Source organism: Bacillus rossius, chromosome 3 (genome assembly GCF_032445375.1).
Source record: "Bacillus rossius redtenbacheri isolate Brsri chromosome 3, Brsri_v3, whole genome shotgun sequence".
Classification (NCBI taxonomy): domain Eukaryota; kingdom Metazoa; phylum Arthropoda; class Insecta; order Phasmatodea; family Bacillidae; genus Bacillus; species Bacillus rossius.
In genome coordinates this window covers 33,266,097-33,554,454 of record NC_086332.1, presented here as the reverse complement: position 1 = coordinate 33,554,454, position 288,358 = coordinate 33,266,097, and the positions used below count along the sequence as shown (strand labels likewise).

The following is a 288,358-nucleotide window of genomic DNA, read 5'->3' as shown; positions in this document are numbered from 1 at the left end:
GGCGCGAAAACTACGTGAGATCAGCGTCCAGGAATGTAGTTGAAAACCCAATTTCATGTATTTATCAATCTTGGCTTTATTTTAAATAACAATACGTTAAATTTGGTGTCCTAGTTTCGTATTATAAATGTAAGTATCTGCAACATTAGAACACATGCATTTGCTCGTTACCGAGGTTTGAAGTTACACACCTCCGGTGAGTACCGAAAGACTCGCTCAAATTTCTTTCTTTCAAATATTCTCTTCTCAAATTACCTACTTCCTCTGATTACATAATACATTTGGGAGCTTTTTTGCCATAGTTTTTATTTTTGATCATGGAATCCAAAGTTTTGTGTCGTTAGGTCTCACAATATATTGATGATTTTGTTTCATGAAGTTGTCAGAGTTGGTCTTTATTAATTTATTTTAATACGTAACTAAATAAAGGGAAGGATAATCGCAAGAACTGCAGTGAGTCGAGGCTTGCTATTACCCCATTAATGTATTTAAACTATTGAAATGAAGTCTTTAATCGCAGCATCTGAGCTGTCCGTATTGCGGACTAATGCTAACGATATAAAACGTAAATTTAAATAGTATACCAATTCTTCATTCGAGTGAGAACTACTAAAGAGGGACGTAATGGTCATATATGCACATGCAAATATCTGGCTTTTTTCTGTCACACATAAAGGATATGTTTTGTAAATAAAGAAAATAAGCGTAATTTTTTCTTTAAAAATTGTTGAGATAAATTTATTTAATTTTTTTTTTTACATTTTGTCTAGTCGGTAACTAGATAATTAGATATGGAGGAAGTTGTTATACATTTTATATTATTTAATTTATTGTGTATCTATTTTGAGAACAAAAAAAAATAAAAAAAAACCAGACATATTTCAAAAGTAACTACTCGTAGTGATACTTTTGTTGAAATAATTATCTATTTATTTTTATTATAAAAAAGTATCTTTCAAAATTTAAACAAGTGAAAAGCAAATTTACTGTCAAATACATAACTTGAAACTACAGGTTAATTATTAATCCACCTAACATTTTTTTTAGGCTTAGGAGAATCATATTTTAAGGTTTAACAAAACTAATTTATTTTTGCATAGCATGTAGTTAATATATAATTTCTGATTTGGGTTGTTTACACAACTTCAGTTATACATGCCAGGTATTTGGCATGCTGAGTTTACCAATCAGAATTATTGTGTGATAAATACTTAGTAAAAAAATGTTGAACAAAGAATTTTTAAAATCTGCATATCGGCTAACGTTACAAACGGTAAAATATTTCCCCGTGTCCGGTTGTCTCGATTATGTTGCCGCGGGACCACCTAAAGATAACCTGTTACCACAACTTTGAAAGTAATTGGATGAGGTTGGCAATAAATTTAATAATACCGCCAATTTAACATCAGCTCTGACGTCATTGTGGTATTTATGTGATTTGGCATGTTTATTCATTGGTTTATTAAAAATTGTCCAGGTCCGTAGGGTCTCTGCGTATGCGCGTTGGTACATAACTTACGTGAATGCTGCCAATGAACTTTTGCTAATCGCTCTCTGATCTCGATAAAAAGTAACTAGTCTCACGGTTTATCTTAATTTTTCTGTTGCAATAATTACACGTAACCGCTTACTTAACGATTTGAGCCCTATAATTTGAGTTTTATTATTCGTATCCTGCCATATTTTTAAACAATTTGAAACGATGTAAATCAATTCAAAATTTTGGCTTTTGCGTTTATTATTTCTTCCTTTCAAATATTATTCACTTGGGAAAAATTTATAGAGGCAAATTTTATCCACATTAGCTTCCGTATCAATTAATTATTATTTTTTGTTTTTTATTCGTGGAGAGTTTTTCCTCAGAGCTCTAAGAACTATCTGCGTGTATGTCGAAGTGATGAATCTAGAAGGGTAAAGAAAAATATAGGCCTACCTGGTCTCGGCCATATTAGTGAGGGTTTCCAAAATGGCAATCGGACATGACGTGTAAATCTTGGTATCGCCATGTGAGTTCTGCATTACGGTTTTATTTCTCTTAAGTATAATTAATATTTCCGCATGAAAATGAATTGTATTTTTTGAAAAATAAAGCATCAATATAATTTTTTCATGCAGTCAGTAAAGTTTTATAAACATTAAAACAATAATGCTCAACGAATAATAATTTAGACTTTAATTTGTTAGTTGGCACATTGTGTCGGCCTTATGGCATCGAGATTTCGCCTTTTGACACATCGTCCCCCAGACACTTGAGGCCCTCCCCGGAAAACTTGAAAAACTTACTCTTTCGAACAACTTATTAACCAAACCTGTAACTTAAATTTTGTCAATGATTTTGCTAATTGATTTTATAATTTTTGATATTCTTTTCTATAAATTATTCTCAGGTCAGTTTTACGATTAAATTTCCCGTAGAATCACGTCATACGTGGCAATAACATCTTTTAATTTTTTTTCTAATACGAAATCATGAATTGAAATATGTATTGACTTCACATTAAGTTACAAGATATAAATTTTTTTAATTTCCTTTTCCCATTAAGGTCCCTATTTTTAACAGAACACTAGATTAAAAAAAAGGCGCGTGTACTTATGTAGGATTGTAAGAAGTTATACTTCTTTTTGATTTAAGATACTGAACTATTTTGAGATTTACGGTAGCAAAAATTAATTAAATTCTCAGTATTCATTATTAAGATAAACATGTGTATAAAATAATATTATAGCAATACGATAACCAAATAAAAGGTATTAATTTATATTTGCTTGAAGCACAATTTGTATGATCCAGTAATTTGTAACTTAAAATAATTTAAAAAGAATATCCACTGCCGAGTTGTGAACAGCGATCCTTCAGCTTGTTAAACGCGAATTATAACTACTGCGCTACGAAGCCTGACAGAAGACTGTAAATATAATATCTATATCTATTTTAGCTGTTGTAATACCAGTATGCTTTCGTTTTTTAAATCTAGAAATTACTCTCTGCTATGATTATTTTAGCTTTCCATTTGTATTCCAGGGTAGGTTCACTATAATCAAGTTTCATTGGCAAGTTTCGTTTGGTATGTCCCCTATTTTCATGAAAGTGACTATATAAACGTGGATCCGCCATCTTCCTGTAAAATTTTCGTTGCTCGGTGTACACGCATCGTAAAAATCACTCATTTTTTATAACGCGCCTAAAGATGTATAACTTCAAAAAAATGGGGTGTGGCTGTGTCATGGACACGGTCGTGTGTTGTACGTGAATACGTGTACGTAACAGGTAATATTTTCTATACAAAATATAAAATATTTTATGTATGTTATAATAATGTTTGAACAATAAGAAGTCGCGTATAGGCTGACAATATTTTTGATATATTTTATTCTTATTTTAACATAATATATATTCACTGTAACTATCTTACACTAATGTTTTATATATTCAATCGATAGATTTTGATGAGAGCTGACGATTGGAACTCAAACGAACGTCGTAGCTTTTCCGAGTCAAAAGTTATACTAAATGGAAATCTCGAAACGCAGAAAAATGACCTCAAAATGGCGGCGCTTCCCCCCTCCATTGCGCGCGATGCGTCACAGTCCACACTTGGCGTAACTAATTCGTTGATCCTTTAGCTATCCAGTGGTGTAATTAAATTTTGGATAGAGATGATAGATTTGTAGCTGCAACACCAAACTGTATAACCCGATTTTGTTTATCATTCGTTTTTTGAATTGCCTCCCACTATTGAAGCAAATTTTAAAGACGTATTCACGTAAAAAATTGAAGTACCTGGGCGATTGCCGGCTTGCCCGACCCTCGACACGTTGAGTCAAAATCGACGCTCGCCCGGCGGAGGCTGGAGACGAGACGCATTGTGTTCCTCGCGGGCGACGGGGCTGCCCAGGTCGCCCCGCCGAGGTCGCCTGCTCGACCTGCAGCGGGAGACTTTGCAATGCAGATGTGCCGGGCCGCGCCGGCATCGGCCATCGGCTCCGCCGCGTGGCGGCGCCACCGTCGGGAGCGTCCTTCCTCCACCCGCGGTCGTCCGGGACCCCCGAGGGGACGAGACCAGCGCGCGTCTTCGATCGTCGGCGGTTAGTTTCCGGAGTAACAGCGCTCGTGCGAAGAGTTTTAAACGGCCATAGATTCGAAATACACGTTCCATAAAAAAATATGCGGGGAAACTTAGGTACTTACACTACTTACACAAATCCCGCTCAACATTATAGGCATATTTTTAGACTGCAAGGAGAGTTACGGAATGAAGAAGATGAAAATGTCATGGAAAGTAACTGAATCTCTCTTTGGGCTTACTGTGCTAGGTAGAGAAATAAGTTAAATACTGGTTCTGTAGCTCTTTAGTTTTTTTTTGTTCCAAAATTTATCTTATTGTGTTTTAAAATGTGTCTTTTAAGTAGGGTAACATATTAAGGTGGGTATCCATATGTTGCCCGTTATCCGTTGCGTGGGATCGTTACGTAAACCATGTGACACGACACGGTGCAACGATGTTGGGAATTTTCACCCGTTACAGCGTATCTGTATCACAAGCAAATGTTACGTCCCGTAGATACACCAGAAGGACAGTTTATCAATAGCCGTGAGCGCAGATTAATGTGCAGTGACCACCTTTATTTTTGTTTACCTCACACTTAAAAAGAAGAAAGAAGAGAAAGTCCCCTCATCGGTGGATGTCAAAAGTATTCACAAGTAGGGAGTACGGTGGTTCGTGTTTGTTGGCTAATTTCAAGTTTCAGGCAGTGAGTGGACTTTACAAGAACTTTACTAGAATGCATCCGACGGAAATCAATTTTGTCTGTGTTTGTTCAATTGTGCTGTAATGAAGAAGAATGACACACCAACCGCCCTCACTGGTTCTTTTGTCGAGCCGTAACTTCCTTTGATGTGACGGCGAATGACCGAAAAGTGACGGATCGAGCCGTTTGCGTATCTTCGTGTCAAGTTTTTGACATGCACGCGGCAACGAATCATTACACACATACACATTTTGTTACGCAACGGGGCTACGTTACGGTCGTTTGCAACATGTGGATACCCACCTTTATATTCCTAAGACGGACTATGTATCTTGTAATGTGAAATTATTGGTGCATTTTGAATAGTCGGTTAACATGTGACGTATTGCTCACAGGAAACCATTCTAGCTCTGAAATGATTAATAAACTCATGTTTTATTCTCGAAGTTGTAGTTGGAAAGTTAGAAAGTTGGCAACTGTTTCCACGCACAGCCGTAAATCAAAGGCAAAATATTTCACCTCCCCCGAGACAGAGATTTTCGCCTTTAAGACACTAAATAAATCTCATGTTTTCATTTACCACATCTGTGTAAAGTATTAATATATTGAAAATCATCCTGTGGTATAAAACATGTTCAGAAAATTATACAGAAGGGTTCTGAAAAGTCCTGAAATTTGTTCGCCAGGGATACCCTAATTTATCTCATTTATATCTGGTTTGACATGCCATTTTCCTTTTAAGTACCTAGCGATATTTTTCCAACAAATTTATAATCAAGCAAGTACGTTACATTAATTGCAAATTGATTGTACAGAGTACGGTCGAGTGTGCTTGATCAAAGCATCCTTACCCTAGAGGGGTCTTGTACCCACGACCCCAGAGTCTGAAGTTATCACATTGATCACTACACTATGGCTGGCCTCTGTATTGTGCTGAGGACTATGGAATGTGCTTAGGACTATGGATTGTATGGAGATTTTGGAGTGTGCTTAGGACTACAGAAAGTGCTGAGGACTATGGATTGTACGGAGGACAATGGAGTGTGCCGAGGACTATGGAATGTGGTGAGGACTATGGCATGTGGTGAGAACTATAGCATGTGATGAGGAATATGGCATGTTCTGAGGACTATGGCATGTTCTGAGGACTATGGCATGTTGTGAGGACTATGGCATGTTGTGAGGACTATGCCATATGCCGAGGACTATGCCATGTGCCGAGGACAATGGATTGTATGGAGGACCATGGCGTGTTCTGAGGTCTATGGATTCTACGGAGGACTGGGGTTCAGTACGATACCTGTAACTGTACGATCATCTGTGAGATCAAATGGCCACTGATTCTCAGAGAATGGAAAAGTTGTCCATTGTAATTTTTTGTCGTTACTAATCATGTACTGAAAAATATTAACCCTTATAATTGTATGGGAAATTTACCACGAATCCATGTTATCCCTCATAAATGTGTTGATGAAAAAGTTAAATTTATAGAAAATATACCATATTTGCAAGATACGTATGCCATACAATTGCGTATGAGGAGCTCCAGAACATTGTGTGTTGGTCAAACATTTTGCAGTTTTGAAATTTCCATACCAAGTAATAATTTGAACGTTACAGAGGTGAAATAAGTAACTAACCCTTAAAATGCAACATGTTTGTCTATACCACTATTTGCCGGATACCTTCATTTTTTAATTACGTCCATTACATATTTAGGAACATAATCAACTTTTTGTTTAATACATGCAATTCTTAGTAAGTTTTGCCGTGGGAAGGAGTTTGGTGAAGCCGCAATCGCTTGCCGTGAAAGCTGCACCTTCAATGCTAAACAAAATTTCCCCTTAAATTTGTGAAGAACACTGGTTACAAATTATCCACGGATGTTCGTAAATTCACGGATACTGAGTGTTATAGAAACCTTCGGAAACTTGTTACGTGTGTAGCAAAATTCCTGTCTACGTTGCTTGTGTACACTTTACGCAGCAGCACTGAACTCGTAAGTCTGATTACGATATGTTTTCTACGGAGTCAAGTTACTTGAACCAATTAATTTATTTGAGTTGCAGTGTTCGTGAAATGTCCGTAAATTTGCTGTGGTTTGCAATGCTTGCATAACAGGAACGCGACAGCGGCGACGCGTAGATTTCTAACCAATCACGTACGACACAACTATGACAATCAGCGCGACAAAAATTACGGAACGGGATAGACTTCTCGAAATTGAGATATTTTTTTTTAATTTCCATCGCGTCGCCGTCGTGGCGTTACAGAAATGAGTGTCATAATTTTTTTTTGTAAGATGGTTGAAACTGGTGAATTGGTAATTATATTATTATTCTTATATTTTTTAAGGTTTTGTGCACTAAATTCATCTATGACGTCCCTGGAATGTGGTTACGTTCGGTGATTTTTACTATTCGATCCTAATGTTGTATCTTAACAAATGTATATTTGGTGGGTATGTAACAGTAATAATTTTTTTTTGACGTGAAAACGTCTAATAAATCGATGAACGCCAGCTGCACGCACGGAAAAGTGTCCCGTTACGCACATTGTCCCGTTACGCTCATTGTACGCTTGCGCCACATCTATCTCTCTTCCACTCGATTGGAACAACCATCGATTTGACTTTTTCGAAGCACATTAAACTTGAAACACTCTCATTCGTTTCCTTCTTTTCCTATCATCGTCCTATCCTTAACAGAATAACACAGATTGGAAGAAGTTAAATAGCAAACATGTATAAAAGTTATAGTTAAAATAATCTCTTCGTTAAAGTAATAAACACACTTGAATTAATGAGTGCAAATAAAAGTAAATTTATCAATTAAATTGTAGATTTCATTTCACTCCTTCTTTGTATCCATACAAAATAGTGATAATTCAATAAAAATGATTCAATTTTATTCATAAAAGTATGTAATCATTTCATCAATGTTTTGTTATGACGTCACGTTAAACTATCGTCCGTAAACCGACTTTACAGACAACCAATTTTTTTTGTAGAATCGTTTATTTTGTTTGTCGGGTGGGTTATGACCTGTAGCATCGCCATGTTTGGCATGGCGCTGATCCCAGCACGACAGCGTGGCCTCGGCCGCGACCCACCTCCGAGCCGCGAGTGGACTAGCCCATGGACCAGCCCCTCGCCGCCGCGGGCTAGGAAATCGTGGCAGGGTTCAAGCACCTCCATTGTTGACCGGCGTCCTGGTCGGTGGGGTGTTGTTGGGGCGGAGGGGGGGGGGGGGAGAGTTTCGCCGAAAAATCGGTTAGCTGCATTCCTTCCAGCCGGCGTCACGTAGTACTTCCCCGCGCTCTCCCCCCCCCCCCCCCCCTCACTGTTCGACCCCTTCGCTACTCTCTTGGTTCGTAATCACATGGTATTATGCCGCGTTGCTGGCGCGCGAGTGGCCCCTGGCGCGCTTTCATCCGGATGTGCGCAGACGCGGCGCGCAGACCGCCTTCCCGACACCGCTGACCCCGCGGCCGGCCATTAGCCAGCCGGCCATCTCGCTCGTCAGCGGCTATCAGCAGCAGGAGTAATGGCGTCTGCTCTGGTCGACTTAATTTGTTTGTTAGGAGAGAGAGAGATACTAATTTTTTTAAATGATATAATAGTATAGTTATATTTTATTTTTTAACATAATTTTCATTAACATGGGTACCCACTTCATGCTTTTAGATTCATTCATTCAAGAGGTTAGGAGTTGAGTTACCTATTTCAGTTTTGCTATTAAAGATTGTTAGTTTAGCGTTTGCTCTACCGTAAAAGTAACAAAAAAAAGCCTATTAGTGTTTAATATAAAATTTAGCAATGATATTATTTAGTTTTTTTTTTTTAGAAAGAAGAACCCAATCTAGCTAGCATAATTCGTGAACAGTTTCTTAAACGCTACTCATCATACACCACTCAGAAGTCTGCTGTTATTATAAATGTAGATAAAACGTTTTCCTTTGAATCTCTGCATGCCGGTTGTCAATTCAGGTAGGCTTCAGTCTTGAAAGAAAAACATATTGTTATTATTCCTGTATTTTCGATGTATCATGGCTTTACCTATAAACAGCCAGCCAGGCAGCAATCCCTTTGTAAAGAGGGACCAGTGCGGATGAGAATGCAGGAACCTCTTTTACTCGACTTTAGCTTTAGCTTTAAACTGTAGCCATAGTTTAATTTATCTCGTTTATTATTTTGTTTGTTTTAAGACTGTCAGTGGGAGTGAGTTGCGTTCACAAAGTATTTGAGCTTATGCTGCCATTTCAGTTGCAGATAAGATTGACGTAACACTTGTGATAGCGCGAAACTCAGCGCGATTGTAAAAAAAAAACAACACCCTTCGCGATAACACTACGCGAATTGAAGAATTAAAAAAATAGATTATAAACCTCCAAATAATAACGTAATGAACAATAAGAATTGAAATATCTTTCAACAGAATATGTGCATAGGTTACAGAAGGCACAGATGGGGGTTATTTTTGTGATAAATTGAATACATCGATGATCGTTTTCATAATTATGTTTACTTTCTGATAACCTCTTCGGTTGAATGCCTTTTAATAACTATGATCTCATGTACTCGCGTGCTTTGCTACGGGGGTCTTCAGGTAGAACTCTCATTATACATTCCCCTTCTCCTGGGTACGCCACACCATTGCCCTCTCTCCTGGGTACGCCACACCATTGCCCTCTCTCCTGGGTACGCCACACCATTGCCCTCTCTCCTGGGTACGCCACTGTCACTGCCACGCCTTGAATGAAAAAAAAACTAAATTTTTTTTAAATAAACATATGAAACGAACAAAAAAAGTTAAAAAAAAAAACAAAGTTTATTTATACTAGTAATAAAACTTCGAGGTAAAAATTTGTAAAATTGATTAAATTATGAAAGAAAACAATTGGAAATTGCTATTTACTTTACTAAGAATTAAAAAGTATAGTTTATAAAATTTTTGTCAGTTTGTCTTTGTTTGTCCTAGTGTCATTCCAAAACTACTTGACCGATTTTGATGAATTTTTTTTATTAGAAAGGTCTCTGGCCAACTTGAAAACAAGGCTATACCTATATGATTACCGAATTCCACACCTAAGGAGGGTGAGAAATGGGTAAATATCGTTTTGAGATAGTTAATTTTACCTCTAAAACTAATCTAGCATCAGAAAATTAATTGAGTACAAATAATAAACATACTAATACTACCAACTAGTACTATTTTACGATTTTGCGAAATAAAACCCCCAAAGGTTGAAAAAGAGGTAAATTAGGTTTTAAAATAAATAATTATATCTCTGAATCTAGTGAAGCATAAGAAAAGATATTGGGCACCAATAATGGGCATACAAAAACTACCAACAACAATTTTACCACTTTGTGAAATTCAGATTCTAAGGGATAAAATGGGTGAATATGGTTTTAAGGCAAATAATCATATCTCCGAATCTAATAAAGAATAATAAAATATATTGGGTACCAATAATAAACATACGAAAACTACGTACCACAATTTTCCACTTTGCAAAATTTAAACCCTAAAGGGGGTAAAAGGGGTAGGTATATTTTTAAAACGTAAAATGAAGCCTTCCGAATCAATAAGTGGTAGAAGTAAGAAATTAAGAACAAATAACATGCATCTATAGTTACGTATTGCATATTTTTTTCATTTATTGAACTTCTTTCAAAGAGGTGATAAGGGGGTAAGATTTGATTTGTTTTAAAAAATCGTATCTGCAAAACTAATTAAGTAAAACGTAAATTTTGAAGGAAAAAACTACAAGTTATTATTTTACTAATTTGTAAAATTCCGCCCCTAAGTGGTGTAAGAGGTTAAGTTTGGTTTTGGAAATAACACACCTTAAATTGTCACAGGGGTTAAAATTAAAAAAAATTTAAAAAATTACGGAGTCCAATAAATCAGTATTGGCAAGATTAATTTAAATTCAATATAAATACAAGATTATTATAATTATTTTGGGGTTTACATCTATGGTAAAAAAAAGTATGGTTTTTATTTGGTCAACGGATTTTGTCACATTCACTCACTTGTTAATTTTTACATAAGCATCCATGTGGAAAAGAGAAAACTTTTTTTTTGGAATGCTAAGCATAACTAAGAAATAACTAATACGTTCGATAAGAAATTTTATCTCTGTACTCTAAATTTCAAATAAAGATGCAATTGTTTCAACTATCTTAAAATAATGGAGATATTTGTAATAAGGTGAACTTACTTAATTATTTCAAGCATAATAAATTAAAGTGTTTGTGTAAACACAATTGAAAAGAAATAGGTGCAGGTATACAATTTTTAAATTGTCTACCTCATGAAATGAAATGGAGGTAAGTTTGATTTCATTAAAGTAAAATATATCCTAGAACACACTATAGCAGAAGTTATAAAATCAGATACTTAATCTATACTAAAAATTAAAAAGGCTTACTCCCTAACCAATTAAAAAAGTATAACTCTTACAAACAGTTTTGTTATCAATTAAATCTGTTATGCACCTGGAAATTTATTGTGTATATTTCATAAGTAAAAATGTTTTGAATAAGTTACATACTTTTTTGTTTAAATAGAAAGATATCAGAAATACCCAGAAATTGCGTGAGTGATCCCGTGGGTTATTAACTAGTCGGGAATAAATATAAACCAAAGACGCTTTCTTTGATTCAAAATTTTTTAGGTTTTAAGAATATGTAGCTTTTATTACTTAAAAAGAATACCTTATTAATTATTATCTCGAAAATAGCACAGAATTAGAATTAAAAATCAATCTATTTTATTCCAAATTTGAATAGAAACTGCAATGTTATCGGAGACACACGAGCGCAGTAAAGTTAGGAATAAGAAGTAAAAGCAAAGTATTCTGGAAAATTAATTTCATAATTGTGACAAACATGGCGACATAACCCTGCATCGAGTTGAAAATGTGTGATTTATTATCTACCGTGTTATTCGCACCAGATAGTGAGAGGCAAGAATTAATAAAATATTTCCTTAAAAACAGAAATCGAATTTTGAAAAAAAGGTAAATATGTAGTTGGGTGGTATTTGTGGGGGAAAAAAAAAATCGTTTTCAGGTGCACACGGCCCCAACTGTAGGATTTGTGCACCGAATTACACTGGACTTCCCGTCTTTGCGCTACTTGAACAACAGACTGTCGAATTTTCTCTTTTATGAATAAGTATATATGTGTACAATGCTTTACGAACTAAATTAATGTAATGAACCGCAGGCTGGACTTAAATCAGCGACTTCACGTTTTTCGTTACGTCATTCGGGCCGGGCGTGTTGCTTATTCGCAGGTGCATTTCTCATGTTCTCGTGATCGGAACATTGAAACCGGTTCGGTGGCTATTAGCTCCGTGATTTGTAAGTGATGTTGTGTAACGTTATAATAATGTTTTATGATAGGACTGTGAGGAGTCTGGTAGTTCGTAATTGGTTACTGATCCTTCGCGCAATGTGATCCGGCACTGTGACAATACGCATTACGAAGTACGCGAAGGCGTCCGACAGTATCCTAATCAATACGCGTTAAAAAAAACCTTATAAAACGTATTAAGTTCACATTTGCTCATGAATATGACTAAGGGCATGCATATTTCGCGAAAAGATTCCGAGACTAGCTGAAAGTTAAAACACACGTAGCATCGTCTGTGTTTCGTGATTGGTTGAGTTTTTTTACAGGTAAATATCGTTTGTTCCAAAACCAATCGCAGCAATCCATTGTGAACGCAAACGTTTCCTGAGTGGCTTGGTCAAATTAGGCAACGACTTCTTTCGGAGACGGCCGTCAGTCACAAGGAAGAAACCTTTGGCGCGGATATCACTTGTTTTAGTCTAATAGGCGTTCAGATTTTTTTTTTTCGCGAAAAAATGCCTGCCCCTATCTACGACCGATCAAAAGTTTACTTTACAGAGTTGTTTGAATATTCCTTCGCGGCAGCAGTTTCAGAAAATGACACCAGGTCGTCTACTTTTACTCTTGTTTCCCAGTCAGGAGTACTTGTCGCTTCGGCAGATAAGTCAACAGCATTCCGGGTCCATGACTTCCTCGAGGGAAAATCACGTGAGATTGGCCAATCCAGATAGAATTTTGAAAGCGTTTGTCGTCTCAAGCACTTAAAAAAAAGCGTTTAAATATATTTGCCCGTATCGAAACTTAGAGTAAGAGTTTGCAAGCTAGAAACAAGAAAGTTTGTTTCATACGGTTTTTGCTTGATCAATCACGGATGCATGCGTTAGGTCCATGACGATATTTCAATATGGCGGCATGTATCTTCACTTTACTGCGCTGAAAAACCTAAACGACAGTATAAACATAGAAAAGTTAAGACGATCATTGTTTTATATTTGCTTTTTTCTTATCTTATCACTGCTGGGGAAGTGGTTTCGGCGAGCATGTGTTTTATATCGCTCATCGGCAATCGAAAGCTCGTAACGCTATTGCACAACTTTTATTACTGTACTGCAGATTATGAGCACCAAACAGTTCGCAATTTAAGCATCGAAACACATCCGAATATTACGGTGATTACTGAACTCCTACATTTAATGTACAAACGCAAAAAAACAAAAACAAAACAAGTTTTATTCAGCAATTTGTTAAAATAATACTTTTTTTTCAACCATTTTAGATTCTAAAAATTCTAAGACTATGTTTTTCTCTCACACTACATTTCGTTGTCCTGGAAGCCAGTCTGCATTGATCTTGTTTTAGTTGCATGAAATTAAAGGAATATTGCAAATTGAACTTAAAATCCCGGCATTGGCGAACAACACATCCTGTGTTCAACTTGCTGTTTGATATATGCGGGAATTTAATAGTCGTATGTGTTCATGTAGACAAGCTCTGACTTACGCAATTCATTCCCAAAGCCCCTTTCACAAAAAATTTACTAGCACAACATAATACTCATAGGTTGCATAGCTGCAATAATCGAAATTTTTGTATGCTTAGATAATGATACAACGTGTATTAAAAGCAGCAGTGCAGGAACTGTTTTATGACCCTCAAAGTACCAGAAGTATAATTTTTACTAATTATATAGGTTTGGAAATATTTTTCAGGTGCTCATAAAAGACAATTTAAAAGTCCATAAAAAAATTTAATATTAGCGTATACGTTAAGAAACACTTAACTCTTCATAAACTGTATTTATTTAATATCCTTTATATATACGCTATATATTTCGTACACTTATGTATAAATAATTTTGGAGCATTTCTGTAAAGGTCTATTTCTGATCATTCTATGATGTTAGTTCCTATCAAAGCAAGTACTTGATATAATTATAATTCATGAAGCAATACGTTATCCTTAGTTCCACGATTTGTGATGATGATACAGTTCCCATTACACCACCAGAACTCAAGTTATTTAAAAAAATTTCAAAATAAATCTATAACCAAGCATTAGTGAATGGTTTTAATAATTTTATTGATTGTTTTACTTTACAATCTGTCATCATTGGTAACCCTATCACTGCGTCAGTCTTTTCATAGAACGAAATAGAGCTTGGGCTGTTCTCATTATTGGCAATTTATTTGCCGACAATGCTAACAAAATCCTGCTACCAGCTCTACGCTGAAGACTTGCAAGTTTATATCTCTTCACTTAACACAAGTCCTAATGCATATTGTTCGTTGACCCGCTACAAATGTTTAGTAGACACTAGATTATGCTTCGCGTGGAATGACGAGCCCTTAGTCCGTCGAGTACCATTCGTCGAAGCTCGGTGCGGATTGCAACATAAGGTTTAGTGTTGAACCGCGCCCAGACGGCAGGACGAGATGTGGTCTGCGCAATACTTGGAGCACGACACGGGATGGTTGGTTGATGAATTGGCCAAACGGAAGCTTCACGAAGAGTGAACGTGCCGTCACACCCACATATGTTACAATTGGGACAACATGGGAAACTCGTAAGGAAAACGCGAGGCATGCGGTGCGCGGCGGTTCGGAGTGTACCTGCGTTTTCAAGTGCGTGATACTAGTTTACTGTAGTGGCATCGGGTGGCGTGGAGTGGAAAATAGCCGGAAAGCAATGCAGTTAACTGTCTCGCGCTTCGCCAATGCTAATTGGACAGATTTTACCATATTGTCCTATTACGATATTTAGTACCCAAGTTTGACGACGCCTGAAAATCCATCGGGGCCAAATCATAGTACGGCTCCTATCAAACTTTGTCAAGTGCTGACAGCGCTATCTGAGACGTGTACTAGATATCATGTTCTGAACGATGACCGTGCCTCACTTTGTTGGCCGTCTGACGCTCCGCATATATTCCTGATAACAATATCCTTTAAATCTGTGTGGTGAAATTTATTCACTTTTTTCGGCCGTCGTAGACATTGCAGATTATTGCAACTTAAATTATTTACACGTTACATCGATGGTACGCACATTTAAATTGTTACGTCAAATTGACTGTTTTATTCCCCTGGGTGCTTAAACTTTTTTTTCGTGTGAATGCATATCAGACTGTACGTCGTGGGCGATCAGACTCGTTTCCTCTTCCAGGTGCGCAGTGTGACGGGACTGTACAGCAACCCCGATCGAAGCGGGTCGCAGAAAACTCGTCCCACGACTTTTCCACCGCACCTCTTCAGTAACACGTTCGATTGCCCATGCGCAGCGAAGAGTAGATTGGACCTGACACGACAAACTATGGTCGATTGCGAAGGAGGCAAGTTTGTGCTCGTGTTCATGCTCGCCACCAGCAGTATTCGACTCATTTCACCCGAATGTATTCGCAGGCCGACTAGCAGATGAATACTGAGCGTGTTATGCAATAGCAAACCAGACTTAATTCGTGAGGTCTTGGATTACATCTCGGCGGACTGCACTGCGGGTTAAACTCACCCTTCGTGTTTTTATTTATTTATTTATTCACTCCTACAAGACGACCAGACCCACCCGTTGCTACACTCAAAATCAGGTTACATAAAGTATCTTCGACGACGATACTACACTTTAAGGTGGGTGCTCGATTGAAATAACATTAACAGTAGGTCGATGCGCACAAGATTCGACTGCCATGTTTTCGATCCTACTGATTCACAACACCGCATAGGACGGTCTTGTGCATGGGACATAGATCGTGCACATAGACGGGAGATTAATATATTTTATTTCTGTTACGAACGCATGGCGCATTAACCAATGAGAGTAGAGCAGGAAGCCATTTTGGCGGGACTAGAGAACGGTTTATTTTTATCAATCGTTTTGGGGCAGAAAATTATCGAGATATTACAATGCTCAGGTGTAATACCTGCTTTAATAATTAATTAATTAATGCTATTACTTATAAGTCACTAGCAAACATTGTAAATAAAAAAGTGTTGTGGTTAGAATGGTTAACAAAATTTTTTATATAACCATGTTAAAAAACTGTGCTCACAAATTGTTGGTCAGATGTCACGGGATAATCATTTGGTAGTTCATATAGTTACTTACTAACACTTTTAACATATATCCGATACACCGCGATATTTCATTGGCTGAAATTAAATAGTGAACCAACTTCGCACAGTCGTGCACATGACCTGCTGTGCGCTCACTTATGGTTTTTAATTGTGAAACCAGCTTTAAAAGCGGAAACACTATAACGCGTGATGGAGCAAGGTGGTCCAGTGGTAAGTCACCGAGCTCGCATTCCAGAGGATCGGTTCAAATCCCGATTCGGTCATCCTGACTTCGGTTTTTCCATTGTTTCCGAAGTCACTCCAGACAAATTCTGGGATGGCCTTTTCCTTCTCCAGCACCCCTCATCTAGTAATTGTGTTTTGTCGTCATTCATTACTTCGGTGTACAAAACAAAAAGAATCAAATGCCAAATAAATAAAAATTAATAAACAAGTAAAAGTTACACAAAGAATATGACCTATTGCTAAGTCTTTTAATCTATTCTGAAATTTATTTTTATGTCACCCAGCATGATATCTGGAAGTATGAATAATTTACTATACCAAACGTTAGTAGCGGTTCAGTGAATGCTATGCATAGATATTTATGTTGATTAAGTTAAGAGATGTAAATCTTGTAAGTCTTCATCGTAGAGAAGGTAGCAGGATTTCGTTAGCATTGTCGACAAATAATTTGTAAATAATGGTAACAGCCCAGGCCCGATCACGTTCTATGACAAGACTGGTACAATGATAGGCGTTAGACATGATGATAGGTTGTTAGGTAAAACAGTTAATACAAATATTAAAATCATTCACTATTACTTTGTTTTTATTCTTGGTTATAGCTGTTTTTTGAAACATTTGAAATTAGTGAGTTCTGGTAGTCTTGAGGTTATGCACAAGGCGTAAGACAATGGGGCATCCAAGATATTGGGCTATAATAGCTTCCATTAGAAAAATGTTCAGGGAAAATATCACGAAATTTATTTAAAAATTTATATATTTTTTCAATGCCAATATAGATTTACATAAGTTCATATACTAAGATTATAGTATTCTATGCTGTACACGTGTACAGTGTTTAGTATTTGTCCTCTGATACGAACTTTTATAACACTTGTAAAATTTTAAGTTATTATAATACACTACGGTTAAAAAAACAAACAATGAATTTAAAAATTAGGCACAGAACTGTGGAGTACGTTCGTTATTTATAGTACATTTGGTCTTTATTTACCACCTAAGGGGTCACTTTTGGTTATTTTTTTATGTATGTCTAAAACGGTTGATAAAATTTATTTGTGTTTTTCTGAGAAAATTTTCCTGTTGCAGAAAAATTTCCGGTAGATTAAAGTAAATTTTCCTAACAATACTTTTCCGAAAAAAGAACATCTCTAGTGGATTTGGAACCACCTGGTTACCGATTCTTTTCTCTAAATAGAGTTATTTTGGGGGTTGCTGTCGAACCCACCAATGAGCGTGACGTTTTGGTGGGTGGATGAGCGAACGAAAAACATTGTGGCCAATAGTGACAGTGAGGGGCGATTAGACGAGATCGAAGAGTTGGCAGAATTTTTTGAATACAGAATACCCTCGCTCACGGTAACGTCACGTTCCCTAATTGTGGTGACAAAGTAGGCCTTGACCACCTAATCAGAAATTGAATCCAGATTGGCGTGGTGGTATGCGAGTAAACACTCAGCTGTAAGAGAACTTTTAAGTTTAGAGGATTTATTTCGCATTTCGTCTGTGAAGGTGTCAGAGTGTAACTGTCAACTCAGCCCCTCCCTCCTTCTCCCGTCTTGGAGAACCCCCGCATTGCATTGAAACGTCTCGCGCCACGTTCGAGCGTCGCGCTGACAAGTAGTTTTGTGCATAAGAGTCCGGCAGACTACGAGCCACAGGTAGACATGCGCCGGGCGGCTCGTCCTAGGTTCGATTCTCTGCTAGAGTAGCAGCTTCCAGCGACCCGTACATGTACAGAGCAGAATAAAGAGGAATAGAATAAACGGCATAACTGAAATGTCAAGTGCGAGAATATTGAATTCTCAGTCCAATCCAATACCGAACCCCTCCCCTACCGAATCCCTACCGCTACCCTATTATTTCCCATCCAGTGAAAACACCGATGATGTCAGAACTTGAAATGAAGCCATTATAAATGATACCGTTAAAACTGACACTGTTACAGTTGGTGTCAGAAGTACGAGCCGTTACACAGCGATTAGTTTTTGAGGCAAACAGATATTCACTGCCAGATAAAATAATAAAAAAAATGCATTTGCGCAGGCGTTCCTTGCATTCAGGCGTTACCGTGAAGGAGTCGCAGACCTTCTTCTGATCTACCATGTTGAACTCACCCTCCTCGTGGAAGTAAAATTAATGGAGGGGCGGTTGGATACGTATCACAGATCTTGTGTGGTGGCTTATCTGACATCAGAGTGAATCATTAAGCTGTGTGATACACAGATGGCCTCAAAAATTCTCAGCGTCTCCAAGTGAAGACGAAAACCATTACTATGACCCGGAACTGCTCCACTGTACCTGTTCTGGGAGAAACACAAGACCTCCGTCACAATAATGAACGAGTCCAATACGTGTTACGTAATTTTGTAACAGTTTTCCTGTGTAACAATATGCCAGTTTATGTTAACAGCATTCTTGTAGTGAACATTACGTCGTACCAACCGTCAAACTTAGCGGGTGAATAAACATACACTGTTTGAGTTTAAAATATCTCTTTGGTGCCCACGATAGAAGGGTTATTTGGGGGAGGGGGAGAAAAAAAAGTAGGAAGGATATGGGACATCATCACATGAAATATTGCTTACTAGTTAATGTCGCTAGCTTCATTCCATCCGTAATGAGTTTGCCCTCGGGCAGAAACAGCTTGAAAGTTTTGATTGAAAATGTTAGCAAACATGTTGGCAGACATTTTGTAGAGGGTGGGCTGGGGAAGACGTCCGCGCTGCCCCATAATCCGTGATTGCGGATAGGCGGTTAGAGGGATAGGGGTGCGCCGACCTTGGAAATGCGACGGAGGGCAAGGGAAGAGCGTGAGACATCCGCGGCGGCGGCGCGGAGAGAGAAAAATGAGATACAGATGTGACGGAAAGGGAAAGTGAGATGCGTCCCCGGGCTGGAAGATCCATCTCCCGTGTCCCTCCCCCTGGGCCGCGGCGACGCGGGGGTGCGCCCCGGTAGTCGCGGGCGGGGGGCGGCGCGGGTCTGGCGTGTCTGGCGGGTCCTCACGGCGCGGTCCTCGGATCTCCACACGTGCGTGCGTTCGCTCGTTGAACACTTGTTGAAGCCTTCATCAAGGGCGTCCGCATTCTGGAGAGTCAGGGAGGTAGGAATTTTAATCCCGGAAAAGTCAAGGGAATTCCCTAGCGATAATAATTTGAGGGAAAAAAATTTCATGCTCCAGTCTGTTATCATCCAGACTGTAAGTTTTTTTTTTTCCACACGGTGTTTTAGTGCATACTCATACGCACTGTAATGTGGCGTATCCAGAGAGAGAACCGGGCCAGCTGTGGGGATGATGATGGAGACTGGATGTTCTCCATTTCTTCAAGAAAGTTGTAAAATAAAAAAAGGTAAATCATTTTAAATAATTATTTATTGGAAATATTATTAAGGGAAAGTCAGGAAAATTGTGTTACAGATTTGTGCGGTCACCCTGTTTGTTTAATTATTTTTTGCTAGAAGCAGAATTAGCAGGTTCGTTAAGCCAGTGGATCGCGACACGGATGCTTCTGCTATGACTCGATGGTGGTTGATGACATGAGAATGGATGCGTGGTGGAAACGAGAGCACCCCGAAAGAACCAACGTGCTCGCGGCGACGTCCTTCACGTCTCCTACGCGCGAAGAGTCAGGTGTGACCCCGCCGGGAATCGAATCCGGACCACCTTGGGGGGGGGGGGGGCGGAGGAGGCGAGTGATTTGATAGGCTGAAGGCCCCGCCTACTTGGGGAAACTTCCAGTGTGCGGTGTGCAAAGCTTCAGAAAAATAAACCACGCGATTAAAAAAAAAAACTTACAAAATATCCGAGAGAAGCCTGTTTGCGTAAAGCATTTAAGAATACGCTGAGGGTGGATGAGTAGTTCTGTTGTCATATTTCGTTTTTAAGCTACATGTTTAGAAGAGAGAAAAAATATTTAAAACGCATGTGTTCAATATATGCATATATAAATATTTTTGGACATGAAACATCTGGTATTTATGAAAGCACTCAAGGCATTTGCATCCTTCATCTTCATTTCTTCGTCATACGATGCTATGGTTACCGCTCAAATCTCGCAACTGGCCTACACACGACGAGAAGACTGCGCGCCAGTCCTCAGCCTTGCGCTTAGAGTTGACATCGCGCTAGAAGCACCAGCGAGCGTCTCTCTCTTCATCCCGCTTCATTAACACAGATACACCCCTGACTAGGCGCCCCCCCCCCCCCCCCAAAGGCTCGTTCACACGTCATGTTGGTTATTCCATGCTTACGACATTACTTCAGTTTAGGGGACATGTGTTAAACTTTATCTCAGCAGGACCTACACATTTCATGTTCCGTCACAATCTGTGTTATTTGATTTTTATCAAGTGGTGTCTGGTAACGGTAAAAAGGCAAATATAATGATACCTATGGGGAATTTTATAGCTTGCAAATAACACTTAGTGGAGTATGGTGATTCAGTGTGGAACGAAACACCAAGTGAAATAGCGGCACGGAAATAAATTAAAATGAATATCCCCCAAGTAAAACTTATAACTAGAAAATGAAATAGACAACTTTGTGATCGAGACCGAGCCTTATTCGAGTTTTGTTAATAAGTATTCCGGCTCTACCTCAAATTCAATTCTACCCGCACAGGCTCAAACATATGGAATTTTGTTTTAACTATATAACCCTATATCGGAACCCGAGGAATAAGGTTTTACTTGATACTTAAACTCACAGCTTCTGCAACATATGTTAATGCTTTGGAAACTAGGTGTTTTACTGAAGTGACTATTACTTTAACTTATACACAAAGAAGCACACTCAACATAATTCCACAGTCGATGTTGATTTTAAAAGAGGTTTTTGCCGTTTTCAAAAATACTATATATATATATTTTATCACTAAGCCAGTTCGAGCATCATTTATTTTCCATATGATTAGCAAAACGTTCCATGGACACATTCAGCGGTCTGCTAAACCTTACGTGGAACTTTCAGTGGCAGCGGCCGTGCAACCTTGCGTGGTATCTTTTGTTTAAAAAAAAAAAAAATTGCTTTGCGAATGACGGACCGTTGCAGCGACTGGGCACGAGGATAGCGACCGCACTTCACTTCGTAGCACGGCCGGGCTCAGGCCTGCCAATGTTCTCGCTCACTCTTTTTTATCTTCCCCGGCCTCGCTCTCTGCTTTCCGCGAGCGAGTTGAAGGACACGCCTGGCTCTGCCCATTGTAGTGCAGATTTTTGTTCGTCGTGGCAGAAGGTCGCGAGCCAGCCAGGCGGTATTACGAGATGAATGAGTCGGGTGGGCAGAGCGTCGTTGGCGGGTAGACGATGGGGGGAAATATACTTTTTTTTTTATATCATCGCTTTTAAAAACCACTGTCATTCGCGCAAGTGTCCTGCTTTTCATTTATACCAGTTATTGTGAAATACCTTTCGCTAAAGGTTTTTTTTTTTTTTTCGAAAAAAGACTACTGTTTTTTTTTTACATTCATTATGTTGGTATTTCGTTTATACACGGAATTTAATTTTCTCCTCCGTCCGTTTATAATATGATTGTTTTTTGATGAAAAAGTAGCTTAGATTTATGGACACGAATAATAGTGAAGTGATGCCTTATGTCACACAATACAGTTGACAGTAAAGTCTAACCAAACTATATAATAGTGTATTGACGGCACTTCTGAAGCAAACCTTTCAAAAGTTATTCTGTGGATAAGTGTCGTATTTGGTTGTTCCTTAGGAAGATTTTATACTTTTATACTTACACTATCAAAAGTATTTATTTTGGTCAAGATTACCTTTCACTTATAAAGTGCGTAACTTGTAATATTTTACAGTAAATACTATTCTAAAACTTTTTAAAACAGCAAGGACGTATTAGTTTCTAATAAATAGTTTGAAAATTATTGTTTAACTGAATTAATCACATTACAAGTAATGAAAATTTTAAATATCGAGTAAATATCGACATGTTTAAGGTTCAGGCATAAGGTTGAAAACAATGCTGTTGTTGTTGAAATGATATAATTTTCTATTTAGCATAATATTATGACGTGCCATTTTTGGTTAATTATTACAGTAGCTTAGCTACCAAAAATTTCTGTTTTTACTATTGCTGTAGGATTTTTTTTCTGGTTTAAGAATGTAGGTTTCAAGGTCAAGGTAGTTTAAGCGTAAAACGTACTAAGTAACGCCTCGGCTGGACGAAGTCTCGCGTGAAACTGAACTGAACAATTTTCAGTGCTGTAATAATACCCGGTTTTGACAGGATTTTGCTTAAAAAACTATAACTTGATATGCTTTGGTCTTATTTTAAAAGTTATTTTTCAGCTAACTGAAAATCACGCGCAAAGTATAATGTTTTCACCATTACTTGTGCAAAAAACATTCCTTAATCATATTTACAATAGAATTCAAGTGATTGTAGGACAAATACTGCAGTGTTAATCGATATGGGACTATATCACACTTAAAATATTCTCTAAGCGTTAAACAACGCAAGTGCCATAGAAAAAAAATTCCGTAGTAGACTTTAAAGGGAATTAATTGTGCTGTAGGTATATTTAAATTGGAATTTTAGTGCATCGTTGTTAAAGTGCTGTACACGCGTACAAAGTGTAGGACTGTTCAGGCATAAATGTATTTCTGCGGCTTCGGTTACGCTCTGACGAGATCCCATTCAGGAAAACTTTCTCCTCCACATCTCAGTTTTTATCTCAGTGGGCTCTACCTCGCGGAAGGTTAATTGGTTCCTACTGATGCGATCTGCTGTCCAATCTTCGCGTGGCTCGATAGTTTGGAAAATCGGTTCCAGCTACTTTGCTCTCTCTCCTCTCTCTCTCTCTCTCCTTCTCTCTCTCTCTCTCTTTCCCCCCAATCTCCTCTGCCCGTGCCCTCCCCCTTAGACCCCCTTCTTTCCCCGCGAATCGATTGCAGTTTCCGCAGAAATTGGCCACCCGCTGTCCCCCGGAAGCCGTCTTCTCCGCCGGACTTTTCCCGACTTCCGGCCGCGCGGAGGACGGGTCGTTGTAGACCCCAAAGCACCGCAGTGCCTTCATTGGATGACCGTTCAGCCGTCTCATGCCGTAAGCTAATCATGAGCGTAGACCGCGGGCGCTGGCTGTGGCCAACATTCAACAGCTATTTGCCGCTATAACTTTCAGACATAATCGTGTTCTATGTATCACTTCTTTTCTTGTTTGTTTTGGCCTTGGAGGTGCCCGTTTAGCCATAAAATGAGTAAAATTGGACTTTTAATAATTTCATATTATGTAAATATGTATACTTACCTTCATAACTAATAAAAACTTATATTCCTTATCATAAACTAGATTATATATATATATACATACATACATACAAAATTCTGTGCCGCACTTATAACACAAAAAAAAAAAGACAATCATACTCGATAGCGGCTGCAGTAAAACTATTTTCAAGCATCAACCAACCGAAACGTCTCCTCGTGTCATTACGTCCTCACCATAGATGGTAAAACCAACAGTTCCAGAAGCCCCGAGAACATTTGCCAAAATAAAGTGAAAATTTTCAAACTTACACTTAATTTACCGCTTGGAGATAATTTTTAAAAGCAACTGTAAAAACTTTACTTTCGTATTATATTAAGTATATAAACTCTAAAAAATTTTTTGTACTTTTACAAGGGAAATTCTTTGAAACCCTGTTGCCAAGGATATTTCTTGCAAAACTACAAGACACAGCCTTGCAAAATCGCACATGGTACAAAGCTCTGACTTGTAATTTTACAAGTAATATACTTGGCAACAGGGTTTCCAAGGATTTTTCTTGTAAAATATACAAAAATTTCTTTCAGTGTAATTTTACTTTTACATCATATATCTTAGATGATTTTGCGAAAAATATGAGGCCTTGCCAACCGGTCTAATGGCCAGTAGCACCATTAGAGTTCAGGCGTGACCTCGAGTCATTAGCTGGTTTGACCATCGTTCGACCACATTTTCTGTTGCACCGTTGAGTCGGGGGCACTGAGCTAAGATCATTGGGAACTTCGATATGAACGAGACTATCGGGTCGGTTCACAGCAATGATCTCGGATCGACACCGCGTGAGCGCACATGGCCGGTATTTTCATGGACTTTATTCAGGTTAGTTTAATCGGAAGTAAAAATCAGAGTATTATTTACTAAATTTCATATCATATATGATACAAGTATCAGATATTTTACTGATTATGTGTTACAACCTCTTCTGCCGCGAAATCCATTATTTAAATTATTTAAATGGTTTTTATATTAGTTTAATTTTTAATATTTTATCACGTCATGATTACTTTCCATATTTAATTTTTTTAGTCGAAACTTATTTATATTTTTGATTGCTCCATTTTGTATTAATTTTAAAATACCAGTATGTGTTGTCAGTCGTTATTAAAATTCAAAAGATGAGGCAGCGACTGTAAGTGCTGCCATATTGTAGCAATCGCATCAACCATTTGTTCGCCGTGCCACAGTCGATTGTAGCGGCTTCATATCGTTCCAACCCACCAACATAAATGCACCTAACATTTCTTCTACACTGCTGCGGCCTGTTGTCGCAGATTGGAAATGTATGAAGTTCAGTTCCCGGCGTACAAAGATCGTGTAGTCCCGGTATGTGTTGGTTCAACGTTTAGAGTGATGATGCTTGGCTCATTCTTGAGCTATGATCATTGGATCGCGTATCGAAGAGCAGAATGGTGCAACTGGCCGCAAGTGCGTGTTAGAGGCGAGTCAGCGATGGGAAGGACTGACTGTACGCCAGTTCATTCGCAGGCGCGCTGAGGCGACGAGATATTTCATGCGAGAAGTTGTCGCCCTGAACTTCGCATGCTTAATTCTGAAGCTTGTATGCTGTGTGTGGCTCTGCGAATAACTATTCCCTAAAACTTTACAATCCTATAGGTAAGTGTTAAAGAACAAATGCGAATTGACGAACGTGAAAAATAAGTTTTACTATCGTCACTTTTTAATGACGCAATTGAATTGGCAGCCAGGGATTTAGGGACGAGAGCCTTAGGTCACACCCCCTCCCCCCCGGAACCCAGGATAAAATTGCCTTTTCTGAAGGGGGATAAATAGTTTCAGAACCCGAGCTCCTACGTTCCTTCATGAGCGCATAGTGAACTATTTTGAGGCTCTCAAGACAATGCAAAGTGAACGAACACTCGTACTTAATATGAACCCTTTATCCCTGTATTTTGGTGTCTTACGTGCAATTAGATCTGGGGAAACTCTTACGTTGTTGGTTTGGGCGAGTTCTCAGAATAATAATACCATTCTTAGGCGTAGATCCGTTGGGCCAGAGGGGGGGGGGGGGGTATAAACCTTCTGCTCTTGCAAAAGCGTGACTGTGAAACAGGGTAGATAAACGTAAACTAAAAAAAAAAAAAAACTATGTTTTATGGAAAACACTCTGTACGTATCATAGTTTTCTGCCGGTTGAATGAATTTATGCCAGAACATAGGAAACATACAACATAACAAGCACCCTGTCCAAAGATGACTTGTGTCGGTTAAAACCCGCGCGCAGAACTCTCGGCCGCGGTTTCCCCGCTGCCAATCCTACAGATTTTGCGCCTCCGATACCAATAATAAACGATGGTTGTTACGTTTCAGAAGTTTATGAGCGATTGGGAAAAAAGGGGGGAGAGGTTGGAAAGGGAAGCCGGCTCGATACGGACCGTGTGTGTGAGTGTGTGCGCGCGATGTGCTGGGGGAAGGGGAGGGGAGAGGTGGGGCGAGGGTTTGCACGGGCCGCGAGCAGCTGTGCAAGGCACCGCGGCCTCGGCCGTGCCAGCCCCACGCGGCGCCCTCCCGCGGCGGCGGGCTGAACCGCAGCGACACACTCGAGGCCTTCTTGCAACAGCCCAGCTCTCGGTACACGGCAGTTGGCGGGAGTCGCACGGAACAGAGTAGCTGCCACGTGTGGCCGGATGACGCGAACCAAAGTTCACAAAGACTGTGACCGTGTATGGTCACGAGACGTTAATTTACGATCCTACACACAAACATTTAAGGACATGAAGAAGCTTACCTTTCATGTTGACGTGTAGGAATGAACTGACTTCTTGTGACGTCACGACTCATAGATAGGCTACGGCTGTGTGCGGCAGAAGACAGTGCACTTTCAAACAAAATACCATAGACAAAGGGAAACTTTATTGTATTAACTGTTTAGTGAGTTTTTAATAACATTCCGTGTCGAAAATCAGGTCCATAGCCGGGGTTTAGTATTTTTTTTAAATAGTCTTTTTCACATCGAAGCCATGCCGTTATATAGTTTAAAATTTCGTTCTTCTAATCAAATCATTCAACAGTCGACGTAGCTGCTCCGGCAACGTTATTCTAGCGACGGATGCGGAAACTGTGTGTGATTCGCGACAGGAAAAGTAATTGAGAATACAATTTGCGTATATATTTATTACGCTCAGCATATTTTCAAAGAGTTCTAGTTAAATTTCATGTCCGAATTTCGTATTATTAGTGTATTTGCAACGTGAGAACGCGTGAATTTGCTCGTTACCGAGGTTAGATGTTTGCACATCACTGGTGAGTACTGACAGACTCGCTCACATATGTTTTTCTTTACGTCTTGTAATTTTCAGGAAATCGAAAAAAATCCTTTTAAGCATTTTTGCTTAACGTAGATTGCAGGCTTTCGCGGCCATTGTCCAATCTGTTTTCGCTTTTTAGGTTGAGCCGCGTCGAAGTGGTAGATTGTACTGACGTTTCGATCTGAATTGCAGCAGACATCTTCAGGGTGGAAAAAAAACAGCTAACGAATTTGATTTTTCATCCTTAATGCCTAATGGTGGCTTTTGCAATGCATAATTAGTTCTCATCCTTGCATTATTAGCATTTTGGGGATTAATATACAAGGAGAACTAAACGGATCACATTTTTTTATAGTTTTGATTTTCAAGATTGCTGCTTAGTTATGATAAATATTTTAAAATAAGAAAATATAATCGTTTCCGAGGATTTGCACACATAAGTACATAAATACGTCTGAGATGAATTCTCACAGTATCAAGAATCGTACGCATGGATCAATCCTACTTTGTTTGTCGTAGTAGTCGTGTAGTATCGCAGCTGATGTACGCGGCGCGACAAAAAGATTATGCTGTAATTATTTGCTATGAGCTTCAGCATCCGTCAAATCGGGAGGGTTTATTGGCGTTCGTTCGGCGAGCTTGTTGTCACTATCTCGAGCGACTGAAACTCGTTTACTTGCTCACTAGAGGGTTGCTGGGTTCATGTTTGTTCTTCAGTCACGTTCCCGAATAGCTATTTCAGTATTGCACTTAATGAAATTATTCCCATTATTTCGTCTGCAACTACTCACCGAGCCTTCAACGACTTATGAAAACACTGCAATGACAAGCGAGTAGCGAGGAAAGTATACCAGTCTTGGGCCTCAGAGAGCGGCAAGTTAGCGAGTCAGTGTGGTAACACTGAGCGTGTTTGTTTGGCGACTGGATTAGTCGAAGAGCAGCTAGTAAACTCGGCGAGTGTAATCCGACGCTTTAGAGACGACGGGGCACTTGATACACTTGCTGACGTCATTCTTAACGCTCCCTTGCTCCAGAGCTTCAAATCTCCAAGTTGGTTGCGAATCGCGACATATAATACCATCTTTGGTTTTACGCTAGTGTACCAGAAGGCACTGCTGTCGCCACGCAATGATTTATTTGTTAGATGCGGTCTGTAAAGCCTTATTTACACGGATTAGCTTTGAGTGGACCACTTCGTGTCAATGCACACTTGCCAGACGTTCTTCTTCATGTTTTCATTTGTTTAATTTTATAATTTTTGGTTAGTGAAAATAATTGTCAATAAAAAAAATATTAATTCCTATTTAACTCTTTCCAAGAACACGCAGTACTTCGTTACTTCGAATTCGTTTCCAAGCATCATAAACTTGTTTCGATCTTTATAGTTTTGAATTAGTGGATTCCATATAGCAGGTTCCCCCTCGTACAAAGACAAAAAAATATTCCATAATCACTTCATAATGAACTACCTATATGAAACTGCGAAACTACTTGAACATTACTTGGAAAATTGCGAAGTGAAAATTGCGCAACTGCACTTAAGAGTCTCGCCACACAAACCACAACGGGCCATGAGGACGGGTACCGAGGCTCGTCAACCCTGGATACACAAACCTTTGACACCCGAGCAATCACTGACATTGCACGGTGAAGGTCCTGTCATGCCGAGTCATCTCGAGCGGTGACGAGTCGACATTCCCACGGCGCGAGGTGTGACGTGACTTACTTCGGACCAAGCTCGCCAAGTCAAGCAGGCTTTAACGTTCCCTATAGTTTTATTTGTACACATTAAATTGTTCAACTGTGTTCGTCTATTGCTACGATAACTTAAAATTAGAGATTCGCTTATTTTACAATATTTGTTTCAATGACCGCAAACGCCTGTCTGTACCTGTGCATAGCTTCAATTAAAAAAAAAAAAAAAAAACCACACCACTCGATTTAAAAACTCAATATATCCGAGTGGAGTGTGTTTACGTAAAGCATTAAAAAATATAATGAGAGCGGATGAGTAGATGTGTTTTGTATTTTGTTTTTTTAAACTGTATATATTTAGTAGAGCGAAAAATGGTTAAAACTCATGTTTTCAGTAGAATGTGTATATTCTTGAAAACACTCGAAGGCACTCGAAGGACTTGCATTACATATTTTTCCTTCATTATGGTTACCGCTCAGATCTCACGATGAAAAAGACCGCGCGCCAGTCCCACACACAGCCTTGCGCTTAAGAGGCGACGATACCTCGCTGGAAGCACCAGCGAGAGTCGCACTTACCGTCCCGCCTCACCGGGGCGGTTGGGTGCGCCTGGAGACACGCAACTCCCACGCGAGCGCCGGGGCATCCGATACAAGTACCTATTAAAACACCGGCATCACCCGGCCGCCCGAGCCCGCCTGACGTCAGTGTCCTTGACCGCGACCCCGAGCCCCGGTGGTCCCAAGGCCCGCGCCGCCCACGCCTGGCCGCGCACGTAGTCTGCGGGGTCCTCTGCGGCGAGGGGGGGGGGGGGGGCTGGATTATGATCGAAGCTTGAATTTAAACCTGCATTTGTACGTGTCCTGTACATCAGAAGCATATAAGTAAGAAATGACCGGATAAGAAAGCCTACGAACTAGATGTTGGTATCATCTATTAATTTTTAATCATACCTATTAATGTAAGAATAATTTGACATAAAGGTAGATTTAGCATGACGGGTAAGCAAATAATGCTACCGCTCACGGTTGCTTGTCTACGTCTGCGGGAGGTTAGTTGAGTATGAACTAGAACATCCGTCGGTGAAAACGGTCACTTCCATATAAAATTAAAAGTCTTTTAAAAGAGGATTACACAATGCAAACACTACACGCAATGTTTTTGGGCTTAAAAAAAAAAAAAAAAAAAAAAAAAAAAAAAACACGGCGTACACCATGAGCTGGGCAAAAAACAAACAACAAAAAAAAAAAACAACTTCACCCGGTTACCATGTAAACATGCAGACGTGGTCACTCCTTGCTTCCTTGCTTACACCCGCAACATCCCGGCATGTGTATCGAGGTGGTCCTCGGACTGTTCGGGCCGGCGTGCATGACGTGCGACGTGACGGCTTACCAAACAAACAAAAAATTGCAGAAAATTGGAGTATGTACTACTGGCTGTTGATTAAATTTAATCTATTTTAGGTTATTATTAAGTCTTTTGCAACAAAAATATTATTTTGACCTTAAATTACTATTGTAGAGGCTGACATTTATTTACAACAGTTTTAATTGCCTAATTATTAAACTTCAACGATTTGAATTTAAATTTAAATACATGTCAGCGTGGGCTAAGCCAGGAGATACCTACCTCGTATTATCTTTACAAGCAATATAACATCGGTACCTCAGACAAGTTGCATTGATTCTAATTGATTTTGGCCGTGTGAAATAATGATAACCGTATTTTGACTCATCATTGGCTTACGATTTGCTAATGGAAGTGTCAATAGCTGATGTATACAATTATATGTCTTTTTTTACGGTTTTAATTTTAAAAGACATACAATATATTTAAATTCAAGATGCAATTTTAATTTATTACCTACTATAAAGTGATATTCATGAATTACCATTCTGCTTAGAAACTTGGATACACACAGTGATATGGGGTTATTCGCCGAATACTTACGCTGTGGCGTGTTATTAAACATATTTTTTTTTTGACGTGACAACGTATAATAAATCGATGAACGCCGGCTGCACGCACGAAAAAGTGTCCCGTTACGCACATTGTTCCTTTACGCTGTGTCCCATTACGCTCATTGTTCCGTTACGTTGTGTCCCGTTACGCTCATTGTTCAGTTACGCTGTGTTCCGTTACGCTGTCGGCGAGTGCAGTAATAATAGGTTATGTTACAATTGACTAAAAAATTATGGTGATTCATATCATTGATGATAGATATTTGATTACAGTTTATTTATATGAAAACTTGTTCATAATCATATTTAAACCTTATAGTTAAACGCCAGTTTTTAAAATTAATTACAAGTCATCTACACGTGAACTGTTTCGTCGACTGTTTATAAAGTTAAGTGAAAAGTTAATGTAGTTTTCATTGCTTATTACAACAACAATTTCGGCAATAAAGGTTAATTATTCTTGCATTTAAAAAATATGATTACTAGTATAATTTCAAGTATTTATTCTTTTACTATTAAAATAAAAATGATTCAATTTTATTCATAAAAGTATGCAATCATTTCATCAATGTTTTGTTATGACGTTGTCACGTTAAAGTACCGTCCGTAAACCGACTTTACAGACAACCAATTTTTGGGCAAGTTTGCTCTGTTCCTCCCGTGCACTCACGCGGCAGTGAGGTGTGCGCAGCGCCGTGTCCTTGGCGCGGCACTTCCGCCAGCGGCGGCCTGCCGAGCCCCAGAGGCACGTCGACACCTCCTGCACGCAGGGAGGGGGGCGGCCTAGCGCCTAGTCTCACAGCCTCTCGTTTCCCGCGTTGCCTCGCTCTAGACCAGGGGCGCTGGCTTGTCGGGATTCAGCCGGAACCTAACTCGCGGCCCGTATTCCAGAACGTGTCCAAACCGAATCCTAGTAAGGAAGGAAGGCAACCGCTTATTTAAAAGGTGCCCTGCACTGGTTCCAACGCATTTTTAGCGAACGTTTGTCAATCATCGATACAAATGTTGGGCAAAAATCTAGCGATAACACCATTATTTTTAATAATATTGATTATAAATAATATAAAATCTGGCTGTATGGATCAGTTCCAGCAAGATCAATTGCTTTTTTTTATTTACTCACAACAAATGAGCTAGTTTCTGAGTGAGAGAACGAGAGAGTGAAAACATTCACATTGCTTTGTTCGCTCACGTTGGTTTCGTTCACTTATATAATTAGTTTCTTGTTTGGTTTAACGTAGTGAATTGTGAACTCCTCATTTCAACATTTTAAACAAACAATAATTTTTATTATTTATTGTGTAATGTGAAAAATCAATAACGCTTTTCGATCTATCTAAGGAAAATAATCGACACCTCAAGTTATCGATACTTTTATTTCTAGCATTTAAGGGGCCCGCCTAGTCAGGGGTGTATCTGTGTCAGTGAGACGGGATGATAAGTGCGACGCTCGCTAGTGCTTCTATCGTCGTGCATAGTATCACTATTAAATTTGAACGGTAACCATAACATTGTATGGCGGAGAAATTAAGAGAAAAGTGTATTGCAAGGCCCTTGAGTGCTTTCAAGAATCTTTATCGGGAGTTTAATGACTAAACTGAAAACACGCGTTTTAAACCTGCTCACTCTCCAAAAAATACTGTTTGAAAACGAAATACTGAAGTAGAATTACCCATTCACCGTCAGCGCATTTATAATGCTTTTCGTAAGCAGACATCACTCGTATTATCTTGAGCAGTTTTCAGATCGCGTAGTTTCTTTTATTCACTGTACGTGTGCCCGGGTAGTCTGGCCCCTTAATTTATTGTCAATTGCAGTTTTTTCTAGTGTTACTGGCCAAGCCAGCACTTTTTAAAGCCTTCTTTCATCCAGTTCATTCTTCCGCTGCTCGTCAAGATAAATGTGGTGGGCCTATTTAGTGAACCCCTGTGTCGATACTAAAAGGCCAAATACGTTAGTTTTACTCTTTTGTCTTCGTATGCACAATAGCCGTCCGTGTATTGTTGGCCATAACTTTTAATTCACTATCAGTAAGATGCCTAAATACCGAACCTACCAAAGTTACACATACCTACTATATTTTTCGGGCATGTCAAGCATAGCTAATAATAGGGATGTTTTAAAATCGTTATCTTAGAAATGAACTGTTGATATTGCAAACCCACCTGTACGTATAGAAACTTAAGTATTTTTAAATAAATCAAAATTAACCCTTCGTGCGAACAAAGTGTCAAGACTCATTCGCGTAAATTAACCTCAGACCTTAGGTTTACGTTACAAAGAACACTCAAAGTTTTCTTTAGTGTTTCGTGTTAAACTACTATAAATAACTTGTATATATGAGAAGTTTTATTCTCCTTTTATTTGTTTACGCTAGATCGAAACAGCATGCATTCCGATGGAAAGAGTTGAAGTAAATTTAAAATTATTTTTTACGTGCTAAAAATAGGTTTTGCAAAAATAAAATCGTTATCGTAATATGTAACGAACGGTGACTTCATACAGTGGGTTAGGGTATCCTAAGCAGGTAGGCCTTAAATTGACAAGTTCATGTGCAGCGAAGGATTAAAACTGAAGCGTAGTGAAATTACCACACTTCGGCGTCTAGTGCAGTGATGCCAGTACGGATGTTTTCCTCTGCATTCTTTACCCTCTCTTTCCACCCTTCCCTCGATTTTATAGATTTGTGTTCAGCAGACAGAATCCTTTAAAGTATTTTTTTCCCCTCTTGTTGTAGGATTGCGATGCTTAGCAATAAACGTGTGTAATCAGGTAGTAATGAGGATCGCTTTGCCTTGAGAGCACAGTTGTTATCTCAGCGATAAGATGTAGGATCAAGCTGTTGCCATGACATCACTACGATATAGTTTTATACGATATTGTTTTTGCCTTGGGAAGTACGGGCTTGTCAAGTCTTGGCGCCGCCTTGTATCCGTGTCACCGTCAACGCGCATTACGAAGCTGTGTGGCGGTTTGCAGCATCCATATCCTGCAGGCGTAGTCGCAGGGGCTAGGGCTACATCACAGCGGCAGTGAGCGTCTTAATTGAAATCTTATGTTGTGAACGTTTAAAAGTACGGCGTACAGAATATTTGAGGTGTACGTGCGCTACTTTAGCTACCACAGACCCTTGCTACATGCGATAAATTTTTGATTTATATATTCTGTAAACGTAATACTCCTCTGTGTAATCATTGTATTAAAGATATTGGTAATGAAATTGAATACTATTACGAAACACTTGTGATTTTATCCCGACGTTTTCACGAAATATCTACGGCGCAAACCCGAACTGCGCATTTCTCTGTTTTTGTTTGTTTGTCGAGAATTGGGGGAAAAAGAGAGGTAGAGTAGACCACTCACCTCTGGCCAAGGGTGATCCATGTCCACAATTTCTCTACCTGACTGGATCAAGGCCGGTTTTATTTGTGAGTGGTAAATATGGCGGACTTTGCCTTGAGCCGGTGAGTTAAGTTATTCCATATATGCTCCATCCTCATTTAATTTACCCCCTCTCACCTTCTCCGTCCTCACCAATGGCCTAAGTCATTATCATTTAAAATGGTCGGTGGAAAGAGTGAAAAACTGAAACATTTCGTTGGCTATCAGTTACGTTAAATCTAAATCGAGAACCAATTTTTCCTTGCGTGTTACTAGTCGAACTGTGTGTTCGCCAGACGATGAACACTTCCATCACCGAGCAACACTGCGCGTGTCAGAAGCCACCGGGAGGTGACGAGGGATCACTGCTGTGTGCGCGCGGCTACGAGCGTCCACGCGTCTCGCCGTCAGTCGCGCGTCATTACGCGCTGTGTCGCCCTCAGTCATTGGCCGGCGACCCAGCGTCCACGCCCACGAATGCGCAGTACCTACTCGTCAGTGGTGCCGGGTGGGGGAGGAATCTAGAATACCGCATTCGCGCTAATTTATACGTACATTTTATGTAGAGGGCGTGTTTTTTTTTTAACTTTGGCTCACTGACGATTTCTTTTCTATTTATTTATGATTGCCATTTCGTACAATCATTGTGTAAGTTACATGTACATTTTCGTACATTTCTGAAGCAAAGAACAAACCACAAGTAGAAACTGCATAGAAAATTAATTCTTAAAGAGTACTGTAAAATGAGTGAGAAGTTAATGAACAGACAAATACCTACATAAGAATTAAGTCTGGATATGAGAAACAAGTCGTTGACAATTAGGAAAATAATTCGCAAATAAATGAATTGATTGAAGCTAAAATAAGTTAATTGAATTTTCACTAACTTATTATGCAACTTTGGAAACAGTAGGTAGTCTTATTTGGTTAATCTCCAAACGTAATTTTTGATGAAGCCTTAAAGTAATGTAATATTTATGGACTTTATGAATAATTTCACTGTTGAGACGTAAATTAATTATTTCATTTTAATCTGCATAAAAGCGCTTCCTAGATAATCACAACGTGAAAATACAATTCGTCTTTGTTCTTGTTCGCCTTACTGGCGATAAAGTCGCGTTGTCTCTCACAGGCACTGCGGATAAGTTGAAAAAGCCATTTGAATACGAACACATTCAAAAATTTTCGGGCGTAGGTTATGTTAGCAATTGTGTCAAAAGATGATGTAGTTATTTCAAGGTGATATTTTCCCCCACACGCTTGAGCGTGAACCAGGAAAATCTCTCTTTTAATACCAGTTTATATATTGGGCGGCTGTTCATTTTTAAACAACACTATTTTAAAATATTTAATTCCTCAAAACAATTTATTAATACAGAGTTTTTAATAGTGATTCTGTAAGCCTGGCTTTTTTGAGAAGTTCTAAGTGCACTACTGCCTGCTAAACAATCAGGCAACCCGTGGCGCTTGGAAATAGATAAAAAAAGTGCTTTAATCTCGAGTGTTTTCTGTTGTGGAATGACTTGCTGTTTGAAGACATATCGATATCGATAACACTAGTTACCGTACTGACGTGGCAACCTATTTATCATGGTTTGATTTCCGAGAAGAACTTATAGTAGTAGGTAATGTAAATATTTAGGATTAGGTTGTTATAGTTAGTTAAGGTATTACAACTTTCAATCAAAATACAAACTAAACAAACATATTTTGTCACACACACTTTGGCACATTAGAATTGGTGTTAGGCCGGCTTTGATTTATTTAAATTTTACAACAGCTTACGCCGCTGAAAATGCGTGACGTTCGTGGCTGGAAGTTGGCATTGTGGTTTTACGGAAACACTATGTCACTGTTGATTATGAAACCATTGCTGAATTCAATGCTGCTACGCAACAATAGTTTTCGCGTGTCTACCTAGGCCTCCATCTGTCGTTGCGCGGGCGAGCCTGATTGCACTTTTGCCGTGCTGTCTTTGGACGTGTTGTGCTGGGATTCAGTAGTACAGGATGGGGCAAAAGTTGTTTATCCGTTTTGAAGGGCTGCAAAAAAAAGTAGCAACTTACAGAAATTAGGTTTATTTTATTTGAATTAGAAAACAGACCCATTTTTTCCTTCATGTTCTGAAGACCGCTGACCGGGTTTGGGCATTTGTGACTTCTTTCTGTGGGGTTACCGAAACGAAAAGCTTTTCAAACATCGTCATCACACCTTGGAAGAACTGAAAATGTGAATTCGGGAGGAATTCACCGCTACACCCCTCGGAATATGCCGGAAAAAGGTCGAAGAGTTCCGAAATCGCCTTCATCAATGCATTGCTCCTGATGGTCACCATATTTATGACGTGACCTTCAGATCATGATTAAAAGAATGGGGATGTATACTGATTCCATTAAAATAAACATCAACTAAGTAAGTTTCTCCGTTTTTTTAATAGCCCTTAAAAACCGATACCCACCTTTTGCCCCATTATGTGCATTCATTTTGCAACGGGCGGGCCCTGTATAGCAGAAGTTACTATTTCCTTCGGCGAGGGCCAACGGCCTGCGCTGATATCTCGGATGTCCCGTCGCCTTGCGGTATCGAGGTTCCGGGTGAGCTGTGCACGAAACTCGAGTGTGACACATAACGGCGTGCAGATCTTCAAAAGAACCCCCCTCGCGAGTTGAAAACTGCTCAAGATATCCGAGTGGCGTCTGTTTACGAAAAACCATTTAAGAATACGCCGAGGGCGGATCTGTTCCAGTATTTCGTTTTCCAACCGTATTTTTAGAAACGTGAAAATGGCATGAAACTCTTGCTACGTGTTCTTGAAAGCACCCAAGTGTTTTGCATTACACCTTCATCTTCATTTCTCCGCTGTATAATGTTATTGTTACCGCTCAGATGTCGTAGTCGTCGTATGCATGACGAGATGACTGCGTGCCTTGTGCTCAGAGCAAGGGCGTAGCCAGGGGGGGGGGGGGTTGGGTGTTCAAACCCCCCCTTAGCACCAAATCTTTAATTAATTTCTTATTCATCACTCAAAACAAATTTCATATTAAAATTAATAAAAATTTTACCATTACAATATTTAAATTTAAGTACCGAAAACTGCTAAAATAGCACTATTTTACACCTTAAAATCCAAATTTTCCCGGGGGAGGACCCCCCGACCCCCCCCCCCCCCCCCCCCGTTTTAATATGGAGGGGGCCATACTTCTTAACACCTCCCATACACAAATCCTGGCTACGCCACTGGCTCTGAGGCGATACGCCGGCGAGTGTCGCCGGACCAGGCGGGCCGACTCCGCGACCCGGGGCGCCAACGGGGACGCCCCGGCCTGTGTTCGTCGTCGGGCGCGATGTATAATGAATGGCTAGTGCGGGGGGAGCGCTGATTGACAAGTCGCGTCGCCGGGACCCCCTGCCTGTCCGTCCGTCCCCGACGGCGTGTCGACAGGCGGGGTGGGGGTGGTGGTGACGTCACCTGGATCGCACGAAGGCCCCGCCCTCATTACGCCTGTCCGGCGGCTCGACAGCCGTACAACCCCCGCTGTGCCTGCTCGATTATTTCGGCGGTCCGCTATTTGCGAACGCCGCGCGTCAGGAGACGGACTTGCCCCCCAACCCCCCCCCCCCTTTCTTCCCTCCGGCTTCTCCCACACTCTCCCTTCCTGTTCGTCCACGGTTAATGGCTCCGTGCCGCCGCCCCTAATTGGTTTTTCGTGTCCGCCCATTGAGGATTTCAGTCTTCATTAGCTGCATTGCTGAAACTTTGATGATGCCCGCGAAGAGTCAGTGGCGTCCGTAGACACCTCTGTTTCCCCCCCCCCCCCTCTACCCCCTAAACATTTTCTCTCCCCCCCACGGCACTGCCGACCCTCTGCTGGGACGCCCCCGTGTGTGTCAACACGTTCACCCGACCTGCATTCCAAATGTGCTCGTGGAACACTAAGGCCAGCGCAACAAACACGTATATGCCTTGGAAATACCGACGTGACGCATCAGATGAGCATTAAGAGCAATAATGCAGTTATTTCGGCGAGGAGTTAAAAATATTATGGAAATATTTACTGAAATAAAAGGTTTCACTATTCCGGTTTATTTCATGTCACGCTTTAAGGGCGACGTCAGCTCCGGTTCGAAGTGTCTGCTACCCCCGGGAGCCACACGCTTCGTTATTTTTACCTAATGTTTTCCTACCCTCCGTTACACTTGAATGAAGTTATGTAAGCGTAGGGTAGGGCGGGGCTAGTTGAGCACAGGGGCAAGTTGGGCAATCGAAATATCTCGAAAACTATTCACCGCACGCGAAGGCATCACATAGCGAAAAGAAGGGGTCGCGGGAGGGGAACTCATCACGAGACCGCCAGTGGCGACTAGTCGATCGAGTGAAGTACACGCGCGCATTGTTTATTTTGTAACGAAAAAGTAAAATAAATATATAGCGGAATATTTCGTCTGTAATAGTTAAATGTTATCCGATTTTCATCAGGTAAGTGTTAAGCTTCCATAAATTTATAGTACTTTTGATATGTATAAATATTTTGGGTATAATTCTAACAGGTTTTTCATAACCTCACTTTTGTTTTAAAATTTCGGATTGGGGTTAGTTGAGCTATAGTTGCTCAACCAACCCCACGACTTAGAACTAAAGTAATATATGTTTTTTTTTTTAGGGATGCGGACTTATAAAAGAAAGACTACGGGATGTTCTTACTCTACTCAAAACTTAAATGATGCTGCAAAGGCGTTCAACGATGAGGGAAAAAGCTTGAGTGCCACCGCAAAAGAATTCGGTATCAAACGGATGACTTTGACCAGATTTTTGAAGAAATTAAACGATGGTGGTGATTCATCCATGGGTTATGCAACACCGAGGCAAGTATTTTCTCCCACGCATGAAGACTCTTTAAAGAAATACTTGTTACAATTGCAACAGTGATAACGACGATTAAGTTTCCTATATCTCATTAATATTTTCTTTTATATATTAATATTTTCTTATTAAGATAAGCTTTATTGATAATTATATAAATATTCATGTCTGAATTTGATCAGAAAGACTGAAACTAATTCCAAAGTTAAGCTTAAGATACGTTGATGTTTTGTTAATTCTATTTTCAGTTTATTATTCAAAGAAAATTACTTTTAATTTAGTTGTTTTGTCACTAAAAGACTATAAATAAAAAGTTGATTATCAAACAGAAATTTTATTTCATGTCTAGTTAACATTCAACCCATCATTTGGCTAGACATTCTAAGTGCTCAATTTTCCCCATACCCTTGCTCAACTTACCTCACCTATGGGGTATGTTGAGCATACTTGACTTTATGCATTTAAACAGCTGTATCTCTTAAATTCGACTTGTAAGAAATAAATTACTATGGACACTTTTTCAAACGGATAAATTCGTAATCCTTCAGTATGCCTAACAAGCCATTAAATACTTATCGTTGAGGAGCTATAACCGCTCAAGTGAAAAATTGCTCAACTAGCCCCGCCTTACCCTATTCAAACTCATCGTTGTAGCCATGCGTCGTTGCTATAGATTACGGGTTGGTCGGAGGGGGTGTCATGGAGTGTTGTTGAAATCGCACGAAGTCTAAAATGTTAATGTTTAATGTGATTTGCCACGGGTATAAACTGCGAAATTGTTTGAAACTCAGATGTTGCATTTTGCCTAGTTTTAATTTCAAACAAAAAAATGTGTTTGATGATTAAAATGTTCAAGCTTTCTAACTGTACGTTAGTGCACTATACTTGTTTGTTGATGAAAATATGACTTTTAGTGGATAATCATATTTAAAGGAACACATTTCTTTCTCAGAGGTCGATTCAAGTTCTGTTAATCTGCCAGTCGTGCCGGGGGCTGGGCCTAGCTGTCGCGAAAGTACTGCACGGCACAGTACACGAGGGAAAGTGAAAATCGCGAAGGAATTGTGGCAGTGGTTGTAGCTCTCAAGATCTCTTCCTCCAGCAACTCAGACTATAGCAGTTTCCTCCCGCGGAGGCCACATTTAAAATTAAGTTATTCCGTGGGACAGCCAGGGTCACTTATCCGCCGTGTCTTTTATTCAGCCTCTGGAAATGTATAATTGAATACGTGCGTACGGGCTTTTGAATATTTCACTTCAATGTAAATCGATATCCAGCCTATCCACCGCTACATTTTTTAACACTCAGCAGATCATTTTTATATGTGTTTTATACAAATTAGTTTAGTATTAGTTTGAATTTTGACATACACGAACAACTAAATTTACTAGCTCAAACTGTTTTCGTATGTTAAATTGGGTTCGTTATAAACATTGCCATATTATTCGTCCTCTCGTTGTGAAGTACTGTATGTACTACGAATGCACTCATACATCAATGTATATGAACAGTTCTGTGGTGTTATGGAAGAGAGGGTTAAGTCAAAAAAAAAATTTTAAGAAAGAAGAATTTGTAAGAAAGTCTAATATTATTTTCACGATCAAATATTAGTCGTTATATTATTAATTATTGATATCTTATACAGACAACACAAAACGACAAACCATATAAAGTGTCAAAATGCATATCCTTTAAATCAGTGGCGAGCCATGAGGTTTACGTGAGGGGAAGCAACAACTCCGTTCACACCAAAACATGTTGGGGGGGGGGGGGGGGGGGGGTCCGGGGGCCCTCCCCCGGGAAAATATGGATTTCAAGGTAGAAAATGGTGCTATTTAAGTAGTTTTCTTAACTGGACATTGACTATTCCACAGGTAGAAAATTGACATTTTTTTTTAAAATAAATTTTTTTTGAAAAGTAATGTTTGACTTGCATTATTCTGATAGTAAAATACCTACTCTACATTACTTATATACTAAGTGGGAGTGAAGTATCATCGATATCTGGTACAAAAAATATATAAACAGACAACACATGGCAAAGTAAGTACTTAAAATAAAGAGAAGAACCACATAAAAATGTACTACAATAGTAAAAACTAAATCTTGGTATTTTTCGTACCAACACAAAAGAAACTATCTTCATACGTGATCAGAAACTCTGTTAACTGGTACGTGTACCAAGAAACTGGCACGTCACCTCGCCACCTGCCCTGCCGAACTGTAGCAGACATAGCCGAAGCAGTCGGCGGAAGAATTCCACCGTCTGCTTCGGCCATGTTCGCTTCAGTTCGGCAAGAAAGCGTTACCTTCGTAGCTTCTACCACGTATTTTTACAGCCAATCCCCTCCTCGCACCTTCGTACCATGCCACCCCCCTTCCGAAAGGAAACTACTGCGGCAGCCTTCCTGCTGAAAGCGGTCCTACCAGCGCTTCTAAACCTAGCAACGCTTCTAAAACAGCATGTTTAGTGTGTCAACGAGTTCTTTTCTTATAGCGCACAGCGCACAGTATTGGGTCCCAAGAAGATAGTGAAAAAAATACATACACCTAACCTGCATGAGCCAAAGTAAAATACTATTCTGAATAAAATATTTATTTAAAAAATACAATGTCTGGAAACTGCCTGGGCAAGCACTGCTTGCCTCGCTTGCCCTGACGAGACGCCACTGCTTCAAATAATCCTTGACTTTCTTTCACCTCTCTTAAAATTTGATGTTTTTGACTTAACCCTCTCTTCCATAACACCACAGAGTTGTGCTGTTCTTCTCGTATTCTTACTAATTTTCTTTTGCAAACGACTATTGAGTATTCATCATTTTTTTAATGCCATACTTCTTAGTGCTGCGTGTATGCGAGGCGGATCTACGTTCGTAAAATGAGTTTAAATCAGTTTGGCGCTCCACGGGCGCAAATCTGTAGGTCCGCAAAGGATAGCCCGGGGGGGGGGGGGGGGGGGAGGAGGCGCGCCTCTCGCGACCTGAGAGTTTTGCGCGTGAATTTTAACCGACACAAGTCATCTCTCGATAGGGTTCTGGTATGTTTATATTGCCCATATGTTGGTCTATATGCATACAATACAACGAAAATATACAGAAATGTTTCCATAAAACATAGTTTTGGCGTTTACATTTATCGACCACGTTTCACAGTCACGATTTTGCAAGCACAAGCAGGCCCCTTGGGGTGTCTTGATTCCAGGGGAGACCCTCCCCATGACCTCTCTCTTCTCACAAACTAACAGAGTTTCGATACTTTCGGTTAACATACTGTAATTCATCTCTGTTATATCATTTCAGCGCGAGAAATGTTGAAGTATTCTCTAATGTTTGAATTCCATTATATTGATTCACGCCTCTCCAAATATTGATTTGAAAACATATAAACATTTCACGTAGATCGTAATATAAGGGATCTCAGCTTTTTACCTATTTATTTCATAAGCGTTTCGAGATTTAGAGCTTTCAGTTCGACTGAGAGTTAAAAAGGTGTGTGTGTGTATATACATACACATACATACACACAAGATAATAATTGTGTTCTTAGAGACAACCACTGAGCATTCCGCAAAGCCCTGTAAGCAAACAGGAGCAGGATACAACATAACAATTATAGTTTTCTATGATAATCTGCTTTTATGGTTCAAAAATATACCGTATATGTATTATGTATTAAGGAACAAATGTAGGTAATGATATTTTGTTGCGTTATAGGATTTTCATAAATCAGATCCATGGCCCGCTGCGGTCCGCAGGAAGCCTGTTGCGGAAGCAGGGTGTGATTGATGCAGTCGGCCTGTGGAGGATCCTGGGGGCTGTGACGTCACCGCAGCCCCTCCAGCCCCTCCCGCCCGTGAGAAGCTCGCACGTGCCCGCGCGTCATCGACGCTGGGCTCGCGGCCAGCTGGCGCGCCGCTACCGAAAATAACGACGCACAAAGACGGCGATCGCCCCTGCGAGGCCTGCAACCCCGCCGAGCGCGGCTGGTGTGCGGGTTGCATCTGACCACTGCGGTTATCACAAGGGGCCGCCACAATACACGAACAACGGTGTTTGGCGCTGTCTCTTGAACAAACCCCAAAATGTCAAATACCTATTGTAAACGAAAGTTATCGGGGGAAAAAAAAATCCACGATTTTAAAATGGTGAACAATATCTCTCAAGGCGCATAGCTCATTCAACTAGCAAATAAGGGAACTGATGTGCTATTTTTAAGTAATCTCGCTGAACTGATGGCGCTCAGTCTGTGAGCACGGTGTCTCCGTTATAGTCGTATTGGGAAAACTGCGACGTAGGCCCTACCTTAAATTTTCTTGGCAAGTTTAAATGTGACAGTGGTTTACCACTCCTTTTCGTTGTATGTTTGTGAAGGTACAACACAGTGTCCAGTTCTAACATGAGGAGTCATGGTTGCACCCGTCCGGGACTTTAAACAACTTTTAACTCATAATGTCAAGGTACGGTTATTAACTTTTTCCAACAACTAATTTTACAATGCAATAATCAAACAATAGAAAAGTAAACACGAAAGAGTTTTCACTCGCGAAACTAACGAAGATCATGAAGAAATTGTCCTGACAAAAAGTTTGAACTAAAAATCTTTATACATGCGCTGAACTTTATTTGATTTGTACGAGTACATGTAAATAATTATTTCTCACAAAAAAATCACAGCGATAGTTGATACCTACATAAATATTTATTTTACGTAAACAGTTAAGTAATTATTTCACAGCAATAGTTGATAATAATTATTCCACACAAGAATGGTTTAAATAGTTACTTCACAGCAAAATTTGTTTTTGATCCAGGTTGGTCGTTTATGACCCACATTTGGAAGTGAAATAAATTGTACAATTAAAAGTAGGTCATGCAAACGGTTTGTTAAAAAAATGTTTGTATGGTGCCTTTTATGGTGTTTTTTTTTATATGTGATACCGTTTTGCAAAAAACACATTTTAAATTGTGCACTTACACTTTTTAATATTGTAGTATGAAGTTTTTGGTTGATTTAAATTGAAAATTGCTGGTATACATTATCCGATTGAGAAGTTATTAAGATCAACTACCCCTAGGTTTGTCACACTCGGACTTCGTCTCGATGATTTAGAAGTCCAGGAATTACGGTTGTAGGACTTTTTTTTCTCTCACCAAGCAACCAGAATGATGACAGTTGAGCTAGGTATATTTCTGGTGCTCTCTCCCAAAAAATAGACACACATGACAAAACCATGTCTGAAACTAATATGTTTCATGTTCTCATATTAGTAATTTTATATATCAGGGTGTACACGTTCTGGGAAGTCAGGAAAGTTAGGATTTATCAGGGAAAGTCAGAAAAAAGTCATGAAAATTCTCCAGTGAGTATTAAAGGGGAAAATTTCATGCTCCAGGAGACAATCACCCAGATTTAAAGCATTTTTTCCAGATGTGTTTTAGTGCAGTCATACACAGTGTTAAATGGCGCATGCAAGGTTCTGTTTGTTCTGTGGAGAAATTACTATGTCAGCAATGTGGAATGGTAGTGGCTGCATTCTCTCTTTTTTTTAAGAAACGCTACGGGTAATTAGGTAAAATATTTAAAAAATAATCAGGGAAATTTTGGAATCTAAGTCAGGAAAATTAAGTCAAAACATGCTTATTACAGTTATGTCTGCAAATTATGTATGTGTTCTTTTAACTTGTATTTAGAATGTGGTATACTACATATGAAACGAGTTTAGGGGCTTAAAAAAGCTTCTGATAATAGTAGTAGACAAATCTTTGCTATCGCATTAGCATTGAATATTGAGGGGGATTAGGCCTCGCCATTTAGCAATTTAAAATATTTTTAAACAGCTTCCAATACAGCTTTCATGTTTAAATAGAAGACTTGGGAGGTATGATTTATGCCTTGACTTGCGGGAAAAAAAAGGGATGAATAGTTTACAATACAAAATATGAAGTATATCAAAAATATGGGAAAAACCAAGATGGCAGGGCCTAATCCCCTTTAAGAACACGCTTTTAATAATAAATACATTATGACTGGTGTACATGCATTTTGTTCCTATCCTGACTTTGAAATTAATCGATCTTCAGCAATGGCAACATTGTAAAGCTATGCGGGCAATCCCCTACCCTACCTCCAAGTCACGAGGCAAGGATTCATAGCAGGAAAAATAACCATAAGACATTTCCCGTTAGTGTTTTGTTTAAAGATGAAAGGGACATTGTTGCGTGGGTTAAACTCAGATCTGGCACTTGTCTAGAAGCGTGGGGCAACTATAGCCTCTGACTTCAAAGTACTTCTTGGATATATTATTCGGTTTGAAGATTCACCCGTAGAAGGCCATGCAGCACGTATCGATGTAGAGGCGCTATAATAGACAGACAGTACGGCATTCCCTTTAACAGAGCGTGGTTTACTCGTGTTTGTGTCCGCAGTTGTAGTTGGATGGAACTGCGGATAGAAAAAAAAAGTGTGAACTATTTTACATGCAAATGAGAATAGTTTTTACTCCGGCAGTTGTTTTTCCTGGATTGATTTTATTGTCATACTTCAGGTGCAAGCTGTTGAAATATAATGTTTCTGTCGAGCGTTTTACGTATTGACTTCGATGTATTTAATCCAAGAACAATTTATAATGTATTATTTTTTGTCTAAGAAAGGGCAAGTATTTATTGTGGTATGTTGTTCAAAAAACTTTCGAATTATGGAAATTGTAGACTTTAAAGTTTCAGAATATTCTTTTATTGGGGTTTTCATAAAATAATAACAGTCTATGTATCTGTTTTTCTCTCTAAATAAAATACAAATATGAAACTAGAAAATATATAAAAAGTTCACGGACCTAGAAAATGTGTCAATGTTGTGAGACACCATTCAGATATCCTGAATAGTTTTATATAAAAAAACTAACTGAATTTAGTTTCTTTTTTTGACGTGACAACGTCTAATAAATCGATGAACGCCAGTTGCACGCACGAAAAAGTGTCCCTTTACGCTGTGTCCCGTTACGCTCATTGTACGCTTGCGCCGCATATCTCTTCCACTCGATTGGAACAACCATCGAATTGACTTTTTCGAGGCACATTAAACTTGAAACACTCCCATTCGTTTCCTTCTTTTCCTATCATCGTTCTATACTTAACAGAATAACACAGATTGGAAGAAGTTAAATAGTAAACATGTTTAAAAGTTATAGTTAAAATAATCTCTTCGTTAAAGTAACAAACATATTTGAATTAACGAATGCAAATAAAAGTAAATTTATAAATTAAATTGTAGATTTCATTTCACTCCTTCTTTGTATCCATACAAAATAGTGATAGTTCAATAAAAATGATTCAATTTTATTCATAAAAGTATGCAATCATTTCCTCAATGTTTTGTTATGACGTCACGTTAAATTATCGTCCGTAAACCGACTTTACAGACAACCAATTTTTTTTAAATTGATGTATGTGCCGTGCATAGCTTCAGTTGTTGAAAATGCAGATAGCGTACGATATTTTTGTAAAGTGAATATTTTGGGAGCATGGGCGCATGGGAAAATAATTAAAAAAACAACTAATATAAAAATCTACGTGTGAAGATGTTTTGAGACGTGTCAAAAAAAACCTATTATAAATATTGGGCATTAATCTGGTAATAAATTCTCTTTGTGGATAGGGGTTGTCCGTGGAGACTTCTTTTTGTCTGGGATTGAGAAAAACTAGACTGCTATCAAATTTTTTTTCCTACTAAGTAAGTGTTACGTAGAATGTGAAATTGAACGGGAAAGACCCGTCTTGGGCGGAACTCGGGTTGAAAAGAAGTTGTGTGTCGATGCGGGTGACACTAGCCCTTTTAACGGACACTCGCCAAGCCAGTGTCTGCACTCTCGCTCGCTGGCGAGTAGCTAGTAGCCTTGCCCCATACTCGAGACTCGCTGCTCCTAGGAAGGGAATGGAAGAAGGGGGAGGGGGGTGGAAGAGGTTGGGCGCGCACGCGACCGCCAGCCGCACACATCTATCACTATCACCGCGGGTTCCGCGCGTCCGCGCCGCCTTATCTCCGCACGCGCGCGTCCCCCGCTGCGTCGCTTATCTCCGCCCGACGCGCAATTCACCCTCCCCTCCCCTCCCCCCCCCTTCCCCACTCCTGCCCGACACCCGTAATCCAGGCGCGCGGTAGATTATCCCTCACCGCAGCAGGCACCGGGGGTTAATTGATCCGTGAGCCCCGGTTTCCCGCGGGAGTTCTCGCGAGAGGCGTTTCTGTCCCGGGTGTTTTTTCCCCGGACGGCGACTATCAGGCCTGCGAGGATTCTGTGCGCAGGGCGTATGAATCGGATCAAGTGGCACCCCAGTGATGGGAGAGACCACGCGCCTGACTCTAGGAGGAGAAAAAAAAAACATTGTGGCCCCATCATTGAGTGGCCAATAGAACTGTCAAAATCATACGTGTATATGCCATTGCGGACGTATTTGTCACGTTTTTGAAGTTATATAAAAACTCGCATACTTTATAGCCGCGAGTTATAACGCAATCTTGACTAGTACAGTAAAGAATGAGGGTTGATACCGTCGAAGGGGGGGGGGGGGTTTGCCTGCACTTGCAAAAGCGTGACTGTGAAACGGGTTTGATGTCAAAACTATGTCTTGTGGAAAACTCTCTGTATATTTTAAAGTTTTCTTCCAAAATACGTGCAGTATACAACATACGAGCACCGTATCCGGAGATGACGTGTCTGTTAACCCCACGTGCAAAACTCCAGGGCTCAACCCCCCCCCCCCCCTTAAATTTTTTCCGGGATTCTCTTGCAAATCATACAGATTTGCGCACCTGCACTAAAGTTTTTATTAAATCAAATTAAAACTATAGATTACAATTTTAACAAGTGGGTTTGTCTGGCGGTGTGAAATTGGTAAACAAATGCACGCAAAGATGATTTTTAGATTTTCTGTTGGCATATCGCCCGCCGGTATTGGCCTCATGCGTAGAATTTGCGTACATAGTTAGTGTTTGAGAACAAGTCGATGAATTAAGCTGGTAATAGCTGTTCCAGATGTTTGTTTCTCATTTTACCGAGACAACTGCTGCTGGCCACGCAGTTTCATCGACAAGAAACAAATCAGCTCTCAGTCACAGCGATTATGGGAGCCGTGATTTTCTCAGACTTGGGAAAACGTGTGTAATTTGCCGTTCGATACCTATCTGCGAGTTATATAGATGATGGTCCAACCACAAAATTCCGGTCCATGTTTAAATAAATTTTTATTTTTTTAGTTCGTGGAATTGAGCGTACAAACTTCCAGGTAAGCGGCAACCATTTATGAAATCAGCACTGTCTTTTGCAGTGATTTATTTTAAATTTATATGTTATATTATTTCGAGAACGTGATTAATATAACTATATATTTAATAGCGATAGACTTACCGCTTTAGCCAAGTCCGTCGAAGTGGCAAATTTTCGCCTATCGGGGTTGTCGAGAACGTGACTAATAGGCCTATAACTAGTATGTATTTAATCGTGATAGATTTTCTACCGGTTCAGCCAAGTCCGTCGAAGCGGCGAATTCTCGTCTTACAGGGTTGTAATTGTACTTGCGGATGTTCAGAATGTCCCATCCCCCTCTTTACTTCCTCCTCCCCCCTCAAAAATAATAGTCGACGGTCAGCGTGAATCGTGTCCATTTTTTTTGCTGTGACCGACCTTGTGTCTGGTCGCGTGTGTAAACCCCGTGACGACATAGGCGCACGACGACCTCGTCCCCTCGGCGCGGCTTGTAAGCTGGGGCATGTCTGGCTCGGAGTTTTAGTGTTGTAGTTACGTGGGATAAAAAGTGCGGAATGGAGGGGGGTAAGGGGGAAGGAGGTTTCTGCAGACCTTGCCCTGTTGCCAACAGCCGGAAGGCGCCCATTAATCTTCCTTATGCAAATATACGCGAACAGCGTCACGTGCGGCGCGCGACCCTAGCGCCGCTCTGCGGTCTTTCGTCGAAGCTAAGCGCCTTGAACTCGCCCTTGTTGCAGGTAGCGCAGCTGTGGTGCATTCGCGCTGATATTAGCTGCCAGTTAACTTGAACATAGCATCCTTTGAAAAAAAAAATGGTGGTGGAAATCGTAACATACATCTATGAAAAACACTAAACATGACATTTTTTTGTTCACTCAGATAGGACGAGAGGTAGTCCACCGACGTCACAGATTCACGTTATAGACGCATGTGTGAAAGTAGGCTCATAACATTTCTTTTTGCAGAAGTGTAGAAAAGCTCAACGGCTTTTAAAGTAAGGCTTTCGAAAGCGTTTTACTAAATGCGAACAATTACTAACCCAGTCTCAAACTTTTTACATATTTTGTCTGAACGAACAAAAATTTTCTGATTAATCAAATTAACAACCTTTCTACTGTAATTTGTTGAAATATTTACGTAAAATGATTTACAAATAATGTCTGCCACAGTAAGCACCAATAAAACCTCAATTATCTTAGCAGATGTTTGATGACAATCTAAAAAAGTAGTGAATTCGACCTGTAGTTGGCTAGATTTCTAGTAATCTAACTTTCTGCAATTGTGTCCATGTTCCGATCTGTCATCGTGGTTGATAACTCAGTGGTTCTAAACAGAGTTTAGTTTCGATTTTTTTTGTACGGGCTGATGGAATAATATGTTGTTATCATCATAAAGTCTTTTCATCAGTTTTAAAATCACTGTTACATAGGGAAGACACATAAAACTAAATTTTAAAACGATAAAGCATGGCGACATGGGCCACAATAGCGATATGAATAGGGAGTAGTCTACTATATACGTATCTTACCAATCTAAGTGTAATTTAGTATTTATTACAGCACAATTAACCTCTTAAATAAAAATAATAATGTAAATCTCAGTTTCATGTTATGAAAACCGAGGAATTACAGCGCTTGCTTGTTCATATCAAGCAATCTCTCATTATATTAGTATAGATGTGTGTCGCTCTTATAGTTTATTTTGTTATGATGCTGCTAAAGAAGAAGCCAGCCAGCCAGCTTGGCGCGCCACCTAACGGGATCCCTAGGGACCTCTTTCCCCTTTTCCAGGAGCGGGTGCAACACAGGTACAACGAACCTCCATTAGCGCGGCCGCTTTTTGATAACGATCCTCGCCCCCAATTCCCATCTTCCAGCTTCTTCCCACTATTGAGTCTGGGAGCTTCTCGGTCTCTCTCGAGCGTTCTGCAGGCTCCCAGAGCCCCGTCGCGTGAAGTGGCGTAACTAGGACACCATTGTTCTCGCAGCTTCGAGTTTAAAGCCAGGACTCTGATGACGCGACACTTCAGAGGGCTACGAGACATATCCAGGGCGTAACTGGCGGATATATAAGGCAACGCTGATCTGCGGCGGTGCTGGTGAGCGGAGGAGGCTGGTAGTGTCACCGGCTATAGAGCATCCCACTCTTAGATTGCAGTATGGAAGTAAATGGGCGCATTCTCTCTCTCTCTAACACACGCCGATTGCCGTTAGCACTGTCCTTGTTTCTTCGTGCGTTGTTGCGAAATATCAAACGAAATTTAAAATTTTAGTTTTTGGACCAAGCTTTTTTTCATATTGTATAGAATCAAAATACGCATCAGGCAATGCTTATTTTGAATTATTAAAAATATTTTAAGTGTCCGAAAAAATTAAAAACATAACTTATTCGCTGCGAACTGTTTTGAAGTATTCCGATATGTTTCACATCAAAAAAAGAAAACCTACATGTGTATTTCATTCAGATTTTTTTTTATTAGTAAATGAATGCCTTAGGACGCCACCGAACAAATGTTAAGACAAAAACTGTACAGGTTTTACTTAAATAATTTTTTTAATATATTGAAATGCATTTTCTCACAAACTGACACATCAAAAAGTTGACCCGCGGAAAACATTTTTTCTATTAAAGATAGATGGGGGACGAAAGCGAGAAAAATGTTCACAATGAATTGAATTAATTTTTAAAAGCAGCTCCATCTCAATTGCTTCTACAGTTTCCGTGGAAATAGCTGTTAAAGATGTGTCTTATCAGTACAAGAGCGCGCGCTGCCGTCGTAAGAGGAAACAGGGTCGTGTGTTTGGATAAGTGGGGTTCTGTCCTACAAGCAATTTCAAATACATGGCTTCCTTAGTCAACAAAAAATATTATAATCGATTCTTGAACATAATATGTAAAATGTATGAAATAAATACGAAGGAATTTAATAGCGATCATGGTACAAAATTTTGAATTATTTTTCTATCCTTCTCACCAAGCATCTTATCAAACATTGTTTTAGACAAAGTTTTGGAAAATAATTATGATATTATTACAAACAATTTAAACAGATTTGATAAGGTGTCTACTAAGGCAGTTACGATTTTTTGTCCGGTGAAATTTTTTTTCGAACCCATGCAGTTATGGCTGGTCGTATCAAAAATGTATTTAGAAAACATTTTTCGGCATTAGGTAATCCGAGTTATCATACGTTAAAACGGATTAGATATTATTCATATTATGGGAGTTGTTGCGATTTTTCTGTTTTTCAAAAAATCTTCCCCATTTCGAACCAATTGTTCGGATTTTTCCCATAACTTACTCGACCGAGAATTTCCATTACCGTATTTTATTTATCATTTTGGACATGACTTGTCCAAAAATACGGCATTTATCGGGCCCATGAAAATGTGATATATATATAATTATATATATATATATATATATATATATATATATATATATATGGGATTTTTAGAACAGAAAAGAAAACTATAAGAAAATTTCGTCTACAATAGGTAGTTTTTATTTGAAATTTACATAAAAGTGGCATTATTACAAATTTATATGTGTAATAGTATAAAATATTATAAATTACGATATGATTTCTTAAAATGCTTCTTGTTCGATCCAAATTACAAAGACACGCATATCCTGAAATTCGTAATGTGTTAGAGATTTGGCAACAGTGCGCGCCATAAGCCGTGTACTGCAATCTAAGAGTGGGACGGGCTATAGTGAGTGAAAGACTGCGATACCGGTGAATCCTCGGAGCGATACAGCAGTGAAATGAAGAGAGCGAGTGTCCCTCTTGGCGAGAGATGGCGGGCGACGAGAAACGGGCTTCGTGTGCGAAGATCGGAGCATCGGGGATGGTGTCACGACGTGGTGGACGAGTGAGAAGTGTGAAGGAGTGTGTTGGGACCGATGTGTGAGGCAAGAGATGTACAGTAGAGAGAGAGAAGAGAGAGAAGAGAGAGAGAGACTGAGAGACTGAGAGACTGCCGAGCTGGCCTCCAGTGGAGAGAGTAAATAGTGGACTTATGAATGTGGGATTCATTTGCCGACAGTCTTTAAGATTGTTGTTATTTAGAAAAAAATGTATAGCCTACATAGTAGGTAACAAATAAACTAATTTGAGGTATCATTTCGGACCTGTGTAATTCTTTACTTGTAACAATATTTTAAGAGCGGGGATAACGGGCAAGGATAGCCTAAATATTTTAATACAGTTTTGTTCTTAATTAAATCACCACCCTTAATGACTTTTCACAGATCACTAAATATCTGCCAAGGCCACAGTTCCCACTCCTCACTGGAGCTAGGCTCACAGAGGTTTGCCTCTTACCCCGCACCTGTCCACACACACAGTCTCGCGCTACTCAGTTACACACGCACGGTCCCGTCGCTCCGCTTCGCGCCGCTCGCAAAGGAATGTCTCTCGCCTGCTTCACTGAACTTTCGCTCCTCTCAACTCGCCTGCCTGTTGGAACTACCGCGGAGACCGGCGTCGCTTCTTGTATACCCGTTGGCCGTCTTTCTGGAACTGACTGGAGTGGTTGTGACTTTAGCGTCATCCCGGGCCGACCCGACGCTCGAAGCATCCAGAACAGTGGTGCATTATTCACGCCACTCCACGCGGCGGCTTCAAGCCGTCAAAGGATCGATATTAGCGCCGTGGAAGGAGGGCGGGACGGCAGAAGGGAGGGGGAGACCGGGTCGCTATAATCCCCGAAGGTATGCGCACGTGACGTCAGTGGCAGTGCGGGCTCGCCAGGCCGCACAGGTACCTGGCACACGTTGCGCCCTTGCCTCCCACGTTCGTAACAATATGCAGTATGGGTCTTAAATCCAGTTTAGAAACTTCCCAAGGTGTGAACTTATTGAATTTTATTAATTTTCGTTTTGTCAATACGAACTTTGCGCAAATCTAAGACAATGAGCTGAACTATGTACTTTACAAATGGGAATCATGTTAGACGTTGAAATGAGCCGGCGAATATCAGTCGCTGCTGGGAAACTATTTCATTACACGAATGTTTTCTCGGGGCGAATATCTGTCGGGGAGAGAGTAGAGATCAGCTAGGCTTAGCTCCAATTCATGTCTAGCACCCTTTCATCGACTGGAGAACATCGTGAAACGTAATTGCGCTGAAAGGCGTGGAACAATGCAACGAAGACGTTACTAGTGGGATAAGTTCGAAAAAGGAAAGGTTGGCGTGGGTGACTTGCGACGTAGTTGCCGTGCAAGTGCACTAACACAAATAATAGCGAGACAGCGAGTGTGGTCGATCCCTAAGTCTTGGATTGAACCATTTTGAATTATTAGTGTTTTTATTATATTTCAGAATTTTATGAAGAAATATTTCGTGAATAGGATCAAGGCTCGATCTCACACTCCATAATTATTATTTTTTCTATTTTATATCTATAACAGTTATTCAAGGGCTTTATCCTGAAATTCTAACACGATCCATCCTTTGCATTCGTTGTTCTGTCACTAATGTTTTCTAACAGTTATCTGCTAAGTATAATGTGATGAGTGTAAAAAAAAGAGATAATTATTACGAACAGTTGCGCGGCTTTTTACACTTGCATTACACTTGTGAATATATTTTGAAATTATTCGTAAAAGAACCACATATAGAAATGCACTTGTATTATCTAATATAAAAATAATGACAAAAAACGTGACCATATTTGTAAATATGGAAGCAATATGTGTTTATTGTTATTATTATTGTTTTAAGGTTAGACGAATTGAATTTTTCCCAGTGATGGCAATTCTTACGTTGTTCATTAAAATGAGCCCTGGAAAGGAATTCTCCAGTTTTACAGTTGCGAGTTGTGCATGGCTGGCATTGTCTTGTGATGTGCATATGTTATAAATACCGCCATATTGCGAAGTTAGTCGCGTGTTGCATCCTTGCGCTGAATACTTTCCTTTTCTGAACCAGGCCTAAGATGTCATTACAAATAAAAAACAAAACAACAAAGTACCAGTGGCAGGTACCCACCATAAAGCAAGGAAGATAAAAGAGTTCGTAACTCAATGCTATATCTAACTATCGCTCTTATGTTCTTTGGCAATCAGCGAACTGTGCGGTATTTATCGGGAACCTAACAACCTAAAAGTCGTTAACTTTTCGAAGGAAAATGTTGGCTATCTTGAACTTTGTTTTGGGTCGTTCTTTGTTCCTTATTTTCCAAAACGGAGCAACCAATACACTGCGTTAAAGTGCTTTGTCTTTTATTTCAAAGCTTATAAAACTGCATAGCCACAAAGTATAAGTATCGCATATTCAATTGCAAGGGCAGCCATGCTTATTTCATTGCTACCAATTAAACATTGTCAAACATTTTTCCGAAGTGTAAAATTTTGCAATTCTACTCATACTCCACTCCGTTAATACATCATTCCATAAATTCTGAACTAAGAATTACTTTTTTTTTTTTTAAATTTAAGTCATCATGTTTGAAAAATTTCTTTGTTTTTTTTTTCTCTTTATATTTAAAACATAGGTTTTGATGTTGGCATTTCTCAACTGCAAAGTTTTATTTTTAGTGGTCCTATTCCGCCATATTCAGTTGCATCCCCCTGGTGACCACGCGGCAGTCCGTGACGCGTGCCAGCTGGAGTGCTTCTTTGTTGTTGACTGGGGGAGGGGCGGGAGATGGAGAGGGGAGCTGGCGTCCCCACCGTCTCGCACGTGTCCGCAGCTTACCCCCCCCCCCCCCCAGGCGTGTGCCTTCGGCCACGTGACTTCACACGCGGTCAGCCCGGCGCGCCGGCGCACCTGGCCACAGCCTCCCCGGCTGTAGGACAGGTGAAGGGGCCGTCTCTAGACCGGGCCTACGATGCGCTCACTGTATGCTCACGGATCCGTCCATACCGACATCATAATGTCATTCACATTCAGAGCTGAATTATCAATTATTTTTACTCGTGCAACATTTTAGTGTTGAAGAAACCACTTAACAATTTTTTTTTTTTTTTTAAATAAAGGTGCGAATCAACAAATTTTATACCGTCAGCGTCAGGTTGGTGCCCTTGTTTTTTTTATATCGCGATTATTAAAAAAAGATCAGTATGTTTTGCATATGCCTGTCTAATACTTATATCAAAAATAATAAATAGAATGCATGACTATTAAATAATTTGTATCGCCAAAATGTAATGGAATCGGGAGACCTCGGGAAACTTTTACGTTTAAATACCAACATTTATGTTAATTATTGTGTGACCATGTGTGTTTGAATGTATCAGTTGATCATTGAAGGCATTAGTGAATGGTACATTCCTATTTGCTCATTTGCGGTGTTTGTAGCTACCCTTTCAAATAAAGCCAATCTGTGTGTATTGCATTAGATGGGCATTTATGTAAATTAATGTCGCAATTTGACGAGTCAGATGGTTATCTATTGTGGAACAACTAGGTTAACCTAACATTGTTCTAGACCACCATCGAACACCACCTTCAGTCTCTAATAAAATCTAATAAAAATCCTTAATTTTTATGTCATGAATATCAAGATAATAAATTATAAATTAGACGATATTTTATTAAAATGTATAAATGTATTAAAGAGACCTAGTCCTGAACCAGAATAATTATAAAATACCTTTAAATATTGATATATTCGGGACAAAACTAAATTTCTTTGGTTTGGATGCTGTGTGATTGGAAGTGGGAGAATCATTAGTGATCGATTAAGGAGAGAAAAAAATCAGGAATTATGTTTAACCTTGGAGGGAATTCTCTTTACTTCTATACTCCTTGGGAAATACATACGCCTGGTGCAGCATGCTTCAGCCAGTCGTATTTTAAACATCTGGCGGTATATTGTTGGATTAATTAATAACATTTTATCCTGCTTAATTTATCGTTGGCTTACTGCCAAGTTTGGTATTTTTTATGACTATGTTTCATAAATTACTGAAACACATGCCTGTAAAACCTCCAAAGTCGAATTATGAATGCAACGACATCAATCGGACTTAATTGAAACTCTTAAGTATTACTTTTCGTAGTTTTATTGTTAAATACCTTCTAAGTTTACTAAATTAATCATTTTCATTATGTATTTTCTTTCTTTATAATTAAATAACAGTATATTTTGAAAATTTATATAGTACAGAATATCTGTATTGTCCATTATCCCAAATAAAATTTTTTTTACCCCCTCCTTTAAAAACTTGTGAATTAGACTCGGAAGCTTTTGATAGTAAGCAGACGATTTGAGGAGCTACAAAATTATGTCAATGGAGTTGAATAAAAAAATTCTTAATTAGGCATTATTCATTCATACTACGTAACAAAAATTAAAGTGTTTGTTTTGAAAACCGCCTTAAGTCGCGTAGCAGTGGTTTATCTTGAAATATTTTGAGCTTATCCGCTAGATTGCCTGTATGCTTTGGGTGCGTCGCTGTGGAAATTTGTATTTTATAACCATTCCACGTGCCGCAATCTTCTCGGACGCGAAGCTCGCTGGTTCTGAGTTGTGGTGCAGCTTGGAGTCTTGTTAATTATGGTTCTTTTGGGAAGAAAAAAGTAAATCTTCCATTTATAACTGCGTGTAATTAATTAAAACGTGGGCAGCTGACGAAAGGGTTAGCAACAAAAATATCATCCCGCAGAGTTGTTATTGTTTGATATTGAGATATATTTATCTTTTTTTTTTTACTTTATATACAAATAAAACACAACATTGGTACGAATAAATCCCTGTAGATCTGTCTGTTCAGCACGAAATCGTTTTCTTTCTTACAAAGCACAAACACGTCCAGTGTTTTGGACAGACATCCTTGGAAATTAATTTTTAGTACGCGTCGTAAGTTATTTTTCAGTACTTTAAAAGTTTTTCGTTGCAGAACATAAAGGAATACAAATACTAGTGGTATTTTAGGTCTCGTTCCACTCTGTAGAATTCGACTAGATGAGATTAATTTTTTTGCGTGTATTCAGTATCCTGCAAATAAAAAAATGGCTGACTTAAAAATGTATAAATTAGGTAATTTTTGTGGTATGTTGTATTTATTGTTAATGTAATACGCACAGCATTGCGTAATATTTTTTTTTTTTTGAAAAAAATAATTATTTAGTAGTGAAAGTTATCATGATGCTTTCTGTTCACCGTTGCCTGTGTATAATGTGAAATTGACCATTTTATTGATAATTGCTGTTTTTGCGATTGCAGTTTTCTTGTGTATTGTAATTTGTACCTTATCTCAGTTATTCTTGTACTTGTAAAAAACCATAAACGCTTTAATAATTTGAGTTTCGAATATGCATACTGTCTTATTATATCGCCACCGTATAATCTTGTTCCAGGTAGCCGCTAAGATGTCTCGAGTCGTCACTCATGTTTGAGGTGAGTTATTATATTCTGTTCACATCCATTTTTTTATTTATACATTCTCTTGACTGGCAGTATTGTGGGAGTAAAATCGTTCCGCCACATCTGGTCTTGGTCCACGAAACATTTTGCGTTGTCTGCACAATAACTAGCAGTAGGCGGACTATCCGCCAACAATGTTTGGGGCAGGTAATTAAAAATAACCCACGCTTCTCTTGCAGATCTAGATATACAGGTATATACATACATACTCTCCACGCATGACTGGAAAGTATCTGCGTATGTCTAAGCAACCGACGATCGTAACAAATCGCCGTGCTCTTATTTTAATTTTATTTTTATTAATGACGCAGTTCTACTTGTTATTAACAATTACAATTTAGGTTTGCTTTTTATTTTAGCTGCCTTCTTATACAACTCAAAAGTTTTATGTAAAAAAGCAAATAAATTTATGTTTACTTCATTTTGGTGGCATGTAGTCTAAGCAGAACCCACGCAAATCTACTAACAAAGTTTTTTTCCTAACTTTGCAATTTGTTTTTTCGGTGGCTTAGGGAGTGGGGTGGGGTTTTACATTGGATGTTGTTACTTAGAAATACAAATTATTAGGTCTATAACAATGAAATGAAAGCATTTTCGATATGTATTGTGTCTATTATTTAGAATATTTGGAGAGGTCGTTTAGGTTGACAAATGTTGACATGTTATAAGCCGTAAAGTAAAATTAGTATTTAATGCAGGACACACTGTCCGAAATTTTTTTAAAAATTTAATAGTAAAACCTCATTTATGGTGTAAAACCGTTAGTGCACGTCCTTATTCTTGATTTGATATAAATTCAGTTACGTACTCTTCAGTTTGCTTCAACAATACATATCATTTGTGGTTTCCATATCGAAATTTCAGCGTACCTGAATGGTAACTTTAAACGAAACATTTTCGATTATTGTGTTAACTTTTCCTTAACCTGCTTCAACAAAAAAATCGGGACATCAATTAAAAATTTTTCTCTGGTGTAATATTTTTGTTTGTTAAAGAAGTTCTATACTACTTGTTAGTTTTGGTTTTATAAATTTTAATGTAATATGATTTGTAATATGTTTATGTAACGTACAACACTTGAAAACACTCCCGATTATCCATCCCTACTTGAAAGTCTGTGGAGCGCTAAGAGCATCCCTATACAGCCAAGTGTATTGCTATTCGCGGAAGGCGAAAGGATGATTGTGTCTGGAAACTTGGCCCCGCCCAGAAGTGATAATTGGCTGTAGGGATCAAGGTATTTAATCTGGCTGCGCTCTGTTTTGTCACGTGGGGAAAGGCACCGTGGATTAATATAAGTTATAATATACAGACTTCTGGACCTTTTACAGTAAGACGTGTTCTTAAAATTCATGTCGAACGCTCCGAGAACAAGCTTTGTAAGCCAGGGAAGGTCGCAACCCTCTCCCCACACCGACGTGATTTTATGGCTACCGAGAGCAATGAATGATGGGTAAAAAAAAAATACGCGCATGCTTATTTTATTTGATACGTTTATAGAGAAGTACCTTTTTTTTGCTGAGGTGAGTTTAGTTTACACAGTTGTAGTGGTGTTGGATAAAGTGCATAACTTAAGGGGGTGCCTCCCACTTCAGATCATGATTTTATATTTATATTAATCACGGATCAACTTTTAGACTTTTTCAATAGTTTAACTTTCCACAAGTGAAAAATATATACAACGCATACGTTTTGCATAAATAGCTGCCAAAGTTACATTTCTAACGTTTTTGGGTTGTACAAATAAGGAGAATTTAATTTATTGCAGAACTGAAACTTTATTGGTTTAACTGCAATGTCACTGGCTACTTCATGATATGGTTTGCATTTCTATCACAAAAACATATTTCGTGTATCTTGGCTGTCAAAATCATTACAAATTTGAGGATTTTGAAATGCCAGGTAAAACGAATTAATATTTTCTGAAAGAAATTCAAACCATTTCCTGAAGTAGCCAAAGGCATTGCAGTTTAACCCAAAAAGTTTCAGCTTTGCAATAAATTAAATTCTCCTTATTTGTACAACCAAGAAACGTTAAAAATGTAACTTTGACAGCTAATTATGCATAAAGTATGCGCTGTATATATTTTTCATTTCGGGAAAGTTAAATAATTGAAAAAGTCTAGAAGTTGATCAGTGATTAATATAAATATAAAATCATGACCGGAAATGGGAGGCACCCCCTTAACAGTGGACTCGTGAAAGACGAATGCACTTATCTGTCTACTTGCGATAAAAGTTCCTTGAATGTTGCACACAAAGCATTTCCGTTGAAAATAATTTTAGATTTCATATATATTTTTTTATTTGGATACCACAATCGATTTGCGGAACATGTGCTGGTAGATCTGGAACTCGTTAATACGTGTGTTAAGCTAGGTTAGCTAATTTAGCATGTAAATCATCCAAATATTTTTGTTGTTTGTGGTGGTTAAAAAACTACCCCTGGTCGTACAGCCCTAATTTGCATTATTTGTTTGAATTCAAAGCCTAACATTAATTAAAGAAAATGGCGAAAATTTCAGTGACGTTGTTGAAGTGACGCATTTTGAAACTTTGTGGAAATGTGGTAGATGGTTCGTTTTCGATTCGCGTTCATAACGTTTTCTGGGTACTATGCTATTGACAATGAGGAGAGCTCGTGCACTATAGTTAGCGATCACTATTGTTGAACCCGTCGCTCTTGTGCTCTGGAAAGCAGAGATCTGCAGACGTCGAGGATCAGAGGCTTGAAGAGGGCGACGCCAAGTACTTTCACCTGCCAATCAAGATGAATACACCCCGCAGCAAACCCTGGACTGCTCCTTCCCATTCTCAAGGTCGCGCAGATAAGGTAGGAAGTTAGAGGGGAAGGGTTGCCGGGGGCCATGTGGGCCGGTGACCTTGAAAAGAGTTGGTTCCCGGTGCGGTGAGTTGGTCGGTGGGGGGGGGGGGGGGCCTCCTGCGTCACCGCGATATTGATTGGCTGGCAGGCACAGGTGAGTCGCGGGGTTGCTGTGGCGACCGGGCATCGACATGGCAACCGCCGTGCTGCGCTCTGCCTGCTCCAGTCTTTCAGGAGGGGAAGCGAAGTCGTCGCCGAGAGTGGGGGAAGGAGGGAGGAGTGTTGTCGCCGAGGCGAAAGATGGCAACTTGGTTACATTAAGGGCGTCTAAGCACTTAAAAAACCCTCAATTTTTATATTTATATAATTTTTCTTTTAAACTAATACGTTTTTGCTGGAGGACTTTAAAAATAAATATACTAAGAAGGTAAATTATTGTGTGAGTATTCCTACTCACCACCAAAAGAGATGTTAAAAAGTATCAATTAACTGCCAGAAAGGTGGAAAATAAGCTATTTAGGTTTTGTTTTTCCAGTTATGTTTATGACTGGATAGTAGAAGTTTTTTTTTCTAGAATTAACTTTATGATTATTTTTCAGTAATACAAAGGTATGTTTGGCCTTGAAAATAATGGTCGCAAGTTCAAATATGCTTCCCATCCGCCGCGTGAGCACAATCGTTTATTGTTTGACTTTATAGACAACAACGCCTATATTGCTTTCACGATTTATTTATTCGTACGGTAAACGAATACAATCATTTACTTTCTGCGCCCTGCCTCATATGGAAGGTATGTTGTTAATGGTTCTAGAAATACGGTCTCATTTGCACGACTTACATTAAATATGACATATATATATGCCACTTAATGAGCGAGATCACATAGTTACTACGATAGTATGGAGTGAGATGGGGCAGTGGAGTTCCATGTGGGGGTTCATCGAATCAATTGGGGTGGACCACACGAGTAAACAGAATACATCTTGGATGCTAAATGATTTAATTTTCTTTTTCTCGGCCCGGGGGGGGGGGGGGGTAATTAAAACTTTAGTTTTAAAAGCTTGAATTCAGCCTGTCACGTGCCTCGCACATTGGATCGTGAGCGTCATTCGGTCGTCGATGTATTAAACGTCACAAAACGACAGCTACAACTTAAGCTTTGTGTGATTAAACTTGGCTAGATATCAGTTTTGGAAAAGAAACTTACAAAATAATCTTTAATTATTTGAAGCCTGCATCTGCTTGCTTACCAGTTCGCATCTATAATACATTTTTATAGGAGTCCTATAATTTTTTATTAATAATGTTTTTTTGGAATAATACTTTTGGCGCTGTTCATTTCTTTCGAAGTATCTTGTGCATTAACTATTATCTATAAAATATCGCTTTAAAATTAAATATTAAAACCGAAAAACGTCCTTGATTATATAAAAAAAAGTGATGTGTAAACATCTAACCTCTGTAATGATCCAATTCATGTGTTCTCATGTATTTCACGTTGCAAATAAACTTAAAATACGAAACTCGAGCCCGAAATTTAAAGTAGAACTCTTTAAAATAATGCCGAGCGTGATAAATATAAGCACTGATCAATAGAATATTCGTTTTTCAAGTACATACCAACATTTCTAAACGCGAATCACACACTTAATTTCTGCGCCCGCCGCTAGAATTCGCTGCCTGAATCATAAACGTTTGCTTGCCACCATCATGCGCAGATAGCAGTACGAAACAGATGTAAAATTTAACATATTAGAAACGGCACCGGTAAAAACGAAAAAGAATCGAAAAAAAAAAAAATCCTTAACCCCGGTTTTAGACCTGATTTTAGACAATGAACTTTATCAAAACTAAAATTCACTAAACAGTGACTATGTGCGGGTCTATGTTGCTATACGTGGGTCCGCTATCTTTGTGTCACATTTCAGTTCATCGACTGCCGTTACATTTTCACGAATGCTGCATACAGAGAGCTAAGATGTATACACATCAGTTTAAGCGAGGCCTGTTTTGGTGTCACTTTGAGAGCGTGTTTAAGGGCCTCCGGTTTGAATAGAGCATCAAAAATAATTTTCCAACTTGCAAATAATCTTTACAAATTTTACTTGTAACTGTAAGTTGAAAAAAATGAAAGTACAAAATTTGATGGGCGCGTATCGTGTAGCGATTTCGCGAGCAATGAAAGTAAAGTGCACGGTACGCCGTTGAGCCTGGATCGATGTTCCTCGTCGACTGCTGCCAGTCGCGGGGAGCGAGAGATCTATTTGAAGTCTGAGGCGAAGCTAAACGCGTCCCTTGCCCGTTCCCCCCGATGGTTTATATATGGCCCCGGCATTGCACCGGCAGGAATATATAAACCATAGTTATAATTACTCGGGGGAGCAGAGCGAGTGCAAGGTCGTTTGGGAAGGAAAGGGGGGGAAGGGCCGCTGGAGATGGGCCGCGACGCGCTTCGGTTTGTTATTAGCCCGAGTGACCACCGTACCGGAGGTCACGTGATCGGGGCGTTTAAGTTTGGACTCTTATTTCTGGGTTGCGAGTTGGAAATAGCGTTCGAGGGGGGAAATTTTCCGGGGGACTCCCTCGCAGTTCCGCCGGGGACTTCGGGGCGCGCGCGCCCGCTCTGCAGCCCCGCCGGCGCCCGGGGACCTTGGAGGTGTCGGGATGCGCTCGGTCAGCTCGCTCGCGTGGACGGCGCCGCGACGCTCCGGCAGACGGCGTCGGCGTCGGCGTCCTTCGGCGGCGACCTCGAGGTGGGCGGCCCCCTCCTCCCCCTCGCCCCACCCCGGCCATCATTGTCACCTGCAGAAACAACATCTCGATTCTGAACGGCATTTTCGTAACTGCTGTCAATTTTCAAACGTATCATCACCTAAATAAATTACAAATAACCAAAAACCAGCGTGTGTAAAATATATAAAATGTAGCAAACGGAGGAGACAATAATGGTTAAATCCTGGAGGCATGCTTTGTATTTGTGTGGTTTTTTTTTCCAATCAGAACTACTATTTTTCACAGTAAAGGTTAATTTAAATTAAATGGACTAGGATGTGTTGGATTTTAAAAATTAGTGTTTAATTTTTTTACAAATCGGTTGATTCTACGTAAGATAGTAACGGAACTTCATGTCGCTCTATGTATACAAAAAAAAATTTCTTTTTGTGACGAAGTCTTGTGTTAAAATTCACCAGTTGATTTGTTTGTGACGGCTTTTAACTGAGCTCTGTGCCTAACCACTTGAGATATTTACGTGAATTGTGACCTTGATTATCCAAAAATCTCAAATTGACTACTTTTCGGTTTTATTTTTCACCAAACAATTCGCTGTCGCCCAATGCAGCTTAATTTTGTTAGATGTGACGAAACATATACCGTTTATGTGATAAGTTTAGTCCAGTTGTGTACTCTTATCTCTGCTATTATCAATCGAAAATGTTTTACACCGTCTGTGGTGGGCTGAGTTCGGTTATTTTTAATTAGGGAACCTATAACCAATACGTTAAAACAAAATTGTATAATATAAACAAAGTTACGTTTGTTACGCTATAAAATATTAACCGCTTCTTTCGTTATGTGTTACAAAAATTTCAACTTCAGAAAAATAAATTTTCAGAAGGACATGTTTTTACCTACAGATACTTGGAAACATAGTTTGTCAATCCTTCAGGTGAAACATTCTTAGTTAATTAAGGTTAATAATTATTTGTTGTAAAACACTCCGTGGTGATGGTGGTGCTGAGGTGTCACACACGTGAGGCGAGGATCTATGCTTTAAGGTTTCATTAACCATACGTCGATCACGAAAAACGTTATAATTTTTTAAACATAGATATAGTTATTTTTCAGTTATTATAATTAAAAATGATTACGTTTTAGTGGTTACCAATTTTCACATTGCAATTGTATAAGGTGCCAAATCATGGCACTAGAGTCTTATCGTGCTACAACTACTGGCTGGGGAGCCGTTGCGAACAGTGATACTTCTTGTTCCGGTCTGTACCGGCTTCCGGTCTGGTTGACGTGACAGCCCCTGGAACGTACGCTGTAAAATAATTCGTAACATTAAATTTTCAAAGAATAAGTGATTTAAATTTCTGTTGTGAAATTTTGGAAAACTGATACTGTTGGTGTACTTTTACACACATGTTTTTAAAACATCAAATAGTGCTTCTGGCTTCGGTTAACATACACGAATGTACACCTGTTATTACCCTAATTAACGTGTTAAATTACAAATTTGGATATATAGAAGAAACTACATTTTATGTCCTGTTTTTGTCAGTACACTGTAATTGTGGGCTCACTCATACGTCATTGTAGAAGTGCAAAATATTCGAGTCAATTTACGACTACCAAGAATCTGCAATAGAAAAATTTATTTTGCAGTTTACACTGACAAAACCCAATTCAATTTACTTAGGTTACGAAAACATTTCGAAGTTTTCTCTTCCTCAGAGTCTTAAAATCTCATAGGCATTTATAAAGTTTTAACGCTCTCTCCTTTTTCTCACTATCACCCTTTCTCCATTTCTTAATCCCTCCCTTACTCCTTTCCCTTTCTTTTTTCCCACCCACTCCTCTTTCTCTCCCCTCCTCTTTCTACCATTCTCTTTCTCTCCCCCCCTCTTTCTCTCCCCCCTCTTTCTCTCCCCCCTCTTTCTCTCTCCCCCTCTTTCTCTCTCCCCCTACTCGTTCTCTCTCCCCCTCCTCTTTCTCTCTCACTCCCCTTTCTCTCTCCCCCTCATCTTTCTCCCTCTCACCTTTCTCCCCCCTCATCTTTCTCCCCACTCATCTTTCTATCTCTCCCCCTCCTTTTCTCGCCACGCCTCGCCTAGTTTATTTCATAATCTCAGTTCGACAAGTTGTTTACATTGAAAACAGCGGCATGGCTGAATCTTGAGACGTCGTTCCGTACAGTTACGGTTTACAAATTCGTGGTTGTATTTGAGTTATACTTAAGAGGGAAGCGGATTCGACGTTAGTTTTCTGCAACCAAAGTCAATCTGAAAGTAGTATTTTATACTTAACACAATATTTCAACGTAAGCGTATCACCATTTTTTTTTAGTAATGATACTTTTGCTTTGTAAAATACGTGAATGGGTGAGTTCACAAGATACTCATCAGCGGGAAAAGTTGTGCACCAGCGGACATGTTTTCACTAGCTCAGCAAGTGTCATTTACTATTGCTAATTTGCTTGTCTATCCCCACAAAAGGTTTTACCGAGGTTATATTTTTCTAATGACTTTTACAAATGTTTTTATTCGTTTAAAAAATGATATACCATTTCAGATCAAATGAAACATCGTCTTTTCTAATGATTACTGATCAGTTTCATTACTGATCAGTTTCACAGTTCAGCGTTTTTTTTCCTCTCCCGCGACTTCAGCTATTGAGTGGCCTAGACGCAAGCCAATGGATAGCGAGTAGCGAGGGAAGTAAACTATGCTTCAACTTCCCTGACCGGGGCAAAGTGAGCGACGAGATAACTAGTTCTGCATACTTTTGTATTTGCAAAGTTTGGCAACAGCGAGTGGATTCACATAGCCGACAAATTTGGCCACTGTAATAGCTATTTGAAAGATAGCATTTACGAGTAAATGTGACGTCAACAGCTGTCGTACCTGTTTTGGAACTGTAATTTTCAACCTGACTTGAAATTGTTTGCCCTTTTAATAATTCCTTTGACTTCGATAACAGGATGAAAAAGAAATCTTCTCTGGAAGTATTTCGAGACGTGGGGGTGGTCTCAGGTAATCTGGATTGAGTTTTTAATAGTAGCCTGCACCCGTCGACATTTTCTGCGGAGAAATGCAGATAATTGACCTTAAATGGATTCATGGGAAGTTCTTTTTGTAGACGAATAATGTACGATTACGAACTACGGACAGTCTTTGGCTTCTTTATATATATATATATGTATATATATAATGGAGTTGAATGAATGCATTATACGTTAAGGCGTCCCCACTAACCTTTTCAGGATTCCTTCTACCATCGTCATGTATTGTAGAAGGGATTTTGTGTGAGTGCTGGAAGTCATCCACATCCACAGATCAATAACGTCCCGATATCGGGGAATGTTCTCCAAAGCATTCATTCATTCATTCGTACGACAGTACATTGACGTTGTGTCAATCACGCATGCCGACAAAACACACACACACAAATAACAAATATATATGTTTGTGTATGTGTATATGTATATATTTATTCATTCTAAGGCGGCGAAGTAACTTGTCTGGAGTGAGAGGAACGTGGTTGGGCTGGCTTGGGAACTGCTTACGTACCCTGCGTGTGAAACTGACATGGTCCAGTGGAATTATTGGCGTAATAGATTTAAGTACCGTAAACGGTTAATTTTTTTCTGGACCAAAACATAGTTTCATTTATTTGACATCGTGGCGACGGAAGCACGTATTATTCGTCAGGTTGTGCAGCCCACACTGTTAATTTAAAGAAAATCTAGTTTATTTTTGCTTGTCAAAATAGTTAAGTTTTTAAGTCCATTTCTTGCATGTTATTTTCACACATAAACGATTGCAACGATTCAAAGACTGTGCGTTAGTTGTCATATACTTAGCAAAAAAAAAAAAAAGTGAGCTAGTTTTTCAGTACTCGCCATTGATGTGTAAACATACAACCTCGATAACTAACAAACACATGTGTTTTCATGTTATTCTTGTTGTAAATAAACTTATAATACGAAACGACACAAAATTTAACGTGGTATTCTTTAAAATAATGCCGAGCGTGATAAATAAACTGATATATAAGATATTATTTTTTCAATTAACAAAATTTCTGGATGCGAATCACACACATTCTTTCTGCGCTCGCCGACAGAATTCGCTGCCTGAATCGTAAACTTTGCTTGCCACCATCGAACGCAGATATCAATTCTCAGCACAAAACAACAGCAAAATCTAAGCTATTAGAAACTGCTCCTATAAAACCCCGGCTTTGGACATGATTTTCGACAAGGAATTTTATTAAAATACTGCCGATCTTGTTAAAATTCACTTAACATTTAATATTATAAAGTTTCCGCACACGGTAAAAAAGTTATACTGATATGGCATTACTACGATATTAATAGGAAACATTTAAAATACTTATTATAACACTAAGTATATGTTTGCATATTTTTTTGCTTAAACGACTGAAATCAGTCTGTAAATACTTCCTACAAACAAACTTTAACCTTATTGAGCTGATTCAACATTATTATATTTTTTTTAAAAAGGTAAAACAAAAAAAAATTAAATGACGAGATTCAAAACCTCGTCTCTTGAGTTTATCAATCGTGCGTTATACCATTCGCTATCGGGACAGTTGGGTTTTGGGAATGGGAGTATGTATTATCAGCAATGTAATTACAGTTTTCTTAGGTATTTTAAAACATGGGATTACTTTTTACTACGACTATTTTAGTTTACCAAATACATTCCATTGTTTCACTATCATAAAGCTTCATTTGGCACATCAGTACTTTGGTATGTACCCTAAAGTTTACGAAATGGACTCTATACATGTTTATGTTGATACACGTGGGTCCGCCATCTTTGTGACACAAATTACCGTTCCATGACTTACGTTTCATTTTCACGAAATTACTCCTACCAAAATGTCGTGTACCGAGAGCTAAGCTGTTTACACCTCAAAAATATTGTTGTAACGTTCTTACCTATACGTTGGGTTAAGGTATGTCCATTGAATCCTTGGTTATTGTCGTATTTATTTTATTTCAGAAAAAAAATGTTCAGCGTACAGAACTTTTGCCGTATTTGTAGAGACCTGAAAAATTCGCGGATTCATTTCGTGACATGCCACAATTCAAATAATTGTACCTTAATGCTGCTTCTGCCATTGGTTCACTGTTAATCTGGAATAATGAGGGCCAATTAGAGACCCTCACTCATATAAGTGTCAAATCACAGGCCGCCCAGTCGAGACGACTCACAAGTCAACAGCCAATGAACAGTTGGCATTTGCCAGAGTACGTAGAGGATAGTGGAGTCTATCCTGGAGGTCATTGAACCCGCGAATTTTTCCGGTCTCTACGTATTTGAATGGTTAGGTTAGTTATGTTGGTGAACGTTGCCAAAATGTATTTGCAGTGTAACCATTTTTTTGCTGGGCTCACTTGTGAGCAGTTGGACACGGGCGGGTGTCGTTGCGTCGGGGGCGGGGAAGTTAGGCCGTGAAGGAGCTCCCCTGTTCTCGCCCCAGCAGACCGCGTGGAGGGCTATCTGGCATCTCCGTCGCCAGGTGCGCTGCTGCCCAGGAGGACCGGCAAGCCGTGCACCGATGCAAATCGCTGCTCCACGACCGACTACCTTTTTTTTTTTGTGTGTGCGTGCCAAGATCCGTCTTGGAAAACGTGTTCTTGCGCCCCGTCGAAAGTAAAAAAAAAAAAAATTTTTAAAAGTGTCGCGCTGAATCCTGAGAGGAGACATCGTGGCGACGGAAGCACAGGTGATTCGTCATGTTACGGCGGCTTAGCCGTGCGTGGTTTCGTAGCAAGGAAAGGGTTTCATATTTGGGTCGTTTCCATAGACTAAATATATGGCACAGGCCAATTCTTGTGTACTGCGCATGAGCTGCAGTCATTGGCTTACGATTTGTCAACGGAACCATTTAATTCAGCTGGTGTGAACAAAGCTGCATGGGCTTGTTAACTAACGTTTGTACAAATAGACACATATTTTTGTTGAAACTTTTAAATGTACTTTTTTATAAAAAAAAAATGAAAGTACTACCGATTTGAAACGCGGACATTCAAAGTGACACAAGCTTTTATAACCTCAAATATGCACCAATTTACATTTTATTTGCCATGGCACTATTTTTTTTTCGGTTCTATTGGTAAATAAGCCATTTAGTCCAGACTTGCCGTCACACGTGGAAAACTGACAGATACACGTAGCGTGTATGGAGTCCGTAATACTCTTTTCTATTCGCTTTCTTGCTTCGCGTCCCTGTGACAGAGCGACATTTGGCGAAAAAACCAGCATTCTCTGCAGGAGCAATTTAATTAATTATGTCTTGTAACAACACTTTCAACCACCTCATACGACGATCTAGTGGCATATTTTACGAAATTTAGAAATTTTTTCTTTCAAATTTCAATCTCACCCCCTTTCCTCGCATTCTCATCCATGTAAGCAATTGACGTAATCTAGCCTTCATTATATCTAGGTAAGGTTGAGGCCGGGCCCCATCAGAGTCCCAACTCCCACTGCAAGCATCAACTCTTGTTACCTTCCACAAGGTAAACACTTGGCCAGATGGGGCCTAACCTGCATATTAAATTCAAACAAAGGGATAAAACCTATGCTGAAAGTGTAAGGTGGCAGAACATTGACCAAACACATAAAATTAGTTCCAACGTTTGTTAATCTATAACATATCTCATAAATAACTTCCAGTACAAAAATAGTTATATCTGTGATGACTAGTTAGTCCAAGTGACCATACATGGTCTCAAGGTGTTCAGTTGTAGAATGAATGTGTTTATGTAAATGGGACTATCGCATATCTCTCTTTGGATTCTCAAATTACTTTTTCATAATATATTTGTGTAGGAAGTTATATATGAGGGGTTTTCGGAACATAGTGGTGTAAGTCAAAAATTTCAAAGCTTTGAGTTAATTACATATTTCGTGTATAAGATGTACACATAATTGGAATATTCAGCGTAGGCCTACATGAACTGCAAATCGCATTTGGATGAGTTCAAATACTGCTGTTACTGTCATGAGCATATATATTAATGTACTAAACTTTTAAACCAGGGATTACTAACTGAAGGGTTGAATATTATACTGCATTAATAATTATGTACGTATTAAACACTATATAGCTTTCTGCCGCTTACCAGTCATTATTAGAAAGAAATATCACTTACAAACTACAGATTCATTTTTGCCATTTATTTGCCAGTTACGAAATCATATTATACAATAACAACACAAGAGTTAGTAGGATCCACCGATTTACTCACTGAAGGCCTTTCTCAAGTTTAAGTTAGAGATACATTGTTTCTGTTTCAAAAATAAACGAGGAGGGGTATTTATTGGTTTCTTCTAAATTAGTGTTTGAACTTTAAAAAATAAACTGCCAAATTTAGTTTGAAAAGTTGTTAAAGTATCAGGCAGTAAGAAAATAAGCATTAATAATGAAATCCGAAACACATTCATTTGCAGGGAAAACGTGCACTGAAAAATAAATTTTCACACGCGTCGATCTCAAAAGCTATCGACTAAGAGCGATGGGGCTGCACTCGTTAGTAGCAGAGACGATTACGTGCTCTGTGTGAGCGTGTGGTTCGACCTACTCGGCACAAGTTCACGAGGAACTTCCACCAACTAATATCTAGTTCCTTCATTGATTATAATATTCGAAAAAAATTAAACGTAAGTAGTTATGGGGACTCTTGAACGTATATATAGTGGCAGCAGAATTTTGATTTTATTTGTCGCGTGTTAGAACGTCTTGGATTCGACGGATACAGCAAGGCCGCGGACAGGAAATACAAGGATTTAATATAATGAAGCTCGATGGCGCGTGGATCCTGTAGCGAGCTCTGAGTGGGCAGCTTCGGGGCCGAGGGTCGCGAGGCGTAAGCCCGGCTAACAAGCGCGGCCTCCGCACTGGAGCCCGGCTTGGCCGACGCTCGTCGTGGCTCTCGTTAGGGGCCTTCCTGGCCGCGCCGCGAGACGCCTCGTCAACTGCTGAGGAGACGCCGGCGTCTTCCCCTCCCCCTCCCCGCTTGTCTCGTGAGCCCAGATCAGCGCCGGGTGGCGCCCAGCACTCCCCACTTCCTGCCCGCAAGCATCTGCCTCTCGTCGCCGGGTTTATCCCCTCCCTCGTCTCGCGACCGACGGATCTCCGGTCGTTACCATCGCTGAGTGCTTCACGCGGCATGTGCTCTGGGGAGGTAATCCCCACAAACAGCAACACATTTTTACAAACTCAAGCTTATTTATCATCAGTTTTAAAACAACACAAGATGCAACTAAATAATAATATTTTCAAAGACATGCTGTTTGTCTTTTTTTTTTCTTTTTTCGTATTTAAGTTTAATAATAATGGTTGTTGCACTTTTATAGGGCTGTTATAACCACCGTGATAAAACATGAGTTATAGTATACTGTATATTGTTACACGAGTTTTATAGCTATTTCTAAAGTATTTGGTGTAAGGGCTAGATATTTTCAGCGCAATGCAATAGTTAGTATTAACTGACATTTCCCCATGACATGTATTTTTTTTTTTTTTAAATCAAATCATTACCGTACGTCAAAAGACTTTTTTCCCCCTCCCTCAAATTTTGCTGTCCTATTTTTTGCACCTCGAGTTATCCCGCCTCTCAGAAACTGCGCTCTGAGCAAATGTTCGGTTGAACCTTTTGTAAATCGTTGCCTGGCTTTAAAGCGAGTTCACTCGCCTTACGAGTTCCCTGGACTCACCATAATAATAATAATTGTAGATGCCACATCTCGCGTTCTATCTCGGTGCCAAGCCAGTAGACTCCGCAGTTCTTAATTTCGTGGCTGCGTTCTCGTGTTCAACCTGGTCTGTCGGACCAAGGACAAGGTTATGACACAGAAAGACTTTTAGGGCTGGCGACAGGCCCTCCGAGACTACAGTGTGCGGGTTTCAGAACGGCGTGACATTAGCCCAGACCCATTGCTCACGCGTAATGAGTCACGAATGAGATCGGACGCAAACGATTGCACTTCGCTACAACTTCTGAGCCTTTATTACCTTGTCGCGCACTCTTTCGCCGAGGACTCCGCCCGCCAAATGCAAGTCTCGTGCGCTTCCAGACGCCCTGTCGTGTTCTCCTCCCCGGCGGAGGTACAAGAGGGCGTGTGCGATGGGAGTGGGGGGAGGGGGAGGCAAGTGGAACATGTGCGGTAGCTGGCGGGAGATCATGTCGTGTGCCGCGGGCGTGATGGGCTGAGGTCGTGCCGTGCCGATCAGGCGTGGCGATAGCGTGGCCTCCCCTGCGCCTGCGCCTGCGCGACGATAGCCCTAATGGACGGCACTCGAGCGCAGGCGCCGCGTCTGTCGAGCTGCGGCCAGTCGGCGATTACGCCATTGCCCCAGCACCTCCGGCGCGCGTGGCCAGGCCATCGGGCCTTTATAGCTCAGTACACGTGATAGGATTGAAACTTCTTTGGCAATTCAAACCTCGACTCGTAGGTATATCGTATATGGTAAATCAGGAGAGAGAGAGAGAGAGAGAAAGAGAGACAGAGAGTGAGACAGAGAGGGAGACAGAGAGAGAAACAGAGAGGGAGACATAGAGAGAGAGAGACAGAGAAAGACAGACAGAGAGAGATAGAGAGAGAAACAGAGAGAGAGGAGACAATTTTCTAAAAACAACACAGCGTGGGGTTTCTTCGCTTTCGTTTCTTTTTCAAGTATTTAAAAATCCTAACTTTTTTTTGTGTTCACTAGGTTTTTGATTTAAAAATAAATAAATAAACGTGATTTAACAAAATTATCACTTCAAAATAACAGCCCTGGATATAAATAATTATTGATCAATCAATAATTAATTATAAATATAAATGATTCCCACTGTTGAAATACTCACACAATGAAGAAAAACTGTGCATGTTACTATTTCTTCAAACAATTCTGACATTTGGAACACGCCAAATCTCAGAACGGCGCGGTTTAGGTGGGGAAATATGCGTAAGTGTTCTTACCCGAAAGGGCAGACACGCGAGGGCAAACGACTGTGCCACACGCATGCGAATACTGATTTTTTCCGCTGCAAATGTATTATTATTCACGGCAAATTGATTACAATTCGATTTGCTTACACGATTGTTTGTTTATTTAATTAATGTTCTTCGTGAAATACAAATAACTTTAAGTTTTTATGTAATAACGTAGTTTATAAAAATGTACTTAAACTCATATTAATACTTTATACCTTATGTACTTTTATATACTTAAATAATTTAATACGCTCTTTGCAGTGAAACACTTTAAATAGCTCATTAAAGTATTTATACGTATGTGTTCTATTTGTAAAATAATTAGCCTAAATAATTAAAAATGCTACCCAAAGACACTATTCCACGCGGACGAAGTCGCGGGCACAGCTAGTAGGCTATATCCCTATTTAGTATTGTTCAAATATCCACCACATCTAGGTGTCGAATGTAAATGAGATTTTATGGTTCGGTAGGACCGCGAACATTGAAGTCATAGTCACTGATAATTCAATTTACAGAGGCGGAAGTAGTTACCTCTCCCCCTCTACTACCAATGCATAAAATACAAACAAAATTAATTATATCCTTGCGATCGCCTCTATATGTATGTATGTATGTATCCATACGCACACGCGTGTGATGACAGAATGAGTTCAATACTGCGTTGCACTAGCAGTTTAATTTCTTGATAAGTTTTAATTATTAACCAAAATGGGAATTTATTTATTTATTATTTAGGAAGTGTCAGTTCGAGTGTAGTAGGGAATTAATGAAGTAGTATAATTCATGTATACTTCAGGGTATCTTTATCACCATGACAACAAAGTTACATAAGTAATCGTGATTGCAGTCAAGCCTTTTAATTTTAGTTTTAAGCTCAGTTTGATTTTTGCCATCCGGATTTAGGTAACGTGGAAATCGAACGTAAACAAATAAAAATTTTTTGTAACTTTTCGGGAAGAGCATGCTTTTCGAGCCCTGTAAATGGATCTAAATTCGGAAAATATTTAAGGTTACGTGCCTGATTTAGTGCCTTTACAGTCCTGCGTTTCGTGCATTGCGTTACAGATATATTGAAAACTTTTGAATTCTTTGTGTAGGAAAAAAATTAAACTATGACATTTATTGTTTTTTAGATTTGTTGTCCGTTATAACCTACAGGTCCGACCTCAACATTTTTTTTATTGAAAACATTTTATGAAGCCTTTTTGATGGTCGAAAACGTAAGTTTATTGAGCAAGTCAGTATTACATTTAATCATTGTAGTATTTACAAATCACATAGCGAAAAAATAACACGATTAAAAGAATGACATTAAGAAACTGGGATATACTTATGTGTTACAAAATAATATTTAGGCCTACATACATTGCAAAAGATAACCAGGTGCAGCATTTTTACATTAAGTTTGTAAAGCTCCTTTAGATCATTTTAATATATACATATTTTTGTAATTTAATACTTGGCTGATACTTCAAAGTATATATATATATATATAAATATATATACACGAAAGAACTAAAACAGTTCAGATGCGTTATTGATAACTAATGGTTTCTGTAAACAGTTGCATGTGGGATATCTGGAGCAGTGAGTTTTAGGCGGGCCACAAGAAGCAACACAGTAGCAGCACAGTAGCGGCACAGTAGCGGCACAGTAGCAGCACAGGAGCAGCACAGTAGCGGCACAGTAGCGGCACAGTAGCGGCACAGTAGCAGCACAGCAGCGCAAGCCCGCCTGGGAGGAGCTAGCCAGGGTTGAGCAGGGCGGCGAGATAGTGGTCGCAAGGCCGCGGTGCCCTGCTCGCTTATCTGCGGGGTCGCCGCCGGCTGATGTATGCCTCACCTCTTGGCCCGTGGCCGCAGATGAGGCGGGCTAGATACTCTCTCTCCCCCCCCCCACCTACCGCGCGTCTGCATCGCCCGCTCGCATAGTCTGTGACATGTCACTCGCCACACTTCTCCGCGGTATCCTTCTGCCGCTCTTGTCAGTAAACAAACATCACTGGTTGCTCTGCAAGTGACGTGGGTTAGTGGGTACCCCCTAGGGCCATCGAGAGCTGGTAAGTTGGTCAGACTCTCTCCCTATTATTTAATGCTTAAACCCCACGTTTTAAAATAAACTGGCTGTGCATAAGATAAAGTCCTAGTTTAATTGGTATATTATAACAGTTTAATTTAGACTATTTACAATAAATCATTAATAAAATAGAAGGTAAAGTGACCTAGTTTTTCTTTCAAATAATCAACATGTGCACCTTTAGTTATACGGCACACATCCAACCTAAAGTCCCATTCTTCCCACACGTTGGTAAACAATTCCGGAGTAATGGAAGTAATAGCCCCTTCAGTTCTGTGTCTCAACTCTGGAAAAACAATTAGTTAGCGGAGGAATGTAGACACGATATTTTATAAATCCCCAAAGGGAAAAAAAAATTCGCACGGCGTTATGTCAGGTGAACGTGGAGGCCAGCGAAAAAGAGCTATGTCGTCTCGACCATTTACGACCTATCTAACGGCCAGGGTCTTCCGAAGTTCAGCCACTCTTGTAAAAAGAGATTCCAATGGGGAGGGGCTCCATCCTGTTGCCAAATAAAGTTTACAAGTTCACCCTCTACTAATTACGCTCCGGAGTCGCCATTTTGCGTAGGTGGCTCTACAAGCGAGAAAAAGCAGTACTCGCGCATGCTCTTATCTAAAACTGTTTGAGTTACTTTGTGACCTTGAACTAATGCTTACAGTTGATAATATTTTAAAATTAATAACTGAGGCATTCTTTTATGGACATGTACTGTAAACGTTACTGTGGCCATAAAGTCCCGCCTACACCATTTCGAACCTGTGAGCGTTCCGTGACCTTATCCTAATGTGAATTACGTCACATTGTCGCACGGAAAACTGCCCTGACTACAATTGCGATGTCCGATACCACTGATTTATAAAGCATAGTCACCAGAGTGCAGTAAATATATATAGAGCCAGATTAAATTTTTTGATTGTTTTTGTTTATTGTTTTCATGCATTCGAAATAACGAGCACGCATCTGTTTTGAATATTCATTTAACTTATGAATACTGTGGGAGTTCAGTAATATTTAGTTATTCGTTAAGGCAAAAGTAAATGCTAACAGATGAATTCTAATCACACTGCCAAGAGATGAAATTGTGTGTTCGGCCTTCTCGGCTTCCTGTTCCTACCACAGTCCGTTATTTTGTTTAATTTTTTTAATGGGAACAGGAAACAGCAAATATCACGAGTGTTATTATTCTTCTATGCTACCAAAGGACACGGCTTCGGACAAAAAGTTGAAGTCGACCAATGTATTCGTACCAGGGAGATTCGGATCATCGCCCACACCACCCACGACGTCAGAGGGTCACGTGGACCAATCAGCGATCAGTGCCCGTAGGATACAATTAAGGACATCGCAATTGTAGACAGGCCGTAACTGTAAACGTAATTCGTTTGTGTATGTGTGTGGCATTACTTATAAGGGTTACTTTGAATTCTATCTTGTAATTTTTGTCCCATGTATTAAAAAAAATCTGGAGACTAAACTGCCCCCTCCCTCTCTACGGCCCTGGGTACCATTGGTGCTGCTCTTGAGAACTGTATAACTGGAGACGAGTGACATGCCTCAACTATACCGGCGGCCGGTCGCGGGTTCGAGTCCAGCGCTCCGGCGGCACCCCTCACCACTGAGCTACGTCCCCGTCACGCTGAGACGCACACTTCTGTTCCTGCCAAGAGAATGTCGATGTCTGGTTGCCCGAAAAAATGTTTTCATCAGCTAAAATGTAGCAAAATATTAATTTATAAATATAAATTATCATTAGGGACCGGAAAAATTCGCGGGTTCAATGACATGTAGGATGAACTCCATAGTTCTACGTACACTCGGTCAAACGCCATCCACTCATTGGCTGCTGTCTTGTGAGACGTCTCAATGTAGCAGCCTGTGATTCGATAAAGCTTTGGTTGAGTGTTTCTCATTGGTTCAGAGTGATCCAGGTGAGTTGTGAGCCAATAGCAGAGGCAGCACTGAGGTATAACTATTTGTATTTTAGCCTATCGCGAAATGAATTCGCGAATTTTTCCGGTCTCTAATTATCATTTACTTTTTAATACGTACTTTGTATGATTGTTGCAATGGGGAAGATTGGCTTAAGTCCAACATAGCGTATTATTGTCAGAATATGTGTTAATTATGTACATACGTAATTATTAGCAACATCAGAGCCCCTCTGTTGTGAGTTTTACGAATATTATTTAATATTGCCTTTTTTGCTATAACTCCTGCTGCTTGAGTACTCATGAAACAGATTCTAGGGTGCAAAGCGCATTGAAAAAATAATTATATATCTTTCATGGTGATTGTAAATTAAAGACGGTATGTGTGCACGGTAGTTACTTATTTTCGCTGCCAGTGATGTTTGTAACCGCCGAAAAATTATCAAAATTTAATAACTATAGATTTATTTTATGTTTTTATGCTATAGAAATTTTTATATTACCTTTATTTTATGTTTGGTTTGTTAAAAATATTATTGTATATATTGTGTTGTGTTATTTAATATTTGAAAGGTAGCTAACTTAAAAGCCGAGTCAAATTAAAAAAAATTGTCATATAAACATTTAAATGCACTTAAATAGTCTCAAATCCACTTGTCTAAAATTCCACTTGGACTGAAAGGCATCGATGCAGTAAAATCAATCCGTTCCATCTTTTTAAATGTAGAAATTGCTGTATTTTTGAAAAATAAAAGCTAGTAATTTTAACATTTCCTGTGTGCGTGTTTATCTCAGTCTTAACGTTAACCTTGTGTTAGAATATTATATTTTGCCGTATTTACCTAATTTTTTGTTCGCTTTTAGGGCTTGGTTGGAATACACCTATCTGGCCATTACTTTTTGCGAGTATGAAATTCCATTCGGACCGTAAGCCGTCGTGAAATGAGAGTAAACTTTGCATAGGGATCGAAGTGATAGCATCCCATCCCGCCATTCATTCAATTCCGCGGTATCAAACATGTTTGCAGTGGGCGTTACCGTGGAAGGCACCCTGTGATCCAACTGGTAGGAGGATAATGGAAAAAAAAAAAAAAAAAATTCTCTCAAATCTGTGCGTAAATAAAATATTTTTCATGTTTGCTATATAAAAAAAAAGCAGGACAGCTAATCCAACACACGATGGATTTAACGATGAATTTAATAAACAATGCAAATTCAGCTATCTACGTTCTAAATAAAAATTTTAACAATGAAAATTGTTCCAATGAACTTAAATTTACTTTTGAATAAACGAAAATTAGTGATGGAAAAAATAAAATTTTAATTAACTATTAACATAATCATTACTCATAAAAAATATTCGAATGTAACTCAACAACCACCTACGCGTTAAAAAAAATGTCAGTAGCTGCAGCGAATAAAGTTGAAACTTTGAATTTATTTTTTATTAATAAAACTGAGACATCGAAAAAAAAACAGGAAACTTGCCCTGGTGTTTATTTGCTGCCAACGAGGCAGTCACGACTTACTAGTTACTAAACTTTGTGCGAGAAGGGGGAGGGATACAAATAAATAGTGCAGCGGTTTGACCCCAAGGGCAGCTACGCACCCGGTCAAACAGGGCAGCTACGCACCCGGTGCCACGAGAGGTGGAAGGCTGGCTTGCAGGGTGCGCTTAACAGAAGGATTCATGCGCTGGCCGCGAGGAGTTTTCTTTTCATCGGGTTTGTCATGCAAATTGGCACTCGCCGCCCCCTCACCAAACCCACCGCCATTCGATTTCTCGATTCATCGCGATGGGTCCCCGGGGAGCGCCACCTCTTCTCTCTCTCTCTCTCTCTCTCTCTTCCTCTCTCTCCCCCTCTCTCCCCACTCCCCCCCCCCCCCCCATCTTTTTCTTCTCAGCCGTCGGAAATGAGAACTGCTCGCGCCGGCCCCGACTGTCACAAAGCTCGGGGCGCCGACCAATCCCAGCTCGCCCGCCCCGGGGGGGGGGGGGGGGATGTTTCTTTTGTACTTTCTATTTGCCGGCGCGCATCGTCCGAACGCAAATATCACGTACTAACCAGTTATTTAGTATTTTTATTTTAGATGTTTCGAATAATTGTTTGCTAGCATGAGTTTAACTGCAGTTGTTTACTTAACGGTTAATTCAAAAAAGAACAGTAGAGGAGTTCGTCAGAAGTTACGTCGTCTTTTTGTGCATAACCTCGTGACTAGCACTCAAAACGATATCTTGTTATTTTATATTGTGTGCCGATTACTAACCTTTTAAGGAATAATTATTATGCTTCCCTTTAACTTTGTTTTAAATTAATTCCTAATGTATTTTTTTTCCATTATTAGTTGCTTGATATCCTAGACAGGCCACTCTGTGCAATATTGTGCATTATTGTGATTTTTGTTGGATGGCTGTTTTGTTTTGGCGAAAATAATTTGGAACCAATTTTAAATCTGTCAAGTACTCTAAAAAAACTCCAAAGTAAAAGTGCACATTTTTTTAAAAATCGCAATAAACGGATATGAGGCTGCAATCTGTTGATATTGACAAACACAAATAAGTTTCAGAAAAATATAAGCCATTTGTTTGTATTAAAAGTTTTTGAAATTTCTTTCATATTTTCACGTTAAAATAAATTTCTTACCTAAAATAGTAGGTATGTGTTGTAGTGGAGAAAAATGTAGGCTGTATGTTCTCCAAGTAAATATAAACTGCTGTTTAGAAGTTAAATGTTTCAGACTAAAATTGAAAAATTAATTTTTTAGCTAAGGATTTTTTTTCACTGATTAATATGGTTTATTTTCCACACATTTAGTGATTCATGGAAATAAATATTATTTTCAGTGTTGTTCGCCGATTTGCCAGTCTACGGACTGTGGTTGGATGCATCATTCTACCTTCACCTATTGTGAGTTATTCTTATCTGTATAAGTTCTGCGACCGTCATCTGATGTAATCTAATTAGCATATTCCAGTGTTCATCTGATCTTACAGCTCCCAGCACTCTGTCCCGTTTCTTCCACGGCTCGCTAAGCTAATTAACCGTAGCTGTCTTAAAATGTTTGCTACTTTCCCCATTGTAAAATTTACCGACAAATGATGATTTGTAATTTGCATTCTGTTCTTCCAACTTAACATCTAAATTAACTTAATTTTATGTTTTTTTTTTCTTTCGGGAATTTATATTTTGAGATTTTATACATCGCCTACATGGCTAAACAATACTGTGCTAGCACCGCTCTAGTACAATATATATTTTTTCGGTATTGGCTTAAAATTATGACTAAAATATCTAAATTTAGGAAATTTTTACTAATTTTGGAAGAAAATATATAAACCGGATACCCTCCAATTTTATTGTAATTAGTTTCATTTGAAAAGAGATAGTGTTTAACTTTATGATTCTTCTCATCCCATCGTAGAATCTGTACCTAGAGACCAGCAGAAGCATTTTGAAGATAAATAAATGTGTTTAACTTTTAATCTCAATTTCAGCTGCAGAGTGACCCAAAGTAGGTGGTTTCATAGCAGGAAGGCTCTAAAGAGTGTGGGTTTCGTCAGTCTAAACCTAATTCTCATCTGCTTGTTGTTTGTGGCAGACGTAAACTGGTGTAGGGGAGGCAGCAAGACAAGCGAATAGTATGCAGAAGACAGCCGTCCTGTGCAAACCCTTCACTTGTCTCGATGCCTTCCCTACACCAATAAAGTTGCCTTAACATATCAGTAGGAAGGAGCTATAGTGCGACAAGGAACAATAGAGCCTTCTCGGACATTGACATTGGTGTCTGCGCAAGTTCTTTTGCTAGTTGTCGCATTAGAAGCTTCTTTTCAACCCGTTACTGCAGGTGAGGACTGTGAGGATGTCGCCACACTATTAGTTTCTGCCGTTGCAGCTCCAACTTACGCAGCGATTTTTGGCGGGATATTCTTTCCACTGCTTTTATTAGAGTGCACAGTGCAGGTCTCTCAAGGACGCACTAAGTAAATGTATCAAAATCGAATATGTAAACAATTTATTTTGAAGAAATCATCGAGTACAAACTGGCAACCTTTTAAGTTCAACTGCGTAGTGTGACATCGGCCCTCGTGGTCAGGCAGCTAGGTGTGCTGCACATGTTCGCCAGCGGACTGTTCTTCCCAAAACTCCTATAAAACTGACATCAGTACCCATGGTGCGCGTGTGTGTGAGACAGATATCGATGGTACGCAGTTTCGTGTAAGTCGCAGAGCTTGTTGTAAATACTACTATTATTGGCTATTTTTTTTATTTTTGTGAAATAAATTTAATGCATATAGTTCCAAATGTTCAAATATGGAGAGTGTAATAGATGCATATTGGTAGTGCTGGCAAAATTAAGAAGTGTGATGATATGAATAAATAGTGAACCGCCGAATTATACTCGTCACACCTGATTTTTATATTTTGACACTCCTCATTAATAAATGCTATATCTGTGTGTTTTCTGGAAACCCAGATACTGCTATACGTTTTTTTATTAATTTTTTAAAGTGCAGATTTGCATTTGTCGTACTGAATTACAAATATGGATTATGTTTTAAAGATACACAATACACTAACGTATAATTAGATATGGAAGATAAAAAAAACCACACTTAATGCAGTATAGGCAGCCTTTTGACATCATCGCTTTACAAAATGAATACAAATTAAGTAAAAGCTCAACAATTGTTTAGTCAAAAATTCGCATTGACGTTTTATGGAACATCCCAAACATGGGGGACAGATGTGAGACACACTACTTTTAAGTTGAATTTGGCGCAATTGTTTTAAAGTTACAAAATATTCTGATTAGTTGGAATGCACTATAAATATTGGAATACTGAGGGTGTGCTGTGCTGAATTGATGCAAAAGGAAGTAATACATCAAGTTTTTATTTGCAGTCATGCATCGATTCGATTTTAAAGAGAAAAAACTATTTTTCTCCCAAGAACGGCATATAGATAGTACAGTAAAATACATCTTATGCCGCCGAATGTTTTATCCATTGTACCAATTTCATTGTATGTGTCAGTAGATGAGTTTTCGTATCTAATTTAGGAGAGCATGAACTAACTGGCTTCTCCAAAGGTCATCACACAGTGAAAAAAAGAAAGAAAGATTCCTTTAAGGTTATTTTTAGTTACTGACATATTTACCTACATTTTAATGATACTTATTGTTTCGTTCTGTAATTATTAGTTTTACTTTGTCCATATAGATTAGTTTTTTAGAGGCTTTTACGTCGCGCGGTAATGTGCAAAGGCTTAAAGTGACTTGTTCTCGGAGACTCTCTATCCATCTAGACCTAGAGCTAGAGACTAGTTGATAGTATTCCAAATAATTTGCACGTCGTATTGCTCGAGGAAAAGTAAATAATTGAGAGCATCCAAATAGTAATCAGTTAAAAATATCTTGTCAAATTATTCCTGTAACAAGTTGAAATCGTTCGATAATCATGAAAATGCTTAACCTTTTTATTATTATTATTATTTTGACTGAACGCTACTAGGAATATATATGTTCCCATCATTTAAAGGGCGAATTTTTTTTTAGATGTTATTAAACTCCCCGGAGGTACAGTGGAAAACTAATTTTCGTGAATATTGTGACAGTTATACTTGAAATACTTTCAGAGTTTTTTTTTTTTTTTTTTTGCTGACTGCAGACGTTCTAAGTTAACTTCTGAGGGGTCGACGTGGAGACTTGGAGACCTCACATTGCTCGCGCCGTCTAGCGCTGTGAAGTTCGGCGGGCGTTGGTCTGGCTTGGGGGACGACGTCGCTGTCATTAGCGACGACGAGGGATGCTGCTGACCTGTCGGAACCCGACACAACCCGCTGCCACGACCCCGCCGGAGGGTGGCCTAGCGCCGCGGGCACCGCTGCCTCCACCTGTGTTTCCGGCAGGGAAGGAAGAGAGGTCGATGGCCGCGAGTCTCCGCCCCCGCCCCCCTCCCCCACTCCTCTCCCCGCCGTCGGGCGCGTGCGCCGCACATGCACGCCGCGCTTCCGCTGCCGGCCGCGTTTCCGACCCCTCCGACCCCTCTGGCTCACACCCCTGCCTCCCGTATCCCTTCATCTCTGTAGCGTTGGCATATGGCCAGCCTGGTTGGTTCTTTAAGGGATATCCATTTAAATTGATCACAATAGCTTTCTTGAATTTTATGTTTTGTCTCAAAATTTTTCAATAAAGCGTTTATTAAATGAAATCTTATAGCGGTAACTATGATCACTTACTTAATCCTTTACAACTCGAAAATTACGTCTTGTAAATACTTTCTGGTGATAAAATGTACGCCTCAACAACAAATGGATGATAGCAAATCGGAATATCGGAACAATTTACAAGAAAAGCCCTTCATAAGAAAATGAAATAATCAACTTAGCATGTGTGACCGAGACTTAAAGGGCCCGTCTGGTCAGGTGTGCGTGCCTGCGTGCGTGCGTGCGTGCGTGTGCGTGTGTGTGTGTGTGTGTGTGTGTGTGTGTGTGTGTGTGTGTGCGCGCGCGCTCGTGGATTAGGCGGGATGATAAGAGCGACTCTCGCTTGTGCTTCTAGCGTGAAATCGCCTCTAAGCACAAAGCTGTGAACTGGCACGCAGTCTTCTCGTCGTCCATAGGACAACTGTGACTGTAACATTAAATGGAATAGAAATGAAGGAAAAGGTGAAATTCAAGTACCGTAACTGCTTTCAAGAATCTGTGCAGGTTATTTTACGTCTAAAAATTACCCTGAAAACACGCCTTTTAGACATTTCAACACTTCTAAAAATACAGTTTAAAAATGTAATCTGAATTCAGAAGTACTTTTCGGCCTTCAGCGAATTCTTAAATGTTTTTCGTAAACAGATCCCTCTCGAATAGCTTGTAGTTTGAAATCGCGTTGTTTTTCTTGACGCTCTGCTCACCGTATGCGTGCCCGGGTAGACGGGGCCTTAAGAGCAAAATATAAACGCTATGCATAATTTATTGTTTCAAGCTGTAACATAGGTATATTATTTTTTAAATAAAAAACTCAAGCACATCATCTGATGTAGAAGGCAAGGATGACTTCAACTAGTGATACACCAACATGTCACTCTTTTATAGCCTCAGTATATCTATTTTTGTGTTCTTTGTGCCTTAATAGCCGTAATAGTAAAAGCGTTATTTGACATTTTCTATCAGAAAAATAAAATAAAATTTGAATCAACTTAACCCTTAAGTGGGCAGCAGAAACGATAGATGTCTTGACATCGTGCTAAAAATTGATTGTTATATTCGTGACATTTGATTCATGTTATTTTTCTTTCATGTTCATTCTTGTAGGATCTGTGTGGTATCGTAGTAGCGGATGTAAATTTATAATAATTTTCACGGTATTAACGCATGCGTTTAAGTTATTTATCTCCCGACAACAGGTCTCATACTGACCAGCCGTTTTGAATTCGGATTATGGTGGCGAAATTAGTAAAAACTAATATAAGAAATATAAAACAAGGTTGTTCGTCTTTTAAATATATAACTTGTAATTAAAATTGACTCTCTAGTATAAGAAAAACTATTTTTGCATTGTTATGTGTTGAATTTATTTTCTTTATGATTTATAGAGATAGTTAAGATGTATGGAATTTACCTTGCTTTTTTATAATAATTGTTTTGTCACGCGCAGCTGGTTAAAGCGATGGCTTGTCAATGGTATACGAAGTCGTAAGAATGCTCTCAATATTCTTTTCGGGATCCAACAAAGGATTTTTTTTTTTTTTTTAGAGCAGGACACATAATAAGGTATTCTGTACCAGATTTTAATTACACGCTGTGAACTTAGTTCGCCATAGAGCTTCGTAATTATTATTCATTCCTCTTTTATTCTCAGCTCATTTTAAAAGAGGAGAATTCTTTTAATGCGCGTTTTTATGTGGTTTCTTATTGTCACCGGGTCACAAAATATTAGATTTTGTAAGTATTCGCTTTGTTGGTAATTTTTGACTTGTTCATTCAGTAAAAGTAGTTTGTTTGAGATCCTGTTTGTATCTCCAACTGAATCGATAACTTGTCTCTCCGCTCAGATGCCATTTAACTTGTTATACTAATAATATGGTTTTAAATAGTTTAGTTTTTTCATAGAAACTAAAAAAAAAAACCTCCAGCAACTTTTTAGGCTCTTGTTAAAAATCGCGAAATCCAAGATAAAAAATACAACGGCCGCATCCTACCTTAATCAAACGATCATGCAATTCTTACCTTATTGTTCTTCTGTTGTGTGTCACTTGACTAAAATATTTTACTCCTCTTTCATTTCCCGACAGCCAACTCGTATTCTGGTTTCCTACGAGTTAAATTTCAGTATATTAGTAGTATTACATCTCAATACATATTTAACTGTACAATTACAGAAAATCAATAGAAGTTCACTGTAAATTTGCCAAAATGTTTTGCAGTGGTTTTCTACTATCATTCTTAGTACAATTTTATTAAAAAAATATATATTTTTACTTGTAACGGCAATAGCATTATGATAATATTTATTAAGAGACTCTTGATAATGTGCTTCGTAATTGTGTTATTGGTATGCATTTACGTACATGATTCACGTTAAGTGAACAAATTGCGTTTGGCAAAGTCAAATATGAAAATGTCTGTTGACGAAGAAGGCTTACAGTGATCATTTAGGCGGTTCCCAAGTATGTACAGAAGCACTAAGTCTAACATGCTGTTATATTTGAACCTTAAGCGAAATTATAGGATTTGTAACCAACTCTGATTGTTGAGCGTGTTGATGGAGATACCAGCCGCCCCTACGGGGCGAAGTGAGGTTCACATGTTTTGTTGAAAGCACGCGATGGGTCGAAAATGGTTCAAATGATGAGATTTTCTTATACGCTTTCCTTCACGTTACCGAGACATGCATGCGGTGTCTTCTTCCCTGTATTCTCCCCATCTTCTGAGTTTTGGATGGTAAGGGAGTTGATGATTGGCTGTGTCCCGAATGGCCTCGTGTTTTGAGTGGGAGTGTTGTGTCCGGTGCCTCGTTAAGATGTACCGGTACTTGGAGAACGGCCAGAGAATGGGCAGGGAGGGGTCGTGCAGGGCAGGAGCCAAGGACGCTTGCGATCGAACCCCGAAAGGGCGAAGGTTGGTACACACGATCGGCTTAATTGACACTTGAAACTGCGCTGCCCCTGAGGGCGCTGCCCGAGGTCTCTGTTGGTCGAGCGGCCTCGCCAGGTAAATGGCCCTTAGTTCCAGTTCATTCCGCTCCGGTTGCAGAACCACACGTAGGTGCAAGCGTCCGGCGCTCAGGATCTTGTGTTTAAGAGGCCTGCCCAGCCAGGCACACATACGATGCGCAGAACCTCAGCAGAAACCATGCGATTGGAAAACTACTCTAGATATCCAAGTGGTGTTTGTTTACATATTTCGTTTTTAAACTGTATTTTAGGAGAGTGAACAGGGTTTTCAGAATAATTTATTAGGCATGAATCTCTCTGTAAAGATTCTTCAAAACACCCAAGGAACTTGCATTACAACTTTATTTTCATTTCTCCGCCATCTAATGTTATGGTAACCACTCATATTATCACAGTTGCCCTATGCACGACGAGAAGATTCGCGCGAAAATTCAGAGACTTGCGCTTAGAGGCGATACCGCGCTAGAAGCACCAGCGAGCGTCGCACTTAACATTCCGCCTCGCTAACACAGATACACCCATAACTAAGCGGATGCCTTAAATGGTGAGGGATGACTCAGTGTTATTAATCGCACGGTTCTCGCTGAAGTGCTGGAGGATCGATTCGTACAGATCTGGATATTTTTGAAGTTACACTTCTTTAAGCGCGTAGTTAAAAAAATGATGTTACCGGGATTGTGATAATCTTACGTCTTCGGTGTAAATAGGCGTAAATAATTATTTGCATTTATTCATGTCGTATTTTTGTTGGGAGCACTTGGTAATAACTTAAAATAATATATTTATTTTGTTTGAATGCATAATAATCTCAGTCAATGGAATAAACGGTGAAATCATAAATTATTGAATTTTTATTTAGCCTAAGATTACTATGTTTTACATGGACCTTTCAGACGAAGAAGTTAAATTTTATGGCCACAATCTTTCTGGACGTATTAATATGTATTACCTTATTCATTACGGTCTTGAAGTTGCATGTATCTTTCTGCAGCCGTGTCTGGATTGTTTTGTGTGACCCAGAATGAATGTCCCATGCATACACAACCCATGAAAGAGGTGAGGTACGTGACGAGATTACCATCGACAGAAGGGTAATTACCAACCGCAGCCCGCTCCTGTGGGTCACTCAGATAAGAAGCCACAAAGACCTAGAGGGCATGTTTTCTAATGGCTTGCCTCGTCAGCCCTTACTGTTGGAAACAGTCAAGTTAGCGGTTAATGGTTCGGTTTCCGTGTAACTTCGGAAAGGGTGGGGGGGGGGGGGGGTGAGATTGGACTTTTCGTTTAACTGTTAACATCCATCGTCTTTTCCTCGCTTCCGTCTGAAATGTCGACTACTTGCTGTGATGATTATTATCGGCATTGTGTGTTTTTCTTATTCATAAGCAGAGTGCTCGGTATGGATGTGAAACTCGAAATAGTTGCCGGAGAATTTCAGGGACTCGTGTTGTTTATCATAAACATATAGGCCCAACTAACGATAGCCGTCTTCATTTGCACCCATCGTACACGTTTAGGTATATACGATTACATATCATTGACGTTATTACTATATACACATACAATTTAAGAAAACGTCATAAAATTACCACAGAAAATTAGAGGAAATCACTGTTTCTAAGGACGTGTCACTTACGGGGGAAACAAAAACCTATTCGATCCTTTTAATTATTCAAAAGACAAAACTCCCCCGGAACTGGGAAGCATTTCAAACTCGTCCACGTGGAACATGTTAACGCGAGAACTAAACAAGCAAGAAAGATGTTCTTGGCTTACGCGCTGTTCATGAAGGGTTATTGGCGAACTGGAAGGGAGATTGGCAATCCCCGATACGTTTGCGAGTGGTCGTCCCGATTCCAGTCTTCCAAAAGAAGTGGGTTCGTGACTTTAAATTAGTCTGATAGGGGCCGCCATCTAACTGCCAGCGGTCTGGCTTCGCTGAAGACCTCAATCTTTGCTTTATCGTTTGTGAAAAAAAAAGTGTAAATGATCGCCAACAAGGTTAAATGTTATGTGATTTTGAATCTTATTCTTTAAAAACTTTTTGACGTCTATATTCAAGTTTATTTATACATGTTATGTTCCCGTATGTATAACGATGTCAGGTTGCTTGTAAGCTTCCATTGTCGCTGGCAGGGAGTGTCTGAGGAAGGTTTAGTAGTCTCCTGGCCGTATTCATGGGAGTGTTTGTGAGGTTTTGTTACCGTATGTATAATTTATGTACATTATAAGTATTACTTTTTATTATTTAATAAATAATTAAAATTTAAAAAATATATTAAAATTCAGTATATTGATTTTTATTATTAATTTTAATTTATCTTGATTATTTTACTAAATTAAATAATTACGTTGATACACGTGTTTATATTATTATTGAACACTGAGCATTTGTTTAATTTGTTTAGATTCATACTTTACCAACCGCATTTATAATGTCACTCCACTCTTTTTATTATTTTATTTTTGTTAATTATTTGCTTCCAAAATCAAAGTTAGTGTGTATTGCGCCAAGTAAATATAACTTCTAACGCGCATCTTGAATTTTGGTGTCGTTTTCTTTAGTATTCAATGACCTCGCTGACGAAGATACGTTGAAAATAACTCCAGCTTTAGAAGCTTGAGTATGAAGTGTCAGCACGTGGGCTTGACTGCGCAGGTGAACTTGGTGTCGGTGTTTTAGAGACGAGTGCAGAGTTATTGCCCGCGGTCGGGCGGGTGCCGGCTCATGAGCTGTGAAGTGTGTTCTCCCGAAGGACGTTACTGCAGAGGAGGGCAACGGGGAATCTCGCGCCCCCTTCCTTTTCTTCATCACAGCGGCATTTCCCCTCCTCCTCTCGAACTCTCTTCCCCCCTTCCCATCATCTTCCGGCTCGCAGCGTGGCGTCTGCCGGAAGCGACGCCGGGCTCCGGGTTCCTGTTTTGCCGTCCGCTTTTCCCGCTGCAATATTAATCCCGAGCAGCGGGTGTCGCGTTCTCGTAGTTGTCTCCCCCCCCCTTCCCCCCTTTCTCAATCCTACACTCGGTCGCGCTCTTCATTCATCTCCGATGCGATGCTCATGCAGACAATCAACCCCCCGTCGCGATTTTCCTCGCCACACCCCTCTATCTCTCTTTTTCCTTTTGCACAAGAACTTGGAACAGGCGGTGCGGAATTTTGTTCCACGGTCAGTTCACCTTTGGGAAATAACTTTAACTGCATATCATTTTACGTTGCCGGTGTTTTGTTGTATGCCATGCAACTGCCAGAAAATCTTAAAAAAAAAAAAAAAAAAAAAAAAAAAAAATCTTTGTTTGAGTTCATAATCGGAATTAAAATGTTTTAATCCGTAGCAAATTTACTTGATATTATTTTTATGCTGATAAAACAGAGTCGGTGCAACGAAATGGCTGATACCCATATGTGTGTTACTGATTCCAATCCTTGTATAAAATGTATCCTCGGGGAAAATGCCTTAGAATAATTGGAATTGATGCACTAGTGCCATGTTTGCGTGTCAGTGCCATTCCCTGTTCTCAGTACGCCATTCCCTGTTCTCAGTACAATATCGTGTTTGATATTTAGAGGCACGGAAATGTTGCTGATTCGTAGAGAACGGAAAAATTCGCGGGTTCATTTCATGATATGCTATAATCCAAACAACTGTATCTTTATATTGCTTCTGTGATTGACTCACAGTTTATCTGAAGGACTTTCAGCCAATGAAAAACCTCCAACCAAAAAAGTATTGAATCGCAAGCGTCCCAGTTGACAGGTATCACGAGTCATTAGCCAATGAGCAGGAGACATTTTCCTGAGTGTGTAGGGGATTGTGGAATTTATCCTAGAGGTCATCGAAATCGCGAATTTTTCCAGTCTCTACTGATACGTTTGGTGGAAAGGCAGAATTCAAATCCTTGTACTCGTGCATGTGTTGATGACTGGCCCGCAGTTATTTGGACACGTACTTCTACGACCGTGAGCCGACCGTGCCCAGCTAAGCTAACGAGGTAGTGCCAGTCAGTCTCGCTAAGAAATCAGCCAATGGGAAAGCTAACGCTGGTAGGAAACACAAAAAGCTTTGAATTCTAGCCTGACTCCAGACGAATTCGCGAAATTTCGGGATCTTTATTAATTACACTAGTTAGTTGTAAGGCGCTTGTTGAATGTGATTATTATAACAAACCGTTTAATTTAATATACACGAAGTATTTGTTAAAAATTATATTTTAATATCGTACAAATGAAAATTATTTCTGATACCTTTATGTATGAAATTATTAAAAAAAAAATGACAAAAAATGTTTTTAATGAAGAACCATTGTGAAAAAACTACATTGCGTGTTAATTGTCTCTGGTCATTCAATAATCTTCCTTGCTGTGGATTCGATTCAATATACACCAGGTTGGCAACCATATTGGCAGTGCGATTCGTGTAAAGTTGTTCAATTGAACAGGGTTCGCAACAACACTAGCAAGCTATACAATTTAAATGTGCCTTACATCTATTCGCGATCAATTTAATCCTATCATTAGCGCTGACAATTGGACACAACAGTGGTTGGTAGATTCATATTTGCAAGTGGAGGCCAACAACTTGAATTATACTTAAACAGATATACGTGGCCAAAACGTGGCAAACTAAGCCACGGATCGCTACTTTATCACTGAAAATTGCTGAAACTATCGACCTCTTCAAAGTATGACGCTATGCCCCCATGAATATCATCTTTGCGCCACGGACTCGGTTGCAATGTTAGGAGGAGCAGGTTAGCAAAGAGCAGTAAAGATGTTCCACTGTAAGCGCATGAAAACAAAATTCATACAGCGTTACAGAGTCAGTTAGTGAGTCAGTTATGAGCGTATTTATATCATGTATTTACTAGGAGGTTGTAATGCGCCTGTTGAAAAGTGAATATAACAAACAGTTTAATTTAATAAACACAACATATTTATTAAAAATAAAATTTATTTTAATATTGTGCAAATGAAAATAATTTTTTATATACATGAAATGATTAAAAATTATATATAACGTGCATCTGAGCTTCATACTGATAATATTAGCAGCAATATTTAGTGACCACAAAATAAGAAAATAATATAAAAATTCAAAATGTGTAACTACAAAAAAAAAAAAACTTTTGAGCATACAAACATATAGGTATATATGAAATACAAAAATACCAATTTTTTAATAAAATTATAAAATTCAAAGAAATAAGCATATTTTAAAAATATAACAAACAGTTTAATTTAGTATACAGGACATATTTATTAAAAATAAAATTTATTTTAATATTGTGCAAATGAAAATAATTTTTTATATACATGAAATGATTAAAAATTATATATAACGTGCATCTGAGATTTATACTGATAATATTAGCAGCAATATTTAGTGACCACAAAATAAGAAAATAATATAAAAATTCAAAATGTGTAACTACAAACAAAAACTTTTGAGCATACAAACATATAGGTACCTATACATGGAAGACAAAAACACCAATGTTTTTATAAAATTATAAAATTCAAAGAAATAAGCATATTTAAAAAATAAAAACAATTATTTTTTAAGTACAGCATTCATTATATCAAGATTATATTTAATGAAGCAAACTTCGATTTTCAAAAATAAAAAATATATCACGGTTTTGTGTTCAGAGCTAAAGTTTCTGAGATATTGCATTTTTAGTAATTATAAGCATAGTTGAAAAAATGATGCATACAACAAACACTTTAATAATTAAGGCGTGTTCCACTTATGTAGCTGTAGTTTTAAATGTTACTCTATTGTTACACTTAATTTTCTTTTTTAAACACGTCTGTTTGGCGCTGCAGAGTCAGCGTAACTGCATAGAGGATCTGTTGACTAAAGTGACCGGGACAGTCGGTAGCGTCAGTTGGTTGGACGCAGCTACAGTCTGATGGAGCGCGTCTGGAGCGCGAGATCGCCGGCCGTTGGAGTCCGAGGGAGAACTCCCCGCCGTTGTCACGCCCGCCGGGGTCCCCTGCGAGGCTTCGATCCGCGGACCAGCGCTTCTCTTTGTATTGTACTCAACACCAACACCAAGAAGTAAACATTGAGCGCATCAGCAACCAGCAACCTTATACCCTGTAACCCTCCAGCTGTTTGCTGGATAAGTTGTGTAGCTACTTATTCACAGTAAAATTTTTTTTTGTACTTTTACAAGGAAAGTCCTTGGAAACTCACTTGCCAACGAAATCACTTATCAAACTGCAAGGCAGTGATTTGTGATTTTACAACTGAGTCTCCAAGGATTTTCCTTGTAAAAGTACAATTTTTTTTACAGTTTACGTAGAAAAACATCCGAAAAAAAGAGCTACTCTTGTTAAGTGACCAAACATTGAAAAAAAAATCCCTTTCAAAAGCACGTATTCATTTATAGAAAGACGTAAGCGACGGGGTTCTCAATATCATAGTGGTTTGTGAACCACTTGTGCTCATATGGATTGAAGCTAAGCCGTAGATATGCGTTTAGGTGGTGGTAAAGGCATGTGCAGATTATTATCTTACTTCTATGGGATTGAAGCACTGTGGTTCTCCAGGAATCTACTGAGTTCCAGCTATGGTTATGTCTTCTGCCAGGCTATCCAAGAGGTTTTGAACCTGATAAAGGTGTGTTTCAGGGTGGCCACTCACCGGGAAAACCGGGAAAACCGGGATTTATAAGGGAAATCACGTTGATCGGGAATTATCAGGGAAATGTCAGGGAATTTTGTTTTAAAACCGGGAATATTTTTGTGTCATGTATATTTCCGCAGAGCTGCCAACCATTACGGATTTTCCGTAATTATTACGGCTTCAACACGGAATTACGGAACATCGCTGGTTTATTACGGAAACGAGGCTTTGTGCTGCATGGTAACGAAAAAAAAATTCAGTTTCTGATGTGCGTGTTTCGTGAACGTAGTTCGAATACATCACGTGATTGCGCAGATAACGGAACTAATAAATGTGCGCATGTACTGTCGAAATAAGTAGATTAATTCTTGTGTTTTGTAATATAAATTGTATGGTATTACGTCCTTTGTACGATACAACTAGTACATATTCTCGGACTTATCGTTTGTTAGCTACTTACATCACGATAATTTTTGTACGGTACTTTGGCTAACCTGTGTTGTTTTATTTACTTTCTTGAAAGCCATTTTTTTCATCAATGTGTTTTTGTCGTGTCTACAGATGTGAAACCTTTTTATGTTGTTCGATAGTGTTGTGTTCTTCAGTACCCGTTGTAGAAATGAAGCGTGTGACAGAACAATGTGTATCTGGGGCAAAAAAAGAGAACGTTATTCTTCAGAACTTTTTACCAAACTATTCAAAAGAATGGCCATGCTTGTCATTTTAAAATGTTTTGGAACGCCACGCGTTTTGTAATGTATGCACGTGTGACTTTTCGATTTCACATGGTGGAAGGGATGACTGTAGACGGCATATTGAATCAAAGAAACATGCAGAACATTTTAAAGCCGTGACGAGCAATAAATCTATATCGTCGTTTTTCGCTACATCTGAAGAAACGAAAGTAACGAACGCAGAGTTATTGTTTACAAGTTTTCTGGTAGAACACAATTTACCGATAGCAGTAGCCGATCATTCCGGTAATTTGTATAGAGCTATGTTTCCGGACTCAAAAATTGCACAGAAATACAGCTGTGCGAGAACAAAAACATCATAAAAGTATGCAATAATTTCATCAATGTTTTGTTATTACGTTGTCACGTTAAACTATCGTCCGCAAATCGACTTTACAGGCAACCAATTTTTTGTACTTTTACAAGGAAAGTCCTTGGAAACTCACTTGCCAACGAAATCACTTATCAAACTGCAAGGCAGTGATTTGTGATTTTACAACTGAGTCTCCAAGGATTTTCATTGTAAAAGTACAATTTTTTTACAGTGTACGTAGAAAAACATCCGAAAAAAAGAGCTACTCTTGTTAAGTGACCAAACACCGAAACCCCCCCCCCCCCCCTTCAAAAGCATGGCTTTCTGTCTCATGTATTCATTTATAGAAAGACGTAAGCGACGGGGTTCTCAATATCATAGTGGTTTGTGAACCACTTGTGCTCATATGGATTGAAGCTAAGCCGTAGATATGCGTTTAGGTGGCGGTAAAGGCATGTGCAGATTACTATCTTACTTCTATGGGATTGAAGCACTGTGACTCTCCAGGAATCTACTGAGTTCCAGCTATGGTTATGTCTACTGCCAGGCTATCCAGGAGGTTTTGAACCTGATGAAGGTGTGTTTAGAAGGAAGTGTCTCCTCCTTCGTTGGGGTAATTAAGGCATTTACCCACGTGCGAAATCAATTCGGCCGGGAATCGAAACCGGATCACCTTGGTGGGATGCGAGTGATCTGACCACACTACCAGCGCGGCATCTTGGATTTATGACTTCTTTGTTTCGTATTGCGGTACGGCTTCTGTATTACTATATATATTTTTTTTAGCTTGAAAGTTTGCAGGAACTAGCTTAGGACACTTGTTTAAGTCATCATTCGTGTGTAGGTGTAATTATTATGATAGCTGTAATCGCCCGCGTGATTAAATGCAATTTATTTTCCAGGTCATTTAAATTAATTTATTGGACATACATAATTGCTGATTCACACTGGTCTTCACAGAAAAACCTCAAGAATGGACAACAGAGATGGATATATAAACACACGGAGACCCAAGTCAAAATAAGCTTATATTAAATGATTTTAGTTTGATGATTTTGTAAACAGCATTGTTGTATGTCTATGAAATGACTAAAACAATCTTCCCCATTGTAAGAATCATCTAAAGAACATAACCTTCCTGATGTGCGAGACTTAAGTCTATTTAAATATCAGAATTCAACAAGGTATAAAGCGCGAGGAAGATGCAGCGAATGCCTTGTGATGCCAAAAATTAGGATAAGTAAAAATAAACTTCGAGAAGGCGAGAGTAATTTCCCGTAAGGTAGTAAGTTGTATCGTAAATTATTTTGCAGCTAATATTTCGTTTGTTTGAACGCGATTTTTTTAAAATAAATTCATAATATACCTATACTATTTGTCTATAAAAATAATTTTCTACTATACAACTCTTTATTTAATGGTGTGTATGGACTTCAAGGCAACGTTTTCTGTCCCAGCATCCACTGAAAGCATTAAATCATGTGGAATACAGTTTTGGATTAACCATTCGTGTGTAGCATTCGTCCTAATTCATTAAATTCATCAACTAATTCATTCATTAAATCATCAACAAATAGGTTTTTCCAAAACCATAGAAACCTTATTATTTCAGGGTTTTGGGAAAACCAATTTTTATTCATTTAACGTTGTACTAAAAATAACGAACTTTTAAGACGAAGGCTCCATACGAACGTTTAATCCAAAAAATGTATACCACATGCTAGGACTGACATAAAAAATCGAACCTATGTTCACAAAAACATTAAATAAAGATTTTGTTTCGTATAAAATTTTTTTATAAACAATATAATATGGTTATATATCGAATTTATTTAAAATCATGCGCAGAACCACGAAATAACATAATCAAATGAAATTATAATACCACCCACTTGAGGCGCGAGCTGTCGGGCTGCACCTGCTGCGCCACCGCGGCCAAGTCCCTGAGTCACGGCTGAAGACCGCGCCCGGCACCGTGAATCACCGGCGCTTCTCCGTCCCCGCCGTGTCCGCGGGGCCTGGCTGCTGCTTCCTCTGTCCTGTCCGTCCTCTCTGTCCTCTCTCTGTCCTCTGTGTCCTCTCCGTCCTCTGTCTGTGTCGTCTGTGTCCTCTCCGTCCCCTCCGTCCCCTCCGTCCCCTCCGTCCCCTCTGACCCCTCTGACCTCTCTGTCCTCTGTGTCTTCTGTGTTCTCTCGATCGTCTCTGTCGTCTCTGTCCTCTCTGACACTTCTGACTTCTCTGACTTCTCTGACTTCTGTGTCCTCTCCGTCCTCTCTCTGTCCTGTCTGTCCTCTGTTCTCTCTGTCGTCTCTGTCCTCTGTGTCCTCTCCGAACTCTCCGACCTCTCCGACCTCTCCGACCTCTCTGACCTTTCTGTCGCCTCTGTCGTCTCTGTCGTCTCTGTCGTCTCTGTCGTCTCTGTCGTCTCTGTCATCTTTCTGTCCTGTCTGTCCTCTGTCGTCCCTGTCCTCTCTGACCTCCGTGTCCCCTTTGTCCTCTTTTTCCTCTCCGTCCTCTGTGTCGTCTGTGTCCTCTCCGTCCCCTCCGTCCCCTCTGTCCCCTCTGTCCCCTCTGTCCCCTCTGTCGTCTCTGTCGTCTCTGTCCCCTCTGTCGTCTCTGTCCCCTCTGTCCCCTCTGTCGTCTCTGTCCCCTCTGTCGTCTCTGTCCCCTCTGTCGTCTCTGTCCCCTCTGTCGTCTCTGTACCCTCTGTCGTCTCTGTCCCCTCTGTCGTCTCTGTCCCCTCTGTCGTCTCTGTCCCCTCTGTCGTCTCTGTCCCCTCTGACCCCTCTGTCCCCTCTGTCCCCTCTGACCTCTCTGTCCTCTGTGTCCTCTGTGTTCTCTCGATCGTCTCTGTCGTATCTGTCCTCTCTGACACCTCTGACACCTCTGACACCTCTGACACCACTGACTTCTCTGTCCTCTGTATCCTCTGTGTCCTCTGTGTCCTGTCTGTCCTCGCGGTCGTCAGGTGTATGCATGGAGCATTGACGGAGTGATTGGGTGGAAGGGAAGCTAGAATACCCCGAGAATAGTCAGCTGGCTCGCGGCAACAGTCGCCGCACGCGTGAAACATGGTTGGTCCGGTAATCAGATTCGCAGGTGAAATACACTTTAAGTGCTTTCACTACATACTGCTTTCTGATGTCTACTTATTTGTGTCTTATTTTGTCTGACTAACTTTCCTTTGGTTCGCGTGTTTTTACCGTGTTTCTTCCGTACCTGAAAACAACGGGGAGATATGACGTCACTAGGATTGTCGTCCTTATCGATCGCATTAGAGACGCATGACGGTGCAGCGATGGCAGAGTACTAATAAGGATACGGATCTCACTCAAGGAGGAAATTGGAATTTTGTATAAACATGGAACGTAAGAGAAAAAAATTACTTCGGTAGTGGCTTAAGGGCGAGAGGTACCGAAAAATGTTATTTTCTACATTTAACAGTTTTAAAATAATAACTTGCTGTAGATTGTGTTGGAATTTTTTTTCCGTGAAGGCATTACACATATGACGTAGACTGAAGTCTTTCGCGGCTATTGTCTAATAAACTAACATTCTCTCGATTTTGAGCCGTGTCGGAAGCGGTAAGTTGTACTGACGTTTCATTCTACATTGCAGCAAGATCTCCGATCACTTAACATGCCTGCTGCAATGCAGAGAGAAACGCCGATTTAATTTACCATTTCGACGTGCTTCAACTCTGAATGCCAAGACAAATTGATTTCTCATAGATTTAACTGAAATCTTGAAATCCACAGTGATTCGCTTCAAATCAAAAATATAATCTTGTAAAATCATTGAATTTTAGTAGGCTAGTTAATACATGTTTGTAAGAACGACCACATTTGTAGTATTTTCGATAGTCACTCGTTAGATTCAGAGAAATTCTACTGATGTGTATGTACTTGTTGCCTCAACTAAAGAAAATTTTCTATAATAAAAAATGAAACAAAATATGCAAAATCCAAAATTTCCTCTTTTAGTGTGTATTTTAAAAGCCCTGGCATCTGCCCTTGAAAATAAAATTCACTTTAACAATGGAACACATTTATAAATTACAGCCAAAAAACAACCTAAACCGCCGACAGTCGAACTAAGGACCTTTGGGCAGCTGCCGTTACTTCAACAGCCTTGCGTAAAGAATACAACACTCCTGTTCGGAACGTGTCGGCTGTACTACAGCTGCCTTTATAGTTCACACCAGGGAATAAGTGCCTTCTAAAAGCCCTTCCCTGGCGTCGTTAAAAGACAAACATATTTCCCCTCCCGTGTCTTTAAAAATAGGGCTTTTGCGAACCGCCATGAAGTAGGGCGTGGGGGAGTTGGGGCAGTTGGGGCGTGGCCAGGATTTATGACGTCGATCTTCGCGGAGATGACGCCCGACTGCAAACTGGCTTTCGTGTTTCCGGTACACACGATGCTTCGCCTTTATTTATTATTTATGCGTCACTGGCGGCAACTTTATAGCATTAAAGCAGCCATACACAGTCGAGTATTACTCTAGTTGATTAACCTGCACTGGTTTATGCCGCGATTGGTCTCACCTAACCGCGCAAGAAGGCGAAAGCAAAGCGTGCGGTGACGGTTGTAGGTAAAATACGTTCAGAAACGGCACAGGTCAGAATGGCGTACCGGGGAGTCGTGGTGGGCACTGCAGTGACCGCGGCTACGTTTGGGCCACGCCGCACGCCAACACGGAACGCCGCGGAGGCATATTGCTGAAGATAATAAACGTGGCGCCGCAGACTGCAGTGTTTTGGCGCCGGGGCTGCGGCGACGCACAGCTGATCGCGGCCGCCGCCGTCAGCTGCCGAAGGGGCGTGCGCCCGTTGTATAGGATGTCGCTCCCCCACCCCCACCCCTCCCCCGGGGAGGGGGAGCCCGTGCCCACGTGGCGACTGCCGCCCCGACCCTCGGTTCCGAACCATAAAAGGACAGCCCCGCGGAGCGCCGGGGAGCGGAGAGACTTGAGAAGGGGTTTGGTGGAAGGGCAGGAGGGGCGGGAAAGAGGGAGGATGCTCCGCTCCGTCACGGCCGCTGGGCGCTCGGCGTCTCCGCCTCCCCGCCTCCCCTCCTCCTCTCCTCCTCTCTTCCCCTCCACCCGGCGGCGTCAAGAAGACGTCTTGAAGAGCACCCGCGACGCCAGGGTAGCGTTTGTCCAGGGGACGTGACTGTCCCGCGCCTTGGAGGGGGGGAAGGGGGGAAGCGTGTTCTTGTTCTTCAGCCCAGCCTACCCGCTCCCTCCCTCTCGGAGCCTGCCGCCCACGGCAGCACGTGCCCCTGGGGCTATCTTTAGCCGGGGCTGCTGCTCTGCCTTGCATCTCTCGGGGCGGCGGCGGCGTCTGTCGTGTGGGGCCCCGCACCTGGACGCTGGCCAGCCGACGCCTGGACCGCGCCGCGCGCCGCCCCGCAAATGCCGCCATCTGCCCGTCGCGAACCTTATATACCGCGTCTCCCGCCCGCCAGGGAGCCGCGTTTATCCGGCGCTAACTGTCGCTTCGGCTGCGCGAGCGACCTCTGCCAGCTGCCCTTTGGACACACATCTTTGTGTCCGTGTTCATACGATTACATTTTTCGTGTCTGTTCACAGACAAAACTTAGATTAGTCGGTAGTTTGTATAAGAAAATTCTTTTTTAACACGGTTGGAAAACTACCTTGTCCTTGCAGTAGTACCCACCTATTTCAGTAATGAAGTTATTTACTCACACTATTCTACTTCTACTAATTAAGGTTTTGTTTACTGTGTAATCAGAAATAATTGACTCGCACGCGACTGTCGCTCAGTTGTCCGGCATGCAAAGCGGCCTTTTGAATGGTCGATCCGCGCACAAAAAAGGGTCGACAACAAGATATCTGAGCTGAAATAAGAAGACTTAAGTAATTCAGCTCGAGCGCCACCCCGCCGCTGTCTTATCCTAGGTCTCATTCCACGTTACGCGAGGGCGCGGCCCGCCAACCATTGTGACGACCGTGTCGAGTTTGATAACAGTTACCCCCTGTCAGAGACACGAGAATATAATCTTCTCACCCATAGAACTGCAACGATTTGTTAATTTTGTCAAAAGCACCACATACGACTCCATTCATGGTAATGAAAATAACTAAGATAATGTTCAATAAACAAACATCATAACGTTGATGCATAAAATGTTTTTCATGGAGGGTCCTAAAATACAGTTTGCTTTAAATATACTTTTGTCATATATAATTAAGTAAGAGTGTAAGTTTAAGGAAAGTTCCGGTTTTACATTAAATGATTGCCTACTAAAATAAATCATAGCATTAATGTGGCATATATGTATGGTACATAAAGAAAAGACAGCTGGAAAGCCAGACTACGCTGCGAGTCACATGGCGCTAGACTAAGTGCCTGACGCGGGTGCCCGCTTGCGGCCTATGTCGTAGGGGCGGCACATTTCAATCTTCTCTGGCTGGCTGGCTGGCTGGCTGGCTGCTGCTGCCAGTCGTTTAGTATTCCCTCATGTGAGGATTGTGGTGAAAATAAACACAGGTTTTATTCTTATTGAGAGGCAGAAGCTGTTCGTTTCTCTCCGTAACGTAATTAGTGAAAACGTTGCACGGAAAGGCGTTAAAGCCCATTGACAAACCATGAACAAACAGAGAAACGGAGTGCATTGAAAGCTAGTTTAACGTCGCAGGGATGCGCGCAGATGTGCACAACATAGTGTGTACATTGCCGCGAAAAGCTCGGAGCGTGGCGCGCCACACAACGAAAAAAGTTCATTAGTCCGTCGCATATGTCTGAAATCAATGTGTGACGTGGATGCAATTTTTAGTTTTGTTTTCCACATTGTGTGCGCTTCTGTCACAGGCATATGAAGTACTTTTGTTTGTGATATAAATTTTCAGTTGGCAATGTAAACAGTTTTTTCCATCACGTGTTGCTATCGTAGCTAAATAAATAATCGTAATGCGTCTTTTAGGTTTGTAAAAACTGTGCATTACAGTACTATGAAAAATAAACTTTTGTTTACTTGAATGCTGGTTGATTTTAATTTCCAAATAATATCCAAAATTAATTTTGCTTTGTAAATTGCTGACGAGAAATAAAACACATGTTTGTTTCGAAATCGCTTCGCATTTTCCGTTTTGACTACCGCAACGACAAAATACTGTCGTGCAGCGAACTTCACGTAGTGACCTCAAAATAATAGTGGGATTATTAACTCCAGAACGTTAACGTGTTCCGAACCCTGTAGAAATAGAAATACCTCGATAGTGTTTACCTTTACAAGGTTGTACACATAAATGCGCAAGAAAAACTGGAATATACCGTGGGATCCGAACCTTTCGGTATCAGTTTCTGTGCACATAGATTATGATCCATACCAGAGACCATGACACCTTGTAACATACTACCTCGAAACCCCGTATAAGACGGCTTTTTTTGTGAATTATTACTCATCAGATGCATTAATAACTCCCTCTCCCCTTAATAGTGCCTAGTGTTATATTCTGTTGTGAACCCGCTTCTACTTTATCATGTATAAATTAGATCGGTCCCATTATATCCTTGGGTGCCACGTCGCGATAAGCCTCTGTAGATAATAATGTGACGTGAAACCCTGTTGTTGACTTTTTTTCAATTTTTCTTCCTTCCCCCCTTCTCCCCTCAATTATTTGTAACCTTAGAATTGTTCATATAGACTCGTTATTGGAGGCACCTAGTCTTGTTACCTGAGGGTCATGGTGGTTCACTGATCAGTTCTCTTACTTTGTACCAAGGGTTATTTTGTTTTTACTGTGGGAACACAAATTTTTTGTAAAAATTTTCACCATCTTACGTGCAGTCTACAAAATAATTGACGTGTTTTCAATTCCAGTCGGGGTCAAAACCAGGCATTTCCGGTCGTGGTAAACGCGATGGACGTTGCCATGGGCCAATGGGTTTTCCCGATGTACTCATTATTTCCTCCAGCAAATCATCCCATCGCTGCTCCAATCACATCGCTTCGCCCCTCACCTGTCTCCAAAGACTTTGAAGTCATCAAGAAGCTAATTCAATTTTTTTAAACACACACACACACATATATAAAGTTTTTTGGGGTACTCATTTGACCGTACACATGTTTTTATGGGTAAATACAGAGCAGGCCTTCTTAGTTGGCGGCTCGCTTACCCAAAATACGGCCTGCAAACCGATTTCTGCTGGCCCGCCATGAAAATGATAAAGTGAGGACAATAGTAAAAAGAAAATACTTAAATGTCAATTGAATCAACTATTTATTGGGGGCGCGTTAACCGGCTTGGGGTTTAATTTATTTGCATCCAGTAAGTACTTTATAAAGTAGTGCCCTTTTTTAACTGAAAAAGCATCAAGAACATGCCCTCGTGAACCGCGCTTGCACTTAGCGTGCCTCTGTGAGCCGCGCTCGATACAGCAGTCCCGCTATCGACACGTATGGCGATGGCGGCGGTGACTTTCTTCAGATGTAATCAATCGCCCTTTTTTTTATTTACTTTTGGCCCACAAAACCTCGGCTAATTGTACAATTAATACAGGTGTCCCGAAAGTAAACTGAATTGAGAAGGCCTGGTATAGAGGCATCAAACGAAATTTTATTACGACGTGTCTGTTAGTTGAAACCTTTGTAGAACTGTTGGACGAAAATACATTGACTGGCTGGACAATTTTTTTAATAGATTCAGGGCGATAACTTATTAATAGTTCAGGGAAGAGTGGAAGGTAAAAACTACAAGGTAGGCAAATACGAGTATTATGCGAAGCTGACCTGGATGTACTAACTTTATGGGAATGTTTTAAGCTCAGGATGCGATGGCACGGATAGATTCATAAAACTGATCCGGGTACCGATCACTCTCATGGGAGCCAATAGCCACTTAGGCCTTTACAAAATTAGGTGTGTGTGTATTTTGTGTGTATGTATGTGTGTATATATGTAGCAGTATTTGTGGACGTTCTCTATTGAATAAAAAACCCAAGTTTCTCGTTTTTATAAATATTGTCTATGTTGTGTCAACGCAACTATCCTTCCCCCCCCCCCCCCCTTCATTGTAATGTAATTTAACCCTGTAATTTTACGAGCATTGTATTGTGATACGCAGAGAGTTTATTTGTTCTATTATGTGTCTCTTCTGCGGCCCTCGTCTGTCGAACTGTTCGCGTAACTGTCTACTTATACTCAGGCTTGTCTTTTATCCAATATCGTACATTGATGGACGACGAGTGACGAAACTGAAGAACACGCTACGCGGTAAGTAGTCAATTTTCATAGTTTCCTTTAGTATTCTTTAAGGCTGTACGAATAACGGGAGAAGATAAAATTCATCCTCTCTGGTAGTTAAATGTTGTTGTACTGCTAATACTTTGTAATTTTATTCTAGTCAACATTTTTCATATTTTTAAAACCGAACCATCTCTTTTAATGCACTTTTAAGGAAATCTTTCAGAATAACACCTTAGAATTGTGTGTTTTTTTTTTAAGAAAAACACCAGTTACGTGTTTTTTTTAATAATCAAAATACAATTTTTTAATTTGTATAACTTAGCTGAAACAAAAATTTATATTTAAACAACGATCTACTGACCAATTTAGCCTTATGCGGGTTTTTTAACAACATCATTACATAAACATTACACAATGACGTTTTTGTGACTCATTACATGCTCTTAGGTAGTATTATCATTATCGTACGATCAACATTTTTGTTGATTTTATCATTTGTAAACAAGTTAAACGGTATATTAATTGATGAGTCATTGTAGCTCACTTAAACAGGCACTGGAAGGACCTGTGTGTTTAATTGCGGAGAAAACTTTTAATGTTACATTCAGTTAAAGGTACTTTTGTATCTTACCTGGCGCCAACAATGCATTGTTTACGCACAACATTTATACATTCTCATTTATGCTTGTTGGATGCTAAAATTTATCCGTAATAATTTCTCGGCCATGTTTTCGTGACGCTTTACTGTGGTTTTCTGTGTCCGGTCATAGTTTTTATGTGCTTTTCCGGCCTTTGACGCTTTATTCCTATTTTTAACTAGCATTTCTGAATGATCTGTATTATAATTGATTTCAGCACGTTTGTTTTTTACTAGGTTCTAGTTTTTAAAACTTTCTGGTGTGCTTGTTATTGACTTGTTTGAACGCTTCGTTCGTGTAGGTGTTGGTTATTGTAGGGTTTTCCCACTGTTTTATTTTTGCATGTTTTGACGAATGGTTCGTTCATCCGAAGATGATTTTTTTTTCCCCGTGTGTAATGCTTGGTCTGTCGTTATTTTACCGCATCTAAACATTAAAATTTTCGAAACCACTGCAAATCAGCGGAATTTCACTGGACGGCTATAAAACACGTGCGTTCCTAGTTGAACGGCGGGCACCAGCACAGCTTCCACTGTCGAGCACGAGGCGAGTCAGGCAGCCGTGCTGGCTCGGGCTCGCCGAGTGTTTACCCGGCGCTATCGTGCGCGGACCCCCAGCTCGTGGGGGGTGTTGGGGGGGGGGGGGAGGGAGGAGAGAGCCAGGAAGCGTGGGGGCAAGGTCCCTGCAATTTGTCTGGATCTCTCCGCGGCGATAATTAAAGCCGCCGGTTCGTGCCGGCGAGACGTTAGCCCTTCGCTCGACCCACGCCTTCGCCATTAATTTGCCGCGGCCCGCGGGGGGGTTGGTCGTGTTGCGGTGGTGGGGAGGGGGGGGGGGGGGGCAAGCGAAACGGTAGTGACCTACGTGCTGCGAGGTCGCCACGCGCCGTGAGCGAGTGTCTGGCGCGGCGATGGTCCCCGTGGGGCAGCTAGGCGCGGGCCACGGCCGGTGAATCTCAACAACTGCTCCGATCACAACGAACAACGAACACCTACCCCCTCCCTTCCCCTTAGGCTAGCCTTGTGTGGGGTTCGTTACTTTATATTCTGTGTATTTTAGATTACAGCCAATCTGGTCATCCCATGCAAGCACGTGTAAACCCCGGTGAAACTATACTTCCAGCCCGGAAGACATACATACATGATCAGCCAACGCACTCATTCACCGATCATGCGAAACCGTGAAATGTTCAGAAACTTGTCAAACGGGTTACTTTTTATTTTTTTTGCTAATTGTTACGCGGTTTTGTTAAGCTGAAAGGAACAGATTTGTTTGGGTCATAAATGGATTCCCTATTTTTTTTTGTAAGACGCTAAAGAGTCGGATTGATATTGAATAATCGAACACTGGGATTGCTCTCATTTCGGATCATTGTTGTGCCAGTTTCGTTCACAATATTCGTGTCACGTGTTACCGCCTCTGATGTTCTCTTTGTCGACTTGTCAAGCAGCACAAAAAAAAAACAGATGTTATAAATTGAGTATAAATTAAAAAGTTAGCGTTACACTTTACTATTTTCCCCGTATTATTGCAAAAGGTTTACAAAGATATCAATGCTTAAAACATCCATGCCCTACGGTGGACTGGAACCTATGAATTCAGGATTAAATATCGACTATACGCTGACCCATATATCGCTCTGGCAAGTGACAGAAAACCTCAAGACAAGACATAACGTACCCTTGAAACTTTGTCAAACACATTGTATAATGTAGTGCCGATGCTCCCAGACAGACTTCAATAAATTTTACAGTATATTTCATGTTAGCAGCTATGACATTTCTTGCTGAAGCCGTTCTGACACTTAGATTTCTAGAAGTGTCGTTTAAACAATTATGAGCCAAACGTGCTTAGTGTTAGAGACTTAAGATCAAAGGATTTATGTAGCAATAAGTCTGTGAAGGCGGCGGAGTGAGTGCAGTTGTCGATGCAGCGCATGTGCAGACCTCCCCCGCCCCTACTTCTCCCGCCGCAGATAACCGCCATCTTGCAGTGCATTGTCTCTCGCCCCGCTGACAAGCAATTCTGGCGCCGCGTGTTCAGTAGAGTTCACAGTGTGTGATCAGAAAGCTCCGGGGATGGTTGTTTCCGAGTCCAGCAGACTACGAGTCTCAACTAGTCGTGCGCCGGGCGGCGGGTACTCATGACCGAGGTCCTGTGTTCGAGTCCCTGCAAGTGTAGCAGCACCCAGCGACCCGTACATGTGCAGAGCAGAACATATTTTAGCGAATAAACGGCATTACTTAAATGACAGGCGCGAGAATCATGAACTCACAGCCCAAAACCAACCCCGAACCCCTCGTCTATCTATCCCTTTCCTTCCAGCGGAAACACTGTTGGTGTCAGATAACAAAAAGTGGCCCCCGGTTACATTTGGTGCCATTACATTAGTTAAATTGTAGCCTTAATTTAATTAACGAGTTAATGAAAAAAAGTGTAATGGTTTTTGTTTGTAATATTGTATTCATTTTAATGTAATAAGTATAATAATTAAAACATTTTTCTCCGCTCCCTTCTCATCACTATCTTATGCCGCCCGTTACTCACTCTGTGTTATGAAAATGTTTAACCTACAGCTTTATGTTTTGCGCAGTGACAATTTTTTTTTTTGCGTTCTATTGACCATAAGTTTACGCGACCGTAATTTACTCATCTTGTTAGTTTCCAAACATCCTCATTGTTGTCTTTTTACTCCATTGGTCTTCTTTTCCACTAACAAGCTGATAGGACATCTTGTTTTTGGTTTCTCGCAGTCATGGTTTAAAGCGATTTTACATGTTTTTATATTGCTGCCGCTGTTGTGTTTTCCTTATGTATTATTTATCTTATTTTTAGTTCAATGTGAATTTTTAGACCGCCCATTCCGTTGCGAATCATTTTGTACTCTTTTGTGTATTTTTAACCCGTGAATTGTTTTTTGAGCCTAGCTCCAGCGAGGAGTGCGAACTGTGGACTTAGCATATATTTAGTGATTTGTGAACAGACATTAAGTGCGGTGATTTCATTAGCAAAGTAAATATTAGTAGCAAATAAAACTGTATAAAATTAATTGGGTCGAGTCTTACAAACCCATTTTCTCCACTCGTAACATACTGTTTTCAGAGTTAGGCTGCATTTCGGGGAGATTACATTTTAAGCTGTTCCTACATTGAATATTGGGTTGCAACAGCTGATTTTTCACATGTTCAAGGTTGAGAAACGGCATTAAGTTTTACCAGCATTGCCAATAGAGCGTGGCTGAAAGATCCAGAAATTGCACATGTTATTGCTTCAGTGTATGGTTTTTTTAAATCATACAGTACACAGTAACAGTAATCAGATTCGTAGGTAAATAAAAATTGCAGTGCTTTCACTACACACTGCTTCTGATGATGTATACTATTTTTTTTTTTTCATTTTTTGACTAACTAACTTTCCTTTAGTCCGCGTGTTTTTACCGAACATATATCTTTTGTACCCGAAAAGAACGAGGATATATGACGTCACTAGGCTAATGTTGAAATTGTTGTGTCCACGATTAAATAATTTAAAATTAAAATTGCGTTTCAGTCGACGAGACTGCCCCCGTTTACTTTATGCTGACTGGTCATAAAAATTTGCATGAATGTTCGTTTTTACTCCGTCCATGCTGGAGAAAATTGGAAAATATCGGCTGGTGTAATTATTTTCGTTTACGGATTGTGGAAATGAGTTTCGCTTTAAGTGTTGCGGTAGGGCTGTTTGAGGCGGACATAAAACTCATCTTGGTTTTTTATACCATTCAAATTTATTTCGTTTTTCGAATACAAATCATTTGCAGGGAAGTGATGAGTGCAGGACAGAAAACTGCAAAAAACGTAGCTAATGATTATAGATAGTGATAGCCTACATGTTTATGCGGTGTTTTGGCTTTAAAACTCGAATAATGATTCACTTAATTGTAAGATTATAATTTATGCTTCATCCATGTAATAGCAACAAACATCCATTTGAAACCTTTACAATGCCAGTGATATAAAATTTCACCTTACATTGGAGTACTGTCCTGTATTGAAAATCGTGAATTCTTATTTTTGAATCCAAGAGAATTTAGGTACCTAGCTAACGGGAAACGAAATTATTGGTGATTGAACATTATTTGAAATAATTTGGCAAATAGTTGACTTAGGCGTCGATATACCAATATCGAAAATAATGTATATAAAATAATATTTAAAAGATAATCATCATTAAACAGTCTGAATTTTGTGTTTTGTACTTTCAACTTTTCCTGATTGTTAATATACGTAGGAACAATTAGCTTGATTGTAGGTACCATGTATAACGTTCTACGACACACGGAACTATTATAAATTATGGTTTAAAATATTCTATGTACAGATCATCACGTTTGTAGTACTGAAGTCCGAAGTACAGGTTGTCCATGAAAGAATATCCCCGTTTCAATGGTATATTATAATAATTTAATTTAGACCATTTATTACAAATCATAAATCAAATTGAAGTTAAACTAACCTAGTTTTTTTCCCAGATGTTTAATATGTACACCTTTAGTTATACGACACACATCCAACCTAAAGTCCACTTCTTCCCACACTTTGGTTAATACGTCCGGAGTAATGGAAGCAATAACCTCTAAATGCTGTGTCTCAACTCTGGCAAATCATTTGGTAGGCGAAACGTAGACACGAAGGAAAAGAAATCGCATGTTATGTCAGGTGAACGTGGAGGCCAGCGAATAATAGCTCTGTCGTCTCGACCATTACGACCAGTCCAACGGCTTATACCATCGGCGGATGTTTTTACCATATGGGGTGGGGATCACAATTTAACTTTAAAAACGTACGTTGAACTAAAATTACAGATCAACTGTTAGAAAACTGCAGAACAGAAAACTCTTTACGTTTAGGAGTCGCCATTTTGCGTAGGCGGCGCTGCAAGCGAAAAAAAAAAAACAACAACCAAGTAGTACTCGCGCATGCGCTTATCTAAAACTGCATGAGTTACTCTTTAATTGTGACCTTGAGCCAAACCCCTATAAAGATTACAGTTGATACTATTAAAATTTATAATTGGAACATTCATTCTTTTATGGACATTCTGCATGCAAACTGTTACACTGTCGTATCTCTGCTCGTTGTTCTCAGCGAATTATCGCAGGAATCGGGTCCTGTTGGAGACCGCAGAACTGCGTCATCGCCGATGAAGCACTGCTGGTTTCGCGGATCAGAAGCCACTGGTTGCCAGGTGCCCTCTATATCAATCCTAGCAACACGATGACTGCGAATGTATGGGGCTGGCCCAGCGCAGATACCTTGGCGTGCCTGCCGGCCGTCGAGGGGTGGGGGGGGGGGGGGGGGGGGGGGGAGATTCAGGAGTTTGTCGCGGACGTGAGGCGTGGATGTTATTTTATTCCTCCTGCCTTCCTCCAAATAGCAGGTGGATTACGTACAGGACGCTTAAAAGCAAATTTGAATTCTCATCAATCCCGCTGCCGTAGTTATGAACGGTGCACTGTGATGTTTGATATTTTTGCATTGCGAACAATAGTATTTTCAGTTGGTCCATCACACTGACAAAAATTTGTTTTATTTCTTTAAATGTCTTTTAATAGTCTCAACATATGCCGGACAGGTTTTCGACAAAACATTTTTTTAACGTATTGTTCTAATACTATCATTCTGGCCGGCTTCTTGTTTTAGTTTTAAAACTCATTTATCATTTTCTATTGTTAGTATATTTTTTAAACATAAACTATTTATATTTAAACCGATACTACGTTGGAAATTTTTTCCCCTTTTTTGGACATTTTTTTCTGAAGATTCTAAGTACTCTTTTTTAAATAATTTATCGACGCATAATGCACCTATCTCTGTGGCAAAAAATAACACCTCATTTAAAACTGAACTTTTAACCTTGAATCAACGGTTCACATTGCTATGCCTCGAAATTTTAAACTCTTGGTTCGGCGTCGTGACGGACGCTATCACGGATTAATCACTTGGGTCCGCCATATTTTCGAGATATCTGAGGCTTCCACAGACGGCAGCTCAGTGTTTCCAATCGACTTTCCTTCCATTCACGAAATTACTCCAACCAAATGAAGTATACGGAGAGCTAAGATGTTTACACATCAGTACGTTTACAATTCCATCTTCCTAAAAGGTTGTCTATATTTTATGTCCACCACGTTTCAACTCTTTGTAGTGGGGTGTGAGGTGTGTTCACGGGATCTGCTTGACATCATCTCTCTCACTCTCTTCCACCTTTTTTTTTTTTTTTTTTTACATTTTCCTTAAGCACACACACTTCCCTCGGCTTGTAAAGAGCTCGTGTAAGATTGAAATCTGCCTGTTTCTTTGGAAATATTTCGAGCGGAGCATTTGTTTTGATTGAAGCCTTCTCACTGGTGGAATGCGAAAATCTGTAGGGGTCGTCGCCTTGCTCTGCAGCTAGAGAGAGAGAGCGAGTGAGAGAGAGAGAGAGAGAGAGAGAGCAAGAGAGAGATATATATACTTCCACTTGATCACACTCTGACTTGTGCTGATTTTGCAGTGTTACAGTAAAATATGTTGGCGTAATTTACTCCCAGCAGTGATTTGGCCGTAGAGCAGTCGCAGCAATAAAATTACCTGATTTTTTTTTTTCGCTACAAAATATGACGTTAGAAAACAACGGAAGTAAACACATTTTTGTCATTTATAGTTGTTTTACGCTTCAAGCCGGTTCTTATTTTAGCAGATAGAAGATACTAGCGTGGATAGGATCTGGCTGGCTTATCCTATACAAACAAAATCATGCGCTTGTTTAACTGATCATGACTGTTTAGGCCCTTGTGGGACCGCGGCTTAGTGTCCACTATTTTTAAAAATTATTCTTTTTATCTTGAAGACGTTAAAACTTGAAACTGTCTTATATGATGTGCTGTCAAGTTGGGGCTTTGCGAGGCAGTGATTTAACTTTCTTAATGCCATTTAACGAGCAGGGGAATGCTATTTTATTGTTTTATAAATGGCGGAATCGAAAGCCGGGGCCCCGGTGGAACTCCCTCGCTTTTCGGCGCGAGGTTTTCCCGGGACCTCGTTAGCCCGCAGCCACGGGGCCCGGGTCAGTGGGCGGAGTCGGGGCCAGACGCTCTCGCATGAATATTACAGGGAGGCTGAAGAAATCCATCCCCCCTATTAGGGTAATTGCGGCCGCTGCCCGGGGATTGTCGCCGCAGCCCGACTGCCGGGCTCGCAGGCCGACCCTGGCCTGGTCGCCTCCCGCCGGGCAATCCCGGCGGGGTCACACCTGGAATTATCTTCTTTAGCAAGGTGCAAACATGGCGGACGTTGCCGTAAGACTGTGAGTTTTATTTGGGCAGGTACTTACTCCCTTTTCCCTCAACCATTCATTCCGTCAATGATCCACTGTCGTTTCAGCAACTGTCTTCGGATCACAGCAGAATCATTTATTTCGCGACACCGAGACAATTCCCCCCCCCCCCCCCCGAAATGTATGTATGTTCTGCTACCACCAATATTAGGATTGGATACGGAGGGGGGGAGGGGGAGGAAGCGTTTTGAAACATTCACAGGTTCTGTGACCTATAGGATAGACTCTACAGCCCTTTAAATTTTCGGGTTTTTCTTCTTTTCATTAGCTGTTGACTATTGTGATGTCTAAACTTGACTTCTTGTGTTTTTTCTTACCGAGAATCTGCGTTGGTCTCAGAAGACGACCTGCCCTGGTCTCAGAAGATGAGCTGCGCTTTTCTCTGAAGACGAGCTTCGCTGTTCTCTGAAGACGATCTGCTATGGTCTCAGAAGACGATCTGCTATGGTCTCAGAAGACGAGCTGCGCTGTTCTCAGAAGACGAGCTTCGCTGTTCTCTGAAGACGACCTGCGCTGTTCTCAGTAGACGATCTGCGCTGTTCTCAAGAGACGATCTGCGCTGTTCTCAAGAGACGATCTGCGCTGTTCTCAAGAGACGAGCTGTGCTGTTCTCAAGAGACGAGCTGTGCTGTTCTCAAGAGACGAGCTGCGCTGTTTTCAAGAGACGAGCTGCGCTGTTCTCTGAAGACGAGCTGCGCTGTTCTCTGAAGATGAGCTGCGCTGTTCTCTGAAGACGATATGCTATGGTCTCAGAAGACGAGCTGCGCTGTTCTCAAGAGACGAGCTGCTCTGTTCTCAAGAGACGATCTGCGCTGTTCTCAAGAGATAAGCTGCGCTGTTCTCAAGAGACGATCTTCGCTGTTCTCAAGAGACTATCTTCGCTGTTCTCAAGAGACGATCTGCGCTGTTCTCAAGAGACGAGCTGCGCTGTTCTCAGGAGACGAGCTGCGATGTTTTCAGAAGATAAGCTGCGCTGTTCTCTGCAGACGACCTGCGCTGTTCTCCAAAGACGACCTGCGCTGTTCTCCGAAGACGACCTGCGCTGTTCTCCGAAGACGACCTGCGTTGGTCTCAGAAGACGACCTACGCTGTTCTCTGAAGACGACTGCGCTGTTCTCAGGGGACGATCTGCGCTGTTCTCAGGAGACGATCTGCGCTGTTCTCAGGAGACGATCTGCGCTGTTCTCAGGAGACGAGCTGCGCTGTTCTCAGGAGACGAGCTGCGCGGTTCTCAAGTGACGATCTGCGCTGTTCTCAGAAGACGAGCTGCGATGTTTTCAGAAGATGAACTGCGCTGTTCTCTGCAGATGACTGCGCTGTTCTTCGAAGACGACATGTGTTGTTCTCAGAAGATGAGCGGCGCTGGTCTCAATGGCGGGATTAAAGGCAAGACTAAAGCCAGTGATCGATCAGCTTCACCAAGCCGGGAGCATCGATCCGTCCTGTCAGAAGCACATATCGCTTCTTTTTTGAATTTTCAGTCCCTTTTGCATTGGTTGTTCGACCTTAATAACGTCTTATTATTTTTTTTTTTACCTATTTCTTGTGTTTGAAGTTTATGGAGATCTAGCTCACAAAAAGTTCATCTTTGACGCTTTTTTAAGTTCTGAAAGTTATAATTATGTTTCCAAAACACTTGTTTTTATCCCAGATTTCGAAATATTTATGGAAGTTTGTATTAGGGAAGTTACTTTAACATTAATGGTACTAATTTATTCAAACTTTTTCTTTTTTGTTGTTGAAATAAATGGTAGTCATTTGGTTTCAGAAGGTTTTGGCGATTCGATCTCGCTGCTTTGTGAAGGGATTTTTTTTTTAAATTTTGTTATATATTTTTTAGTTTTCTCTTTTTATTAGTGGGCGCATTTTGACTGAAATCAGTACGCGATAAGATATTTCATGTCGAAGCGAAAAGTAGCCAATGGCTGCGAAAAACAAAAATACGTTTTCTGATGTTGCTAACCTCCTGGATATGCATTAGTTTACGGGCAGCGAATTTGTTTCAACGGAAAGTGTTTTGATAAGTTTGAATGGACCGTTTAGGTATATTTTTACTGTTTAAGGGTGTGTGTATTTTAATAATCCTGAATTAAAAAGAGTGTTTTAACGAACTGCATTTTTGTTTCAACATTTTGGTTCGTTCGTCGTGCAGTGTATTACGCGACTCCCGCGTTGTCGCTGAACGTGGAAACATACATTTCAGAGAATCTTGGACCTTTTCCCCTTTGTAATCTCCCCTCGAGGCAGGCTTTCACATCGTCGCATCTCCGCAGTGTCTGCGTTCGCCAGCCATCAAATCAGCGAGGTTTACCTTAAAAGAGAATTCACATTATTGATAGTAGTTCGCTTGAGGAGGGGAATAGAACTACAGACTATCTTGTAAGGGTTTGAGGGGAACATTTTATCCGAGCAACATATGCCCAAGTGCTGTCTTCATGTAGGCACTTAACAAGCTTGGAAAATATTGGTCAGTTCTGGCGTAGTACACCATATGCACATTCGTTAGATACCACATGACCTCAACCATAGGTATTACGAGCGACATTATTTACATTATTTACATTTATATAATTCTAAAAAAAAAAATATGGGTGCGTGCACTTACGTATGCACGTTAGAGGATATACTTGGCGTAATAAAAAACCAACTTTATTTTTCATGGAAATAACTAATAGAAATAAAATAAAAGTTTGGGAGTGACATTATAAATGTGGTTTGTAAAGTATAAATTCAAGCAATTATTTTTAAAATAAATATTCATTATTGGATATTAATATAAACACGTGTTTAAAATTAATAGATTTAGTAAAATATTCGAGATAATTTTTTTATTAATAACGAAAATCAACACATATGCAAAATATTTAATTTAATGTTAACTTTATTTATTTATTAAATAAAATAAAATTTTTAAATGCAAATAAATTATAAACAGGGAATATGACCTCTCTTGAAAAATTTATAAACACAATTTCTCTCACTAATATTCACAATAAATAAATGTTTTTTTTTATGATATGGACCAGTTTTCAATATCATTCACTAAAGTATGGGATTAAAAAGCACATATATAATTTTTATTTGTATGTAGCCTATTTTTCTTCCTTTAAAAATTTCTTTGCATGGTGCGCGCGCATTGTAAAAATTTACTTTCATAATTTTTTTCATAACGCGCCTAAATAAGTACAACTTAAAAAATATATATTTTTAGTTTACAGAGTTATATATATATATATACATACATGGTACATATATATATATACATGGTACATATATATATATATGGTACATATATATATACATATATATGGTACATATATATATATATACATGGTACATATATATATATACATGGTACATATATATATATGGTACATATATATATACATATATATGGTACATATATATATATATACATGGTACATATATATATATATACATGGTACATATATATATACATGGTACATATATATATATATATATGGTACATATATATATACATATATATGGTACATATATATATATATATACATGGTACATATATATATATACATGGTACATATATATATATGGTACATATATATATACATATATATGGTACATATATATATATATACATGGTACATATATATATATATATACATGGTACATATATATATATACATGGTACATATATATATACATGGTACATATATATATACATGGTACATATATATATGGTACATATATATATATACATATATATGGTACACATATATATATATATATATACATGGTACATATATATATATACATGGTACATATATATATATACATGGTACATATATATATATATATATGGTACATATATATATATACATATATATGGTACATATATATATATACATGGTACATATATATATATACATGGTACATATATATATACATGGTACATATATATATATGGTACATATATATATACATATATATGGTACATATATATATATACATGGTACATATATATATATATACATGGTACATATATATATATACATGGTACATATATATATATGGTACATATATATATACATATATATGGTACATATATATATATACATGGTACATATATATATATACATGGTACATATATATATATATGGTACATATATATATACATATATATGGTACATATATATATATACATGGTACATATATATATACATGGTACATATATATATATACATGGTACATATATATATATATACATGGTACATATATATATATGGTACATATATATATACATATATATGGTACATATATATATATATACATGGTACATATATATATATACATGGTACATATATATATATACATGGTACATATATATATACATGGTACATATATATATATATGGTACATATATATATACATATATATGGTACATATATATATACATGGTACATATATATATATATACATGGTACATATATATATATATGGTACATATATATATACATATATATGGTACATATATATATATATATACATGGTACATATATATATATACATGGTACATATATATATATATATATATACATGGTACATATATATATATACATGGTACATATATATATATACATGGTACATATATATATACATGGTACATATATATATATATATGGTACATATATATATACATATATATGGTACATATATATATATATACATGGTACATATATATATATACATGGTACATATATATATATATATACATGGTACCTTTTATCCCGGAGTTTGCCGTACACGCTTCCTCAAAGTCCTTGATGCCGTTTCCAGAGGACGCTTGAGCTCTCGGGGAAACTCGTCAAACACAGCCTGCCTCGCGTGGCCGTTTCAATCTTTTAACGTAGAGGTTTGAGCCTCGTGTAAAAATTAGGTCTGTACGGCCCAACAGGTGCGGAGGAACACCGCGACCTTTCTAAGGGACCCTCCACGTGTGCTTCATTTACTATTATTTATTTCAAATCATAAATTAACTCTTTGTTTTAATGTCCTGCAGTTCAGTTAATGCTCGCAATACTATTTGCCTGTAACGAAACCTAGTATTCAATCGGTAGCATTATTTGCTTACTCGTCATGCTAAATCTACATTTATGTAATATTATTCTTACATTAATATGATTAAAAATTAATATGATACCTACATCTAGTTCGTAGGCTTTCTAATCCAGTCATTTACTACTTATATGCTTCTGATGTACAGGAAACATACAAATGCAGGCTTAAATTCAAGCTTCCATCATAATCCAGCCTCCCCCCCCCCTCCCAAAAAAAAATTAAAATTCTACACTTGTAAACAAAGCATAGAACATCTGCGACGATTCCATCCTATACCCAGAACTTCAGGATGTCAAAAAGTGTCCTGCAGCCATTGATTACACAGATAGATATATACTGAGTTATGAAAAAAACAATGAAAAGGCAACACTGAAAACGATAAATCAACAGAAAGAATAGCCAAAGTACTACAAAAACAAAACATAAAAGGTCAGAAGCCAAACAATAAAATGAAGTCATTTCTATGCACGATAAAAGACAAAAGAACTGCCTAAGAACCTTGTAGGTGTTTTTAAAGTGCCATGCTCTTGCAACAATACCTATGTAGGATAGAGTGGCAGAATATTCCTAACTCATTTTTAATATAATTTATTTGATCTTAATTGCCATGTTACATCAGATAGCACCATACATATTTGAGCAAGCTCACAAATTGTAAATATTTTCCAACTACAGCCACATATCAGAGAAGCATTAAAAATAACCATTAAAAGAGACGGTAAGTAAAAATGAAGTAATATGAAAAATTCCTTGTTTCGCTGTCAAGTACGGTCACCATTCAAGAATTAGCCACAGTCAGGAATGCTGCGTCTATTATGCAGAATCGTCCTGATTGGCCAGACCCTCCTCCAATCGTGGCCACACTCACAGGTACCAATCACAGCTCGGATATGGTTGGCCCTATATAAGCACTGTGACAGAACCACCTGTCTGGTAGCCTGGTGGGAAACGACGAAAGTCGCCCCCAAACAAAGCAGCAACAACCAATGCGGTCAGCAGTGTCCAAATGCCCAATCCCCCGCATAGTACTCTGTCTAACTCTTCTTCCTGAACCATCCCTCTATTCCCCGTTACCAACTTTTTTTTAATGCATGAACTTTGCATCCCGCATGAATGAGCCCAGGGTTTCCCCTGTGTCTATGCAGGTTTTACCTGGGCCAAACTTATCTAGTTTTTAGTCTAGAGTTAAGAAGTGAGGGGAGTTAGTCACGGCGCCAATCGCTGCCACAGCTGGCCAATCCCCTCCTAGCACACGATGCAATCTAGCCCTCCTGCATGGCTTAAACCCTGCATGATTAGAGCGTATACGCTTCGGCCAGAGAACGCACTTGGGAGTCTTCCCTACCTAGACCCCTCCCAAATACTCTTAGTTTTAAACGTAGGATAGGAAAAATAATTTAAAAAAAATCAAAGTCGTTCAGTTGTGATCGCCCTTGAATATGACTGCAAAAAAGATATGCCGTGGTTAGTAAAATTATGATTCATTAGAAGTTAATCCTTCCAGTTTCATTGAAATGAATGCTGTAAATGTATTATTGTAGATGCTTGGTTTTACTGGGGCTGTAATGCTCCACTTGCGGCGCGCTGTGACGAAACAGGCGACGGAAACGTTTGCATGCACGCTAAGCACAGGCTGTTTGTTGGTTGTGACCCTGGCAGCCGCTCGCAGCGACCCGGGGGCAGGACAGCACCGGATCAGTATACTTGCTTGGACATGCGCCTCCAAGTTTGCACTGTTTGTTATGGGAAAAGTTCATAAATGCAAAAAAAAAAAAAAAGAATCCCCCAAAAAAAAGAGCCTAAATCAACTGATGTCAAACAGATAAACCCAACGATGAACCTAAACAGGTATTGTGGACAACACGACGACGACAGCACAGACGAACACATTCAGACTTAAATATCAGACAGCACGAGAATTCCTGTCTGTTTGTGCCTGATGACGAGAACAGATGCCAGTTTCACGACACGTCGCAACTGTGTTGTCATATTTTCTGCGTTGTCCAGGTTTTGTTGTCTGTCTGCATTCACTGTTATTGTTGAAACTTTCTCGTAGTTTGTAGCCCACTGTGTTCGTCTGTGCTATTATTTTTTTTCGTGAATAAATCCCTTCCACGGAATTATTGTGCTGTCTGATATTTAAGTTTGAATGTGTTGTCCATAATACCTGTTTAGGTTCATCGTTGGGTTTATCTGTTTGACATCAGCTGTTTTCTGTGGTTTATTTTTCATTTTTATTTCTTATTATATAATATATAATATTGTTTTGAAATTATTAATTTTTTCCATGACAAACTGCAAAACTGCAACGGTGTATGTCAAAGAAATTGTAATAAATCAAAATTTCCCATTGCATGAATCATTTAAAGAACGAAATACCGGGTTAGTTTCGAACTAGATGGTGGCATGTGCAGAACTAATGATCAACTCTGATTGTTGGAAAAATAATTAGGCTAGTTTCGAAAAAGTTTCTTTTAGGTGCCGTGGAGTCACGTCCCAGAATATCCATTCACATATTAGTAAGCTACACGTTACCAAATTCATTTTGGATTTTTAAAATCAAACTATAACTTAATTATTTTTTTACGATTTATCCTGCTGGTTTCATTTCATTTTGGAATACGTATTAAAAAAATTGTTAAACAATTCTATTTGAAAATGTCAACTTTTTATTTTATTTTTCTACGTTTACGAGCTAAATTCTCTGAGAAAGTAGTGGCGTTAATGAGGTTAGGTTTTGTTAGGCACGAGATTTTAAAGACCTATATATTAGTTTTATTACTTTAATTAAAGTATGTTAAGATTGAGTTGTTTGAAATAGTATTCTTAATTTTATTCGATATTGTCAGAGTGCTCAGAGAAAAATGAAACGTGAATTATGCAATACCATTAGTCTCATCCGTTCCGATCGAATTAAATACCGCTGTGTTGACCTTGAAATAAACTGTCTCTTTCATGCATGCGTCTTTTCATGCTTTTGTTTGTGTATCGATCCCACCAATTCACACTCGTCACAGTGACGGCCGCGCTAAGGTCGGACTGAAAAATACCAATTCTCGGAAATTCATTTGCAGGTTGTGCCGTCCATTTTAACGCTGAAGCGACTTTCTTTCTTGAAAATAAAAGTTTTGTTTGGAAAGTTTTCTCGCCTTTTAGTCGTCTTTTTACATCTACGGGAAAGCGTTAGTTACATTAAAATTCACTTAACCATTCGTATTAAATGTTTCTAATAATATTTGGAATTATTTTGAAGTCTATAAAATATAGCTATGAGTAAACATTTTAACCAGTGACTAGTATAGTTGCACCCAGCCACAATTTGTACAGTATTTACTATTGCAGAATGATATTTTTTTAAAAGTTAATTGGAAAACTCATATTCATATTAGTTTTGACATTTTTTAAAGCTTAAATTTATAATATGAAAAAATGAAAATAGCAATAAAACATAGGTACGTCTACTGTCTCCTGCAACCAACATTTTCTCTATCGAAGTAGATATGAATGTCAGCAATACTTTCGTAATTATTAATTTGTAAAATATTTTGTACCTCCAGCTTTAGTCGCTGGAGCAAAGCGAGCGGCGAGTTAGCAAGTCAATGTGATTGCAATGAGGGAGTTTGTCGTGACTAATGGATTCGTACGTGAGTGGCTAGAAACCTCGGCCTGTGTAATCGTCGCTGTACGGGCACGCTGGCGAGTCAAGGTCATCTGTGGGTTGCAAGTGATATCGTGCGCAGAACGATGCGCAATTGATCGAGGCAACATCCCTTAAGCTCATACTACCTCGTTTTTGAAATTTTCGGAATTTGTACGCAAATTTAATAATGGTAGTTATTAAGTTATCGCCTTTCTGTAACGGCTTTTATGGACAGTCCTGACGATTAACAGTATATGCTAAATTATGATGTACTGACATGGTTGTTATATCGTTTTATGTACAATTGTTTCTAACTTTCCATTGTATTAGTGAATTTTTATTGTTGAACTAATGCCCGGAATGCGTATCAATCCCTCATTAAATTACTTTTTTGTAATTTGATTGAATTGGTACACATATACAAAGCATCTCTTCCTCTCTATAATTGTCTATCCCTCCATCTATCTCTCTATGTATATCTATACCTATCTATCTCTATATACATATATCTCTATCTTGATCTCTATCTCTCTTTATCTCTCTATCTCTCGGTGTGTATGTATATATATATACACATACATACATATATACACACACCTCATTCCCTCTCTCTCCTCTATATGAAATACACACATTTGTTGAAACGATTCGCGCGCCAACTATTGTAAAATTGTTGTACTAAATCAGAAACCTTCGCTAGCATGCACATCAAAACTCACCAAAGTTTCATTGCGATTGGATGAATGGTATAGGAATGAATACGGGACATACAAAAAAAAACATTCATTTTTATATGTTTAGATTAAACTTTATACAGCTACGATTTGTTTTGCTATCCAATTGATAACCGGTTGACTTCAACCTCAGAACATACCCCGTTGCATAGATACCTCCATGGATATGACTGCGCGCCGCCATTATAATTCGGACCATAGAAAGAAGAACTGTCAGAAAATATTTACTGGATACGCCTCGCGCGCCATCTATTGTACGTTATCTCACCTAGACTTTAACCTTCCTCGGGTTTAAAAGGTCAATTGGGCAAAATTTCATAGTGGTCGGATAAACGATGCGTTAACAATGAAAAGGCGAAATATAATCAAGAATAATTAAATTATGCTTTAAGGATGCGTTTTATCGAAATCTCACATTGACAGTGATATTCCTCGTGTTTCAAAACTTCAAGTGTGCAAAGTTGCATCGCAATCGGGTGAATGGTTTAGGACAAGGGACAAATAAACCAACATAAACAAACTACGCATATGTCGACCGATTTTTACTTTCTTAACTTGGTTGATGTCTTTAAAAGCATGTTTAGTTGAAAATTATGTACCAGTTTGACAGATAATATTTATAAATTGTTAAATGATATTAGATAAATTTATGACTTTTCCCCATAAAGATATCGCCGTATATTTTGTAGGGTTTAAAAGCATTAAAATTATTATTTTAATCATTAAATTCTCCCCCCCCCCCCCCCTGAGTGTAGCTGGTAAGAAAATATGCTTCCATTGTGAATACGCTGATCCAAAATTTTTAAGTGATAATTGTTTTTATAAATATATTTTAATGCTTGTATAACTCGACCAGTATTTTACTGCCAATAAATACATTTTTTATCTTGTGATTCTGTGTTTTCTACATATATGGTTTGCTTTTGAAATTAATTAAATTTTTTATTAGTTCCTTCCGGACTTTTATTGTGGGTTAACAGATCAATACAAAGCGTTAAGTGTTAGCATTGCGTTGCTTGATTGAATGGTGGAAATAATTTCCTTAAAATGTTGCCGAAAAACTTAATGGTAAGTACGAGTACTTGAAGACGGTGCTGACTACTGCTGTTCGTGCTTCCGACCGGGGAGACTCGTCAGAGGAGTTTTCGCGGAGCGCAGCGAGAGTGCCTCTTTGTGCGGTGAATTGGCCGTTGTTTCGCTTGTCGGGCGGGAGACAGCGCGCCCCCAGGGACGCCCGCCTGACGTGTGGGGTGCGGACGTCTCCCCCCTCCTAGTTCCCCCGAGGAACACCGCGGAGGAGTCGGTCTCCCGCGCTCGGCCGGCCCCGCCGCCGCTCGGCCGGCCTCGCGTGTTTCCGCCGGCGCTCGGCCCCCGCGGAGGGGCGGGAGTGGTGGGAGGGGCCCCGGCCGCGGGAGGGGAGGGACCTGGAGCAGCGCCCGAGCCCTCGCGGTGGCTGAACGACTTGGAGCGGCCGCGCGACGCTGCCGGCGCCGAGGTAAGGCTCTTCACCTCACTCGGGGGAGTTTCCCAGGATAGCATGGATTTATTTTGAAACTGACAATTATTTTTGGGAGCATTTTTGGGGGCGCTTAATGCACGCGGGGCTGCTCCTCGCTAGCACGCAGTTCCGTGGCCGGGCCGGGTCGCGCGCCGTCGCGCCGTCTGCTGGGTTCTTTCCCTCCCCCTCGCCGCCGGAGAGAAAATAGTTTTGTGTTTGCGGATCGCATCTTTGTATCTTCGTCATGAGGAGCGCCGCTCAGTTGTGAGTTTTGCGACGCCATCATGCGCTTTTACTGTTCGCTTTCGCTTTTTTCCCCCCCTGCAAGCGGCCGACAACCCTCTGAATTAGGTAGCGCCGAAACTATAAAATTTGGCTCTAGCATTCAGGAGTTTCATTAATTACTTGCTTTTGTTTTTTAAACTGTGGATTAGTTTTTTTTACAGTAACTAGGATATTTGTGTGATTATTGTTTTAGGTCTTGCAGTTTACACCCTAAGAAATAAATATTTAGGATTTTTCACTAGGGCTTCGGAAAATGAGCTTATTTCAATGTGTGCTATTTTTTTGATCATTTTCTTTCGGTAAGTGCTTGAATGGAAATGGCTATAAATTTTTTGAGTCGAGCTAGGGTAACTATCACACACATAGCTGACGTAACGTGCCAAGTACTACGCTGTTGTACCATGCTCGCTTCGTGTGCAGAGGACGCGATACTGCCTGTGTTTGCTTTGACGTGAAGCGCTGCCCTGTATTGTTCGTTTCTTGACCTGACCTCTCGACAAAGATGCGATCTTTGAAAGTTTTTCTTTTGAGAAAAGAAAGCGTGCGCGCCGCAGGTTGGTTTTGAATGAGTCACAGATTGAATTTTAACAAAAGGCTTAATGCGTACATTTTTTTCCGGTGACTTATTTTACTATAGTTGTTTACGGTTTGTTGGTAACCTGACAAGTCATGTCTCAGTCTGAACGTTTTAGTGCTTTCATATTTTTTGTATTGCATGTATTTCGATTTTTATCAACAATTATATTTTTATAAATCTGGGTTAATTCTGGGTAAATTTCGTCGTTATTAATAACATGATGTGTGCAGGTCTGTCTAACACTCTTCTTAACCCTTCTTGTGTAATGAGCGTCGTAGGTTCATATCTACTTGCCAAGAACTGTGAGAAACTTGTTTATAGATTCGTACTAAGTGAGCTCTGAACGTATAAGTGTTTGGTTACTGAGTATATTACTGATATTTCGCATTTTGGCCTGAGAGCAGGCTTAGGGAACTCGCAGTTATCTTCCACGCTAGGCGGTTGCCTATCTCGTGGCATGGTTTGAGCGCGCTGCATGCTGCATCATTGACTTGAGTTTGCTGTTATTTGGGAAGCATTATTGTTGTATGAAACACTCGAGTTATTCTTAAATAACACTACAACTTAGTAGTTGGTATTTTTATAACATTTGTTTAGAGATTATGTTGAATAATAAATGTAGGACACGCTTTATTGAGCATGCAGTTTGCGTTTTAAGAAGTCGTTGCGTACACGAGCGTACGGGGAAATTGTTAAGGGGTAGTACCACTTTCCCCACTATTTTGCTGTCAGTTTCTTTCCTTTTGTTGGTGGGAATCATAGATTATACAGGAATTTTGAGGGAGGGGGGTATATATCAAACCCCCCCCCCTCCCCACCCCCAATCCGCCCCTCTGTGTACGCCCTTGTTTCGTGTGACTTTACCTGTAAAGTTAAGTTACTCAAGAAAAAGAAAACGTTTAGTATAGTGGCTAAAGCACAACATTTATATTTTTTTCTTAAGTTATTTATTTTAACGTTACAAGGGCTATTTGGAAACTGATATTATGGACTTACTGTAAATGCAACTATATATATCTCTTGATAAAGACTTCAAACCCTAGTCGTTCAAATGCGGAAATAATAGTCACATATGGCGTCTAAAATGTTTAATTTTATTTTGGTTTTTATGTTTGCTTAATTTAACTAGAAACGTTTCTTAAATCAGTATCGCTTGGTGTCGAGTTATTTGTGGTTTTGCGTACATTAGTATTAGATGAGCAGTGAAACCACTTTGTTTTTATTAGTTATATTTACACCTCTTAAAGATATATATTATTTTATCATCAAACGTACACTGAGATATTGAGAAAATAAAGCTGTCATTATTTTTACACCCAGGAAATAATACGCCTGTGTCACTTGAAAACTATCTTTTATTTAATGTTAACATTAATTCCTATATTCGTTCGTTTTGTAAATAGCGTATTTCAAGTATAATTATTAAAAGTTTCTAAATTTTTAATATTTTGGATGCAATATTAGTTTGCGTCAGTTTACACAAGTCATTCGTTTGGTGGTTCAAGGGTTAGAACTTTTGGATCACTTTTTTTACGTGTAGTGGAGAGACTTTACCTATATAAATAACTTTACTTTTTTTGAAAGCTAATGCACTAAACTAAAGACTGTGTTGTCTCTACAACTCGACAACAGTTTTGGAGGCCACGGTGGTTGATTGCTCAGATCACTCGCCTCCCACCAAGGAGATCCGGGTTCGATTCCCGACGTTTTCGCACTAGGAAACGTGGCGGACGTTTGTCGTGAGCAGATGGGTTTTTTCAAGGTACTCCCGTTTCCTCCGCCCGTTCATTTCGCCAGTATCCGTTAATTTCATCGTTTCTACTTTCTCATACTCAATGTTTTGGTAGAAGTACAACATTTATTGAGATGCATTTGCAGTATTTGTTTACGAATTTTTTTTTTGGGTAGCTATTCAATGTAGTTACCGGATGTGTGAGCGGAAAACTAATATTTCTCGCTCATACTAATCTTTATGTTTAGGCACACGCTGCACTTTCTGGGAAAGATTGCACGTAGAGCAAAATATATCGTAGTGCTCCCGCTCTTGTTACCACAACCGCGCTGTTTCTTCGTAACATTAATTATTTAACGCTATGCTACACGTGAAGTCGCGCGTGTTTGGTGCTGGCCTGCAGTTCCCTTGCTTAATGCCGCCCAGCGAGATTTCCGAAAGCTTGTTAACGAACACAAGTTTAAAAATGACTTTTGATTACGGCAAATACTCTTAACCAGTCTTTTTTAAAATCGTTTCCATAAACCTTAAAATTCGATAAAGGTGCAATAAGACTCGTGGAGCAAGGCGTGACGCACGATCGCTTGGCTCGTATCATAACCACCAAGTAGATATAATCAAGTGATTCAGGTCTCTCTGAAACATTGGTGGTCCCGTCGCCTTAAGCTGCAGTGTGGGGCACTGCTTAACTTTGCTAAAAGTAAAAATTAAATTCTTGCGATTAAAATATAAACTACACTGAGAGAAAGGATGGTTTGCCTCAACAAAATATTTATTCGTATATGGCGAAATAAATATAATTTGTTAATTCGAACAAATATTTTGTAGTAGGAAAGATTCTGTTGACCCAACAAAATGTTATTTTCAACTAAACTGTATATTTGGTTAGGTGTAACAAATTATTTTTGTTACTTACCGAGTTTGGTTAAGCTAACAAAATATTTTGTTACAGCAAGTAAATATTTGTTTCGCCAAATACAAACAAATATTTGTTTGATTCAAACAAATCTTTTTCTCTGTGTAAAAGTTAACATACTAAAATATTTAATATTAATTAAAATATATAAATTGTACTAATATTTTTGAATAAGATGCTGAAATATTTTTAAAACCCATTATTGTTCTCTCGCTTAATCTTGCCACGGGCTTGATTCAGGATATCAGTATGCCGATACCGGGGAGCTGTGAAATTTTTTGTTGGAGACAAAAATATTACGATTTTACTAATTATTTCTGTAGAGTTATTTCATTTTTTTTTTAGTGTGACATCATTAGACGCAAGTTCACCGCCATATTAATAAATTTGTTTAATCGTGGACTACTCCCCTGTTCTGCCACCAGCCTTCTCGGTGTGCACTAAGGGAGGCTTGATTTAAATTACCCGTGGTTGGTTTTCCAGGGCAATGGAAGAATGTTTAAAGATCAGCGCGCGCGCATGCACGGTAGGCGTGGCCAGCGCAACATCGACCAACCAGTGGCTAAGTAGCCGTGCACAACGCGAGTCCCGTGAGGCATGGGCCGCGGTCGGGGCGAGCCGCGGTAATGGACGAGAATGTAACCTAAATATCTGTTTGGTAGGCCCCGCGAGAAGATAGCCATCGGTCGAGCTGATTTCCACGTAGGCATGGGCGAGGAATGCCCTTTCCTGTTGTCCGCGCGCGACCGCATAACGGAGCACCATCTACCGTGCCTACAAACACGTGACATGCTCGCTTGGCCAAATCAACATCGATGCGTGCCGAGAAAAAAAAAATCTCCGGTGGTAAACGGACATTCTTTTTTCAAGTAGATGTAACCATACCAACACAACTCAACATGTAAATGAAAACTGCTTTAAATCACATTGTTGATATGTAACATCTTAGCTCTCGGTGTATGGCGTTTGGTAGGAGTAATTTAGTGAATGGAACGGAAATGTGTAACCACGGTGCTGCCATCTGTGGTGGATGGTGCGAACCAAAGTTCGCAAAGCCAAAGGGAAACTTTATGGCGTTAACTGTTGAGTGGATTTTAATAAGATGAACAGTATTTCAATAAAATTATTTATCGAAAATCAGGCTCAAAACTGAGGTTTAGTATTTTTCCAAGTCATTTTCGCTTTTATTGGAGCCGTTTCATTGTATAGTTTAAAATTTCGGTCTGCTAATAAAATGATTCAATAGTCGATGTAGCTGCTCCGACAACGAATTCTAGCGGCGGGTGCGGAAACTACGTATGATTCGCGTCACAAAATGTAATTTTAAACATAATTTGCCAATATATTTATCTAGTTCGTCATTATTTTAAAGAATCCTACGTCAAATTTCGTGTCCGTGTGTCGTGTTATACGTGTAGGTGTTTATAACATGAGAACTCATGAATTTGCTCGTTACCGAGGTTAGTTATTACACATCTCTGGCGAATACCGAAAGCCTCGATCACATGTTTTTTTTTTCATGTTATTATTTTCGAATTTCATCAAAAGAAAAATACATCTAGAAACACCAAAATTAATTAAACAAGTTGTTCCAACCTGGAAAATACCTTAATTCCCCAAACTTTCACTTCGTACATGTATACAAAAAAATCTTGTTTTGCTTACACAGTAATGTTTATCATGGCACTTACAATAGAGTGAATATATAGATTCATATATATATATATATATTTGTATTTACTCAGTGGGAAGGACATTTCATAAAATTGTCTAGCCAGGAGAGAGGTGTGGACATTAGGAATACTGCACGTTTGTTTCCCATTAAAAAAACTTATAAGTTTGAAAACACATAATCACAATTATTAAAAAAAATAAATTGCATTTTGCCTCGATTCAAAAGATCTCTTTTCTTTAATTTGTCTTCAAATTTTGTGTTGACCGAATGGTTCAAGGAAAGTAAAGGTTTTTTCGAGAGTCAATGAAAACCCAACGTTTTTGGCTAGTAGCGTATCTTAGTTTTTGGAACTTGAACTCTGTGTTCATTTGCCAATTATTTCGCAGTGGTAACTGTGCATATGCTATTTGTTTCTAAGTAATGAAAAAAAAAAGATCAACATGACATGTCAGACTGAACCGTAAGTCTACTTTGAGGTAAGGAAAATAAACGCGTGTCCATGAACCTTTTTAAATGATTAATGTATTAATTAGTGCCCAATTATATCGTGTTTTTTATTGGTACAAAATATAATAACTGTCGTAATAAATATAAGGAAATGTTAATTCACAGTAGCATGTGATCTACGCCTGAACATGACATCAACTACACGTTAGTGTGAATGTTTTGTTTCACAGCAAGAGTAGTACTCGACGGGAGTGAAAAGAAGTGTTTAAATATGGCTTCAAAAAGATGTTCATTTGAACTAGAACGTACATGTAAACGACGTGTACAGTAAGCAATACATGATGTCCACGTCACTCTTAATTGTGAGACACGGCAGAAGAATGATCATTGGGCGGATTGAAGAAGTATTTATAGGTTTAGTTGTAGGCTCTGTACTTAAAAAGCTTCCGGCGGCGGGACCCCAAGATTATATTGGGTTGCGAACCACTTGGTGGTACCAACTCGTTACTCACTCATGAATTTGAGTCATGACGAGTTGTGACGCGTGACGCGTTAGTGATCAAAGCTAATGTAGACTATTCGAATTAGATGAGGCATTTTTGTCAAGTGCTGCAAGGAACATTTACTCTTCGACAACTTAAAATTTTTTTCGCCATATGTTTCTGAGTGGTTGTTTTGTTTATTTCGTAATAATATTCAGTTTCGGAAGTTTGAATGTTGCTTGCGGTACGTATCGAAATGTGCGACCTAGTGTTGAACCGAGCGCGTCTGAGGCGCTGAGGTGACGACGCTTGACGCGCGCCACCTGGTGTCCACTCGGAGGACCGCTCGCCCGACTCCACCGTCACACCGTCACACCGTCACGCCGTCACGCCGTCACACCGTCACACCGTCACGCCGTCACGTCGTCACGCCGTCACACCGTCACGCCGTCACACCGTCACGCCGTCACACCGTCACGCCGTCACGCCGTCACGCCGTCACGCCGTCACACCTTCACGCCGTCACGCCGTCGGACCGTCACACCGTCACACCGTCACACCGTCACACCGTCGGACCGCTCAGCGGGGGACCAGGGGGAGGCCGTCTCAGCTCGCCGTGGCGTGTCGGCGCAGCCTTGGCCTCGTGAGGTCCCTCATCGATTCGCGAGTCGGAACTGAGGCGTGGGCGGGTGTCGTGCTCGCCTGGCGTTTTTCAGGGTCGCCTTCAATACACCTAATTCAACCCCCTCTTCCCCTCCCCAAACACGCACACTTTCTCGACTACAGCGTTGTTCTTTATCGTCTCATGTCATCAGTGGCGGATCTACAAGCTCGTGGGAAAGCGAGCGAGAAGGGGGGTGGGGAGGAGGTCATATTCATTAAGTAAACCTTTTTTTTCCCCATCAGAAAATGTCATTTTATCGAATGTAAGTTGAGATCAGAAAGGTATTAGAGGCTTCTTCCAGTCACTCAAAGGTCAGACTTATTCCAATCACTCAAAGGTCCTCCTTGTCAGAGTTGACTTCAGTTTCAATGCACCAGGGGTCTCTTGGTGGTTTTGTGGTTAAACACACACACACACACACACACCTATACGTGTTTAGGGCCCTATTCGAGGACCCCATTTGTTACCCTTAAATAGAGGACCTGAATACACAAACACTAACATAGCTTCCGAGGACAATTACTTTAGCAAGCATATCAGAGGACCTGTCAGACTGAGGACCTTTACACAAGGTGTGTCTGGTGCTTTATCCGAGGACTGTAAAGTTTTACAGTTAACTGCAGGACTAGCAAAATCAGTATACATGTTTCAACAAGACAGGGTTCCTGGTAGTCGTGTAGTCGAACCAGTGGTCCTTGCTTAGGTGATACGGAGTCGATTCTCGGGGTTCTTCCGTTCTCTTCCCTCGATAATCCCGCTGCTGCTCCATTTACATTTGACTTCGCTTCATCGTTACTAAATAACTTACCTATATTTTATAATTTCCGTAAAAGTTTTTTTGTTGATAAAAACAACTCATCCGAATTTGTGTAAACATACAAAAACACATATATATTATAACTGAATTACAACATATATTTCGTTCCAATAACTTCATTTATTTAAATGATATTCACGAAAAAGTTGTTATGGTAATTAATTTTTCTATTAATTGATTTTTTTAACTATGTATTACAACTCAATATTTGTAAGAGAACCCGTAGAACACAGTTTTTCAGTTCTATATGTTCCAATTCCGATATTAAAAAAATGTTTTATTTGAAGACATCAATTCTGCTGGTATTTAACGAAGGTAAAACTAGTGATTTAAGAACAAAAAGTAAGACCTATATCCTACTTATCGTATTAAAGGAAAAATTTAATTTTCATACATATTAACATAGAAATCTCAACATATAAACTAATTAAAAAAAAATTCTCAACAAAATGTTTAAACAACAGTGATATCAATAATAAGAGTGATACAATTAGAAAAATGTATTCAGTTACATTTTATTACAATTTATAAAATAAAAATATAATAAGTTTTTGGTAAGAGAATAAATACTTTCCGAAATTCTTGTCCATTACGATTGTTATTAGTTTCACGAAGAAACTGAATTACGAAATTAAATAAGAACTATATCATACGAAAAACAATGGACATAAAATTGTTTAGAATGATGTTTCATGTTTAATATGAGGACCGCATGGTTATATTTACACACCAGTTTAAATTCAATTCTTAACCGAAGACAGTGTATTGCACCAATCAATCTAAGGACTTTTACACAGTTTGATATATACTATTCCATATTTAATAAGAGGACCGCTTGGTCATTTACACATCAGTTTAAGCTCAATATTTAAACGATGACTGTGTATTGTACCACTCAATCTAAGGACTTTAACACAGTTGGATATATTGTTCCATGTTTAATAAGATGACCCCATGGTCATTTACACACCAGTTTAAAATCAATACTTAACCGAGGACTGTGTATTGTACCACTCAATCTAAGGACCTTTACACAGTTTTATATGTTTTCCATGTTAAATAAGAGGACATCATGGTTTTATTTACACGCCAGTTTAAACTAAATACTTAACTGAGGACTGTGTATTGTACCACTCAATCTAAGGACCTTTACACAGTTTCCAGGGTGGAGAATATACCACCCTGTTGTTTTTGTGTTTCTGGCGCCACTTCCCCCCACCCCCATCCACACCGCTATGCCCGCTCCCCAACATGCTCCATCGCAACTTGCAATTCGTGGAAACGTGCGACTCTACACAAAATCAGCTCAACACGTGTGTCTTCTCCAGTGCTGACAACTTCTTCGTCGCTCAGTGGCGGATCCAGCTTCAAGTTTAGGGAGGGACCGATGACCTAATACCTCCTACTTTAATTGTGCGTCCGAAAATTTCGAAAACTAACAGCTTCTCAAGAGGCTATTTGAACACATGTATGACGTCACGTAAACTAAACAAGTATCACAAAAAATTAAAAAGTATTAAATTAAAATATTGAACCAAATTCTAAAGGTAAGATGCGGCAGGGAGCCTTTTATATTTTTTCACACTTCAGTTTTCCCATAGTTTTTTTTTCTTTCAATGTGAAGTAGAGGAAAATCATAAAACGTTACCTGGTCCTAATCATCACAGTGAACCGATATTTATTTCCAAACCTGGCCTTCCAACGTGCGCCAACGTACCACAAAAACTCATACAGTCCCCTAAACTTTGTATTTTGAAATACCTAGATTCCTAATCTACCAATTTCTAAAAATACCAAATAAATATTAGAATAAAATGTACTTATAAACAAAGTCTTCATCATCAGCTTACATAAATTAATTTTTTACATGTCAGATTTTTATAATAATCACATACCAAATTGTATTTTTGTCGCCATAATTTTATTAGTTTAGAAATTTCTCTTGCTTCAAAAGGTTGAACCTTTTTTTTTTTTTTAAATTGAGAATGTTATGTTTTTTGTGCATTTTCCATTTGCATCTCCTAAATGAAAAAAATTATAGTTTCCTTTTTTAAAATTTATTCCATTGTATAATCTATTCTCCTACAAAATACTAACAAATCACAGACAATACTTTAAAGGTTCTGTCATCATGTAGATGAAAAGAGACAAAGATAGATACGTCAATTTCTTCAATACCAACTGGAGACTGTTCAGTCTTGAAAAGAAAGACGTATGCTCATATGTTTAAAGACAGAGAACACTTATGAAACTGATTATACGGTAGAAAATTTTTGTATTTATACATATTTAATGCACGTATGTATATCTGTACAGTAAGTTTAGGCTAAGGTTATTCTTCGAATAACTTTTGTTTCTGCTTTGATCGAAAACTTTTGAGGACGAGATACATTCCGGTAATGGTATTTATGTTTTTATAGTACTTCATGAAAGTTGTTTAATTCTATGTGAGTGAAATGTACAAATTAAATATACGAAACATATAAAGAATATCAACTTGAAAGTGTTAAAAATAATAATAAAGTTTTATAAAAAAACTATGTGATTATCACTATTTGTGGCCTTATGTGTTCTTATTTTATTAGCATGCCACTGTTTTAAATAAGTAATGAAGATGGTGTCGGTGAACGTTAGTTTAAATGTTTTGCATAGCATATCAGGATATATGCAAGGAGGTTGGGCAAAGGGGCATTAGTTCAGGTGACTTGTCAAATTGTGTGGGTTGGGGAGAAGTGGGTGGAACTTTGTGTATAAATGTTGTTTATTTATTTATACACAAATAAAAAAATATATTTTATATTGCATTACAACAAAAGATAGCGTACAAATCGGGTAAACTTTCGGCACCGGAATAGTTAAATAAAAAACACATGCCGATCCTAAATACCGAAATATGATGTAAATATTGGTAAATTACGTATTTTGTGATGTCATTTCTGTAATAATATTTACATGAAGCGCTCAGTTTATCAGTGAAAACCGCCTACCACAAACAAATTTTAAGTTCTTACTTCCAAGAACCGTTAATGAAAGTAGCATTTTTCGTGGCTAGTCAGGAAAAATGTATATCAGGTGAGACATAATATACCTAGTTTCCTTGAAACGTGTTTATGTCTACTCGAAGCGTTGAAACCGTAAACATTTCAAGCGTTGGAGTAGGACGAGGGAAGGGGGAAGGTGGGTGGAAGAGAGGGAGGGAGGGAGGGAGGAAGGAAGGAAGGCAGGCAGGGAGGTAATGAGGTAATCTCAACCCATTCTTAACCAAGTGCAACGTTGCCAAATTAGCGCAGTAGCTGTGTGTGGGATAGCTCACTTGAATTTTTCCAACGTTGCCTGAAACTGGTATCAATATACACGCCAACAAAATAAGAGATATATTGTATGTGAGCTTGGAAAGTAAGAGAAATTAGAAAGGGAAAAAAGATTAACTGTTACTAAAATACTATGTACTCGCAATGATAATTAACTTTTTTCCCCTTGTTTTAATACATCTATAATGATGAGGTGGAAAGAACATGACATACGACGTGTGAAAACATGATAGCGATAAATAAATAATATGTTTGTTCGTATTTATTTATTCATAAAGAAACACAAATCTACGCATTAAAATCAAAAATGTTTTTTTTCAAACACTTTTGTATTTATTTACTTACCCAGGTACCGAAATGTATGACTCTTGAGTTAAGCTCAACAAATATAAAATAAACTACCTTGAAAACCCCAACTTGTAAAAGTGTTAATTCACAACTCAAATAGTTAGGGTTTCTATTTTCGCGACAGAATGGTCAGTTCTTAAAACCAGCATTTATTTATAGTCACAGAAAATGGCATCGAATAAAGAAAATCTGAAATTAGAACTGGAATAGGATATTTTTCATAGTACAGGTAACTAGAGATGATATTTTATTATATTTTTGATATATGTTTACAGAAATGACTTAACAGCTGTCTGTAAAAGTGCATAAAATTTAATTGCGATACCCACCTTTTGTAATTATCGTTTTTTAAACAGCATGTTAAAGACTTAAGTAGATAATATAATGTACCAATGTAAGAACGCAATGAGAAATAGGTCACACAAAATTTATACCTACGCGTGAGATAAAAATGTATAAGGCCGTAGTTTCATTTTTGACTGAAGTCAATCGATAGTTAACTTAACAAAACTAGTTTTCCGTCTGCTTTAAAATAAATGTGTTGTTTTCTTATTATAAGCTTATCTCATTCCTATTTTTTATGACCTGAAGATTGAAAAACATTTGTTTAGATAAAAGTCAACTTGTTACTGGTTGTAAGGTTCACACGCTGTGAAAAATTCTGTTTGACGTTTTGACCAAGTCATGATTAAAAATAATCTACTAATAATCGTATACAAAAATTTTCCAGTAACAATAACATAATAAGTCTAAATAATAAATAAATTCTGATCAGATAGTTTACTTAGATTTGAAACTAGGACTAAATTATCATATAATAATAAAAATATTTTAGTTACAGCTGCGGAATAACACTACCATTGTAAAATGAAAAAAAAATATGCTAAGCAATGGAGCCTTTTAATAGAATACATGTTTCATAATTTTGTTAAGTATATTCTTAAACTTCAAATACTACGAAAGGTCTATTGCATGACTAATCATTTAGCTTTTTCCAACCGTGTGTACACATAACACTACATACATAACACACATACGCACACTTCGTCCACAGTAACATGAATGGTATTGGAATTATTTCAATTTATTGTAACAGATTTTGGAAGTAATTTATAACACCAATAATATTATGTTCATTTTAGTTCAACCATTTTAAACTGCACAGTATGGATAGTTTACAATTTTCATTTGTTTATTTATTTTATATTGTTACGTAAAATAAATCATAAATAATATTAATTTTATTTACAAATTTAACTAAATATCTACATATAACGCGTGTGCTACGTAGTTTTGGTGACGGTTACTTATGAAGTTCATAAAAATCAGAGTCGCTAAAATTTTTAAATAGTTAAAAGTTCTTAAAATGTAACTTATATTATATTTTTTATTTCAAAGACTTTTTAGATGACTTGCAAACTTTCACATATATTACACAAAGATAAGAGCGTTTTCACGTGACACTGTAACAGCCTGGAGGGGAACCAAACGTGGAAAGGAAAATGTGATTTGTCACCTGCTGTCAGACATGGCGTGAGTAAATTTGCGAATTATGGTTAGCTGGTAAAATGTGCTCTATACAAAACACTGACTGGCGAATGCGATTAAAATTGAGTACATGCACAAAAACCTATGCGAATGACTTGCGCGTTTCACACTCTTAGTGTTTAATGTCGTGAAATTTATGTGAAAAAATTGAAAAAGAAAGTTTGATTTTTGTGCTTCAAAGATTACACACAATCCCTTACAAATTAATAGCTATAATTCATCCCAACCTATTTAAACAGAGGCATAATACAAAACCTCACTCTATTGACGAGGAATCCAACCCATGCCCAGGACGGATCTAGGGCTTTCCTTCAACGGGGTCAAAAATGTGTTTGCGCTTCCCACTCACAATGTATTACAGACCAACAGCAAAATTATTAATTTGCGTCCGTGTACATTATAGTCCTAGTATAAAATTAAAGTTAACATTCGTCTAACCCGTGTACTTGAATTTCATTTCACAGGTTTAAGTATAAAAAAATTTGGTTTGATGAAGCACGGACTGGATAAAAATTAGTAATTTTCCTAACTAACAAATGTGGTGAATGTAGCCGACGCTCGGTGGGTTTACTTGGGGCTCTCTCGTGTTTTATCACCCCTTGAGGAAAATATATTTTAAACAAATAATAACAATTTTGTCACTATTTATTACATACAGCAAGCACTACGCGGCTTTCACAAGGGACTTCCAGAAAAAAAAAAAATCTGTCGCTCTCATCCCCACCCTGCTTTTCCTCCCGCGGATCAAAACAACTGCATTCCATGGTGAACACACCACAGATTGCACAAGTCACTGGTGATGTTCTGGCTTGCGATGCTCGAGCCGATCCCCCAAGAGAGACTTCACTCCTCACAGCACCGAGTCGGCACACAAGTCACACAAGTGATTCAAAGCCCACTATCGCCAGGCTCAGGCTTACATGCTATATTAATTCTTTACCCCCCCCCCCCCCCCCGTAACATTTTTCATTTTCTCTCAATAAGTATTGGTCAATAGGTAGTACTGCTAATTGAATATTATATTTCTTTTGCGTGTGTTGTTCTGTCACAGATATGTCCAACTGATATTTATAAAGTGTAATATAACGGGCGTAAAATGTTGCGTAAATGTTAATTATTAGCAGTTTCGCAACTGTCTACGCTCATTTTGTTGTAGCAGAACTACAAATGCAAAAGAGTTCTAAAGATAAAATCTACAGAAATAGCCCTTATAGTAGAGAAATGTCGTAAAAATGAAGTCATCAACATATGCAGGCCGTGCTCGGCTTGGCTTCAAGGTCACAGGTTGTGGATTTAAGACGGGTCCTGTTTTTTTTATGAAATATAAGTTTATTGTGTTGGTTGGGGGAGGGGAGTGGAGAGGTTTGTAAGCTGTCACCAGCTTCCTACCCAGTAGCAAGATAGGCACACATAGTCTAGCCGTGGTTTTATAACGCTCCTGACTGTGCGACCGGCCGAACCAACAGCAATTAGATACGGCACGCGGCAGAAGCACCACGAACTCTTCGGCTGTGCACTTGATTTGCGCTGTAGGACGCAGCAAGCCTTGATCTTTACATTTAATGACCAATCCCCAGGTGCTTAGTCGGAGGAATTAGATTAGTTTTTCTGAGAGTCCGCCGGGATTCTACTCTAAATTAAAAATGACAAAAATCTCTACAGAAATTTGTAACATAAATTAACCTGCCATCTGTAATAAGAGACCAGCATTTAGTTATGAAGATACCTTTATGAATACGTCCTGTTGACAGCGACGAGTTTTGTTATGACTGCAGAATTTTTGAAATTAAACTTTATGCAGACAATAAACGCATTTATCCTTAATACTTGTCCAATAATTTGCAATAAACGATTTGTTCATCTCCAACTTAAAGGCGTATATAATACTTGGAAAGCACTAATAACCATCAGTTGTATATTTTTGGGTTATATTTTCGTGATAAACCTTCAGCCGAAGTTTGTTGTTTGAATTCTTACTCATACTGGATAGCATCAGTTCTTCTTCATTGCACTAACGGCACAGATATCCATGAACTTAAATCCTCTCTCTATTAATAGACGTAATTTTGTCAATGAAGCAAAATTTCCTTGAATACACCAGCAATAGTCTCTAAAAATAAAACACTTACATAGGTTGGTTACTAAATGAGATTTTCTCCATGGTATCTCGGCTTCCTACAGATAAAGAAGAATATTATAACAAAGTCATAAATTACAAATAAATAATAAAAATAATTAATATGGCTTAGGAAAATATTACCTATTATAGATAATATCAACACATGTAATAAATATTTTCTTTCGTTTCACAATCATAATCCTTGATTTATCTTCTCTTTGAAAATTTTATTTTTTACTTCCAAAATTTTCCTTGGCCCTGTATATGATTTTACTTATCTTTGTAAATGATCAAATCTATAGGGAACAGTCGGTTAAATTACTCGTTTCCTTCGTTTATGCGAAGTGGAAATGAGCAGAAATACCGGCCTTCCTAATTAAAATCACTGTGGTTAAGTAACAAAATGTACATTGTGTGTACCTATTTTAGTTAGAATCTGCTTTTTTAACAGTTTAACTATAAAAATGCGAGTAATTAAAAGCACGTTTTTAAATATTACTCTTAAAGTAAATAATTTTATGATAAGCGGGGGTGAATATGTCAACAGCACTTAACAGATCAATATAGTTGCTAAGTTATTTAAATGCACTGTATTTATTTCAGTAACATACTTATTTTTAGTACACGTTTTAGTCCAATTACTTATAGCGTGAGTGTAATAAATACTATTCATTATTACATCATTTTTTAGGGGCTAGTGTTAGAAACCAAAAGGTTATGCAAGTTTTGTTTCCAACAGTTAACCGTATTAACACGTCCGTATACCACAACATTCTCTAGTGAGAAGTTAAAAACATAAATTTCAACAACAAATATGTTTATTGGTTTAAATTTTTTAATGGCTTTTAAGTAGATAAGTTTATTACATTCTTTACGATTGGTATATTTCGTGTCCATTTGCAGGCTATAAACAAGAGCGATTATAATAACAAATAAGTAATTTATAGACAATATTCCATTATGATTTTATAAATTATAATTTTTTTCTAAACAACTATTATTTATAAATTAATTTAAAGAGAGGTAAATAATAATTTTAAATACATTCCTAAGAACTACAGCAGAAAATTTAAATGTGTAAGTGAAACACATTTCTCAAACATGCATGTTATTCGGAAAGTCTTGGTTTTGCACCACGCGCGCAACGCGTTAGAAGAAGACATAAGAGGATGACCTTGCGAAAGCGTTGGTAACCTTCCAGGAAGGAATTAGCAACGCAGCCTGCCTACGCCTCCTCTCCTGCTGAGACTGCGCCCAGACGCGTGCTGGAGCCTCGGGCCCTCAATGTCTCCATTAGAAATGTGCTTGCTGTGTTTATTCTGTGTTTTGACTGTTAAGTTGATTAAATGACTAGTCTGGAACCTATACTATTTTGAAATTCTTCATTTTTAAATATAAAATAAATATTTACGCCATTCCTCTACAAAGCTCTTGAAACTCTCAGTTTTTTTTAATCACAATGGTGATAACGGTGCGAAGATTTATTTTGCATATGGATACCTGTCCGGCAGCCGGTCTGGATTCGAATGATTCAACCATGCGACTTCGAAATCTTCTTAAGAGGATAGGAAAAGTAGCAACGTGCATTACTGACGAAAATATAAATACAAAAATAGAATTTGAGCGACCTCAAAGAATACAACGGGGTTTGTTATGTCGTCTAAAGATTTTCATTATGGTGACCTGAAGTACAGAGAATGTAAAAAAAAGACAATATTTAGTTTTAAAATTTTTAACTTTCTTCATAAAAAATGGGCTTTAAAATAAAATTACATGGAAAGAAAAAATTGATTGTAAAGTTATAAAAATCAGTTAAGTTAAACCTCTACAATAACCAAATAAAAGAAAGAAATTCATAACTATTTTCGTTTTCAATTTTTAAATTAATGTGAAAATAATTTAAAATTATTATTTTGTTAAAATGTTTAGTAATTATATTGCTTTTTCTTTTATGATTCCAATAATTTTACAGTTATGTTTATTTCATAGATTGTATTTTTTTCTAGGGTTTCACAAGCCATTATTTTATTTTAAAAAAAATCGACTAAAAATAACAATACACTCCATTATTTCAGGAAATCCAGGTCTCCATAATGAAAAGATCTAGTAGGCCAGATTATATATATAGATAGATAGGTAGATAGATACGATAGATAGATAGATAGATAGATAGATAGATAGATAGATAGATAGATAGATAGTTTCTCAAAGATGTTTTTGTTCAGTTCGCCATATCTTCCTTACAACTTCAAAATTAATGATTTAATAATGTAAATAGACAATTTACAAAAATTAATGTTTTGAATTAAATTATTATAAAAACATGTTTATAAAAGCCTTATTTTGGTCACAAGTCTACGCCATTTTTGAGATTGCCGTAGCTATATAAATAATCTTACATGCATGACAGCTGTTGAAGCAAATTAACCGAAGTAAGTTCCACATACTTTTATAACTTAATTTGTAACATAACTTATTTAATTTTTTCATTACTTATTTATATAGAGTTTGCAATGTTACTTTATATTTATCTAAACCCCAATAACACTGATATTCTGTCTGCTGTTAGGCTATATATTATTTCTCATAGGTGTTTCTTTGCCGTTACGCTAAATCTCCCATTGTACTTCATCAAAATGTATGATTTGCATTTACACAGCAACTTTGCTCATAGATTCCGCATTATACTCACAATTTATTATACAACTTTGTATTTCCAAATGATGAGGAATGTATTTCCAAATGATGAGGAAATAATTTCCAAGAAAAGTAGGCATAACAATGACCATTAATAAAACACAAGGTCAGACGCTTTAAAGGGCAGGTTTATATTTCCCAGAACCTCTTTACCACATGGTTTTTTCACGAGTTCGTATATTCAAAGGTAGGCCTATTTATGTTTGTATCAGGCACATACAGCCAAAAAGTAAACGATTATCACATTATAACTTCTAACATTGTTATTGAAGAAGATTTTAACTGTAAGAAGTGTAAAAATAAATATTCGATACGGCCAAAATCTGTTGGTACTATATTTTCAATACTTTGCATTAATAAATACTTGCATTTACATACTACCCCATTATTATATTACCATTCGATGTCTGATCAAGATAAAATGTTATATTCGCACGGGTAAGTTATTTGTTTTTATATTCTCGTCATTCATCCTTACAGCTCCCGCACACTAGGCGACTAACCACACAAATGACATGGTCTGCATCCACCTTCAAGTCGTAGCGACACGCCTGAGCCTGGCCGCCGCGGACAAGTGTGTGCTCTCTCAGTAGTTGCCACGCACTCTCAGGTCGCGGCGAACTGGCCACGGCAACTTGGCCGTCTAGTGCGGGAGCTGTTAAACATTATATTTTAGGATTGGCATCCATGTTTTCTGGACCCGGCCACAGGCTGAAAGCAGTGATGTTGTTATCCATGCGGTGTCATTATTGACAGTTGAAATAACCATAAAGCCATTAATTATTATCTCCTTTAAAGAGTTACTTTATGTGATTAAATACTACATATCTCAAAATAAATAAGCTACTTTAATACACGTGCTGTTCTGTTAAAACCAAAGTTAATACAATTGTTGATATCAATCACTTCACCACTTGATGCCGGGAACATAAAATGGGAACGTTTTAAAAACTGATCTCATCTAACTTACGTCAAGTACGTCACAAACCATCTCCCGAATGGTCTTTTGCTATAAAATACGTAAAGAGGCCGGCAAAAATGTGTTTAGTTCAAGTCGTACAAACGTTCATGGAAGTTACTTAGTTATATATTTGAGTTCATATTATGATACGCAAACACAAGTATCTATAGGTGTAATTTTGCAGAACTACACAGCGTTGTCTATGTCATTAACATTAAACTAGGTCAAAGTTATTCTGTTTATTTTACCAAGGCGTGAAAGTGAGAATTTCTCAAGAATATCTGAATAACTGTTTATTTATCCTTACATATACATTTATTATCTCAAAGGCGGCCATATTGTGTTTTCGCTACGTATGGCCACATGTGACACAACGCTAAGGCGGAAGAATACTTTGTGATCCTTACGGTGTTCCCGAGCCGTGATAAAACAGTCTGCGTTTGAACTTCACTGTGAGAAACGATAGCAACAATATTCACTGAAATATCATTTGCAAGTTTCATAAAAATTATAATTTGTCATCATTATAAAACTATTGCAAGTAGTGTTGTACGTTTTCTCGTAAAAATACATATTTGTAATCAAATTCCCATGAACGCAATGAAACACGCAGTAAAATATTTTCGGGGCGGTAAATTAATCTTAAGAAATATGTTGTTCAATAATAAATTTTTTCCCAAAAAATATATTTGTTTAATGAAACAACGTAGGTTACGTAAATTATTTTTATTTATTATCTAGGGATGAGCAGTATGATGGAGGAGGGGGGGGAGGAAGCAAATTGCCAGAAGTATTAAAAAACATTGGTTAAGTCAAAGCGTTCAGAAGCATAAAAAAAGACTTTATTTGATGCCCCTGACTTTTTACTTACTGACATCGCCGATAAAGTAAACGTGTATAGACGGTTGCAGTGAATGTCCGAAAATATTCGTGTATGGACTGCACTACACGAATCTGAAATAACAACTAAGAAGGCAAAATTCGTTTGTAAAACAGCGTTTTATACATTCCAGGAAAACGCAAATTTCAGCTCTTGTATTCAAATGGTTGCAACTTTTATGTTTAACCGCATCCAGTAGGCAAAATTGAACAAGCTTAAAATGTCCACACACCATTTGGGTGTATATATAGGTACATATATATATATACATATGTATAACATATAAAATCACTGTTCGTACAACATACAAGTCCTCGTTTACCACCAGAAAATGCAAGGCCCTCTGATAGCAGTGTAAATACCAACGTGTGTGTGAAGCTATAGGTCCGCACTTCATATGGGTATATTTATATAATATTAACACACTGTGCCTCCAAGTCCTCGTTTAACACTAGAATATGCAAGGTCCTCCGATTGCAGTGTAAATGCCAACGTGTGTTTGAAGCCATAGGTCCGCACTTCATATGGGTATATTTATATCACATTAACACACTGTGCCTACAAGTCCTCGTTTAACACCAGAATATGCAAGGTCTTCTGATTGCAGTTTAAATACCAACGTGTGTTTGAAGCCATAGGTCCGCACTTCATATGGGTATATTTATATCACATTAACACACTGTGCCTACAAGTCCTCGTTTAACACCAGAATATGCAAGGTCTTCTGATTGCAGTTTAAATACCAACGTGTGTTTGAAGCCATAGGTCCTCTTTTCATATGGGTACGTTTATATCATCTAACACACTATACTTACAAGTCCTTCGTTTAACACCAGAAAATGCAAGGTCTTCTGATTACGGTGTAAATGCCTTTGTGTGTTTGAAGTTATAGGTCCGCATTTCACATGGGTATATATATATATATATATGGTTTGGCACCGACTTTAAACCGATTAGTAGGTAGCACCTACCAATTATAATATTTTATTAAAATTATAGGTAATAATTATGTTTGGACAAGAACTGTCACATCGAAATTTATTGTATTGTTTATACAATTTTATTGTTTATACAATTTTATTGTTTATACAATTACAATGTAAAAATTCGTATCCAAACATATTACCTATAATTTTAATAAAATATTATAATTGTAATTATTTATTTTTCGATTTCTAGTACCTATAGTATTTTGTTGTGTTTTTTTAGGTCCGTTTGGTTTTTTAAAAATATTATTTTTATGTTTTAATCTTCATGTTCGAAGGCTTAGGGTAATTATGACTTCCAAATAAAATTAAAAATACATATTTCTAATAATACATATTCCTACTAAGAAGTTTATGAATTGAATGTAAGATAAAGGCTGTAAAGTAACGCGTAATAAAGAATTAAATGTTCATGTAGCACAGCTTACATGTATACGCCTGAAATGGCACCCAGTTAAGGTCCTCGGATCATGCGTCTGTGGCTTCGTAATGTGTGAAATGAGAGACGTCCACCACGTCCTCGCAACCAGCGTTAGACACTACGGAGATGTGTATTAGATGTGTGTAAACTCGAGCGAAATGTCCTCGTTTGGAGCGTTGAGAAACATGGGATACACACAGTGTGTAAAGGAGTGTAAGTGACAACGATACTAGCGCGACGTGGTGGTAACACACACGCACTACATACTTGATTCTCTACGGTCTATCCGAGGACCTCAAAAAAAAATTTAAAAATCATGTTTTCACACACTAGGTTGACAGAACAGCGTGAATCCGAGGTCTTTTAATCCGAGGACCTGGGGGAGGTCCTCGGATTGCCAAAGGTCCTCGGATCCACGCTGAAATATCATGCGCAAGTCCTCGGATGATACCCTAAGTCCACACACACACACACTCTCTCTCTCTCTTTCTTCCTTCCCCCCCCCCCCCCCCCTTCATCCAATCCCAGATCTTTGAATTTTTGAAGGGAAGTTATACTTCTTTAGGCGAGTTATGTGAATTTGTTATGATGCGTTCACACCATGCAACGAAATATTCACAGGAAGAGATGGTGGACCCACGTGTATGAAAATAAACCAGTATATAGTCACTTTTTATAAACATCAGGGGACATAATAAACGTATTGATGTGCAAAATGAAGCTTTTTGCTAGTGAAACTACCCTGTAATATATATAATAAACTAAAATAGTCATAGTAAAAAGTAATCTTAAGTTTTTAAAAACCCGAGGACACTGGCATTCCAATGTATAATGCTCATTCTTCGTACGTAATTTCAGCAAGCTTGTTAGCGTAATGGCCAGGGGAACTTGTCGATTCAGGAAAATGTGTAAACGTCAGGGAATTTGGGAATTTCAACCTTGTAGCAACCCGGTTAAAACTGCAAGCATCATGTACCAAAATAATTTAAAAATAAAATTCAATACATAAATCAATTTAAAAAAAACAGCTTAAATTGAAAAAATAACTCGCAAAGTTCAATATTTATATAAATATTTATATTAAATTATATTTTGCTTCTTAATTATTTAATCAATACAATAAAATTAATAAATTAGAATTTACATTCAGAATAGTTACTGATTGTCATAATCGTTTAAAATTTTATCTCGATTATTTTACTTTATCAAATAATTATTTTTATGAACATGTTGAAAAATTTATATTTATTACTGAGTGTTTATTTTATTTTATTGTTTTTACAATAAATTTCAAAATAGTTCATTTGTCTTGAATTTAAAAAAAAATATGACTTCTAATACGCGTACATAAGTATACACATCCTTTTTTTTTTTTTTTTTTTTTTTTAAATTTTTGTTTGTGAGAAAGTCGACGGACGTCGCTGTGAACCGATTGGGTTCTCCCGTTACGCCACTAATTAATTCCGTCCCGTCACCGACGTTTCGTCTGACTGTGATGATTTCGACGTCGACACGAGAATTCAAAACCTTTTTTTATATTTTTTGTACATTCCATCGTAAAAAAAAATCTTTTCAACCATTTGAAATTAAACAATGGAAACGTGAAATAAGGACAGCACCATAATTCCGACACGGAGAGACTGTTGAACGGCAGTTGAAGAAGGCACAACACCGCCCCCCCCCCCCCCCCCTCCCTGAGGCCGGGGAGCCACGCGCCGTGGTTCGCGCCACGCACGGCCTCATGGATGCCGGTCGCTCCGCCCAAGCACGGCCTACTGGATGCCCGTCGCTCCGCCGGCGCCGGGGTCTTCGGTCTCAATCTCGCCGCGCATCGATCTGCCGCCCGGGGCGCGCGAGGCGTGTGCCATAAATCAAAACACTCTGGCGGTCCGGACTTGTTCGTCATTTTCGAGCTTCGTGTGGCCCAGTCGTCCATCAGCCGCCGCGATGTGTCAAGTGGGGCATGTTGGCCGTTCTCTGGGGTTAGGGCCGGGATGAGCTTCATGGGGTTGTTTTTTTATAACAGTTGAAGAATCAAATTAATAAGTGGAATCTGATGTTCTTAGTTGTTCTTAGGCCCAGATACTACGGAAACATTTCGCGTATTTTGTCTATTCACCTTTGTAATGCTGTTTTGGAGATGTTTTTCTGATTTTTCATTCGTGGAATTAGCCTTAGATTTAAAACAGCTGTATAGTGCAACTAATAAATAGGGCTACGCAATTTAATTCGTGTACAGAATATTCAGTGGGACGAACATTCTTAGGCGCATGAGATATCTGCGTTATTTCCGAGAGAATAGTTTTGAAAATCCAGTTTCATGGTGTCGTTTATTGAGAAACCTTTATTAGTTCATATTTATGACGTTATTTCATTCGAGTCTCACATACGTAAGTTCACTTCTAGCTTCTGGCGTAATTCATGTTGTAGTTTGTGGAAATCGAGTTGGGAACTTTCAGTAATCCTGTCGCATCAAGCTTTTATCTTAATAATTTTGCGACCTAAAACCATATCTGTGTATTACGACGTCAAGAACATGCTTGGTTTTCCAAATGGTGGCCCAGAATGTAGTTTTTTTTTTTTTGCAGGCGACTCGCTGGTTGGTTTCCCACGCGCGCGTCCTACCTGCGGCACCTTTATGCCAGTCCCCCGCATACCCGCCCCAACCCCCCTGGGGGCCTACCTGCGCCCCTCGCCCTTTCATCGACCCGCGACCGCCGGGCGCTGCGCCCCCTCACGACGCCTCGGCGCTCAAAGCCTTGTCCGCCGCTGGCCTGGCGCGCGCTCTTCCGGCTGCTGCGCCCGGGCGGCTCAAAGAGTCCGCGGCTCGAGCCCCGGCCCCGCCCCTTCCCTCCGCGTACCCCCTCTCCCCCCTCCTCCAGTAGCTCATTCATGTATATATTTTTGTAATAAAACAGTGATTTTTATTTTTAAAATTTACACCGGAAGAAAGCTTTGTTTGCACCAAAAATTTTTTCTTCTTGTGTTATTGGCCAAATATATACGGTAGCTTAAAAAAATAAATTTCGTCTCAGGAAGGACAAGATAGGTTTGTCAATTCCTCTATATATTTTGTTACTCATAAAATTTTGGTACAGCAGACAAATATATTTTGTTACATCGAGTATTTTTTTTTTTTTGCTATATACAAACGAACCTTTTCCTCGGTGTATAGCTGGCCGCATCGGGCAGTTACCTAGACCAAGCGCTTCACGTTGGAATGCTGGTGTGTCAGACGACGTCGGGCGCGATGTTCGGAAGCTCGCGCGGCGGGGACCTCGCGAAGCTCAGCGACCCACAGCAGAAGGCGCGGTGTCACTTGGCGCAGGCGCACGCAGACAGCTGGCGGGTGTCGCTACACCGGCCTCGACGCCGGGCCCCCCGCGGGGCCGGGGAAGCCGGCGGGCCCCACACGAGCGCTCCTCGCCGCGAGACACGCCGCTGATCGATATACGTCCCATTTCCAAGAGCCGGCCCCAAACTGCTGTTCAAACATTCAGGAGCCAGAGGAGCGGGGGACTCGGAGCGGCGCACGTGAGCCCCTCCCACCAGTCCTGTGAAGTCCCTCGCGAGTCCCGAAGGCCGCGCTCGCCTCTTCTGGCGATGCCGCCCCCTCGCTATGCCCGCTCTTTAACCGTTGCTTGGACTTGTGGACACTTGACTGTAGTAGCTAACCGGTCCACACGGCAAACAGATGCGCCATACCGTGTACGAGATCTTCACATCCCACCGGAACTGGCCATCAAGTCTTGTTATATAGTATTCAACTTAGCCAACGTACCTAAGCCGATTTAGACCGTAAACGTCTTCGTTATAATTTAGCGTATGACGCCACGGAATATTTTGCTCGGTGTAAGGTAATATTAGTTAAAAATAAAAAAAGAATTTACTCTACAATAGACCCATTCGTCTGTTTGACCTAATACAGACTTGAATACGTGCGTGAAGTAGCTCTTTTTTTTTATAGCAAACGCCCTATTTAAATGTTAACTTTTGCAATGTCAGGCCCCGACGTCAAACGTATTATACATTTTGACAGTTCAGAATGTAGCATAAAATTTTCTTTCTCATACCAGGCTTATTATCTTCCCTGGCGACACTGCATTGTAAAATTGTGTGTGTGTGTATGTGTTTGTAGTATACATACCATGAGCATCCTCATATGGAATTCCCGAAGTGGCCAAAATTACCTACTCAAATACGAAAAAATGTATTTTATATATTAAGCTGGAAACTGTTCATGAGGTCCTCGCCTTGTGCATGTGTTGATGTTACTTGGACGTGTGACGACGAGCTGCCCCGGGTATAGGCCAGTGCTCGCCTCTTGTCCAGGCTTTGTTCACGAGCGTCGCTTGTTCAGCTTCATTACGGTAATACGAAACTACCCCGTTGTTTCGCTCTCACACGGGATAAAACATTCACTTCTAAACCCCATAGAAAATAGCTATTGATGCGTGGGAAGCAGGCACGTGGTATTATTTTTTATATTTTTTAATTATTTCATGTTATCGTTCCCGAAGTATTGACGCTGTGCGAAACTTGTTGTAATGTCCTTGTTTCGAGAGGGTTGAAAATAGCAGGGAGGGGATTTAAGTGCGTTTGAACAATTTTGAAATAGAAAAAGAGTGTCCTTCATGAAAATATTCGCCTGGAACATCATTGCATGCTCGGTTTATAGTTTATTATACCATGCTGCGAACCTGACATTGAACTGCGCAGTAATTATTACTAATCCGACTTATGTGATTTTTTTAGAAATCATTTTGTTTGTTTCCGTGAACTGCTGGATTCGCAGTTATACGACAGGTGCGATACGACATGCGTGAGAGAATTTGCAACCATGTTTGCCGCAGACGCAACAAACATGGATGACGCGGCAGGATTTTAGAACTAAAGTATTTATAGTTATCTATTCGTGTCGTGAATGTGGACAGTTACAAATAAATTAAATTCTTAATTACGTATGGATTTTTATTTGTTGCTTCATGCGAATGTCCTGGTTCCATTTCCGTGATTTCTTTTTCTCTTACGTCGCGCCGCCGCGCTATCGTGAATCTGGCTTTTTTTAATCTCAATGATACAAATACGAATCTCAGTTACTTTGATATAATCCCTACTAGAAATGTATTGTAGATTACCTATTGTAAGAGTAAAGTTTATAGTATTATGCCTGTAAGAAATAGCACGTCATCGTCAAGTGTAATATAACCACTTCAGTGCACGGATTTCCACTCGTGTAATGAGATGCAAATGTTTTATCAATTTTCAGCAAACAGCGGATTATTTGCTTACAATAACAAGTGAGGTTTTTAGACGGAAAAAGAAAACTGCAACCGGCGTTTTCACAGAAGTAAAATGGGAATACAGCGTGTTACTAAACGTTCTGTAAATATACGTGTCGCCGCAAATTAGGGGGCCCATTCTTGTGAACCTTTGGCAATTCGGACTACTAAATGTTCGTTTGAAATGTGGAGCTTTCGGTAGTCATTGCGGTAACTGTCTTAATTATTTACTGTCTACAGCACGGCTCAGACGAGGCCGAAACCCAGAAAAGTAAATTCAAAATGCAGTGGATACAAATACTAAATAACTTAATGTTTTTTTTTCCTTCGTCAAGGGCAAATAAGTTTCGCTGAGCGAGATTAATGGTTATTGATAATGAAGTTAAGTTGTGCGCATGTGAACGTATTGCTTCTTGGCGAGTGTCCGTTACAAAAATTTACGCTCATTAAATTTTTTGCAGTTTGTTATGTTTCATATGCATTATGTTCCTAATTTCGTTTCCTTATTTTGTTATATTTGTTTAAAATTAGAGAAACTATTATGTCGGGGATTGTTAAAGTGAAATCGTCCTCCAACTCTTTATCGAGACTTTTAACAAACGATAAACATTCAAAGTAGCATAGTTTTTAACTGTACTCACTGAAGTAAAGCGAATGTTGAGTTAAATCAGTCTGTATTACTATATTCAGCTTTTGGTAGCAATTGGACAATTATTTTTGTCTACAACGGTACAAAATGCAGCGTGAGTGTAGCCTGCCACACAAATTATAACTATTTATAACTTTTCAACTGATAAGATCTTGGGCTAGGAAGAGTTTTTTTTTTTTACACGGGCTTAACGTATATTCAATACTTAGGTTAACTTTTCTGTCAAATGAATTCAATAAAACTGTTCTTGCCATTTTTGTACTTCGTATAGAAAACTGAAGAACGGATTATTGATTTTTTAGAACCTGATTGAAAAATAAGGGGGGGGGGGGGGGTTAAAGATAGCTAAAGAAAAATATAACTGTCAGAAAAGGTCAGTTAACCATCTAGTTGGTTGAAACAAACGTGCTAAATTGTAAAATTTACCGAATCACATAAAACGTGAATATTATTTTGACTTTTATTTTTTATTTAAAGGAAACATACGTTTAACATTTATAAATAAACATATGTTTGATTGGAGTGTTTATTTGAAGAAATAGTATATTTTATCAAGTATGGTGTTAAAGTAAACACATAATTTCAAATAAACTATTTGGTCTTATTAAATACATTTAATTACGTAAATATCCAGTATTTGATTCAACCAAATTTCACCCAAAAAATAAAATTAGTACCAAACATAAATATTTGTTTGTACTTGAGATTTAATATTGTCATTGCGTGGAGGTAACCGGGGGACTTGGGGAACACCACCGCACCGGGGTTCGAGCCCGGGTCCTCAGGCGCGCAAGTCCGGCGCCTGCACTGCGCCGCCTCGCTCCGTGCGACGACGTGTCGACTGCCAGCGCCTCGAAGACCGAAACGAAAGGACGAGGTCCTGTTCATGTATACAAATCTTTTGTATTTTTTAACGAAATCCTCAAAATTGAAAATACGTCACGTTGGTTTTAAATTTTATAGTAAAAAAATTGTGTATGTTAGCGACATATTGAACTTAATAATACTTAGATGGTGGCGATTAAATTAATCATTATTAAAATTTATCATAATTGCAATTCTTTAAATATCAGTAATTGGTCATAAAATTGCATATGTTTGCGTTTTTAACCATTTTAGTGGTGCTTTTGGTGAAATAGCACGATTTTAACTTTTTTATGTGTTATTTTTAGAGTAACAGGCGATTTGCCTAACGGCGTTTTCCCTAACGGAGTTCTGCCTGACGGCGATTTGCCTAACGGCGTTTTGCCTAAAATTAGGCAAAACGCCTTTAGGCAAAACGACACATGCTCTATTTTTATGTTTGATGGTAAATGCATCGGGGTGTTGCTGTAAGTGCAAATCAAGTGAATGCAATGACGAATGGACTGATTGCAAGATGGTGCCGGTGAGGAACTGCGGAGTGTCGCAGCCGCAGCAGCGATGAGGAGGAGGAGAAGGAGCGGCTGTCCACCCCCGACAGACCGAGACGGCCTCCCCTCTGACATGCGCGCAGGCACCGCGGCGGGGGCGGGTAATGAACGCCCATCAGCTGCGCTCCCGCCTCGCGTCCAGGTGGCGGCGGCGGGCCCCCCTCCTCCTTAATGCGGCGCATGTGTCGCGCCTGGCTTCTCCCCTTGTGTCTCCGGCGACGCGCTGGGGGAGGCGCGTGTCTCGCGGCCCCCCTCTCGTGCCCCCCTCGTGCCCCCCTCGTGCCCCCCTCGTGCCCGCGGCCCTGGGAGGCTCGTGCCAGCCAGCCCGGGTTACTCAACCAACGTCAAAGAAACTGAGATTTGAGAAACCACCCCGGCATTAAAAAAAAAAAAAAAAAACGCGCGTGCGTGAAGAAGTTAAACTCCTTGCTTGTTTAGGTAATGATTAGAGATAATCATTTTACTAGAGACAATAATTGAGCATAGTAAGGATGCGGGTATGATCTCAAAAAAAAATATCAAAGTTAATAATTTCAAATACATTTTACAAAGAATTCGTTACTTTAAAACTTGTAAATTCTTCTGTACCATCAGTTTGACTTAACGCGAAAGTAGCTGACCGACTGGATCTTCAGTCAGAAATTGTTTTTAAAGGGTATTAATTCCATACTAGCATGTGACTTAAGTTATTTAAGGAATTCACGCAGAAGATGGATGGACTTCTTTTAGGGTGAATGCAATTAATTTAACTCTTTTGTTCATATTTTCATGGTCTCTATTTGCAGAAGTATGTAGTAAGGTGTCTTTTCCACTCGTCTTCCGCTACGAACATTGTCAGTTTGGTATTAAATTATTGGTTTAATTTTAGACCTTTTGGGTTTGTTAAATTTGTAACTTTTTTTTTTAATGTCCCCAGATGAAAACTACCATAGTTAAGGATTTTAATTAAATTCATGTCCAAAATAAGACATGGCATGTTCTGTATTAAAACAGAAAATTATGAGAATTGATCCATCTAAAATAGTTTGCAAGTAATGATTATATTTTGATGCAGATTCTTGAGTGCGCAAGTCCAAATTGCTTTTGGCTGTTTTATTATTTATTATTTTTATAATATAGAATTTTTGGTTTTCGCTTTATACATACATTCATCACGATCGGACAGTTGTTAAGGCACCGTAATGCTGAAGGTGACTGCGCTTAATATTACATTTATAGTACGATGTGTTTTAAACACTTTTTTTGGCTGACATTAAAATAAAAAATATAATTTTTTATAGTTCAATTCTATACTCACATTTGTCTCAATTCTCAAAGCCTTTTGAGTATGTACCTCGCAATGATTCTTGGTCTGAATTTATGGTTTCATTTTTTGACCAAATAATGGATGGTATATAACTTAAGATGTCGTAAGATGTATGTTTCTCAAATCATACCATTATTCTCTTTAGATTAATACAAGCCCTATTGTGCCCCCCCCCCCTTTTCTCGAATTCTAGCGAGTTACGATATAAAAGATAAGTCTTAGCTACACAATACTATTTTCTTATCTTTTCAGTTTTTAATGCCAGCGTATTAATAATTACTTAATATTTATCGCTAAAATATTACGAGCTAGCAAAGAAAGCTTTATTTTTAATTGGCCAAATTGCGGACCGTGCAGTTTCCTTCCAGATTTGAATGAACTTTACTATTTATTTTCTTTAATTGTTTTCTTGTGATTATATGGAACGCTGTACCTCTTGATACACTTGAAAATGCAAATATAAGGTCTTAATTATGTCGGTAGGTTCCAAAACGATACATTTGACCGTTCAGAACATGTAGCCAGCCATATTTAAAACACCCAGAAAAAATAACGAAACTTATAACGCCCATGATTTCAAGAGTGAGTGGAACGATTTAAACCTTTTTTCATGATATTTTGTAACAACGTATTGCGACAGTGGTCATACTGGGATACAAAACAGGGTTAAATTTGATATTCAGTCAATTTGTATTAACAAATTATGCTTGAGTTTTAGCGCGCCTATGATGCAGCTCACACGCTTGGACGAGTAATCGGGTTGAGGCATCGTGGATCGCGTGGTTATGCACCCAGCGCAGCAGATGAACCAGCCGGGTTGCCGTATCGTAGGGGCAGTCCGCTCGCTCCGTGCGCCGCGCCGCCTAGCCAGAGGTGTATTCGTGTTAGTGAGGCGGGATAAGTGGGACGCTCGCCGGTGCTTCTAGCAATGTATCGCCTCTAAGCGCAAGGCTCTGGACTGAAGCGCAGTCTTTTCGTCATGCATGGGACAATTATACAATTTGAGCGGTGACCGTAACATTATATGACGGAGAAATGAAGATAAGAGTCTAATGCAAGAATCTGTGACGGTTATTTTATGCGTAAAAATTACTCTGAAAACATGCCTTTTTTAGCCATTTTAACTCTTCTAAAAAATACATTAAAAAAAAACCTAATCCAGAAACAAAACTACTTATCGGCTCTCAGGGAATTATGAAATGCTTTTCGTAAACAAACCCCACTCGGATATCTTGAGTAGTCTTCAAGTCGCGTTGTTTTTCCTGAAGCTCTGCACACCGTGTGTGTTTGCCCAGGTGGGCGCAGGCCTTAACTTCGCCGGTTTTCTGGCTCGCCGCCGGAGAGGTAGCGAGCTTAAATACATTTATTCAGATTCATCTTAATGCCTTGAGATAGCCTGTTGCGCTGACTTACAACGCGGGAAGTTAGAAAAAAAATATGAAGTGCTGGTTTCTGCTCGTTCGCTAAAATGTTAAAAACGAGACTTTGGTAGCTATCGAAACCTAAATGTAGGTTTTGTTTTAAGTTAGTTATAACTGAAGCAGCGTGACGGAAACATCGAGCGCCTGGCTGCTCGGTGCTCGGTGCTCGGTGCTCTATGCTCGGTGCTGGCAGGCGCGACGAAGCTGGCTCGGCGCTGCTGGTGACGAGCACGCAAACATCGAGCGCCTGGCTGCTCGGTGCTCGGTGCTCGGTGCTCGGTGCTGGCAGGCGCGACGGGGCTGGCTCGGCGCTGCTGGTGACGAGCACGCAAACATCGAGCGCCTGGCTGCTCGGTGCTCGGTGCTCGGTGCTCGCAGGCGCGGCGGGGCTGGCTCGGCGCCGCTGGTAACGAGCACGCAAACATCGAGCGCCTGGCTGCTCGGTGCTCGGTGCTCGGTGCTGGCAGGCGCGACGGGGCTAGCTCGGCGCTGCTGGTGACGAGTACGCAAACATCGAGCGCCTGACTGCTCGGTGCTCGTTGCTCGTTGCTCGGTGCTCGGTGCTGGCAGGCGCGACGGGGCTAGCTCGGCGCTGCTGGTGACGAGCACGCAAACATCGAGCGCCTGGCTGCTCGGTGCTCGGTGCTCGGTGCTCGGTGCTCGGTGCTGGCAGGCGCGACGGGGCTGGCTCGGCGCTGCTGGTGACGAGCACGCAAACATCGAGCGCCTGGCTGCTCGGTGCTCGGTGCTCGGTGCTCGGTGCTCGGTGCTCGCAGGCGCGACGGGGCTAGCTCGGCGCCGCTGGTAACGAGCACGCAAACATCGAGCGCCTGGCTGCTCGGTGCTCGGTGCTCGGTGCTGGCAGGCGCGACGGGGCTAGCTCGGCGCTGCTGGTGACGAGCACGCAAACATCGAGCGCCTGGCTGCTCAGTGCTCGGTGCTCGGTGCTGGCAGGCGCGACGGGGCTAGCTCGGCGCTGCTGGTGACGAGTACGCAAACATCGAGCGCCTGGCTGCTCGGTGCTCGTTGCTCGTTGCTCGGTGCTCGGTGCTGGCAGGCGCGACGGGGCTAGCTCGGCGCTGCTGGTGACGAGCACGCAAACATCGAGCGCCTGGCTGCTCGGTGCTCGGTGCTCGGTGCTCGGTGCTCGGTGCTCGCAGGCGCGGCGTGGCTGGCTCGGCGCCGCTGGTGACGAGCGCGCGGCCCTCGACGGCGAGTGGGCGGCGGGATGAGCCCCAGGTTGTTTTCGCCTCCGCGGCCCACGCATTTGCGAAACTCGGCAGCTGCGGCCAATAGCAGGAACTGTTGGAGCGGCTCCAAGAAGGTTGCCACCACACGCCTGCCAACCCACAAACCTTGATGGCGCGCTCCGCGGCGCTCAGGACAAAGAAATGGAGGTCGCCAGGACATTTCGCTCCTCCATCTTTGTTTTTCGGCAGAAATTTTGTTAAATCCACGACATGTTAGCATATTTTAAAAAAAATTTGATGTCACAGATTGGCACAGTTTTATCGCTGTTTACAATTTTAATATCTATAATATTGAAATTGCTGACTGCACTAACAATGATAAGTAAAATGAGTATTCAACAGTTATATGAAACGCTTGTAAGCATACTTCAGTACCACCAGTTAAGTGATTGGTAATTTATCACTTGAGTTGTCTCAGAGCCGTATTCTCGGTTCTAGAGGATCGTGGTAGCGCGCGCGGGCATAGATCCCGGGGGCCTTCTTGCACTTCAAAAATCGTGTCTTCGAAACGGGATTAGACGTAAAATTCAAAACTAATGTTTCATAGAAAACTTTCTGTATATTTTAAAGTTTTTTACTTGTTGCATGCACGTAGGCCAAAATATGGGCAGTGTACATAACACACGAGCATCCTATCCAGAGACGACTTTTGAGTCGGTTAAAACCCACGCGCAAAACTCTCGGCCCCAACAGATTTGCGCCCCTGTGAACACGCGATACGTGCAACTGTCCATTGGAAGGCAACCTCGCCGAGGCGCCGTCAGAGCGCCGAGTAGGCCAGTTGGCAACCCTGCCGGAGAACTCCGGGACGCGGCCAGTCGGGGAGGCATCGAGCGACCCAGCATCTCAAAGAGGTTCGCGCGCGCGCGCGCCTTAATTAACGGGTCGTGATTAGGAAGACCCGGCGATGCAGAACCGAGAGCGCATTTTTGCGGCGCCTTGCGGGTTCGCGCGGGTAAATGCCGGCCGCAGTGCCGAGGTCCCGGCGTGGGTTCCGAACTCTGCAAGTCGACACGTACTTTAAGCATTGAAAATCACGAAGACAGCAGCAGAGCTAGGCTCTGCCGCGGCTCTGCACAGAATAGCTTTAAAGGCCCGTGCCTACCTGGGAACACACACGGCGTGAAGAGCTTTAGAAATAAGAACACGCGATTTAAAAAACAAAAAAAAAGTTCAAGATATCCGAGTGGCGTCTGTTTATGATAAGTATTTAAGAAAACGCTGATGACTTATGTGTAGAGACCGGAAAAATTCGCGGTGTTCAATGACCTCTAGGATAGACTCCATGATACTCTATGTACTGGGACAAATTGCACCTTCTCATTGGATACTGACCGTGACTCGCGTCAACTGGGATGCTTGTGATTTGATACGTCTTTTGTTGAAGGTTTTTCATTGTCTTAGAGTCCTTCAGATAAACGGTGGTCCAATCGCTGACTCAGCATAAAGGTGCACGAGTTTGGAGTCCAGCCTATCGCGAAATGAACCCGCGAATTTTTCCGGTCTTTACTTATGAGTAGTCTTGTTCCTGGATTTCGTTTTTAAACGGTATTTTTATAAGAGTGAATATCTCTAAAACGAGTGTTTTTAGCGTGTATACCTGGTACAGATTCCTAAAAGCACTAAGGGGCCAGTCTAGTCGGGGTATTAGTGAGGCGGGATGATAATCGCGACGCTCGCTGGTATTTCTAACGCGGTATCGCCTCTATGGAAATCAGGATCCTACAAGATAACTACGGGCTCGAACCAGTGGTTAACGACTCTTTGGTCACAAATATGAGCAATGATTGTGACTGGGTTGAAACGAAAATTTGTTACGTTCCCTGATATTATTTGTTTAAAATGTAGATTCAGAATAATGCTAACGAAATTTATTCCACTTTACATTCTTAACATTGTTGGAATTTTCACCTACGTCTTTAAAATATGGGAGAAAAAATTTGGCAGGTGAGATGAGTGAGGAAATTTTCCCCTTTTCTTTAATGTGCCTTAGACTTCCCAATCAGTCTAATATAGTGCATGTTGTATTTGCGTTGCTAATTCACTTTCCCGTCTCTGTGTCATTTGCTTGATGACCATATATGTAGTGAAAGAATGAAGATGAAGATTCTCTGTACGTGTTTATTTCACTTTTATTATTGATCACAATATTTTTCATAGTTGTTAACAGGGGCTTCCGTTACAAAGTTTTCAGGTGGTGCGATATCTCATTGTGCCCCCCCCCCCCCCCCCCCTTCTCGTTTAGAGACTTAACTGTACACAGAGGCTAAAGATAACATACATTTTTTTACATTATTATTAGCTCAGACCTCAGAATTTATTAGTTTGGTTCTCTTTTTATGACTATTAGTTAACCCTAAATAACGTTTATGAGTAAGTTATTTAGCTGTTAAACTATTTAGCTGTTAATCATCGTTCATGAGTAATAAATTAAGGTTTTGGTGCCTCCCTCAAGCTTTTTCCTATCCTTGTCAATATTACAGGGTTCAGGAAAAAACAAAAATAAATTGAGTAACAGTCTTAGATGATTTGTAACTGCGGTAAAAGATAATCGAGTAGCTGTCCCAAGTAAAATCGTTAACTATTTCAAGATAACGGAATTTTGACACGAGGGACAGAGAAAAAAAAGGTTTAGCTTTTTTTTTTAACCGACGGTACTAATCATAACAGACCGAAAGGCGTTGTGCAATGCTTTGTTCATCGTATTAAAAAAAAAAAAACCTGTAGGCAGATAACAATCAAATTCGCCCTTAGACCAGCTTAGGTATTATGTATGATCTAAGCAAAAACAAAAATTAAGTTTCTAATATCATGTTAAAATTACCTTAAATTTCATAACAATATTAATTCAGTATACTCAAGGGATACTTTTTTAACAGTAGTAAAGTTTCGACAATGAGTAACGATAATGTTTCAGTTTCACGCCACGCAGACCCAAATCACGATACTCATGCACTAGGACGCGAATAACGTCAGTACAACGGGCTGCGGGCAGAAATAGTGATGGACAACTCGTCTAGCAATAATACTATAGGCAAGTTATAAATGTATAGATAGGGGCAGGCTTTTTTCGCGAATAAATCTGAACGCTTATTAGACTGCAACAAGGTATACCCGCACCAGAGGTTTCTTCCTTGTGATTGGTGGCCATCTGCGAGAGAGTCATTGCATTTTTTGACCGAGCCACTCAGGACGAGTTTGCTTCCCTGCTGAATTACTGTGATTGGTATTGTAACAATCTACATGCGCCTGAAAGAAACTCACCCAATCACGAAACACAGACGATGCTACAGTGATTTAACTTTCAACTGGTCTTGGAATCTTTTCGCGAAATATGAATGGCCCTATGTATAGATATTGGTTTCAACTGGTGATTTTTTACTACGTGAAGTGCGAATTTCACGCCTATGTGTATACCTTTGAAATGCGCACAAGCCAGCTTACTGTTGTGTAAAATTTATGTTTATCGTGCTACAAAAACAAACTTACCCTCTCAGGAATATCAAGAAACAAAGCGTGCAAATTTTGCAAAAAATATAAATCCTTGTATCTATTTTAGTTTAAAAAATAAATAAATTGCTTTTAGACCTGTTTGCTTTTTGTTTTAAACAATTTAGTACGTGGTTTAACTTATTACTGTACAAACTTATAAATTATTTTTTTTTAAAATCTAGTATTAGGTGTAACCAGAGGTGCAAATCTGTAGGATTTGCAAGGGGGGGGGGGGCTGCGCGTGGGTTTTAACAGACACAGTCATCTGGATGGGGTGCTTGTATGTTGTATACGGCCCATGCACAGGGGCGTAGGAACCGGGCGGGACAGGGGGGACGTGTCCCCCTGAAATTTTTGGATGGAGGGGACTGTCCCCCCCCCCCCCCAAACGTTCTAGACTGTGATATTTTTATTTGATAATATTATTCTGCCCAACTTTATTTGTAATTTCTTCACTCATCAAATTTTATCTTAAGGAAACAATAATAATTTTAACATCGATGCATCTAATGGTTAGATACAAAAACTGCTTAAAAAGCGCTATTTTGCACTTTTAAAATCAAAATTTTCCGGTGGAGGACCCCCGGACCCCCCGACCCCCCGTATTAGTAACAGGGGAATGGGTTTACATGACATCAAAATCATTATTTGTCTTCCCCCCCCCCCCCCCAACATTATGAACACAGCTACGCCAATGCCCATGTATTGGCCTATATGCATGCAATAAGCAGGAAACTTCCAACGTACAGGAATTTTTTCTCTCCATGAATCATAGTTTAGACGTTTAGGGCTGCTTAGCTCCAGGGGGCAGGGAGTACTACGCCCATGGCGCTTGCCGACGGGCGTGCTTGGACGTGGCCAGGAGGTTAGCGCGGCCGCTGACGGCAACGACCGGGTCTGCCCCCCCCCCCCCCCCCCCAGCTGACTGCGCGCCGGCGCGTGCCGCCCCCGCACGTGGCCGCCTGCGCTCCGGGGGAGGGGGGTGGATGCTGCGCCGGAGCAACAGCTGTCGCCGGCCTCACGGGGCGGAAATCCGGGCGGGCTCACCCCCCTCCCGCGCGCCGCCATCCCTCGGGGGGGATCACCTCCCGCGCGGTCGTAAACAGCCACGCACCGTCTGGGCTCTGCCTCCGCTGCGCCGCCAGCGCCTTACGTCATATTTACGTGGCACGTTGTTACTTACGTCATTATCTTCATATCAAATAAAGTATCCGGCCCATCATTTCTTTATGATTATCTGTTGGACTCGCATTTTAAATTGTTTTAAACCCAACTATAAGGACCACAACATGTTATACATATCATAATCGTTTCAGTTAAAAGGTCATTGCCAATAGTCATTCCATGACGAAATTATAATTTATTAAAATATTTATTAAATTTAATTTTTATGCCAGTTTTCATAAACATCTTGAGAATTTAAACTCAAAAATAAAGCTGCATACATTGTTCTTAGATACATTTTAATTGTGCCATGAATTAGCAAGTAGTTTTGCCTTTTGACCTGCAAAGTTTCAATCCTCTATCGTGATTACACTACTCTTAATTAAATATTGGTTTACTTATAATTAATATATATAAAAATCGATTATTAATAAACATACAGATTAATTTTACTTTTAAATCACACGAGTCCCAAACTTTGTTAGAGTGATTTTATAAGTTTTCATAATTTTTTAAAAATTAAATTTTAAACTGCGGTATTTTCGTATAGTGCAGACTGACAGTGTTTCAGAGCTCTGTTTGCTTTCATGGTACTCAACAAATCACCTGATTGTTAACATTCTGATTAAAAATCAGTTCTTCCAGCGTCATGGACAAGTTGGATTACCGATTGCATTCTTGTCCAGGTTTTGCTGTCCTCTATTTTTTTCTATATAATTTTTTTTTTTTTAAGATAAACCTGGGAAAAAAAATTGCCTTCAACCGAGAAAAATTCGCGTACTAAAGAGTGAATATAAAGAATAATATACGAAGGGTGACTATAACTACAAATGCATTTTAAACGTATTGCCCATCTCCTTATATATATATATATATATATATAATGTCGTATAAATAAGAAGCGTGACAGAGTTTACTAAAATATTCTGGTAATGCGCGTAGGTTGTTTACTTGGCTTTATTAGTATACATTGGTAAACATTTATCATGTTAGGTAAATATCAATTTTCACTCACGCGTTCTGCGCTTAGCAATCTTGGGCGTATGGGCTACTTAACTCGGTTGCCGTCGCGATTATTTGATCGTCGGTGAATACCGCCCTGGAAATTTGCATTTCATACTCAACTTCGGAATGGCCGTGTCCATGTGCAAATTGGCTCCAAATAGCACTGCCGTTTGTTTGTCTGCATGCTGTAACGTGTTGTGAATATAACTTATTCCTGTTGGTGGTCTTCAAATTGGGATACCTACTCTATTGTTGCATAGCTATCCAGGACAAATAAGAGTTCTCTCTCTTGTGATTTCTAGTCTTGCTGTCAGACACCCTCTTGCTTTGTGTTGTTATACAGTGTTTATTATAGGGCTGTCATACACGCAACTAATGACAAGGGTTTTGAGCAGTTTTTCCTAGCTCATTCATTCAAAATGGTTAGGTTTGCCTGGCGTATAGTTACAATCTTCCTTTTCTTTTGTTATATCTGTTTAGGTATAGCGATCTTGGATGTGAATGATATTAATTTATTTTCTATTTACGTTTACATATTTACCTAAAAATTAAACACCACCAAAAACTTAAAATTAATACTTCTAGTGCTAAGTATGTGTAAAATAATTTGATATGCTAACTAAAGCGTTTAAAATTAAAATCAAGTGCTACAACAAGGATGAAACGGGATAAAAGAAAATCGTACTGCTCAATATCAGATGCAGAATAATTACATAATTTATCCAGCTATATATTAATTATTTATTTTATTTGAAACATATTTTTGTGTGTACTTTCTTCAGAAAAATATCTCAAGTTAACATACACGCAAATTTTGTTTCAAGATGCATTTCAGGACGCGAATTACACGTATTTTCCGCGCTCGCCGCTAGAATTTGTTGCCGAAGCAGTTACGTCGACTATTGAATCGTTTGATCAGAAGACCGAGATTTTAAACTGTATAATCAGACGACTCCGATAAAACCGAAAAAAAAAAAAAACATCACGAAGTTACTCCTATCAAATGTACACAGAAATTAATTATTCTTGTTTTCCAAAATATTACAGTATTTTATTCCGTGCTAGTTTCGCTAATTATTTAATAATTTATTCGAACGTGTTAAAAAAAATTGGTTAGAAAAGTTATGGTGTTTATTTGCGCAGTAAGAGGGATCGGCATGCCTTTTTTACTGCTAACTGGCATACTGTATAGCCAAAGGGAGGGACTTTATGTAAGTTTTTGGACATACGCCATTGCTAAGAACTTAAACAGAATAAGGTTCTTAGCAATAGCGTATGTCCAAAAACTTACATCGAGTCATGCACTCCCATTGCACAAATCTTTCAAAGATAATACAAAGGGAGGGAGCCGGACAACGTGAGCGGATCTCGAAGGCGAGTGTTGCTATGCCGGCGGGCGCGTGTTCCGTATTGATTGGCAGGTCGCGCGGGGAGCCTGGAGACGACGGTGCTTCCCTCGCCACACGTGCAGGACTGCGAGCTAGTGTGCGACTGGACGACAGGAGTGGTGATGGTGGGGTGATGAAACTACGTATTTTCCGTGCGAGTGAACTCAAATTGTGTCACCCCCAGTTTGATTCGTGTCAACGCAGATTGTGTTCAGTGTTTCCTGGGAACGTGTTTCCGTCACAACAACACCTAGCGGAAAAGAAAAAAAAAATGAAACAAGTCTTATTAGAACATTATGTGATCGGAAAAGTAATCGTTGATTACCAGAGTAAACCAATTCTTTAATAAAAGCATTTATTTTAAATTATTTAATCATTTAAATTCGAGACGTTGCGTCCCTATTATCCGAGCCTGGAATCAAATCTAGGAGTTTTTAAACCCAACTAAAAAAAACTACCTGTGTGGGAACCCCTGTGGCTACACGAAACACAAGTGAAAGAGAGAAAAATCTAATGGGTGCGTGAGAGTCACGACCGTTAAAATTGAAACTTCGCAGACGGGCTGCGTCGCACGGTTTAAGGCCAACGCCTTCCTGGGCACACACACAAGGTGCGCAGACCTTCTGAGAAAAATCACGCGAATTGAAATCTGCTCGAGATGTCCGAGTGGTGTTGTTTACGAAAGGATTGAATAATATGCTGAAGGCGGATGAGTAGTTGTGTTTCCGGATTTCATTTTCGCACTGTGTTATTAGTGAAAAATTTCGGAATAATTTCTAGGGATGAAACGCCCGGTAAAGATTCTTGAAAGCACTCGGTGGACTTGCAGTGCACGGTAACTTCATTTCTCCGCCGTATAGTGTTTTGGATACCGTTTAAATATCATAGTTGCCCTATGCACGACGAGAAGACTGCGCGCCAGTCCAGAGGAGACGCCGCGCTAGAAGCACCAGCGAGCGTCACACCTACCATCCGATCGCCTCACCGACACAAATGCCTCCCTGATTGTGAGATTCCTAACGTTGTTGAGTTCACGTCGCGCCGCGGGGAGAAAGACCGGGGCAGCCTCGGAGGTTCTCACCGCCGGCTTCGTAACAACTTCACTTTCAAACACACAAATATTAATTTATAGTTCCAGTTATTTCACTTGAAAAGCAGGCTTTTCCGGTGGTGTAGGGTCGGCGGGCCTGACTGATGATCGTGGGATAGAGTCCTGCCACGCTCACGTGTGTTCTATGCTTCTTCTCATAAAACTACGTTAATATCGTCTTAAATAAAAAAAATGCGAACGATAAAATAAAATTTACGAATTAAAATTAAAATTTTTCCCTCTAAATTTGTATTAATTTCCTTGTAACTGCGACGCGTATTTATTCCTTGGGTTGCGCGGGGAGGGAGGGGTAGAGAATATTACAGTGTCCGCGTTCACTACATAGGCTACTCTATAACCTATTACTTGTGTTTCTCTAAATCGATCTAACTCTAAAAGCCGTGTTCATCGTGCTGGGGACTCGGTCGATAGATCTCCAAAGTGTTAACCTTGGGAATGCGAGGTTCCGAGCTCGTACTCCGGGTGATTTCTCAGCTCTGCGCCTGGGATATTGTATCTTAAAAATCCCATAAATGTATGGTTTGGCTAATGTTGTTAGTTAATCACGGTAGGTCCAAACAGCGCAACAATATTCATAATAAATCTTACCTAATGGTTGTAATAATATTTTATATCGAATTATCGAAATAATATAAAATAATTAAATCAGACATAATTTAAGATCAAATCCTAGATGAACTACGGTTGTGTTACGTACCCCATAGTCTCTGTTAAATTATAGAATGTAAGTTAACTATATTATAAATTCATTTAAATAGCTGTACTGATTAGACTTTTACAATCTTTATTTGGTTTCGATTGTAAATAATTACTCATAAAATATTCTGGAAAAGTAAAATACCTGTTAAGCTTATGCATATAATATTACGGACACAATTTTTGTTTTTCAAAGACTGATAACATAATTGCTTGTTCAGATGTGTGCACATACATTTATGAACATTAACATCTACAGTAATTATTAAAGAAAACATACATATTTAAAAATTTATAAATATTTTAACATATCTACCTAATTTTGTTTGGTTTAATCAAAAACATTAATATTGCATCATTCTGCATATATAGAAAATCTAACTAAAAAAAAAAAAGACTTTGTCCATGTCAAATGTTTTGTCTCCTCTGACTTTGAACTGAGGTACCAGCAGTTGGTCCATTGCAGATCAGACGGAAAGAGCAAATCTGAGTGTTTATATGGTCGTTTGACTTAAAAGTATAGAAATTATATGTATATGCGTGCACTTGGCCAATGACACCCAACTGTTGTATTTTATATATTTTAATGTATATACATATATAGTATAATTCAACGTCTATGTCCATTTCTCGTTTATAGAAAGCCTTTTGTTTGATGGGCCCGTAGGTCATATTTGTTCTGCCAGGACATGGTTATCAAGCTGTTTGCCTGGGAGGTGGCAGCGAGGGGTCTCGCTGACAAGAAGCGTCTGAGGACCAGCCGGGCTCGTCGTTGCCTCCTTGAGGCGGGAGACAGAGCAGGAAGGATGGAAGCGCAATTATGCGGGGAGATCGTGCTGGTGAATGAGTCACCGCTGCTAGCTGTCCGCCTGCACTCAGAGCCCTATTTCAGTATTCGGAGCGGTGTTTTATAATTGTTTGCGCGCGAGAAGCAGCCAGCCAGCCCATTTGCGGGGCAGTGTCAGCTGAAGAAATAATTTAACGTCCCCATTTTCCGCGCCCCGGTCGGAAACTAAAATCGTGTCCGCGCAGGTAATGAAACCGCTTGCATTCCGCGCACTCGGAAAGGTATTTTTGTCGGGGCTGCGTACTTGAAAAGACCATTAGATGCACCTTTAGGGATGGTGGTGTGGGCGAGGGGGCAGTCAGTCGGCCGCTTCGGGCCTCCATTACTGACGTGTCAGGGCGCATTACGAGCGCTCGCTTCCAAATGTGTCACCGCGCCGGCCGGCACGTTTTTCCCGGACCGTGTCAGGGGGGTGTCCCGAAAAAAAAAACTGCTCCGGAGTGGCTGGTTGACAGCCGCGTGACGGCTTGAAACCAAACCACTGTCGCAAAATTTCCCCGGCCCTTCACGCGCCGACCCTGACACCCCACCCCTTCCCCTTGATCACAGTTTCCCACGGCGTGCCTTAATTAGTAAAGTGGCCGGCTGTGTGATTTTCTATTTCCGACGGTCACCGACTGCAGCTCCCCCTCCCCCCGGCCGTCAGACGCGCCGTTGATACCGAGCTCGACGCGCGTATGCAGATCGCGCCGGCTCGCCGATATTCGCGAGTCATGCTCGCCGCCGGGCTTCGTTTCGGAACCGCGGTCGCTCGACGCGTGTCATGTCGGGGCCGCCCCCTCCCCTCCCCTGCGCGAGCCCCCGTGGACTGACCTCGGCCCGGCTGGAAGCTAACCTTCCCCGCGCACTTTGCAGTGAGGGCGGTGAACACTTACTGTATCTTATAAGGTAGACACGACGTCACGCCAGTTTGCGGGTGACATTCCCGGCTTTGGTCTATCGAGCAATGTTTTGTTTGGTTTATTCAGAAGTGTCAAAAACTAAACTATAAAATAAATAATAAAATTACTCGTACAAAAGTTTAGTCATTTTACATTTTTGTCGTTTTAATTTGAAAAAAAAAAATAGTAAAGTTGGTGTAGTTTTGCACGAATGTTTCTACCAAATTGTGCTACAGACTTTGATAAAAATACGCACGAACGTTCATATTTTATTTCAGTAACTTACGTGTTAAATTGCGCATTTGTATTTATAGATGAAATTGAACATACATCAAGTGTTAAAAAATCAGTGTCCTGTTTCTTTTATCAGTATACTGTACTTGTATGTACACACATACGTAATTGTAAAAGTGGAGAATATTTGTCAAAGTAAATTAACTTCTGCCAAGAAACTGCAGAACATATTATGTACTTAGCAAATTTATGATGACTAAACACCATTAAATTTACATTATGTTACGAAGTGGTATTGCCATTACTTTGTTAGCGTGCATGGTGGTCAAGATGCTAAGACGGCAGACTGTCAACTTAAAAGTATACTCAGGCTGTTAGAAATGTTTATTAAACAATGAAAGACATAAAATTTAAAATCACTCAGAAGTACACATCGTTCATTAACAACTATAAGCTAACAAAATAAAACATTTTTGTAAGTTCATTATTAATCTTCATTATTAATGTAAATGTACCTAATGATGCTGTAAAATAAACTTAAATTTGTGTTAAAAAATGCATGCATGTGTAACTTCATATATCACCTAGTAAAAATCTTCCAACATCTCTGACATATTTACCAAACCATAGCACTTCTACGTTTACACTTTTGATAGTATTTAATTACACTAACTTCGGGTCTACAGCTGTCACACAGATTTTGTGTAAAATTACACAATGTTTTGTTACATTCACGTCACGTCCTTTTCTCTCATTGAAGAGGTCGAGGGTTTAATGCGCTCTGTTCAGGTTATTTCTTCATGTTTTCCATCTCATTCCAGATAGATGTTGGTGTTCAACGTTTTTCCTTCTCTCTCTTGCTCTTGCGTGGTGCAGCACTCATTAAAAAAATCGCAAGATTTCCACTTACGTTTGTTTAATCCCTCTCTACAGGAACTCATATTTAAAATAAATGCTTTGTGTGGTATTTTATCATTATATCTGCTATTATACAAATAAAAAACATTTATTAAAAATACTCTTGAGAAAAATGTAGACCCTTTTAAGAAGTTTTGTGGTAAATAAGTCTAAATGTAGGAGTCATTTGCAAAAGTGTTTAATACACACAAACCTACACACACACACACACACACACACACACACACACACATATATATTAGTCCTTTCGCCTCGAATTGGTCAGCTGTAGCAGATGGCGGGAAAGAGAAAATCGAGTTATTTACACAGCACGTGGATGCTGTTCACATGAAGACCTCCAGCGGGAATGTGCGCTTGAGATGAGCGCGTGACATCTCTGGATGTGCCAAGCTACCAGCCAAAGATACTGTTGCGTTTCGCGTTGGTCGTTTCCGGCAAAGATACTTCTCAAAAACACTGTAAATCGTTTCCACTTCTCTGGTTAATAGAATCTGCTTTAACGCGGCGAAGGGATTTTATAGACGAATAATAGCTGTTCGAGTGGTCAGTTAGATGCGCCAGCAGTAGAAGAAGCATGACGTCGTGACGTCTGGCAGCGTGCATGCGTGCCGGAGTCTCCCCGAGCGGGACGAAGAGACGCAGAAGAGACGGTTCCTCCGCGCCAGCGACAAGGAAGGGAAGGAAGGGAAGGAGGCAGATGGACTCGGCGAAAAGAAGTTGGAAGTCGCTGAGGGGGCCTGTTGATGAAAAGCAAATTGCTCCGGCGAGTTTTCGTGTATTGAGTGGAGGTTGGCGAGACTTTTTTTTTTTTTTTTTTTTTTACGAGCCGCGTCGTTAAAAGACGACGGCCGTTCAATTAACACGAGCTTCGCGGGAGCTCCTCCCTTCCCTACCCCCCTTACCAACCTTCCCGAGGGACTGGTCCGTGGTTCGTGCCCTCCGTGTTTACGAGGGTCTGCACTCTAAACGCGAAAGTGAAACTGCTGTTAACAAGCTTCTGCTGACTGACGAATTGGCAGAACTCATTGAGAATTTAGTGTCTTGCGTTACTAAATCCATTGAAAAAAGAAAGGTGGGAACCACTGTAAAATCAGAAGTATTCACTAATAAGTAGGGTCATGCACTTTTCGCGAAAATATTTCGTGATCAGATATGCGTTAAAACTTTGTACCATTGTCTGGGTTTGTTTCACGCACATGTCTACTGTCATCACACCAATCACAGCCATCCAGTGCGTCCAGAATGATCCGGTCGAATAGGGCAATGGCTTCTCTTGCAGACGGCCGCCAATTACGAGGAAACGATCGCTAACGCAGGCATGCTTTCTTTGTTGCAGTACAGTGAGCTATGATTTTTTTTTTTTTCGCGAAAAATACGTGCTCCTACTAATAAGTCATCGCACCAGCGCCATGTTACTGATTTCAACGCAGAAGTCTATTTGATTTTCGGTAAAATTTTTGGTGGTTTTGAACAGTTTCCACGGTTTCAAATGTAGAGTATGGGCGTCCAGCTGAACACGTGACGACTGCGTACTGCGTTTAGAGTACACTCTCGGTCCTGACTAAAGAGAGCGACACAGTTCGAAACTCTCCGTCGAGAGAACTGTAATGTTGAGGGAACCAAGACTGCGTACCCACGATCCTCCCAGACTGTCAGCGTAGGGCCGACAACTAGCTGGGGTCGGAGGTACCGTGGTACTGCTCCTACAACACTCACAGTCGTTAATGACCACGGCTGAGGTTAGGTCACGTCTGTCATCGAGTAGGAGTAGGTAATTGTTTGTTTCCAGTGCTGCTACCGTTGGGAATGCATTGCAGAACTGGTCTTTTGCACTTTCTCTTCTCAATTTTCTGGGCGTGATTGACATTTTTGGACCAAAAAAATAATTCATCTGAATTGCAAAAAAAAATTGGACTGGAGCGTAAAATACAGGTTGAATTATGATCGAAAACTTGGCACTTATGCGGCTTGAACCGCGATAGTAGTGAAACACAAGTCACCTTTTGAAGTTGCCGTTGCGTGTTGTTCAGATGTCTATCATTTTTATCCGTAGTGTACTAGAAGGAACCTGAACAATTTTTTTTTACATATTCCTGTTAAGTGTGTTCAGGGTTCCCGCAGACACGGGAAATATGGACACCTGGGAAAAACCAGGGAATTGATAAGGTAGGCCTATCTTAAAAACCCGGAGAAAAAAAACAACGAAATTGCCAAATATCAGTAACCAAACTGGATTAGTAATTTTTAATGCTAGCGTGTGCCTTTTAAGTCTTACGGAGGTATGTCCTGTTCCAGGTAATCATTTTAAACTTACCCTTTTAACACAGTTAAACTTGCAGACTTTTTGAGAGGCCGAAATTCAACAAAATTATATATATATTTATATATATATTGCACAATTATCTGGCAAATTTGAGTTTTTAACATTGTGCATTATGGATAAGGAGAACGAAATGGAATAAATAACAGAACATTTTTGGGTTTAAATGCAAAGCTGGTGGCTGCTGCGTGATATGATATAACATTATTTCAGAAAGATTAATTTTCATTACTTTTTTAAATAATAATAATAATTCTAAGGATTCTTAAAGGCTGCACAAAATAAAATAATTTTTTTTTCTGAAAAAAAAAAAATTATCATACCGTAGCCAGTAAATTTGACTTTAAAACTAAAATGTTCCATTTTTTGTATTAAATTTTTATTCTCCTTATTCATACTGAAAAAAGTTTAAAATGCAAATTTGCCAGCTAATTTTAATCACAAACTCAATAGTAGTTGAGAACCACGTGTTTTCATTTAATTTAAGTTAAACAATGAGTGAATCAACTGTATTGATTTCATAATTTGAAGTTCGATATAATGGTTTTTTTTTCTCGCTATCAATAATGCCGTTTTGAAAGTTTTATAAAATTTAGTTGATTTATATCGCAGACGGGCAGAGTTGGTTGCGTAGCATCGATGGAAATTATAACAGTGCGAACTGTGTATTTTGAGGGAACAGTTTTTTTGTTCAGTATTGCATGTTAATTGCGGTGGAAATGTGTTTAGCTACATAGTTGAATATATATATATATATATATATATATATATATATATATATATGTGTGTGTGTGTGTGTGTGTGTGTGTGTGTGTGTTATCTTGCAAGATTGATTGACTAGACAGGGAAATAATGCTTCGTTTGACGTGGAACGTTGAAGGAAATTTTCTAGAGGAAGTGCGTGGAAATCGTGCTTTTAAACTAGTGAATGCATTAAAACACAATCCATTTTGTTCTAATACGGTCTCAGCAAGGACAGGTTTAAGATAAGCTGTGTTACATATATTTTTATGTAGTGCGATTGTCGACGACAAGTCGAACTCCAAATGTTCAGATTATATCGAATGCACTTACTAGACAGTTTCAGTTCACGAAAGTTTTTTTTATACCAGTGTTCTTCTCAAAACTCTGTATCTCCTGTCTGTTCGTGTGTGTATATCCTGCCTGTTCGTATGGTTGTTTTCAGGTCACAAACGTTAAGTAGTACACTTGGTCACATTAGCGTTGGCCTATGTACTAACTTGAATACCACGCAATAGGTAAGGAAACAATGAATATAAGCATCTTGGAGCCGGGGCGGTGTAATGATACAGAGATATTAGGTTATATGTGTCTTATCATGGTACAGAACAAAAACTAGCACAAAATAATTTTACGTTTCTGCCAAATCTGTCTTGGTTTTTTTAAAATGTATGTTAATAATTAGTCTAGAAGTTGTATTACTGATATCAAATACAAATGCATTATAATATTTATTTAGAACACTACTTCATACACACAGACAGAATTAAATTAATATTCTCGCTTTTGTATAGAGTACTTTTTAATAAAAAAAAATGAACATTGTATTCGCTGGTATTTTCTCTTGCAGTTAAACGGCGGTACTTGGCACACTTTTATCGTACATGGCACACAAGGCTCGATGGTGTACCGTAACAACCGCGCACTGATACGACACGGCTCGTGGGAAGCTGCGTGGCGCGGCGCGTCTTCTGCCCGCGTGCGCGCGCGCGTGTCGCCGGCCGCCGCGTGACGTCACGAGGCCGCCCCGGGTCCGAGCCAATCGATGGCGCTGGAGGAGTGGGTGGATCGGGGAGGTGGGGAGGGGCGATGTGGCTCTGGAGGGGAGGACCGTGCTGTTGGGGAGGGGGGGGGGGGACGGTGCGCGCGGTGGAGCTCAGTTCATGCGGAGCGGGTGGCGTGCGCGGAGGCGACTTCGCGCGTCATGCGGTGGTCGTCGCCTTGTTGCTCGGCGCGGACGACGGGCCTGCGAGATCCCGGCGGGCGCACGGGTGAGTCGCACCGTTCCCTCCCCCACCCCCGGGGGGGGGGGTATCTCTCCCCCACCCCCTGCTGCTCCCTGGGGATCGATTCGCGAGGAAACCAGGTCATCCGCGACCTTCCGAGGTCTCCGGGACCTTGGCGGGATGTCTCATTCTACCCCCCCTTCTCCCTTCCCTTGTTTTCTTTATCCCCTCCCCCCTCCCCTCCCCTTCCCTCTCATGGCGCATCTTGGAACCGAAACTTGTGCCTTGTTTAGAAGCGGAGGATGTTGTGTGTGTTTTTCCCTCGTTCCGCGATCCTGTCGACAACCGTACCGAATAAAAAAAAATCTATGTACATTTATCACGACTTATCTTAAAACTGATCCTGACTGTGAACGTGTCAGAACAAGGTGGTTTGTTTTTAAATGCCATTCACTGGATGAAAATCAAGGTGACCACACTGCACTGTTGTAATTTCCCGCGTCTGATCCAATGGGAGACATGCGCGAAATGATGTTTCCCTTGTTCCGTTTCTGTGCCGCGTTCAGTGGCTCAGCTTGTCTTGCGCGGTTATGGGGAAGATGAAGGTCACGCACGTGTCTTGCCGGGTGTTGATGGGGAATAAAGGGGGGAGGGGATTGCATTCCTAATCTGATTTGTTGTTAGTCTAGTAACATTGGTGACTTGATTTTTAGTTTGGAAACAAGTTTGCATTGGTAGAAAAAACATTTTTGTAAAAAAATAAAAATAAGTTAATATATTTTCAACATTTACAAACTTGTGCACGATTATCACACACATAAGAAAATAAACACATATATTTAACATAATTTTTGTAAATGAAAACATTGTTAGCACTATAATTGTTGAAAATCAACAAAATATACATTTTGTGTCCGTTATTTTTTTTTCTGAAGTGAACAAAAATACATTAGTATAATATTTTTTTTTTATAAAAATTTGTCCCACTTGCAATTGTTCCAAATTTTATTTTGTGTCAAGTGGGCTATTTTATTGCACATTCCTTAACAATATGTAAAGCCAATTATCTTGAAGTATTATTTTTACGTGGAAGAAAATTAAGAAGCGTCCACATCTGAATATCTCATGTTTATATTATGTTAATATATGTAAAACAAAGTGTTGCGACAAGATTATTCTTTTGCTTTGTCGCTCCGTGTTTTCTAATGTTCTGTTATAGATGCTTCGAAGAAGTACTTAAGATTTATGATAGTATTATTTTGTAGTGCATACATATCATACATATTTTAGTATGTTCGGTGGAACGTTGATAACGACATTTTTCTATTTTATAACATATGTGGACACAAAACTAATTTTTTTTTATCCTGGAACATTCTAGGCGTTTTGTACCTATACACAGCAGTGAGAGTGGTGTAATCTTAAAACTATTTAAGTGTTCAGGTGTTTTCGATGGTGATACAATTAGGAAATTTACAGTTATCTGCGAACCACGTTAGAGGGCGGGTTGTTTTTATTTATTCAGGGAATACATTGCAAAGTTTTTTATTATTTTTTTTTAAATTTGTTTACAACTAGCTTAATTTCTCAATATTTTTTTCTTAGTATCTGATTTTATACAGTTTTAAGTATCCTTTATGTTGTCTGCATTTTCTCTTGGTACATTATTTCCTTAGCCGGTTCAAAATAAGATAATAAAATAAATATATTACTCTATATAAATACATACAAACTTTAGCTTACGTTTTCTGATTTTATGAATTGTTTAAATATTTAGTTGCATTAATATTGTTTGCCTTTTTTTGTATATCTGACACTCATTATGTTTACACTAATATTGATCCTTATTAATATATCGCGGGAGCCATGCAAGTCTCTGTTCAGGCTGCTGAGAACCCAGACAACGTGGGCCGGGAATGGCTATAGGGGTCTTGTGTGTGTACTGTGAGGTTTGTCTAGGCACATAAGCCGTCGGAGAACAATTTGATACTTTTTTTTGAAAAACACCTAAACAGGTAGCATTCAAAAGTTAAAAAAAAAAAAGTCCTAGTACTATCGGTGCAATATGCGTTGCGTAAATCCTTAGCGCCTGGAGTGGTATGCTAGCCCGGTGGTGTTAGCGTTTTGTTATTGCATAACGCGAAGGTGCTGCTAATATTCCTCGCCATCCTGCTTTATTTTCATTTTAAGAGGTACTTCTTTTTCCTTACGTAACTCAAGCGCAGTTTTGTCTTCTTACGTCCTATTTTTTTTTTTTTAAATATTTATAAAGAAATTTTAGCTGGTTAGCAAGCCTTCAAACATTTTGAAAGGGATAAAACTTGGCGTATTTTATTGCCGTCTCTGAAATTAAAATGCAGATTATGTTTGTTTCAAACATATCCTAACTCGTGGGAATACATTTTACGGGTAGGGGAAGGGGCGTGGTTGGGGTCTGCCCCCTCCTTGTGGGGGCTCGCTTACGCTTGAAAAATCGTAACTGTGAAACGTGCATGATAAACGTAATTCGGAGTCCCCTTCCCCTGGGCATTCTACAGAGTTTCGCCCCTGGTGTAACTTATTTAAATATTGTAACTGCTTAAGATTTTTTATTCATGTTTTACAGTTTGCCCTACTTTTAACGTTTAGTTCAGTAAATGATTATGGTAATATTTGTATATGTATAAATATGTGGTAATACATATACTCGAAATCAGTGCTTAGAATTTCTCGTTCTACGATGGATACCATAACAAGTTTGGTGTTCGCGTTGCATCGTGGGATTTCTCTTCTCCTTTACATTAAATTTGCATTTTTTATATATATTTCTCGCTGCTAAGTATAATCAGAGTGGAAAACCGAATTGTGTTGGGAAAAGGGGGGGGGGGGGCATACTGGGTTCTTCAAGGGCTTGTTAGTCTCTCTGCGAACTTGCCGTCTCATCCACCATTATTCTCGCGTGGAAAGTCATGCGCGGTAAATACTTCGTGACTTTTTTGTGTGCCTTTATCGCCGGTGCAGCTCTCTTGTTGCTGCCTCTCTTCCCAGTCTCTCCCCGCTCGTTATTCAGCTTCTAGTTTTCTTTACGAACTTTGGATCGCGCCATCCGCCACAGATAGCAGCACCGTGGTTACACATTTCCGTTCCATGCGACTTCCGTTTCATTCACAAAATTACTTCTACCAAATGCCGTATACCGAGAGCTAAGAAGTTTACACATCAAAAAATAACGGTGCCTCGTTTTTCTTTTATTCCCGGCCGTAACGAAGTGATAAGTGTGTGAATAAAATCAAATCTACTCCTGGGGTACCTACCCAGTAATGCAGGTATCATGGCCTCAACTATTACGCGCGTGACCGAGCGACGCAAATCCCTTCAACTTGAAAGCTTGAATTCAGTCCAACAGGCAAGATCACTCTTCCTTCCTACCCGCTGGTTCTCTGACCGTGGAGATGCGAGAGTCAAGAACTCCCCGTCTCCGCGCTCTCGACAGCTTTATTGCAGTCAGCGTGTTGTTGCGTCGCCCTTGACGGCAGCTGTAGCCATGGCAACACCGTGAGAGGCGGCGAGGGGGAGGCTGAGGAAGTGTGTCTTGTTCGCGGGCCAGGTTTCTTCTCCACCCCGCCACTCGTGGCGAGGCGGCAGATGTCGCGGCGGACTGGCCGTGTGCGGGTTGCCGCTAGCCAGGGGCAGCCAGGGACGGGGCAAGAACTCATCTGCCCTCCTCCCCTTTCCCTCCATCATGAAACTAACCAACACCACCTCATATCGCCACCACACATTACTTCCTCTATTACAAATATTTTTTTTGATTCAACTTATATGGTGGATAAATAGATTTATTTGCAGTCGTTTAATTTTTAATACATTGTAAAAAATACCAGTTATTAAATAATTGATGATATACCTATATATTTATCTTTCAATACAAATAATGCTATTCATCTGCCCTCCAACATTATTATTTTTTGTATTCTAACAGTGAAGTAAATATCTACAGTAAAAATTACTCTGCTAAAAAAGATTAAAGTAAAAAAAAAGTACATTTCTCCTTAAAAACTGAAAAAGCTATGTTAAACAAAACTTTTTGAATTATCAGCGATTTAACTATGTGTAATAAGATTAGAAGAATTAAACTTTTTTTTTATGTAGGTACTGGATATAATTTATTTACAGCACGTTATCATAAAGTTATTTTATGTTAACAATTAAACACATTTTAATCAAGTTTTCAATTTTTTTAAACAAATTATTATATACTTAAAGAGACATATACTTTGATTTTTTAAGTGCAACTTGTAAATCAACTATGATGGAATTGTTGTGTGTGTTCTTCGCCAAAACGTTTTCCATGTGTAAGGGTTTAGAGGACCAAACAAATAAAATAAATATAAAATATTGCAGAGCTTTACTTAAATGGAAAGCAAATAGTGCTTGGTATTTTTCACATTAGATAGAAATATTTTTTTTTGGCATTTATTTCTACCACATTATGCATGTGTATGCAAATGGGACAGAAAAACCAGAGAAAAAAAATTGTGTTGGGCCATTATATTTTAAATTTATAAAGATGTAACATTTGTAATAGTGCATAGTTGTAGATGGTTTATTTCTATTAATAAAGAGAGAAAGTTTTAAGTTACTGAAAAAGCATTTGAAAGATCCAAAATTGTTTATTGTTGGAATGCCTTTTTTATTTCACTGTAAAAACATATAATTACATGGGAAAAATTAATAAATTTTAGAATAAAAAAATTGATTATTTCATGGGCAGATCTATTATAATCGTCACTAGCCACAGTGCAAGCTATGAAACATTATCTACGAGGGTTGTTTTAACATTAAACTCAAACCACAATTTGTCTACGTGGTATTTTGCATTGTACATTGGTTGGGTTGCTAATACATGTTAATACAAGTAATAGTTAGTAGTAATATAATGTGATAAGAATAATATACAATAATAAACAATTTGAAACAGTCACTTAGCTGGTAGGAATGGTGGTTAATGATGAGCTACCATTACTATTACTAAACATGATTTATTCTCCATGATGTAACTTATTTCTTTTATTTGAATTTTGTGTAAATGAAATAATATAAAATCCCTTTCGACACAGTCTACAGGCGTAGGTAGATTTAGAAGTACCAATCTGGAAATATTTTGGAAACTTCTATAAACTCGTGGAACATTTTAAGAACTTAATGGACAGAACATCCTATAAATATTATCCACTTTTCCAAAATAATCAGTTAAACATTTTCTCATATTACATGCAGCGAAAATATTTTGAATGTTTTTAATTCAATGCATCTACATTGAATCACTTATCAAATTTCATATAATGCCTACTGAGGTAGTTGTGCAATTATTTTTGACCTTCAAACACTTTTTCATCCCTTGCAAAAATCCATGGTCGTATATAATTTTTTTTGATCAAGATTTTAAGATTACATTTAGACGGTTAAAAATATTTTAAACAAATTTCAACCTAAGAAAGTTTTTTTTTTTAAATTTCAACCACTGTTTTTACATTTTATAGTTCATTTCATGAAAAATGGTTTCAGCCCAAGATTTTAGCTAAAGTTTATGTTTTACTCTAAATTATAATGGATTTGATAGTATATCTATTAAAAAATAATTTTTTTGTCTTTCTACCCTTGTTATTTTTACCCCTTACAAAAATGTTTTTTTTACATAAAATCTACTTTACAAAAAATTTTGTTAAAAATTAAAACAAAAATAAACATTGATTCGATAGAATACATGGTAGGTAAGTTTTATTTATTTTCTTATTTTAACCCCAGGTTTAAGATAAAAATTGTAAGATTTACAAACATTTCAAATGGATTGTGTGCGTACTGAGGTGGTTATGAATTTCTTTTTTATTTTTTTAACACCTCTTTTTTCACTCTTTGCAGCAATGGTTGGCAATGGTTGGTTTTATGAAAAATTGTTTCAGATAATATTTTTAGATAGTATTTATAAGGTTTACAAACTATTTTAATGGATTCGGTGGTGTGCTTACGAAGGGAGTTATGATTTCTTTTGTCTTCCAACCCTTGTTTTTTCCACCCCTTGCAGTTGTGGTTGATCGTATCAAAAATTTATTTAGACAGAAATTTATGGTATTACTCCTACAAATTATAATACGTTCAAACAGATGTGATATTCTTCATACTATGGGAGTTATAGCAGTTGTTCTGTTTTTTAAAAAACCTTTCCTGTTTCTACTCCTTTGGTTGGATATTGCCCATTAACAAACTCAATTAAGATTTTCCACTACTAGATTTTATGTTATCAGTTTGGAAGTTATTTGTGAATAATTACGGCAGTTATCGTGTTCATAAAAATTTTTATATATAATTTTCCGGAATTCGCACTATGTTAATGTCTACAATAGGTAGTATTTCTTTTAAATATACCTAAAATGCAAATGTGCATTACCTGAAAACATATTTTGTTGTATTGTGTTGCAATTATAGAACTTTGCATGACTAGATGTGTAAAAATTGTTTGGCAGTCTTCAGTGTGTCTGCATGCAAATGTGGTATGCAGATATTTAGGTAATTTTTTTTTAAAATCTCTGTTACAGATCGTATACTAGTGGAGTACTGCTAGGCCAAAGTTATTCTTCACATAGGCAGCCTGGTATTGGTTCAAAGTCTGTGATTTCGACGGCTTCACTCTGTTCACAATCATGGGGCGCAAGAAAATACAGATATCGCGCATCACAGATGAAAGAAATCGACAGGTGAGGTCATGTTTTGAATACTTCATTGAATTTACTTTGATAACACCTTAATACCAACTAAAAAAATTTTCTTGTGGATACATGTATTAAATTTTATTACAGTGAATTTAGGGGTGCTACTGGCACTGACACTGAAAGAAATATATTGATTTTGTTTTATTACTTAGTAACATTATACTAAACATTATTTAGGCATGACATTATCACTATCTGGTAATGAAGATGAATTTGTACTTAAAAATGTCTATTGAATTGGTGTAGATTGTTTGAGTTGATAACTAAAAAAATTAAATATTTTGGTTTTTCTCTTATCTCCTAAGTCATTTTTTGTACTTTGTTAAAACTCTCTGGTTACTTGTACAATTGTTGTTATATTAATTATGATTTGCATTTGTTGCAGGTGACATTCAACAAGAGAAAGTTTGGCGTGATGAAGAAAGCTTATGAGTTAAGCGTATTGTGTGACTGTGAGATCGCACTAATAATATTCAGCAGCTCAAACAAACTGTATCAGTATGCGAGCACTGATATGGACAAGGTTCTTCTCAAGTACACCGAGTATAACGAACCACATGAGTCCCTCACCAACAAGAACATAATTGAGGTGTGGTTCATTACATTTTCATATACTGGCTGAGTTTTTTTTTTTATAGTTTGGCAGGAGGTATTTTATGTTTTAGGTGAAACACTGGTTGTGTTTAGATGAAATTGTCTTATGAGTTATGACATCAGTTAGTTTTTTTTTTTTACAATTGTTTTAAAATTGATTATACAATAGACTATATATTATCAAAATTTCCTCAACAATAAATAAATATTATGGCACACATATTTTCAAAGTATTCACATATTGAGAGAAAAAAGACAGTAATTTTTACTTTGGCCAAATGAACGGAATCAAGAGAATTGTGTATTCATTAAAATTCCTGTAGTGAAAGGATTTTAGCTGTACTCTAGGTTGCTACAGATTTGACCACATTTATTTGAAACTACCACAGTGAAATACTTATTCAAAATTAGAGTTTGTGTAATGCATTTGTTATTGTGTTGAATTTTCATGTAGTATAAGTAGGTCCCAACATTTGACCATCCCTGTTCACAACCATACAGATAGTTATATTTACCTTCATTTGTGTTGTAACATTAATAGAGACTTTGAAATTTAGTAGTTTTATCTAATGCCAAGTCTAACTCCAAACACCTATATAGTTATGTAACTTCTGCAGTTGGGTCGAAAGTTTTTTTTTGTCGTGTAGTCAGGTACGCTTAGCCAATAACAAACAAGCAGCAACTGAACAGTCAAATCACGTTTGACCAGTTGAGAGACTGAAATTGGTTTCTCTCGAAGATAGCTGCCATTGAAAACATTAACACAGCTCGAGTGAACACAGCACCATCACATCTTGCGTATAGTTCGTAGAGTCCACATTTTCTAGCCTCTTCCCGTGGATCATGCAGTGCAGTTAGAGTTTTTAGGAAACCTGTATCAATCCGTGTCGGTAGTGCGTGCATAGACTTCCACATGCAAGCTTGACAGTAAAAAAAAAAAAATTTGGACCCATTATTTAAAAGGATTTTTGACAAAAGTATACTCCCAAAAAAAAAGTGCAATGGCTTAAAGGTTATACAATTTTGTAGCACCGTGTATGGCTTTCGTTTCATGTAGTTAGTGATTGGTATTTCATTAATAGTGCACTTATGTAGAGTCTGCCTAAAACAACCATTTTAAATGTAATAATTAAAAAAAAACTGTTTATTTTTTGAGCTACCATTTGTAAATAAACTCACCTGTCAATTCATACAGCTGATTTTGACAGTTCTGTTGGCCAATCGTAAGACAATGATGGCCCGCCTCGTGCGCAGGAGACGAGGGTAGAGGTGTATTGTACTTGCTTGCATCACTTCCCTGTCCTTTGCGACAGGCACTCAACAAGAAGGAGCACAAGAACGGCACGTGCAGCCCCGACAGTCCGGAGCCCGACACCCAGTACCAGCTGACGCCGCGCACCGAGGCCAAGTACAACAAGATAGACGAGGACTTCCAGCTGATGATGCAGCGCTCCCAGCTGAACGGGACGAGGGTGAGCGATCCGAGGCTTTCCGATTTGCAAGATTTCTTCCTGCCGTGACATGCTCTGTCGTTGTGGGGATGCTCGGTGGCTCATGTGGCGTACATTGCAGCTTCAGTCGTCCCACAACCTGGCATCACTCATATTTATTCTATTACTTCGGAGCTCATTCAAGTTGCAGTTCTTGTTGCATTAGTCTATGTGCATAACCGTGCAATGTTAAACATTACTTAACCTTTTCACTGTCATTCTCATCCTCCATATGTTTGACTTATTAGGTGTTGCTGACGTTGCAAGACAAGGATCCAACCTACCGCACAACTCATTTTAATTTACAGTATTGAATTAATACACATTTGGTTTTGAGGGAACAGTGAGGGTTGGAATTCTTTCTGTGCTCAAACCTGCTTATCCTTTTTTACTTAATTTTTATTAAACACTGCTGGTAATTGGTCTTGTTATATATTTTCATGATCTGGGGTTTTCAGTTTGTGGTTTACTGACTCATTTTATTAATTACTAATTGTGTAAATTTAACTCTTTCTAATTTGGTTTTTGTTTGAAGAAGTTTTTTTTTTAGTTAAAAGTATTTGAATTTTTTTTACCAGCAATATCAGAAAACCTTGAACATTTTTTGTGTGTAAAGCTTGCAGCACACTATTGTATCATGACACTTGTTGGGCACGTTATAGAGTTTTTTGGGTACATGTGTAAATTTTGTGAGCAAATGTTAAAAGCATTCTAAAAATACAGCTTCAGCATGTGAAGAACTTTCAGGACATCCTCATTCCTGTTGACAGGTAGGAATAAGCCAGTCGAACTACACGCTGCCCGTCTCTGTGCCGGTGAACAGTAGCTATGGAGACTCGTCCTTGCTGCAGTCCAGTCCGCAGATGCCCCACACCAGCGTCAGCCCGCGACCATCATCCTCGGAGACAGACACAGGTACGTCGCGCGTCGCGTCGAGTGTGAACAGCTGCCAGTTGGGCTGCCAGCAGTTTTGTTGTCTTTGCGTGCCTCCTTGTTAACAATAAATACCAAGCAAACTAATTTTTACTTGGCAATGTAGAAAAAAATTTGAGGTATTAATTTTGCTGCTTATCTTTAATCTTTTAATATATATGTATATCTAATTTATATCTAACTGAAATTTCACCTAAATCATTTCATTATTTACCTATACCCACAATTTAAAGTAATTTAGTTTTATGGGTGATAAAGAGAAAGATTAAAATCGAGCAAATCAACTGGTTGTGATGATATACCTAATTTTATTATCAGACGCTGTGCTAAGTAGTAACACCTATATTAGTACATATTTTCAATAAGAGCCTATTTACCAAAATCTTTCCGGATCTCTGGATAATTTCTACAGTCATTCCAATTCATAAAAAAGGAGACAAATATAACATGTATAATTATCGACTAATCTTTCTCTTATGCTCCTTTAGAAAAATTGTTTAAAAAAATTATTTGTAAATATATTTTGTTTCATATAAAAAAATATTTTAACATTACTACAACATGGTTTTTTTACTAGCAGAAATACTACCACGAACCTGTTCAATTTTATGAATAAATTTTATCATGATGTTACTAATAGAAAACAATCTGATGTAATATATTTTGATTTCTCCACAGCATTTGACACTTGTCAGCATTCATTAATAATTCAAAAGCTCACAGATTTTGGTCTAGATCTTATTTTCATTGCCTAGTTTTCAAATTATTTATCGGATAGATTTTTAATGGTAAGAATAAGCAATTGCTTATCTAACAAATATTGTGTTGTTTGAGTTTCTCAAGGTGGAAATTTCTTGTTTTTACTGTAGAGGAAAAAGATATGTGAGTTAGTTAAAAAGTTTGGCTATTGTGCCAGACTCAGAACCACTGAATGACAACATAAAATCACCATAAAAGGGCAAATATTTACTAGTATGAAAAATTGTAACAATTATAAACATTGAGAACCTTAAAAAGAACTGCTTGGTTTTACTTACTTGAATAAAGTTGCAGATAACCGTATTAAAGTTGAGTGAAAATATTCATATAATTTGTTGAGGCCTAGGTTAAGTGTTCATTAGTCCACTCTAGCCAGTGACACAGGGGTGTGGTGGGAATACCACTAACCCTTCCACCATGGTAACTTGAGTTTCATTCCTGAAGACAACATACTTGATTTTTAGGCCGGTGGGTTTTTCCGAATGCATTCCTGGTTTCCGTACCTAAACATTCGTTGTAGCTCCAGTGAAGGGCCTCACTCAACTAAACCCTGTTAGAATCCTGTGAGCTCATAACTTAAAAGTTGGCCACTTGGTCGGTTGTGTTCTACACTCAGTTTCACTCATTTTTACCCAGCAGCAATTTCTTTTAAAGATACTTCAAATTCTGCAAAACAGCACACCTAAATCTCTTATTGAAGTGTGCCACCCGCAAATGTGTTGTGTTTTCAAGTGGCGAGTGCAAAGTACCTTTGCAACACCTGCCTGTAGTTTTATCACAGATGGCTTAGGCATTCGGAAGTGAAACTGCTCTGTTTATCGCAAACTGGAGTTGAACATGCCACCAAAATGGTGCAACTGGCTAGCAAACACGACGAAACACAATCCGCCAACAACCACTTCCCCAGGGTGAACCGGCCGGGTGTCAGGCCCAGCCGATGCAACTTCTTCCCGGCAAGGCGTGACCAATCAAGTGTAAGGCTGTCGCAGCAGCCCAACTCTCTGCCAATAGAATGATCAGATACACCTACGTCATAAGGAGCGGTCACTTCATTTCCTTCGACCCGTGTGCGCAGTGTACCCGTCCGGCAGCATGCTGGAGATGAGCAACGGCTACCCGAACTCGTCGTCGCCGCTGGGGGAGTCGCAGTCGCCCGGCCCCAGCCCCGTCATGCCCGGCAAGGTGCAGCAGCAGCAGCAGCAGCAGCAGCAGCAGCAGCAGCAGCAGCAGCAGCAGCAGCAGCAGCAGCAGCAGCAGCAGCACGGCAAGCAGCACTCTCCGGGGCCGGGCAGGGCGAACCTCCGCGTCGTCATACCCACCCCGCAGGGCCAGCACTCCTCGCAGTCCGACGAGGTGAGGGCATTTCCACCTCTCTCCAACGGCTCACTGTCCAAACATTTCGAATGCGAGGTTTAATACAAGACTTCCAACATACTTAATCACACAGTTACTAAAAATTACCTGACTAGTGATCAGTGTGTAAACAGATTACTATAAAAATTAGCCTCTCTCACAGAAAGTGCACTTTATGTCCGAGTAGACTAGCCAGCTTAGCCGTTAACTCATTCGGCTTTAAAAGGCAATAATTGCTTTAGGAACTGTGTGCATGAAAACACCGTAGCATTAACATTTGTGATCTTCCAACATTTGGTGGTTTTCAAGTGTTCTGTACTTAATACTCTATATCATAGTTAATTCTATGTGTGACTGTCACGGGCGTTTAGCTCACATACCGAATAAGATAGAAAGTAGTAATTTCCGTAGATTACGTATTACTTTTACTTAGGGGGACTCTGTGCATGTGGATCCCATCACAGTCTTGGAAGTCCTGTCATTGTAACACATAAGTCTTTGTATGCATTACAGTGCAGCATAAATCCAAGTACCTCTACCTGCAATGGGTGTTATGATTACGATGAAGTAAATGTAGTGATAAAAAATAATGGTTGTCCAAGAGGATTGGTGAAATGCTGAAAAACCCCAGTCTGATGACTTAAAAAGTTAAATATTCAAATATTTGTGGGTATTTTTCTGTTAAATAAAATTAGTTAAACAACTATTTATAAAACTGTTGGAATTTCAATAATATTTTTGGCTATGAAGTTAAATAAGTAAACAATTCAAATAAATTTGTACGTATGTGGTTATATTGTCATTCATTTAGCCATTTGATATCAGATTACTTTGTTTAGTTTTGTGGGAACAAATGTTGTCCACAATTCAGAAAACAATTTTTTTAATTTATTCACAGTAATTATTTTTCTTATAATTTTCAAAACAAAGTTCCGTCTCATTTGTGTAATGAACCAAAACAGAACCAAGTTGTGTTATAGAGGGACTGACTAAAACTACCCAATGAGTTTATAAATTCTTATGGTGGCCCAAATAAAATAATAACGGTTTGTGAGGGAAGAGGTACAGGTTTAGAACTGGTGCGTCACCCACTGTTGTAGCAGACTTTTAAACTGGGAACCTGTGAAGGTATGCAGTTCATTGACGTGACTCCTTGTGATGGAGCAATGATGAAATGAATATGTGAGTAAAACAGAAGTATTCAGAAAAAACTACCAAACCAATGATAATGTTGGCCACATTTACGAAAAAAACCAAACTTGGATCATTGCATAGATGTGAGTGGTTTGATGAATTAAGGACAATGGTGAATTGCGATAAAATTGAAAAACACTGAAAAGATTATATATAACCTATATAACACCGAGATGCACCATAAAACCATAAGCATCAAAATGCAATTAAAAACACAAAATAACCAACATAACTCAAATCCCAAACTTTTAATATATTAAACTCAAGAAATGTAACATGTTTAGCACGAAGGTTGTACGAAATTGTTCTACTAAATAGTTTGAATTTCTGTTAACATTTTTAAAAATCTTTTACTGTTATTAGTAGCTAATTTTTTTACATTACGGCATCGGTTCATTTTTCAAACACACAATTACTTGCGGATTTATTTTTATTGTTCCAAGTTGTTATAAATGCTTACTATAAATTATTACTTCGTAAAAGAGCATCTTGTATCAGTCCCTATGAACTGTTTTGGTTGAATTGAGTATTATGAAACATGTTTAATAGTAATATGCTATAGTTATGAATAAACTGAATTTATAGAAAAATAAAACCAATAACACCGAAATCTCCTATTTTAAGAATGAAATTAGCCACAAAATGTTGCCGCTATTGATGAACAGTCAGCTTGAACACAAGTGTGTTTCGGAGTTTGGGAGTTTCAGAGTTTGGGAGTTTCGAAGTTTCGGAGTTTCGGAGTTTCGGAGTTTCGGAGTTTCGGAGTTTCGGAGTTTCGGAGTTTCGGAGTTTCGGAGTTTGGGAGTTTCGGAGTTTGGGAGTTTCGGAGGATGTGGAGGATGTGGAGGCTGACTTGCGGACAGTTCGTGGTGCAGGCGGGGCGCAGCACTTCGACGCTCAACACGCCGGTGGTGGCTCTGCAGACTCCGTCCATCCCGGGGCTGTCCTACCCGGCGTCGCTGTCGGCCTTCGGCGGCCAGGACTTCAGCGTGGGCGGCGACATGGGCCTGAGCGGGCTGGGCTGGAGCGCGCACTCCCTGCAGAGCGGTCTCGCCCACTCCAGGTGGGGCAGCCCCCCTCCCTCCTCCGGCGCCGGATACCTCAAGTACTAGCGCCATCTGGGCGTGGTGGTGGGCGCCGGCTCAACCTCGCTGCATTGCAATGCCTCTCCTCCCCCGCTCACGGTCGTGTGACATTATGAAAGGGCTGCTCATTCGGCACGTTAAATAATTTGGATGTTACTCGATGAACAAATTTACACAACATTTGGATCCGTAAAATAATTGTGTGATTATTGCTCAGTTCATTACTCGTTATTGGGCTACTATGTTGCAATAAAACATGTTTACAAGTCTGCTTTTCATGCAAATATTCATTTATTTTAATTAAACATGGTGTTATTACATTGGTTAAATTTTCTTTAAAGTTTTGTATATATTGTATTAACAGCTATCCAGTTTTCAGGAAATTTGTTTATTTTAATTTACAATTTTTAATTTTCCACCCCTAACATTTTTGGTTTAGTATTCAGTAACAGATACTACATGTAGCGAGGAATCCGTAGTGGCATGTCATTTTTGTGATTTCTCACATTAAAATGTAAACTCTTGACAAGTACACATTTGCATTTACGGTATCGGAAAAGAATTTTATTTCTTAACATGAGATGACAAAACTCTTATCTTGTCAAATAATCACTAATAAATTAATTAATAATACATTTTAATATAAACTTCTTTTTCTCATATTCCAGTTCAGTAATAGTACATACTATAACTTCCAGCTCAGGAAAACGGTCTTCAAATGATTCCGTGCTACAGAAAAATCTGTTAGAAAAAATTAAAAGCCTTGTCATCATAACTGAAATTTTTTTACTCTACAAATCTGTGTAATGATTAAATTTTTTTATTATTGTGTTGATCATAAACCAGTAATGTTTTATGAGTTTGTTCAAAAAAATTTTTTTTTGCTTGTAATACAATTTAAATAAGTCAAGCAATAGCCCTTATAATAGATATGTATTGTACTAAACATTTAAATGTTCAGCAAATATTTTCCTTTCAAGTTGGAAATAAGGAATATATAATATAGTTTATGAATTGATATATCAATAGAATTGCCTTTTAAACCTACATTTATTTTATTTTGATGATTTGCATTGCAATGTTGCTAATGTTTAAATGGCCCCAAGTACCATGACCATCCTGTATGTTTGTTCCTTAGTGCTTTTGTTGCTGTAGTTCTTTATTTTTGTTGCTACTAATACTGACCAGTATAATTTTAACACATTATTACCTTACAATAGTTATAAGCATGAGCAAAAATATTTAGGATTTCCATAGAACCCTGCGGAATAAGTTTATCATTACCATTTCACAGCTTCTTATTTTGTAAGTGCTTTTTCCATGTAAGAGATAAACCATCAATTAAAAATAGGTATAACTAATGATGTGCAAGTTTTTTTAATATATATTTTTAATAGTGTTAGTTTGACACTTATAATAAGTTTTAGAATATTTTCATATGATGATTATTAGTATTTAGAAGTTGGTTGTCCATAGAGTTTTGATAATTGGTGCAGATTGAGAATTTCCTGTGGAATTGTATGTCAAATTTAGAAGAGAAGAATACTTTTTTAAGTTTTAAATCCAGACAAAACACTGCCGTGTTCAGAATCAAGATCAAAACTTTTCACGTTTCTTTAAGTTGCATATTGGAATTGATCTTCTGTTTTACATAAATTAAATAAATAAAAAAAACCTCTAGTACAAATTTTAGTTTTAATACAAAATTTAGTTTTAACTAGTGTTGCACCGATGCGGATACCGATGAATCGTAATCAGCGATTATGGGTACTTTCCGATTAATCGTAATTGGCGATTATCTTAACGATTACTTTGCTGATTATCTACGTCCCGGCCTAATTAAGTAGGTTTTTACCGTGTAATATTTTGTTACACATTTTAGGACGAAATACAGTAATATTTGTATATATTACAGAATTCAAATAACTCTGTCATATCATGATTACAGATATTTCATTAAGTTTAATAAATCTCATTGCCTAGTACAATAAAAAATACATTTTTCCTACATGTTTATTTACGTTTCGTCTTTTGTTCTGACTTTTTTATAGTGGCCTTGTACATTACCTTTAGCCAGAGACGCAAAATAGATGGCACGCAATCAAAATACCACAAGCAGTTGCAGTGAATTCTATGACAATCGATCTTTTCGAGTCGTAGTAGCGGTTCAAAATCGTGGTCCCGATATCTTCTAGAGTTTATCACTGCGTTTTACAAACTCGTTATGGGCGTCTTTGGTAACATTATCCGTTGTTGTGTTATTTGTATGTGATGTGAAAAGTGAAAAAGTATTTATAATTTTATATATTCAGTCAACATAAATAAAATCACATGTGCTAGAATTGGTTTTGAGTCATTTTTATATAATTATAGTGAGATGGCGAGTAGGGAGAAAAAAAGTGAACTGTGGAAAAATTTTTCTATAAACTCAAGTGAACAAAATAAAGCAACATGTTTACATTGTTAAACGGTAATTTCTCGATGCAACCTTATGTGATAGTCTATAATAATGCTAGTTTTCCGCAACAAAAACTTACCCATTGTAAATTACAATTATTAGACTGTAGTTCAAGTTGTTTAAATAACAAATATAAATAGAAGGTAATTTAATTTACACTTTACAATGACTTAATAGTGTATTTTATATATTTTTATACTGTTATTATAACTGTATTCTCAATTTTACCTAAATTCACATGGAAATAAAATTTTTTGTGTGCATTATTTCACTTAAAAAAATTTGTTCATTATAATTGGTAACTGAATCGGTATCTGCCGATTATTGCTCTCATAATCGGTAATCAAATCGGTAATCGGTAAAGTCATATCGGTGCACCACTAGTTTTAACAATGCTTCCACACAGAATTGTTTATCAGCCTTGAGTACACATGTTCTAGTCAATTGTTTACTAACAATTGGTGGCAATTATGCTCATTTTCATCATTAGTGTTATAAAGACCTATCTGATAGTATAGTTAACAATATAAACTTTCATGAAAAGTAAAGTACTTAAATTTTTAATTATGTTTTTTATCATCTCTAATTTTTTTTAGCCTAAACCAAACTGAATAGAAAGCAAATTACTGCTCTTGCAAAAATCAAGGTTAAAATATAAGAACAAATTATAAATATTGTAGCTGTTGGTAGTTTGGCAGGTTGAAACAAATGAATTGGGGGGTAACATCTTGTTTACATCTGAGTTATTGTAAATGGCCTAGAGTTGAAACGGTGAATGAGCAACTGAATGTAATTGTGGAAGAAATTGTAGTACCTCGAGAAAATCCACCAGCCTTACGGAAACACCCACGTTGAATAAATTTGGGTTGGATTCCGCTGTAAATGGAACCTCAAGAGCTTCTGTGGGAGGCTAAACTACTGATCACCATGAACCTGACTAGTTTCAAAGGAATGTCTTGTTTGGGTAGTGCCGTTTAGAGACCCCACCTACTCTTTGCAGAGCTTCAGAAGGAATCACACAATTTGAAAACTGCCCAAATACATATTTAATGGTGTCTGTTTAAGAAAAAAATATTTAAGAATACGCTGAGGGTGAAGAGTAGTTCTGTTTCCATATTTCGTTTTTAAAACTGCATTTTTAGGAGAGTGAAAATGGCTAAAGTCGTGTTTTCAGAGTAATTTTTAGACGTGTAACCCGTAGTACAGATTCCGTGAAACCACTCGAGGGATTCGCATTACACCTTCATCTTAATTTATCTACCGTTTAAATAGTTGGTGCTTAAATACGGACGTAGTTATGCAATAAGGAACCAACCCACAATTTTGTTATATTTTATTTGAAAATAAATTAAAATAGTACAAGGTTGATCGTACCGTCGTTGCCATTATCGTATCGGTATTTATACTAACCATTAAAATCGTACCCACGTTATGTTATCAATATGAGAATTACAATTTGTAATTAACTTTTGACTTTGAAATACTCGGAATAGGTTTCATGCGGGTTGGTTCCTTTTTTTGCATAACTACGTCCGTTATAAGTCGCCGTGTGCGCTTGGGGGTGACACCGCGCCCCCCGGCGAGGCGGGAGCGGAGGAGCAGTTTCGGGGAGAGTGCGCGGGATTGTTCGCAGCGGGTTGCCGCACCTGGCTGTGTCCAGCAGCACGCCGCCGCCCGTCTCCTCGCCCCTCGCCGTCAAGATCAAGAGCGAGCCAAACTCCCCGCCGCGTGACGGGGGCCACGCCCACATGCACGGCCACGCGCTGGGCCATGCCCTCGGCCACATGCACGGCCACGGCTCCACCGGCCACCTCACCCCCACCCCAGGTACACCGCCACTCTCGTCTGCCGACGTTGTGTGGCACGTGTTGGTGACGTAGTTTTATATACGCAAAGAGTTCATTAGATACCTTGACTGAGAACGACGGTGCAACAGTTATCAACGTAAATACTCCTTGTAAGTAGTATATTTTATTACTAGAGACCCGGAAAATTGTGCCATAGCTCTTCGTCCTCCTCTTGTCTTCAAAAGTGTTTCCAATTACCAGCCGTAAAATGCCATTCCTCTTCCGAGATACTCTTACCTTTTTCATTGCGATTATTGTGCCTGTTTTCTGTTTTGCCTTACCCTGCAGCAAATAGGTACTATTACTATTGTCATAAAAGTTTGCAGTGTAATGTTTGAAACATAACTTAAGGGGCTTTGTGGAATGCTGTCTCACAGTAAGTATAGTGGCTATGGTGACAGATCAGTATGATCAGTATGACCACCAGGGGCGCAACAACAGGGGGGGCAAGGATATTTGGCCCCCCCCCCCCCCCTCTGAAACTTTGAAGTGGGGGCAAACGGGGGCAAAGAAAGTGCTGTGTAATCAATTTTTAGATGATAAAACTGCTAAAATAGCACCATTTTCCACCTTGAAATACAAATTAATTTTCCCGGGGGGGGAACACCTGGACCCCCCGCTTCAATAGGGGGGATCGATGATTCTTTATAAAAAGGTATATTGCCACCCCCTTTGGAAATTTAGTTGTTGCGCCCCTGATGACCACCCAGTAGACCTGCTCCTCGGGTCGGCCCGTGGAAGGGGCGTCGGAGTGCAGCGCCGCGTCTGGTTGCAGGGACGGTGACGCCCACCAACATGTCGCCGGGCGACCCGCGGCACAGCAGTAGCTCCGACTACGACAGCGGGCCCATGCAGAAGCGGTCTCGACTCAACGAGGGCTGGGCGACATAGTAGTGCGCGGCGGTGGGCCCCGGACGAACCACGTGCCACGCGAAGCGACCGCCGCCGTTGGCCGGGGGGCAGCTCCACGAGACGTGACCGCACCTCGGAGGTCGCCGGACCACTACCTTGTCCCGCAGCATTGCCGCCACTCGCACGAGCCGACAGACGTTTCTCAAACAGTCCATTTGTGATCGTGTCCGCACGAGGATAGAGCAACAAGTTGTTTTATATTGATGCATTCGTAATGCATGTTTTAGAACTTTATTGATAAACATATAAAAAAAAAGAGTTGTAAAAAAATGAGAAAACTAGTTGCATTATACTACAAGAGAACATTTTTGTACTAGGTTTGTTCGTGTGCACTACACTGCGTGACTACTATGTAGCCCCCAGATTTAATACGCGTATATTTTGCTAAGAATGAGAGTACGTGTTTGCTAAATGTTTTCTCCGGTTGTTTTTCCTGTAGTTGTGCTTGGTGTCGATCCAAACTGCGGTTCTTGGCACGCGAAACATAGACTATAGACAGATCTGCGGTCGTATGTGTAGAAATAGACCAGCACCGAGTTCACATTTGTAACAGTAGATTGACTAATATAGGAAAACAAACTGAAAATAAATTTTTGTTAAGGAGTTAGAAAAATTTAAACTATGTGAACTAGCTATCACATGTACAATTATATATACATATTATATATATATATATATATTTTCTGAAAACATTATTAATTTCTGTAATTTGCAATATGGTTTTAAATGTTGAATGTAATATATAAGTTTATGTTGCCATTGCATACCTGGTGCTTGATCTTTGTAGGCGTATTTTGTAAACCAGAAATTAAGAAGCATGTGATTGTTGTAATGGTTCTGCCATGCTGTTAGATACGTAACGTATTGTCTTAGTCATTTTCCCCATGATGCCACATCACAACAGTGTCATTATTGTACACTCATCTTTTAAAACTTATGCCCTTGTTTTTTCTAGTACGTTTGCTTAGAACTGCTGGATGAAATCTCTTTTAAACATTTTTATAAAAGAAAAAGCATTGAAGCTTTGGCTAGTTAAGCTCTTTTGTGTTTTTTTCTGCATCGCCATAGTTTTTGTTCAAACAGGTTAGCCATTTAAACTTACTAACATATATTTTCTGAGTTCTAAGAAAAAGTTTACATGATGCATATTTACGACCTTTTGTGTAATGCCTTTACAAAGTCAAAGTTTTATAAAGCTAATAGATTTAAAGTTTTTGGTAAAAGCTACCCGAAATAGCAATCCTTAATAGGAAATATTACTCCATTAATCGAGTGCTCTTTCTTTGCATAATGATGTAGCGTTAACATTTATGCCTTGAAATTAATAGATGAGAAAAACCACTTCCTGCTTCATTTTTAAAACTGGTAATAGTTCATCATATTGGTTCCAACATTATTATTTTGTATTTGTGTTCCTGTAACAGTTTGATCTAGTTTTAAATCGTAGATTTTTCGTGGGCCTGTGTTACTTGTTTGTGCTATACAGTCAAGGTGCACCATTTAGAAATTAGATAGCTTCTTAGGATGATATAAAAACCACCCACAATACTTTTTAAAATTTTTTGATGGTTTTAGTAACCAGCCACATGATTTGAAGATTAGGATTAATTTTCTGTGCCCTTGTACTCTCTGTGTTGTGGTCACAAACAGAAAATCCCATGAAGTGTTGAAAGTTAAAATTATGGTTCTGGCAAATGTTCCTTGAGAACAAACCATTTGATCTTCAGATATGCTTTTCGAGAGTATTTTTTGCTGCTCTCATTCATGCTGAATGTTCACAGTGGCTTATTTTATCTAGTAATATTCTTCAAGAGAGCTTAAAGTTTTCTTAATACGTATCTTCAATATTATTCTTGGATTTGAATGTACTTTGATACAATTTTAAGTAATTTCTATCATATCTTGGAATTAAAATCAATTTGGAACTTAGTGTCATAAGTTTCTTTGATATCAAATGCTTTTTGGCTGTTCCCTGAATTACTTGAAACACAATATACGTAAAAAAAAAAAAAAATTACAGTGAGAACGGAGAAAAATGCAAGATGAATTGAATAAATTAATTACAGCAACTAATGTAAGTTAATTTGGCTTGTAACTCAACAAGTTGCTGGCTGTGCTGTATGTTTTACTCAGTGCAAAGGACAAAGTGCGCGTGTGCATTTGTCAATTTCTATGTCAGTGAACAGTGGATATGTGTACTTTAGACATTTTCAACTTAACTGTGCCATTACGATTGAAAATGTATATACATTGCAATTTTCTCAACTTGCATCTGACCTTCTTCATTAATAGAGAAAAGTAAATAATATTGTATATATATTTTTTAGAATTTTTTTTAAAGTTAATTGAGATACAATTGTTCATATATTTCATGCCATGGAAAAAAAATTAAAGCAATTGCTTAGTTTAGAAGTCAACACTTGTTGAAGTTTCCTTGATGTACACACACACACATATAGCAACTCACTGGGTCAGGACTCTGGTCTGGCTTATCTATGGAGTCAGAAGAGAGAGTGTCTACTTATGTGAAAGCTAGTTTGCAGTTGTCAGAATTTTAAATTTAAAAAAAATCCAAATCAGGTTTTCAATTCTTGCAGTTCCATTCCCTTTGCTTCTTCACTTTAGGTAAGTAGGCTGTTGGTAAGCTGACTAAATGCAGAGCTAAGTCCGCTTTCAGTTATAAGAATAATGATGTAATGCAAAATTAACAATTAAACTATGTATTTTTGAAAAAGAAAAATAAAACAGATTGCAGTTTTAATAATTTTAAAATCTGGGAGACTGATAAAAATTGATGAAAATTAAATTTTGTCCCAAGTGAATTAAACATCCTTGTCATCAGTTCTTTATATTTCTACACATAAATTTACTTGAGCGTCTGACATAATTGATTTTGGTGTTTTAGTTTTATAATACCTCAACCGACATAGTTACCAGTTACAGTGTTTGGTATGCAATGATACATATTTGTTTCATGTTATGGAAATAAAGGAGATTTCATCCATCATAGTTAAGATATTGGTTCCTTGGGGAGCAGACGAGTGGCTATTTGGCACATACAAGTGCAATCTTTGTCTTTTGTGTCGCAAACAGTTAACTTGTATTATGTGATATTTTTGTGGAAGTATAAAGTAAACTTTCTTTCTTTTGTTATCGTTAGCTGTGTTTTAGTTTATTCTCTTTTCATCCTTGGTAAATAGTAAATGTGCTAGCGATTTATATCCGAACATCACTAGTTGCACCAATGCAACCACACAATGGGAGAACATTAAAAATATCAACTCGATAGTTGATAATTTTACCTCATCACTTAAATATGACTGCTACAAGCAAAATTTCTGGTAGTGTAGATAACTATGTATGCTTATTTAATTTTGATAACAACGTATTAATTTTTTGTTTGATAAAGAATATTTTTTTTTATTTTTATGTTTAGTTAATCAAACTATCAGCTAAGTGTTATTAAGACAATTTTGTACCAGTTCTAAGTGCCAGAATCAAAACATTTCATTATTTAAAAAATTTAAGAAAATAAACTACTGTAAATTAATTTTTTTCGTAGGTTTTTGAGCACTTTTTACAGCAACATTTTTCTTCTACAATTTGTGTATTGGTGCTTATAAATATATATATTTTTTTTACATTTTTGTTTTTTACTGCTGCTGTTTTAGAAATATGTTATATTTGTTAAAGAGAATGATTATAGTGGTATTTTAAATACCCTTTTTTAAAAAGTATTTGTAGGGTTAGCAACTGTAATAGCTCCAATCCTGTTTATATTTTAAAGCACCAACTTTTTAATCAAAGAGTACATATTGAAGATTTTTATAAAGTTTGTTGTAAGATTTTTTATGACATCTGGATTTAAAGATTTGGAGAAGATAGTTTTGGGAGTCTGTCTATTGCAAAATATTTTATGGAATTTATATTTTTAAGACAGCTGTAAGTGTGGAAGATAAACCTCGCAAAAATATGTATTTGGAAAAATAGTTCAAAATTATTACAGAGTTATAGCATTATATTGATGAGCACATTATCGTTTACTGAAAATTATGATGACTGGAACTAAAAAGTAATTTATTTTTATTAAAATTTTGTGTTGAAAATATAACATATCTGTTCATAGGTTTGTACAACTTATTACAGTTTCAAAGTTTTTATCTAGTTACGAGGTTGTGTTCCAATTGTGTCGACCATATTTGTTGAAACCATATCTACCACATTTCACTATCAGAAAAGCTCTACAATAATGGTCACTGTTGGCTGTGAACAGTCTGTAGTGTAAACTAACTTGTGTCTTTTTGTAGCACCATTGCTGCCGGCTGTATTGTAGTGAATCTTTTGCACAACCAGTAGAATGAAAACTGGTGTTTTATCTGTCCAAGAACATTTTTGTCCTTCGTATCTCCACTCTAGGACGGCCTTACTCTGAGTGCCTCATCGTGTGCTTGTTCACTTTCGACCGACCGATCATGTCCATAATTGTCAATTTATTTGCATGTCACCTTCGTGTCTGGTCACGGCTGCACCTCTTGTTTTGTTTTCGACGAGCGTGGCTTTCACATGGCGTCCTGGTGGTTTGTGCGACCGAGCGATTCTTGCCTGTTCAATGTTACCCCGTCGTTGGCGATGGTTGACTCTCGTGACGTGTCAGTGTTGCTGTTAGGTGTTTCATTGGGATGTTTGTGTAAAGACCAGTGTTCCAGCACGTTTTTGGTGGTTAACTGGTGTGTTTGGTGTAAGATGTACTGGACAAGCTGATGTCACTATTGATATTAAACCGACTTGAATAGTCTATAACAAGTTAAACTGTTAGTCTTGTTGAAGGTTGCAAAAGTCTTGTAGGTATTTCTGCCAATTTTGTTTGGTCTTTGTTGTGGGGATTAGAGATTTTTATGTACATATGAAACCTAAAATTGCCAAATCTGTTGTTTGTACTGTTTGTATAGAATGTTTGTTGTTTGTTTACATATGAAATTGTTAACTGAATGCAACTTTCACAAAAAAAAACTGTTGTACATTTTGAAAAGTTTTCTCACTTTTAGGATATTTGGATTTCGCAAAACTACCAGGACGGCATGTCATGATAAGTTGACACTTGATCAGCGTTAGTGTAAAATTGTATCATGGTGAAGTTAAGTGTCTTGTTGAATTGCTAGGATGTTGTTGGCACAGACTTAATGAGTGGTTTTATTGTTTTGGCAGGGGTAATGAATAGTTTATATAAATATCCCTTATACCTATTTACAACATTTTATGTAAGTACATTTATTTTTTGTTTCATAGAAATATTTGAAGGAAAATAAACTTTGTAATGTTTGTAAAATGTTTTCTTCTAAGAATATTAGAGTTGGAAAAGTGTGGAAAATTTTGGTTTGAGTTGAGTCGAGCTAGTTCAGTAAATAATAGCTTTGAGTCGAGTCCAGTCCACTCCACATTTGATCATTTTCTTTTAGTTCATTTGAGTTAAGTTGAGTCCTTGAAAATCAAGTCGAGTTGGAGTAGTTGCAGAAATTTCAGAGAACAATTTTATGTTCCAGGTGGTTATATGTTAATGCAGCCTTAGCTGTATAGTCATTTGTGCCATGTTATTAAGTAAAATATAACGTTCAATCATACCAATGCATGATTTCTTCACAAATTGAGTGTTTTATTCCCACTGGATTCTGAAACACTCACTATTTGATCTCAAGTAAATTGTGAGCTTCAGGTAATTAAAAATGAGAAAATATAAACAAATTTTTGTATTGTCAGTATCATTTTTAATGATTTTATTAGACTTCATAGCCTCTCTCAACTTTCAAATTTTTTTTTTAACCAGCCTGAATTGAAAAAGCCACTTTGCAGAGATAATCAAGCAACATTAGTAGTACTCAATATCATCTTTTCAAATTTGGAAATTTTTTTAATGCCATTCACAAAGGACGTTTATAAACTGTAACATTGCAGAACTGAAAAATGTAAACAAACAAAATATTACCTTGTATTTTTTTTTTCTAACATATATTCTGCCTTTTTCTGGTAAATACAGATTATTTCGACTTAAAAACTAGTAATACTTAAAAAAAATTTATTTCACATCACATACTTAAAAAAAGGGGACATTAAATTAAGTGCAAGATAAGTTTTAACTTAGGGTTGTAAACAAAAATAAAAATGTTCGTCATTTTGAAGATACATGTGATGATATGTGAAGATACATGTGAAGATACATGTTGTGTCACTATTTCTTCTTAATATCCAATTGAATTATTAATTAGAAACTTAAATCAGCAGATGTACAATTTAAGCATGATTAGGCACAGCTATAATATCTATGAGACCTCATTTTAACTGCTGTCTTCACATGGTATTGTTTCCATTCCTCTGCCAGAGCAATGTAGATTCTCACTTATTCACTGAGGCTGGTTATTTGCCACTTTCTTGCAGTTTGTTTACTTTATATTTATTTTAGAATGCTAATATTTGTGTTTGTGAAGAAGTTGTACCATACTGTTATATTTTTTATTTTTAGTTGTTTTTAGAATTTGACAACCTGTTTTGTTTTAATAGGAAATATCAATACTGATATGCCAGAAAAAGGTGCAATATAGTTATTTTGCCAGACATTTAAATTATTAATTAAATATTAGAAAATGATTAAATAAGTAGTAAAATTTATGAAATGAATATAAAAAAATATTCAATAAGTTCAAAGTAAGGAAGGTAAATAAAAAGTTATTTTGTCTTAAAATTTGCCTTAGATTTTTTCTGTTATTCATTACTAAAACTCTATCAATTCCTCCAGTTAAAGTTAGCAATAAAAATATATGTGTGAATGAATGTTTCTTAAAAACATTAGTATCTTCTAATCTGCAATCAATAAGTTCGACGATGATGGTATGTAAATAAAATTCAGTAAGTTTTATTTGCCAGTAAGTGTTAAATATTCAGTTTCTGATAATGATGGGGCTACATTGACCTACTGGAAGAACATAGTAGAGACTCCGATTTCAGGAAGATAGCACCCTGGCCAGATAGTCTTTAGCCATCCCCCTTCCTTTTCCATTTTCTCTTACAGCAAGCGCTGGGATATTAAAGTCTTTTGTTGTGATTTAAATTGTAAGATTTTACATGTATTTTTTTTTTTTAAATATCATTACCATAAGTTATTATTCCCATCCCTTAAATTTTTTTGTCTTATTTTTTTCGCATCTCAAATTCTCCCGTCCCTCAAAAACTGGCTCTCTGGGAAAATGCCCAGTTGGTCTGTTTGTAAATTGAGGCCTGCTTAGTAGGTGAAAATTATGAAATCAGTATGCAACTATTTACGGGTGGGAACATATGGTTTGTACCTTGGTACAGGATTTATATCAACCAAAATGGTTGTAGTATTTATTTCAGACTTATGAAACAATCATAGTAAGAAATACGACCCTAAGAAGTGGTATACCAGCCATTAACATCATCCAATCTTCGTACGTTTACAAATTTGGACTTATTTCCTTCAAGAAGTAAAATCCAGATTGCTGTTGTCACCAAAGCCCTCGTGACTTTGAAGAATGCAACAGAGCCTTAAAGAGTCTGAGGACAGATGGTTGGTAATAGAGGGGCGAGACCAAAATTAATTTGTCGTTTTTGGAGCTAAGGTCTTTTGAAAGAAAAAGTGTACAATTTAACAGGTGTTTTGTTGACAAGCTTAGTTTGAATTTCAGCCGCTTTGCACTGAAAGATATAAACCCAAGGCAACTTTAATGATTGGTATTTAGAGCAAATAATAGCTACGCAAGCTGTGAATAGTGTCATAGAAGGTAAAAATAAAAATTTCCCTGTGAAATAATCCACTTATTTAAAAAAGTATGCACCTGCTATTGAAATGTAACGTTACATTGCTTATAGAGTCTGTGCCAACATACTGTCCTCGTGAGCTAGAAAGAGCAGCCTTGGCATTTGTTGTGTCTCTTCTCCGGTATTCTGTGCCTTCACAATCCCTCATAATTCACTTTCACTTACACACTTGTACACACACACACTCACACACACATACACTTATTGTTCTTTTGTGGCGAAATGCAATCAAAATTGTCACAGAATGTTTTCTATGAAGCACAATTACTAAAGAAAATTGTTAGTGAGAATGTCTTTTAGATATGAGTCTCTTTAAAGTGAGATATTTATATATATATATAAATAGATTGTGAATGTGTAATTATTTACAGGGATGCACATATGTGAAAAAAAAGTACATAGAGGTCTATTTTGCTGTCTGTAACAATAAACACCTACTATTGCTTATAGAAAAACAAAATATGTTGTTGCTTTTGTCTTCCATCAATAAGTATGGAAACTGTTCTCTATGTTAACTTGGTAACTTTTCAATTTCATTTTTATGAGTTTTTAGTAATGTTTCGATTTTATAAATACTCATTTTTTGTTTAATGTGTACTTACTTTCCAGTGTTGAGGAGGAGGAAAGGGTTTATAGAAAGATTTCTGATGTTATAGTGATGAGTTTTTTTACCACCTGAATGTGCAATATTATGTTTGTAAATCATGCACTGTAGTTGAAATTGTGTTGATGAATATTGCTTTTAGAGATATAATTATTTGAGGAGAGTGTAACATGTTTCTCGTTTCTTCATTTGGAAAACAACCAAAGTGTTATTTTTGTTCCCCTTGGTAGTAATAATTGTGATTCTAGTGACCATGTGATGGCAGAGCGGCGGTTGTCATTTGTAATTGTCATGTCTGCCAGGCAACACAAGAATAAAGTTTTAAATGTTCTATCCACTAGTGTTTTTATTATTTCCATCTTCAACATGTGCTTTTTTTTATTATTTTATAAATATTATTTGTCTCATTTCCTAGTGGTAAATATATACACATGAAGTATGTTTTGTGCACTACACACAGCTGTGATATAATTTTAACAGGATGCCATTTACCTTTAAAAAAAATATTTCAGCTATATATTTTTATTATTATACAAAGAATATTTTCTCGTAAAAGGTAAAACACTGTCTTGTCATGAGCTAACAGATTAGCCAGAGTTACGATCTGGTTTTACTTATTTTGACATTAATCGGTAAAAATACTATTGTTATGCGTAACAGCATCTTATATGTAGCCTGTATCTTTCAAGTGCTTAAGTTCATAACAAAATGAGCCAACATTATGTAGTTTTTGTGTTAAGGTACAAGTGACTCTTAATTTAATATGATTCAACTTAGGCAAAAGATTAATAATGAATTGATGTAAAATATACTAAACATTTACATAAATAGTCAAGTTACTATAGTATTTAAACTCAGAATTTGGAAAACAGCATATTAAAAAAATTCTATTTAAGATTCATTTGCCTAATGCTATAACTATTACTATTACAGAAGGAAAAATATATTTTTTTTCTCTTGTACATTTTAAACTAAATTAGCAAAATTGCTGACCATCAAATTAGTGCAGTTACACATAACATACTTATTTTTGTGTTTGAGAAGTTTTAGTTACCAATATTGGCGATTCAACATACAAATCTATATTTTATGTTTAAAAATAAATAATTAATACCAACAACTAAATACAATTTTACTAGAGCTTTATGTTTACACAGAGCCTTATTGATGTGACAATTATATTTGTTTAAAGTTACATTTGTATAATACTACCAAATTTAGACTCATTTCTGAAATTGCTTATCTAAAACAATTGTTTTGGAAAGTTTTATCACATTAGGAATTTCACAAAATAGGTCAAATGTCTTTGGTTTACTGTCAACTTAGTTACGACCCTGACCTGGGGTAACACCTGGGAGGCAGTTGCTAGTTGGTCCACATTTGCTTTTTGAGTTGCTTGCTTCGCCCATGTTGCTTCCATGGCCTGAGCTTCCTGTCTGGATTTGGTTGTGACCCTGACCTGGAGTAACATCTGGGAGGCAGTTGCTAGTTGGTCCGCATTTGATTTTTGAGTTGCTTGCTTCGCCCATGTTGCTTCCATGGCCCGAGCTTCCTGTCTGGATTTGGTTGTGACCCTGACCTGGAGTAACACCTGGGAGGCAGTTGCTAGTTGGTCCACATTTGCTTTTTGAGTTGCTTGCTTCGCCCATGTTGCTTCCATGGCCCGAGCTTCCTGTCTGGATTTGTTTGTGACCCTGACCTGGAGTAACACCTGGGAGGCAGTTGCTAGTTGGTCCGCATTTGCTTTTTGAGTTGCTTGCTTCGCCCATGTTGCTTCCATGGCCCGATCTTCCTGTCTGGATTTGTTTGTGACCCTGACCTGGAGTAACACCTGGGAGGCAGTTGCTAGTTGGTCCGCATTTGCTTTTTGAGTTGCTTGCTTCGCCCATGTTGCTTCCATGGCCCGAGCTTCCTGTCTGGATTTGGTTGTGACCCTGACCTGGAGTAACACCTGGGAGGCAGTTGCTAGTTGGTCCACATTTATTGAACGTGTGTACCTCTGTGTCCTTGAAGGAAAGCAATGGTATGCTCTTGACACACTGCAGCATCAATATGACTGCCAGTGATGATGTCAAAATGTTCATTTTGTTGTCTGGAACATAATTAATCCACAAATTAATTATAACTTCTGGTATTATTTTTTTTTTAGCCTTTATGTATATTTAATTTTTTCTTCAACATAAGGCTTAAAAAACAAAATAAAATGGTCAAATCAAGATTTGAAACAACAGTTGAAGAGAGCAGTGGAAAAATTTTAACAAGGCACAGACAATCACTGCAGTGAATCAAGTTATATGTTTGGACAGTACTAAAAATGTAAATAAGTGGCAATAATTGTCTGCATTGAAGATTTTTAATTATCTTTATCTCTTTGTGAGTTTAAATCCTTCTATGAATATATTATTAAATTTCTACATCAGACTACTTATTACATAATATTTTCAACATGGTCCACTACGTGTGCGGTCAATGGCTTTTGGATTTTAGCATTTTACCTTTACAGAAGTCTTGATATCACAGAGTTTATTGTTTTCTTTGCTAAGATATAGCTCAATATTCTTAATGAAGATTATGTAGGGAATCCAATTAAACATCAAAATACTTACATTGTTTTTTTAAATAAAAAAAAAAACTAATTTAATTTATAGGTTTTGATGACCTACAAAATACGTGAAAACACACTAGCCTGTACTACCAGCTTCAAATTTATTTTATAAGTTATCTGTTATTTCATGATAGTTATATGGTTCTAAAAAAGCAAATCTGATGGATTTCAAAAATACATTGCCTGCAAAGTGCAGAACTATGGTAAAACAACAGAGAACACCCTAAAGACCACATTTGTTTTGCATATTTCTTAGGTTACACCATAATACAGAGTGGGGCAAAAGCTGTGTATAAGTTCTGAAGGGCTTCTAAAAAAAACTGAGCAATTTACAGAAATGAGTTTTTTTTCCTGGAATCAGTAATACATAGCCATTTGAACTCCCCCCTTCCACCCAGCTTCCTATCCCTACCACAGGTGGAGCACTGGCCCTTCAAAACGAATACACGCCTTTTACATTTTTGATGATCCTATAGCCCACCCGGCTCAAGTTTCGATGACTACACTTAGATGGATGTTCCCTGTGGACCTCATCTCTACGAGGTGACATGGGGTGGCCCGCACACACATTTGTGACTTCTTCCTGCGGGGAGACCTCAAGGAAAATGTTTTGAAACATCGTTTTCCCACCTTGGAAGGACTGAAGATGCAAATTCGGGAGGAAATCACCGCTATACCCCTTGAAATGTGCCAAAAAGCAGTCAAATAATTTCAAAATGGCCTTCATCAATTCATCGCTGCTGATGGCCACCATCTTCCCGATGTGATCTTCCGAACATAATAAAAAAAATAAGGATGTTTACTGATTCCAATAAAATAAACCTTATTACTGTAGGGTGCTCTATTTTTTTTAATAGCCCTTGAAAACCGATACACACCTGTATTTACCAACATTATTACTGTTATTTAGACAGAAACAAGTAAAGTCAAGGGTGACATCAACATGTGTATCATATGCCCTACGGCTTGTGCACACAGCTTTGCTGTGCAGTTTTTAAATATGAGAGGTTAGATAATGATTAATAATTTTATTGTTGAAAAGTGTGTGACAAAGATCAGTCTTACATGTACTGTGGTTTCGTCGCCAATCAGATAGAAAGTTTAAAATTAAAGTAGTGTGAAAACGCACAGTTTGGTTATGCTGCAAGGACTTTGAATGACTACCTAATGTTTTGAAAGTATACATACTGTGTAGTTTGACTATTTTTCATTTATATCTGTGCAAAACTGTGTTACAAATATATTAAGTATTTTCTGTAAAAATTTGTATTTCGAAAACCTTAGGTAGGCCCTACTGTTGTAATTTTTTATCAGGTGGGATGACCCTTTAATGTGACTTTAAGAAAGAACGTTCAATGATAACTCCCACATTTATTTATTGAACTACTAGCTTTAACCCGCGGCTTCGCTCGCGTTGATATCATTAAATAAGTATCAAAGATCATTGCAAAGAAAATTTAATAATATGGTAATTGTTTTTTTTATTGCGTGACTGGGATCATCAGTATTTCAAAATTCTAACATACATTTTAGCTTGAAAAACTGAAAACATATTTTATTGAAATATGTTCCACTATTACAAAAAATAAATAATTTTAAACACTAACATTTTAAAAAAGTTAAGAGTATTAACGTATAATAAATTATTTTTCTTTTAAAAAGCTTAAATCAGAGTATTATTCTAGCATGCTCCTGTATACTATGTTATATGTTTTTTTCTGTCCGGTGCATATATGTGCAGATTTCGGGCATTGGACACACGCGAACAGGCTACATATAGTTGGCCATGGGAAAAGTATGGCTTTTCCAAATGCACTCCTGCTAACTGCAATGTTTTCCCTTGCGCTTTTTTTTGATGATAACAGCGAAACTAAGCCTGACGGGAAACTGAAATCTCTTGAATTTGAACGGTAGATCGTTGGGGATGATGGGAATTCGGGGTATGATAACACTTTCTCTTTTACCGACACCTGTTAAAATAGTGGCCCCAAGTATATTCTACCCTTACCCGAAGCCACGTTCCATTACATAGTCGAGGAGCATCTAGATTTCACATAAGCCTAACTTGTAAATTTAGTTTCATTTGAAGTTTATGTGAGGGTACACCCAGGCGCGGATTTAGGGGAGGGCAACCGGGGCGAAAGCCCCCGGGCCTCCACAAACGGAGGGCCCCCACAAATGGAAGGCCTCCACAAACGGAGGGCCCCCACAAATGGAGGGCCCCCACAATAGAGACTTCGGGAGAAAAAAAAATCTTTCAAATTCCGACAAGTAAACATTAATAAACATATTTTCCTTGGATATTCTTTTTTCGTTGTTTTACCTTTACCTACAGTACTTTGTACATACATGATTATGTTATTGTTAAATATTAACAGAAATAATTTATCTATATTTGTTCACTCCAATCAGGCAATCAGTAAAATATCGAAATGCCTATTCAGCCTATTCCCCGTATTTGCGTGTCGATACGAGATACGACGGTACCTGTTTCCCCCGTTTTTGCCTGTACGATCCGTCGTAGCGTTGACAAGTGTCCGCTGAGTGGCGTGCTTGTAGCAGGGAATCCCGGAATTTGATACATTCTCGTGCGTCTGAGAAGCTACGAACTTACGTACATTGTGCAACAAATGTAAATCCTTTCGAATTTTTTGTGGACGTGAGTATTTTCATCGTTATCTTGTAATCTACAATATAAAGCGAATGTCGTATTTGATTGTGCAATTACGAAAACGTGTTTTTCATATAATTCTTGTCTCCGATTATATTTATGTATGTTTTTTAAATACTAAGAGAATCTACTTGATTTCACAATAAATTATTTATTGGAAAAAAAAAATTGTTCATTTTATTTGGAATATAATTTGGGGCCAGGGGGCCTCCGCTCCTCTGTTGCCCCGAGGCCTCCAGACCTGTAAATCCGGCCCAGGGTACACCCGAAAGTTCAAGTGAATTTAAAAACTCCGCAGGATATGAAGTGCTTTGTTCTGTATCCATGATTGTATCTATTGACAAATACCTACTCCTTGCACATCCTTTAAAATATAAATGTTGATTTTATTAACTAGGTATATCATTTGTTGGCGCCAATATTGCTCTTGCGCACAACCACTGATAACTATCCAAATTTTGTTGCAAGTCCGGGAAAACTTGAGTAATATGATCCACATCATTTTCTACTAAATTACAAAATTCTCTTGAAAGTAAAATATAATCTTCAGCATCAACGTCCAAACAACCATCGCCAAAGAAAATAAACAGACACCTAACCTCAAAAATTAAAAGAGTTTAATTATTACCTACTTGGCGGTACAGAAAAATAACATTTAATAGTGAATTGTCCGCCGGTATTACAGTATTAGATTGGCGAATTATTTAATTTACTTATTGAAACGCCAGATGGCGTTAAATTTCATTCAAATTACTCAAACCATCAGTCGGATGATTATACAAACCATTATAAATTATTTTGCCCCTCGAAAAAAAAAAATATTTTTTTAAAATTTTTATAAAAGGTGTCCTATTTCCTTCACTATACCCTTGAAAATATGTGTACAAAATTTCATGATGATCGGCAGAGTAGTTTCCGCGTGAATGCATAAGAAACAAACAAAGAAACAAACCAACTCACATTCGCATTTATAATATTAGTAAGGATTGGAATCAAGTGCAAATGTATGAATTTAAATGTTTCAATATTGCCTTTGAAGTGGTGATATAAGTTTTACTTTTCCTTATAGACTAATAACAGACTTATTGTTGCATATAAATCTTAAAATAGTTTAAATTTAAATTTAATCTGATTTTATTATATATTGAATAAATTCTATTTTTATTTAAAAATTTCAATAGTTAAAATAGTTTACTAACCTTGCAGTGTTCAGGAACAATGTGTGGAATCACAATCTGTGTGTTGCGTAGTGTATGAGTTAAGAATATAGACTTTGAGTTTGTAGATATCTCATCAGGTCGATGTGGAACAGTTTTCGCAATTGTCAAAGTGAAGAGCTTTATTGACACCATCTCATTTAAAACACTTATCACATAGTTAAATAGTGACATGTGAAATGTAGACCTTACAGAGAACAAATTATATTCAAACATGACCACTTCTGTGATATAAATTTAAAACTGCTGGTACTTAAAAAGTTATATTTTTATTTATTACTCATTTCTAAGACAGAGCATGGCTTCATTTCTGTTCTGAAAAAAATAGAGAAAATATTAAAGAAAACATTTACAGAATATTTCTGAAAAAAATTGGCAAAGCTAGGAAAAAGATTCCTTACAAAAAAAATAAGAGGACAATTTGTTAACAACTTTTTCTCTTAAGTGATTATTACTTCAATAATTTATATACCCTTAAATAAAAATTTTAAACCTCTTTTTTATTTTTTGAAGTCTGAAAAAGTATTTACTTCTAAGCAACAAATCAGCAAATAATGATTTTTTACAACAGAGCTCTTACACCTGTTGAACATGGTTTACAATATCACTACCCTACAGAAATAAAATTCAGGCGGGAGTAGTATAGAATAGGGCAAGCTGGGACTGGCGCCGGCGCGTGGTGTGTGGTGTCGGTGTCCGCCATCTTGGATTGTGACGTCACGGCGGCCATCTTGGATGGTTGTGACCTTGACCTTTGACCTTGACCTTGAATTTGATCCTCAAAATGTGTCAAAATCCGCCAAAATTGGGCAAAATTTGCCCAAAATTCCTCAAAAATCGCCAAAATTTCAATTTCTGTGAAAAAAAATTCCGCCAAAAATTCGCAAAAAATTCCTCAATTCGAAAATCAGGATTTCGAAAATCCTCAAAAGTCGTTTTGCCCTAGAAAGAACCCTAATTCCTAAAACTGGCTTAAAACTCCTAAGAGATAGCCGCTTATAAGCCATTTCTAGGAATAAGGATACCATGACCGCCATCTTGGATTATGTCGTCATCGATGCATTTTTCGTTACGGCCGCCATCTTTAACTTTTTATTTATTATCCGATTTAAACGAATTTTTTTTAAAATTTATAAAAAAAATTCAAATAATAAAATTTTAATAAAATATTTATAAAAATCATACATTAACGACACGGAGTTCGGAGTCCTCGGTTCGAACCCGGTGAGGGCAAAAAAAATTAAAAATGGCGACAGGCTCCTTCCTTAATGGTGGCTGCAGGCAGACTGACTCCCACCACTTTTCTTAAAGCAGATATATCGTCACCTAGTATGACGTCATGTCCGCCATCTTGTCTTCGTTGCTGGAGACCACCATCTTGTTTTCGTCGGCGAGAGTGCGCAGACGCCATGTTAGTTTAGTTCTTATCCGCTAGAGTGCAGTAATCATTTATTACTAAGGTGCCCGCCATCTTGAAATTTGGACGCCATATTGAAAATCCGTAATTATTTAGCTAGAAATTCGGGAAAAATTTCTAAATTCGTTAAATAAATCACTCATTAATTTACATATTGATTCGATCCACTCCTGTCCTTGGTTCGATACTTGATCGATACAATAATGTTTAATTTTATGTAAAAAATAATAATTTCAATAAACCATGTTCAACATTCGTAAAGAGACTCTAAATCCTCTACGACCACCATCCTATCAGACATCAAGACCACCATATTGGAAATGCGTAATTTTAATGCTAGAGATCCGGGAAAAAGTTCAGAAATCATTAAATAAATTTCCGATCAATAAACTGATTAATTAGATCGACTAAGGTCCTTGGTACGATCCCAGGCCGATACAAAACAACTTTAATATTTTAAAAAAGCACCACTAAAGTGTAAGGTTCGAGGAATTAAACACCGCAAGTTCTTTTACAAACATAATATTTATTACATAATTTCTATTCTACTACAGGATCACTTACGAAAGCCAGCAATCTTATAATCATTTAGTTCCGCAGCGGTGTGAAATGACTAATTCTTAGCTCCAATCGGTTTATACTAGACAGAGTCCAGCCAGAACCTTTACAGACATAGTCCACCTCTTCTTGACAGAGTTTCTGGATACCGTTTTTAACAGTTTGCTTCACATCGTTAGAACTGTAAATTACTGCAGCCGATGTCTTGAATGCACACTTCTTCACTTTGTCATCGAACGGATATGGCTTTCCATATATACAGTCCAACCACAAGTTATATTTCAAAGGTCCGTTTGTTGCTACATCATCAGTAAGCTGATTGATTATCTTCTGTCTGATATCGTCAAGAAAATTACAAATGTCCTTCGACTCACCGAACGTATTTAGATAATAGTAGTCTTTCAAAGTTCCACGAAATGCAGACTGCGCCAAGTAGAAGCCATTATCGTTCACTTGTAATGCTCCGAACACAGTCTTAGGTTTAGTTCCATGTTCAGACGTCATAACAATCGGTTGCTGGGCATCTGTTTTTTTGGTTGTACGCTTTCGTGTCTCCAATCTAAAGCGAGGAGCCGAAATGTCGGCAGGTAGTTCAGCAGTAGGAGCACAGACTCCACCTTTACATTTTTTCGCATGATGTCGCAAACTGTCAATTCGAGTAAACCATTTAAGGCACTGTTGCTTGCAGGTAAATAATATTTAGTTCTTTTATGCGGGATGCGGGATGCTCACTAACGATCGCAAAAGAAGGCTGGCTTCGCTAGACTCCAAGGAAAAGGAAGTTCGTCTTGCATGTTGGTGCTCCACAGATGTCTCATGGCGTAATATTAATTTGACTGAGTAATGATATTTTTTAATTCCACCTGATAAAAATATTGCAAGTTTTGATTTAGTAGCAGAAATTATCGAATTAAATGTAACTCCAAATAAAATGACATGTCTCATTAGAACAAAAAAAATCCATGCAGAGAGCGGTTTCTCAGAATAGTCAGAAACACTTGAAGAAACCACAGGAATGATTGCAAGAACACGGGAAAAACCATCAAAATATTGACAAGAATAATCAGGAGCACACGGAGAAAACCATCATAATATTGACAAGAATAATCAGGAGCACACGGAGAAAACCATCATAATATTGACATGGATAATCAGATGCACTCGGAGAAAACAACCACACGTTTTCTTTGATCTCATAAAATTACAGGGGAAAAAAAATATTTAATAAAAAAAAATAAAAATTTAAAATGAAAAAAATTACAAAAATACATAAAATTCTGGCTTGTACTGGAACTCTATCTTTGTTACACAATGAGAAGTTCACAAGCTAGCAGAATCTATTTATGTATTTTTGTAATTTTTTTCATTTTAAATTTTTATTTATTTTTATTAAATATTTTTTTTTCCCTGTAATTTTATGATATCAAAGAAAACGTGTGGTTGTTTTCTCCGAGTGCATCTGATTATCCATGTCAATATTATGATGGTTTTCTCCGTGTGCTCCTGATTATTCTTGTCAATATTATGATGGTTTTCTCCGTGTGCTCCTGATTATTCTTGTCAATATTTTGATGGTTTTTCCCGTGTTCTTGCAATCATTCCTGTGGTTTCTTCAAGTGTTTCTGACTATTCTGAGAAACCGCTGTCTGCATGGATTTTTTTTTGACTAATGAGACATGTCATTTTATTTGGAGTTACATTTAATTCGATAATTTCTGCTACTAAATCAAAACTTGCAATATTTTTATCAGGTGGAATTAAAAAATATCATTACTCAGTCAAATTAATATTACGCCATGAGACATCTGTGGAGCACCAACATGCAAGACGAACTTCCTTTTCCTTGGAGTCTAGCGAAGCCAGCCTTCTTTTGCGATCGTTAGTGAGCATCCCGCATCCCGCATAAAAGAACTAAATATTATTTACCTGCAAGCAACATGTGGCGACATCTGTTGTTGAAAAGCAGAACTACATGCATAAAGTACTTTTGCATGAGATATATTAATTCTCGCTGATGAAATATGAAAAAATTTCTATTTAAGTATTGAATCTAATTTAAAACACTCAATTGGTATCTGGCATTAGTCTCAGTAACTAATATGAATTCCGATTTGGGATCTGACGCTGTATCGAAAGAACATAGGTGTAAGTTTTGCAGTAAAGAGTTTATCTTGAGAAAGAATAAAAGACAACACGAGAAGAATGACTGTGTTAAAAATCCACTGCGCAATATGATAAGTTGTGTTCGATGTAGCAAGTCGTTTACGCGGAGAGAGAGCCTAAAAAGACATGGCAGAACTTGTAGCGCCAAGCCTGCGTACAAGCTAGAGGACAACGATGAATCTACTAGCCTAAGGAAGAGTGATCTGCATTACGACAATAATTTTCTTGGCTCTTCCGATCTCGACAAAGAACTTAAATTGAAGAAGGTTGATGATTTACGGAAGAATGAAGACAATGGAAGAATCCTTAACGTGAAAAGTGAGAATATATTCCAGCCGAATTCAAGTAGATCTTTCCTACTTTGTAAAAATGATGGACTCCTAAAAAGGAAGCATGAAGACGATGAAGACACTTCAACATCATCAACATCGAATTATTACGGTAAATTGGGTGAAGACGATTCCTTCTACGGTGATTGTTACAGTGACTCTGAGGCTGTTTACAAAGACATAGACTATGATGAAGCACCTAAAGCTGCCAAGATTGAAGAATGTGGCGGTGTCCTGAGACCGAAACGATGGAAACGACGTGATATATTAAATAAATCTGATCAAGCTTGTAATGATCACCGTCTCAAACATGAAAGTTACCCTGCGGTTGGTGGTAAAACGGAAGACACCAGAGATCATAATAATTATAAAGGTGCAAGGAAGATGGTGGTAGAAGAGAATGATTACACATCATGGAAAGATCCAAACATATTGGTTGACCGACTAAGACTTCTACATGGTTCGCTTTGTGCAGGAAACTATTCGTGCATCAAAGAAATATCCTTCATACTCAAGGAACTGAGGAATGCTGGCTACATACAATAATGGCTTCTTTTACTTGCATTTGTATAGTGTAAAGCAATAAAATAAATAATTTAAATTATAAGAATTTAATGTTTTTATTTCTTGTATTCTGATTTCTAACTAAGACATAGATCTCGTAACTTGTGCTTCCTTTTTGCCTTTTTTTTGTTGATGGAGCTTCCAAATGTGCTGCCTTTTCGTTGTCGGTTCTTCCAAATGTGCTGCCTTTTCGTTGTCGGATCTTCCAAATGTGCTGCCTTTTCGTTGTCGGTGCTTCCAAATGTGCTGCCTTTTCGTTGTCGGTGCTTCCAAATGTGCTGCCTTTTCGTAGTCGGTGCTTCCAAATGTGCTGCCTTTTCGTAGTCGGTGCTTCCAAATGTGCTGCCTTTTCGTAGTCGGTGCTTCCAAATGTGCTGCCTTTTCGTTGTCGGTGCTTCCAAATGTGCTGCCTTTTCGTTGTCGGTGCTTCCAAATGTGCTGCCTTTACGTTGTCGGTGCTTCCAAATGTGCTGCCTTTTCGTTGTCGGTGCTTCCAAATGTGCTGCCTTTTCGATGACGGTGCTTCCAAACGTGCTGCCTTTTCGTAGTCGGTGCTTCCAAATGTGCTGCCTTTTCGTTGTCGGTGCTTCCAAATGTGCTGCCTTTTCGTTGTCGGTGCTTCCAAATGTGCTGCCTTTTCGTTGTCGGTGCTTCCAAATGTGCTGCCTTTTCGATGACGGTGCTTCGAAATGTGCTGCCTTTTCGTAGTCGGTGCTTCCAAATGTGCTGCCTTTTCGTTGTCGGTGCTTCCAAATGTGCTGCCTTTTCGTTTTCGGTGCTTCCAATGTGCTGCCTTTTCGTAGTCGGTGCTTCCAAATGTGCTGCCTTTTCGTAGTCGGTGCTTCCAAATGTGCTGCCTTTTCGTTGTCGGTGCTTCCAAATGTGCTGCCTTTTCGTTGATGGTCCTTCTATTTTTAATGTTGTTTTGACTCTAGTATTATAGTAAATGGTTCTTGATTTGACTTGCGTATTATTCCATCCGGTGCATGTATATAAGCGAGTTCTAGACAGCAGGTCGCTCAGTTTGTTACTGTCGTCGACGGTGTAAGGATCACCTAGATTATTTCATCTGGTGCATAAGTCGTGTAATTACCTGTTCTTGAGAACTCGATGGCATCTTTACCGACTTTAACGCCGAACTCGATGGACGTTGTACCATCGTCTACGGGAACCTTGACGTCAGCGACGACAATGGTGGAGCAGATCCCGTTGGCAACGACGACGACGTCGACATTGGAGGAGATTTCAACAGATGTGATACCACCAGCAGAAGATAGCTTAATGACTACTGAGCTGGATGTGCAGGAAACCACGACGATCGACGATACGACCTCGATGGAGACTTCAATGGATGCTGATTTGACAACTAGCGAACATCGGTGCTGTTACTGCGACAAGATTTTCTCAAACAACAGCAATGCCCGGCGACACGAGAGGAGCGAATGTGCCAAGAACCTATATCGTAAAATGTTTGTTTGTGAGAAATGTCATAAGCTGTTTGCCAGAAAAGATAATATGAAAACGCACATGAAGGCATGCAAAGGTCCTGCTGTGCGGCAGAAAGTAAAGGTTTCGGCGCAACAACGATGCGTCGATGTGCATAAGAGAATGCCTGGAAATGGTACTACTGTTGCAATGTCTGTATCTGGATCGGGTCTGAAAGGATCGTCTTCATCACCACGGTATCCTTGCAGCTACTGTGATACGTCGTTCGCATTTTCCCATGATGCACGAAGACATGAGCGGAGCAAATGCACGAAGAATCCTTCTCGCATGAAGTTTCGATGTGATGAGTGCCTTAAATGGTTTACTCGAATTGACAGTTTGCGACATCATGCGAAAAAATGTAAAGGTGGAGTCTGTGCTCCTACTGCTGAACTACCTGCCGACATTTCGGCTCCTCGCTTTAGATTGGAGACACGAAAGCGTACAACCAAAAAAACAGATGCCCAGCAACCGATTGTTATGACGTCTGAACATGGAACTAAACCTAAGACTGTGTTCGGAGCATTACAAGTGAACGATAATGGCTTCTACTTGGCGCAGTCTGCATTTCGTGGAACTTTGAAAGACTACTATTATCTAAATACGTTCGGTGAGTCGAAGGACATTTGTAATTTTCTTGACGATATCAGACAGAAGATAATCAATCAGCTTACTGATGATGTAGCAACAAACGGACCTTTGAAATATAACTTGTGGTTGGACTGTATATATGGAAAGCCATATCCGTTCGATGACAAAGTGAAGAAGTGTGCATTCAAGACATCGGCTGCAGTAATTTACAGTTCTAACGATGTGAAGCAAACTGTTAAAAACGGTATCCAGAAACTCTGTCAAGAAGAGGTGGACTATGTCTGTAAAGGTTCTGGCTGGACTCTGTCTAGTATAAACCGATTGGAGCTAAGAATTAGTCATTTCACACCGCTGCGGAACTAAATGATTATAAGATTGCTGGCTTTCGTAAGTGATCCTGTAGTAGAATAGAAATTATGTAATAAATATTATGTTTGTAAAAGAACTTGCGGTGTTTAATTCCTCGAACCTTACACTTTAGTGGTGCTTTTTTAAAATATTAAAGTTGTTTTGTATCGGCCTGGGATCGTACCAAGGACCTTAGTCGATCTAATTAATCAGTTTATTGATCGGAAATTTATTTAATGATTTCTGAACTTTTTCCCGGATCTCTAGCATTAAAATTACGCATTTCCAATATGGTGGTCTTGATGTCTGATAGGATGGTGGTCGTAGAGGATTTAGAGTCTCTTTACGAATGTTGAACATGGTTTATTGAAATTATTATTTTTTACATAAAATTAAACATTATTGTATCGATCAAGTATCGAACCAAGGACAGGAGTGGATCGAATCAATATGTAAATTAATGAGTGATTTATTTAACGAATTTAGAAATTTTTCCCGAATTTCTAGCTAAATAATTACGGATTTTCAATATGGCGTCCAAATTTCAAGATGGCGGGCACCTTAGTAATAAATGATTACTGCACTCTAGCGGATAAGAACTAAACTAACATGGCGTCTGCGCACTCTCGCCGACGAAAACAAGATGGTGGTCTCCAGCAACGAAGACAAGATGGCGGACATGACGTCATACTAGGTGACGATATATCTGCTATAAGAAAAGTGGTGGGAGTCAGTCTGCCTGCAGCCACCATTAAGGAAGGAGCCTGTCGCCATTTTTAATTTTTTTTGCCCTCACCGGGTTCGAACCGAGGACTCCGAACTCCGTGTCGTTAATGTATGATTTTTATAAATATTTTATTAAAATTTTATTATTTGAATTTTTTTTATAAATTTTAAAAAAAATTCGTTTAAATCGGATAATAAATAAAAAAGTTAAAGATGGCGGCCGTAACGAAAAATGCATCGATGACGACATAATCCAAGATGGCGGTCATGGTATCCTTATTCCTAGAAATGGCTTATAAGCGGCTATCTCTTAGGAGTTTTAAGCCAGTTTTAGGAATTAGGGTTCTTTCTAGGGCAAAACGACTTTTGAGGATTTTCGAAATCCTGATTTTCGAATTGAGGAATTTTTTGCGAATTTTTGGCGGAATTTTTTTTCACAGAAATTGAAATTTTGGCGATTTTTGAGGAATTTTGGGCAAATTTTGCCCAATTTTGGCGGATTTTGACACATTTTGAGGATCAAATTCAAGGTCAAGGTCAAAGGTCAAGGTCACAACCATCCAAGATGGCCGCCGTGACGTCACAATCCAAGATGGCGGACACCGACACCACACACCACGCGCCGGCGCCAGTCCCAGCTTGCCCTATTCTATACTACTGGCGGGTACCTACTCTGTTATGAAATTTTACAACACTAAGCTTCAATTGATTTTTGGTAGAATGCTATTAACAAGTTCATCAAAATTAACATAGAAGGTTGTGTTGCCGGAACACTCTTGGGATTAGATACTTTGAGAAATTAGTACAACAGTATGTTCTTTGAATGATTCTTGCGATGAGGAAGGTGGATTTGTTACATTACTTTGGACATACACCATACTGGTGTACACCGTGTGTCATAGGTAAAACCTGAAGAACTGACATTCTGTGTGCTGTGTGTACATTTAACATTTGATTTTGGCTTGATTTGTGTGTGTCTGTGCGTTCTTCGAGTGTTCTCTATGGCATACGGAATCTGTCAGACACAAAATATGAATTGCCCGACAAGTAGTCATTGGAAAACTTAACCCAGGCCGTGAGCACCTAAATGGGGTGTTAAGCTATAAAGAAACGTCATCTGCATGGAGTGAAGGATTCAAACCATTTCAGGAGGAAGCCACACCCGTACAGGCACAGGAATCGAAACAACGACCTCCGGAGTGAAAGCTGCTGGACATGCAAAAGACGAAACGAGTACTAACATTTAAGGTTTAAAATTATGTAATGCGTCTGCATTGAACAGGGGAGGACTTAGCTTATAATTTTAGGAGAGGTTATTTGTAGAGTGATGGAGGGGAGGAGGTAATGGATGACTGAAGAGTTTCAGAGGGTAGGTGTGGAATACCGCTCAGTTAAATGGCTTTCGAAAAGTATAGACACCTTAGGTTATTTTATTGCATTTCTGACGTCTCGAAAAGCAATTTTTTTTAAAATATTTCTAGTTATTTTTAGTTACGGGGAGGGGTTATCGCCCCTTCGCGACTGTCATTGGTCCGCCACTGGCATCAAACAGTTAAAAAAAGCACATATTCATTTATAAAGACAATGCCAAGCGGTGGCAGATAAATAAACCTGCCAACCATATAACACTAACGTCGCTGGCTGCAGGTTCGTTCCCGGCCCCAAAACATGACTCAGCCAAGTTCATTAGCAACGAGTCGGTTACCAAGTGTTTAGGAGTCATCTATAACCTTTGGGAGTCCTGTCATCTCTGAACTTCTGTGCAAACTTGTGCAACGTACAAGCCTACTCTGTAACACAATCTGCCAACTTAGCTGCTGAGCAGTGCTTTGCCCGCTGACAGTTACGTCACTGTTCAAAGCCGTAACTCGCTGTACTGCCGACAGAGGCGAGGTTGCTCGAAAGCAGACAAACCACTTGGGAACGCCATTTGTCAATCGGCCCTCTCGGTTGTGGAACTGTTGTCCGCAGTGCCATGTCAGCAGTAAGGGAAATAGCGTCCGCTCGGGTTAATTGTTTACTTGTTAATCATGGAAAAATAATGGACGATAATTCTCTTAAACGAATTTTTAAAACCAGTATGTGGCACTTGGTCCGGTGGCTAGCGCGTGTGGCTGGTGGCAAAGAGGCCCGGGTTCGATTTCCGGCTGGGGAGGTTTTTTTTTTCAAAAACCTCCCTGGGTTCAGGTCTGGGTGTTTGTGATGTCCCCTCACCATTATCCCGCGGAAGGCAATGGCATACCATCGCGGATTCAACCTGACTCGGCAAGCACGGGTGTCATCACCATTGTGCTCACAACATCCAGTAATAGGCATCATACTGCTCAGTAATTCGCCGCATTGTAGTTTCCAGAGAAATTTATTATTAATAGTTGGAAAATTTAGAAACAGGAGTCTGTGTACACACATGGGTGAATCTGTGTAGGTAAGGCGGGATGAATGCTGGTGCTTTTTGTGCGGTATCGCCTCTAAGAGCCAGGCTCTGAACTAGCGCGCAGTCTTTTTCAACTTTGAAAATGATCTGTAGCAATAAAATATTATGTAATAGAAATTAAGGTACACTGCACATACTTATGGTGTTGTCAATAATCTGTACTGGGATTTCCATACAGTCTCAACATCGACAAATTCTTAAATGCTTTTCATAAACAGGTATGTTAAGCAGTTTTCAAATCGTTTGGGTTCTTCTGAAGCTCTACGTACTACGGGTGTGTTCAGGTCTCATTATCCTGCCATTTTACGACATCTTCTGCAACCCACGATACAGAATGAGTCACAACTCGACCGGCAATTTCAACTGCAGGTTCATCACGAAAAAAATATCACGTTTAAACATTTACACAACTTATGGTCTGAAGCACTTCCAAAGATTGGCATACGCCTCTTTATTTGGAGCGGAACATATTTTTGTTATTACAAATAATGGACAAAATTATTTACGAGGAAAAGTTGAGCGTCTGTATAATGCTAGGCTAAAAAATTTCAAATCCACCATACAACTTGTCGTGGTCGTAAAATGATAGCATTTAATAATTGAAGTGTCACATCGCGTCAGAAAAATGTATGGGAACTAAAGATGTTACAACCCAATATTTCAATGAAATTACCTGACGACAGTGACAAGTTTTGTGGTGGTTTTAGCATCTTGTTTAATTAAAAACTATTCAAACTCTTAGTGCTCCTTCTTAATCACTTTCTTTATTATTTATATATAAAAAAAAAGATGCCGGCTCCAACATCAAGGGCATATTCCAGCCTTAGGAAGGAAGCACTTTAGACCATGAGTCATGTGCGCAATCGCAAAGTTTAGCTGTATGAGATTGAGTCTTTAAATCTCAAATGTCTTATTTTCTGTTTCATACAATGAAACTAATTGGTCTGCGTTCCTGGTCGGGTCGGAGATATCGTGCTTGAGGCATTTATTCTGTACGTTCAGCAGGGACGCAAATCTGTAGGATTCGCAAGAAGGGGCCGCGAAAATTCGCCGGGAGAGCGTGGTGGGAGGGTAGGAGGGGGGGGGGGGAGAGTTTACGCGTGGTTAGGGTGCTTGTATGTTGTATATGTACTGCCCGTAACTTTACAGAAAGTTTTCCATAAAACTTATTTTCAACGTTTACATTTATCAAACCCATTTCACAGTCTCACTTTTGTAAGTGCGGGCCATGACGTTCAGTAATAGGCATTTTGTCTCTCCAACGTCAAGATGCAAAAGGCAACAGGAAGCCATCACACAAACATCATACAAAGTATTCTCTAGTCACACTACTACTTCCCCTCTGCGTTGATTACTGGGGACAGTGGCGTAACCAGGGAGGGGTTGGGAATATCGAGATACCATCCCCCCTTTTCTTGCCAAAATACGAAGAACAGAGGTAGGCCTACACATTGCTTTTTCTTTTGTATTCGCCACTTCATACACTGCTGGAAATTGAGTGATTTTCATGAATAGCAATATCTTACTTTCTTACATCTTTGTCTATTAATTACTGATCATTTTTCTACAATTTTGATCTAATATTATAATGTTAAATTCATTTTTATTTATTATTATTCAATGTTCTATGGGTGGCTAAAAATAATCAGATAAAACTATTTTTTTCTAACAAATCGTATGCCGAAAATCTGAAGTAATATTATATACAAACAAAATTTAAAAAAAGCAGCTAATGGATGCAGGGGGACATCAGTGGAAGCTAGAGTCGCACTCCTATATATATATATATATATATATATATATATATATATATATATATATATATATATGTGTGTGTGTGTGTGTGTGTGTGTGTGTGTGTGTGTGGACGCATGTAGGATGCGTCGGCATCCCTTATGAAAATTTGGAAGCAACACAAAAATGGCGTCCACTAGGATGCACTTCCAGTGTATCCCTTAGCTAAGGGATCCATTAGGCTAGTATTCGAATGCAGCTCATATCTACAAAATTTATTTTCCAAGCGATTGTATGGAAAATGCCTTAGGCCTACGTGGTGTTTTTCTCACTCGAGACGGGACTGAAGAACGCTGTTTAGCTCTCGCCTCGTGATCTGTCACAAACTTTTCTCGATCTGTGAGTAGCCATGACTGTCAGTCTGCATAGTGACTAGGTGACATTTATTATTGTTCAGTAGGTCTCACTGACCATCAAGACACTAGCTGAGGTTTGAAGATAAGATTAGAGCTGTACCTGCTATCTATTTCTGTATCTTTTCTCGATAAAAATACATGCCACCTGCATTGCGCAATTTGTTACATAGCTCTTTACCAAATATTCATGCCTTTACATATAATTAGTTCTTTTTTTACTGTTTGTATGGTTCCTTGAAAATCACTTAATCATACTGCGCATTTTAGTAACTCCTGTGTTTCCCATTATAATCCTTCGAGAGTAGTTATACCGACTTACTATCACTATCACCAAAATGAATGCATGGCAATTAAAGAAAATAACATTATGTCCATTCTATTATTGCTTTGAATAATGTCACCGTACTTCTAACTTACTTTTATAACAAGTTAACATGTTAAAAACATATCCTTCTCTCTGTTATATCGCGACTGTGACGAGGGAAAGTTCACACGCAATGCACAGCTGACCAGTCCGTGCGCACTCGGCCACGTGTTCAAACCTCTGGTACAGACCATACTTGCAGAGGATCCCAGTATTGTTTTGGAGACTGGCAAAGAGAAGACCCCGCGGTTTGGAGACGTTTGGTCCACATGCTTGCAGTTTCCCCTGTTGTGGTCTTGCGACACACCATGTATGGGTCAATGTGATGCCTAATGATGGTATTATTAATGAGTCGTGCAGTTGCCTTTATATAGAGAATGACTTTGTTCTTGGTAGCCTAACCGTGGGAATTAATTGTACAATGCAAAGACAACAAATGCATCTAGAAAAGTTTTTGAAAATCCTTCGTTCCGGATATATTTCACATTTGGTATATTTACAAATTTTTATTATCTTACCGTATAAAAATGCTATTAACTGCAGATATACTGTACTGAGGTTTCAATCTTCAGAGTCAGTTAAAAATTAGGCAATTATCATTCAAAACATTTGAAAATTTCAAAGAAATTGATGTTGCAAAAAAAATTGTATATTTTTCTGTTTTTTTGATGAATTGTTTTAGTTACTAACAATTTGTTTTATATTCTTTCCTCCTGAAAAAAAAAAATACAATTAGAACGACGTTATCTAACGTTCAGTCATCTGTTTATAACCCTATTAAACGTTATTTTCATATGTGGATGTGCCTATGAAAAGTCCATTAGATGAAGAAGATTTAGTGAAATGTGAGGAGTTTTAGGTGACGTCACTCGAGGTCGCGGCCTTCCACTCGCTTCTCGCCATGCAGCCGTCGCTCGAGACGCACTTACACTACCGGCTCACTGACACCTTTTTGTAGACGAAATCTGCTAATCTGTCTCGTCGGCGACTGCGCCTGAGCTCTCTCCTCCGGACTACTCGTGTCCTGAGGGAGTGGGACCCTCAGCTATCGCTGCCACCTGGGACCCAGGCAAATGTACACAGTAAACACACACAAACACACACATATATCCTATAAGCTGAAGTACCCGGCGTTGCCAGGGCTAAACACATCTTAACGTAAGGAACATCATTAAAGAGTTTAAAATCTGTAGGAAACACACTTGAAAAAACGGGAAATTTTTTATTTTAAAGACCCATTGATTTGCACAATCTCGGTGCATCAGCAAAACCGAGACGCCAATCTTCAGCTTCATTTTGTGGGAAGGCAAGTAAACCCTAGGTAAGACGTGACGGACGCACCAAACGATAGCACGATACAAATTCAAGGCAACGCCATCTATTGACGAAGTTCTAAACGAAACTGATATTAGCGCCTTTAGTTCGCTAGCAGCCACGAGCTTCACTAAGCGGATGGGTTTCGCCAAAGAAAAAAAAAGTAAGTCACCAGACTTTACTATATGACCGTGTGGCGGACATAGACAAATGACACCAACTCATTGTTTGTGTGTATGTGACCTACCTCCTATGATTTTCTATTATACAACTGAATTTAATCCCTTTTTACACGCTTTATATTAGCTTCACCTGTATGTTTGTTTGTATGTTTGTATGTTTGTTTGTATGTTTGTAACCGACTTTTTTGGGTGCGATTTATCGAGGACCGATGACAATACACTAATTTGATAAGATTATTCCATTATTCAATTTGCAAAATAAGATTTTTGTCTATTTATATAATTTCACAAGAAAGAGTTCGCACATGAGCAAAATGTTTTTCTTTACAATGTGCGAACTCTTTTCTTTCAGTTTGTCTTTGGTGCGATATAACCAAAGCCTACTAAATATTGTGACATTTAATTAAATGAAAAGTGATAATGGGTTATGTTTATTGTGAGCAATATACTTTCTTGAAGAGAATATTATCTATATTTGTAAAAATATGAAGAAAAAAAAAACCCGGAAATAAGGGCTTTAAATTTTGTTTCTTTTGTTAAATAGAGAAACATAATTACGTCTTTGTTTCATTTTACCAATTAACCAAGAGTGAAATATTATTATAAAACAACATTTTCTGCAAATATTTCACGAAACATGGAAAAATTGAAGTTTGATTTTGCTGTGAAACCAACAGCAGATGGGAAACCAAACACCATTATGCATAACCTCAATAGCTACACCTGATGTGCAGATTTTTGAAATTCCACTCGAACACCAACCTGCAAATCTACACCAAGCAGCTACAAATACTCCAAACTATGCCAAGGTCAGTAACTCATTAAATAAAAGACATCAAACACGGAAAATATGGATAAGTTTGACAAATGATTTATCAGAAATATATTTGGATAGAGAGCAAAACTTACAGTTTAAGTATTTTTACCTGGAAGAAATTGAGGAAATAATTTTTAAAATAAGCCTTAAACAATAATGAATGAAAAATACTAGTATTATTGTGAAAAATGCGTGGGGCCATTTGTATCATATTTATCGTATATTGAGCGCCCGACGGTAGAGCAGCCGACATGTCATCGGAAGGCTCTGGGTTCGAATCCCAGTCCGGTCTATCCGAATGTTTCTCACATATTGTATACACTCTCATTGAGCAGGTCATTTCCTCATCCTTTATCAATCCTTATCCTTCCCAAAATTACTGTTACGTAAATGTGGAACGCTTCACGTAATAATTATCAGTAACTCCCATCCTTCCCTGCTTCACAGCATTAATTTCGTACAGTATGTAAGACTGGTCGATATCACTTGTTCGTCAATAACCTTATAGCATTAAGTCACACTGTATATATTGATAACGTTAAAATTTTTGAATGGCTTCTAAAATCGAGATTTGACTATCAATACAGCTGTACACATTAATAATTTGTAAAATAATTACAGTTACTTATAGTTATCACGGAATTAATAGTAGATTAGAACAAATAACAGTTTAAAAAAATTAAAAAAACATGCTTTTATAAATAAACAAAACTAAAAAGTAAAAAATAAATAAGAGTTTAAAAAAACTAAAAAACACGTTTTTATAGAAAATACAACTAAAAAATAAAAAATAAATTTTAATAAATTTAATTTAAAAATAGTGTAAAATAAAAAAAATGTATTTTATTTAAAAAAAAGCGTGGGGTGCTTTTTAAGATATTATCAAAATGATAATCCTTCTACTCATATCTGTCAGTAAAATAATTATAACTATTGACACCATGAACCCCCCGGTTTTTTTAAATAAAATACTTTTTTTTTATTTTACACTATTTTTAAATTAAATTAATTAAAATTTATTTTCTATTTTTTAGTTGTATTTTCTATAAAAGCGTGTTTTTTAGTTTTTTTTTTAAACTCTTATTTATTCACTCCCTTAGGGACGGAGTTTCATAATTATATGAAGTTTATGTCACTCTCCGGCCCATAAACGATCTAAATATATGAAAAAATATCATGTCGATCCGTTTATCTGTTGCTGCGTGAAAGAAGTACATACAAACAGACAAACACACTCGCGCATTTATAATATTAGCAGGGATTGCGCAGTGTTTATAAACTGTTATCCTCTCTAACAATACAGCTTTCTACGGACGATACGAGTTTTATTGCGCAGCCTAGAATTGTTGACTTTCACCGAGACGCTCCCTCCCCCCCTTCCTCGCCAGGTTATATATATATATATATATTGTTATAATATCCGTGTCTTCTCCTCTCCTTTTTATCCTGTCCGCCCGGCCCCGGGCGGGAGGCGCCGACAAACACGGGAGGAAGGGATACGCCGAGGACTCCTGCAGCGAGACACCGTCGGAGCACTTTGCAAATGTCCGCGGATCCACAGTTAGTCTCACGGTTTCAGAGCTACGTGCGATGTGGAATTAACAATTTTTTTCCTTCCAAAAAATGTGGTATTTTTTTTCTCCAGGTGAGTTGCTACACTGTCTACATGATATGTTTAGTTCTGAGCGATAAAAGTAACTTGACTTCTCTGGTGATATGCTTTAAATTTTACTCTGTTAAATTATCTTCCTGACACGATGAACCATTTACCTCAACCACACTTACTTGTGATACCATAAACAAATTCGTGCAATATCCCATTTTTTAGCTTGGTGACGGTCCTCTGCAATGTTAGTATGAACATGACAAATCAATAATAAGTCTACTAACCTTTACCATTAGGTATTAAATAAAACATTTGTATCAATATTTCAGGTACGCTATACAAAGCATTTGCGTAAACGACCGTCTTATCGAGACTTGCATACGTATTTATTATTTTATTAAGCTGAACAAAATGATTCAGTAATTTCTTCCGGCCCTAATTCTTCCGAGTATCCATCACGTATATTCCCAACTTCCTTGGCAACGGGTGTGGACTCGCCCAATCTCGCCGAGTCATCTGGAGGAGTTACATCGCCTTCATCAGGCTTCACCAAAGCTCACGCCCTTCCTCGGATGTGGTACAACGTCTCAGTTTCGGCGAGACGAAACTTTCCAAAGAAATATTATTCACGTGAAAACCAACTTTATTTTGTAACTAGACTTTCACAAGGAATAGTTAAAAAAAAATGGAACCTTCCGTAACTGCTGGCGTGATTTCGAACGAGGAGCATCAAGCTCGTTAGACAGAGCACGTTGTTTCCTGCGCTGAAAAATTAATTCCAAGATGTTATAACTGCGTGAGAACAATCCCCTGCAACATGGTTGTTTTTAAGTGTGCTCCCCGACTGTAAAAAAAATTAATAACTGGCCGTCTTCAAGTTCAACGGATGGGAGATAACATACAAGTGTGTCCGGAACCCACCCTTTTAATTTTCCCTCCACCTAAGGCACACGGCAGATAAATTATCTTGTGTTTCCATTCTGCTTCACAGTCTTTGTTGCTCGCGGAAGAGGGAAGAGGCGCGGGATGTAAATATTTCACAGCGAAGGCTGCTAAAGCAGAAGAAAGGAGAGGCGCAGCAGGAGGCGGACTGGAGATGGAAACGAGATTAGCCACGCAAAGTGCAGGACAAAACAATGCACGCAAAAAAGGATGAAATATGAACGTGCTGTGTTTTAAACTGTAGTTTCATTAAAACTTTACTGGTCTCTCGTTACTGCTCGCGCGGGCCACTACAACAAAGCGCGCCGTCACATGCTCGGCCGCAGAGCTCACAGCTGGAGAGACGACCTTCGCAGGGGCGTCGGTCGTGAACAAGAGAGAGCGTGCTTGGTCGCTGGCGGTTCATACATGTTCATACATGTTCATACATGTTCATACATGTTCATACATGTTCCCATACATTTTTCTGACGCGCTGTGACACTTCAATTATTAAATGCTATCATTTTACGACCGCAACAAATTGTGTGGTGGTTACATGTGGCCAGTACATGGTGCGCAACATTGCGGTTCCGGTTATTTTCTGGTACCTTTCTCGTTTCGTCAAGTACTGCGCATCTACAAACTAGATCTATAGTTGCTGGAACTGAACTCTGAACCGCCAGTTTTCACCTCTAGGGAGCCGTTGTAGGGCCTCTCCTGAGTCAGTCTGACAAGAGGCGTCACCCGAAATGACGTGTGCGGTTTCTCTGGCAGTTTAAATTTAAAATGAAAACTTTTGAATAACAGAAAATCACAGAAAAAAAAACTTTTACTGACGTGATAAAAATTGAGTCTTACTCAAAATCTAAATTACACAAATAAAATTAATTTTATTTTAACGTGATAACTGATATCGTTTATAAATAATATCACACCATGATAAGTGTAGAAATACTACTTCATACTGCAGGCATATTGATTATTATGATTTCTAGGGTCACATGACTCCTAACGACTGTTACACCGCCCCAGTACTCAGAAGACACAATTATCCCCTCGGACGTCACACGCAGGCAGTTAGTGCTAGGGCTGCGCCTCACGTGGTTCGACACAGAAGCCTCCAGTTCGCAGGCAATACACGAGCGCCTTGATGAGGGGCACCACTCGGAACATGGCGTCTTCTTCTTGGTACTTCGCTCTGTGCGTCACATCGCCGGGAAGCAATAGGTTCGGCAATGACGCTGGCACCGAGTGTCTCGTCGCCCCTGTGCGCAACACGCTGACCGGACCGCAGTCTCTCAGCCGGACCACGGGAAGCTGTAGGCCACTGAGCGGTGCGCCACACACACACACACACACACACACACACACACACACACACACACACACACATATATATATATATAGTTTAAGGCGCCTAAGGCGCCTGTTGAAAGTGATGAATATAACAGATACTTTAATTTAATATATACTAAATATTTATTAATAATTCAAATAGTTTTAATATTGTACAAATAAAAATTATTTCTGATATACTTATATACGAGAAGATAAAAATATTTGACAATTATATTGTTTTTAATAAAGAACTTCTTGAAACACTACATTTTGTGTGAATTGTCACAATCAATTATCTTTAAGGAATTATAAGGACACTAGATAATGCCCGGCATGCGTTGCAATGCCTCAATCAACTTTTTTTTGTAATTTTTTAAACGTATACTAAGCATCTCTCTTTATCTCTCTAATTCTCTATCTCTCTATGTATATCTCTATAACTCTCTATATCTTTCTATTTATATCTCTATCTCTATATATCTTTCTACATATATATCTCTATATATCTTTCTAGCGGACCCGACAGACATTGTCCTGCCCAAATGTACATATGGCGGTAAGTATTTCTACGCTGGACATTTTGTATCTTCTCATTATACATACCCCTCCTCTTGGACACGCCACTGCCGTTACCAAAAACCTTTCCCATGTTTACGCAGAAGGCAACAACAATGCAAAAGCCCGTTGCCATGGAGGCTAATTATCAACAATGCTTAGTTTTTTTGCTTTTAAAGCGTGTTTTTTTAGTTTTTTCTTAGCTCAGAATCGAGATAAAATATCCAATTGTGAATCTAAACCATCCTCGAATCCCCGTGAACTCACACAAAAAATTTCATCAAAATCGGTCCAGCCGTCTAGGAGGAGTTCAGTGACATACACACGCACACAAGAAATATATATATATATAAAAAGATAATCACGTAATAAAAATTATTTTAAGCGATAAATTGAATATTTACTTACTTTGCGAAGTTAATTAATGAAATTATAATACTAAAATAATTGATTAAAAACTCACAAATTAAAAAATAAACTTTTATTTAACTTCTAGCGCTATATGTTTTATGAAAAATTCAAATGCATTTTTTAACAGGTATAAAAAATATATGAAAGTGTTGCTGTGTGTAAAACAGCAGAATGCCTGCCTGACTCCTGGTGGGCGACTTCCCGTCGCACGCTGGCATTCTGCAGGCAGGCGCTGTCTTACAGCGTTACAGAGTCAGCTAGTGAGTCAGAGATGAGCGTTCCTATTGTACGTATGTAAATGTAATGTTTCTTGAAAGCCAAAACAACTCCATACGAGCGGGTTTCCAAACTTTGTCACATGCTTTAATTGGCGCATTAAACATCAAACTAACTTAACTGACGTTATCAAATTCTCAATCTCTCGATATTTTTACTTAAGGAAGCCGGAAGTTTTACGGGATAGTCGAGAACTGAAACTTTGTACTTCGATCCAGCCATCTTGATTCCGAATACCATGGTTTCCAGAAGTTACTCAAAGAAGAGATTGTTCCATAACTTTAGGCGATTGCTAATGTCTTCCCCAATCCTTTGAAGGGTGCGTTTGTTTGACCTCGCTTCGACGAGATGTTCAGTTTTGTAAAGTAAAGTTTGAACGGTGCCGAAGGCCATTACTTACCCTGGTACTTCATTTTCCTTTGGCTCACGCAATCTCCAAGCTCAGCTACAGAAGCGAAGTTTTAATATTTTATGCCAATTTACTGAAAAAAGGGTGCGTGTACTTACGTATGCGCGTTAGAAGTTATATACTTACTTGGCGTGATAAAAAAAACTAACTTTAATTTTTAATGCAAAACATTTATTGACATAAAATAATAAAATGACTCGAGTTATATTACAAATACGGTTGGTAAAGTATAAATTCAATCAAATTAAAATGTAAAATAAATACTCGGTATTTAATATTACCATGAGCACATGAATAATTAATTATTTAATTTAGTAAAGTATGTAATTGAGATATTAATTTTAATTAAAAATGAACTTCAACATTATGTTGAATACGTATTCTAGTTTATTAATTTTAATTGCCGAATAAATCATAATGTAATAATTTATAATGCAAATAAATCAAACATACGGAAACATAACATCAATAATATCAACACACTTGAAATTTTTTTTTAACATAATTTCTATCATTAATATTCACAATTAATAAATTTTTTTAATGATATAGACCAGTATTCAATATCGTCACTGACACACGAACCAGTCTCGCCAGTGTGTTCTCGATGGCGTGCTTAAAAAAGCGTTGATCGCCTCGAGTTTCCGGGAGATGGTAGTAGTATTTCCGAGATCAGGGTTCAGGGTGTGGAGCCGAGAGCCGACTCCGCCATCTTGGATTTGTGACGTCACGGCGGCAAAAATTCCTCAAAATTCCTCAAAAATGACTCAAAATGACTCAAAATTTCCCGTTTTAAGAAAAAATTTCCCGTTTTCGAGGGAAAAATTCCCGTTTCGAGGGAAAATTTCCCGATTTAGTCCTTAAAAATCCCAACGGCTAGAAATGTCCTGATAGAGGCTTAAGCATCCTTAACTCAAGCCTCAGTTAAGCCTCTATCAGGATGTGACCTTGACCTTTGACCTTGACCCCGACGGCCATCTTGGATCCACCATCTTGGATGACGTCATTTCGTTTTCTCGAACATTCCGGCATTGTGTTATCCGACATTTTGAATTATGACGTCAACGTTGCAATTTACGTTACGGCCGCCATCTTTAAATTTATTATCCGATTTTAATGAAAAAATTTAAAAATTATAAAAAAAATTAAATAATAAATTTTTTAATAAAATATTTAAAAAACAAACATTTACAACATGGAGCTCGGAGTCCTCGGTTCAAACCCGACGAGTGCAAAAAAATAAAAATGGCGATCGATCCTTCCCCCGAGGTGGCTGCAGGCATACTGACTCCTCACACTTTTTTTTCAAAGCATATATATATCGTCAGGTAGTATGACATCATGTCCGCCATCTTGTCTTCATCCACTGGAGACCACCATCTTGTTTTCGTCTGCTAGAGTGTGCCGATATCATGTAGTATAATTATCTGGTCACCACACCTTTGACCTTGACCTTGAAATTTGACCTTGACCTTGAACTTTGACCTTGACCTTGAAATTTGACCTTGAACTTGAACTTTGACCTTGACCTTGAACTTTGACCTTGACCTTGAAATTTGACCTTGGCCTTGAAATTTGACCTTGACCTTGAAATTCGACCTTGACCTTGAACTTTGACCTTGACCTTGAACTTTGACATTGACCTTGAAATTTGACCTTGACCTTGAAATTTGACCTTGACCTAGAAATTTGACTTTGACCTTGAAATTTTACTTTGTCCTTGAAATTTGACTTTGTCCTTGATGTCCATCACGGATCCATCATTTTATGTTCAGTACATGCTACCAGGAGCGACCACCTGCTGGAGTACACCATCTTGTGCGTGTACTCGTATTACCATCATGCTAGTATTATTCTAACATGCTACAGTGCAGTAATCATTTATTATTACTGAGGTACCCACCATCTTGAAATTTGACCGCCATCTTGAAATCATGTAATTATTTAGCTAGAAATGCGGGAAAAATTCCAATAGTCTCCGAAAAAATCATTTATTAATTTACAAATCGAATCGATGGATCCCTGTCCACGGTTAGATTCTTGACCAGAGACAGTTGTAACTAATTATTAAATAAATGTTAGGTTCTGTTTTCCATTACCTTTCGCGGAGTTTATTAATCATTCACTCTACGAAAATCAACTCAAGTCAATATACCGGACCAACGAATTAAATCAGTGCCGATAAGCCTATTATGAAAGTCTAATTTTTCAATAATCTGAATAACATATAAGCCGTTCATGTACAAAGCCACACATATAGATCAATTGCCTTCAGTCCATTAGACCGAGTCATGTCATTATCAGACGTATAGGCTAGTCATTTCAGGACCACATGACCTTCGTAATCCATCGTGACATTTTTATACATTCTAAAGGACCAAGTAACCTTGTAAAATATTTTAGTAACACCAAGAGGTGATAAACTAGTAAATATTCAATCACTACATTTTGTACTACGCGCAATCAACAAAAAAGGAAGCACCAACAACGAAAAGACAGCACCACCAAAGAAAAGGCAGCACATTTGGAAGCACCGACTACGAAAAGGCAGCACATTTGGAAGCACCGACAACGAAAAGGCAGCACATTTGGAAGCACCGACAACGAAAAGGCAGCACATTTGGAAGCACCGACAACGAAAAGGCAGCACATTTGGAAGCACCGACTACGAAAAGGCAGCACATTTGGAAGCACCGACTACGAAAAGGCAGCACATTTGGAAGCACCGACAACGAAAAGGCAGCACATTTGGAAGCACCGACAACGAAAAGGCAGCACATTTGGAAGCACCGACAACGAAAAGGCAGCACATTTGGAAGCACCGACAACGAAAAGGCAGCACATTTGGAAGCACCGACAACGAAAAGGCAGCACATTGGAAGCACCGAAAACGAAAAGGCAGCACATTTGGAAGCACCGACAACGAAAAGGCAGCACATTTGGAAGCACCGACTACGAAAAGGCAGCACATTTGGAAGCACCGTCATCGAAAAGGCAGCACATTTGGAAGCACCGACAACGAAAAGGCAGCACATTTGGAAGCACCGACAACGAAAAGGCAGCACATTTGGAAGCACCGACAACGAAAAGGCAGCACATTTGGAAGCACCGACAACGAAAAGGCAGCACATTTGGAAGCACCGACAACGAAAAGGCAGCACATTGGAAGCACCGAAAACGAAAAGGCAGCACATTTGGAAGCACCGACAACGAAAAGGCAGCACATTTGGAAGCACCGACTACGAAAAGGCAGCACATTTCGAAGCACCGTCATCGAAAAGGCAGCACATTTGGAAGCACCGACAACGAAAAGGCAGCACATTTGGAAGCACCGACAACGAAAAGGCAGCACATTTGGAAGCACCGACAACGAAAAGGCAGCACATTTGGAAGCACCGACTACGAAAAGGCAGCACATTTGGAAGCACCGTCATCGAAAAGGCAGCACATTTGGAAGCACCGACAACGAAAAGGCAGCACATTTGGAAGCACCGACAACGTAAAGGCAGCACATTTGGAAGCACCGACTACGAAAAGGCAGCACATTTGGAAGCACCGACAACGAAAAGGCAGCACATTTGGAAGCACCGAAAACGAAAAGGCAGCACATTTGGAAGCACCGACAACGAAAAGGCAGCACATTTGGAAGCACCGACAACGAAAAGGCAGCACATTTGGAAGCACCGACAACGAAAAGGCAGCACATTTGGAAGCACCGACAACGAAAAGGCAGCACATTTGGAAGCACCGACTACGAAAAGGCAGCACATTTGGAAGCACCGACTACGAAAAGGCAGCACATTTGGAAGCACCGACAACGAAAAGGCAGCACATTTGGAAGCACCGACAATGTAAAGGCAGCACATTTGGAAGCACCGACAACGAAAAGGCAGCACATTTGGAAGCACCGACAACGAAAAGGCAGCACATTTGGAAGCACCGACAACGAAAAGGCAGCACATTTGGAAGCACCGCCAACGAAAAGGCAGCACATTTTAGATATATCATCGAATAAGGAAGCACATTTGGAAGCTCCATCAAATAAAAAAGGCAAAAAAGGAAGCACAAGTTACGAGATCTAAGTCTTAGTAAGAAATCATAATACAAGAAATAAAAACATTACATTCTTATAATTTAAATTATTTATTTTATTGCTTTACATTATACAAATGCAAGTAAAACAAGTCAATATTGTATGTAGCCAGCATTCCTCAGTTCCTTGAGTATGAAGGATATTTCTTTGATGCACGAATAGTTTCCTGCACAAAGCGAACCATGTAGAAGTCTTAGCCGGTCAACCAATATGTTTGGATCTTTCCATGATGTGTAATCATTCTCTTGTACCACCATCTTCCTTGCACCTTTATAATAAATATTATGATCTCTGGTGTCTTCCGTTTTACCACCAACCTCAGGGTAACTTTCATGTTGGAGACGGTGATCATCACAAGCTTGATCAGATTTATTTAATATATCACGTCGTTTCCATCGTTTCGGTCTCAGGACACCGCCACATTCTTCGATCTTGACAGCTTTAGGTGCTTCATCATAGTCTATGTCTTTGTCAACAGCCTCAGAGTCACTGTAACAATCACCGTAGAAGGAATCGTCTTCACCCAATTTACCGTATTAATTCGATGTTGATGATGTTGAAGTGTCTTCATCGTCTTCATGCTTCCTTTTTAGGAGTCCATCATTTTTACAAAGTAGGAAAGATCTACTTGAATTCGGCTGGAATATATTCTCACTTTTCACGTTAAGGATTCTTCCACTGTCTTCATTCTTCCGTAAATCATCAACCTTCTTCAATTTAAGTTCTTTGTCGAGATCGGAAGAGCCAAGAAAATTATTGTCGTAATGCAGATCACTCTTCCTTAGGCTAGTAGATTCATCGTTGTCCTCTAGCTTGTACGCAGGCTTGGCGCTACAAGTTCTGCCATGTCTTTTTAGGCTCTCTCTCCGCGTAAACGACTTGCTACATCGAACACAACTTATCATATTGCGCAGTGGATTTTTAACACAGTCATTCTTCTCGTGTTGTCTTTTATTCTTTCTCAAGATATACTCTTTACTGCAAAACTTACACCTATGTTCTTTCGATACAGCGTCAGATCCCAAATCGGAATTCATATTAGTTACTGAGACTAATGCCAGATACCAATTGAGTGTTTTAAATTAGATTCAATACTTAAATAGAAATTTTTTCATATTTCATCAGCGAGAATTAATATATCTCATGCAAAAGTACTTTATGCATGTAGTTCTGCTTTTCAACAACAGATGTCGCCACATGTTGCTTGCAGGTAAATAATATTTAGTTATTTTATGCGGGATGCGGGATGCTCACTATCGATCGCAAAAGAAGGATGGCTTCGTTAGACTCCAAGGAAAAGGAAGTTCGTCTTGCATGTTGGTGCTCCACAGATGTCTCATGGCGTAATATTAATTTGACTGAGTAATGATATTTGTTAATTCCACCTGATAAAAATATTGCAAGTTTTGATTTAGTAGCAGAAATTATCGAATTAAATGTAACTCCAAATAAAATGACATGTCTCATTAGAACAAAAAAAATCCATGCAGAGAGCGGTTTCTCAGAATAGTCAGAAACACTTGAAGAAACCACAGGAATGATTGCAAGAACCCGGGAAAAACCATCAAAATATTGTCAAGAATAATCAGGAGCACACTGAGAAAACCACCATAATATTAACAATAATAATCGGAAGCACACGGAGAAAACCATCATAATATTGACCAGATTAATCGGAAGCACACAGAGAAAACAACCACACGTTTTCTTTGATATCATAAAATTACAGGGAAAAAAAAATATTTAATAAAAATAAATAAAAATTTAAAATGAAAAAAATTACAAAAATACATAAATAGATTCTGCTAGCTTGTGAACTTCTCATTGTGTAACAAAGATAGAGTTCCAGTACAAGCCAGAATTTTATGTATTTTTGTAATTTTTTTCATTTTAAATTTTTATTTTTTTTTATTAAATATTTTTTTTCCCCTGTAATTTTATGAGATCAAAGAAAACGTGTGGTTGTTTTCTCCGAGTGCATCTGATTATCCATGTCAATATTATGATGGTTTTCTCCGTGTGCTCCTGATTATTCTTGTCAATATTATGATGGTTTTCTCCGTGTGCTCCTGATTATTCTTGTCAATATTTTGATGGTTTTTCCCGTGTTCTTGCAATCATTCCTGTGGTTTCTTCAAGTGTTTCTGACTATTCTGAGAAACCGCTCTCTGCATGGATTTTTTTTGTTCTAATGAGACATGTCATTTTATTTGGAGTTACATTTAATTCGATAATTTCTGCTACTAAATCAAAACTTGCAATATTTTTATCAGGTGGAATTAACAAATATCATTACTCAGTCAAATTAATATTACGCCATGAGACATCTGTGGAGCACCAACATGCAAGACGAACTTCCTTTTCCTTGGAGTCTAACGAAGCCATCCTTCTTTTGCGATCGATAGTGAGCATCCCGCATCCCGCATAAAATAACTAAATATTATTTACCTGCAAGCAACATGTGGCGACATCTGTTGTTGAAAAGCAGAACTACATGCATAAAGTACTTTTGCATGAGATATATTAATTCTCGCTGATGAAATATGAAAAAATTTCTATTTAAGTATTGAATCTAATTTAAAACACTCAATTGGTATCTGGCATTAGTCTCAATAACTAATATGAATTCCGATTTGGGATCTGACGCTGTATCGAAAGAACATAGGTGTAAGTTTTGCAGTAAAGAGTTTATCTTGAGAAAGAATAAAAGACAACACGAGAAGAATGACTGTGTTAAAAATCCCCTGCGCAATATGATAAGTTGTGTTCGATGTAGCAAGTCGTTTACGCGGAGAGAGAGCCTAAAAAGACATGGCAGAACTTGTAGCGCCAAGCCTGCGTACAAGCTAGAGGACAACGATGAATCTACTAGCCTAAGGAAGAGTGATCTGCATTACGACAATAATTTTCTTGGCTCTTCCGATCTCGACAAAGAACTTAAATTGAAGAAGGTTGATGATTTACGGAAGAATGAAGACAGTGGAAGAATCCTTAACGTGAAAAGTGAGAATATATTCCAGCCGAATTCAAGTAGATCTTTCCTACTTTGTAAAAATGATGGACTCCTAAAAAGGAAGCATGAAGACGATGAAGACACTTCAACATCATCAACATCGAATTATTACGGTAAATTGGGTGAAGACGATTCCTTCTACGGTGATTGTTACAGTGACTCTGAGGCTTTTGACAAAGACATAGACTATGATGAAGCACCTAAAGCTGTCAAGATCGAAGAATGTGGCGGTGTCCTGAGACCGAAACGATGGAAACGACGTGATATATTAAATAAATCTGATCAAGCTTGTGATGATCACCGTCTCCAACATGAAAGTTACCCTGAGGTTGGTGGTAAAACGGAAGACACCAGAGATCATAATATTTATTATAAAGGTGCAAGGAAGATGGTGGTACAAGAGAATGATTACACATCATAGAAAGATCCAAACATATTGGTTGACCGGCTAAGACTTCTACATGGTTCGCTTTGTGCAGGAAACTATTCGTGCATCAAAGAAATATCCTTCATACTCAAGGAACTGAGGAATGCTGGCTACATACAATATTGACTTGTTTTACTTGCATTTGTATAATGTAAAGCAATAAAATAAATAATTTAAATTATAAGAATGTAATGTTTTTATTTCTTGTATTATGATTTCTTACTAAGACTTAGATCTCGTAACTTGTGCTTCCTTTTTGCCTTTTTTATTTGATGGAGCTTCCAAATGTGTTTCCTTATTCGATGATATATCCAAAATGTGCTGCCTTTTCGTTGGCGGTGCTTCCAAATGTGCTGCCTTTTCGTTGTCGGTGCTTCCAAATGTGCTGCCTTTTCGTTGTCGGTGCTTCCAAATGTGCTGCCTTTTCGTTGTAGGTGCTTCCAAATGTGCTGCCTTTACATTGTCGGTGCTTCCAAATGTGCTGCCTTTTCGTTGTCGGTGCTTCCAAATGTGCTGCCTTTTCGTAGTCGGTGCTTCCAAATGTGCTGCCTTTTCGTAGTCGGTGCTTCCAAATGTGCTGCCTTTTCGTTGTCGGTGCTTCCAAATGTGCTGCCTTTTCGTTGTCGGTGCTTCCAAATGTGCTGCCTTTTCGTTGTCGGTGCTTCCAAATGTGCTGCCTTTTCGTCGTCGGTGCTTCCAAATGTGCTGCCTTTTCGTTGTCGGTGCTTCCAAATGTGCTGCCTTTTCGTTGTCGGTGCTTCCAAATGTGCTGCCTTTTCGTTGTCGGTGCTTCCAAATGTGCTGCCTTTACGTTGTCGGTGCTTCCAAATGTGCTGCCTTTTCGTTGTCGGTGCTTCCAAATGTGCTGCCTTTTCGATGACGGTGCTTCCAAACGTGCTGCCTTTTCGTAGTCGGTGCTTCCAAATGTGCTGCCTTTTCGTTGTCGGTGCTTCCAAATGTGCTGCCTTTTCGTTGTCGGTGCTTCCAAATGTGCTGCCTTTTCGTTGTCGGTGCTTCCAAATGTGCTGCCTTTTCGATGACGGTGCTTCGAAATGTGCTGCCTTTTCGTAGTCGGTGCTTCCAAATGTGCTGCCTTTTCGTTGTCGGTGCTTCCAAATGTGCTGCCTTTTCGTTTTCGGTGCTTCCAATGTGCTGCCTTTTCGTTGTCGGTGCTTCCAAATGTGCTGCCTTTTCGTTGTCGGTGCTTCCAAATGTGCTGCCTTTTCGTTGTCGGTGCTTCCAAATGTGCTGCCTTTACGTTGTCGGTGCTTCCAAATGTGCTGCCTTTTCGATGACGGTGCTTCCAAATGTGCTGCCTTTTCGTAGTCGGTGCTTCCAAATGTGCTGCCTTTTCGTTGTCGGTGCTTCCAAATCTGCTGCCTTTTCGTTTTCGGTGCTTCCAATGTGCTGCCTTTTCGTTGTCGGTGCTTCCAAATGTGCTGCCTTTTCGTTGTCGGTGCTTCCAAATGTGCTGCCTTTTCGTTGTCGGTGCTTCCAAATGTGCTGCCTTTTCGTTGTCGGTGCTTCCAAATGTGCTGCCTTTTCGTAGTCGGTGCTTCCAAATGTGCTGCCTTTTCGTAGTCGGTGCTTCCAAATGTGCTGCCTTTTCGTTGTCGGTGCTTCCAAATGTGCTGCCTTTTCGTTGTCGGTGCTTCCAAATGTGCTGCCTTTTCGTTGTCGGTGCTTCCAAATGTGCTGCCTTTTCGTAGTCGGTGCTTCCAAATGTGCTGCCTTTTCTTTGGTGGTGCTGTCTTTTCGTTGTTGGTGCTTCCTTTTTTGTTGATTGCGCGTAGTACAAAATGTAGTGATTGAATATTTACTAGTTTATCACCTCTTGGTGTTACTAAAATATTTTACAAGGTTACTTGGTCCTTTAGAATGTATAAAAATGTCACGATGGATTACGAAGGTCATGTGGTCCTGAAATGACTAGCCTATACGTCTGATAATGACATGACTCGGTCTCATGGACTGAAGGCAATTGATCTATATGTGTGGCTTTGTACATGAACGGCTTATATGTTATTCAGATTATTGAAAAATTAGACTTTCATAATAGGCTTATCGGCACTGATTTAATTCGTTGGTCCGGTATATTGACTTGAGTTGATTTTCGTAGAGTGAATGATTAATAAACTCCGCGAAAGGTAATGGAAAACAGAACCTAACATTTATTTAATAATTAGTTACAACTGTCTCTGGTCAAGAATCGAACCGTGGACAGGGATCCATCGATTCGATTTGTAAATTAATAAATGATTTTTTTGGAGACTATTGGAATTTTTCCCGCATTTCTAGCTAAATAATTACATGATTTCAAGATGGCGGTCAAATTTCAAGATGGTGGGTACCTCAGTAATAATAAATGATTACTGCACTGTAGCATGTTAGAATAAAACTAGCATGATGGTAATACGAGTACACGCACAAGATGGTGTACTCCAGCAGGTGGTCGCTCCTGGTAGCATGTACTGAACATAAAATGATGGATCCGTGATGGACATCAAGGACAAAGTCAAATTTCAAGGACAAAGTAAAATTTCAAGGTCAAAGTCAAATTTCTAGGTCAAGGTCAAATTTCAAGGTCAAGGTCAAATTTCAAGGTCAATGTCAAAGTTCAAGGTCAATGTCAAAGTTCAAGGTCAAGGTCAAAGTTCAAGGTCAAGGTCAAAGTTCAAGGCCAAGGTCAAATTTCAAGGTCAAGGTCAAAGTTCAAGGTCAAGGTCAAAGTTCAAGTTCAAGGTCAAATTTCAAGGTCAAGGTCAAAGTTCAAGGTCAAGGTCAAATTTCAAGGTCAAGGTCAAATTTCAAGGTCAAGGTCAAGGTCAAAGGTGTGGTGACCAGATAATTATACTACATGATATCGGCACACTCTAGCAGACGAAAACAAGATGGTGGTCTACAGTGGATGAAGACAAGATGGCGGACATTTTGTCATACTACCTGACGATATATATATGCTTTGAAAAAAAAGTGTGAGGAGTCAGTATGCCTGCAGCCACCTCGGGGGAAGGATCGGTCGCCATTTTTATTTTTTTGCACTCGTCGGGTTTGAACCGAGGACTCCGAGCTCCGTGTTGTAAATGTTTGTTTTTTAAATATTTTATTAAAAAATTTATTATTTAATTTTTTTTTATAATTTTTAAATTTTTTTCATTAAAATCGGATAATAAATTTAAAGATGGCGGCCGTAACGTAAATTGCAACGGTGACGTCATAATTCAAAATGTCGGATAACACAATGCCGGAATGTTCGAGAAAACGAAAATGACGTCATCCAAGATGGTGGATCCAAGATGGCCGTCGGGGTCAAGGTCAAAGGTCAAGGTCACATCCTGATAGAGGCTTAACTGAGGCTTGAGTTAAGGATGCTTAAGCCTCTATCAGGACATTTCTAGCCGTTGGGATTTTTAAGGACTAAATCGGGAAATTTTCCCTCGAAACGGGAATTTTTCCCTCGAAAACGGGAAATTTTTTCTTAAAACGGGAAATTTTGAGTCATTTTGAGTCATTTTTGAGGAATTTTGAGGAATTTTTGCCGCCGTGACGTCACAAATCCAAGATGGCGGAGTCGGCTCTCGGCTCCACACCCTGAACCCTGATCTCGGAAATACTATTATATACTACTGATGGTTATCTCCGTTTCCTCCTATTTACCGTTAACATTTAACAGTTACACGTTTTAATACTTTTCTCGAGTACTTTGTGAAGTTGAGGCAATTGTTCTGACTGGTTTATTTTGTTATGCACGAGAAAGTTGCTAGATGACAGGAAGTGGGTGGGTTATGTCTGTAGTTACATTTGAGCTACCATCACAACACTCTCATTATGTAAACAATTTATATCTACTCTCAATATTGTGAGAGTACTATTATGATATAAGTATCATATGCATAGCTTAAAGTATTTTGTGAGAGTGATCTACATATTTATATTTGTTTGTTACGGGTAAATTGTTAACTACTTTTTTTACTAATTGGATACGATACATTAACTAACATTAGTTATAACATACATTGCTTGTTGAACAGCTTGTTCAACATGAATTAATCATTAATAAAATAAAAATCAGAACATTTAAGTATTTTTTGTTAGTTCTTTGAGCATTACACTTAAAACACCAAGCACATTTCAATTTTGTTTCCTAAAATAACTACTAAAACTAAGTGTATTTGGTAGGGGCCCGGTTTAGGGAGGGACCTAGGTGCATGTCAGACCGAAGACTATACGCCTAGTCTTAATTCTAGTCTATAACCAGAGATAGGTTGGGCCCGGGTGAAACCTGCAAAGGCACAGGGAAAACCCTGGGTCCAGACAAACGGGGTGAAAATTTACATGCGTTAAGTGTAGGAAGATACAGTAGACAGATGATTGTCTGGTTGAAGAGTTGTTCAGAGTGGAGGGGGTTTACCTCCGTGCCTTGGGCACTTGGATTCGTGGTCCGCTTTATCTTTACATTCAGGGCTGGTTATTGTCCGCACATCCCGCCACAATGTGCATTTTATTTTAAATGCACCCCACACATTTGTTCAAATAATCTGGATCAACGGGTAGGCTGCGTGTTTTGTTGGATAAGTTTTGGACGCAGGCATAAGTGTGCGCTGGACTGTTACTAACCCATGATACTAAAATAAAGTTACGTTAATTGCAAGCCGATATACGAAGGCTTTTTTTTTCAACCTCCGGTGGGCTATATAAAAAAAGACAAATTTACGTAACATAAACATTTTACTACCAAACGTTCAGCAGAGTATTAATTATTTTTCTACATAATCGCCAAAACGATCGAGGCTTATCGATGCCTTCTTAGAAGAAGTTAGCCGTCGGTGAATAGACACAGAGGGCCAGCGCCTGGATCTCTCTCCCCCTCACGACGTCGCTGTGAGGCGGGTGGACTAATCGCGCGGCGCACTGGCTCCCGCGTCAAAGACATATCGCAAGATTTGCGAATAGTGGGGCAGAATGCGCATCACTATTAGGCCACCCGCCTCACAGCTGCGTCGTGAGGGGGAGGGAGACCCAGGCGCTAGTCCTATATCCCTCCTCACTGGCGGCTGACTTCTTCGAAGAAGGCATCGAGAAGCTTGTGTTATGGTATGACAAATGCCTCGATGGTTTTTGGCGATTATGTAGAAAAATAAGTAAGACTGCTGAACTTTTATAGTAAAATTTTTATGTTACGTAAATATGTATTTTTTTTTTAATGTACCATCATCGGATGTTGGGAAAAAAAAGCAGCCCTCTTATATTTGCAGTTACAGGAAACAATAGCCGTGGGAACGTTATGTCCGAGATTGTAGGTACGCAAACATGTTCCACAGCGACAGCCGGGCCCCGGGGACGGGCGAGCCCACGTGCCGAGGCCAGCTGCAGTGTTGCCAGAGTGACCAAACTGCCGAGCCGCTGGAGCGGGGCGTGGTGGCGACCCGCGCCCTCCCGCGAGTTGCCCGCGCCGCCGCTTGGAGGCGCCACTGCGCCTGGCGGAGGGGGAAGCGAGGGGAGGGGCCGGCGCGAGGCTGCCTCAGACCGGCGAAGGCTGCGGGAGCTGCAGCACGGAGTGTCGCGGGCGGAGTGAGTGGCGCGGGGGTGGGTCGTCACACCTCGCGAGGCTCGTCGGCTCCCGGTTCCGGAGCCAGCGCCAGCCCCAGGGAAGGTAAGTCCTCCTGAAAGCTCAGGACGAGAGTTCAGTGATCCTCGGGCCGACTTGCGCTGCCAGTTAAGGATAAGCTAAGCAACAGCTCTACAGTTCTCTCTACACTACTCTACATTTCCCGTCGCCTCAAGTCACGACCGTGCAAGCTGGCCTATAGACGCGGAGACCAACCGAGAGCTGAGCCCGTTTGTAGTCAAGCTGCGGTCTGGGTTGTGTCCGTAGCTTTGTTATTGTTGCTGTCGTCGCAGAAGTTACCGTCGCGAGAGCGCTTTTTGCGATGTTTAATCGAGCTTCGTAGTTGCTCCTGCTCTCGCAAGAGTGCTCTGTGTGTCTGCTTATTTAGTTTCCTTGTATAATCCCTCTTCATGAAATTTTATGAATAAATGGTTTTTAAATATTTGTATATTTCTCACAAAGTAACATATTTATATTAATCTTAATCATTTTATCATTATTACCTAAATTCCTTTACAGCGTACTTGCAAACCTCAGAGTTTTACTCACGCAAACCAAAATTCAATTAGGTGACAATTCTTTTTGCTGTAGATATTTTTTCTTTATTTAAAAAATTTTCTAGCAACAATATATAATACATTTCGTATAGAGCAAGTTAAAGATAACATATTTTTGGCGCACCTGTGAAACCTTTTCTATTAAAATAACAACTACTGCTCATTCTCGTGCCAGCATCTTAGGTACGGAGTCTATCCAAGTAGTTACTAGCCCATTATAACCATGGGGATCTCGCCTCAAGTTTACATTCTGAGACTAAAGCTCACTTCATTATCCATTACCACACTTGTGCTCTTGAAAAAAAAAATCCTTCCGGTTGGCTTGAATTATGAAAATAAAATTACCAGGGAATAATAATTTTATTATTTTATTTTAATTCTTATTCAATTGGTTTATTTTAAGTTGCGAATTTCCACTTAACTATGTTATCTTTTTAAAGTACGTGTAAATTGAAAATAAAATAAAACTTACATATATAAATTCACATAAATAAAAACGAAAACCAAGAAATAAAAATACAATACTAACTAATTAAAAAATTAGTAGCAAGTATAAAAATAATTAGAAATCAAAACCTATAAGAGACTAAAAGTGTTTCAATGTAGACGATGATATACTAAAAGCAAAATGAAAAAATATAGGAATGGACATTATGACAAACAATATTATTAAAAACTTGTATAATGTTTACCTTATAATTTAAAATAAAGTAAATAATGTTCTTTGTTACATGTTTTTATGAAACTAAGCCAATACATTAATTATCCTACAACTATCAATACATTTTCGAAAAATAATTTACACATATAAATTTATTAAAAAGACATTTGCGTGAAATTAACGATAACGATTGTATAACATAAACGCTTTCGCAGTTTGCAATATGTCTTTAGCATGGACAGTGGGTCCACGCAAGCCTTGAACCACTCACTCGCCGCTGGACGGAGCGTGCACAACGCCACTTAAGCGAGCGGCTCCAGGAAACAATGGAAGCTGATGCGAAAGGGGGAATACCTGCCCACTTGATATTCATAATGAAGAATAGTGGTCAGGTCTCTCCTTCGGCGTGCCTTTGTTCTACTGGGTTTCACGTCCCAATGCCACCGAGGCCATGAAAGGCACACAGCACACGCCAGGGGTATTGGAGGAGCAGGACCTGGCTTCACGCATAAGGACCCTCGCATCTCGTGCCCGGGGCAGCACCGGGCAACCGCGAGAGACGGACATCAGGATGTGGCCGGACAGGGCGGGTCCGTGTCCTCTGGAGCACACGCCAGGGGTATTGGAGGAGCAGGACATGGCTTCACGCATAAGGACCCTCGCATCACGTGCCCGGGACAGCACCGGGCAACCGCGAGAGACGGACATCAGGATGTGGCCGGACAGGGCGGGTCCGTGTCCTCTGGAGCACACGCCAGGGGTATTGGAGGAGCAGGACCTGGCTTCACGCATAAGGACCCTCGCATCTCGTGCCCGGGGCAGCACCGGGCAACCGCGAGAGACGGACATCAGGATGTGGCCGGACAGGGCGGGTCCGTGTCCTCTGGAGCACACGCCAGGGGTATTGGAGGAGCAGGACATGGCTTCACGCATAAGGACCCTCGCATCTCGTGCCCGGGGCAGCACCGGGCAACCACGAGAGACGGACATCAGGATGTGGCCGGACAGGGCGGGTCCGTGTCCTCTGGAGCACACGCCAGGGGTATTGGAGGAGCAGGACATGGCTTCACGCATAAGGACCCTCGCATCACGTGCCCGGGACAGCACCGGGCAACCGCGAGAGACGGACATCAGGATGTGGCCGGACAGGGCGGGTCCGTGTCCTCTGGAGCACACGCCAGGGGTATTGGAGGAGCAGGACCTGGCTTCACGCATAAGGACCCTCGCATCTCGTGCCCGGGGCAGCACCGGGCAACCACGAGAGACGGACATCAGGATGTGGCCGGACAGGGCGGGTCCGTGTCCTCTGGAGCACACGCCAGGGGTATTGGAGGAGCAGGACATGGCTTCACGCATAAGGACCCTCGCATCACGTGCCCGGGACAGCACCGGGCAACCGCGAGAGACGGACATCAGGATGTGGCCGGACAGGGCGGGTCCGTGTCCTCTGGAGCACACGCCAGGGGTATTGGAGGAGCAGGACATGGCTTCACGCATAAGGACCCTCGCATCTCGTGCCCGGGGCAGCACCGGGCAACCGCGAGAGACGGACATCAGGATGTGGTCGGACAGGGCGGGACCGTGTCCTCTGGAGCACACGCCAGGGGTATTGGAGGAGCAGGACATGGCTTCACGCATAAGGACCCTCGCATCTCGTGCCCGGGGCAGCACCGGGCAACCGCGAGAGACGGACATCAGGATGTGGCCGGACAGGGCGGGTCCGTGTCCTCTGGAGCACACGCCAGGGGTATTGGAGGAGCAGGACATGGCTTCACGCATAAGGACCCTCGCATCTCGTGCCCGGGACAGCACCGGGCAACCGCGAGAGACGGACATCAGGATGTGGCCGGACAGGGCGGGTCCGTGTCCTCTGGAGCACACGCCAGGGGTATTGGAGGAGCAGGACATGGCTTCACGCATAAGGACCCTCGCATCACGTGCCCGGGGCAGCACCGGGCAACCACGAGAGACGGACATCAGGATGTGGCCGGACAGGGCGGGTCCGTGTCCTCTGGAGCACACGCCAGGGGTATTGGAGGAGCAGGACATGGCTTCACGCATAAGGACCCTCGCATCACGTGCCCGGGGCAGCACCGGGCAACCACGAGAGACGGACATCAGGATGTGGCCGGACAGGGCGGGTCCGTGTCCTCTGGAGCACACGCCAGGGGTATTGGAGGAGCAGGACATGGCTTCACGCATAAGGACTCTCGCATCACGTGCCCGGGACAGCACCGGGCAACCGCGAGAGACGGACATCAGGATGTGGCCGGACAGGGCGGGTCCGTGTCCTCTGGAGCACACGCCAGGGGTATTGGAGGAGCAGGACCTGGCTTCACGCATAAGGACCCTCGCATCTCGTGCCCGGGGCAGCACCGGGCAACCACGAGAGACGGACATCAGGATGTGGCCGGACAGGGCGGGTCCGTGTCCTCTGGAGCACACGCCAGGGGTATTGGAGGAGCAGGACATGGCTTCACGCATAAGGACCCTCGCATCACGTGCCCGGGACAGCACCGGGCAACCGCGAGAGACGGACATCAGGATGTGGCCGGACAGGGCGGGTCCGTGTCTTCTGGAGCACACGCCAGGGGTATTGGAGGAGCAGGACCTGGCTTCACGCATAAGGACCCTCGCATCTCGTGCCCGGGGCAGCACCGGGCAACCACGAGAGACGGACATCAGGATGTGGCCGGACAGGGCGGGTCCGTGTCCTCTGGAGCACACGCCAGGGGTATTGGAGGAGCAGGACATGGCTTCACGCATAAGGACCCTCGCATCACGTGCCCGGGACAGCACCGGGCAACCGCGAGAGACGGACATCAGGATGTGGCCGGACAGGGCGGGTCCGTGTCCTCTGGAGCACACGCCAGGGGTATTGGAGGAGCAGGACATGGCTTCACGCATAAGGACCCTCGCATCTCGTGCCCGGGGCAGCACCGGGCAACCGCGAGAGACGGACATCAGGATGTGGTCGGACAGGGCGGGACCGTGTCCTCTGGAGCACACGCCAGGGGTATTGGAGGAGCAGGACATGGCTTCACGCATAAGGACCCTCGCATCTCGTGCCCGGGGCAGCACCGGGCAACCGCGAGAGACGGACATCAGGATGTGGCCGGACAGGGCGGGTCCGTGTCCTCTGGAGCACACGCCAGGGGTATTGGAGGAGCAGGACATGGCTTCACGCATAAGGACCCTCGCATCTCGTGCCCGGGACAGCACCGGGCAACCGCGAGAGACGGACATCAGGATGTGGCCGGACAGGGCGGGTCCGTGTCCTCTGGAGCACACGCCAGGGGTATTGGAGGAGCAGGACATGGCTTCACGCATAAGGACCCTCGCATCACGTGCCCGGGGCAGCACCGGGCAACCACGAGAGACGGACATCAGGATGTGGCCGGACAGGGCGGGTCCGTGTCCTCTGGAGCACACGCCAGGGGTATTGGAGGAGCAGGACATGGCTTCACGCATAAGGACCCTCGCATCACGTGCCCGGGGCAGCACCGGGCAACCACGAGAGACGGACATCAGGATGTGGCCGGACAGGGCGGGTCCGTGTCCTCTGGAGCACACGCCAGGGGTATTGGAGGAGCAGGACATGGCTTCACGCATAAGGACCCTCGCATCACGTGCCCGGGGCAGCACCGGGCAACCACGAGAGACGGACATCAGGATGTGGCCGGACAGGGCGGGTCCGTGTCCTCTGGAGCACACGCCAGGGGTATTGGAGGAGCAGGACATGGCTTCACGCATAAGGACCCTCGCATCACGTGCCCGGGACAGCACCGGGCAACCACGAGAGACGGACATCAGGATGTGGCCGGACAGGGTGGGTCCGTGTCCTCTGGAGCACACGCCAGGGGTATTGGAGGAGCAGGACATGGCTTCACGCATAAGGACCCTCGCATCACGTGCCCGGGACAGCACCGGGCAACCACGAGAGACGGACATCAGGATGTGGCCGGACAGGGCGGGTCCGTGTCCTCTGGAGCACACGCCAGGGGTATTGGAGGAGCAGGACATGGCTTCACGCATAAGGACCCTCGCATCACGTGCCCGGGACAGCACCGGGCAACCGCGAGAGACGGACATCAGGATGTGGCCGGACAGGGTGGGTCCGTGTCCTCTGGAGCACACGCCAGGGGTATTGGAGGAGCCGGACATGGCTTCACGCATAAGGACCCTCGCATCTCGTGCCCGGGGCAGCACCGGGCAACCGCGAGAGACGGACATCAGGATGTGGCCGGACAGGGCGGGTCCGTGTCCTCTGGAGCACACGCCAGGGGTATTGGAGGAGCAGGACATGGCTTCACGCATAAGGACCCTCGCATCACGTGCCTGGGACAGCACCGGGCAACCGCGAGAGACGGACATCAGGATGTGGCCGGACAGGGTGGGTCCGCGTCCTCTGGACCAACGACCATGCGTCCAAGAGACTGGAAACTCAAAGTTGCTGTTCTGTACCCACATACAGTTACCGGCTACACTGCCATATATGAATTTACAAATGAAGTAACGTGATCGAAAGTACGTGACTTAGAATGTATTGAAAAAAAAATGCGATAGTCAAGGGTGGTTTCCAGCTCAGAAGGAGGCACTAGATAACTGTCAGTCTCGTCTAGTAGAGTATGATTAATAATAAACTCCTCAAGACGTGTTTATCGGCAGAATGCTCGATGCAATTTCAGAGTTGTGAAAAGGTTTTATCGTTATGATAACAGTTCTTATTTATATTATGGACTGTATTACACCTGCTAATTTAATTTTTTTCCTTTATTATAGAGCTAACACATTACCGTAGAAAACACCACATCTAACAAACAATAATATTAAATATTAATTTAAGTTTTTTCTATTTATTATTTGATAAATACATTTTATTCAATCATAGAATTTATTATTTAATGATAAGTATTTACGATAAATATACAGAAGAAATAGTTAGCTATAGTAGCGCCATCTATCGTGCCTATTTTAAACACTATTTGGGCACATATGAGGCTGCGAGTCCCACACTCGGGGAAGAGGAGACTAACGGTGCGTTCACTGGTGGATCTGGATGTCGTACTATCAGTTTTACGTAAACACGAACAACCTAATACTCAGCTCATTGGCAGCCTTTTTTTTTGTTTGTTTGACATTCCACTGGATGGGCGACCTGAAAATCATTCAAGTAACGGTTAATCAACGTGAGTTGAACAGTAACAGTTCCAGTGAGGCAAGTAACGATTAATTAAATTGAGTTGAACAGTAACAGTTCCAGCGAGGCAAGTAACTGTTAATCAAGTTGAGTTGAACAGTGGCAGTTCCAGCGAGACGATAACTCAGCTGACTTGGCAGCGCACTAAGCGTGCGAAGGCGACGGCAGAACGCCTGGTAGCGATGCAAACCGCTCAGCTGTCGAGTGTCTACCGAGCTGCTCGCAAGGCGACGGGTCTTAAACGATATGCAAAACGTAATCCGGGAAAATGACGTCGGGAAATCAAAGCTTAGCATATCGCAGTTACGTAGAAGAAACTCCTTCAGAGAAGACAAATTTAGAAGGATCGCAAATGAAGGATAACGCTAGATCACTGGACCTTTTCGTTCCATATCAAACACAGATTATATATACTGTAACAACATTCCTAGTAAGAGATTGTTTGAACATGGAATCTAAAAATATATACAAATTTAATGTGTGATAATGCACTAAAAATCTATTCTAGTAAACTGCAACTGAACAAACTAGAATTACTTCTCATGATTTTTGAAGCAACATAGAAGTCAAAAATGCCTGTATAAATAACTGTGTTGCGTAAGGCGAAATGTGTGCGAAGTGCATCAGTGCTTTTACTGTGAAGTTTTGAAGGAGAATTTCTCTGTATTATTTAATTTTTACGTTTTGTTAACAGCGGGTCATTATATGCAGGAACACACAACACAAAAATAAGGGATAGTGAGGAAGGACTTATGGCGTGGCACTTTCCCTGAATTGTCCTGGACTGATTTCAGAAAGCCACGGAAACCATGGAAGCATTAGAAACCGCGGAATGCAAGTCCAATGTCGTGTCACTGCGCCACGTCACTCCATTCGCCAGACACGAGCAAGACACGCTCCATTTGTGAGCAACATTTCGGAACAGGTGGGTTGGCAATCGTGGACCCGCCTACATGCCCGTAATGCATTTGACTATTTAATACGGAACACTTTTAACAGTGTCGTGTACGCAACACATGTCACAAGAGCGACTATTGCCAAGTACCACAGCTGCCAACGACATCGTCCAATACGTGCAGATCATGGCAAACCCATTCTGAAGGTTGACAGTTACGTGTTGACAGCCAACAATTACTGTGAAAATCACTGTTAATGAGATAAAAAAAAGTTGAGGAAATAATAGTAATTGTAATCAATTTGTGAACATTCATTGCTGTCGTTTGTCATTTGTCACTCGCTGAGAAAGCACTACGTGTTTTTCGAGAAGCTCTCTCAGTGACGTTCCAAATTCTGGACATTAGAATTTTTTAATATTACCCGGTATACAGGTCAGCTAAGCAGGTTGCATGCCTACCAGACGTTCTGCCACGTCACACACTCAAACTCCATGGGTTGTTTAATGGAGAACACTGTGCTTGAGGGCGTTACGCCTGAAGTAACCATGTTAATTAATATGAGCTAAAACTTTAATTAAAGCCCACCGTTATATACTTTAGCGAAACAACAAGAAAGTACTTCACAAAAATAATATAACAGAAATTTACTCTTCAGTATCAAGTAAATTATGGTCAATCAAAAGAAACGAATTTTCAGACATTTTGCTTGCAGTGAACGAACTACTCTCAATAATTAATTTAGAACTATAGTTGTATGCTTTCTGTTTCATTGTGCATAAATAATCAGCTCGCCTTATATCAGCTGATCAATGGCAATCCTGTACTTCCAATCAGGCTTTGCTGGAATTAGAAGATTTTTATATTTTGGGTTTCTCGAAATAGTTTTCAATGCTCATTAAAGACTCTTGCTGGCGCAGTTTATCGATTTCACACTTACTTTATTCTCCAGCCTTTTCAGTACTGATAAGTAATTTTCGTGAAATCTTGACAAGCACATGAAATTAAAATAAAACATGTGATGCCAGTATTGTACTTCGGATCTCGGCTGCATCATTGAGTACACTGTCACTTCGGTGCACATTGGGGTCAACATCACCAGGGGGCAATTAAGCGCCTAAGTAAATTAATGTCGACTTCAACGAATATAGCCTAAAAGCCAAAACTGTCATTACAATGTCAGCGAAAGGCTGATATCTTAATTTTAAAATGTTATATTTTTATTTAACATTGTTTTTATAGAGTAAGGCTGTATGGATAGCATGTTTCTTTGTCGATTTGTGACAATATTTGATTGGTTTGGCTTTAAATAAAGTACTTCGGAAACATTTTCGAAACGTCTGCGCCCATAATTGCGTTGTATTCCATGCAATAGGCTCTCTCGCGCCGGTACTAATAACCAAGTTGTAAACACACACAACATGTGACGTGCAAACATACAGGTAATCTGCAAATGCGTGTTAGTGAACCATCCCTGCGTCTGCTGGAGTGGTTTTGGTGAACAGCGAGCAACAGGAATAAGGATAGCCAAGCCGGGATGCGAACACGCGTACTCCATGAGGCAAGTGCAATGTTTAGTCGTTTTGTTGCATTAATCAGCTTCCTCAGCGTTGGAATTTATTCTTGTAAATAATTTTTTCCCGCATTATATTCCAGGTATTTTTCTGACGTGTTGTTACTTCCTCAAATATTTAAAATATATCATTTTACGACGACAGGTTTTATGATTAAACTTGATGTAAGCTTTTGGACATACGCCATTGCTAAGCACACGTATGTCTGTAGAAGAAAACTACAAAAACACACTAGAAGAAAACACAAATAAAGCAAAAAATTGCTGTTGTCAACAGGATATAAACACCACATAATATTCCATAACAGGAATATTACGTATTGTTCCGTGTTAAATACTTCCATTTCAACATGCAATAAAACCATTTGCTCAGCTTCAAAGTTAAAAGGCGCACACCAGACTTGAGAAGCACTTCAGACCGTAGGGTCGTGTAGACGTGTTGAACTCATTTGATCGCGGTGAAACTGCAGCAGAAGTTCCTCGGCGGAACTCTGACGTCAGCGCTCGGAGGTGACGGGTCCACGCGCCGTGTCGGGGTCGCCAGGCGGTCCTAGAAGGACGACTGCGGTCCATCAGGCGGCCTCCCAGGTTCCCCCGGGGACCGCCCCCAGCCCCGTCATGCGGCGGGCGCACGCGATGTCGCGATCAGGGCCTCGCCGGGCTATCTGACGGGCCGTCGGCTACTCCCCTCCGGCGCTCATCAGGACGAACCACAGTCTCTTCGACCGCACGCCAGTTGCTTGTCGGTACTGTGGTGTCGCGGTGCGCCGCTAAACATTTCCACCTTCAATTCACGAAGAACCTTTACAGACACTGAGTTGAATTACTTTGAACACGAATACAAAATAACACTCATGGCATATTAACAAAACTTAAAAAAAAAAAAAAAAATATTTTCTGTAAAGTCGGTTTACGGACGATAGTTTAACGTGACAGCGTCATAACAAAACATTGATGAAATGATTGCATACGTTTATGAATATAATTTTAATTTTAATGATAAAAGAATAAATACTTGAAATTATAATCAGATTTTTAAAATGCAAGAATAATTAACCTTTATTGCAGAAATTGTTGTTGTAATAAGCAATGAAAACCACATTAACTTTTCACTTCACTTTATAACCAGTCGACGAAACAGTTCACGTGTAGATGTAAGTTGTGTGCTGCCGCTGTCTTTCTTCTCCTCGGACGCATAGTCCAATCGAGTGGAAGAGAGATAGATGCGGCGCAAGCGTACAATGAGCGTAACGGGACACAGCGTAACGGAACACTTTTTCGTGCGTGCAGACGGCGTTCATCGATTTATTAGACGTCACGCCAAAAACTGTTCAAGTCCACAGTAAGAAAACTTATATTTTGTCCATAAGTGTGTTTACATTTGTTTAGAACGAAACATAAAATTCGGAAGTTGAAACATAGCGTAGTTTCTACAAATATTCAGTTAGTTTTAATTACGAAGAACTCTTTGTTTGTTTTAGTTAAATTCTTCCTCGAAAAATTCTTCCGTAAATCCACTGTTATTTCTAACAGTGTACGGGATATTATAGTAATGGTACACTGGCACTAAATAGTCGTTGTATTTATGAAAATTAGTTATTAAAAAGGTATTATATTACTGTTCCAAAACACTGTATATAACATCACATACAGCACAGCGAGGTAGCAGGCACGTAGCAACATCACTTTGTAACGTCGCATACACGTCACACGTCATATCACGTGCGCGCACCTGGCATGCAGCGTTACACACGTATAGCCAAGCAACGTCGCACTGGAATTTGATGTAAATGGAATAAATTTGAAATAAATAAATATAAATTAGATACTCAGTATTCGATATTAATACCTGCAAACGCGTGTATTAAATACATTTTTTAATTCATTAAAATTATACAGATGAATTTTATTTAATAATGAAAATCAATAAATAGGTATAGTGAATGTCTATTATAATTTATTTATTTCATTTATTAAATAATAATGTAATAATTTATAATGCAAATAAATTATACATACTGGAACATTACCTAAATTATATAAATACACTTCAGAAATTTTATAAACAGAACTTACATCACTAATATTCAAATAAATAAATGTTTTTAATTATATGGACCAGTATTCAAAATCGAACACTCAAGTATATGATTGAAAATCATATATATTGTTTTTATTTGTCTGCAGACTTTTTTTTATCCGCGCGCAACGTAAAAATTCATTCGTATCATTTTTTTCAAATAATTATAATCTAACCTCACTTATATAAATACACGTGAAAAATTTTATAAACACAATATGTCATTAATATTCACATATTCTGTCACTAATATTCACAATAAATGTTTTAATCATATGGACCAGTATTAAATATCAATAACTAAAGTATAATATTTAAAAGCACATGTATAATTTTTAATTATATGTAATTTTTTTGTATGTTGCTTTTTTTAATCCTGTACAAATTTCGTTGAATGTTGCGCGCGCATCGTAAAAATCCACTATCATAATTTTTGATGACAAGCCTAAAGAAATATAACTTAAAAAAAATCGTGTCGAGCAAAATTCAAAAAAGGACGTAGCCCACGTAGAACACATTGCCGTGATTTTGTTTTGAGTCTGCTCACGGGTTAATCACGGACTCTTCTCCCATCCGCTGTGCATGCGTTCTAGCCTCTCTCTCTCTCTCTATCTCTATCTCTCTCGCCTTCTCCTCTCTCTCTCTCTTTGTGCAGACTCGTGCGACGTGATCGCTCGTTAAGTGATTGGATTAAAAGGCGATGGCGAACTGTGGGCGAGGGGTAAGGCGAGGAGGGTTTGGCGGTTTGTGTAAAATACGGACGCGTTCCGGATGGATTATCGCAGGGCAAATTGTAATCAGCGCTCGTGGCTCACGGTTATTTTGCCTCGCCCGTGTGTTCGCGTCCCCCTCTCTCCCCTCGCCCGCTGTTCTGCCCTGCGGGGACGTCGCGGAGAACTGCGTCGCGACGAGACGAAGGCGACGCGATGAGCCTCGCGCCGGGTGGTCGCGCGACCTGTCGCGTGTGCCGCGGGGCTGTTCATTAGTCGTCTCTACCCGGTCCACCGTCGCGTCGGGCGTCTATACTCAGTCCGCCAGCAGGCGACTGCACTCGATCCGCTGTCGCGCTTCTGTGCTTCAGAAACCTTTAAAAAATTTTAACACGTTTTATTTATTTTAAATTTTAATCGACGCTCTGTCCACTGTTTGCGACCCTTGAAATGCTCTCTAGAAAACTCTTTATGACTACCATCCACACACACTGCTGAGCAAAGCGGAATGTTCTCGATTACCTGCCAAGTCATTTGCACCAACGCTGACATTAGGAAGAGGGGAATTAACGGGGATGGTTTTAAATCGCCCACTATTTTTTTCCTCCTCATACTGGCTGACTTCCAAGACTTATTCATTAAAGTCTGAAAATAAGGGTAATAATTAAGTTAAACGACCTGTAAGGCCACTCTTCAGAATCATGAGCATACTTATTGCCCAACTTGTTTATTCGTTGGCAGGCATTTTACCGTGAAATGGGCTTCCATTTCATCGTGGGCGGTGCGTTTAACTAGCTCCGAGCTCCGACTAGAAAACACGGCGATTAAAGAACACATAATTTGTAATCAATTCGCTAGGTAGTGCCGAAAAATGGAGTCAGGGAGCGCAATGGAAAGCCGCTGGACTCGCAATCTAGAGGATTCGGGTTCGAACCCCACTCCGGGCACCCTGATCCCTGTGTCCCGGGCCAATTCTGGACTGGTTCCTTATTGCAACATTTGGCAGATTCCTTATCTTGCGTTCCTGGTCTGTGTGGTTGCCGTCTTTAATGAGCTCGCTGTCACGATACATTAAACCCAATTAAATAAAAAAAAGGCCGACATTCAAAGCTGGCCTGAAGTTAAGAAACCAATTATAGAAGTCAACATATTTATTTGACGAGCATATATTTGGAAAGCATATATTTCTTTAAGCACTTTGGTGTTGCATAAAACTGTGTTTATAACTGTTAGGTTTTGTCACTAGGCGGTTGAATCGGAGCGGTTGCCAATTTATACACGGTGATTTCTTCTAGATCTATTGTTTACACGTTCGGTTTTGATAAATTCACTTAGGGCATTCTTGAGTGACCGGCATTGTGTAATCTAAGAAAAGCTGTCAAAAAATATTCAGCAAAAAAAAAAAATCAGTGTGACACCAGTTTAAAAGAACTTAACTTGTCATCAGCGGAATGCGAACTACGATCCTACCGACTATACTCGAGAACCAATTGAATCGGCGAACAACTTGATAACTCGATTCGACGATCGAGCTGTTTGTTCGCTGAGGGCATGGTAGTGACTCACAGACAAACTACACGGAAGTAAGTGCAGCGCGACTAATTAGTGCTAACGCTACCACCGAGCACGTGTTTGCGGTTCGCTGACTTTGTTTCCGCTGTACTGGTGTTGACTCCAAGTCATGTTTGCTACTTCATTAGTCGAACAAGCGCTTATTAGGCGACCAGTCCCGAGTGGACTTGATGAGAGTGAGTGGTGCGCGCTTCGCCCTTTTAGAGAGTTTGCAGTTTGTAAACAAGCTGGAATCCACAGGAATGCCGAAGGTTTGCATATCCCGCCATGTATGCAGAGTTGTCGCCAACACCAGCGTGTTACAAACAGTCAAAATATTCTCATGAACGCGCCGAAGTGTTGTTCCAAATGCTTGAAAGTTCCAGTATGTGTTTGGTTATGCACATGACTTTGTTATACATTTCTTCTTAACCCCCCCTCCCTAACGAGAGGGGAAACAAGAGGAAGGGTTGATTAGAGCGAACACTAAAGCAGTGTCGTGAGAAACACTCGAAATGTTTATAGAGAATTTTACAAACTCAAACAAACGCACACTCATATATGCTTAAAGACATTCACAGCAGCGCGCGGTTACCAGGAGTACTCTGTAAAACGAAACTAAAAACAAAGGAATGACCAAGTAAGCAAACGGCAACATTAACAAAAGAACAAATTATCAAAGCTGTTCTTCTCCATGAAACAATTACCAGGCAACAGCGAAGCGAAAATATTAAATTACAATACTGGTTTAAAAAATACCAATGACCGCAAGTGGTCGTAGTTGGACCTAACTGCAGTTTGTTAAGTGTGGCTCGACAATAAAAATCTATTTTACTATACTAATATTTACAAAATAATTATAATCAAACTAACTCTAAAACAATAAGCTTTGAAAAAAAAAAACATTGAAAATACTGCAACTCGTCGCATTTCGTGTCCATTATTTATCAAACAATAGGACACCAAACTGCCATATTATATGTGATCGGAGGTAAATGAAAGTGACACTGAAGTTAAGCCCCTCTGTTATTCGGGTGATGCCTCATACGACACTCGCCTCAGAGATCGTTGAGAGCGAGGGTCCACTGCAGGGCCTGCCATGTAGCGCCCTCCTCCTCAGCGACGCTCAGCACGGACCGGGTGCAGAACACCAGCCTCCGAGGACGACTCCAACAGCTGGGCGACAGAGCAGCCACGCCTCGCTCTCCCGACTCGTCGGCTCTCGCGACCTGTCACACTCGTCAAGGAGAATTACCATCAAGCCAAACTTCTCCACGTCGTTCCCGTTTATAAGCTCTGTCGGGGACCTGGTCTCGTCCTGTTTCAGTATTTCCGAACACCAGTGTCCACAACAATGTTTGTGAGTCAAAGTCGTGTTATTGTTGCTCGTGTTATTGGTTGCTTTATATGTTACCCATTGCCCCTGTCACACACGAAGTAATCTTTATGGCTCCGACGACATGTGGCCTTCTAGCAGTAATATTCTCTTCCACTCGCCCACTCGCACTCGTTCGACGAGTAAACAAAACAATGTCATCAGCGAGTATTTTTATACCTTGGGGGCAACTTGCCCTTACCGAAAGGTCGTAAATCAGCTGAGTGTTTTTTTTCCTTCAGAATTTACTCAGAACTGGCTGACAATGCATACACAAGACAAAAAAGCAGAAAAAATACATTTAAATAAAATAATTAATACACCACGTTTTTAACACGAACTAAATGTATAAAATAATTTATTGAATACTAAATAAAAACAATTGACTTTTTATGCGATCGTTTATATGAGATAATAATTTTTTAGTTATAATTGTAACATAACCTATTATTACTGCACTCGCCGACCGATGCTACTTTTTTTTTTAATAATAAAAGAACAAATATATGAGATTATATTGCTAATCAGATTCTTAAAATCCAATAATTAATTACCATTTTTGCAGCAATTGTTGCTGTAATAAACAATGGAAACCACATTAAATTTCACTTCACTTTATAAACAGTTGACAACACTGTTTACGTGTAGGTTGTGTGCTGCCGCTGTCTCTCTTCTACTCGGACGCATCGGCCAATGGAGTGGAAGAGAGATAGATGAGTCACAAGCCGATCGTGCCTATCTATCGCTTGTTCAGCAATCTCGCTTGCACGCTCGGCTCAGGCGGAACGTGACAATGAGTCATGCTTTTTCGTGCGTGCAGCCGGTGTTCATCGATTTATAAGACGTTATCACGTCAAAAATATTTAAATAATTTACGTGCAGTTTTTAAATCAATTGTTTGGCAACAACACAAGTTAACAAAAAGTTATTATGTGATCTGTGGTTGAAAAATACGCCTAACAATGATCGCTTCTTTAAAATGTTTATTCTTTTCATTGCTTTCAGTTTTCATATTATTTGATTAAGGTTAATTGAAATAATTTTTTTACAGTTGCCTAAATATGCCCTTGCCTGGTGGTTATGGTAATTTCGCAATAGGAGGAGGTTGAGGAAGGGGAGGGAAGGAAGGGAGTAGGCACGCCACTGCATTTCAAAAAGAGTTTGTACGTGCTTTATCGACACCTCACAGCTTCCACTGCAAGGGCGTGAGGTATGTCTATACCATACGGTCGGAGGGTTGCGCGACAACTGGTGAGCAATTCTCAACAGGCTGACGACGACTATTTAAGCCGAATATCTGCATGCTGAGAAAGTTATTTGTTAGCCGGGAGAGACTTCATGAGAATGCAGCTGAGATCACGGAACTGAATTCACGTGACAGAAGTTATGCGATCAGACCGTATCGGACAGGAACAAGGTACTTAAACTAATTAAATGTATTAAACGATTTTAAGATACATACTATTAGATCCTTAAATTATTATTTTACACCTACAGAAAGAATCAGCGTTGTGCTAAGCAAAACAAAATATATTAATTAAAGTAGCTTGGCTTCTGAGTTGTAGCCGCGTCCTTGGCGAATAATTCACCGAACTTTCGGTCGACATTGCAGTCGCCATCATAAGGGAGCAGTTACCTACTGCAAGGACGTGGCTACAACCCAGAAGCCAAGCTACTTCAGACAATGGCCGTGAAAGCCTACGAACAATATATTACTTAGAGTTATCATCTTAAAATTAAGACTTTTACTTTCAATGAAACTACTTGATAATTTGTATAATATGTTGGTAGAAACGCAAATAACCATACATGCAATATTAAGTAAAAAAAAAAAATTGTTGAATGTTTATGTGGCTACGAGTGCGTGGTGAAAGGGACGAGTGTTTGCTCCGAGCAGCGAACAGCAGCTCCAGTGGCTGAGTACTGCTGGGGAGGGGGTGGGGAGACCCCCAGCCGGGCGAGCAAAGTGGAGCCACCCCCTCCCCTCCCCCCGCCCGCTAACAGCAGCGCCTGCGAGGGTAGCGCACCCGCACAGCTGCGTTGAATGCCTTCCCCGCCTCGCGGCTATGGAGGGGGGATGGCGGGGGTTGTGGAGGGGAGAAGGGGCGGTGGAACATTCCAGAGGGCTCGTGATGGACTCTTCCCGCGGCCCCGAGTGGTCGCAACGGTCGACCGGAGCCGCGGGTTGCGGGCTGCTCGCCGCTTGGAGGGGGTGGTGGTAGTGGGGGGGAGGGAGGTATAATTACACCGGGCAGCGGTCTTCATGAGCGGTCCGGCCCCTGCGGAAACAAGGAACAATGGCGCCGGCGCGCGTTTTCTTCTTTTTTCACTCCGCGCGCCGCCGTTACGGGAAGGCAACATATTTAAACGGCTCGCCGCTCGCTCTCAGACTTGCACGGCGACGAACACCAGTGCCCGGGCTTATCGCGGTGCACAAGCTCACAGCGCCGCCTTCAGTCGTTCCCAAAATCCCTCGTATTTCCACGCGCTGCGATTCGAGCCCAAACTAGCGTCACGTGTCACCAGAACATCTAAAGGCTCAAAAAAAAGTTGGAAATTAACTACGAACCGGTTAAAACTTCCCCCACTAACGTTAATAACCATTTCTTTGTTTGAGACCCCAAGAAACATGGATTTTGTTGAAAATTTTTTTTCTGAGATGCATCATATATTCACGATCTTGATCAATAAATTCGTTTCTGTATTTTCATGAATGAGAAGAGGTAAATCGATAAAAGTTACGTAAATAATTTTTATTTTGCTTATTGAAATCTGATACCTAGATTAAAATGTTTAAGCACAATATCTGAACACACATTTTAACATTAAAAATAGTTTAAAATTGCTTAGAATGTAATAAAAAATTACAGTACAGTTAAGATTTTTTTGCGGGAAAAAAATATTACATTGCCTAAGAACTCACTTGTTACAAGTTTTTTTAAAGTCATTTGTGTGTATAATTTAAACCGTTAAAATTTTTGATGCGTGGACATCGTAGCTCTCGGTGTACGGAATTTGGAATGGAAGTCGAATAGAGTAAATGTGTAAACACGGTGCTGACATTTGTAGAAGTCTCTTAAATCTCGAAAATATACGTGATTCATCTGTATATGTTAACTTTCGCGAACATCGGAAGATGTACTAAGCGTATCGGTGTGGCAAAGTAAACTTCATAGTAGAACACATATTCTTTAATACTTTGTTATAATTTATACACAAAAAAAAAATAATTTTATTTAAAAAAAAAATATGTACGTTCTGTGCATGGAGGTTAAGGAGGGCTGCAATGGCAAAGATCGGTGAGGATTTCAAGAATACAAACCCAGGCTAAGCATCTACACTCAATATTCCTTGATTTGAAAACGTCATCTTTTACACAGTTCCGTGACAGAATTGAGTTAATGCTACAATGTTACATCTTTCAATAAGCAGAAATTACAACGAATTCATAACTAGTTTCAGAAATATTTTCTGTAGAACTTATTTCAATTAATTATTAAATCTCAGCAAACGTGAGCGATGTAAAATTGTTAACCCTATAGTAAATACCCTTTTTTTTCCACAGTGAGACACTGGTGTAGAACACAATATACTTCGAGCACCATTCTGCATATGTTAAGTTTGTATCTCATCGCCAGGTATGAGTAAACGGGTACGCGATTTCGTCGAAACCCCGCGAAAGGATTATGACATATCGTAAAGCCTCGTACATCTGCAGCGATGCCGCAGCCATCAAACGTCACCTCTTCACTGATGAGAGTTCTTTTGTCCAGAGTTATCGGCGTCGGGAAACAAATTCCCCTCGCGGATTTCCATTGGTGCGTCAAACATTTGACAGTCGGGACAAACGAATTAGCGGGGCCAGGCGCGTTCAATATTCGTTCCGCGCGCGTACAAAACCTTAACTGCCCAGTGTGGCGTGCTGCGGCTGGCGAGTGTGCCGAACTATCGAACCACATTGCTCCCGGCATGTTGGCTTTCATGCGTGGCTGTGCTCAAACGCAAAAAAAAAAAAAAACCTTGGTTGTCTGTAAAGTCGGTTTACGAACGATAGTATAACTTGACAACGTCATAACAAAACTTTGATGAAATGATTGCATACTTTTATGAATAAAATTGAATCATTTTAATTTAAATAATAAAAGAATAAATACTTGAAATTATACTAGCAATCAGATTTTTAAAATGCAAGAATAATTAACCTTTATTGCCGAAATGGTTGTTGTAAAAACTAATAAGCAATGAAAACCACATTAACTTTTCACTTCACTTTATAAACAGACGACGAAACAGTTCACGTGTAGATGACTTGTAATTAATTTTAAAAACTGGCGTTTAGCTATAAAGTTTAAATATAATTATGAACAAGTTTTCATATAAATAACTGTAATCAAATATCTATCATAAATTATATGAATAACGATAATTTTTTATTAATTGTAACATAACCTATTATTACTGCACTCGCCGACAGCGTAACGGGACACAGCGTAACGGAACAATGTGCGTAACGGAAAACTTTTTCGTGCGTGCAGCCGGCCTTCATCGATTTATTAGACGTTGTCACGTCAAAAAAGTCTACTGTAAACATAATTCAATGATAAAAAATAAATCCTATGTTTGTTGATTCAAGGGCTAAAAACATCGGACCGCTACGTTCCGCATTACACTTCAAACAACACCAAATCAAGGGATCACAACTATGTGATCTACATAATAATAATGACTCTGATTTAATAAAAAATAAATGTTGTAGTAAAACCAAAAATGTGACTTTTTTTGCCTTGTGTAATTTGGTGATTTACCACGCATGGCGTGTATTGAAATATTAATATTATTAATAATATAGATACGCTCATCACTGACTCACTGCCTGACTGTAACACTGTATGAATTCGGTTTTAGTGTGCTTTCAGAGTAACATTTTCTAACCTTTTCCCCCTAGCATTGCTGCCGAGTCCGTGGTGTAAAGATGATATATGCACGGAGGCATAGCGCCATATTTGGACGAAACTAATGGAATTCAGCATATTGCAGGATAATAAAATAAATGGAATTTTCAATAAATATTTAGTGTGCATTGTTATATTCATCATTTTTTAACTGACGCCTTAGGCACCTTACACCTACTTGTTTTTCCAAGATTTATCGATTTACAATTATACGCTAGTAAGGTGCTAATATTCGTATGAATTACCTGTAAGTAGTATACAAATGGGGCCCCTGCGCCAGGCTTCAGGCTGTGGATTGGGATTGTCGGTCAGCCATCTTGGATTGTGACGTCACGGCGGCCATTTTTGACTCAAAATTCCTCAAAATTCCTCAAAAATGACTCAAAATGACTCAAAAATTCCCGTTTTAAGAAAAAAAATCCCGTTTTCGAGGGGAAAATTCCCGTTTCGAGGGAAAAATTCCCATTTTAGTCCTCAAAAATTCCAGCAGTAAGAAATGTCCATATGTAGGCTTAAGCATCCATGTCTACAGCCTCAGATAAGCCTCTGACGTCATCATGGATTATGACGTCACCGTTGCAATTTTCGTTACGCCCGCCATCTTGAAAATCCGCAATTTTTATGTTAGAAAATCGGGAAAATTTTTAAAAATCATTAAAAAAATTATTTAATCGAATAAATAATAAAAATCTTAAAAACCACTGTTGCAGTTTTCGTTACGGTCGCCATATTAAATTATATAAATGTTGCATATTTCGTTACACCCACCATCTTGGTTGAGTACCATGTCATTCTTACACTTTACGTTACGACCACCATATTGGATCCTATTAATGTTGCAATTATCGTTATGGTCGCCATCTTGAAATTCAGACGCCATCTTGAAATTAAGATGCCATCTTAGAAATCCGTAATTTATATGTTAAAAAATCGGGAAAAATTCCAAAATTCATCAAAAAATTAACTTCATAGAATTCTGATTGATTATATCGATTCCCGTCCTTGGTTCGAAACCGGTGAGGGCAAAAATTAAAAAAGAAATCAGTTCCTTCCTCCACAGAAGCCACTTTCAGACTGAACTACCACCACCAATAACAAGGTATTTACCATCAGCTGGTATGACGTCATGTCCGCCATCTTGTCTTTGTCCACTGGAGGCATCCATCTTGTTTTCGTCTGCTAGAGTGCGCTGACGCCATGTTAGTTGAATTCTCACCCGCTAGAGTGCAGTAATCATTTATTATTGATGTGTCACCCGCCATCTTGTCATTTGGCCACCATCTTGGAATCGAGTAACTATTTAGCTAGAAATTCGGCAAAAATTCCAAAATTCACCAAAAAAATCGGCAATCATTTTACAGAATGATTCGATCAGTTCCAGTCCTTGTTTCGATACTCGAACAATGTAATAATGTTGAATTTTATGTAAAAAATAATAATTTCAATAAACCATTTTCAAAATTCTTAAAGAGACTTTTAATCCTCTACTATAAGCCATCAAGACCACCATCTTGTAAACTCGTAAAAATTATCCTACAAATTCAGGTATAAAGTACAGAATTCATTAAATAAATTTCCAATCAATATACTGATAAATTAGATCGACTAAGGTTCTTGGTACGATCTTGGATGATGCAAAAAAATTAAATATAACATCAATTTAACATAATAGTGACAGGTTCGAGGAATTAAACACCGCAAGTTCTTTTACAAACATAATATTTATTACATAATTTCTATTCTACTACAGGAACACTTACGAAATCTAGCAATCTTATAATCAATCATTTAGTTCCGCATCGGTGTGAAATGACTAATTCTTAGCTCCAAGCGGTTTATACTAGACAGAGACCAACCAGAACCTTTACTGACATAGTTCTCCTCTTCTTGACAAAGTTTCTGGATACCGTTTTTAAAAGTTTGCTTCACATCGTCAGAACTGTAAATTACTGCAGCCGATGTCTTAAATGCACATTTCTTCAATTTTTCATCTAACGGATATGGCTTTCCATATATACAGTCCAACCACAAGTTATATTTCAAAGGTCCGTTTGTTGCTACGTCATCAGTAAGCTGATTGATTATGTCCTGTCTGATATCATCAAGAAAATTACAAATGTCCTTCGTCTCACCTAACGTATTTAAATAATAGTAGTCTTTCAACGTTCCATGAAATGCAGACTGCGCCAAGTAGAAGCCATTATCGTTTACTTGTAATGCCCCGAACACAGTCTTAGGTTTAGTTCCATGTTCAGACGTCATAGCAGTCGGTTGCTGCGCATCTGTTTTTTTGGTTGTACGCTTCCGTGTCTCCAATCTAAAGCGAGGAGTCGAAATGTCGCCAAGTAGTTCAGCAGTAGGCGCACGGACTTCACCTTTACATTTTTTCGCATGTCGGCGCAAATTATCAATTCGACTAAACCATTTAAGGCACTCATCACAGCGAAACTTCATGCGAGAAGGATTCTTCGTACATCTACTCCTTTCATGTCTTCGTGCATCATGGGAAAATGCGAACGACGTATCACAGTAGCTGCAAGGATACCTAGTTGAAGACAAACCCGAACCAGTTGGCGATGTAACGGTGGTTGTACCATTTCCAGGCATACTCTTATGCACATCTATGCATCGTTGTTGCACCGATACCTTTACTTTCTGCCGCTCTGCAGGACCTTTACATGTCTCCAAGTGTTGCTTCAAATTAGAATTTCTTGTAAATTGCTTGCGACACTTAATACAGCCAAACATTTTACGATAAGGGTTCTTAGCACATTCTCTATTCTCATGTCGACGAGCATTGCTGATGTTTGAGAAAATCTTGTCACAGTAACGACATCGGTGTTCATTAGTTGTTGAGGATTCGTCATCCATTGAAATCTCCATCGAGGGCGAAACAGCGTTCGTTGAGGTTTCCTGTACAGACAGCACTACCGGTATTAAAGTCTCTTCTGCTGGTGGTATCATGTCTGTCGAAGTCTCCTCCAGTATCGTCGTCGCTGACGTCAAGGTTCCCGTAGACGATGGTACAACGTCCATCGAGTTCGTCGTTAAAGACGGTAAAGATGCCATCGAGTTCTCAAGAACAGGTATTTGACACGACTTATGCACCAGATGAATCAAACTAGGTGATCCTTACACCGTCGACGACAGTAAAATACTGAGCGACCTGCTGTCTAGGACTCGCTTAAATACATGCACCGGATGGAATAATACGCTAGTCAAATCAAGAATCATTTACTATAATACTAGAGTCAAAACAACATTAAAAATAGAAGCACCGACAACGAAAAGACAGCACCGTCAACGAAAAGGCAGCTAGCTCATTTGGAAGCACCGTCAACGAAAAGGCAGCTCATTTTTAAGCACCGCCAACGAAAAGGCAGCTCATTTGGAAGCACCGACAACGTAAGGCAGCACCGACAACGTAAAGGCAGCACCGACAACGAAAAGGCAGTTCCGCCAACAAAAAGGCAGCTCATTTGGAAGCATCGACAACTAAAAGGCAGCGCTGCCATCGAAAAGGTAACTCATTTGGAAGCATCGACAACGAAAAGGTAGCACCGCCATCGAAAAGGCAGGTCATTTATCATTGACTCCAATATGCATTGGCTCCAATATTCATTGGCTCCGATATTCATTGACTCCAATATTCATTGGCTCCAATAGTCATCGACTCCAATATTCATTGGCTCCATCAGTTATTGACAACATCAGTCTTTTGGTTCCAAAAGTCTTTTCAAGAGGCTCCATCAGTCTTTTGGCTCCAACAGTCTGTTGGCTCCTATAGTCATTGGCTCCAATAGTCTTTGGCTCCAATATTCATTGGCTCCAATATTCATTGGGTTCAATATTAATGAGCTCCAAAATCAATTGACTCCAATTGCTCCAAATGCTCCAACAGGCTCCAAAAGCCTTCGTCAGTCTTTTGGCTCCAACAGTCTTTTGGCTCCTATAGTCATTGGCTCCAATAGTCATTGGCTACAATATTCGTTGGCTCCAATATTCATTGGCTCCAATATTCATTGGCTCCAAATAGTCATCGGCTCCAATATTCGTTGGCTCCAATATTCATTGGCTCCATCAGTCATTGACACCAACAGTCATTGACACCAACAGTATTTTAGTTCCAAAAGTCTTTTGGCTCCAAATATATTTGCCTAGAATTCTTCGAGTCTAAGAGACTATGAGACCACATGGCTACGAGTCTATAATGATCTAGCTGGTTACGAGTTATACATAGCTTGCGAGGCTACAGAGCTACGAAGCTTCTAGTACACAAGTTTACGTGACTGCGAGGATACAGGACTACAAGTCTGCATGGGTACTTAACTACGAAGCTACTCATCTACAAGGCTCCAGTTGTCGCATCTGTCTTCGAAGGAATTTTCTCTTTTGCTCCAACTGCTCCATCAGCATTATGTTATAAGATCACAAGGCTGCTTGCGTACGTAGCTTCAAGTCTATGAGACTACGAGCCATGAGGTTACGAGTCTATGCGATTGCGAGTCTTCAAGGTTACGTGATCGCGAAACTATAGGACTACGAAGCTTTATGTCTACGAGGCTACTTGGATACGTAGCTTCAATTCTAGGAGGTCCCAAGACATCACGTCTACGCGACTACGAACCAATTGGTTTCGAGACTACGTGACTACGAATCTTCAAGTTTACGAAACTGCGAGGCTACAGAGCTACGAAGCCTCTAGAAAACGAGTTTACGTGACTGCGAGGATAGAGGTCTACAATTCTGCACGAGTACTTGACTACGAAGCTACTCATCTACAAGGCTCCAGTTGTCGCATCTGTCTTCGAAGGAATTTTCTCTTTTGCTCCAACTGCTCCATCAGCATTATGTTATAAGATTACAAGGCTGCTTGCGTACGTAGCTTCAAGTCTATGAGACTACGAGCCATGAGGTTACGAGTCTATGCTATTGCGAGTCTTCAAGGTTACGTGATCGCGAAACTATAGGAATACGAAGCTTCAAGTCTACGAGGCTACTTGGATACGTAGCTACAATTCTAGGAGGTCCCAAGACATCATGTCTACGTGACTACGAACCAAGTGGTTACGAGACTACGTGACTACGAATCTTCAAGTTTACGAGACTGCGAGGCTACAGAGCTACGAAGCCTATAGAAAACGAGTTTACGTGACTGCGAGGATAGAGGTCTACAAGTCTGCATGAGTACTTGACTACGAAGCTACTCGTCTACAAGGCTCCAATTGACGCATCTGTCTTCGTCGGAATTTTCTCTTTTGCTCCAACTGCACCACCAGCATTATGTTATAAGATTACAAGGCTACTTGCTTAGGTAGCTTCAAGTCTGCGAGACTCCAATGCATCATGACTACGAGACTACGAACCATGAGGTAACGAGACTATGCGATTACAAGTCTTCAAGGTTACGTGATCGCGAGGCTAAAGGACTACGAAGCTTCCAGAACGCATGGTTACGAGACTGCATGACTAATTGGCCGCGTGGCTACGATTCTTCATGTCTCTGTCTACATTAGCACTATTCAGTGGTGAGAGTTAATTTATCTTATGCAAAGGTACTTGCTGCAAGTAGTTCCGCTTTTCAACATCAGATGACGTCACGTGTTGCTTGCAGGTAAATAATATTTATTTCTTTTATGCAGGATGCGGGATGCTCACTATCGATCGCATAAGAAGGATGGTTTCGATAGTCTCCAAGGAGAAGGAAGTTCGTCCTTCCTGCTAGTGCTTCTCAGATTTCTCATGCTCCGCCATCTTGGACTGCGACGTCACGGCGGCCATCTTGGATGAGTGTGACCTTGAACTTTGACCGAAACCGCAGGAATCATCGCAAGCACACGGATTAACCATCAAAATATTATCAGGAATAATCGGGAGCACACGGAGAAAACCACCATAATATTGACCTAAATAATCAGAAGCACACGGAGAAAAACGACACATGTTTTCTTTGATATCATAAAATTCCAGGAAAAAAAATATTTAAAAATAAAAAAAAATAAAAAAAATAAAAAAATACATAAATATATTCTGCTAGCTTGTGAACTTCTCATTGTTGAACAAAGATAAAGTTCTAGTACAAGCCAGAATTTTAATTATTTTTTTTTATATTTATATATATATATTTTTTTAATTTTTAAATATTTTTTTTCCTGGAATTTTATGACATCAAAGAAAACTTGTGTCGTTTTTCTCCGTGTGCTTCTGATTATTTTTGTCAATATTATGGTGGTTTTCTCCGTGTGCTACCGATTATTCTTGTTAATATTTTGATGGTTAATCCGTGTGCTTGCGATGATTCCTGCGGTTTCGGTCAAAGTTCAAGGTCACACTCATCCAAGATGGCCGCCGTGACGTCGGAATCCAAGATGGCAGAGCATGAGAAATCTGAGAAGCACTAGCAGGAAGGACGAACTTCCTTCTCCTTGGGGACTATCGAAGCCATCCTTCTTATGCGATCGATAGTGAGCATCCCGCATCTTGCATAAAAGAAATAAATATTATTTACCTGCAAGCAACACGAGACGTCATCTGATGTTGAAAAGCGGAACTACTTGCAGCAAGTACCTTTGCATAAGATAAATTAACTCTCACCACTGAATAGTGCTAATGTAGTCAGAGACATGAAGAATCGTAACCATACGTTCTGGAAGCTTAGTAGTCCTTTAGCCTCGCGATCAGTGGCGGATCTAGGATTTTGGTTTGGGAGGGGCTTGACCCAGCTCAGGCTAGGTTTTATCAAGGCAAACACTAAAACAATAGTGGACCCAGATGTTTTTGGAGGGGGCTTGAGCCCCTTAGCCCCCCCCCCCTCTGGATCCGCTACTGCTCGCGATCACGTAACCTTGAAGACTTGTAATCGCATAGTCTCGTAACCTCATGGTTCGTAGTCTCGTAGTCATGATGCATTGGAGTCTCGCAGACTTGAAGCTACCTAAGCAAGTAGCCTTGTAATCTTATAACATAATGCTGGTGGTACAGTTGGAGCAAAAGAGAAAATTCCGACGAAGACAGATGCGACAACTGGAGCCTTGTAGATGAGTAGTTTCGTAGTCAAGTACTCATGCAGACTTGTAGACCTCTATCCTCGCAGTCACGTAAACTCGTTTTCTAGAGGCTTCGTAGCTCTGTAGCCTCGCAGTCTCGTAAACTTGAAGATTCGTAGTCACGTAGTCTCGTAACCACTTGGTTCGTAGTCGCGTAGACATGATGTCTTGGGACCTCCTAGAATTGAAGCTACGTATCCAAGTAGCCTCGTAGACTTGAAGCTTCGTATTCCTATAGTTTCGCGATCACGTAACCTTGAAGACTCGCAATCGCATAGATTCGTAACCTCATGGCTCGTAGTCTTATAGACTTGAAGCTACGTACGCAAGCAGCCTTGTAATCTTATAACATAATGCTGATTGAGCAGTGGGAGCAAAAGAGAAAATTCCTTCGAAGACAGATGCAACAACTGGAGCCTTGTAGATGAGTAGCTTCGTAGTTAAGTACCCATGCAGACTTGTAGTCCTGTATCCTCGCAGTCACGTAAACTTGTGTACTAGAAGCTTCGTAGCTCTGTAGCCTCGCAAGCTATGTATAACTCGTAACCAGCTAGATCATTATAGACTCGTAGCCATGTGGTCTCATAGTCTCTTAGACTCGAAAAATTCTAGGCAAATATATTTGGAGCCAAAAGACTTTTGGAACTAAAATACTGTTGGTGTCAATGACTGTTGGTGTCAATGACTGATGGAGCCAACGAATATTGTAGCCAATGACTATTGGAGCCAATGTCTATAGGAGCCAAAAGACTGTTGGAGCCAAAAGACTGATGGAGGCTTTTGGAGCCTGTTGGAGCATTTGGAGCAATTGGAGTCAATTGATATTGGAGCTCATTAATATTGAAGCCAATGAATATTGGAGCCAATGAATATTGGAGCGAATGAATATTGGAGCCAATGAATATTGGAGCCAAAGACTATTGGAGCCAATGACTATAGGAGCCAACAGACTGTTGGAGCCAAAAGACTGATGGAGCCTCTTGAAAAGACTTTTGGAACCAAAAGACTGATGTTGTCAATAACTGATGGAGCCAATGAATATTGGAGTCGATGACTATTGGAGCCAATGAATATTGGAGTCAATGAATATCGGAGCCAATGAATATTGGAGCCAATGCATATTGGAGTCAATGATAAATGACCTGCCTTTTCGATGGCGGTGCTACCTTTTCGTTGTCGATGCTTCCAAATGAGTTACCTTTCCGATGGCAGCGCTGCCTTTTAGTTGTCGATGCTTCCAAATGAGCTGCCTTTTTGTTGGCGGAGCTGCCTTTTCGTTGTCGGTGCTGCCTTTACGTTGTCGGTGCTGCCTTACGTTGTCGGTGCTGCCTTACGTTGTCGGTGCTTCCAAATGAGCTGCCTTTTCGTTGGCGGTGCTTAAAAATGAGCTGCCTTTTCGTTGACGGTGCTTCCAAATGAGCTAGCTGCCTTTTCGTTGACGGTGCTGTCTTTTCGTTGTCGGTGCTTCTATTTTTAATGTTGTTTTGACTCTAGTATTATAGTAAATGATTCTTGATTTGACTAGCGTATTATTCCATCCGGTGCATGTATTTAAGCGAGTCCTAGACAGCAGGTCGCTCAGTTTTTTACTGTCGTCGACGGTGTAAGGATCACCTAGTTTGATTATATCGATTCCCGTCCTTGGTTCGAAACCGGTGAGGGCAAAAATTAAAAAAGAAATCAGTTCCTTCCTCCACAGAAGCCACTTTCAGACTGAACTACCACCACCAATAACAAGGTATTTACCATCAGCTGGTATGACGTCATGTCCGCCATCTTGTCTTTGTCCACTGGAGGCATCCATCTTGTTTTCGTCTGCTAGAGTGCGCTGACGCCATGTTAGTTGAATTCTCACCCGCTAGAGTGCAGTAATCATTTATTATTGATGTGTCACCCGCCATCTTGTCATTTGGCCACCATCTTGGAATCGAGTAACTATTTAGCTAGAAATTCGGCAAAAATTCCAAAATTCACCAAAAAAATCGGCAATCATTTTACAGAATGATTCGATCAGTTCCAGTCCTTGTTTCGATACTCGAACAATGTAATAATGTTGAATTTTATGTAAAAAATAATAATTTCAATAAACCATTTTCAAAATTCTTAAAGAGACTTTTAATCCTCTACTATAAGCCATCAAGACCACCATCTTGTAAACTCGTAAAAATTATCCTACAAATTCAGGTATAAAGTACAGAATTCATTAAATAAATTTCCAATCAATATACTGATAAATTAGATCGACTAAGGTTCTTGGTACGATCTTGGATGATGCAAAAAAATTAAATATAACATCAATTTAACATAATAGTGACAGGTTCGAGGAATTAAACACCGCAAGTTCTTTTACAAACATAATATTTATTACATAATTTCTATTCTACTACAGGAACACTTACGAAATCTAGCAATCTTATAATCAATCATTTAGTTCCGCATCGGTGTGAAATGACTAATTCTTAGCTCCAAGCGGTTTATACTAGACAGAGACCAACCAGAACCTTTACTGACATAGTTCTCCTCTTCTTGACAAAGTTTCTGGATACCGTTTTTAAAAGTTTGCTTCACATCGTCAGAACTGTAAATTACTGCAGCCGATGTCTTAAATGCACATTTCTTCAATTTTTCATCTAACGGATATGGCTTTCCATATATACAGTCCAACCACAAGTTATATTTCAAAGGTCCGTTTGTTGCTACGTCATCAGTAAGCTGATTGATTATGTCCTGTCTGATATCATCAAGAAAATTACAAATGTCCTTCGTCTCACCTAACGTATTTAAATAATAGTAGTCTTTCAACGTTCCATGAAATGCAGACTGCGCCAAGTAGAAGCCATTATCGTTTACTTGTAATGCCCCGAACACAGTCTTAGGTTTAGTTCCATGTTCAGACGTCATAGCAGTCGGTTGCTGCGCATCTGTTTTTTTGGTTGTACGCTTCCGTGTCTCCAATCTAAAGCGAGGAGTCGAAATGTCGCCAAGTAGTTCAGCAGTAGGCGCACGGACTTCACCTTTACATTTTTTCGCATGTCGGCGCAAATTATCAATTCGACTAAACCATTTAAGGCACTCATCACAGCGAAACTTCATGCGAGAAGGATTCTTCGTACATCTACTCCTTTCATGTCTTCGTGCATCATGGGAAAATGCGAACGACGTATCACAGTAGCTGCAAGGATACCTAGTTGAAGACAAACCCGAACCAGTTGGCGATGTAACGGTGGTTGTACCATTTCCAGGCATACTCTTATGCACATCTATGCATCGTTGTTGCACCGATACCTTTACTTTCTGCCGCTCTGCAGGACCTTTACATGTCTCCAAGTGTTGCTTCAAATTAGAATTTCTTGTAAATTGCTTGCGACACTTAATACAGCCAAACATTTTACGATAAGGGTTCTTAGCACATTCTCTATTCTCATGTCGACGAGCATTGCTGATGTTTGAGAAAATCTTGTCACAGTAACGACATCGGTGTTCATTAGTTGTTGAGGATTCGTCATCCATTGAAATCTCCATCGAGGGCGAAACAGCGTTCGTTGAGGTTTCCTGTACAGACAGCACTACCGGTATTAAAGTCTCTTCTGCTGGTGGTATCATGTCTGTCGAAGTCTCCTCCAGTATCGTCGTCGCTGACGTCAAGGTTCCCGTAGACGATGGTACAACGTCCATCGAGTTCGTCGTTAAAGACGGTAAAGATGCCATCGAGTTCTCAAGAACAGGTATTTGACACGACTTATGCACCAGATGAATCAAACTAGGTGATCCTTACACCGTCGACGACAGTAAAATACTGAGCGACCTGCTGTCTAGGACTCGCTTAAATACATGCACCGGATGGAATAATACGCTAGTCAAATCAAGAATCATTTACTATAATACTAGAGTCAAAACAACATTAAAAATAGAAGCACCGACAACGAAAAGACAGCACCGTCAACGAAAAGGCAGCTAGCTCATTTGGAAGCACCGTCAACGAAAAGGCAGCTCATTTTTAAGCACCGCCAACGAAAAGGCAGCTCATTTGGAAGCACCGACAACGTAAGGCAGCACCGACAACGTAAAGGCAGCACCGACAACGAAAAGGCAGTTCCGCCAACAAAAAGGCAGCTCATTTGGAAGCATCGACAACTAAAAGGCAGCGCTGCCATCGAAAAGGTAACTCATTTGGAAGCATCGACAACGAAAAGGTAGCACCGCCATCGAAAAGGCAGGTCATTTATCATTGACTCCAATATGCATTGGCTCCAATATTCATTGGCTCCGATATTCATTGACTCCAATATTCATTGGCTCCAATAGTCATCGACTCCAATATTCATTGGCTCCATCAGTTATTGACAACATCAGTCTTTTGGTTCCAAAAGTCTTTTCAAGAGGCTCCATCAGTCTTTTGGCTCCAACAGTCTGTTGGCTCCTATAGTCATTGGCTCCAATAGTCTTTGGCTCCAATATTCATTGGCTCCAATATTCATTGGGTTCAATATTAATGAGCTCCAAAATCAATTGACTCCAATTGCTCCAAATGCTCCAACAGGCTCCAAAAGCCTTCGTCAGTCTTTTGGCTCCAACAGTCTTTTGGCTCCTATAGTCATTGGCTCCAATAGTCATTGGCTACAATATTCGTTGGCTCCAATATTCATTGGCTCCAATATTCATTGGCTCCAAATAGTCATCGGCTCCAATATTCGTTGGCTCCAATATTCATTGGCTCCATCAGTCATTGACACCAACAGTCATTGACACCAACAGTATTTTAGTTCCAAAAGTCTTTTGGCTCCAAATATATTTGCCTAGAATTCTTCGAGTCTAAGAGACTATGAGACCACATGGCTACGAGTCTATAATGATCTAGCTGGTTACGAGTTATACATAGCTTGCGAGGCTACAGAGCTACGAAGCTTCTAGTACACAAGTTTACGTGACTGCGAGGATACAGGACTACAAGTCTGCATGGGTACTTAACTACGAAGCTACTCATCTACAAGGCTCCAGTTGTCGCATCTGTCTTCGAAGGAATTTTCTCTTTTGCTCCAACTGCTCCATCAGCATTATGTTATAAGATCACAAGGCTGCTTGCGTACGTAGCTTCAAGTCTATGAGACTACGAGCCATGAGGTTACGAGTCTATGCGATTGCGAGTCTTCAAGGTTACGTGATCGCGAAACTATAGGACTACGAAGCTTTATGTCTACGAGGCTACTTGGATACGTAGCTTCAATTCTAGGAGGTCCCAAGACATCACGTCTACGCGACTACGAACCAATTGGTTTCGAGACTACGTGACTACGAATCTTCAAGTTTACGAAACTGCGAGGCTACAGAGCTACGAAGCCTCTAGAAAACGAGTTTACGTGACTGCGAGGATAGAGGTCTACAATTCTGCACGAGTACTTGACTACGAAGCTACTCATCTACAAGGCTCCAGTTGTCGCATCTGTCTTCGAAGGAATTTTCTCTTTTGCTCCAACTGCTCCATCAGCATTATGTTATAAGATTACAAGGCTGCTTGCGTACGTAGCTTCAAGTCTATGAGACTACGAGCCATGAGGTTACGAGTCTATGCTATTGCGAGTCTTCAAGGTTACGTGATCGCGAAACTATAGGAATACGAAGCTTCAAGTCTACGAGGCTACTTGGATACGTAGCTACAATTCTAGGAGGTCCCAAGACATCATGTCTACGTGACTACGAACCAAGTGGTTACGAGACTACGTGACTACGAATCTTCAAGTTTACGAGACTGCGAGGCTACAGAGCTACGAAGCCTATAGAAAACGAGTTTACGTGACTGCGAGGATAGAGGTCTACAAGTCTGCATGAGTACTTGACTACGAAGCTACTCGTCTACAAGGCTCCAATTGACGCATCTGTCTTCGTCGGAATTTTCTCTTTTGCTCCAACTGCACCACCAGCATTATGTTATAAGATTACAAGGCTACTTGCTTAGGTAGCTTCAAGTCTGCGAGACTCCAATGCATCATGACTACGAGACTACGAACCATGAGGTAACGAGACTATGCGATTACAAGTCTTCAAGGTTACGTGATCGCGAGGCTAAAGGACTACGAAGCTTCCAGAACGCATGGTTACGAGACTGCATGACTAATTGGCCGCGTGGCTACGATTCTTCATGTCTCTGTCTACATTAGCACTATTCAGTGGTGAGAGTTAATTTATCTTATGCAAAGGTACTTGCTGCAAGTAGTTCCGCTTTTCAACATCAGATGACGTCACGTGTTGCTTGCAGGTAAATAATATTTATTTCTTTTATGCAGGATGCGGGATGCTCACTATCGATCGCATAAGAAGGATGGTTTCGATAGTCTCCAAGGAGAAGGAAGTTCGTCCTTCCTGCTAGTGCTTCTCAGATTTCTCATGCTCCGCCATCTTGGACTGCGACGTCACGGCGGCCATCTTGGATGAGTGTGACCTTGAACTTTGACCGAAACCGCAGGAATCATCGCAAGCACACGGATTAACCATCAAAATATTATCAGGAATAATCGGGAGCACACGGAGAAAACCACCATAATATTGACCTAAATAATCAGAAGCACACGGAGAAAAACGACACATGTTTTCTTTGATATCATAAAATTCCAGGAAAAAAAATATTTAAAAATAAAAAAAAATAAAAAAAATAAAAAAATACATAAATATATTCTGCTAGCTTGTGAACTTCTCATTGTTGAACAAAGATAAAGTTCTAGTACAAGCCAGAATTTTAATTATTTTTTTTTATATTTATATATATATATTTTTTTAATTTTTAAATATTTTTTTTCCTGGAATTTTATGACATCAAAGAAAACTTGTGTCGTTTTTCTCCGTGTGCTTCTGATTATTTTTGTCAATATTATGGTGGTTTTCTCCGTGTGCTACCGATTATTCTTGTTAATATTTTGATGGTTAATCCGTGTGCTTGCGATGATTCCTGCGGTTTCGGTCAAAGTTCAAGGTCACACTCATCCAAGATGGCCGCCGTGACGTCGGAATCCAAGATGGCAGAGCATGAGAAATCTGAGAAGCACTAGCAGGAAGGACGAACTTCCTTCTCCTTGGGGACTATCGAAGCCATCCTTCTTATGCGATCGATAGTGAGCATCCCGCATCTTGCATAAAAGAAATAAATATTATTTACCTGCAAGCAACACGAGACGTCATCTGATGTTGAAAAGCGGAACTACTTGCAGCAAGTACCTTTGCATAAGATAAATTAACTCTCACCACTGAATAGTGCTAATGTAGTCAGAGACATGAAGAATCGTAACCATACGTTCTGGAAGCTTAGTAGTCCTTTAGCCTCGCGATCAGTGGCGGATCTAGGATTTTGGTTTGGGAGGGGCTTGACCCAGCTCAGGCTAGGTTTTATCAAGGCAAACACTAAAACAATAGTGGACCCAGATGTTTTTGGAGGGGGCTTGAGCCCCTTAGCCCCCCCCCCCCTCTGGATCCGCTACTGCTCGCGATCACGTAACCTTGAAGACTTGTAATCGCATAGTCTCGTAACCTCATGGTTCGTAGTCTCGTAGTCATGATGCATTGGAGTCTCGCAGACTTGAAGCTACCTAAGCAAGTAGCCTTGTAATCTTATAACATAATGCTGGTGGTACAGTTGGAGCAAAAGAGAAAATTCCGACGAAGACAGATGCGACAACTGGAGCCTTGTAGATGAGTAGTTTCGTAGTCAAGTACTCATGCAGACTTGTAGACCTCTATCCTCGCAGTCACGTAAACTCGTTTTCTAGAGGCTTCGTAGCTCTGTAGCCTCGCAGTCTCGTAAACTTGAAGATTCGTAGTCACGTAGTCTCGTAACCACTTGGTTCGTAGTCGCGTAGACATGATGTCTTGGGACCTCCTAGAATTGAAGCTACGTATCCAAGTAGCCTCGTAGACTTGAAGCTTCGTATTCCTATAGTTTCGCGATCACGTAACCTTGAAGACTCGCAATCGCATAGATTCGTAACCTCATGGCTCGTAGTCTTATAGACTTGAAGCTACGTACGCAAGCAGCCTTGTAATCTTATAACATAATGCTGATTGAGCAGTGGGAGCAAAAGAGAAAATTCCTTCGAAGACAGATGCAACAACTGGAGCCTTGTAGATGAGTAGCTTCGTAGTTAAGTACCCATGCAGACTTGTAGTCCTGTATCCTCGCAGTCACGTAAACTTGTGTACTAGAAGCTTCGTAGCTCTGTAGCCTCGCAAGCTATGTATAACTCGTAACCAGCTAGATCATTATAGACTCGTAGCCATGTGGTCTCATAGTCTCTTAGACTCGAAAAATTCTAGGCAAATATATTTGGAGCCAAAAGACTTTTGGAACTAAAATACTGTTGGTGTCAATGACTGTTGGTGTCAATGACTGATGGAGCCAACGAATATTGTAGCCAATGACTATTGGAGCCAATGTCTATAGGAGCCAAAAGACTGTTGGAGCCAAAAGACTGATGGAGGCTTTTGGAGCCTGTTGGAGCATTTGGAGCAATTGGAGTCAATTGATATTGGAGCTCATTAATATTGAAGCCAATGAATATTGGAGCCAATGAATATTGGAGCGAATGAATATTGGAGCCAATGAATATTGGAGCCAAAGACTATTGGAGCCAATGACTATAGGAGCCAACAGACTGTTGGAGCCAAAAGACTGATGGAGCCTCTTGAAAAGACTTTTGGAACCAAAAGACTGATGTTGTCAATAACTGATGGAGCCAATGAATATTGGAGTCGATGACTATTGGAGCCAATGAATATTGGAGTCAATGAATATCGGAGCCAATGAATATTGGAGCCAATGCATATTGGAGTCAATGATAAATGACCTGCCTTTTCGATGGCGGTGCTACCTTTTCGTTGTCGATGCTTCCAAATGAGTTACCTTTCCGATGGCAGCGCTGCCTTTTAGTTGTCGATGCTTCCAAATGAGCTGCCTTTTTGTTGGCGGAGCTGCCTTTTCGTTGTCGGTGCTGCCTTTACGTTGTCGGTGCTGCCTTACGTTGTCGGTGCTGCCTTACGTTGTCGGTGCTTCCAAATGAGCTGCCTTTTCGTTGGCGGTGCTTAAAAATGAGCTGCCTTTTCGTTGACGGTGCTTCCAAATGAGCTAGCTGCCTTTTCGTTGACGGTGCTGTCTTTTCGTTGTCGGTGCTTCTATTTTTAATGTTGTTTTGACTCTAGTATTATAGTAAATGATTCTTGATTTGACTAGCGTATTATTCCATCCGGTGCATGTATTTAAGCGAGTCCTAGACAGCAGGTCGCTCAGTTTTTTACTGTCGTCGACGGTGTAAGGATCACCTAGTTTGATTCATCTGGTGCATAAGTCGTGTCAAATACCTGTTCTTGAGAACTCGATGGCATCTTTACCGTCTTTAACGACGAACTCGATGGACGTTGTACCATCGTCTACGGGAACCTTGACGTCAGCGACGACGATACTGGAGGAGACTTCGACAGACATGATACCACCAGCAGAAGAGACTTTAATACCGGTAGTGCTGTCTGTACAGGAAACCTCAACGAACGCTGTTTCGCCCTCGATGGAGACTTCAATGGATGACGAATCCTCAACAACTAATGAACACCGATGTCGTTACTGTGACAAGATTTTCTCAAACATCAGCAATGCTCGTCGACATGAGAATAGAGAATGTGCTAAGAACCCTTATCGTAAAATGTTTGGCTGTATTAAGTGTCGCAAGCAATTTACAAGAAATTCTAATTTGAAGCAACACTTGGAGACATGTAAAGGTCCTGCAGAGCGGCAGAAAGTAAAGGTATCGGTGCAACAACGATGCATAGATGTGCATAAGAGTATGCCTGGAAATGGTACAACCACCGTTACATCGCCAACTGGTTCGGGTTTGTCTTCAACTAGGTATCCTTGCAGCTACTGTGATACGTCGTTCGCATTTTCCCATGATGCACGAAGACATGAAAGGAGTAGATGTACGAAGAATCCTTCTCGCATGAAGTTTCGCTGTGATGAGTGCCTTAAATGGTTTAGTCGAATTGATAATTTGCGCCGACATGCGAAAAAATGTAAAGGTGAAGTCTGTGCGCCTACTGCTGAACTACTTGGCGACATTTCGACTCCTCGCTTTAGATTGGAGACACGGAAGCGTACAACCAAAAAAACAGATGCGCAGCAACCGACTGCTATGACGTCTGAACATGGAACTAAACCTAAGACTGTGTTCGGGGCATTACAAGTAAACGATAATGGCTTCTACTTGGCGCAGTCTGCATTTCGTGGAACGTTGAAAGACTACTATTATTTAAATACGTTAGGTGAGACGAAGGACATTTGTAATTTTCTTGATGATATCAGACAGGACATAATCAATCAGCTTACTGATGACGTAGCAACAAACGGACCTTTGAAATATAACTTGTGGTTGGACTGTATATATGGAAAGCCATATCCGTTAGATGAAAAATTGAAGAAATGTGCATTTAAGACATCGGCTGCAGTAATTTACAGTTCTGACGATGTGAAGCAAACTTTTAAAAACGGTATCCAGAAACTTTGTCAAGAAGAGGAGAACTATGTCAGTAAAGGTTCTGGTTGGTCTCTGTCTAGTATAAACCGCTTGGAGCTAAGAATTAGTCATTTCACACCGATGCGGAACTAAATGATTGATTATAAGATTGCTAGATTTCGTAAGTGTTCCTGTAGTAGAATAGAAATTATGTAATAAATATTATGTTTGTAAAAGAACTTGCGGTGTTTAATTCCTCGAACCTGTCACTATTATGTTAAATTGATGTTATATTTAATTTTTTTGCATCATCCAAGATCGTACCAAGAACCTTAGTCGATCTAATTTATCAGTATATTGATTGGAAATTTATTTAATGAATTCTGAACTTTATACCTGAATTTGTAGGATAATTTTTACGAGTTTACAAGATGGTGGTCTTGATGGCTTATAGTAGAGGATTAAAAGTCTCTTTAAGAATTTTGAAAATGGTTTATTGAAATTATTATTTTTTACATAAAATTCAACATTATTACATTGTTCGAGTATCGAAACAAGGACTGGAACTGATCGAATCATTCTGTAAAATGATTGCCGATTTTTTTGGTGAATTTTGGAATTTTTGCCGAATTTCTAGCTAAATAATTACTCGATTCCAAGATGGTGGCCAAATGACAAGATGGCGGGTAACACATCAATAATAAATGATTACTGCACTCTAGCGGGTGAGAATTCAACTAACATGGCGTCAGCGCACTCTAGCAGACGAAAACAAGATGGTTGCCTCCAGTGGACAAAGACAAGATGGCGGACATGACGTCATACCAGCTGATGGTAAATACCTTGTTATTGGTGGTGGTAGTTCAGTCTGAAAGTGGCTTCTGTGGAGGAAGGAACTGATTTCTTTTTTAATTTTTGCCCTCACCGGTTTCGAACCAAGGACGGGAATCGATATAATCAATCAGAATTCTATGAAGTTAATTTTTTGATGAATTTTGGAATTTTTCCCGATTATTTAACATATAAATTACGGATTTCTAAGATGGCATCTTAATTTCAAGATGGCGTCTGAATTTCAAGATGGCGACCATAACGATAATTGCAACATTAATAGGATCCAATATGGTGGTCGTAACGTAAAGTGTAAGAATGACATAGTACTCAACCAAGATGGTGGGTGTAACGAAATATGCAACATTTATATAATTTAATATGGCGACCGTAACGAAAACTGCAACAGTGGTTTTTAAGATTTTTATTATTTATTCGATTAAATAATTTTTTTAATGATTTTTAAAAATTTTCCCGATTTTCTAACATAAAAATTGCGGATTTTCAAGATGGCGGGCGTAACGAAAATTGCAACGGTGACGTCATAATCCATGATGACGTCAGAGGCTTATCTGAGGCTGTAGACATGGATGCTTAAGCCTACATATGGACATTTCTAACTGCTGGAAGTTTTGAGGACTAAAACGGGAATTTTTCCCTCGAAACGGGAATTTTTCCTTCGAAAGCGGGATTTTTTTTCTTAAAACGGGAATTTTATGTCATTTTGAGTCATTTTTGAGGAATTTTGAGGAATTTTGAGTCAAAAATGGCCGCCGTGACGTCACAATCCAAGATGGCTGACCGACAATCCCAATCCACAGCCTGAAGCCTGGCGCAGGGGCCCCATTTGTATACTACTCCTGTATTCTCACAAGCAAGGATGATTTTGAATCAGGGTTACCGTGAACCACGCCTGCTAGCGAGTCAAGTAATCGATCCCGACAGCCGGACATGACTCAACTTTACAAGTACCATGTGGTAAGCCCGTTATATAATAATTACCCTCGCCTTTGGTTGCCGTGCAAGAATACGAGACGTAAAACCCTTAGCTCTCGATGTACGACATTTGTTAGGAGTAATTTCATGGATGGAACGAGAGTCTATTGGAACGTAAATGTGTAGACACGGTGCTACCATTTGTAGAAGTCATTAAAATCGCGAAAATATACATGAATCTTCCTTATATATTAACTTTCACGAACTTCGGCAGATGTACTAAGCGTATTGGTGTGCCAAACTAAACATTATAGCCTAATAGAAAAATTATTCTTCAATACTCTATGTTATAATTTATAGTTATAGAAAATTGACAACTTAAAAAATATGTTTTACAATTTGAGAATTCTTTGTTAACATTGAAATGTAGAGATAGCGCAGCGTTCGTCATACTGTAGACACAATCTACATGTCAACGCTATATTGAATAAAATAATTTCGTGATAAAATTTTTACTGTAAAATCTTAAATATGAATTCAGCTAAATAAGATTAAGGTTAGTTTGTAGGAAGTATTTACAGACTAATTTCTGTTGTTTAAGCAAAAAGGAAAAAAAAATATATACATATACTTAGTGTTATAATATGTGTTAAATAAACTTTCAGGTAAATTTTGTTTTACTGTATCTATTGACTACAACTCTTAGTTTGTATGATACTTAAAATATAGCTTCAAGTTTGTAATGCTATAGAAAACCACTAAATGTTTAATATATTTGACTCCGTTTGCTCGAACACAATTTTCCTGGATATAAATTATAGGTATTTTTTAAAGTTGCAATTATATCTTTAAAACCACGCGCGATTCACGTCAAGAAATATTCATATATTTATCACGCTGGGCATTATTTTAGAACTCGACGTTATATTTCGTGTCCGAGTTTCGTAATATTTGAGAAAAAGGAGTTCGTAAGACGCCTAAGGCACCCGTTAAAAAATGATGAATATAACAAACATTTTAATTTAAAGCGTTTTAAACGTATGTAGCTGTTATTTAAAATGCTACTCTATTTTTTAAAATTCAATTTTCTATTTTATACATAACTCTATGGAGTAGGCTAATGTTTGTGCTGCATGAGACGCTTTTCTCCATATATCTTTGGCGTTACCGAGTTAGTGAGTCTATATGGGGAAGCCTTCATTTCACAGACGAGGGAGCCACACCCGAAGTTCCCCGAAGTTAACATGATTTCACAGTATCTTCAATGTAGCTATCCTAACCAAATCAACCGTCCACAATTTTTTGAAGTATTTATAATGTAGCTAACCTAACCTAATTGACCATTAGTATCCTTTTATCAACACCGCCATATTTATTTACAATGAAAAAAAAAAAAAACCGAAGATGCACGATCGGGCGTTTGGCTCTCTCGTCTGTGAAAAGAAGGCCTCCTGTCTATATGAGCGTGACGATGTATGGGATTTGCAACACGAGAACACACGGATTCGCTCGTTTCCGAGGCCAGATGTTCGCGCATCTTCGACACACATCGCGGGGACTCGGAATGGACAGGACGACAGCTGCGCCCCGGCGGGTGACGTCACGTCGCCGGCGCGCCAATCAGACCCCGCATTCACGCGGCGAGACCGGCGCGCGACAATGGCGGGGATCAGGCCGCCGGAAGTCGCGGGCGCAGGGGGAGGGCGCCCTTCCGGAAGAAGCTCGCCCTGCAGACGTCCTAGACTGCCCGCCCACAGCTGCTAGGGGCGGATCCATCCCTTCCCTTTAGCTGACAATACCACCTGACTAGCGTTTCAGTAACTCCACAAGGAAGGTAGTAAAAAAACTGCTTATTTTCAAGGACGTATAGCATGCATTTAATGCAATGCTATTTTTATTTTAAGACAACATTTTAATACTTTACTATCATGGAGCGTACTGTAGTTCGTAAGTCTGCTTTGTTTGTTGAGGCGGTTCCCTTTTTGTGCGATGGTGCTGCTGTATATAAGATTTCTGCCGTTAAAATTGTATCGGTGGATGCAAAATGTCCGCTATTAAAGGTTCAGAGTCATTAGTGAATCGTATTCGATGTACGCAAACAAACTAGCGCCATCATATTTTATCATTAGATTATTCCATCAGCACGACCAATCAATAATTAAAATCTACTCGAGGAAAGGCTTTTGTAGAATTTTAAAAGCTTAATTTTATGAAAAATGTAAAATCAAAACTTGTTAAACTCTGAAGTTGCTTCATTGGTGCTAGTATTGCGTATAGTTGCAGATGGATAATAAACAAAACTTAATAACGTTTATAAAATAAAATTGATAGGTTCTATTATGAGCTCTTAGACAAGGAATTTTTGTGATGTCAGTAGTACATTCATAACAGATCACATTACTCAAATGGATCGGACTTTGACTGTGTTGGTTAAAGGTAAAGGTTCATCTGCTGCTCCACACGGATAATGAGGTGTAGCCACTTTTGTTTTGTGATCGGTCCGAGTTGGGAACTAAGGACCTCAACTCATGAAAGCCTTACTATACGTAAATATAAAAGAGTTTCCTTACCAAGCTAAAGCATTAATTATTTTATTTTAATATTTTGAACACTTAAGAATTTTTACTTTTTGGATACTTAATTTTTTACATCCTAGACATTTAGAGTGATATCATAGGAATTCAAAAATAAATAATAAATGAATAGTAAAAAAGCGACAAGATATTAACAGCCTATTTGAGGAATTTTCATAGTTTTATGATTATTTAAAAAAAAATTATTCTGGTGGATGTGCAAGATGGTTGCCTCGGATAGTTTACCCAGAAACTATCCTTGGTTATCATTATCACTCAAAACCCTTTCCTGGCATCTGACTTACTATAAGGGGCTATGGCGAGTATTACTCTGATTAGTTTCCAAAGTTTGGCTTGGATTTTACCTTAATGGTTTAGAGACCCGGCCTAAGTAGCTAAGAGAAAAACTTTTAATGCTCTAGAAATATGCTGGGGTATAAACAAAAATCTTATATTTGTTCACTGTCGGTGAACAGATTGCTTGCTGTCTTTTAATAAGTTGTAAGCCTTGAAAGAGTAAACTTTTTTCGAGTTGTGAGAATTGAATGGATATGGGAAAACGCGCGGATTAATTTCACGATAGTCTAGAATCCAAACTCGCTTACCTTTGTGGCGCTTTTGCGCCGCAGTTTATCTGAAGGACTCCGAACCTGAGTTAATTTAAAACCCCCCGACAAAAGAAGATAAACCACAGGTCAGTAGCCAATGAGTGTATTCTCCCCCTCCCCCAAGAGAGGTTCTTTGGACCGGCGAATGTTTGTAATCCTCAGAAATGGAAAGTGTCCCACTGGCTGCTGGGACTGCTTGCATTTCGTCGTCCGCCTCTGAAGCTCCCGTGCAGGGTGGAGGGGGGGGGGGAAATCCCTCGCAAAGCTCCCTATGCCTCTACGTCTCCCGCTGCTGTTGGATTGCTTCAGAAGGAAAGTTTCCCCAGCTCCTGCATTAGCCCCTGTTCTGCTCGATGGTGCACAAACTTGGTGTCTCAGCGGAGAGACGAGAAGAAACGCTACAACTGGCGCAAAGAACAATCGCAAAGTATCTTTAACCTCTCTCCCGCCAGGAGAGGGCAAGGAACCGAGACTTTGAGGGAACTGAAGTAAAAAAAGAAGACCAAGTCAAGATCCTGGAATAAATATAGACCTCGGGGTGTTGGGGAAGAGGGGCTGTGCTTAGAAAAAGCTCTTACTACATCTCACCAGGATATTCTGGATGGTTTGAAACTGCAAACAGTTTATTTTTGAGGTAATTACAACCAATCAAAACAATTTCGGATTTTTTAAATGGTTTGATTTTTATTAAAAAGTCACTGTAATATAGTTAAGTTTTGCTTTTGACATGTTGCCAGTTGGAATATGTTAAATGCAAGTGATATTTAAGACCAATTTGATGCACTAGCTGACTAGAGTGACCTCGAGAAGTCAAGTCCAAAACCTTCAGTTTGTCTGAACAAAAAAATAATCAAGGTTTTTGCAGTGGAGGGCCAGTAAAACACTGCTCACATAAAGGATTATTTGATCAGTTACACTCGACCAACGCTGAAGCAAACATGGGCATGTTCCTTCTGCCGCGGGTGATAGGACCCGCATTCCTCACGTGACGGAGCGCTGACCCGAGTTTTTGTATGATTTTATGTGTGTTGGTGTGTGTTTAAATGTGTTTTTGTGTGTTGGGGTTATTGTTTTTTGTGTTTGTGTTGGTGTGTGTTTTATTGTGTTTGAGTGTGTTTGTACTCAGTGAGTTTTAGCAGGCGTAGTGTTGCAGTAGTGTCGCCGAACATGACAAGCTATTACTGTCATTGGAAAGCCTCATTTATGAAAAAAAACATGTTTTCGATCAAGAGATTCAATCAAAGTCTGTGCTTGTCTCCGAGCTTAGAGTTTGTTTCCCTATTTCAAACTCTCTCAAGGTAACCCAGTCAGTGCTGGTAAAATAAGCCATCGTATGTAATCGGCTGTATTCATGATAGGTGAACTTTTATTAACTAAAAATAATTTTGGTAGAAGTTCAAAAGCTTTTAACCTAACACTGAAAAATATAATATGTAATATTGAAATTCACTACCAAATTCAAAAAGTGTAATTTAACTGAAATAATTAAAATAATTTAATGCAAGTATATCTAATCTAAATGATTTTAATATATTTTAAACAATCAGGCTAAACAAATTTATTACCAATTAACATTTGTGGCATTGCTAATGTTTATATAAGATATAACTACAGTTTTATTAGATTTAATATGAATTTATCAGATATATATTTTTTAAGTGAGAGGACTATTTAATTCAAATATAATCAATATTCACCAAAATTTATATTGTTGAAAAATATTAACATGAAAAAATGTCGTCTTTAATGATTTATTGCACACGAGACGTAAATCACAAGTAGAAAATAAAGGCGAAGTACCAAATAATTTACAATTGATTAAGTAATGGGTTGGGAATAATATACTAAAAAATACAAGTTTTATGGTTCAATTACAGTGTAAATTCTATTGAATATTACACAATCATAGATCAAACAGAAACATTTTAATTCATAGAGTGTAGTTATGGGTTTTATTACATACCATGTCATTTGAATACTATTTCTAATGATCATAAACAATTTAAATTTTAGCCTTTGAAAAGAGAACTATGGCTTAAAAAACTCCTTAAATAAAATAAGTTAATTAGATAATGTGAAATAAAACATTAAGGCTGAAATAGTAAACAGTTCAAGATCTCCGTAAATAATTCATTTTGTCCTTAGATAAGAATACAAAATTAAAGTAAACTTGTTTTATGATAATTCAGTCCAGCTTTATTTCTATATTTGTCAAAAAAAAGTGATCTTGTCTTTCAGTACTCACCAGTGATATGTAAACATCTAACTTCGGTAACGAGCAAACTCATGTGTTCTCATGTTGCAAATAAACTTATAGTGCGATACTCGGACACGAAATTTAAAGTATAATTCTCTATAATAATGCCAAGCGTGATAAATGTATGATAATTATCCATGTTGAAACAAAAATAGGTCCATTCCCCCCCCCCCCCCCTTTTATAAAATATAGCTATAATTCTGTTTAGCAAGGTGGTACTATTGATTTCTCAGGGCTAGCCGAACAACAGGATTACAGAACGCGTCGCATGTAAATGCTTCAACGATGAACGCGTGAAATTTTCCCCTAGACCGGAATTATCATAGCCTGCGTTTTTTGAGGTTGTAGGTACTTGTTTATGCACGTTGAGGGTGAGATTTTAGTATGCACCATAAATACAATTAAATAAGCGCGCATTACACAATGGAAATTTAACAGGTTGAATGTCTAATGTGTATTTAGAAACTGAACTGCTACAGCCATTAGCCGAAGTCGTCCAGATGATGGACCCACGTGTGGCATCATGCACCCGTATATATTAACTTTTTCGAACATCGGAGGATATACTTAGCGGACTGGTGTGCCAAAGAAAACTTTGTGGCAGTGAAACCATCCTGGAATAAATTTTGTAAACTTGAACAACCTTAACAAGATATAATCGCAATCTAAAAATACATATAATTTATTAGCCAGAAATATTTTGTTGGGAGAAACATGGCGTCAACGATATTTAACATTTTGTTGGTTCTCCAAAGCATTACAAAGGAGGCGCTATCTTTAAATTATTTTTCAAACTAAAAGTTTCAGCCCAATAGATAAATTAAAACCAAATTTACCTGAACTTTTTTAAAACGATTTTTTTAAACCGATGTATATGTATAAACAATTGTGTTTGCCTAAACGACATAAATCAGTCTGTAAATACTTCCTACAAATAAAGCTTAACTTTATTGCATTTAACAGTAAACATTTCTGCTAGAAATTCTTTTATTCAACCCGGCGTTGACTACAAGTACGCTTACAGTTTCCCGTGTCTGTATAGCTTGAAAAGCGCTGCGCTTTATGTACATTTCAATGTTAATCAAGGATTGTGAAATTTTAAATGCGTGTTTTTTAAATTGTTATTATATATTTTTATGACTATAAATTATAACAAAGCATTACAGGATAATTGAACTGTTATAAAGTTTAGTTTGGCACACCATATACGTTTAGTACATCTCCCGATGTTAACGAAAGTTAATATATACGGATGAATCATGTGGGGTCCACCATCACTTGGAGATTTCTGAGTCTTCCACAGATGACACCACCGTGTTTGCGGACACATTTCCGTTCCAATCGACTTCTGTTCCATTCACGACGTTACTCCTACCAAATGTCGTTTACCGAAAGCTAAGATGATTACCGGAAGCTAAGATGTTAACACACACACACAAAAATTATTTTATAAATTTTTGAAACGATAGATATTTTTCGTATTATTACAACAATATATAATTAAGGGCTTCGTAAAATGTTACTATGCTAATGCCTTTATTCACAACAATTTATGTACAATATTCAAATCGATTAAGTAAAAGGTTTTGAATACCATATTGAAATGCACCATTGAATGGTCTGGATACGCGATGATTGATTTTGGCACTAAAATTTAAAAAAAAGATTCTTACAATTGAATTTTAATACTAAGAGATTACTGATTATGCAATTTATGGCTTAGGTAAAATTGTAGTGTCCAAAGTAGTTCTCTCAAATTTATTATCGAAAACAGTTTTGAAATTATTGAAAACCCTCGTGTAAATTTTAATTCGTTATTTATGGACTATTTTTTTACATAATATAATGAAAATAGTGTTAAAAGCTAAAATGCTCGATGAATAGTCATTGCGATACAGGGAAAAAATGTATTTTTTTTAGCGTAGGAGTGTTTTTAATGCAATTCATACTGTGCAGATATTTTTAAAATATAGAATCTAATTTCTTAAAAAAGAAGAGTTGGGATTGATAAAATATACGTAAGCTAAATCTAGAGAATGTCTTAGCCCTTACATACAAAATTTTAACGAAATATTTATGTGTAAAGTCAATAAAGAGATGAGACATTCACACACTCGGACCCATTATATATAAACACTATATATATATATATATATATATATATATATATATATATATATATATATATATATATACAAGCTCTCAGACACGGGAAGATAATCTTGACATATTTTATTAATTAATAATTTACCAACAGCAATAATAACAATCATAAGAAAGACATTTCCCTGCAGTGAACTTTTTTTCAAAATACCTCCAGTAAAAACTTAGTCATCTCTCACAGAACCATAGTAGCACTATGAATGACGAAAAGACTGCACACCAGTTCGTAGAGGCGATAAGTCATTAGATGCACCAGAGAGGGACACCCTTATCGCTAACTGGTTTCTGTGATATTCTGAGACCTAACGCCAACCCCTGACCTACTGTCTCAGCACTGTCAGTTAATATTGCAGATTGATTGCAGATTGATTGCAGAAGTTTTATATTTCGATAAAAATCAACGTATTTGCCCGGTGAAGATACTTTCAGTGATCATTTGACTAATTGAATGGGAATAAATTTGAGGCTATGAAAAATAACCCTTGAAAATGAACTCATTTAATTATAATAAAAATGGTCAAATTATTAATAAAATTAATTAGTGATGTTCGTAAATGGAAGGTTTTTTTTCATTAATCGGAAATGCATCATTAAAATTTGGCCTACCAGCATAAAGAGAGAGGCGTTAATAAGTCAAATTAAAAAAAAGAAGAAGAGAGGATATCGGAAAAGGATCGTAATTTCATTTGTAGTGATGGTAATTCAGCGATTCGATTAATTGTACTTTGGTTTGCGGGGGGAGGGGAGGTTAGAGTTATTTTGTTTTTAAAAAATGCCAGCAATTTTCAGCGTTTGTTAGCCACCGGTGGGTGGTCGAAGCCAATTTGAAATTCGTTGTGCCGTTAAAAAACAACGGCCTCTCCCCCCCCCCCAGGGGCGATTGCCTCGCGCGCCGAACTGTCGCCCTCCCACGACGGACGTGTGTCGAGTCCAGACTCACCAGGTCTGGAGTCAGCGCCATTTCGCTTCAGATCTGTTAGGCCCGTGCTGCAGTGAGACGGATCTCCTTGAACACTTCACTATCGCGTCTGCTGCTTCCACATTCCACGGAAACGTAAAAATGGCAACCAATGACATTGCATTTCAAGGTTGCGAAATATTAATTAAAAAATATATATATTACGCTTCAAAACCATTGCACTGGCAGAATTTACAGTTATATTAAAAAAAACACAAGTCAAATTAGAACACAAGATATGCTTGAACTTGAAACAATTTTTAACGCATTTAGAACTTAACAAACATGGCTACCGCCGCAGCCGAGTACTCGGCTTTCTATTGGTCGCACGGAGCAACGCAACCTGAAGAGCTCCAGCATTGCCCAGCTAATCCGTACGGGTCCGTCTACTTCTGGATGCTGTTGTAGGAGCTCTTTTCCGTGAGATCCGTCTCGTTTACGCGTGATCCGTCTTCGTTTCCGTGTCATTGTAGAACGGGCCTTAGGACTGGTTATAAACTACGCAAGAACGCCAGACGCAAAATGTTCAGCGACCTCATTGCAGAGTACCGGTTTATAAACTTCGGAAAGAGCATTAACGCAACGCAAGTATTGCTTAGTTTCCGACGGCCATATTTGAAGCGAAGTGTTCTGAAAACTTTTAAAGACGCAGAAGTTATGTGCACAGAAGCCTGCGATGTTCTTTTTATTACATGACTCATGTTTACACTGGTTAGACTTTCACACTGTATAAGAAAACTCGCTTTGACTCGTTAGGGGCTGCGCCCCCGAAACCCCACATGGGGTTGGATATCTAAGTTATAACAGATGGATTTTTTGTTCGAACGTAATTAGGTACACATTTGCATATTTCATCAAAAGACCTGCTTAGTTTGAAGACTTGATGTGTCATTTAGCCTTGTGCGTGAGCACTAATTCACCTTCTTTAAAAACTTAAACCTAAACATGAAGCTTGTATTGTTTCGAACGCAGCTTTAAACTTAATGGAAGGTCAGAATTTTGTTTTTAAACTTAATGGAAGGTTAGAATTTTGTGTAGAAAATGTAGTGGGTTACGAATTTTTGAACATTATAAAGTGCCAATTTTATTTTATCATCCAGTCAAGGACTATGGAGAAGGCACCCTAACGGTGGCATGTGCCACGCCCCCAACGATAAAAAAACATTTACAATGTCGCTTATTTGAGTAGTAAAAAATATTACTTATGCCTAGTGTGGCCTATACCCAAACTGGCGAGACATGATTAATTGAGAGATAGATGATACTACAAATTATAAGTAGTCAAGAATCTACTTATAGCCCTTAATTATGCATGCTTTCCACTCATTATGTATACATTTTGCATATCGTTTTTTCAAAAACTCAGGCAATTCATTTCAGTGGATGAAATCCTGTTGCAAATCTATACTTTGGTAATTATGGAGGAGAGGAGTGCCACGGAAGTTAAATATATAAAAATGTGAATTTGGATTTTTTACTAACTTACATTATTTCTGATCATTCTGCAAACCAGCAATTCGGTATTTCCGAATGTTTGAATTTAATTACTGTTTTAACGAGTCCATATTTTAGGTTAGCTACATTTGAAATACTGTAAAAACATTTTTGAAACTGTTTTTAGGTGAGTTTTAAAGGATAATAAAATAATTATAGTTGTAAAATATACCATTTTCAGATGTTTGCCATGGAATAGATTTCACTCCAAAATATTACTTTCACATCAGTATACTCAAAACCTTTAATGGCCCTAGCCCTTACATTGTCATGAAATTGGTCCATTTAGACACTAGAATTGTAGTTACTAGCATGTTAGTTTACAAATATGGAGACCACACCAATTTACTGTTTATTAAATCGTTCTTAAAATCCTTTATATGAAAAAATAATTACATCTCAATTTATAGCTACGGTTTGTTTTGCTTTCCAATTGCTGACCAGTTGACTTCAACTTCAGAACAGACAGTCACTCCATATATTAATATCTCCATGACTTAGACACGGGTTTTCTCTAAATTCTAACGTTTTTGTTAATAACCCATTTGCGCACTAATAAATCAGTTAAAGTTAACAGTATTGTTTGCATCGCTAGGCGCAGCTTCCGTCTGGACAGAATAATAGCAGTAATTTATTGAAACTGAAAACACAACTTATCTATTAATTTTCCCGCCGCATAATTCATGAATGTAAACTACTACCGGTGTAAATTTACGGAGTTTTAATTCAGCCTTGATACGTGAGCATTAATA

At 39.3% G+C, this 288,358-nt stretch overlaps 2 protein-coding genes and 1 long non-coding RNA gene across 18 annotated transcripts; 1 reads left to right on the top strand and 2 right to left on the bottom strand.

The window, feature by feature from the left end:
• The first annotated feature begins 57,432 nt into the window (after positions 1 to 57,432).
• LOC134530490 (myocyte-specific enhancer factor 2) lies at positions 57,433 to 198,445 on the top strand. Of its 16 annotated transcripts, none has more exons than XM_063365355.1 (9): positions 57,433 to 57,474; positions 176,881 to 177,039; positions 177,440 to 177,643; positions 178,974 to 179,120; positions 179,909 to 180,053; positions 181,906 to 182,183; positions 184,241 to 184,440; positions 188,554 to 188,747; positions 189,543 to 198,445. In XM_063365355.1, exons 2-9 carry the CDS (start codon positions 176,986 to 176,988, stop codon positions 189,656 to 189,658), a joined length of 1,338 nt encoding a protein of 445 aa, XP_063221425.1. In that variant the 5' UTR covers positions 57,433 to 57,474; positions 176,881 to 176,985; the 3' UTR covers positions 189,659 to 198,445. The 16 variants fall into 16 exon arrangements, with proteins under 16 accessions (XP_063221425.1, XP_063221415.1, XP_063221416.1 ...); XM_063365345.1 differs by having other exon boundaries at positions 184,241 to 184,482; XM_063365346.1 differs by having other exon boundaries at positions 178,962 to 179,120; positions 184,253 to 184,482.
• Positions 70,960 to 96,901, bottom strand: LOC134531263 (uncharacterized). Its single transcript, XM_063366954.1, has 4 exons — positions 95,876 to 96,901; positions 82,795 to 83,089; positions 72,098 to 72,345; positions 70,960 to 71,151 (listed from the first exon to the last, which is right to left on the bottom strand). Exons 1-4 carry the CDS (start codon positions 96,899 to 96,901, stop codon positions 70,960 to 70,962), a joined length of 1,761 nt encoding a protein of 586 aa, XP_063223024.1.
• Positions 198,446 to 199,221: 776 nt separating the features above from the next.
• Positions 199,222 to 204,765, bottom strand: LOC134530493 (uncharacterized). The gene is made up of 2 exons (XR_010074828.1): positions 204,586 to 204,765; positions 199,222 to 200,202 (listed from the first exon to the last, which is right to left on the bottom strand). It is a non-coding gene; the product is annotated as an uncharacterized LOC134530493 (long non-coding RNA).
• Positions 204,766 to 288,358: the final 83,593 nt, after the last annotated feature.

Bases quoted from the DNA above. Each gene is read 5' to 3' on its own strand.
- LOC134531263 (XM_063366954.1), bottom strand. From the start codon at position 96,901: ATGCATACACCTGACGACCGCGAGGACAGACAGGACACAGAGGACACA. The intron at 72,346-82,794 runs GTGAGGTCTCCA...GCGCAGGCGCAG, and splicing joins CGCTAGACGGCGCGAGCAAT to GCGCAGGGGAGGCCACGCTA. The intron at 71,152-72,097 runs GTAATAAAGGCT...GCTTGCGGGCAG, and splicing joins GCGAAAGAGTGCGCGACAAG to GAAGTGGGGAGTGCTGGGCG.
- LOC134530490 (XM_063365341.1), top strand. From the start codon at position 176,986: ATGGGGCGCAAGAAAATACAGATATCGCGCATCACAGATGAAAGAAAT. The intron at 177,040-177,439 runs GTGAGGTCATGT...CATTTGTTGCAG, and splicing joins CAGATGAAAGAAATCGACAG to GTGACATTCAACAAGAGAAA. The intron at 182,184-184,240 runs GTGAGGGCATTT...ACTTGCGGACAG, and splicing joins ACTCCTCGCAGTCCGACGAG to TTCGTGGTGCAGGCGGGGCG.